At 48.3% G+C, this 234,908-nt stretch overlaps 3 protein-coding genes and 2 long non-coding RNA genes across 5 annotated transcripts; 3 read left to right on the forward strand and 2 right to left on the reverse strand.

Annotated features, from left to right (window-relative positions):
* The first annotated feature begins 994 nt into the window (after positions 1-994).
* Positions 995-221,598, forward strand: LOC310674053. The gene is made up of 2 exons (XR_014509361.1): positions 995-1,233; positions 220,923-221,598. It is a non-coding gene; the product is annotated as an uncharacterized lncRNA (long non-coding RNA).
* KCNK3 (potassium two pore domain channel subfamily K member 3) lies at positions 21,585-133,951 on the forward strand. Its single transcript, XM_083432788.1, has 4 exons — positions 21,585-22,083; positions 124,013-129,601; positions 129,972-132,491; positions 132,757-133,951. The coding sequence occupies exons 1-2, from the start codon at positions 21,801-21,803 to the stop codon at positions 124,918-124,920; spliced, it is 1,191 nt and encodes a 396-aa protein (XP_083288914.1). The 5' UTR covers positions 21,585-21,800; the 3' UTR covers positions 124,921-129,601; positions 129,972-132,491; positions 132,757-133,951.
* LOC310674054 lies at positions 151,174-160,105 on the reverse strand. Its single transcript, XR_014509362.1, has 3 exons — positions 159,932-160,105; positions 156,912-157,148; positions 151,174-151,363 (listed from the first exon to the last, which is right to left on the reverse strand). It is a non-coding gene; the product is annotated as an uncharacterized lncRNA (long non-coding RNA).
* On the forward strand, positions 160,218-200,260 carry CIB4 (calcium and integrin binding family member 4). Its single transcript, XM_083432812.1, has 7 exons — positions 160,218-160,305; positions 166,229-166,263; positions 167,656-167,752; positions 196,614-196,755; positions 197,890-197,999; positions 199,282-199,370; positions 200,061-200,260. The coding sequence occupies exons 1-7, from the start codon at positions 160,252-160,254 to the stop codon at positions 200,080-200,082; spliced, it is 549 nt and encodes a 182-aa protein (XP_083288938.1). The 5' UTR covers positions 160,218-160,251; the 3' UTR covers positions 200,083-200,260.
* On the reverse strand, positions 203,152-234,038 carry CIMIP2C (ciliary microtubule inner protein 2C). Its single transcript, XM_083432805.1, has 4 exons — positions 233,867-234,038; positions 232,215-232,488; positions 225,680-225,792; positions 203,152-203,502 (listed from the first exon to the last, which is right to left on the reverse strand). Exons 1-4 carry the CDS (start codon positions 233,938-233,940, stop codon positions 203,358-203,360), a joined length of 606 nt encoding a protein of 201 aa, XP_083288931.1. The 5' UTR covers positions 233,941-234,038; the 3' UTR covers positions 203,152-203,357.
* Positions 234,039-234,908: the final 870 nt, after the last annotated feature.

Raw genomic sequence — 234,908 nt, forward strand, 5'->3', positions numbered from 1 at the left:
ATATATATATATATATTACCATCTTGATATTTTATTAAGGATTTTCTTGTTTTACAGAAGTAAGTGTAATGCCTCGTATTTTTTTTCCTCTCCATGTAACATTTTTACAAATCCATTTCATTTGTTGAGGCATTAGGGAGAGAAGAAAAAGAAAGAAAAAAGAAAAGGGGGGTGGAGAGAGGGAAGATGGATGGGGGTGGGGTCGGGTGGCGGTGTTTCTATTATGTTTAATGTATGTAGAGTTTGGTGTCAGCGTTGCTTGTGTTGTTCACTTGTGTTCCTTTGGTGGTGAGAGAGGTTGGGGTAGAGAAAGGTGACCGAGATGATCAGGGGTCTAGAAGCCAAGCCTGATGAGGAATGGTTGAAGGAGCTGGGGATGTTGGGCCTGGAAAAGAGGAGACTGAGAGGAGATATGAGAGCCATCTCCAAGCATCCGAAGGGCTGCCCCAAAGGGCATAGCTAATGGTCAGGGATGGTGGGAGTTGGAATCCAATGGCTTGACAATGATGGAAGAAGGAGCATGCTTGTTTTCTCCTGCTCCAGAAGGTAGGTCTCAAACTAGTAACAACAACAACAACAACAACAACAACAACGACAACTTATTTATACCCAGCCACTCTGGGTGGCTCCCAACAGAATACAGTGGTACCTCTAGATAAGAATGGGATTTGGTCCAGAGCCCCGTTTGCATCTAGAAGCAAACGTAACTAGCGACTGCACGTCTGCGCACGTGTGCATTGCTTTTCGCCGCTTCTGAGCATGCGCTTGACGTCATTTGGAGCGCCTGCGCATGCGCAAGCGGAGAAACCCGGAAGTAACGCGATCCGTTACTTCCGGGTTGCTGCGGAGTGCAACTCGAATGTGCTCAACCCGAAGCGCATTCAACCCGAGGTATGACTGTATTAAAAACACAATAAATAAAAAAATCAAACATTGAAAACTTCCCTGCTTTCAGATGGCTGCTTTCAGATGTCTTCTAAAAGTCAGATACAGTGGTACCTCGGGTTAAGAACTTAATTCGTTCTGGAGGTCTGTTCTTAACCTGAAACTGTTCTTAACCTGAAGCACCATTTTAGCTATGGGGCCTCCCACTGCTGCCGCACCGCCAGAGCACTATTTCTGTTCCCATCCTGAAGCAAAGTTCTTAACCTGAAGCACTATTTCTGGGTTAGCGGAGTCTGTAACCTGAAGCGTCTGTAACCTGAAGCGTATGTAACCCGAGGTACCACTGTCGTTGTTTATTTCTTTGACATTTGATGGGAGGGCGTTCCACAGGGCAGGTGCCACCAGCGAGAAGGCCTTCTGCCTGGTTCCCTGTAACTTCGCTTGTCTGGGCTGGAGAATGGGGGTGGAGCCAATGTAGGTCTTTCAAGATGCAGAAATATGCAGCTGTCTCATACGGGGATCAAACCCGCAACCTTGATGTTATCAGCACCATGCTCTAACCAACTGGATGATGATGCTATATATTTTTTTTATACCTCACTTTTTCCCCTGACAGGGACACAAGGCATCTTACAGATCAGATCAGAACAGCTAAAAACACTGAAAGGTAACAACCATTTAAAAACTACTAAACATTAATAGAATTAAAACTATCTATCTATCTAAGATCTATTAAGAACATACCAGTAATTACAAGAAAACCAGAATAGCATCAGCCCTTTCATTAAGAACCCAGCCAGGTGGGTGGAGTATAAATAATAATAATAATAATAATAATAATAATAATAATAATAATTGCAGTGGGTTGGACTAGATGATCCTCAGGGTCCCTTCCAATTCTATAATTCTATGATTCTCTTCCCCACTATCATTGCATCAATGGCTTGTTGCAGAATAAACCACTGAAAAGCAAAACAAAACAAGACACAGGCTCATGCAATAACCATTTCCTGCTTTGTAACCGCAAAACGTGCAGTCTGATCCATTACCTCCCTTTTCATAATGAATATTGAGCTTTGCACATGATAACAGGTTCTAAAATCCCTAGGAGCAGCTGATTTTGCGGGGACGGTGTCAGAGCAAGCGTTCCGTACTGCAACGTCAAAGGACACTCACGGCTGTATCTGCACGCTTGCAAACAGGTAGACCTGCCTCTGCAAACTGTCCTAGATAGGGAAAAAAGCCTGCAAATGAGACGAAAGAGAAGAATGTTCCTGCGCAGGCAAACATCTCATAACGCTGGGCTGCTTTAGACAGGTAATTACAAGGCAGATCATCAGGCACCGTGCAGATTGACTAAAGCTTGCTTGAGCATATGGTTGGACCTGTGGGAAACAAGGAGGAGAGCGCAGACGAGGCAGCCAGCCAGCTGAATGAGTTTCGCCTGCGCAGAGCACAGAATTCAGCAGCGGCTCCCTGTAACACAGCAAAGCGCGACACACGTACAAGCACAGCCGCTCAGTCCCAGTTGCGGGAACAAGCATCAAATGCTTCTCACAAGCGCAAGAGGGGAGCTTATCGTGTTGCGCCCTTAGGAAAACAATCGGAGCCAAGGATCTGCGCAAAGTTTGCTTGTGTTCCGGAAATGGCATGATGTGAAACAGGATTGAAATCATCATCATAATTTTATTTCTGTGCCACCTTTCCTTAGTTAAAACAATGCTCAAGGTGGCTTACAACATGACAAGATTTACATAAAATAAAAAAATTCCTTCCAGTAGCACCTTAGAAACCAACTACTGTATTTTTGCTCTATAAGACTCACTTTTTCCTTCCTAAAAAGTAAGGGGAAATGTATGTGCATCTTATGGAGTGAATGCAGGCTGCGCAGCTGTCCCAGAAGCCAGAACAGCAAGAGGGATTGCTGCTTTCACTGCACAGCGATCCCTCTTGCTGTTCTGGCTTCTGAGATTCAGAATATTTTTTTTCCTGTTTTCCTCCTCCAAAAACTAGGTGCGTCTTGTGGTCTGGTGCGTCTTATAGAGCGAAAAATACGGTAATTTTGTTATTGGTATCTGAAGAAGTGTACATGCACACGAAAGCTCATACTAATAACAAACTTAGCTGGTCTCTAAGGTGCTGCTGTTGTTGCTGTTTAGTTGTTTAGTCGTGTCTGACTCTTCGTGACCCCCTGGACCTGAGCACGCCAGGCACTCCTGTCTTCCACTGTCCCGCACTTTGGTCAAACTCATGCTGGTAGCTTCGAGAACACTGTCCCACCATCTCATCCTCTGTCGTCCCCTTCTCCTTGTGCCCTCCATCTTTCCCAACATCGGGGTCTTTTCCAGGGAGTCTTCTCTTCTCATGAGGTGGCCAAAGTCTTGGAGCCCCAGCTTCAGGATCTGTCCTTCCAGTGAGCACTCAGGGCTGGTTTCCTTCAGAATGGAGAGGTTTGATCTTCTTGCAGTCCATGGGACTCTCAAGAGTCTCCTCCAGCACCAGAATTCAAAAGCATCCATTCTTCGGCGATCAGCCTTCTTTATGGTCCAGCTCTCACTTCCATACATCACTACTGGGAAAACCATGGCTTTAACTATACGGACCTTTGTTGGCAAGGTGATTTTCTAAGGTGCTACTGGAAGGAATTTTTAAATTTTGTTTTGACTATGGCAGACCAACATGGCTATCTACCTGTAACAAGATTTAAATAATCACCAACATAACAAAAGTCAGAAACAATAAATAAAACAAGTCAAAAAGTACACGAGCAAATGGAAAAGAATTTCAGTCCTGCTGGGAAATGCTGTTTAAGATAACACATTGTTTCTGCTACTTGTCGACTTGCAGTTTTAGGGGAGAATAATCTCCTGATGATAACCAGGAGATTATTCTTCCCATAAACTGCAAGTCGACAAGTAGCAGAAACCATGCATGATCAGCAGGAGAGCACTCCCTTTGAACAGCCTTGTCTTGACACTGGTTGTTGTTGTTGTTGTTTAGTCATTCAGTCGTGTCCCACTCTTTGTGACCCCCTGGACCAGAGCACGCCAGGCACTCCTGTCTTTCACTGCCACCCGCAGTTTGGTCAGATTCATGTTTGTAGCTTCAAGAACACTGTCTAACTATCTCGTCCTCTGTCGTCCCCTTCTCCTTGTGCCCTCCATCTTTTCCAGCATCAGGGTCTTTTCCAGGGAGTCTTCTCTTCTCATGAGGTGGCCAAAGTATTGGAGCCTCAGCTTCACGATCTGTCCTTCCAGTGAGCACTCAGGGCTGTTTTCCTTCAGAATGGAGAGGTTTGATCTTCTTGCAGTCCATGGGACTCTCAAGAGTCTCCTCCAGCACCAGAATTCAAAAGCGTCAATTCTTCGGCGATCAGCCTTCTTTATGGTCCAACTCTCACTTCCATACATCACTACTGGGAAAACCATAGCTTTTACAATACGGACCTTTGTTGACACTGGTAGGTCAAAATAATGGCTGGGTGTCAGACAAACTCCATCCGTTCCAACGCTATCATTCTATTGTTCAGGGTGGGGGAGACACCCCCAAGGAACATGTGACTAGAGCCCTGCCCCTTCTCCATAATCATGTCACCGAGGAAGGAAAAAACATAGAACTGTAGAGCTGGATTGGACCCCAAGTGCAAGGGACCCTTTGCAATGAAGGAACCACACCTGAACTGCGTATTGATTTATTTAATACATTTTATATACCACTTGATTGTTAAAAACACACCCACCCTTGAAGCCACTTGCAAAAAGAATAAAACAAGAATCTTATTTCGTAAAAGCATTCAAAACATTCAGAGGAAAAACGAAGCCAGCAATGAACTTGAAAAACACACCAGCATTCTAGAAAAGACCCTGATGTTGGGAAAGATGGAGGGCGCAAGGAGAAGGGGACGACAGAGGACGAGATGGTGGGACAGTGTTCTCTAAGCTACCAGCATGAGTTTGACCAAACTGCGGGAGGCGGTGGAAGACAGGAGTGCCTGGCGTGCTCTGGTCCAGGGGGTCACGAAGAGGCGGACACGACTAAACGACTCAACAACAACAACATTAACCCCGTGGTGTGATCCTGAGCAGTTCTAATTAGAGTAGAGCTAAGATTTCTCTTTAAAACATTTTATTTTCTTATCCAAAGCTTGGTATTGACATCCAACCGAAAGCTGGAGAAAGGTGCAAATTGCATGAAAATGCTTCCCACTCCCCTTTTCTTTTCTGTTGCATGTCCCATAGACCTGCCGGTGGCAGCAACTCCTGGCTACCGCTGGGCCCCTTTTTGTTTTTTACCCATCACACTTCAGAGGAAAGGAAGGAAGCATTGGCCTCACTGCCTTCACTGCGCTCTTTTCAGCACCTGCTTAAAAAGTGTGCTTCCTCCTCGAGAGGTCTGGAGGGTGGCCACACGAGAGCAGGGCCTTCTCTGCAGTGGCTCCCCGTCTGTGGAATGCTCTCCCCAGGGAATTCCGCCTGGTGCCTTCATTATACACCTTTAGGTGCCAGGCAAAAACGTTCCTTTTTAACCAGGCCTTTGGCTGATCTGATTGGCATCCTATGACCTTTTAAAATGAGGCTCTTTTCTTGGAGCGTGTTATTGGGTTGTTGTTTTTATTCTGATTATATATGTTGTGTTTTTTTTCTTCTGTGAACTGCCCTGTGATCTCTGGGAATAGAGCAGTATAGAAATTTAAATAAATAAATAAATAAATAAATAAAATAAAATAAAAGCAGTCTTGTCTCAACAAGCTTACCCAGTTGCTTAGAAAGTTGAGGTGATTTTAATCTGTTTTAGTATTTTGACTTTGGCTAGAAATATGATTATGATGGTTGTCTATCGGCTACTTTTAAAATGAGGCTGCATTTTAACCTGTATTTTAAACTGTATTTTAAATTGGTGTTTTTCTTCTTCACCCTATTATGTTTTTACTGTGATTTTATTGGTGTTAGCCGCCCTAAGCCCAGCTCTGTCCGGGGAGGGTGGGGTATAGAATAACATTTATTATTATTATTATTATTATTATTATTATTATTATTATTATTATTAATTTCCCCCCTGATTCCACTGTTTTTTCTTTTGTAAACTGCTTTGAGTTTTTGTTATTGTTGTTGTTGTTTTTACAACAAGCAGTATAAAATTTTCATGAAATAAGTAATAAGAACAATGAGAACCTTCTGGGTCAGGGCAAAGGCCCCTCTAGTCCGGCATCCTCTGCTCACAGTGACCCCAGTGGAAAACCCACAAGTAGGATTCGAACACAGGAGCAATTCCCCCCTGCTGTGCTTTCCACCAATGAGCATTCAGAAGCACCACTGCCTGTGGAGGCGGAACAAAGCCTAGGACCCACGTACCTACGGGACCGCCTCTCCTGGTATACCCCGCGGAGGACCTTAAAATCCACAAATGACAACATTTTGGAGGTCACAAGGTGGTTAGATTGGTCTCAACTAGGGCCAGGGCCTTTTCAGCCCTGGCCCCGACTTGGTGGAACGCTCTGTCCCAAGAGACTAGGGCCCTGCAGGACTTGACATCTTTCCGCAGAGCCTGCAAGACGGAGCTGTTCCTCCTGGCCTTTGGTTTGGACTCAGTCTGACCCTTATGTTCCCCTCCCCTTATGGTCTTGATCTGTTGGCTACTTTTAAAATGAGGCTGCATTTTAAATTGCATTCTAACCCGTATTTTAAATGTTTTCCCCCCCCTTTCCTATTATATCTTATTGTAATTTTACTGGTGTTAGCCGCCCTGAGCCTGGTTCTGGCTGGGAAGGGCAGGGTGTAAATAAATAAATAAAATTATTATTATTATCACTATCACTATTACTATTCTCATTTGGAGCTAAGAGTCATGGATGGCTCTCTGCTCTTCCATGAATTTCTCCATCCCCTTGATCGCTGGGGCGGCAGCAAGGCCTCGTAGCCGCTGCTCCCCTCGGAGGGGCAGGGCTCGGATTTGGCTCCCCTGCTCTTCCCAGCCCCGCCACCTGTCAGGCGTCTAAATATAGGCACCCGGCTGGCAAATTATTGTGTTTTATTGGCAGGCTAGGGCCTGCCCTGCTCAGATTTCCTCTGGAAAACAGGGACGCAAACAGCCTGCGAATTGTCTGTCCCGTGCCAGCGTCCTGGCCACAAGAGAAGCAGCTGGCTGCCGGAGGGAGGGGGGGGGCAGAGAGAAAGCAAAAAATAGCTGCCCCCACCATGCAGGGGGCTTTCAGCATCCTGGCCAGCTCCCAAAATTTCCATGGAACAAGCCCAGGCTGGTTCCAGGCATGGAAGGGAGACGGCAGCACCTGTCGTGGGAAGAGAGCTTTTGTCCCCGAGGCGGTTGCCAAGTATTGTGCATAAGGGTTTTCTTTTCCGTGGGGGTCTGGCGGCGGCTGTGAGCTCCTGGAAGCAGGTTTGCCATCGTCAAGGCCAGCCTGGGGGTGTGTTTTTGGGGGTTGGGAACTGCCGGGGTGCACAAAGGTCCAACCAGCACCTTCCTAGCACTCTCTCTCTCTCTCTCTCTCTCTCTCTCAAGGTAAAGGTAAAGGGACCCCTGACCATTAGGTCCAGTCGTGGCCGACTCTGGGGTTGCGGCGCTCATCTCGCTTTCTTGGCTGAGGGGAGCCGGCGTACAGCTTCCGGGTCATGTGGCCAGCAGGACTAAGCCGCTTCTGGCGAACCAGAGCAGCGCACGGAAACTCCGTTTACCTTCCTGCCAGAGCGGTACCTATTTATCTACTTGTACTGGTGTGCTTTCGAACTGCTAGGTAGGCAGGAGCAGGGACCGAGCAACGGGAGCTCACCCCGTCGCATTCGAACCGCCGACCTTCTGATCGGCAAGCCCTGGGCTCTGTGGTTTAACCCACAGCACAACCCGCGTCCCTCTCCCTCTCTCTCTCTCTCTCTCTCTCTCTCTATATATATATATATATCCACACACACACACATCTAGATAGACAAGATCCATTTATAGCAGACCCTCCAAGTGCCCCTATTTTCCTTGGAAATCCCTGATTTAGAGAAGCCGTCCCGGTTTCTGATTTGATCCCGGAATGTCCCACTTTTCCTTTGTTGTCTCTGGGTTATTTGTGGGGCATAGGAATTCATTCATTTTTATTAGTTTGTTCAAAATATAGTCCGGCCCCCCCCACAAGGTCTGAGGGACAGTGGATAGGCCCACTGCTGAAAAAGGTTTCTGACCCCTGTTCTATAACACTGTCCTGCCATCTCGTCCTCCGTCGTCCCCTTCTCCTTGTGCCCTCCATCTTTCCCAACATCAGGGTCTTTTCCAGGGAGTCTTCTCTTCTCATGAGGTGGCCAAAGTCTTGGAGCCTCAGCTTCAGGATCTGTCCTTCCAGGGAGCACTCAGGGCTGATTTCCTTAAGAATGGATGCGTTTGATCTTCTTGCAGTCCATGGGACTCTCCAGAGCCTCTTCCAGCACCAGAATTCAAAAGCATCCATTCTTTGGCGATCAGCCTTCTTTATGGTCCAGCTCTCACTTCCATACATCACTACTGGGAAAACCAGAGCTTTAACTATATGGACCTTTGTTGGCAAGGTGATGTCTCTGCTTTTTAAAATGCTGTCTTCCTTGCCGTGGTGAAGGGGCTTGAATAACTCAGAAAAGCTATGAACTATGCCGTGCAGGGCCACCCAAGATGGACGGGTCATAGTGGAGAGTTTTGACCAAACGTGATCCACCTGGAGGAGGAACCGGCAAGCCACTCCAGTATCCCTGCCAAGAAAACTCCATGGACAAAGACAACTGGGATAATGGAATGTGGCTAATAATACTGTTAATAGTGGTTTTATTTATATGCTGGCCATTTGACTGGGTTTCCCCAGCCACTCTGGACAGTTCCCAACAAAATATTAAAAACACAATAAAACTTCGAACGTTTTAAAAAAACTTCTCTCTGCAGGGCTGCCATCTTCTAAAAGTAAAATAGTTGTTTGTTTCCTTGACATCTGACGGGAGGCTGTTTGCCGGGACGCAGAATTTGGGCGCCTGTGGAACCGCAAGACGAAGCCACCCAGATCACTGTACCCTCTGCTCTTTTGGACAAGGTGCATGGAAGCAGACTCTGCTTGCAGCTGCGTGACATTTGGCGATGGGCGAGCACACGTTGCTCTTTGCTGCGAAATAGTTGACAAGGTTCGGCCTGAGAAAGGGCTGCATTTTAGCAGCTGCAGTCCTGCAAATGGCACAGGCAGCATCAGTCAGGAGAATGCAGCTGTTCTCTGCACCTGTGAGTCGCTTCTGGTCAGGTTTCAAGGCTGCAGGGAGAACCACTGAGCCTCTTGGACTTGCCGATCAGAAGGTCAGCTGTTTGAATCCCAGCAACGGGCTGAGCTCCCATTGCTCTGTCCCAGCTCCTGCCACTCTAGCAGTTCGAAAGCAGGCCAGTGCAAGTAGATAAATAGGTACCACTCCAGCGGGAAGGTAAATGGCATTTCCATGCGCTCTGGTTTCCATCACGGTGTCCCGTTGTGCCAGAAACGGTTTAGTCCTGCTGGCCACATGACCTGGAAAGCTGTCTGTCTTTTTCTTTGGTGATCATGAAGATTCATGAACACGATCTTAACGGTGAGTCCCTAAGTGACTGTGGAGGCCAATTCTGAACCCACACGTCCTTCCACAGTGGGGACATTGGTTTCCAGGCAGGAGTCGACCACAGTGTGGATTTGACAAGCGTGCCTTCCTCTTAGCACGTTTCTCCCTTGTGTCCTGAGTTTGAGCATCTTCAAAGCCCATGACACCTTTGGTAAAGGCTATTCTCCAACTGCAGCGCTCACAGGCGAGTGTTTCCCAATTGTTAGTGTTTATACCAGTTTATTTTTTTAGATTTGCCTTGAGACAGTCTTTAAACCTCTTTTGTTGACCACCAGCGTTACGCTTTCCATTTTATAGTTCTGAATAGAGTAGTTGCTTTGGAAGACGATCATCAGGCACCCGTCTGCGGACAAATGCCGGCTCCCTCAGCCTGAAAGAGAGGTGAGTGTCGCAACCCCATTGTCATAGAATTATAGAATCATAGAATCATAGAGTTGGAAGAGACCACAAGGGCCATCGAGTCCAACCCCCTGCCAAGCAGGAAACACCATCAGAGCACTCCTGACATATGGTTGTCAAGCCTCTGCTTAAAGACCTCCAAAGAAGGAGACTCCACCACACTCCTTGGCAGCAAATTCCACTGTCAAACAGCTCTTACTGTCAGGAAGTTCTTCCGAATGTTTAGGTGGAATCTTCTTTCTTGTAGTTTGGATCCATTGCTCCGTGTCCGCTTCTCTGGAGCAGCAGAAAACAACCTTTGACGGTAAAGGTAAAGAGACCCCTGACCATTAGGTCCAGTCGTGACTGACTCTGGGGTTGCGGCGCTCATCTCGCTTTACTGGCCGAGGGAGCCGGCGTACACCTTCCGGGTCATGTGGCCAGCATGACTAAGCCGCTTCTGGTGAACCAGAGCAGCGCACGGAAACGCCGTTAACCTTCTGCTTCCATGGTTGGAGAAACCATTGCTTCTGAACCCCAGCTACTCGAAACTACGTATAGGAGGGGACTTTGCTCTTGTGCTTGAATCCTGTCCAGTTGGGGGACAGTCCATTGTCTTCTCACAGCGGCCAGCCACATGTCTCAGTGCAAAGGCTGCAAGCAGGGCCTGGGTACAAGAGCAGCCCTTTTCCCTGACTTGCAACTCAAACGGCCTGCATGGGCTGAGCTCTCCCCGACTTCCAGTTGTCTTCTGAGCCGGTTGCAGTTTCCCAAGGCATGCTTATGTGAGTTCATGAAGCACATGACAGTGGTCCGATCTCGATGTGACTAAGGCATGAATCACTTGGTCATTCCTCTCCAGGAAGGGTCATAGCAGGTGAGTCAGCCTAAGACATCCTTGCTACAGACGCTACCTCTGCATCCAGGTGTAGTTCTGGAGGACCCTGGAGGAAATACAGCATTATTAAAAGCCTTATGATTTCCCTCCTAGAGAAGTTATCATTTTGCCAGCAGAGAGGCCTTTGGAAACTAGGTTCAGACAAGGCAAACTGTATCTTAATTGCTGGTTCTAAATGTGTTCTGCTGTATTTTAATGGTTGTTTTAAACTGCAGTGGTACCTCAGTTCTCAAACTTCATCTGTTCCAGAAGTCCGTTCCAAAACCAAAGCGTTCCAAAACCAATGCACACTATCCCATAGAAAGTAATGCAAAACTGATTAATCAGTTCCATTTAAAAACAACCCCTAAAACAGCAATTTAACATGAATTTTACTATCTAAAAGGAGCATTGATCCATAAAATGAAAGCAATAAACAATGCACTGCAGTCACACAATCTATCAATCAATCAGTAGCTGAACTGGGTTCCACACAGTCACAAAAACAAAATGAAAAAGAGCTGTGAAACAAAAATGCAAAATAAATAGCAAAAACAGACAGCATAACACTCAAAATGGAAGTGTGGCACTCAAATTGGAAGCGTAACACTCCAAACGGAGCATGTTCGCCTTCCAAAAAAAGTTCGCAAACCGGAACACTTACTTCTGGGTTTGCAGTGTTTGGGTTCCAAGTTGTTTGAGTACCAAGGCATTTGAGAACCAAGGTACCGCTGTAGTTTGTCTTTAATTGCTCCCATTACACCAGTGTGGTGTAGTGGTTATAACGTTGGACTAGGAACTGGGAGAGACCTGGTTCAAATCCCTGCTCAGACATGAAGCTCATTGGGTGTGACTTTGGGCCAGCCACTGCCCCCCCCGCCTGAGCTACCCCACCCCTCCCTATCAGCACTGTGGGGTATTTAAAACACCACCTGCCGGCCCCAGAGCTTCCATTCCAGCTGTGTATATTTTTGGATACAGCATTTTTGGAGAGAGCGTGTATAGGTGAGGAGTCGCCTGTATTTGAAAATGGCCATCACGCCACCTTTCCGTCTCTCCTCTTCTGCAGGCTAAACATATCCAGCTCCTTCAACCGTTCCTCATCTGGCTTGGTTTCCAGACCCTTGATCACCTTGGTCACCCTCCTCTGCACCCCTCCAAGCTTGTCCATATCCTTCTCAAACTGTGGTGCCCACAACTGCAGGTGGCGATCTGGCAGACTGGTAGGTGCTGCAGTGCTAGGATGGAAGATTGCCCTAGGGGTTTTTTTAAGTTTTATTTTAAGTGACTCTCAATCTGAAAATAAACCTCGGAAAAAATGGCGGTCCAAAGTTCTGAAAATAAGATTAGGTTAACTATGCAAGCAAGGGATGCGGGTGGCACTGTGGGTTAAACCACAGAGCCCAGGGCTTGCCGATCGGAAGGTTGGCGGTTCGAATCCCCGCAACGGGGTGAGCTCCCGTTGCTTGGTCCCAGCTCCTGCCAACCTAGCAGTTCGAAAGCACACCAGTGCAAGTAGATAAATAGGTACCGCTCCGGCGGGAAGGTAAACGGCGTTTCCTTGCTCTGCTCTGGTTCACCAGAAGCGGCTTAGTCATGTTGGCCACATGACCCGGAAGCTGTACGCCGGCTCCCTTGGCTTATTGAGCGAGATGAGCGCCGCAACCCCAGAGTCGTCCGCGACTGGACCTAACAGTCAGGGGTCCCTTTACCTTTATTAACTATGCAAGGGCTTGGCCTTCTGGCTATTTCTCTTGCACAAGCTCCATTGACATGACTGGGAGCAGCTGTGTGATGGCATAGCTATTAAGGACCACTGCCGGGAAATGAGAGGCCTTCGTCTGTTTTGGACGGAGATAACGATTCATGAACGGCAGTCGATCACAGAGCAAGGCTCCTGCTCACTTGTCCGTTGTCCCAATGTCTCAACTCCCCTGGAGAAGAGCCACAGCGAGCTACAGTGTGATAAATGACTTTTGAGCATTTAAACAAACAGGCGCCAGATGTTCCCTTAATCAAATCTCCATTTTGCTGCTTTTAACTATGTTACAAATCAAGGTCCGGTTTCGGAGGCAGCAACAGATGCCTTGCGTGGCTCAGAGAGCGTGCAAAATCTCCTAGCCTCCCCAGAGTCCCATCTACCGGGAAATCCTCCTGGGCATGGTCTTCTTCCCTCTTCATCTTTTCTGAGAAGCTCGCACAGGAGAACATGCTGGGAGATGCTGTTGTTTTACGGAGGCCAATGGAGAGCTGCCCTCCCTTTGCTGGTTGACTCGGCTTCCCAGTGGGACCAGTCCAGGAAGTTTGGCTCACACTCTGCCCATGACATCAGCACACGATTGCCCACACAAGCACTGGTTCCTGATTGGCTGGGAGCACACTGACAACTAGATGGTGCCTCAGCAGCAGCAGCAGTCTGGCGAAGTAATGGCTGAAAACAGGCACACAGAAGAGTAATATTTCCCTTCACAGGTTTTTCAGGAAGTATTTCGGTGCCTCTGCAAACAAGACTCCCTGCCCCTGGAAAGCCAAAGTGGGGAGGGAGCAGAGCTCAGTGGAAGAGCAAGCAGAAGGTCCCAAGTCCAGCTCTCAGCATCTCCAGCCACGAGACAATGAGAAAATCCCAGGGGAATTAATCTGCACACAATGCAACCAATATCTGGAGTGCCTGGAGGCAGTTGGAGGATGGATGGTGGCTAACAGATTGAGGTTGAATCCTGACAAGACAGAAGTACTGTTTTTGGGGGACAGGAGGTGGGCGGGTGTGGAGGACTCCCTGGTCCTGAATGGGGCAACTTGCCCCTGAAGGACCAGGTGCGCAGCCTGGGAGTCATTCTGGAGTCACAGCTGTCCATGGAAGCGCAGGTCAGTTCTGTGTCCAGGGCAGCTGTTTATCAGCTCCATCTGGTACGCAGGCTGAGACCCTACCTGCCAGTGGACTGTCTTGCCAGAGTGGTGCATGCTCTGGTTATCTCCCGCTTGGACTACCGCAATGCGCTCTACGTGGGGCTACCTTTGAAGGTGACCAGGAAACTACAACTAATCCAGAATGCAGCAGCTAGACTGGTGACTGGGAGCAGCCGCCGAGACCACATAACACTGGTATACCTGAAGGAGCGTCTCCACCCCCATCATTCTGCTCGGACACTGAGGTCCAGCACCGAGGGCCTTCTGGCGGTTCCCTCCCTGCGAGAAGCCAAGTTGCAGGGAACCAGGCAGAGGGCCTTCTCGGTGGTGGTGCCCTCCCTGTGGAACGCCCTCCCACCAGATGTCAAAGAGAAGAACAACTACCAGACTTTTAGAAGACATCTAAAGGCAGCCCTGTTTAGGGAAGCTTTTAATGTTTGATGCATTACTGTGTTGGAAGCCGCCCAGAGTGGCTGGGGAAACCCAGCCAGATGTGTGGGTTATACATAATATATTATTATTATTATTATTATTATTATTATTATTATTATTATTACCAAAATACAGATCAAGCGAAAGTAGGACTGGTGTGTGAGATGGTTCTCTGAGCACCTGGCCATGGAACTTTCCATGCTGATGGGTTTTGGGAACCAAGAGAACCGTCTCGGTTTTGGTAACTCTGCAGACATCTGATCTGCCTCCAGACAGCACAGACTTGGCTGCTAGGAGATTTTTAATTAGCGAATAAAACCCCAGCTCCTTTTGACTTTGTTGGGCAGCACAGCTGTGCCTGACTTTATGGTGTTTGCAAAAGGGGGGGGGGGAGGAGAAGCATCATCAGCTGTTTGAGAGGCAATTGGCTGGCCTTGTGATTTAACACTAAAGGTTAGGGTTTACCAGGGAATCCACTCCTAAAGTCAATATTAAGGAGGAAATGGATCAGAATATCTAAAGGGCTGCCACATGGAGGATGGAGCAAGCTTGTTTTCTGCCGCTCCAGAATGGAGGACCCAAACCAAGAATTCACATTGCAAGAAAGGAGAATCTGACTTAAAACTTAGGGTGTGATGGTCTTTCAGTCCTTGTGGTGGTGGGGAGCGCCTGACCAGTGCTGAAGCAACACTCACGACTAGCTCAACACTCAAGATTACCAGCAGCAGCATCCCATGCTCTGTCCATGGTCCTGAATCTCCCCTTTATTTTCCTGCCTCTTGCTCTTTGGATCACTTGCTCGCTGGACTCTGGAAGGCTGCCTTACCTCTCTCCTCAGGTCAATGGCTATACTCCATGGGTATAGTCGGTGGTAAGCTAATCTCTATCCTCCACTCAGACAAGCAAGGGACGTGGTTAGAACTCACGGACACATTCCAGCCAGGTAACTTGGGTTGTGAAGCAGGGCCGGCGAGGGGGTGTGGCCTGGAGATAGAGGGCGTGGCCTGGGGAGAGTTTGGATGGCCATAGAGAGAGCACTGGAGGTCTGCATATGGCCCCTGGGTGTCAAGGAGCCAGCCAGCCAGCCAGTAAATCACACACTTCAACACTGGAGTTAACTCTTTATTAGCAGAACATGATCTTCACAGACTGGACAGAGTTTCAGGCCTCATGAGCACAGCAGCTTGTTGCCTTGCAGGTCCACGAAGCCAGTGGCTGAGATTAAAACTCCCTTCGTCCCCACAGCCGTCTAGGTCTCCTCCTTCCCAGGGCTTCTTCCAAGCAATCAGAGACTGAGCCTGTGTGCAGCCTGCCTTTGCTCCTCCCTTTTCATGCCTCTTCTGGTTCTGGGTGTCACAGGAAGAGGGGAGCCTGGTGCAGCAGCCTTCCCCAGCCTGGCTCACCTCTGCCTCTTAGCCTCCCTCTTCCTCTGCTTCAGCTTCCGGTTCTTGACTTCTCTCTGCCACAAACTCTCCCAGCTCACTAAGCCCTGTTACCCCTTCAGCCTCCGACAGCTTTTCTTCCCAGTCTGCTGCCTCTGATCGCTCATCACCATCCCACCTCCCAGGCTCTGAGCCTTCTTCCCTTGATAGTTCCTCAGCTGGTTCCTTCCACCATTCCTCTGTCCAACCAGTCTATGACACTGGACCCAAGGTTCCCCTCCCCTGCTTCACCTGCCCCCCCCCCCCCCGCTGGGGGTGGTGTGGATGTTGGAGAACATCCTTCACCAAAGGTGTCATGGGCTTTGAAGACACTCGAGCCAGCGTGGTGTAGTGGTTAAGAGCAATAGACTCGTAATCTGGTGAACCAGGTTCGCCTCTCCGCTCCTCCGCTTGCAGCTGCTGGGTGACCTTGGGCCAGTCACACTTCTCTGAAGTCTCTCAGCCCCACTCACCTCACAGAGTGTTGTGGGGCAGGAAGGGAAAGGAGATTGTTAGCCACTTTGAGACTCCTTTGGGTAGTGATAAAGTGGGATATCATATCCAAACTCTTCTTCTTCTTCAAACTCAGGACGCAAGGGAGAAATGTGCTAAGAGGAAGGCACGCTTGGCAAACCCTCACCGTGATCAACTCCCGCCCAGAAGCCTATGTCCCCACTGTGGAATGACGTGTGGATCCAGAATTGGCCTCCACAATCACTTACGGATTCATTGTTAAAACCGTGTTTATGGAAGACAATCTTACTCGGCTACGAGGGATCGCCAAAGAAGAAGCAGAACCAGAGCACATTCTCTTGCACATTGCAGGAAGTTAGGTGATGGATTTGTTAGAATCATTTGAGTTAAGCAATCCAGTCTGGCTTGTCCAGATTGGGTTGTTCCTGGTAACCCCCCTTTAAAAGGTAAAGGGGCCCCTGACCATTAGGTCCAGTCGTGGCCGACTCTGGGGTTGCGGCGCTCATCTCGCTTTACTGGCTGAGGGAGCCGGCGTACAGCTTCCGGGTCATGTGGCCAGCATGGCTAAGCCACTTCTGGCAAACCAGAGCAGCGCACGGAAACGCTGCTTACCTTCCTGCCGGAGCGGTACCTATTTATCTACTTGCACTTGACGTGCTTTCGAACTCCTAGGTTGGCATGAGCTGGGACTGAGCAACAGGAGCTCACCCCGTCACGGGGATTCGAACCACCGAGCCCAAGAGGCTCAGTGGTTTAACCCACAGCGCCACCTGTGTCCCTAAACCCCCTTTAATTCCCTCTTAAAAACAATACTGACGCAGCACTCTTTTTAAAAAAGTAATGATTTGGTTTACTTACATTCAGTTCACAGTATGGTCCTTGAGGCCTACAGGCTTGAGCTTGTAGTTACAGTTTCAGAGAAAAGTGTGGCTTCATCTTATGTGAGGGATGAGCCCATGTGCTGCTGGCTGAGACCCAGCAGACAGCAAAAGGCCTCAAGAAGAGATGGGATCAAGAGACACAAGAGAAAGATGGCTTCATGACTAGCCCCTTTATAGGGTCTGCCAGGGTCACACCCTGGTCACACACAGGGAGAGGAAGCTCCAGACCAGGTGTGACAGGAAGTCCTCCCTGTGTGTCCACTCTGGGCAAACAGGACATGTTGCATTTGACTGTTTCAGTGATGTTACATCCCACAGAACTCACCTGAGCATTTTTTTAAGGTTCCCAGAGGACAATGTGGTTTGGTTTGCCACCCTCTGTTGGGTAATAGACCCCTGCCTTGGAAAACAAACAAGGAGAAGACCTGGATTCCTGTCCTTGTCTCATGCAGAATTCAAGGAACCTGAGGAGCAGAGCACTCAAATGATATTAGGCAACAGAGCCTTGCAAACCTGCCGTATTCCTCCAGTGGCACCTGTGATCAAATTGTGTTGTCTCTCTGTGCATGGAAGCATCCCACAGGAGCCAAGCGCAGCCAATTATTTATAAGTACACCAAACCTTTCTTATTCCTCAGAGGACTCTCCTGGAGCCTGACAGGCATCAGTGTGGCGTAATATTGTCTTCCTCGCTTTTGTCCTTGTGTTGCGGGTGGGAGGAGGCTGGAGGCATCTTTTCAGAGAAGGGGTCTCGCTGCGGGTGGGCTGGAGGCAACTCAGCTCTGGAGGCAGAGGGGAAGGGGAACATTGAGGTGGGTCTTTGCCAACTTGGGTGCGCACCAGATGTTTTGGACTATAATTCCCACAAGCACCACCGTGTGGCCATAATGATTGGGACTGATGGGAGTTGTAGTTTAAAACACTAGCTATATTATTGTTAAAGGAAGTGGGTTATAACAGTGCTGTACTGTTTTTATTATCTGTACAGATTTTGGTGTTTTTTTATTGTTTATATGGTTTTAGTTTAATTACTTTTAAAATGATTATCTTTCATATGTTCTTAGTGTCTTGTATTTTGTCAGTATTGTTTTAATTTGTGCGAGACGCCTTGAATCTTGGCCCGGTGGGAAAAGGCAGGTTATAAGTAAATATAAAATGAGGTTTTACTCAGAGTAGACCCATGGAAATCAACAGACATGGCTAAGTTAGGTCCATTAATTTCAACAGGTCTACTCTGTGTGAAACTGTCCTAAAGAATAGAAAAGAAGCAAGGGAACCCTGATAGAGTTGGCACAGGGAGGATAAATATTTGGAATGAACAGAGGAGTTTGAAAAGTCTGCTGAATACTTCCATCATCACTATGGGATATCATACCCCCATTTTAGGTAAAGGTAAAGGGACCCCTGACGGTTAAGTCCAGTTGCAGATGACTCTGGGGTTGCGGCACTCATCTTGCTTTACTGGCCGAGGGAGCCGGCATACAGCTTCCGGGTCATGTGGCCAGCAGGACTAAGCCGCTTCTGGCGAACCAGAGCAGCGCATGGAAACACCGTTTACCTTCCCGCCGGAGTGGTACCTATTTATCTACTTGCACTTTGACGTGCTTTCGAACTGCTAGGTGGGCAGGATCAGGGACAAACCACCGACCTTCCGATCGGCAAGCCCTAGGCTCTGCGGTTTAACTCATAGTGCCCTTAGCCCCCTTTTAGTGGAATGCTAATTTCAGTCTTTATAGAGAGGTTGTGCAAATGAGGGCAGGAAAACTGTAAAGAGTCCTGTGGCACCTCCAAGACTAACAGATTTAGCGTGGCTTCTGAAATCCTCTTTTCGCCAAACAAAGGAAGTCCTTTTCCCAGCTGGCCAATAGACACTCGCATACAAGCACAGAAGAAAACTTCTTTTGTAAGCTGTGGTCCTAAAAGGCCACGAGATATAAAGGGAGCACTTTGCTCGTGACATTTCTAAGCACTTCCCAAATGTGTACAAGAAAAGAGCGGAGTGACCTATTCACAGCGCTAATCGTTTCCGTCTGGGCCCTTTAATCTAATACCTGTAACAGGAAAGATTCTAGATGCCTTCGTGGGCATCCACTGAAGTGGAATGGTGGAAGATTCAGGACAGGGGAAAGGAAGACTTTTTCCATGCAGCGCAGAGTTAGTCTATGGAACTCACTCCCACAAGAGCCAGGGACGGCCACCAACCTGGATGGCTTTAAAAGAGGGCTGGGCAAATTCAAGAGGGCTCTCTTGTGCTTGGATCCTGCTTGCCGGTTTCCCATTGGGGCATCTGGTTGGCTCCTGTGAGAACAAGACAGTGGGTGAGATGGGCCATTGGGGGTGGAACTGAAAACATTTTTTGTTCCATCCAGCTTTCCAAACTGGATGAACAGGTCTTTGCCATAAGTGTCCACTTGGAACCATTTTAAAATTCACCTTCTGTTGTTGTTATTATCGTTTTGCAATTGTGTTTCAGCTATGTGTTTTACAAGATAAACCAGATCGCCTTGTGAAAGGGGATTAGTAAATAAGAACATGAGAAGAGCTCTGCTGGATCAGGCCAATGGGCTCATCTAGTCCAGTGTCCTGTTCTTGCATTGGCCAGCCAGATACTTGTGGGGAACAAGAGCCCTCTTCCCTCCTTTGGTTTCCACCCACTGGTACAGTTACGTACTTAATTCGTTCCGGAGGTCCGTTCTTAACCAGAAACTGTTCTTAACCTGAGGTACCACTTTAGCTAATGGGGCCTCCTGCTGCTGCTGTGCCACAGCAATTTCTGTTCTCATCCTGAAGCAAAGTTCTTAACCCAAGGTATTATTTCTGGGTTAGCAGAGTCTATAACCTGAAGCATCTGTAACACAAGGTACCACTGGTATTCAGGGAAGTTTTTAATATTTAATGTGGTGCTGTTTTTAACACTTGATCGGGAGCCACACAGAGTGGCTGGGAAAACTCAGCCAGATGGGCGGGGTTTAAATAAATTATTATTATTATTATTATTATTATTATTATTATTATTATTATTATTATTTTCAGAAGTATTGTTCCCTCTGACTGTGGAGGCAGAACACAGCCATGATGCCTAGTAGTCACTGACAGCCCTCTTCATTTGTCCAATCCTCTTCCAAAGCCGTCTAGATTGGCGGCCATCACTACCTGCTGTGGGAAGAAGTTCTGTAGCTTAACTTTAACACTTTAGCTGTGGTTCCTGAATTGCAAGGGTCTGGGCTCGATGGCCCTTTGGGGGGGGTCCCTACCAGCCCCTACAATTCTGTGATTCCATGACCTCAGAAGGTGGTGGACTCATCTTCCTTGGCTGGCCATCTGTCAGGAATTTTTTATCTAAGATATGGTTACCAGATTTTTTTCAATGAATCCGGGGACACTTTTTTTTTTTTAAAAAAAAAATCTGAGTAGCAACAGGAAGTCAGTAGTGGGGATGATGAGGCAAAAGACCCTGGGCCCAAGCACACATGCATGTTGTATAAAAGTGCAAAGTCCTTCTATCGCACCCTGTGAAACATAGAATCATCGAGTTGGAAGAGACCACAAGGGTCATCGAGTCCAACCCCCTGCCAAGCAGGAAACACCATCAGAGCACTCCTGACATGTGGTTGTCAAGCCTCTGCTTAAAGACCTCCAAAGAAGGAGACTCCACCACACTCCTTGGCAGCAAATTCCACTGTCGAACAGCTCTTACTGTCAGGAAGTTCTTCCTAATGTTTAGTAAGAACATAAATGCGCAGAGTTTTTAAAAAACTGGGCAACGGCTGCCCACCCGCGACTCCTGAGCAGTCAAAACAAAGGGGGCAGGAGATCGCACAAGACACATCATATGCGCACAAGACACATCATATGGGGACTTCCGGCGAGGAAAAATGGCAGGCACATGGCAGCGACCAACTCCTGAAGCCAGCCAGAGCCAACTGCGCTACCAGGCTGGCTCTGGGCTGGTGAGGCTGCCGCTGCTACATTTCCCGGGGACAGATTTGCAAATCTGGGGTCTGTTCCTGGGGACATCTGGTAACACTAATCTAAGATCCCTGCATTGCAGGGGGCTGGACTCTTGGGGCCCCTTCCACCCCCGCAATGCTCTGATTCATTGGGATTTTAAAACAGAGCTTGGGTGACCATCTATGATGGATCCTTTCACCGTTATTCCTGCATTGCAGGGGGTTGGACTAGATGACCCTTGGGATTCCCGCCGCCTGTACAATTGCATGATTCTACAACACAGAGGCTTTTAAAACGGAGTTTGTGCGGCCGCCTCTCGAGGATCCTTTCGCTGTACTAGTAGGCTCTTGGGGTGCCTTCCAACGCAACTACCCCATAATTCTATAATCCCCCGGAGGTTTGCAAACACAGGTCGGACGGCTGTCTCTCAAGGACCCGGAGGTCCCTGCCCCGCGGAGGCTTGGACAGGACCACTCTTCCAACTCTCCTGAGCTAGCAAAGCAAGGAAACAGGACCCCTGGGATCCAAGCTCGTGCGGGCCCGGGGGTCTTCTCCCTGGGGGGGGGTCCTCTCTCCTTACCCCTCCCCTCCCCACCGCACCCCGTCCCCCCTCCCCTCGAAGGCCGCCCGCCCAGGCGGCGTGGCCCGGGCTCTCCTGGAGGTGGTGCTGAAGGGACAGCTCCGCGGCTCCCTCCCTCCGCCCTCCGGCGCGCGCTCCCCCCCCCCCCCGGGGAGCCTGGGCGGCGGGTGCTGCCCGCCCGCCCGCCTTCCCGGAGCAGCCGTCGCCTTGGCCAGCCCAGCTGCCGCGGGAGCCTCAGCAGCGGCGGCGGCGGCAGGAGGCAGCAGGCAGGCGCCGGAGCAGCAGCCATGAGCCAGGCAACGGCCGCTTCTTGCGTCTCCTCTCCGCCGTCGTCTCCATCGTCTCCATCCGCTGTAGCAGCAGAAGCGCCCTCCGCTCGCGGCTCCCCGGCGTCCGGCAGCCCCAGCCCGGCGGGACCATGAAGCGGCAGAACGTGCGGACGCTGGCGCTGATCATCTGCACCTTCACCTACCTGCTGGTGGGCGCCGCCGTCTTCGACGCGCTGGAGTCCGAGGCGGAGACGGCCGACCGGACGGCGCTGGAGGAGAAGCAGCTGGAGCTGAAGAGCAAGTACAACCTGTCCGAGGCCAACTACTGCGAGCTGGAGGGGGTGGTCCTCAAGCTCAAGCCCCACAAGGCCGGCGTCCAGTGGAAGTTCGCCGGATCCTTCTACTTCGCCATCACCGTCATCACCACCATCGGTAAGGCGGCCTCGCCGCGCGCCCATCGCCGCCGCCGTCTGCGCCCCGGGGCGCCGCCTGAGGCTGCACGAAGCCCCGGAGGAGGTGGGCGGGGGGGTGGGGAAGGAGAAGGACTGTCCCCAGAAAGTGTGCGTGCCCCTCCCCCCCCCCGCCGCCGCCACATTCCACCTGTATAGTTTGTCCTCAGTTTCCCCTTTGGGGCCAGACCTGCTTCCCCAAACGCGCCTGCTGCGTTTCCGACTTTGGAGAGGGAGACGCCGGTTTGGAGAGGAGTTGGGCAACTTAAGAACGGGCATCGGAAACCTTTCGCTGAGCTCTGAGTGCTTTTCTTTCTTGCGGGGGGCGGGGGGGGAGTTTCTCCCTTATTACTTTACTCTCTAATAGACACACAAAGCCCCTCTTCCAGCTCTAAAATCGCTCGCTCTCTCCATCATCATCCAAGCTCAGAACACGGCTCACGCCCCGATCCCGGTCCATCCGTTTTTTTCCTCCTTCGCCTTCTTCTGTTGTCCCCCCCCCCGCCCCGAAAGTAGTCTTCGGGTGGGGTGTGCGCAGGAGATGGCACGTTCTCAGCGGCGCCCGGAAGAAAAACCTCCCTTAAAAAACAGCAACAGCCTCCCAGACCTAAAGCAAACCTGTTTCTGGAAAAGTGGGGGACTAGTTGTTTTTATAATGAACCCCCCCCCCACCTCAGTAGGCTTCTATGGAAAAAGTGGCGAGGGGCGCGGAGAGGTCTGGAGGCAGGGAGCGTGAAATGCATGCTAAAGCGCGAGGAACAATGAAGACAAAGGGTCTTCCCTGGAAAGCAGACCCCTCCTCCTTTGTCTCTCCCCCCTCCCCATTTAAGACCACCAAACCAGATTACTGGTTGGGTTTGGAGGCGCGACTGTGATCTCCGGAATTTCTCGTGGAGGGTCGTTGGTGTGTCTGGGTAGAAGCTGTGGCCGAGTGATCTTTTGCTGAGTTGCGGGGGGTGGGGAGGGCGGCGGCTGTCGATAATGGGGTGGGGGGCTTTTTAGGGTGCTAAGCGAGCGGAACAGGGGCAGGCTCCAAGTCCCCAGTGAACTCAGAGGCAGCGCTAGGACGAATGTCTCGCATTATTGACCCCACTGTCTTCCGAAGCATGCTTACCAAAGTGTAAATGTTGTTGGGCACAGTGGAAGTTACTTCCGAGTAAACATGCGGTAGGGTGCGTTAGTGGGCTGCGGATAGGAGTATATAAATGTACTAGGAAGAGTTATCAGGCTTACTTCTGAGTAAAAATGCATAGGCTGGGCCATAAAAATGTCTTTTGCACGGAATGAGGAAGGCAGTAGCTCCCTAGGCAGAAGCGGGAGAGATTCCTGGCTGACACCCTGGGCAGCTGCTGCCAGCCAGTGTCGACAATATTGTGTTGGATGAACCAGTGGTCTCTCTGACTGTCATAAGGCAGCGGCCGAGGTTCTTACCAGATGCATTCACTGTGCAATCCCACGCGTGGTCCCGCAGAAGCGAGCCCAGCTGCATTCCGCGGGGTCTACTCTCGAGTAGGCGCGCCGGATCGCGGCCTGCAAGAGTTAGGAAGCACTTTTCGGACCCCTCCCCCTTGCCATCTGTGCGTGACCGCTTCCTAATCCCTGTAGGGAGAGGGAGACGACGCTGCGTGTGATGCAGGCGATTTATTAATCTGTCGTGAAAGGCGTGAGCTGACTTTATCTACCTGCCCTCAAGTGGGGTGTTTTTGGGGGTGGGTGCGTGGGCTTAGCAAGAGGAAGCTTGCCCCTCACATACCCTACTATGCAGGAAGCGACTGAGGTTCAGGAAGCTTGTTTTTCTTCCTGCTTCTCTCGAGTAAAACAAAAAAGGATCTCTTTTGCTCCTCCGCTGTTCCCAGAAGGAGGAGGCGAGCTCGTGGATTCAGGGCTCGTGGGTTGTTTATGGGGAACACCCAGCCTGTCATTTTGCCAGTTTGCAAACATGTGAATCAAAACACAGAGGAAGCCAAGGCGTGGGGGGGGGGAGGTCTCGCCGTGTCTGCAATGCGCAGGATTCCTGCGAGTGGGCAGCGTTGCAAATAGCAGGGGGGTTTCCTTGCCCAGAGAAGTCCTATAGCTGGGATCCACTTTGCCACCCTCCTTTCCACTAAGCTTCGGAAGATCCTCTGCGCGAGGCAAGAGCCTCAGATCTTTAAGAGCATCTTTCAGTTCAGTCTGCAGTTGTGGCCACACTAAAGAAGGATTAAACGCCACAGAGCCCAGTGAGACTCACTTCGCCATAATCGTGGGATCCTGACCTGCCAAGCTTTCAATAATAATCCAAATGCGTAGCAATGTTTTTCCCCTTACCCGTTTTGCGCGCTTGGCGTTCCAGGGCTTGTTCCCATTTTACAGATGGAGAGTTGAGGCGGGCAGAAGGGAACCCGTGTCAGAAGGTGGAGAAATTACCGTAAATCCCAGGCCTTTTTGGCCCCAGAGCTCTAGCATCCTTGAAGTTTACTTGTTGTTTCCTCGTAAAGTGCCCCCACCCTCATGGGCTAAGTCATGTGATCTGAGGTGGATTGGCAAGAAACCCCTGGATTATCCCAAAGTTCATTAGCACAATATTAGATATTCTATGTAAAATGAGAAAAGGACCCTTCTGGAAGCAGAAATGTATTAATTTCCAAACTGCACCTCAATATTTTCTCTTGCCTCCGTACAATAAAGTGAGAAAGGTCAGCTGTACTGCAAAGTCTAAATCTGTAGCTGTGCATGATGTAGTTCATCTTCAGTTTTGTGCACTTTTACTTAGGAGTAAGTCACATTGAACTTTGGAGTGAGCATAGAATCATGTTGCCTGTTGAATAAACCGGTCAGACATTCGCTTTGACCCTTCCGACATTTCTCTTCTTAATGGGGACAGAAGGCTTTCCTTTGACGCTTGTTAAAAGGAGAAATTATGTGCCTCTGTTTACGACGTATTAAGCCAGCTACAAATAGAGCGTTTTTAAGGACAAACGAATGCAATTGGGCGCAGTTTGACGCGCAGAGGAAGAGATCAGTTTAAGCTCCTAACTCTTGCTTGCAATCAGATTAATTCCTGATTTATGCCGCTGCTCTGGAATTCTGGCCAAAGACCCCCCGAGGCCAGACAGCCTTGAAGCCTGTTGCAACGCTTCCAAATTGTTTCTCAAATCCCGAGCTCTTAAAAGCTCTTCCCTGCAGAGTCTCCTTGAAATATGGCGCTCTTCCTGGTTTCGATTTTTTTTGGTGCTTTCCCTCTGTGCTGGATTATTTCACTTTTTTAGAAAATCTTTCTACGGCTTTTCCTTCTCCTTCCTGTTCAGAACACCCTTTTGAGAGAGGACACTGACTGCTGCTGCTGGTTGGCAATACTTACGCCCCAAAAGAGTATTAATAAAACAAAGAAATAAATGCAATTGAATCAATAGCAGCAGCAAAACCGAAATCGGTTACTCAGAGCAGGTGTCTGAGAAAAGGACAGCTATTTATCTTCTCCGAAATATTTATTCTTTATTAAATTTCTATACCACCCTTCAGCCAAAGATCACAGGGTAGTTTATAACATAACAATGGAAAAATATATAGCATAATAACAAACAAAAGCAATAAACCCCAGTTCCAAAGGCCTGGGAGAAGAGGGATGTTTTTGCCTGGCACCTAAAGATATATAAGGCAAGGACCAGTTGAGCGTCCCTTGGGACAGCACTACACAAACATGTTAGCCAAATATCTGAAGATGAAGCAAGCTTGTTTTCTGCTGCTCCAGAGGGTTAGGACTCTAACCAATGACTTCAAACTGCAAGAAAGGAGATTCCAACTAAGTCAGGAAGAACTTTCTGATGGTCAGAGCTGTTCGGCAGGGGAACAGACTTTTCAGACGGTGGTGGACTCTACTTCCTTGGAGGTTTTTAAGCAGAGGTTGGATGGCCCTCTATCATGGATCCTTTAGCTGAGATTCCTGCATCTCAGGGGGTTGGACTAGATGCCCTTCTGAGGTCCCTTCCAACTCCACAATCCTATAATTCTACAAGAACAGAAAGAGTCCCTAAACCAGGGGTCAGCAAACTTTTTCAGCAGGGGGCCAGTCCACTGTCCCTCAGACCTTGTGGGGGCCGGACTATATTTTTTTGGGGGGAATGAACAATTTCCTATGCCCCACAAATAACCCAGAGATGCATTTTAAATAAAAGGGTACATTCTACTGATGTAAAAACACACTGATTCCCGGACCATCCATGGGCCGGATTGAGAAGGCGATTGAGCCAGATCCGGCCCCTGGGCCTTAGTTTGCCTGTTGTTGTTGCTGTTGTTTAGTCCTTTAGTCATGTCCGACTCTGCGTGACCCCCTGGACCAGAGCACGCTAGGCCCTCCTGTCTTCCACTGCCTCCCGCAGTTTGGTCAGACTCATGTTTGTGGCTTCGAGAACACTGTCCAACTATCTCACCCTCTGTCGTCCCCTTTTCCTTGTGCCCTCCATCTTTCCCAGCATCAGGGTCTTTTCCAGGGAGTCTTCTCTTCACATGAGGTGGCCAAAGTCTTGGAGCCTCAGCTTCAGGATCTGTCCTTCCAGTGAGCACTCAGGGCTGATTTCCTTCAGAATGGAGAGGTTGGATCTTCTTGCAGTCCAGGGGACTCTCAAGAGTCTCCTCCAGCACCAGAATTCAAAAGCATCAATTCTTTGGCGATCAGCCTTCTTTATGGTCCAGCTCTCACTTCCATACATCACTACTGGGAAAACCATGGCTTTAACTATAGGGACCTTTGTTGGCAAGGTGATGTCTCTGCTTTTTAGGATGCTGTCTAGGTTTGTCATTGCTTTTCTCCCAAGGAGCAGGCGTCTTTTAATTTTGTGGCTGCTGTCACCATTAGTTTGCCTACCCATGCCTTAAACCCTCTGACAGTGGCCTTCTCACATCCCGGGGCACTTGGGCGGGGGGGACTGGCCCTGATGCTTGCTGCAGAATATAAACAGCAGCTGGACTCCTTTAGGGAAAAGGCCCCTCTGACTTTTGTAGGTTCCTGACTCTGGCAAGAAAGAACCAGGGCACTTGTTGCAAAAGAGGCTGCGCAGGACCCCTTGAGTTGGCTGGGGAAGTTTTTAATGTTTGATGTTTAATGTTTTATCGTGTTTTAAATATACTGTTGGGAGCCTTCCAGAGTGGCTGGGGAAACCCAGCCAGATGGGCCGGGTATAAAATTTATTATTATTATTATTATTATTATTATTATTATTATTATTATTATTATTATTAATTGGCTGCACTAGTCGCCAAGTGCAGCTCCTTGGAAAGCAGAAGCCAATTCCAGAGGTTACAAGGGATTGGATTGGTTGGAAAACTCGGCACAAGACTCAATTTCTATTGCAGTTTTTTGCACACAATGGCTGTGGGAAAATTGTAACCTTTGCTAAGATCCCAGTGGCTTTAGTGATGGTGATTGTGCCAGTACCAGTGGAAGGTGGTCAACTCTCTTTGTTGGAGGTTTTCAAACCAAGGTCGGCTGGCCATCTGTTAGAGATGCTTTAGCTGCGATTCCTGAACTGCAGGGGACGGGACTAGATGACCTTTGGGGTGACCCTTCTGTGACCAAGAGGTCAAGTTTCCCCCCACTGCAAGGTTGTGCTGGAATTATTGCATATATTGCCTTTGAGTGACTGTCTTGTTCAACCTTGATTATTATCATTTAGTCTTGATAGTTGCATTTCTTTATTTATAAGAATAGTTGTATACTGTTGTATCATTAAAAATATAAACCGAAGCAGTTTACAGAAATGAAAACATAAAAATTGTGCAATGGCATCCATATAAAAGTTAAAAACAGACCTCAAGCAACAGTTGTGGACAAATGTGTTCTTAATTGCAGGCAGAGGCCTGGCAGAATACAAAAGTTTTCAGCAGGCTTTTAAAAGTCGACGCAGAAGGCGCCTGGTGAATTTCCAGTGGCAGAGAGTTCCAGAGGACAGGGCCAATGACACCAAAGGCTTAGCTTCTTGTTGTCAAATGAGCCCCAGCAACTTGGGGGATGACCAATGATGCTCTTGCAGATGACCTCAATGACCGAGTGGGGATAGGAGAATTCAGGTGTGATCCCTGAAGTAACCTGGACCTAAGTTGTCCCAGGGCTTTGTGAATTAATGCAAGAAACTTGATCCATAATGTATTTATGTTTGCACGTTACGCAAAGTTCTCCAAGCAGATGGCATCACTTTTCAATACATAAATATAAATATACCATATGATTAGATGAATTAATTCAAAGACCTGTACACATGAACCAGCCCATAATGGTCACAGGAAGCACATTGGCAGCAAATTTAAGTACCGTATTTTTTGCTATATAAGACTCACTTTTCCCCTCCTAAAAAGTAAGGGGAAATGTGTGTGCGTCTTATGGAGCGAATGCAGGCTGTGCAGCTATCCCAGAAGCTAGAACAGCAAGACGGATTGCTGCTTTCACTGCGCAGCTATCCCTCTTGCTCAGTGGCGTAGCATGGGGGGTGCAGGGGGGGCTGGCCGCACCGGGCGCAACATCTGGGGGGCGCGCTCGCGCTCGCACTCACAGCTCTCTGCCCCTACCTGGCTCACTCACTCTCTCTCACTGCAGTGCTAGCTGTGCGAATCCGATCCGAGCCACCGGGTCGCCGCCCACTGTGGAGGGGAGGGTGCCAGGCGTGCAGTGCGGTGCGGAGAGAGAGCGAGGGACTATCTGGGGGAGGGACAGTGCAGGGGGGGGGGCGCAAATTACTTGCCTTGCCCCGGGTTAGGGGGCACAAATTACTTGCCTTGCCCCGGGTGCTGACAACCCACGCTACGCCACTGCTCTTGCTGTTCTGGCTTCTGAGATTCAGGATATTTTTTTCTTGTTTTCCTCCTCCAAAAGATAGGTGCGTCTTGTGGTCTGGTGCATCTTATAGAGCAAAAAATACGGTAGTCTGTTGCTGTGACAGGATTTGAATCCAGGATTTGAATCAGCTTCTAATCCTACTGTCTGTCTACTGTCTGGATACTTTCTGTCTTCTTCCGTGGCTCCCTTCCTTCCTTCCTTCCTTTCTTTTTTTGGATGTGTGTGTGTGTGTTATCAATGGTCAAATCTCATAGAAACTCATGAGAAAATAATAGTAGAAAAAGGAATGAAGTTTTATTAAGTGCCGGTTTGATGTAATGGTTAGAGAGCGTGTTGGAGTAAGACGTGGGAGAGACCAGGGTTCAAATTCCCACTCAGCTCTGAAACTCGCCGGCTGACCTTGAACCATCCACTGTCTCTCTGCCTTGCCTACCTCACATGGCTGTTGTGGGGGGTGAAAGGGGTGTGTGTGAAAAACTGTGCTCAGGGTGGAAGGGAGGGTGGAGATATAACAAACAGATAAAGTCTGAAGCCAGCTCCCACTTCCAAACCAATTGCTCTAAGAACACAAGAGGATGCCTCTCATATCAGCGGAACGATGTGATATTTGAGAGATACAGCTCACAAACTCTTCTGCAAAATTTGGCTCCATTCTTCCATCTTGTTGCCTTTTAGACCTTTTTCGTTTTTAGATTGTTTATGGGAGTTACTTGATATCATCCTGAGTTTAATTCAAGTGTGTTATATTTATCCAGACTGTAAATTCCCTCACATTTATTTTATAGACTGTTGGGATATAAATCTAAATCGTCATCTGCAATATCCCAGTGCAGAGAAGGACAACCAGAATGATAAAAGGGGCTGGAGTGAAATCTCCTAAGAAAAAAGTGTACCGTGTTTGGGGCTTTTCAATTTTAGTTTAGACTAGCTACTGGAGAAGAGAGCATTCTTGTGCTTAAATTCTACTTGTGGGTTTCCCATAATGGGCATTTGGTTTTCCACTGTGAGAACAGGAGGCCAGACTAGGTGGCCACTGGCCTGATCTAGCACGTTCTTCTTATGGAGCCTCCAGGTCCAGAGGCACTCTATTTAATATTTAATGTATTTTTGCTCTTTTGTTGGAAGCCGGCCAGAGCAGCTGAGGAAAACCAGCCAGATGGGCGGGGTATAAATCCTTTAGCCTGGACACTGAGGTGCAGCTCTGAGGGTCTTCTGGTGGTTCCCTCCCTGTGAGAAGTGAGGTTACAGGGAGCCAAGCAGAGGGCCTTCTCGGTGGTGGTGCCCGCCCTGTGGAACGCCCTCCCAACAGATGTCAAGGAAATAAAGAACTACCTGACTTTTAGAAGACACCTGAAGGCAGCCCTGTTTAGGGAAGTTTTTAATGTTTGATGTTTTGTTGTTTAGTCGCTTAGTTGTTTCCAACTCTTCGTGACCCCCTGGACCAGAACACGCCAGGCACTCCTGTCTTCCACTGCCTTCCGCAGTTTGGTCAAACTCATGTTGGTAGCTTCGAGAACACTGTCCCACCATCTCATCCTCTGTCGTCCGCTTCTCCTTGCACCCTCCATCTTTCCCAACATCAGGGTCTTTTCCAGGGAGTCTTCTCTTCTCATGAGGTGGCCAAAGTCTTGGAGCCTCGGCTTCAGGATCTGTCCTTCCAGTGAGCACTTGGGGCTGATTTCCTTCAGAATGGATGCGTTTGATCTTCTTGCAGTCCATAGGACTCTCAAGAGTCTCCTCCAGGACCATAATTCAAAGGCATCAATTCTTCGGCAATCAGCCTTCTTGATGGTCCAGCTCTCACTTCCATTTGATGTTTGATGTTTTATCGTGTTTTTAATATTCTGTTGGGAGCCACCCAGAGTGGCTGAGGAAACCCAGCCCGATGGGCGAGGTAGTAATCATCATCATCATCATCACCCACCCATCTCTTAGGACAGGCGGCATGATGAAGGTGACCCCATGGGGAGTTTCCCATCAGCCACCTTGTTTCGCTGGGACTACCCCATAACAAGCCTTCTACAGTGGATGCTCGGGTTGCGAATGTGATCCGTGTGGGATGCACGTTTGCAACCTGCAGCATTCACAACCCACGTCTGTGCACACACGGGTTGCGATTCGGCATGCATGTGCAAAGTGCAATTTAGTGCTTCTGAGCATGTGCGATTCGGAAACCCGGAAGTAACCCATTCCGGTACTTCCGGGTTTCGGCGGTCCGTAACCCGAAAAACACAACCTGAAGCGGCTGTAACGGGGTCCTTGCTGCGAGATCACACTCACCCGGTGCTATACCAGCTGCACTGGCTCCTGGTGGAGTACAGGATCAGGTTTAAGGTGCTGGTTTTAACCTTTAAAGTCCTTCATGGCCTAGGACCCTCGTACCTACGGGACCGCCTCTCCAGGTATGTCCCACGGATGACATTACGGTCTTCAAACAAAAACATCTTGGAGATCCCGGGCCATAGGGAGGTTAGGCTCAACCAGAGCCAGGGCTTTTTCGGCTGTGGCCCTGATCTGGTGGAATGCTCTGTCACAAGAGACTAGGGCCCTGCGGGACTTGACATCTTTCCACAGGGCCTGCAAGACAGAGCTGTTCCACCAGGCCTTTGGCCAGGGCACAGCCTGACTCCCTCCTTTGGCAATCTTCACATAACTCTAGCCCAATGGATGCCATCAATTTGATTTGAATTAATTTTATAATGAAATGATTTTAGAATGTTGTATTATTTTATTGTTGTTAGCTGCCCTGAGCCCGGCTTTGGCTGGGGAGGGCGGGATATAAATAAATTATTATTATTATTATTATTATTATTATTATTATTATTAACCTGAGGTATGACTGTACTTGCCAGCAATTGGAAAGGTAGGAATGGGTTGCGTGAATTCCCGTGTGGATGTGACGGGAAAGGTTGCAGCTCATTCAAAGCGCAGGTCTGGTCCGGGGCACATCTAGGTAGGGTTGGGGAGTAAACAGGATGGGGAAAACCCGCGGAGAGCCTCTGCCAGCCAGTGCGTGCAATACTGAACTCGACGGGAAAGGTAAAAGGTAAAGGTACCCCTGCCCGTACGGGCCAGTCTTGACAGACTCTAGGGTTGTGCGCCCATCTCACTCAAAGAGGCCAAGGGCCAGCGCTGTCCGAAGACACTTCCGGGTCATGTGGCCAGCGTGACAAAGCCGCATCTGGCGAGCCAGAGCCGCACACGGAAACGCCGTTTACCTTCCCGCTAGTAAGCAGTCCCCATTTATCTACTTGCACCCAGGGGTGCTTTCGAACTGCTAGGTTGGCAGGCGCTGGGACCGAACAGCGGGAGCGCACCCCGCCGCGGGGATTCGAACCGCCAACCTTTCGATCAGCAAGCCCTAGGCACTGAGGCTTTAACCCACAGTGCCACCCGCATCCCTCTAAACTCGACGGGAAGCGGGGTGCAAAAGTATCTTTCTTTGCTTGGGGCTGCTTTGAGTCCCTCTGGCCCTTGCTCCCCAAGCTTTGCATGCAAATTGTTCAAGTTGGTTAATCCAGGGAAGCTGAGGGAGGCTGGATTTGGAACCAAATGTGAAGAGAGAGAGAGATTAGGTGGAATTAGGATGGGGATGGAAGGGAGGCGGGGATGGAAAGGTCAAGCAACAAGGCAGCCGCAGAGGGAGGGGAGGCTGGAGAGTGAAGTCCAGAGCTTAGTTTTTACAACGGAGAGCCTGAGGTGGTGCCATCCAGGGACTGATTCATGGTCCACAAGGACAAAAGGGCCGCGAGGCCTGGGAGAATCTGTCAGTTTCGGTTGATCTCAGTTTCTCATTTTTTTCGCTCTAAAGTTCAGTTCTCCATACGAGTTTGCAAATTCTTCTTCTTCTTTTTAGAAGTCCGCGTGAAAATTCTTCAGCACCTTACTGAGAATTTCTCCTAATATGCACATCCCCCCCCCATTTTTTTCTATTAAGTTTTCCACAATTATAACAAACACACAAAAGAAAACACATTACATTACTAAAACAAGGGAGGGAAATTTAAACACATATTTCTTGAAAAACCCAATTTATCTTTCTTTTTGGATTTAGTATATTATTAAAAGAAAAGAAGATAGTTAATTGACGGAATTAATTTTAGCAGAAGAATGATATTGGAGAGTTGTTATAAGGTGATACAATGAAATTCAGATAGGAGGGATCTGAGGAAGTCAGTTAAAAATGAAATATGCACATTTTAAAGGCAGTCTAGCCTGAGAATACACTTTTTTTTTTTTTTTTTTTTTTTTTTTTTTTAGCAAAGCCCTTTCCGCTAGCATAATGAATTTTAGCTGGGGAACTGCACGGCCAAATTCGGAGAAGTGCAATTTCCCAAAGTTAATCTCAGTTTCTCATTTTCCCCGTCTTAAATTCAGTTCATGTTACTTTATGAATTCCTCTTTTTTAAAAAAGCCCTTGCAAAAATGCATTTTAGTCTGAATTTCTTCTGCACCTTTTCGAAGGGAATTTTGACTGATATACACAAAGGCATTTCTGCTAATAGAATACATTTCTGAATATACGCCTGTATGGACACTTTCTGCTCATCAATGCAATTCTGTAGGCATTGCTCAGCTGCAGAATCACACCACAAAATTCAGAGAAATGCAAATTTCAGAGGACAGGACTGCTTTGGTTCTTGTTTTGTGACTATGAACTGAATAGAATACATTCTCTAACTGGGAATGTAAGTGTCGGTTGTGAAGGACAGGCTTACATGGGAGTGACAAACAAGCCCCACTCCCATGATTATAGTGAGGTAATATTCTGCATGGGGAAAGGGTGGCACAGAGAAGGTTTTCTCCCTTTCTCAAAATACTAGAGGGGGGGGTGTCACTCAATGAAGCTGTGAATAGAAGGAGATTCAAGATGATGAAAGGAAGTCCTTCGTCGCATGGCACATAGTTAGACTGTGGAACTGACTGCCACAAGACCAACTTGGATGGCTTGAAATATGGTTGAGACGGATTCATGGGGGGAAAGGCTACCAATGTCTGCTGGCCATGATAGCCACATCATCGGAGGAGGTTTGAGTCTGAACAGCAGTTGGGGCTTTGTTGCTTCTCAGAGTTATCTAGTGGTGAGAGCAGGGCTAACCTAAGAACATAAGTTCTAGTTACAGGTAGGTAGCCGTGTTGGTCTGCTGTAGTCGAAACAAAATAAAAAAATTCCTTCCAGTAGCACCTTAGAGAACAAATAAGCTCTGCCGGCAGCTCAGAATCATCTCGCTTTACTGGCCGAGGGAGCCGGCGTACAGCTTCCGGGTCATGTGGCCAGCATGACTAAGCCGCTTCTGGCGAACCAGACCAGCGCACGGAAACCCCGTCTACCTTCCCACCAGAGCAGTACCTATTTATCTACTTGCACTTTGACATGCTTTCGAACTGCTAGGTTGGCAGGAGCAGGGACCGAGCGACGGGAGCTCACCCAGTCACGGGGATTTGAACCGCCGACCTTCTGATCGGCAAGTCCTAGGCTCTGTGGTTTAACCCACAGCGCCACCCGCGTCCCTGCAAATGGCTTTAGAGACCTATTAGGTCCATAAATGACCATATAGCATATATTCAGCACAAAAAACAGTGACAATTTGTTTTGGCAAAGGACAGGTGGACATATAAAGGGCCCCATTGCCTTCAGTGGCTTAGGGCCTCATCCAACCTCAATCTGGCCCTGTGGGAAACCCGCAAGCAGCATTCGTGCGCAAGAGCGCTCTCTCCTGTTTTCAAGCAACTGGTGTGCAGATGCCTTAACTGCCTCCCTCTGCAGAGTGTGATTCTCGGACTGCAGAGTGGTTGGAGAATTAGGGGAACGGCCTCCTCGCCCTCTGGTTTATTTGCTCTGTGATGCTCCCAGGCCACGGCAGCTCTGAAAGCACCCAGGCCGCTGCGGCGCATGAAACGGCGCCTTCCTCCCAACCGCACAGAATGTACGCTATCTCCGGAATCCCTGCTCCGGCCTTGACTCGGCGGCTCGGCTCTGCCGGCGGCTCAGAATCACCCTTGGCTCCGCTCATGAGGCTGTGCTTATCTCCCCAACCATTTCCTGATCTAATTCTCCAACCCTCGAGGAAATCTCCATTTGAAGATGAACTTCGAACAATGCCTCTGTGCCGGCTCCTTTGAGGAACCCGGCCGGCCACCCGGCATTGCAATGCAGCCTGCCAACGAAGCACATTGATCACAGGTGTGCTTCCCCCACTGAATCCGGATTGAATGACAGTAGTTTCTGTTCAGGGTGTGCTGTCAGAGATCTGGCATTCTAGGCATGTTTCTAGACCTCATGGTCTTGCGATCACTTTCTGGAGAGTTTTGAAGTTTTCGTATCGTAGTCAGTATGATGATGATTATTTATACACTGTCCATCTAGCTGGGTTTCCCCAGCCACTCTGGGCAGCTCCCAACAGAATATTAAAAACATGATAAAACCAGGCAGAGGGCCTTCTTGGTGGTGGCGCCAGCCCTGTGGACTGCCATCCCATCAGATGTCAAGGAAGTAAACAGCTATCGGACTTTAAGGAGACACCTGAGGACAGCCCTGTTTAAGGAAGTTTTTAATGTCTGATGTTTTATTGTATTTTTAATATTTTGTTGGAAACGGCCCAGAGTGGCTGGGGAAACCCAGCCAGATGGGCGGGGTATAAATAGTAAATTGTTGTTGTTGTTGTTGTTGTTTTTAACATTACAAACTCCCCTAAACAGGCCTGCCTTCAGATGTCTTCTAAAAGTCTGGTAGTTGTTTATTTCCTTGACATCTGCTGGGAGGGCGTTCCACAGGGCGGGCGCCACCACCGAGAAGGCCCTCTGCCTGGTTCCCTGTAGCTTTGCTTCTCGCAATGAGGGAACCACCAGAAGGCCCTCGGAGCTGGACCCTGATGTCTGGGGTGGAGACGCTCCTTCGGGTATACTGGACCGAGGCCGTTTAGGGCTTTCAAGGTCATCACTAACACTTTGAATTGTGCTCGGAAACGTACTGGGAGCCAGTGTAGGTCTTTCAAGACCGGTGTTATGTGGTCTCAGCGGCCGGTCCCAGTCACCAGTCTAGCTGCCACATTCTGGATTAGTTATAGTTTCCAGGTCACCTTCAAAGGTAGCCCCACGTAGAGCGCATTGCATGATCCCTTTTCTCTCCTTTGGGGTTGGTAATCATATTCTGGAGCCTCTAGACAATATGATGCTTGAGGGTCCAGTGACTCTGAATATGGAAGCTTCCTATTTATTTTATTTTTATTTATTAAATTTATATACTGCAAAAGTTTTTTTTTTTAATTTCCCAAAACTTCACACATACATTTCAATACTTTTTTTTGCTTACCACCTCCTTTCCTTTGGTGTTTCTGTTTCTTTCCCTCTGCTGCACTCTGTCTTCTATGTCTTAAACCTTAACAAAACCAGTATAATCGTTAATCCCTTCTGTTGCTTGTAGTTCAAATCCTGGTAGTGTGTTCATCATATAGCATTTCTTTAAATATTCCATTTTTCAACAAAACCTTTGTCATTAGGTTCTCTTATTTTAGCTGCCAATTTTGCAAAATCCTTTACTTTAATTATCCATTCTTTTTTAGTGGGTATTTCTGCTTCTTTCCATAAACAATTAAAACAAAAACAACAAAACAACACAACAAAACAAAACAACAAGAACCCTTTCCCTCTATGTGGGGTTCCTGGGTGTGGGTCTCCGCTGCTCAGCAGAGGATCTCAAAGCTATCAAGGGCATGTGTAGAAGACGTTATGTGAAATAAGGATGGTCACTCCTGTATTTCAGAGGGTTGGGATAGATGACTCATGGGGTCCCTTCCAGCTCTTTATGATTCTATGCAATGCAATGTGCTTCACCACTGCAATTTATAAAGGTCCTGAAATTCGCATCCTTTGAAGAATTTCAACGCTTGGACCAACAGCATTTTTAGAGAAATGTTTTTCCTCCTTTTAGCAGAGAGGACAAACACTCTGCGTGGAGCAACGAGGCAGCCGTGTCATTGCACGGGGCAGGCAGCTGGCATTTTCTCCTGTGCCAGCCTGAGAACCTCTCCCTCTTTGCCAGCCTCCAACCTGCTTTCAGCCCAAGCTGGCAGGGGCTTCTCCGCAGTCTGCAGCTGCCTTGCCAGTTACGATCTCCGTTGCCAACGTTGCATTTCTGCCTTTCTGTGCCAGCATCTGTTCTGGGAGCCAGCGTGGTGTAGTGGTTAAGAGTGGTAGACTCGTAATCTGGGGAACCAGGTTCGCTTCCCCGCTCCTCCACATGCAGCTGCCGGGTGACCTTGGGCCAGTCACACTTCTTTGAAGTCTCTCAACCCCACTCACCTCACAGAGTGTTTGTTGTGGGGGAGGAAGGGAAAGGAGAATGTGAGCCGCTTTGAGATTCCTTAAAGGGAGTGAAAGGCGGGATATCAAATCCAAACTCCTCCTCCTCCTCCTCCTCCTCCTCCTCCTCCTCCTCCTCTTCTTCTTCTTCTTCTTCTTCTTCTTCTTCTTCTTCTTCTTCTCTGCTGTTGCCTGAGAGGGGAAACGATGTCCCACTGAGAACCCCTTCCTTTGAAACCTTCACTTAACATAAGGACATAAGAACAGCCCTGAGGCTGGATCAGGCCCCTGGTCCATCTTAGTCCAGCATCCTGTTCTCACAGTGGCCAACTAGATGCCCCAATGTCAAACCCACAAACAGGATTCGAACTCAAGGCACTCTCGCTTTCTGGAGTTTCAGAAGCGGAAGTGGAGCTGGAGCAGAGAGACGTCCTGGCTAGTAGCCATCAAGAGCCCTCTCCTCCTCTATGGATTTGTCTAATCCTCTTTTAAAGCCATCCAGGTTAGTGGCCAGCCCTGCCTCTTGTGGCAGTGAGTTCCACAAGCGAAAAAGAACATTCTTTTATCGGTCCTGTACCTTCTAACACTCAGCTCGTATGGAGCATTGATGGTGAGCTTTGGGGTGGGATGGAGAGGTGCAAGGAGAAAGTTGGAGGCAGCGACGCTTCTGGATCCCAGTTCCTGGAAACCACAGGAGGCAAGAGGGGCCTTGTGTTCTAATCCTGCTTGCAGGGTTCCCATACTGGGCATCTGGTTGAGCACTGTGACAATAGGATGCTGGACTAGAGGGGCCGCTGGCCTGGTCCAGAAGGTGGTTCTTAGGTTCTCCTCGGTGTGAGAGGGGTTTTGTTTGTTTTTTGCTTGTCCATCGCTTTCCCCAGGAAAACCCATGCTTTAATAATAATAATAATAACATTTTATTTATATCCTGCCCTCCCCAGCCGAAGCCGGGCTCAGAGCGGCTGACAACAGTAAAAATAGCACAGTTTACATAAAATCACAGTCAATTAATTGAAATACATACTAAAATCAATTCAGAGTCAAATTAATGGCAACCATTGGGCTAGAGTTCTATGAGGATTACAGAAGGAGGGGGTCAGGCTGTGCCTTGGCCAAAGGCCTGGAAGAACAGCTCTGTCTAGCAGGCCCTGTGGAAACATGTCAAGTCCCGCAGGGCCCTGGTCTCTTGTGACAGAGCATTCCACCAGATCGGAGCCAACACCGAAAAAGCCCTGGCTCTGGTTGAGGCCAGCCTAACCTCCCTGTGGCCCAGGACCTCCAATATGTTTTTGTTTGAAGACTGTAAGGTCCTCCGTGGGACATACCAGGAGAGGTGGTCCCGTAGGTACGAGGGTCCTAGGCTGCATAGGGCTTTAAAGGTCAAAACCAGCACCTTAAACCTGATCCTGTACTCCACCGGGAGCCAGTGCAGCTGGTATAGGACCGAGTGAATGTGATCCCGCAGCAAAGACCCTGTAAGGAGTCTCGCCGCGGCATTCTGCACCCGCTGGAGTTTCTGGGTCAGTCTCAAGGGCAGCCCCACGTAGAGCGAGTTACAATAACTCAGTCTGGAGGTGACCGTCATGTGGATCACAGTGGCTAGGTCAGGGCGAGAGAGGAAAGGAGCCAACTGCTTAGCTTGGCGGAGATGAAAAAATGCCGCCTTTGTTATAGCTGCAACATGTGCCACCGTAGAAAGGAAGGTGTTGAAGATTACATCCAAACTCTTAACGCACGGTGCTGGCACTAATTGCGTCCCCGCAAGAGATGGGAGTTGCCTGGGAGTCTCAAGGGCAGAATGAGTTTTACCACTTGACCACTGACTTGTAGCAAATGTCAACCTTAGAAAAACCCAGTTGAAATGTGCTGCGATTCAGTGGTGGAAGTGTCCAGTAGGACAAGTGTGGGCGATCTCTCACCCTCCTCTTTTCCAAGCTAAACATTCTCAGCTCCTTCAACCGTTCCTCACAGGGCTTGGTTCCCAGGCGCTTGGCCATCCCAGTCACCCTCTTCTGCACATGTTCCATCTTTTCAATACCCTTCTTACATTTTGGGTGCTTAGAACAGGACACAGGACTTCACCCGGGGACTGACGAAGGCAGAGTAGAGTGGGACATTGCCAAGGCTTGCTGTCTCAGTAGCTGTTCTTCCCGGGCATTTACGCTGACTGCTTTTACCACTACTGTTTCAGAAGGTATTTTTAATTGGCCGGTCGTAAGTTTTTATGGGAGCTGCCTCGCTTAAATAAATACGCAGGAATGAGATCACCGCGGGGGCTCCCAGATCGCTCCCAGAACAGCAGGTATTAAGACTCAGGCGGAGTGACGGGTTGGCACAGACAGTTGGCAGGTGGACGGGCTGTTCCATCATCTGAGCCAGAGGACAGAAGCACTTCCTGATACCCTCTCCCTCCTGAAAGAGCTGGGGCACAATGCTACCCTTCCCCTGCCGCCTGGCAGACTGGCTGGAGTCCAGCTCAGGGGTTCGATGGGCATGGAATGTCCTCTTTGTGGGAATGTTCAGGGATGCAGGAGAGGATATATGGTTTGATTATAGCCTTTCCAACTTGTGTTAACAAGTTCACAATTTAGCAGAGTAACATCCCCCTTTTTAAACTTGCAGTGGATGCGTTTGCTCAGGCTCGCTAAAGCATCTATAATAACTGTTAAAGTAAAGGTAAAGGGACCCCTGACCATTAGGTCTAGTTGTGGCCGACTCTGAGGTTGTGCGCTCATCTCGCTTTACTGGCCGAGGGAACCGGTGTACAGCTTCCGGCCAGCATGACTAAGCCGCTTCTGGCAAACCAGAGCAGCGCACGGAGATGCCGTTTACCTTCCCGCCAGAGCAGTACCTATTTATCTACTTGCACTTTGACATGCTTTTGAACTGCTAGGTTGGCAGGAGCAGGGATCAAGCAATGGAAGCTCACCCCGTCGTGGGGATTTGAACTGCCAACCTTCTGATTGGCAAGTCCTAGGTTCTGTGGTTTAACCCACAGCACCACCCGGGTCCCACTGTTCTGGTATTTCCCCCTTATTCCCTCATAAAAGATAAGACACGACACAGTCTTCTATAAAAGTATAAAAAGAGTTTACTCACTCACATTCTGTTCACAATCGGATCCCAGAAGGCAGACTTAGCTTAGAAAAGTAACATACACCTGGAAACTATCTCATAAGGAGACAGTCCCTTTATCCTCTCTGGACTGGAAGCCAAGAGCGCATCTTTGGCTAAGCAGATGTTGCTTCTTCGATGCATGTAGTCAAAAAGAGAGAGATGGCTGCCCTGCCCTGTGCTTTTGTCGTTATCTGCACAGGTGAGGCCACGCCCACCTCTAGTCACATGCAGAGGAAGTCTGTCCCAGCCCAGAGGGAAACAGGAAGTTGACCTGCTGGCTGGACAAACATTCCTCCCCATGTGTAAACATGTTCACTCTAGGAATGTTGTACTTGACTGCTCTTGTGTTTCCCATCCCACACTCTTCTTCTCCTCTTCCTCCTCCTCGCCAGAAAGGAACAGCCAAGGCCTCCATGACCAATTGGGACAATGAGAAAAATAATCCGGCCTTGGCAGTTGGTGGGCTTCTTTTCCAACTGTTTCTGTGCAAGGACACATCCTGACAACAGCCCACCAGTCATCGTAATTCATAGCATGCCTGGTTGGTGGAGGCCCCGATTCACAGGCTGGCAAAGCAGAGAGTGATGCAATAAGTTAATAGGCACCCTCTTCTGCCCCCAAAATATCTTTCAACAGAGAAACAGGGAGAGTCTGCCATGCTACTGTAGAGGAGGAAAGCAAGTTCATTCCTTTTTTTGAACTCCTATTTCTGGCCATGTCGGTTTCCATCACGTGGACTTTCTAATTTAAGGGCATATACCTTCGTGAGCTTTGCAATGTCAGCATTGAGGAATCAGCACATGTACACTCAGCGTTACTTACCCATGCCGAAAATTTGGGTGGTTTTGAAGTGTGGGCTTGTGGGCTTTCGGTTTCCCTCCTCCGCTGCAGAAATCCTAAAAACAGGGCATGAGTAAAGCCTATGTCGTAGACCCCACAGGCTTAATTTCATTTCCGTGTAAGTTCTGAGCAGGGGATTTCCACGGAAAATCTCTCATCCTGTCTGCTTTTTGGCTCATTCAGTTTGCACAGCCCTTCTTTCAACTTTGTCATAGAATCGTAGACCGTTCCCTGTCAAACAGTTATCACCTGTCGGGGAACTGCCATCAGTGCCGGAGGGAGAGAGCAAAATCCAGAGGGATTCCGGAGAGGGCCCCGGGATTGGGAGAGGCAGCCCATCTTCTGGGGAAGAGAATCAGCGTAGCACCAGTGGAGAAGGGGGGCAGATGGGGGAAGCGGCGAGGCGATCCCATGACTCCTTGCCGGGGACCAGCGGGGCGACTAGGGGTCCTCCGCTGCCTACGCCCTCCTTGTGCAGAAGGCTTTCGTGCAGAGAGAGTAGAAGAAGACTAGGCGTCAAAGAGCTTCTTTGCTGGAAGAAGTTTAAGAAACGCCCACTGATGGATTCTGCCAGCGATTGAGAAAGCCACGGGTGAGTGGCTGTCCGGACAAAAAAGGTTCACTCAGGCAATCCAGGCAGGTGTTTGCACCGGCTTACGCACGAGCAACCCCTAGAACCATTACATCACCCTCAGAAAGTTCTTCCTGATGTTTAGTCGGAATCTCCTTCCTTGTAGCTTGAAGCCATGGGTTCGAGTCCTACCCTCCAAAGCAGGAGAAAAAGGGTGTTTCGTTTTTTTGCTGCTGCATGGAATTGCTCGTAGTTACCTTGCCCCATGGGTCCCAAAGTCGTGGGGTAACAGAGTTCCCCTCTTGCTTCCCGAATTTGCCTAAGCAATTTTGGAACTTTCCAGCAGTGATGCCGGTTTACATTTGATAGTTGTTTTACACAAAGTCATAATAATAAAATGTCAGAGTGACATAGCAGCAAGACAAAATATAAGCAGATAAAATCAATTCAACAATCAAGTTGCAAACAGTGTACAAAACAAAATTCCTAAAACGCTCCTTCAAAAACACAAGGACAAGTTCTGCCACCCGCCAGTAAAATTTGGAGCAACACAAGGCAGACTTAACCATGCAAAGCCTGGGCATAGAATCATAGAATTGTAGGGTTGGAAGGGAACTCCAAAGGTCAACTAGTCCAACCCCCTGACTCATGTTACGATTGTGGTCCACAGAGACCCCTTGATCCTTTTCACATGTACGATACGATACGATACGATAATCTTTATTGTCATTGTCCCATACAGAACAACGAAACTGAAAAATCTGCACATTCAAAACCCAACAAGCCTGCTATCCCAGCTATCCCAACCTGGTTAGCCCCCTAAAAACTCTGATACCCCATTTTTAAATATAATATGCTCCCATACAGACTCCTTACGATGTGTTTAAGACCAAAATCGCATTTGGGTAGAAACTGTTTCTCAGGCGGCTAGTCCTAGTCTTTATAACCCTGCACCTTCTTCCAGAAGGCAGAAGCTGAAAGAGATCATTTCCAGGGTGCGCACTATCCTGCGCTATCTCTGCAGCTTTCTTATGACACCTGGAAGTGTAGATTTGATCCAAGGTGGGAAGAGTGCACCCAATTATCCTCTCCACAGTCTTTACAACCCTGGACAGCATTGTTTTTTCCCTTGTAAGCCAGGTGCTCCCCATCTTATATTTGTACGGCTGGTTCTTTGTGTCTAAGTTTGGAAACTTAAATTTGTCCCCATTGAAATTCACTTTGGTAGTTTGGGCTCCAATCTGTTAAGGTCACCTTGAATCCCAATTCTGTCTTCTGCAATATTAGCTACCTGTCCCAGTTGGGTGTCATCTGCAAATTTGATGAGCCCTCCCCCAACGCCTCCATCAAAGTTATGTAAAAAGATACAGAGCATGGCTGAGCCCTTCTAGTCGAGATGCAACCCAGGATAGAGGCCTCGAACTGCTTATATGTGTATGCAATGCCAGGGTGAGACCCTGAGGAGAGCCAGCAGTCTGGTTCTTGAGCTGTTCTGCCGAGTCAGCCAAGCTACCCCTCCTCCGGCCCAAGGACAACGTGAAATATTTCTGCCCAGCTATCCTGTTCCCTGGGACAGAGCCGGAGAGGAGAGGAAGGGCTCCACAAATCAGCCAGGCAGGTTCTCCAGATGTTCACCAGAAATCTTCAGATAGAGAGGAGCCCCCAGGCCAAGATGTCCAGATGGACACATGCCCTTCTCCACGATGCAGAGGGAAGCATCGCTTTAATAACTTTCTAAAAACCTTCAAGGAATTCAGCTGTGCTCCCTTTGCTTCGTCTAAGTGAGCGGTCACCCTGGCTGACCTTGTTCTTTGTGGACTCTTGATGCTGTAGGAGCTTCTTGAAGCATCTTGGTCCCCCTGGGACCAAGACTCATCTGGTCCTGAAGTTTGCAAAGTCACAGAACAGGGCGCTTGGACCAAGGCCTATTTTCCTGTGTGTGTAGACACCTGGGTTTTTTTTAAGCAGTGCTCTTATTCTGGGGGTACTCAATGATATGCAGTACCGCTGCCTTTTTCCCCTAGAAGAGAAGCACTGGTTAAAAGTGTAACAACTTCATGGGGAATTGTTGTTGTTGTTGTTTAGCCGTTTAGTTGTGTCCGTCTCTTCGTGACCGAATGGACCAGAGCACGCCAGGCACTCCTGTATTCCACTGCCTCCTGCAGTTTGGTCAATGCAGAAGAAAAGTAAAGGTAAAAAGACCCCTGGCCATTAGGTCCAGTCGTGGCCGACTCTGGGGTTGCGGCGCTCATCTTGCTTTATTGGCCGAGGGAGCTGGCATACAGCTTCCGGGTCATGTTGCCAGCATGACTAAGCCACTTCTGGCGAACCAGAGCAGTGCACGGAAACGCCGTTTACCTTCCCGCCAGAGCGGGACCTATTTATCTAGTTGCACTTTGACATGCTTTTGAACTGCTAGGTGGATGACGTTTGGGAGTCCCTTCTTTGATTCTGTGGCAAGGCGATGAGTCAAATTCATGGAAGAGGAGAGTGCTAGCTGTCTCCACTAGCCATGATGGTTCTGCTTTCACATTTAGAGGCAGCCATGCTTCTGAATTCCACTTCCTGGAAGCCACAGGAGGGGAGAGTGGCCCAAATGGTTGGCAACCGCTACTCAGAGGGCAGCTGCCAGTTCAGAGAGAGTGAGAGTGCTATTGTCAGCTGTTGGTGAGCCTTGGTGCCTCTTTTGAGACTTGAGGTCCTTGTGGGGCAGGGAGCAGGCAGGAGAGAGGCGAGGGGGTGCCCTTCGCTCACAGCTGCAGAGAGCCTGGCCAAGTGGCACACAGCTTGGCTTAATTTTAGCCCCAGCCGCAGCTCAAACATGGAATCCATGTGGTGCTCTTAACCCAGCTGGTGCGCCAGGCAGGCAGCTGCTGTCGCCCTTCAGAGGCCGGATCCTGGGGCTTTAGCCGGCCCCCAAATCCTGCCCTCTTTTGCTGAGTTACAGGGGAGGATTAGAAGCTGTCATGATCCCCAGGGCTGTTAAGGGATTTGGAAGCTGGCAGCCGGCAAGGGTGGGGCGGATGGGACCTCTCGCGTAGTCTGAAAAGTAGCCACTGATTCCTTTCTGCAGCCACGGGTTTTGTGGCATGGATGGTGTGGATATGAACCGAATTGCAGAGTTGGGAGGGGCGCCGTGGGTCATCTAGTCCAGCCCCCGGCAAAGTGAAGGTCTTAGTGCTTCCATGTGGTTTCCCCCTCACCCTTTCATTTGATCAAAAGTCATTGGAGGTTTTTAAGCAAAGGTTGGGTGGCCAATCTGTCATGGATGCTTTCATTGAGGTTCCTGCATAGCAGGGGGTTGGACTAGATGACCCTTGGGGTCCCTTTCAAAATAACAACAACAACAACAACAACAACAACAACAACAACAACAACATATTATTTATACCCCGCCTATCTGGCTCGGATTTCCCAGACATTCTGGGCAGCTTCCAACAGAATATTAAAATACAATAACCTATTAAACATTAAAAGCTTCCCTGAACAGGGCTGCCTTCAGGTGTCTCCTAAAAGTCTGGTAGTTGTTTATCTCTTTGACATCTGGTGGGAAGGCGTTCCACAGGGAGGGCGCCACTACCGAGAAGGCCCTCTGCCTGGTTCCCTGTAACTTGGCTTCTTGCAATGAGGGAACCACCAGAAGGCCCTCAGAGCTGGACCTCAGTGTCCGGGCAGAACAATGAGGGTGGAGATGCTCCTTCAGGTATACTGGACCGAGGCCATTTAGGGCTTTCAAGGTCAGCACCAACACTTTGAATTGTACTCAGAAATGTACTGGGAGCCAATGTAAGTCTTTCTGACCGGTGTTATGTGGTCTTGACGGCCTGCTTCCAGTCATCAGTCCATCTGCCACATTCTGGATTAGTTGTAGTTTCCGGGTCACCTTCAAAGGTAGCCCCACGTAGAGCGCATTGCAGTAGTCCAAGCGGGAGATAACCAGAGCATGCACCACTGTGGAGAGACACTCTGCGGGCAGGTAGGGTCTCAGCCTGCGTACCAGATGGAGCTGGTAGACAGCCGCCCTGGACACAGAATTGACCTGCGCCTCCATGGACAGCTGTGAGTCCAGAATGACTCCCAGGCTGCGCACCTGGTCCTTCAGGAGCACAGTTACCCCATTCAGGACCAGGGAGTCCCCCACACCTGCACACCCCCTGTCCCCCCAAAACAGTACTTCTGTCTTGTCAGGATTCAACCTCAATCTGTTAGCTGCCAGTTCAACTCTACTATTCTGCGATTCTATACTTTGTAGCTGTGTTAGGAACTGCTCCAGGAATAAATCAACAATGATGAGGTGCATCTATTTGAACAAAAGTGGCTGTAAAGGAATTAAGGGCACTGACACCCAACTTTTCCTCCAGCAGGGAACTCGAAGTGGCACAATGTTTTTGAAACCCAGATGTTGAAAGAGTCTCCTTGGTTGTGGCTCCCTGTGGAATTCTCTCCACATGGGGAATATTCATCTGGCACTCATTTTAACATCTTTTAATGCCTCCTTCTTCTGCCAAGTCTTTACCATCTGATGTGTTTTGAACTTCTGGCTCTTTTGATTGTTGTGTTGATGACGCCTCTGTTGCAAGGACTGTTGGAGGTTTATTGTGACATTGTGGGTTTGGAGAGGTGAGTCTGGATGATGCCCTGAGTAACCATTCCAATTCTCAGGGGTCCTGTACCCAGGGAAGTTTAGCATCTAATAAATATTGCCGAACGAGTCAGACAGGTTTCTTTGTAAGACAACGACCTTAGCTGGTTGCTGGGGTGTCCTCATCAACATCTGCAAAGAATGAGCCAGCTTGCAAGAGCTGCAACTAAGTCCTGGGGCTCTCCAGGGTAATGGATGGGCCTTTCCTCCACCCCCTCACCTAGCTGCTGTTGGGATACTGCCAGGGAGACAAAGCCCATCGTGACTCCACGTCGTCTCCGGACGTTCATTGATCTCCCGTAGAGACGCAGTATCAGCAATTAGCGACGCGAGCTCCAGAAATAGCTTGCCACATTCCAGAGCCGTGCACGCTCTATCAGCAGATAATGCACAGCGAAAGATGCACTCAGGAGAGCATTATTTGCAAGTTTATTTCTGCGTTGATCAGAACAAAGAAAAACATGACTGCCTGCTTCAGTGTTCCGGCACAGAGAGAGAGAGAAACGAAAGCAAAGACACAACAGAAACATCCTGTGAAACAGGAAATACGCAGGCTGTGACACAAACATCCTGCTCCCTTTTAAGGTGGAACGGAAATATCCTAACAGCTGCCAGGTAGGAGGACATTTGCCAGAGTGGATGTGAGATGAACTGGAAGCTGGAGACACAGAGACCTGCTTGCTCTGTGCTGGATTTGAAGTCGTGACTAATGGAGAAGCAAGATCTGTTGGGCTGTCAATGCTGTGAGCCTCTTCATCCTAGGCTCAGCTTGTATATATGGGTAGTTAAAACCATTTCTCTCTGCTGACCTTAATTCCAAGGAAACTGAACCCAACTGAACCCTGGTACCCCAGGGATCTCTCACCCCCTGGAGATTGGGGTGACATGTAACATACAGTCATACCTCGGGTTACAGACGCTTCGCGTTGCGCCATTTCGGGTTGCACACTGTACTGAACCCGGAGGTACTGGAACGGGTCAGGACAACACGGGGTTGGGGGGCCAACTCCCAACCCTTTGCAGGTTCTCAATTAGTGCCAGTGCCTTCCATTCTGAGTTTGGGTGTAATCCTTGACACCTCCCTTTCCATGGAGGCGCAGGTTGCAGCAACAGCCAAGGCAACATTTTTCCACCTTCGCCGCATCAAGCAGTTGGTCCCTTACCTTTCCCGCCCCGACCTGGCCACAGTGATCCATGTGACGGTCACCTCCAGGCTTGACTACTGTAACTCGCTCTATGTGGGGCTGCCTTTGAAACTGTCCCAGAAACTCCAGCGGGTGCAGAATGCTGCGCTACTCATGGGGTCCCTGCAACGGGAGCATATTCACCCAGTGCTTTACCAGTTGCACTGGCTCCTGGTGGAGTACAGGGTCAGATTTAAGGTGCTGGTTTTGACCTTTAAATCCCTTTGTGGCTTAGGGCTCTCGTATTTACAAGACCGCCTCTCCTGGTTTGCCCTGCAGAGGACCTTAAGGTCCATGAATAAGAGTAGCTTGAAGGTCCCAGGCCCTAAGGAAGCCAGACTATCCTCCATCAGGGCCAGGGCCTTCTCAGTGATGGCTCCGACCTGGTGGAATGCTCTGTCCCAGGAGACCAGGGCCCTGCAGGGCTTGATCTCCTTCCACAGGAGCTGTAAGACAGAGCTACTCCGCCTGGCCTTCAATTTGAATTAGCCTGATCCTCTATCCCCTTTTCCCTTTTCTCTTCTATGAAGAAACCCTTTCTGGGACCCCACATTTAAACTCTTCCCTGGTCTCCTTGCTGGCCCTAGTAGGACCAACATGACCAGTTAGCCCTGGGGATCATTTGATGTCTATTGACTGGGTTCCCCCCCAAAAAATGACCCCTGAATTTTTGAACTTTATTGGTATTGATGCTGCATTTTATGCTGTTTTTAAGTCGCATTTTAATCCATGTTTTATATTTGCTGTTTTTGCCCTGAGCCTGGTTTTTAAACCAGGAAGTGCGGGGTATAAATAAAAATTATTATTATTATTATCCTGACAAGAGGCCAATGAGAGAATTGCCGCTCTAAATTCTGCCTTTTTCTGAGTTGCATGGGGAAGCCCCTCTCTCCTGATGAGAGAGAGAGAGAAATCTCTTATTTACGATGAGAATTTTAGTTTCAGCGGAGCCTTTGCTAGACATCTCTCCCCCTTCCCCTTTTCCTCCGGCCTTCCTGGGCCCACGGCGGCAGTACGTTTGGGGTGCGTGGGGATGATACCTGCCCGCCCTCGCCCCTCTCTTGCCGCAGCAGGTGTGGCACGTTTCCCTGCCTGCTGCCCGGGGCTAAGAAGATTTTCTCGCCGGAGTGCGGCCGCTAATGCCACTGACGTCAATGGGGACCTCGGCTTGAACTGAACCCAGCAGAGAGGCTGAGTGGATGGCCGTCTAGGGCTCTGGATGCGGCCAGATGGGCCGTACGTGGGAAGCCTTTTTTCGCCAGCGGCATTGGCTGGGTGCGGCCGATTCCTAAGGAGAGGAGAAGGCTGGGTCCTGGCGGGAGGGGAATCTAGCAGCCCACCCTCGTGATATTGGCGGTGGTAGCACAGTTCTGAATCCCAGTTGCTGTGAATAATAATTGACACATAAGCTACGGGACAAGGATAACTGTGACTTTAAAGATGAATGGGAACCCTTTCAAGAAAGTGAACTGGACTCCTTGGCAGGTTTTGAATCAACACTCACAAACTTTTTATCGACAATAATCAGTTAAACAATTTAAGGATTTATACAACTTTGTAACATGCAGACAGCAACATTCACAAAGAAACCAAAGACTGGAACTGAGGGAAAATGGGGGGGGGGGGGAATTAAGGATGACATCTTTTGGATGAAGAGAAGAAGAAGAAGAGTTTGGATTTGATATCCCGCCTTTCACTCCCTTTAAGGAGTCTCAAAGCGGCTAACATTCTCCTTTCCCTTCCTCCCCCACAACAAACACTCTGTGAGGTGAGTGGGGCTGAGAGAGTGTGACTGGCCCAAGGTCACCCAGCAGCTGCATGTGGAGGAGCGGAGACGCGAACCCGGTTCCCCAGATTACGTGACTACCGCTCTTAACCACTACACCACACTGGCTCTCACAGGATAATATGTTTTGTTTAAATCTTTAATAAAAATTATACAGAAAAATATATATTTATTTATACCCTGCCCTCCCCAGCCAAGACTGGGCCCAGGGCGGCTAACACCTGATATAAAAACAAATTAATTGAAATACAACTTAAAAACAAGATTAAAATACAACATGAAAACATTAAAATACAGCCTCATTTCAATGGAAACGCAAATCAAAAACTTTTTTTGGGGGGTGATGAAATTGTCAAGTCTTCACCAAGGCTAACTTTCCAGACTTGTCCTACGTGGGCCAGAAAAAGCCAGGGAAGTCCCCAAATAGGAGATCCATCACAGAAGGAGAAAGGAAAAAGGAAAGAGGGGAAGGGGATCAAGTTGATTCCAAGCCGAATAGCCGGGTGTGTGTGGGGGCAAGGGTTGCTGTTGCTTGCAGATTTCCCAGAAGATGCATCTGGCTGGCCGGCCGCTGTGTGGACAGAAGAGTTACTACCCATGATGGCTAAACTCTGCCATTCTTCTTCCCCTCTTCATTTAATCCCCACCACCACAACCCTGGGAGGTAGGCTCAGCCGACTGGCCCAGGGTCACCCCTAGAGCTTCATGGCTGGGTTTGCAGATTCGAACCCTGGTCTCCAAGGTCTTAGTTCGACACTGCAGCTGCTGCACAATCCCATACCCTCCGACATTTCTCCGATGGAAATAGGGACATCCCAGTCCACAATGATATTTTTTATTATTTATACCCCACACACATCTTACTGGGTAGCCCCAGCCACTCTGGGCGGCTTCCAACATATTAATAATAATAATAAAACATTAAACATTTTTTTTAAAAGCCCTTCCAGTGTGGAGAGCCAGTGTGGTGTAGTGGTTAAGAGCGGTAGTTTCGTAATCTGGGGAACCGGGTTCGATTCCCCGCTCCTCCACCTGCAGCTGCTGGGTGACCTTGGGCCAGTCACACTTCTCTGAAGTCTCTCAGCCTCACTCACCTCACAGAGTGTTTGTTGTGGGGGAGGAAGGGAAAGGAGAATGTTAGCCACTTTGAGACTCCTTAAAGGGAGTGAAAGGCGGGATATCAAATCCAAACTCTTCTTCTTCTTCTTCCCTATACAGAATTGCCTTCAGATGGCTCAGGAGTTGGATAACTCCAACAGATCTCAAATGAAAATAGGGATGTCCTAAGGAAAAGGTTATGGGACGCAGGTGGCGCTGTGGGTTAAACCACAGAGCCTAGGACTTGCCGATCAGAAGATCTGCGTTCCAAATCCCCGTGACGGGGTGAGCTCCCGTTGCTCGGTCCCCGCTCCTTCCAACCTAGCAGTTCGAAAGCACATCAAAGTGCAAGTAGATAAATAGGGACCGCTTACCAGCGGGAAGGTAAAGGGCGTTTCCGTGCGCTGCTCTGGTCCTGCAGAAGCGGCTTAGTCATGCTGGCCACATGACCCGGAAGCTGTACGCCGGCTCCCTTGGCCAGTAAAGCGAGATGAGCACCGCAACCCCAGAGTCGGCCACAACTGGACCTAATGGTCAGGGGTCCCTTTACCTTTAAGGAAAAGGTCCGTATAGTTAAAGCTCTGGTTTTCCCAGTAGTGATGTATGGAAGTGAGAGCTGGACCAGAAAGAAGTCTGATTGGCGAAGAATTGATGCTTTTGAATTCTGGTGCTGGAGGAGACTCTTGAGAGTCCCATGGACTGCAAGAAGATCAAAACTCTCCATTCTGAAGGAAATCAGCCCTGAGTGCTCACTGGAAGGACAGATCCTGAAGCTGAGGCTCCAAGACTTTGGCCACCTCATGAGAAGAGAAGACTCACTGGAAAAGACCCTGATGCTGGGAAAGATGGAGGGCAGAAGGAGAAGGGGACGACAGAGGACGAGATGGTTGGACGGTGTTCTCGAAGCTACCAGCATGAGTTTGACCAAACTGCGGGAGTCAATGGAAGACAGGAGGGCCTGGCGTGCTCTGGTCCAGGGGGTCACAAAGAGGCGGACACGACTAAACGACTAAACAACAACAAGGAAAAGCGAGATGTTCCAGGATCAAATCAGAAACGGGGACGGCTTCTCTAAATCAGGGTCGTCCCTGGAAAACAGGGACACTAGGAAGATCTTAATAAACTTGCAGTGACTGATAATTGATCCATCAGGTCAGGTAGTTGGGGAAGCCTGAGTCCCACCAGATGAGTTCATAGCTCAGGTGAGATACTGCTAATTCATTTAGAGCAGCGGTGGCCAACTCCCAAGACACTGCGATCTACTCACAGAGTTAAAAACTGGCAGTGATCTATCCCCTTTTTTTGGGTTCAGGTCAAAGATGTTGAGCTTTTTTTAGGGAGGAGGAAAGCAGGGCTAAAATCATGAGCTTTTTTTAGGGGAGCCAAAGTTGTTGACCTTCTTTGAGGGGAGCCAGTGATCTGCCAGAGATGTCCAGTGATCTACCAGTAGATCATGATCGACCTGTTGGACGTGCCTGAAGAGTATTTTGCACCCTGACCTAAATATACTCAGCACAGTTACTAGAAAAACAGGTTTAAAATACTACCACTGCTATAATGAAACAACATAAGATTCCAAATTAAGAAGCAGTAGAGGTAACAAAATTCTTTTAAAAGAACCAAAAACAGTGTAAATTCATGCATCCCACAGAAAGGGAGCCACCACTGAGACGACCCTGGTACCACCACCAGCGTGACTTGCTGATTTTGACCGCTGTCTTTTGAATGCCTCCCTTATGGGTTAGGACTTTCAGGGCTCATGTGTGGGAAAGCTATTTCCAGGGACTGTAGCTGCGATGGGGTTGGACTAGATGACCTTTGGGGAACCCCTTCAGTTCTGCACTTCTATTCATTTTGATGATTTATTGCCATTTGCACCCTGCCTGCCATCCTCCAAGGAGCACAGCTTTCCTCCTCGCAATTTCATGCTCACGACGACCCCGTGAGGCAGGCCACTGGCCCAAGATCGTGCCTGGCGAGCTTCACCAAGTGGGGATTCGAACTCTGGTCTCCCAGGTCCTAGTCCGGCACTCTGAGCAGCCCACACCACACTGGCTCTTGAAAGATCCAAGACCTGCTCTCTTCCTAGATTTGCTGAGCCGACCAACTCACATATGCAATGGGCTCTCCTGCATGCTAAAAAGGGCCTTGGAAGGATTCCCAGCAGCTGCCAGGAATGTGGATCTATGCTTGCAGAAGAAAAGTTCTCTTAACCAGTATGTGAGTGTGTGTGTATATATGCATATATGATTTATACACACAGAGAAAGAAAATTCTGGGTCTGCAATGCACAAAAGGAAATGGACCATGTTCCTCCGATATTATTTTAATGGCTATGTTTAGGAATACATTAATTAACGATGAGCAAAATCGGCTCGAGGCTCGATGGGAGAAGCGCAGCGGGGAGGGTTTGAAAGGATCCAAGAACAATGTTCGCGTGTGTCACGTCCCCCCTCTCTCCCCCCCTCCCCTGCCCAAACGGAAAAATTATCTGCCGGGTGACCTTCTCCCCAACTGCCAAGCGGAACAGCTGCAGTCAGATTCCTGCCTGCTCTCTCCCCCCCCCTTGCACTGCCCCACCCTCATAACTCCCCGGCTATCTTCCGCTTGTGTTAGGGGGAAAAGGGTTTCCACCTTTCTGTCTGGCAGGGCTGCTGCGCCTTTGCAGAAATCAAACAGGTGAAGCCCTCTTTATCTCTACAGCAGGGAGGTAGAGAGAGAGAGAGAGCTGAACCTGTTGAATTTCTGCCTGCTGCACAACTTTGAAGGGCATAGAGCTGGGCCAATGATTCTCAACCCCAAGAGGAGCTGGTAGGAGAACTGAGCTGGGAAAGCAAATACTTTGCCCAACTCCCAGCCCCATAGAATTGTAGGAAGAGACCTTGAGGATTTAGTTGAGGCACGTTCAATAGGTAGATTGTGAATTGTGGTAATAATAATAATAATAATAAAAATAAATTTTTTTATTAATACCCTTCCCTCCCCAGCCAGAGCCGGGCTCAGGGTGGCTAACACCAATAAAATCACAGTAAAAACATAATGGGGGGGGGGGGGACCAATTTAAAATACAGGTTAAAATGCACTTTAAAATGCAGCCTCATTTTAAAAGTAGCCCACAGATCAAAACCATAAGGGGAGGGAAACATAAGGGTCAGACTGAGTCCAAACCAAAGGCCAGGCAGAACAGCTTTGTCTTGCAGGCCCTGTGGAAAGATGTCAAGTCCTGCAGGGTCCTGGTCTCTTGTGACAGAGCGTTCCACCAAGTTGGGGCCACTGCTGAAAAGGCCCTGGCCCTAGTTGAGACCAGTCTAACCACCTTGCAACTTGGGACCTCCAAAGTGTTGTCATTTGTGGACCTTAAGGTCCTCTGCAGGGCATACCAGGAAAGGCAGTAGGTATGTGGGTCCTAGGGCTCTAAAGGTCAAAACCAGCACCTTAAACCTGACTCTGTACTCCACCGGAAGCCAGTGCAGTTGGTAAAGCACTGGATGAATGCAATCCCACAGCAAGAACCCTGTAAGGTGCCTTGCCACGGCATTCTGCACCCACTGCAGTTTCTGGGTCAGCTTCAAGGGCAGCCCCACGTAGAGCGAGTTGCAATAATCAAGCCTGGAGGTGACCGTTGCATGGATCACTGTGGCCAGATCAGGGCGAGAAAGGTAAGGTAGATCACTGGTTCTCCCCAAGAAGCTCAATAACTTTGACTCCCATAAAAAGCAGGCCTTCCTTGTTCCTAAAAAAAGATCACTGCCAGTTTTTAACTCTGTGAGTAGATCACAGTCTCTTGGGAGTTGGCCACTCCTAGTCCAACCCCCTGCAAGGCAGCTGTCCTATACGGGGATCGAACCTGCAACATTGGTGTTATCAACACCAGGCTCTAAGCAACTGAGCTGATGCTTTGAGACTTCTTTAGCTGCAATTCCTGCATCGCAAGGGGGGCTGGACTAGCTGACCTTTGGGTTCCCTTCCAAGTCTCCAGATCTATGAGTCTGTTATTCCTTTTTGGAGATGCTAAAAAACAGGCAGTATTGAGCTGGGTGGACCAATGGCCCGGTTGGTGTGAGACGTAAGTGGATGACTTGACAACCATATGACTTGACAACCATATGTCAGGAGTGCTCTGATGGTGTTTCCTGCTTGGCAGGGGGTTGGACTCGATGGCCCTTGTGGTCTCTTCCAACTCTATGATTCTATGACTCTTAAGACGGCAAGCTTCACCCAGAGAACAGATCAGGCTGTTGCTGGCCTGCCCATACCCATGACACGTTTTGGAGCACAGCCTTGATTGTTGTTGTTGATGTTGTTGTTTAGTCATTTAGTCGTGTCCGCCTCTTCATGACCCCATGGACCAGAGCACGCCAGTCACTCCTGTCTTCCACTGCCTCCCGCAGTTTGGTCAAACTCATGCTGGTAGCTTCGAGAACACTGTCCCACCATCTCGTCCTCTGTCGTCCCCTTCTCCTTGTGCCCTCCATCTTTCCCAACATCAGGGTCTTTTCCAGGGAGTCCTCACTTCTCATGAGGTGGCCAAAGGATTGGAGCCTCAGCTTCAGGATCTGTCCTTCCAGTGAGCACTCAGGGCTGTTTTCCTTCAGAATGGAGAGGTTTGATCTTCTTGCTGTCCATGGGACTCTCAAGAGTCTCCTCCAGCACCAGAATTCAAAAGCATCAATTCTTTGGCGATCAGCCTTCTTTATGGTCCAGCTCTCACTTCCATACATCACTACTCGGAAAACCATGGCTTTAACACAGCCTTTTTAAACGCAACTATTTCAGGGTGAGATGTCGGCATGAAATCGTGTGAGATCACAGCGACAAAAAACGGCCCCTGTTCTGGGACACTTGCAGGCTCTGAGATTGGCTATTGATTATGACCTTTAAAGAATCATAGAATCATAGAGTTGGAAGAGACCACAAGGGCCATCGAGTCCAACCCCCTGCCAAGCAGGAAACACCATCAGAGCACTCCTGACATATGGTTGTCAAGCCTCTGCTTAAAGACCTCCAAAGAAGGAGACTCCACCACACTCCTTGGCAGCAAATTCCACTGTCGAACAGTTCTCACTGTCAGGAAGTTCTTCCTAATGTTTAGGTGGAATCTTCTTTCTTGTAGTTTGTATCCATTGCTCCGTGTCCGCTTCTCTGGAGCAGCAGAAAACAACCTTTCTCCCTCCTCTATGTGACATCCTTGCAGCCAAGCTTTCTGAAAGACCATACTCCCTCATAGGAACCTGTCCTGGTTTTGAGATTTTCGGAGAGGCCATTGGGTCCCTCTGATGTTCTTGTGACTCATGATAGGAACCCTTCTAGTATTTGGACTCTCCTTCCTTGGAAGTTATCAAACACAGATTTTTCAAGCACACCAAACTGCCGCAGATGCTTTACCTGAGATTCCTGCATTGCAGTGGGCTGGACTAGATGGCCTTTGGGGGTCCCTCCCAATTCCAGAATTCTATCCCCAAAACAGGGTAGCAAAGCCAGAGGGCACCTGGCAGCATCTTGTACGGGAGATATTGGCGTCTCCCCCCCCCCCCAACCTTGCCCCCTGGAGCCACCCGTGCCACCTCGCCCCTCCCGGCAGAGTCCTATAGGCAAAGCGAATATTTTTAGCACCTGGTGCTGCTGCCTCGGCTGTCGGATTGATGGGTTCAATTAAATATTTATCAAATGACTTTCGCGCTGGAGTGACTGCCGGCGTCTGGATACGGCGAGGCGCTGACTCGGCCAATGAATCATTCATGGTGTGGGTCCCGACGGGGAGAGAGGAGCTGGCAAATCGAGTGAGGGGGAGCAGGCCCGGTGGCAAAGGAGCTGGCCTGCCCCCCCCTCCCCAGCTCACAAAGGGTTGCCAGAAGACGGCTGCTGCTGCTCTCCCCCCCAAGTGTTTCCCTCCTCATGCAGATTGCAGGAAGGGATCCTGAACTAGTGCATCATGGGAAGGTGAGCAGCCAGGATGATGAGGGTCTGGAAAGCAAGCCTTGTGAGGAACGGTCGAAGGAGTTGGGGATGGGGAACCAGGGAAAGAGTCGAGACCGGGAGGTGACAAGACACCCATCTTCACATATCTGAAGGGTTGTCCCATGGAACCAGTGAAGGCGGCGAAGGTCCTGTGTGAGTGCCTGGAGGAGGTTGGAGGATGGATGGCGGCTAACAGATTGAGGTTGAATCCTGACAAGACAGAAGTACTGTCTTTGGGGGGACAGGAGGCGGGCAGGTGTGGGGGATTCCCTGGTCCTGAATGGGGTAACTGTGCCCCTGAAGGACCAGGTGCGCAGCCTGGGAGACATTCTGGACTCACAGCTGTCCATGGAGGTGCAGGTCACCTCTGTGTTCAGGGCAGCTGTCTACCAGCTCCATCTGGTACACAGGCTGAGACCCTCCCTGCCCACAGACTGTCTTGTCAGAGTGGTGCATGCTCTGGTTATCTCCCGCTTGGACTACTTGGGGCTACCTTTGAAGGTGACCCAGAAACTACAACTAATCCAGAATGCGACAGCTAGACTGGTGACTGGGAGCGGCCGCCGAGACCATATAACACCGGTCTTGAAAGACCTACACTGGCTCCCAGTACGTTTCCGAGCACAATTCAAAGTGTTGGTGCTGACCTTTAAAGCCCTAAACAGCCTTGGTCCTGTATACCTGAAGGGGCGTCTCCACCCCCATCGTTCAGCCCGAACACGGAGGTCCAGCGTTGAGGGTCTTCTGGCGGTTCCCTTATTGCGAGAAGTGAGGTTACAGGGAACCAGACACGAGGGCCTTTTCGGTAGTGGCACCCAACCTGTGGAACGCCCTCCCTTCAGATGTGAAGGAAATAAGCAGCTATCCTATCTTTAAAAGACATCTGAAGGCAGCCCTGTTCAGGGAAGTTTTTAACATTTAATGCTGTACTGTTTTTAACATTTGATTGGGAGCCGCACAGAGTGGCTGGGGAAACTCAGCCAGATGGGCGGGGTATAAATAAATAAATAAATAAATAAATAAATAAATAATAATAGTAATAATAATAATAATAATAATAATAATAATAATAATAGATGGAATAAGCATGTTTTCTGCTGCCTCAAACGGGGGGACCATCTGAACCCATCCAAATGACAAGAAAGGAGGTTCTGACTTAACCTTAGGAAGATCCTTCTAATGGTAAGAGTCATTTGACAGTGGAATGGACAACTGTAGAATGTGGTGGACTCTCCTTCCTTGGGGATTGGATGGCCACCTGTCCGGGTTCCCTTTAGGTCCAATTCCTAGATGACCCTGGTGTGGGATGTGATGCATAAGTAGCAGTCAAGTACAACATTCCTTGTTTTCCTAGAGTGGACATGCAAGGGGATGTTTGGTCCAGCCAGTCAGAACTTCCTGTTTCCTCCTGGCTGGGACATACCGGTACTTCCTTTGCATGTGACTAGAGGTGGGCGTGACCTTATCTGTCCAGGTAACAAAAAGGACAAGGCACGCAGCCCCCTGTCTTTTTTTGACTTCCTCTGTCGTTGGAAGGGATGTGGCTGGTGCTGTGGGTTAAACCACAGAGCCTAGGGCTTGCCGATCAGAAGGTCGGCGGTTCAAATCCCCGCGACGGAGTGAGCTCTCATTGCTCGGTCCCTGCTCCTGCCAACCTAGCAGTTTGAAAGCACGTCAAAGTGCAAGTAGATAAGTAGATACCTGTCCGGCGGGAAGGTAAATGGCGTTTCCGTGCGCTGCTCTGGTTCGCCAGAAGCGGCTTAGTCATGCTGGCCACTTGACCCGGAAGCTGTACGCCAGCTCCCTCGGCCAATAAAGCGAGATGAGCGCCGCAACCCCAGAGTCGGCCATGACTGGACCTAACGGTCAGGGGTCCCTTTACCTTTACCTTACTGTCATTGGAGCACAGTGATGGCCACCAATCTAGATGACTTTGAATGAGGATTGGACAAATTCATGGAAGAGGAGAGGGCTATGGATGGCTACTGGCCAGGATTGCTCTGCCTCGCCTGCCAGAGGCGGAAAAATCTCTGAGCCCCCGTTGCTGGAAACCCCAGGAGGAGAGAAGGGTTCATGTGCTCAGATCTTGCTTTCGGGTTTCCCCAACTGGTTGGCCCCTGTGAGACCAGGAGGCTGGACTAGATGGGCCATGGGCTTGATCCAGCAGCCTCTTCTTATGTTCCTACATTGAAAGGGACAAATGGTTTGAGTCTGGATAACGCCCCTGTGCTACATGACCTGTTTTCACACCTGAGCAAGATTTGAACCCGGCAGTTTCCCAGCTCATAGCTCACGCTGTCAACCGCTATGCCACGCCGTCTCTCAAACAGTGTCCAGAAATAATAGTTGGTATGGAAACTACTTGGGTTTATGAGGAATAGGACATCCTGCCTCTAATTCTAAAAGGGTTCCTTTGAAGACTATAGTTCTATGGTTATTTAATCCAGTAAAAAGGCTTTAATCAAATCAAAGCCATTCATTAGTGGTGCCCTGTTCCGTGGCTTTGGTTTTCCTTGGCCAAGTCTGATCTTTTTTAATGACAATATCCATTTCTGTTTTTTAAAGAAGTCATCAGAAGCGGAATACATATATCCTTAAATGTGTGACCTTTTGCTAAATTCTGTGGATCCTTCCCCACCCCCTCTCATTTTGTTTGCCCAGAAAATTGAAGGCTGGAGCAGTTGCTAAGGTCCTTTGAAACACCCTGTCATATTTTTATTTGATTAATTATCTGCACACGAGAGAGAAAATATTTGCCAATTGACCTCCCTGGAGGGATATGATGATTAATGTTTGCTAAACACACTGAAAGGAAAATGTGCTTAGAAACCAATGGGCTTACTAACTCCTTGTGGCAAGGGAGGTGTTTCGGAGGTGGGTGGGTGGGTGACGAGGGCTGGGCCTCTGAACCGAGGAGAGATAATAGAAGCAGAATTGTAGAGTTGGAAGGGAACTACAAAGGTCATCTAGTCCAACCCCCTGCGATGCAGGAATCACAACTAAAGAATCCCTGGCAGGCTGGCATCCAAGCTCTGCTTAAAAACCTCCAAGGAGACTGTTCCACTGCTGAACAGCTCTTGCTGTCAGAAAGTCCTTCCGGATGTTTTGTCAGAATCTCATTTCATAGAATCATAGAATCATAGAATCATAGAATCAAAGAATCATAGAGTTGGAAGAGACCACAGGGGCCATCGAGTCCAACCCCCTGCCAAGCAGGAAACACCATCAGAGCACTCCTGACACATGGTTGTCAAGCCTCTGCTTAAAGACCTCCAAAGAAGTAGACTCCACCACACTCCTTGGCAGCAAAATCCACTGTCAAACAGCTCTTACTGTCAGGAAGTTCTTCCTAATGTTTAGGTGGAATCTTCTTTCTTGTCGTTTGGATCCATTGCTCCGTGTCCGCTTCTCTGGAGCAGCAGAAAACAACCTTTCTCCCTCCTCTATGTGACATCCTTTTATATATTTGAACATGGCTATCAGATCACCCCTCAACCTCCTGATTTGAATCAGTTGGTTTGTGTCCTCTACTCTGGAGCAGCAGAAAACCAGCCTGCTGTGCCCTCCATGTGACAGCTCTTCAAATACAATCATACCTCGGGTTACAGACGCTTCGGGTTGCGCGATTTTGGGTTGCACACTGCGCCAAACCCGGAAGCACCGGAACGGGTTATTTCCTGGTTTTGGCGCTTGCGCATATGAACTAAATCGTGCTTTGCGCATGCGCAGACTTGCGGGTTGCGAACACTGCGGGTTACAACTGTGCCTCCCGCATGGATCACGTTCGCAACCCGAGTGTCCACTGTATTTGAAGACAGATATCAGTCTCCTCTTTCTCAGGTGAAGCACACCCAGTTCCCTCAACCATTCCTCATATGGCTTGATTTCCACACTTTACCTGAAAGGGGGCCAAGGCTCCACACCTTTGCAGGACAGATAATAATAATAATAATAATAATAATAATAATAATAATAATAATTTATACCCCGCCCATCTGGCTGGGCTTCGCAAGCCACTCTGGGCGGTTTCCAAGAAAATATTAAAATACAGTAATGCATCAAACATTAAAAGCTTCCCTAAAGAGGGCTGCCTTCAGATGTCTTCTAAAAGTCTGGTAGTTGTTGTTCTCTTTGACAAGTGTTGGGAGGGTGCCACCACCAAAAAGGCCCTCTGCCTGGTTCCCTGTAACCTGGCTTCTCGCAGCGAGGGAACTGCTGGAAGGCCCTCAGCACTGGTGGAATGATGGAGGTGGAGACGCTCCTTCGGGTATACTGGACCGAGGCCGTTTAGGGCTTTCAAGGTCAGCACCAACACTTTGAATTGAGCTCGGAAATGTACTGGGAGCCAGTGTAGGTCTTTCAAGACCAGTGTTAATGTGGTCTTGGCGGCCGCTCCCAGTCACCAGTCTAGCTGCCGCATTCTGGATTAATTGCAGTTTCCGGGTCACCTTCAAAGGTAGCCCCACGTAGAGCGCATTGCAGTAGTCCAAGCGGGAGATAACCAGAGCATGCACCACTCTGGCGAGACAGTCCAGATGCCCTGTGCTGCCCAGTGGCTTCTTGGGAGAGAACTTTTTTTGGGGGGGGGGGGGCAATGAGAGAAAAAAGATGCAGAGATGTCCTAGCATTCATCCGCCCCAGCTACAGCTCCGCATGTCTCAACTAGTAACGGGGGAGTGGATTTGATGCCGTTCTCAACGAAAGACGAACCTGCCCATTCCACACTTTCCGAAACGCTGCTCAAACCGAAACACAGAAACATCCTTCAAAACCTGTACTTCTACAAATTTTGGAGTGCCCACATTGGGGGATCTTTGGAGGAGGCCGGCGGTGGACTTGGGGCTTAAAATTCTCAGTGGTGCCCCGTGCAACACCAAAATTTTGTGCCTTGGAAGTCCCTTTTCTTAGGGAAGCCAGGCTGGCTCCCTGCTTTGCTGTCCTTCCACCAGCATAGAATCATAGAATCAGCACAGGATCATAGAACTGTAGAACTAGAAGGGACCACAGGGGGTCATCTATCACAACCCCCTGCAATGGAAGAATGTTTTGCCCAGTGTGGAACTCGAACCCACATCCCTGGGATTAAGTGTCTCATGTTGTGCCGACTGAGCCGGAGAAGAGCTTTCTATTCCAAGAGGCCTTTGGGAACTTTCTGCTTTTAATGAGCAGGCTTGTGCCATGCTGTTTACATTGTAATTATTGACGTATTTTTAACAGATTATATATATATATAGTTTTAATTCCATCAATGCTTAATTGTATTTTAATGATTGATTTAGGCTTTTCTTGTTTTTATCTGTAAGCCATCTTGAGTCCCATCAAGGGAAACAGAGGGGAGCAGATTTGGTAGTAGCAGTAGTGGTAATAATAAAGTATTAGAAGAAGTCCACACTAATATGCTGATGCATTTTTACAAAGACTTTTTCGAAAGTGCAAGCAGGCCTTTATTGCAGTGCCTGAAGAACTCACTCATTCTTTTACAAGTTTCCAGGGTTAAAGCCAAACCTATGAATTGTGCAACCACATGGTAGCCGTTCATGATTTACGCCAAAAGACAAAATCATGCCTAGCAAACGATGACTTTATCTGGATTTGACAGCATTCTGGGACTTACTATTGATTGCTCCATTGTGCTCCTGTGGAATCATGATCTGGTTGGCGCTGTGGTCTAAACCACAGAGTCTCTTGGCCTTGCCGATTGGAAGGTCGGCAGTTCGAATCTCTGCGACGGGGTGAGCTCCTGTTGCTCTGTCCCAGCTCCTGCCAACCTAGCTGTTCGAAAGCATGCCAGCGCAAGTAGATAAATAGGTACCACTGCGGTGGGAAGGTAAACAGCGTTTCTGTGCACTCTGGTTTCTGTCACGGTGTCCCATTGTGCCAGAAGTGGTTTACTCCTGCTGGCCACATGACCTGGAAAGCTGTCTGTGGACAAATTCCAGCTCCCTCGCAACCCCATAGTCGCCTTTGATTGGACTTAACCATCCAGGGGTCCTTTACCTTTACTGAAATATAGAGTTGAGTGTGGATTTCATGCTCTTTATTCAGCTCATAGTAGCGAGGAATGAAAGTTCCCCCACAATATCTGCTTTATATAAATTATTTACACAATGGGCCGCACGTGATTGGCTAATTCTGGGATTCTCCTGTAGGCCAATCAGGCTGCGGATTCACTTCCACCTGGAGCTGGATTGGGTGGCTCCTGCAGACCAATCATACTGCTGCATTCTGAATCCTATTGTTCTAGGACCAATCAGACTGCTGCATTTTGGATCCTATTCAGCTCAGTACATAACATTTACCTTATTCATAGCATAGTTTTTATCTCGCTGCAACAACCATTTCTCTGCTAATTGCACATTTCTTCAAAACCCAATAAAAACCATTTAGTTTAACTCAACAGAAGGGATTATCCAGGGACACCAGCTTTTCACGGTCTGATAGTCATTTTGCATCCTCTTGCCTCACAGAACCCCCAGGCAATCCTGCCAGCGGGTGCCACCACCCACTTTGCAAATGAGTACTTTAACACTTCCTTGCAAGGAAGGTGCTCCACCCTTGGCCTGTTCTGAGCTCCCTTTCTTCCCCAGAATCAGCGTGTCGTATCAAATATGGTGAAGTGTTCTGCGGCACCTGACAACCTAACCATTTTGTTACGGCACGAACTTCTGGGATCTTCAGCTCGCTGCTGGTGCCTGGGTGACTGTTTTTATCCAAATAATAATCATATTAATAATAATGTCCAGTACAAGAACAGCTTCTTCTCCAGAGCGATCTCGGCCCTGAATGGGAAGCCCGGACTTTGAAAGTCATCAAATCTCCTTTGCTGTATTTTACTATATTTTTTTAATTGGTGTTTTATGTATTTTACTATATTTCTTTTAATTAGTGTTTTTATGGAGCAGCCAAGTAATTTCGTTGTCCCCGAAGGGGGCAATGACAATAAAGATATTATTATTATTATTATTATTATTATTAGCACCTTAGAGGCCAACTAAGTTTGTTCTGGGTATAAGCTTTCGTGGGCATGCACACTTCTTCAGAGACCTCCTTCTTCGGATTTTGTGCATGCACACAAAAAGCTTATACCCAGAGTAAACTTAGTTGGTCTCTAAGGTGCTGCTGGATAATTTTTTTTATTTATTTTGACTGCAGCAGACCAACATGGCTACCTACCTGAATCTGTTTTTATCCAGTACGTGCTACATAAAATAATAATAGTAGTAGTAGGAGTAATAATAACAATAATAATAATAATAATAATAATAATAATAATAATTTATACCCCACCCTCCCTGGCCAGAGCCGGGCTCAGGGTGGCTAACACAAGTAAAATTACAATAAAAACATAATAGGAAAAAGCACAATTTAAAATACAGGTTGAAATGCAATTTAAAATCTAGTTGAGGCACGTTCAATAGGTAGATCGTGAATTGTGGTAATAATAATAATAATAATAATAATAATAATAATAATAAATTTTATTAATACTCCGCCCTCCCCAGCCAGAGCCAGGCTCAGGATGGCTAACACCAATAAAATCACAGTAAAAACATAATGGGGGGGGGGAACCAAATTAAAATACAGGTTAAAATGCACTTTAAAATGCAGCCTCATTTTAAAAGTAGCCCACAGATCAAAACCATAAGGGGAGGGAAACAGAAGGGTCAGACTGAGTCCAAACCAAAGGCCAGGCGGAACAGCTCTGTCTTGCAGGCCCTGCGGAAAGATGTCAAGTCCCGCAGGGCCCTAGTCTCTTGGGACAGAGCGTTCCACCAAGTTGGGGCCAGCACCGAAAAGGCCCTGGCTCTAGTTGAGACCAAGCTAACCACCTTGCAACCTCCAAAGTGTTGTCATTTGTGGACCTTAAGGTCCTCCGCGGGGCATACCAGCAGAGGCGGTCCCGTAGGTATGTGGGTCCTGGGACAGCTTTCTGCAGGTTCCTGAGCAAAGATCAGAGCAGCTGAATTGGCTTGTCTCAGCTGCAATGGTGTGCAGAGTGGCACAGCGCAACAGAAAAAGGATGGTGGTTAACTGGGAAGCTGGCTGGCAATCTTTGGCACGCCTGTTTCTTAGAGAGAGTTCAGCTGTTGCATGGAATTTCAGTCTCACTTAACTGCTAGAGAAAGTGGGGGGGGGAGAGAGATTATTTCTTCCAGCTCGCTCGTTGCACTTGGCAGCCCAACGGGATTCTACGATTAATCGGAGGCCTTTGAGCTGGGAGTGGCTGGCTTTTGATTAAGACCCCTCTGTGAAAAGCTTTGCCTGAGTGCAAGAACACTTCATGCTGTTCCACAGCATGCTGTGGTCACCGCACCCTCGATTTGCAAGTGCGAATTTCACTCCACGGTGTGTGGGATCTATTATACGAGGATTAAGGATTTCTCCGCGGTCAAATTATTGCATGTCTGTTTCATAACATTCATACGCTGCTTGGTTGCAGCCCCTTCCTGAAAGGAGTTTAGAATCATAGAATCGAAGACTTGGAGGGTCACGCAGTCCCACCCCCTGCAATGAAGAAGAAGAAAAGTTTGGATTTGATATCCCGCCTTTCACTCCCCTTCGGGAGTCTCAAAGCAGCTAACATTCTCCTTTCCCTTCCTCCCCCACAACAAACACTCTGTGAGTTGAGTGAGACTGAGAGACTTCAGAGAAGTGTGATTGGCCCAAGGTCACCCAGCAGCTGCATGTGGAGGAGTGGAGACGAGAACCCGGTTCCCCAGATTACAAGACTACCGCTCTTAACCACTACACCACACTGGCTCTCATGTGTTCTTGAAATTAAACCGCAACCAATCCCACAACTTTGTGAATGAGCAGGGACTTGGCGACTCTTCTGGCACAACTTTTGTTTTTTTTCCTTCCAAAAATTTTATTGGTTTTCATAATATTATAACCAAACACACAAGACAAACAAACAAAACAAACATAAATCATAGCCTTATTAAAAATTACAGTTATTAACTTTGTTAAGCGACTTCCTCGCTTCCCCTTGGTTGAATTTCATTGCATGTCCTTTTAATGGTTTTCCAAATCCCAATTTTTATGAAATTTGACTTAAACATTAACATCCTTAAATCTTCACCTTATAGAATTAAACATATTAATTCATCACTTAACATAAATAAAATCCTAAGCCCATTAAGTATCTGCAAGCTATTTCCAGTTAGTTTAACTTAACAAATTTAACTAAATAATCATTAAATTTATTCCACTCTTCCTGATACTCCTCCTCCTTCTGGTCACGGACTCTTCCGGTCAGGTCAGCTAGCTCTGAAAAATCCATCATCTTCATCTGCCATTCTTCTATTGTTGGTAATTCTTGGGTGTCAGAGCTGGCTCCGGGTCCCAGCTCACCAAGGACCAACGCTAGCCGATAGTACAGTATCAAAGTCTTTATTGAAGAATAGTCTCCATTTACAAGTCTCAGCGTCCCAGCCCTACGTCTGGACTTTAGACCGGCGAAGCTCTGTCTGGGTCTCCGCCCCCTGTGCACCAGCTCAAGACTCTAATCTTACTCCACCTCTTCCTTCTCTCTCTCTTCCTCTGGGTCTTACTACCCCCCGGGGTCTCATTCCTCCTGGACTCTTCTGACGCAGAGCTTGACCCCTCTGACTCCTCCCCCTCTCTTCGGCGGGCTTTAGGACCTGGCTCCTTACCCGGGCTGCCCACCTTGCCGCCCTCCTGCACATTTGAACTTGGCGCGCGCGCGCGTTTAACTTTCCGGATGACCGTTTCCTCGCTCCCTGACGAGGGCGTGGTCACTCCTGCCTCACGTTCTCCCTCTGCCTGCGCGCTCCCTGATCCCGATGCCTTGGACTCCTCCCCCCTACTGCACTCTGGGGGGGACGCTGGTCCGGATCTCCAGCTGCTACTCTCTGAGTCCCCTCCGGCCCCTTCTTCCCGAGGTGTCCCCCTGGGCACTCCCCTTGCCCTGACCATGGGGGCCCCTTTCTGTGAATCCTCCGAGTCACTGGAGAGACTCAGAGACCTCGGACTACTGTCGTCGCTGACATTTCCTTCAGACTCCTCCCCCTCGCTCTCCGTTTCCTCCCTCTCCTGTGACTCTGCTCCTGAACCCCTGACATTGGGGTTTCCACTTTTTAGCTAACAAAATACGAGCAGCAGTTGTGGCATACAAAAATAATTTAACATCTTTCTTGGGCAATTCCAAACCTGTTATTCCAAGAAGAAAGGCCTCTGGTTTCTTTATAAATGTATATTTCAACATTTTTTTTCAATTCATTATAAATCTTTTCCCAGAAGTCTTTCACCTTGGGACAGGTCCACCACATATGATAAAAGGTTCCTTCCTTTTCTTTACATTTCTTCTGGCACAACTTTTGAAGGACGCAAAGGCAAGCCACTTATTTCCTTCTGATCACAAGCGCTTAAGGTCTTTGTGGTCCTGGAATCAGGCACCACCCACTGAAAGTTGGCTGCAGGATGGCGAAGGTGGCATGTGCCAATCTCAGTAGAGACATTGCACTCTGTTGCTAACTCCCTTCCCTTCCGTTTCTGCGCCTCTTCTCTTGTTCCTTGCCTTTCCTTTCAATCTTGTTTCTTGAACAAGGTCCGTGGCAATTAGAGTCAATTATCTCTTAGCGATGAGCTGCTTTTCAGATCACAGGAAAATGCCAGGCAAGGCAGTTTGTTTGCAAGCCAATTAAAAGCGCCGCCTGGTTCATGTTCTCATTTTAATCAGCTTACAGCGGAGTATACCTAGGCACTTCAGGTCCTTGTTTTAATTAGCTTACGGTGGAGCCAAACCGTTTTGCAAATGATACAAGCAAGCCCATCCTGCCCAACTTAAATCAGAGCTCCTTACAAGGTTCCCACTCCTTTCCAGCCAGATTAACATGATTTGCTACACCCAAAGTCCTTGTTCACTCAGATCCAGCTCTTGCAAGATGCTCAATGATAAGCGTAGCTAAATCTAAACCTGCTTGGTAGAAAATCAGCAGCCAGTGCCGATCTCTGAGCTAGTATACGTTAGTAAGAGGGCTGTTTTGTTGTCTGTAGGGATGAGTGAACCTCTCAGTTTCTCATTTTGTGAATCTTAACTTCCGTTCCCAACATTTCTGAATCAGCTGTGGATCTTTTTTTTAAAGTCCTCACGAACATTCACCAGCCTTTTGGTGCGAATTTCTCCGACTGCACACATTTCCAAGTGAAATTTTGTCCAAAATGAACTTTCTGCAACACAGATTTCTCCAACGTGATGCACTTTTTTGCACGTTAGTTTCACTAATGTATGCATTTCTGTGTACGAGTTATTAAAGCATTTTGACGCGCACTGCTTGGCTGGAGAACGGCATTGCAAATTTCTGAAGGGTGGCACTGCGTTCCGTTCCGCGTGTCGTTTTAGAACAATGCTAACTTGGGAGGCTGGCCTTTAAATGTGAACAGAAATGAAACCCTCCCCTGTCCTAGGGCGCAGGGTGGGGGCTTTTCCTTTCCGCCCGCCCCACACGTGGAAAGGCCCCACGTGGAAGCCTGTACTGGCCTGGCCTTGAGATGTCAACTCAACAGGTGCTGCACATGGTGTGTTTACTGCTCTTTTGTCCTGCTCTGTGAGATGGCGTCAGGACGACGGGGATATCAATGTGTCATCCGGGTCCCTGGAAACTGAACCCGAGAGAGAGAGAGAGAGAGAGAGAGAGAGAGAGAGAGATGCAGAGATAAGCCAAGTCTGTTTCATTCTTGGATTTACGAGCACCATCATCTCAAGGTCAGAGAGCAATGCTCATGAAACCCCAGGTGACAAAACCAATAGAAAGAAGACCCACCTGGCCTTTGATTTAATTAACACAGGCATGCCTTGCTTCTCCCAGGTAGGTTTTATGACCGACGTGCCGATTCCTGTCCCGCTCGCTTCGCCTCCTCTTGGAAGACGGGTTTCCCTGGACAAAATTGGCAGGTTTTGAACAATACACAAGCGATCCTCGTATGTTGGAGTGCAATAAAGAACAGCAAATCACCTTTTCAGGCAGATCAGGTGGCAGGTACACAAGTTCCGAGGGCCGTGTCCCTGCAGCTCCTCCGAGTTCTTGGAGAAAAGTTAAAGCGTTTGAGGGAGGGCTGTGCTTGCAGACAGGGATGCTTCTGAATCCCAGTTGCTGGAAATCTCAGGAGTAGGCATGTGGGCTCGGATCCCGCTGGCGGGTTTCCCATAATGGACATCGGGTTAAAGGTAAAAGGTAAAGGACCCCTGAGGGATGCGGGTGGCGCTGTGGGTTAAACCACTGAGCCTCATGGGCTTGCCGATCAGAAGGTTGGGGGTTCGAATCCCAGTAACGGGGATTAAGTTCAGTCACAGACGACTTGGGGATTTTGCCAGGAACAAATCCAATCTGACCAAAGCCAGACTGGATTGCTTAACTCAAGAGATTCAAACGAATCTACCAACTAGCTTATAAGGGATGCGGGTGGCGCTGTGGGTTAAACTACTGAGCCTAGGGCTTGCCGATCAGAAGGTCAGCGGTTCAAATCCCCACGACAGGGTGAGCTCCTGTTGCTCGGTCCCTGCTCCTGCCAACCTAGCAGTTCAAAAGCGCATCAAAGTGCAAGTAGATAAATAGGTACCGCTCTGGCGGGAAGGTAAACGGCGTTTCCGTGCGCTGCTCTGGTTCGCCAGAAGCGGCTTAGTCCTGCCTGGAAGCTGGACACCGGCTCCCTCGGCCAGTAAAGTCCCTTTTAAAGGACCCCTGGACAGTTAAGTCCAGTCAAAGGTGACTATGGGGTTGTGGCGCTCATCTCGCTTTCAGGCCAAGGGAGATGGCGTTTGTCCACAGACAGCTTTCCAGGTCATGTGGCCAGCAGCACTAAACCGCTTCTGGTGCAACAGGACACCGTGATGGACACCAGAGAGCATGGAAACGCCGTTTACCTTCCCGCCGGAGCGGTACCTATTTATCTACTTGCACTGGTGCGCTTTCGAACTGCTAGGTTGGCAGGAGCAGGGACAGAGCAATGGGAGCTCACCCCGTCACCGGGATACAAAACGGCAACCTTCCGATCGGCATGCCCCAGAGGCTCAGTGGTTTAACCCACAGCACCACCCACGTCTTTTACCTTTGCATTGGGTTAACCTCTATGAGGATAGGATGCTCGACTATATGGTCTGCTGCCCTGGTCCTGCAGGCTCGTCTAATGTTCTTAATGAAGTGTCTTCATGTATGTATGTGTCGGGGTGAGCATGATCCAAACAGGCACCAGGGGTAAAGGGCAGAGATTCTGATGCAGCAGGAGAGCCTTGGCTGGCAGTGGGTGGTAGAGCGAGAGAGCAAAGACCCCAAGCAGTTCGACAGTGGAATTTGCTGCCAAGGAGTGTGGTGGAATCTCCTTCTTTGGAGGTCTTTAAGCAGAGGCTTGACAACCATATGTCAGGAGTGCTCTGATGGTGTTTCCTGCTTGGCAGGGGGTTGGACTCGATGGCCCTTGTGGTCTCTTCCAACTCTATGATTCTATGATTCTATGATTCTATGATTCAGTTTTGCGATGGGGGTATAAGGACAGCAATTGTGCCTCGCCTGACACATCATCTGGCCTTTCGGACTTTTAGCAAAGCTGGTCCAACATCCAAGTAGGTTATTAATATTGAGATCTGGCCTTGGCTTTGCTAAATCACACACACACAGACATGCCTGCAATTCTGGGCATGGAGCAGGATTTTCGCAGGCTGCACAGCAGGACGTCAAAGTAGGATGATACTCTCGAGAGGAGAGGATTAGAAGACTTCCCCTGACCTTGGCAAAAGGGGCCTCTGGAGCGACACAATGAAATTTGGTAAGGGCAACTGGGAAAGTATTGTGTGTGGGGAGACTCAAGCGATGCTAGGGAGGAGGGGAGGCTCAGAGGCAGAGGCAGCAAGGCGGTGCAGTGGTTAGAGCCTGATCCACCGTATTTTTCGCTCTGTAAGACGCACCAGACCACAAGACGCACCTAGTTTTTGGAGGAGGAAAACAAGAAAACAAATATTCTGAATCCCAGAAGCCAGAACAGCAAGAGGGATCGCTGCGCAGTGAAAGCAGCAATCCCTCTTGCTGTTCTGGCTTCTGGGATAGCTGCACAGCCTGCATTCGCTCCATAAGATGCACACACATTTCCCCTTACTTTTTAGGAGGGAAAAAGTGAGTCTTATAGAGCAAAAAATACGGTACTTATTTATTGCACAAAATTCACATACCGCTCAGTCGTAGGAAACCTCACAGAGTTTTTCCCTCTGCGCACTATCCAACATTATGTATGTTTTCAGGTGCTCTTTTTTGGTTAGAGAACCGCCTTGCAAAATCTGGAAAAGCGCAAATTTTGAAGGATAGCATATATTTGTTTTCTTGAGGATGCTCCGGTCAGGCGGGTTCCAGTTAAGATGCAAGTGGAATTCCCTCCAACCCAAGTTGCTTTTTAAAATAGAATTTCAAAATATTAACGGACACCAAAAGGAAAAAGCAAGAGTCTCGGGTGTAGGAAAACTAAAGTAAATTGAAACCATTAGGATCTATGAGCTCATTAAAAAAACACCATTTTTTTCAAAAAAAAATATTTTCAGTATTAGGAACTGATGGTGAACCAGGCAAATTAGAATACACTTACCATTAATGTTGCAGCATTTTGCTTATTGCATTTTGCTTGCTTGCTTTCTGTGCCACAGGGTCTGAGTGGTGGGCGCTCATCACAATAATGCTTTAAACTCTCTGTACAAGCAAATCCATGCCATAAATTAGGGGTACTGTCAGGAGCTGGAATCAAGCATAGGTCAGCAATCCAAGGTGTCAGTGAAATTAACTCTTTATTCAAGAAACCAAAACAGGCCTAGCGATCCCACCAGCTCTTCCCAGTAGGTCTTGCTCCAACAAGCCAGTTGCGAGGACTGAAGCTCCTCCAATCTCTAAGGCTCCAGGGTCCTTCCCAAGCAGCTGCAAGCCCACATCTGCTCTGCCTTCTTCCTTTCTCTGTGAGCTCCTGGAGACCCCTAAAGGTAAAAGGTAAAGGACCCCTGGATGGTTAAGTCCAGCCAAAGGCGACTATGGGAGTGGGTGGCACTGTGGTCTAAACCACGAACACCATGGGCTTGCCGATCGGAAGGCCAGCGGTTTTATGTCCTTATACCCCCATCGCAAACCTGCTTGGGGTCTTTGTTCTCTAGTTCCATCACCCTCTGCCAGCCAAGGGTCTCCTGCTGAATCAGAATCTCTGCCCTTTCCCCCTGAGAGCCAGTGTGGTGTAGCGGTTAAGAGCGGTAGACTCGTAATCTGGGGAACCGGGTTCGCGTCTCCGCTCCTCCACATGCAGCTGCTGGGTGACCTTGGGCTAGTCACACTTCTCTGAAGTCTCTCAGCCCCACTCACCTCACAGAGTGTTTGTTGTGGGGGAGGAAGGGAAAGGAGAATGTTAGCCGCTTTGAGACTCCTTAAAGGGAATGAAAGGCGGGATATCAAATCCAAACTCTTCTTCTTCTGGTGCCTGTTTGGATCATGCTCACCCCGACACATACATACATGAAGCCACTTTATTAAGAACATTAGACGAGCCTGCAGGACCAGGGCAGCAGACCATATAGCCTAGCATCCTATCCTCACAGTGGTTAACCCAATGCAAAGGTAAAAGACGCGGGTGGCGCTGTGGTCTAAACCACCGAGACTCTTGGGCTTGCGGATTGGAAGGTTGCCTGTTCGAATCCAGGTGATGGGGTGAGCTCCCATTGCTCAGCCCCTGCTCCTGCCAACCTAGTAGTTCAAAAGCACACCAGTGCAAGTAGATAAATAGGTACCATTGTGGCGGAAAGGTAAACGATGTTTCCGTGCGCTCTGGTTTCCGTCACGGTGTCCCATTATGCCAGAAGCATAATGTTGCCAGTTGCGTGAGACACTTTTAATTTGTGTGATAATCTTTTCAGCAAGGCTGTTTGCCAAATTGTGGTCTACCATTGGTCTATATCAAGAAAATCCAAGGTTTCCCGAGTGCAAAGATGCTCTGTCAGCATCGAAAGACAGCGGCGCCTAGTGGCACCGCCTCCTCTGCACGACTGGGAAGGGTGCAGAATGGAAGCTGCTGCTCACCCAGGTTGCAAAGGAGCAGTTTATTTTAAGAGCATTGCTGTGACTCCTTTCTTTTTTTAATCCCTCGTAGCATCTATAGCGGTGTTGCTGACATAGGATGGAACTTTGCTCTAAAACAAGCCTCTGCTGATTTTTTATTCTTATTTATAAATAACCCCCCCTTTTTTAAAGCTTAAAAAAACCCCAAGTATAGCGTGATAACAACAGCTGCGATATAGAATCATAGGATCATGGAATCGAAGAGTTGGAGGTACCCAAAGGACATCTAGTCCAACCCCCTTCAATGCAGGAATATCCTAATGGAACCAAAGGAGGAAGGGAATAAAATGGCCCAGTTTAAATGGGTCAAATAGCAATGGAGAACAGCATGAAAAAGAAAATGTTTTAGTTAAAATAACACAATGCAATGCACAAGTTTCGTTGAGGATGTGCTCAGAACCTGATTCTGAATAAGTTGCAAAAGGAGTTGACTTTTAATATTGTGGGGGGAGAATCAGGCCAGGGGATGCCTTGAATCCAGTGCCATTTTTTTTCTCTCCAGAAAAAGAGGCTACTCTGCATATTCTCAGCTTTTGCAGTTCTGAAAGCTGGCAGGCACCTGAGAAATTGAAATTGAAAATTGAAATACTTCCTTGTCACTTGTACAACTTGTATACAGTGAGATTACACAAGCCCACCCCCTACTCAGTTCTCTTACTCTTAATTCCCCTTGTTTACTGACACACACCCACCAAACCCGAAAGTCAGGAAATCCCTCTTGCAAGAACAATTCTCTCCTTCTGTGGCTTCCAGCAACGAACTGGGATTGAGAAGCCGCCAGCTGTGAAGGCAGAGTTGACCAGTACTAGCCTCCGATAGCTCTCTCCTCCTCCACGAATTTCTCTAGTCCTCTAAAAGCCACCCATGTTGGTGGCCTTCACTGTGCCCTGTGGGAAGGAGTTCCATAGTTTAACTGTGTGATGATGATGATGATGATGATACTACTACTACTACTATTACTATTAATAATAATTTATTATTTATACCCTGCCAATCTGGCTGGGCTTCTCCAGCCACTCTGGGCAGCTTCCAACAAAACACTAAAATACAATAACCTATTAAACATTAAAAGCTTCCCTAAACAGGGCTGCCTTCAGATGTCTTCTAAAAGTTTGCTAGTTATTTTTCTCTTTGACATCTGGTGGGAGGGCGTTCCACAGGGTGGGTGCCACCACCGAGAAGGCCCTCTGCCTGGTTCCCTGTAACCTGGCTTCTTGCAGGGAGGGAACCGCCAGAAGGCCCTTGGCGCTGGACATCAGGGTCCGGGCACTCAGGGCTGATTTCCTTCAGAATGGAGAGGTTTGATCTTCTTGCAGTCCATGGGACTCTCAAGAGTCTCCTCCAGCATCATAATTCAAAAGCATCCATTCTTCGGCGATCAGCCTTCTTTATGGTGCAGCTCTCACTTCCATACATCACTACTGGGAAAACCAGAGCTTGAACTGTACACACCTTTGTTGGCAAGGTGATGGATAGGTTATTGTATTTTAGTGTTTTGTTGGAAGCCGCCCAGAGTGGCAGATGAAACCCAGCCAGATGTGCAGGGTATAAATAAATTATTATTATTATTATTATTATTAGGTGCCAAAATGTCCTGGGCTGGCTAGCCTTCTGCTTCAATCGGCAAAACCTGCCCTGTTCCACACAACACTCGTTCTGCATTTGCAAGAACTCAGTCTTTTCATGTGGCAGCACCTGCCCTTTGGAACTCCCTGCCTCTTGAGCTCAAGTAGGCACCTTCATTGCATTCTTTTCTCATTATTATTATTATTATTATTAGCAGTATTACTATCTAGTTGAGCATCCTGTTCTTGCAGTGGCCACCCAGAAACCCGCAAGCATGATCTTTCTTTCTCCTCCTGCAGTTTACAGCAGGAGGTTCTGAAGCTACTTCTGGCCACGGAAGAAGAGCGTAGCTCCATCTTCGTCTTTTCCTGCCCATTCTTCTGAAACCCTCCTTCCCTCCGGCTGCCTCTGGGGAGGGAGGTTGTGGTCACTGGAGGGGGGGGGGAGGCCTGGGTGTGGGGAAGGGGAGGGAAGAAGACGGATCTCTCTCTCTCTCTCTCTCTCTCTCTCTCTCTCTCTCTCTCGCTCTCTCTCTCTCTCTCATTCTGCCTTGATCCTCTGCTGGAAGGACTTGGCTGCGCCTGGCCAGGCGCCAAGGAGAAAGCAGAAGAAAAAAGCAGAGAAATTGCCTGATTCTGTCGGCACAAACACTCCTTTTGGCTGGCTGCAGCATTTTCCATGACACCATCAGCTCCGATGGAGGGCTGAGGTCCCTCCCAGCTGAGCAGCAGCACCAGAGATCTTGGGGGGGAGGCAGGCAAGGATGACAAATTTGACCTGACAGGTCTGCATGCTGGCTGGACCTTCCTGGGATACAGCCGGCCGTTTCTTCTTTTCTTGTAACGCCGGATCTCGCGGACATGCAGAGAAGAAGCTGAATGTGGTCAGGACAGATGAGACTTCTTTTATATATATATAAAGGTAAAGGGACCCCTGACCATTAGGTCCAGCTCCTGCCAACCTAGCAGTTTGAAAGCAAGCCAGTGCAAGTAGATAAATAGGTACCACTGTGGCGGGAAGGTAAATGGCGTTTCCGTGCTCTCTGGTATCCATCACGGTGTCCCTTTGTGCCAGAAGCGGTTTAGTCCTGCTGACCACATGACCTGGAAAGCTGTCTGCGGATAAACACCAGCTCCCTTGGCCTGAAAGCGAGTGCCGCAACCCCATAGTCACCTCTGACTGGACTTAACTGTCCAGGGGTCCTTTAAAAGGGACCCCTGACCATTAGGTCCAGTTGTGGCCGACTCTGGGGTTGCAGAGCTCATCTTGCTTTACTGGCCAAAGGAGCCGGTGTACAGCTTCCGGGTCATGTGGCTAGCATGATTAAGCCGCTCTGGTTTAACCCACAGCGCCACCCGCGTCCCAATAATAATAATAATTATAGTGGGTAGCTTGAGGATGATGTAGTGGCTGTGGGGAAAGGCAAATTCTGTGGGATGTAACATAAGCAGTCATGTACATTTCCTGTTTGCCCAGAGTAGATACGCAGGGGAATGTTGCTCCAGCCAGGAGGACTTCCTGTCACACCTGGTCTGGAGCTTCCTCACCCTACGTGTGACCAGGTAGATGAGCATGAGCCTGGTGGACCCCATAAAAGGGCTGGTCACACAGCCATCTTTCTTCTTCTATCTTGATGGTTTTGCTGTCTGCTGGCCCTAAGCCAGCAGCACATGGGCTCAATCCCCACATGGAATAAACTCACACTCTCTTCTGTAACTACAAGCTAAAGCCTGCCTTCAGGGATCATACTGTGAAATGAATGTGAGTAAACTTCTTGTTACTTTTAAGAGAAGACTAAAAGGGGAATTTGCTAGGAACAAATCCAATCTGAACAAAGCCAGACTGGATTGCTTAACTCAAGAGATTCAAACGAATCTACCAACTAGCTTATAAGGGACGCAGGTGGCGCTGTGGGTTAAACCACAGAGCCTAGGGCTTGCCAATCAGAAGGTCAGCGGTTCGAATCCCCACGACAGGGTGAGCTCCCGTTGCTCGGTCCCTGCTCCTGCCAACCTAGCAGTTTGAAAGCACGTCAGAGTGCAAGCAGATAAATAGGTACCGCTCTGGTGGGAAGGTAAACGGCATTTCCGTGCACTGCTCTGGTTCTCCAGAAGCGGCTTAGTCATGCTGGCCACATGACCCGGAAGCTGTACGCTGGCTCCCTTGGCCAATAAAGCAAGATGAGCATCGCAACCCCAGAGTCGGCCACGACTGGACCTAATGGTCAGGGGTCCCTTTGCCTTTACCAGCTAGCTTCCTGCAATATACAGGGGAATGTGCTCTGCTACCAGCTCACTAGCATGAGTGAGGAAGGATAATATTCAATCAATATATCCTCTCCTGCTATCCGCAACATTCCCACAAATCCCATGCTAGGGATCATCAGGAAAAGAAAGGAAACTAAAACTGTCAGTATCACAATGACATTATACAAATCTATGGTAGGACCGCATTTCGAATACTGTGTGCTGTTCTGGTCGCCTCATCTGGGAAAGGATATTGCCAAGTTGGGAAAGATTCAGAAAAGGTCAATCAGACTTACCCAGAGGTTGGAGTAGCTCCTTTAAGAAGGAAGGTTGCAGCGTTTCGGACCTTTCCATTTAGAGAAAAGGTGAGCAAGCCTTCTAAAGTTATGCGCGGCATGGAAGGAGAGGGTAGAACGAAAAGTTTTTCTTCTCCTCTCCTAAGGCTAGATCTCATAACATCTGATAAAGAATGTTGGAAGATTCAGGACAGATTTTAAAAAGCCCTTCTTCATGCAGTTAAACTATGGAACTCCCTGCCACAGGAGGCAGGGATGGCTTTTAAACAGGATTAGGCAAATTCATGGAGGAGAGGCTATTGATCACTACTAGCCCCTATAGATCAGCTCTGCCTCCACAGTTGAAGGCAGAAATGCTTCTGAATCCCAGTTGCTCAGTTGGTTAGAGTGCTGTGCAGGGCCAGATTTAGGTTGGATGAGGCCCTAAGCGCCTGAAGGTAATGGGGTGCTTTATATGTCTGGCTGTCAACAAAAAATTGTCACTGTTTTTCTGCGTTGAATGTTAAACTGCTGTTTCAGGGGTTGTTTTTAAAAGTCTGGAACAGATTAATCCGTTTTGCATTACTTTCTATGGGAAAGAGCTCCTTGGTTCTGGAACGCTTTGGTTTTGGAACGGACTTCCAGAACAGATTAAGTTTGAGAACCAAGGCACCACTGTATATAGAAATGAGCAAACCAGTGATATTTTAGGGAGCAGGCGGGGCCCATGACTTACATCACAGGAACCTACACAACACAAAACACTCTTGCTGTCTGTAGGTTTTATTTTATTTGTTTTCATCTTATATTTTGGAAATGTACATCCAGGGTTTCTTCTTTAAATTTTTTGGGGGCCCGCAGAGAGTGGGGCCCTAAGCTATAGCTTGTTTAGCTTATTTGTAAATCCGGCACTGGTGCCGTGCTGATAACACCAAGGTTGCAGGTTTGATCTCTGTATGGGACAGCTGCATATTCCTTCATTGCAGGGGGTTGGACTAAATAATAATGAATTATTATTATTATTATTATTATTATTATTATTATTATTAATTTACTTATACCCCTGCCCATCTATCCGGGCCTCCCCAGCCACTCTGGCCGACTTCCAACAGAACATTACAAACTTTAAAAACTGCCCTGGTCCATAGTTCTGCTTGACGGGGGTTACTATAGATCAGTGTTTGTTCCAATTCAGCGGTAAACAATAGGGGAAAGCAGCAGCGCAAAAGGAAATCATAAAGGTAGAATTGTAGAGTTGGAAGGGACAGCCAAGGGTCATCTAGTCCAACCCCCAGCGATGCAGGAATCGCAGCATATTCTGTGCCTTCCGCACCCAGCTCTGCATTGCTTCCCTTCCAACCCTACGATTCTACGACATTTGCACCGATTCGGTGGTAAAATCAGGTTTCCACAGGGGGAAGGGGTGAGAGGCAAGCAGGAGGCTAGATGAGCCCTGAGTGTTTGGATGAGGGTCATTTATGAATTACTTGGGGCACCTCGGCAGCTGGGACCGGTTGCCAGAAAGGAGGGTCTGTGGACCCAAAACTGAATTGGAAATGGGAAAGGCTGGGGACTTTTGCCACACAGGGGAGGGAGCAGCAGGCAGCCTGGTAATCCAGGCAGTGGAACACCTGATTCCTAACTAATCCCTCATTTCCCTGAGAGGTGGGGGCAGGAAGCCAAGGCCTCTGACAGGAGAGATTTAGGACGCTCGGCCCTAGAGACCCAGCTGTTCTCTGCCTGGGCATTTGGAAAGTCAGATGCAAAGGGACGACATTGTGTGTTTGTTTGTGTGTGCTTTGCTCCTGGGCGTAGAGCTGCAACCTGGCCGTATCTCTGCAACATTTCCGAGCACAATTCAAAGTGTTGGTGCTGACCTTTAAAGCCCTAAATGGCCTCGGTCCAGTATACCTGAGGGAGCGTCTCCACCCCCATCGTTCAGCCCAGACACTGAGGTCCAGCTCCGAGGGCCTTCTGGCAGTTCCTTCACTACGAGATGATGGAAGTCAAAAAAAATGAATAAGATGTAAAAGTATGTTTAATTACTGTTGAAAATGATATGTTAAAAAACATATATACAGTGGTACCTCAGGTTAAGTACTTAATTCGTTCTGGAGGTCTGTACTTAACCTGAAACTGTTCTTAACCTGAAGCACCACTTTAGCTAATGGGGCCTCCTGCTGCTGCCACGCCGCCGGAGCACGATTTCTGTCCTCATCCTGAAGCAAAGTTCTTAACCTGAAGCACTATTTCTGGGTTAGCAAAGGCTGTAACCTGAAGCGTATGTAACCCGAGGTACCACTGTGTGTGTGTGTGTGTGTGTGTGTATCTATATATCTATATATATATCTATATCTCTCTATATATATATCTATATAAAATGGGACGAGGGTGGCGCTGTGGGTTAAACCACAGAGCCTAGGACTTGCCGATCAGAAGGCCGGCGGTTCGACTCCCCATGACGGGGTGAGCTCCCGTTGCTCTGTGCCTGCTCCTGCCAACCTAGCAGTTCAAAAGCACGTCAAAGTGCAAGTAGATAAATAGGTACCGCTCCGGCGGGAAGGAAAATGGCGTTTCCGTGCGCTGCTCTGGTTCGCCAGAAGTGGCTTTGTCATGCTGGCCACATGACCCGGAAGCTGCATGCCAGCTCCCTCGGCCAGTAAAGCGAGATGAGTGCCACAACCTCAGAGTCGGCCACGACTGGACCTAATGGTCAGGGGTCCCTTTAACAGCCACTACATCATCCTCAAGTTACTACTACTACTACTACTAATTTATTATTTCTACCCCGCCCATCTGGCTGGGTTTCCCCAGACACTGTGGGCGGCTTCCAACAAAGACCAAAAATACACTAACATGTCATGCATTAAAAACTTCCCTAAACAGGGCTGCCTTCAGATGTCTTCTGAATGTCAGGTAGTTGTTTATATCTTTGACATCTGGTGGGAGGGCGTTCCACAGGGCGGGTGCCACCACCGAGAAGGCCCTCTGCCTGGTTCCCTGTAACTTGGCTTCTCGCAATGAGGGAGCCACCAGAAGGCCCTCGGTGCTGGACCTCAGCGTCCGGGCAGAACAATGGGGGTGGAGACGCTCCTTCAGGTATACTATGGTTTGTCCACCTGCTTTCTCCATGCCATGTACAATTTTATCGTGTTCTATTGTTGGACTACAGAGGGTTGGCCTAGATGACGTCTGGCCTCCCTTCCAGCACTACAGTTCTATGATTCCTGGCAGGCCACCTCGTGGGTGCCCTTTGGCTGTGCCGGCCAGAGTCGCTGCCCTGTTCACACAAGACCAATCCAGCTGTTTCAGCAGCTGGCTTGATATCTGCAGCCAGAAGCCCACCCACGGTGCGATGCTTAAGACCCAGCCAAGGCCGAGCCGTATCTGGCCATGCAAGGAAGAGGAGCTGGGGTGGGGGTCTCCTCTTCCGCCTCCGCTGACTCCTCTTCCGTTGCCGGATCCTTCTCGGCCGAGACGTTAGCACGTGAGCCCCTTTCCTTATTAATAGCATATGCTCTATTTTCTCCCCCTGAGTTGTGAGGTTTCGGTGCCACTTTGAGGGTAAACAGTTCTTTGGAGAAAACGCTAATGAAGGGTGACAGCTGGGGACGAGAACCGGGAGAAAATAAAATAATAGGAATGTCAGCAATGTAAGGTCAGCTGGCCTAGCAAGCACCAGGCAGATGGCTGCAATCCACTGGGCAGCAGAACTCATCCCTCTTGGTTTGATAAAGCACAGCAAGAAAACGAGCGTCAAAAAAAGAGATTTTTGCGAAGCTATTGCATCATGCCAAAGCAGGGGCACAATATTTTTGGGGGAGGGTGGGGTAGATCTTGGATGTCTGAGATCACAGCACATGATTATGACTCCCGGCATTTCAGAGAATGGGAAGAGCGGAGTTCTAGTAAATGAGGCAATGCGCGGGCCAAACGTGTCAAAGGCACAATGGCTTTGCCCTCGCTCTGGCTCAGTTGCCAGGAAGGGAAGGATGCCTGCCAACAGCCTTGGCCTTTTGTGTCCTCGTCCCCCGTCACTTTCTCCTCCCCATGCATAATTTCAGAAACCTCTAATACTCCTCCTAACTTTTCTTTTCTGAACGGAAAAGTCCCAAAGTTTTAGCCTGTCCTTGGAGCAGCAGTGCTCCACCTTCCTGATCATCTCTCTTCCTCCTTTGCAGCTTAATAATAATAATAATAATTTATTATTTATACCTCGCCCATCTGGCTGAGCCACTCTGGGCGGCTCCCAATCGAGTGTTAAAAACAATACAGCATTAAATATTAAAAACTTCCCTAAACAGGGCTGCCTTCAGATGTCTTTTAAAGAGAAGATAGCTGCTTATTTCCTTCACATCTGAAGTGAGGGCGTTCCACAGGGCAGGTGCCACCACCGAGAAGGCCCTCTGCCTGGTTCCCTGTAACCTCACAATGAGGGAACTGCCAGAAGGCCCTCGGAGCTGGACCCCGGTGTCTGTGGTGGAGACGCTCCTTCGGGTATACTGGACCGAGGCCGTTTAGGGCTTTCAAGGTCAGCACCAACACTTTGAATTGTGCTCGGAAACGTACTGGGAGCCAATGTAGATCTCTCAGGACTGGTGTTATGTGGTCCCGGCAGCCACTCCCAGTCACCAGTCTTGCTGCCACATTCTGGATTAGTTGCAGTTTCCAGGTCACCTTCAAAGGTAGCCCCACGTAGAGCGCATTGCAGTAGTCCAAACAGGAGATAACCAGAGCATGCACCACTCTGGCGAGACAGTCCGTGGACAGATTAGGTCTCAGCCTGCGCACCAGGTGGAGCTGGTAGACAGCCGCCCTGGATACAGAATTAACCTGCACTTCCATGGACATTTGTTGTAGGCCAAAAACATCTGGAGGGCTGAGGCTGAGGAAGCCTGCTTTGTGCCGAACCTCTCTGAACCAAATCCCCAAACTCTTGTGCTGAGATTCCCATTAACATCTCCTAGGAGTTTATTCTCCGGGGGGAAAGAGCCTGCCAGCTTTCTGTCTCTCTAATTCAAACAACATCCTTTGTTTGGCTGGATGTTGTCGTCCAAAGCATGGTGAGATTCTGAGATGAAAGGAAGATGCTTTTTTTGAACCGAGTAGCGGTCATTCGTCTGCCAGGGAAAGATCAAGCTCTTGTTGATTTACTCTCCTGGGAAAAGATGCCCCAGCGAGGGACCTTTCTTCTGTCTTTTGACTTCATATCTATCCTGCACAGAAAAGGAGTCACTGTGACCCAAAGAAGGGGATGATTAGGAAGAGGCAATGTTTCGTCTTCATGTGCTGGGGAGGGTGGATGTGGTACCCAGGCTCTGTGAAGTTCCTCCGCCCATTGAGATCAATCACAGGGCAGACTTCACCTCCTTGTCTCTAGGAAAAAGCTTGCTGCAGGCCTGTGCTCAGCAGAGATGGGGAGGCACTTAATCCGTTGCCCCCAAAGAGCAAATGCAGCCGTCCCTCTCCCGAAACAAGGTGGGCACATAATTGCATAACTATGCGCCTATGCTCACTTATACAACTAGATGAAAACTGAGAAATTGTCGCTGCAATTTAAATAGAAATGCATATCGCCAAAGTGACTTGTACCACTCTCATTCTGCTGTCCAGCTGCTGACGATGGGTTTTAAGCCTGGTTCTCAAACATTTTCACTTGGGGCCACTTTTTCAGAATAAAAACTTGCTCACACCATGCTGAATTTTTTTATACAATGGAAAACAAAAAGAAGCAACTCTTAGCAGTGCTCGATTTATAACACAGAACACAAGTTCTTTATAATATGCTCATGGGACACCCGGAAAGTATTAAGCAATGCAGCTACATGAGAACGTGAATCCTCCCAAAATATAATTATAAACGAGCCTCTTAGATTTGTACCTGTATACAAATACCTGTCAGTGCTTATACTACACTTTTTAAGATTTGCCTTGAGAGAGCCTTTAAACAATTTTTAAGTTCAGAATAGAGTAGTTGCTTTGGAAGGCGATCATCAGGCATCCGCACAACATGACCATTCCAACGAAGCTGATGTTGAAGAATCATTGCTTTGACATGGGTGATCTTTGCTTCTTCCAGTACACTGGCATTAGTTCGCCTGTCTTCATGTGTAAATTTTTCCGAAGACACCGTTGATGGAATCTTTTGAGGAGTTGGAGATGGTGTTTATAAGTGGTCCATGTTTCACAAGCGTAGCTTACTGTATGTTTGTGAAAGATGGACCACTTATAAACGCCACCTCCAACTCATCAAAAAATTCCATCACTACACCCTTTGAGAACCATGGGCTTAGAGAAAAGGCCAGTGAAGGGCGAACTCTAGCAGTTTGGAAAATTATACATTGCGGAAGAACAGGGTCTGGAAACAATGCCTTATGAGGAACGGCTAAGGGAGCTGGGCATGTTTAGCCTGGAGAAGAGGAGGTTAAGGGGTGATATGATAGCCATGTTCAAATATATCAAAGGATGTCACCCAGAGGAGGGAGAAAGGTTGTTTTCTGCGGCTCCAGAGAAGCGGACACGGAGCAATGGATCCAAACTACAAGAAAGAAGATTCCACCTAAACATTAGGAAGAACTTCCTGACAGTAAGAGCCGTTCGACAGTGGAATTTGCTGCCAAGGAGTGTGGTGGAGTCTCCTTCTTTGGAGGTCTTTAAGCAGAGGCTTGACAACCATATGTCAGGAGTGCTCTGATGGTGTTTCCTGCTTGGCAGGGGGTTGGACTCGATGGCCCTCGTGGTCTATTCCAATTCTATGATTCTATGATTCTAGGGTGCTGTGCTAGATGCGCTGTGGGCCTGATCCTGATCTTAGCTTCTTAAGAATACGTAAAGAAGGAAGAGCTCTCAGGTGTCCTGAGGGACTGATTTAGGGCAGCTTCTCCCATCCTGCTGCCTTTGAGATGTCACTGGGCCAGCGCTCATCGCGGACAGGCAGGATGACCAAGGACCAGGTGTGATGGGAATTCTGGTCCTACAACATGTGGAGTTTTTTGAGGGGGACATCTATGAAGCCCCCTTCCCTTGCACCACCCTGGGGCTGCTTGTCCAAACACACCCCTTCGAGATGTTTCTAAATGTAGCAATGGCCGTAGGCTTGAAGGATTGTTTAGTCGTTTAGTCATGTCCGACTCTTCATGACCCCCTGGACCAGAGCACACCAGGCACTCCTGTCTTCCACTGCCTCTCGCAGTTTGGTCAAACTCATGCTGGTAGCTTCAAGAACACTGTCCCACCATCTCGTCCTCTGTCATCCCCTTCTCCTTGTGCCCTCCATCTTTCCCAACACCAGGGTCTTTTCCAGGGAGTCTTCTCTTCTCATGAGGTTGCCAAAGTCTTGGAGCCTCAGCTTCAGGATCTGCCCTTCCAGTGAGCACTCAGGGCTGATTTCCTTCAGAATCTTTGATCTTCTTGCAGTATATGGGATTCTCAAGAGTCTCCTCCAGCACCAGAATTCAAAAGCATCAATTCTTTGGCGATCAGCCTTCTTTATGGTCCAGCTCTCACTCCCATACATCACTACAGGGAAAACCAGAGCTTTAACTATACGGACCTTTCTTGGCAAGGTGATGTCTCTGCTTTTTAGGTTTGTCATTGCTTTTCTCCCAAGAAGCAGGTGTCTTTTAATTTCGTGACTGCATGATGGTAAAACAGGGAAAAGGAATGATCATATTCATGGATATCTAACAATTCTTCCTTCATGGACTCTGCATAGAGTCTGTAAATATCAGCCTGCATCTTTCTGCATGTAAACAAAGTGGATCTTGGCACCATGCCCTGCTCGCTGACTTCCCAGAAACACCTGCCCTCCCCGTCTCTTTATTTAGAGTGCATGTTTATCCCACCTTTGCAACAAGGAGCTCACGGGTGGCACAAACTGTTCCCTCCGTCCTTTTTAACCTCAGTGCAACACTAGAAGGTAGCTTAGGGTGGGACACAGTGACATTTCCAAGGTCGTTGCGTGTGCGTTGGGGTTCACTTGGGATGGGGGAAGGGCTCAGCAGCCTGGCAGAACACCTGCTTGCATGCAGAATAATAATAAATAACAATAAATTTTTATTTATACCCCGCCCTTCCCGGTTCAGAAAACCGGGCCCAGGGTGGCTAACAACAAATTTAAAACACTTAATTGATGCAACAAAAAACAGCATAAAATGCAGTATAAAATGTGAATAACAATAAATACAGAATTCAAAAATCAATTTGGGGGGAAATCCATCCAATAAACATTAGATGATCACCAGGGCTAGCTGGCTAAATTAGTCCTATTTGGGCCAGCGAGGAGACCAGGGGAGAATTAGCTGTGGGATCCCAGAGCGGGTAATCTTCATAAAAGGGGAAGGGGAGGGAAGGAAGGGGAATAAAAGATCAGACTAATTCAAATTGAAAGCCAGGCGGAATAGCTCTGTCTTACATGCCCGATGATAGGAGGTTAAATCCTGCAGGGCCCTGATCTCATGGGACAGAGCGTTCCACCAGGTCGGAGCCACCACTGAGAAGGCCCTGGTGGAGGATAATCTGACTTCCTTAGGGCCCGGGACCTCTAAACTATGATTATTCATGGGCCTTAAGGTCCTCTGTGGGGCAGACCAGGAGAGGCGGTCTCCTACATACGAGGGCCCTAAGGCACAAAGGGCTTTAAAGGTCAAAACCAGCGTCTTAAACCTGACCCGATACTCCACCAGAATGTCCCAGTTCCTATCACCGGATACTCCAAGTACGGCAGGGGCTGGCGCCCTGACTGGAAATCTGGAGAGCTGCTGCTACTCAGTGCAAGCCATATTGAGCTAGATGGACTGAGTGATGCTTTGACCTGGTATGAGAATCATATAACAATAGAATTATGTACTGTATTTTTTGCTCCATAAGATGCACCTAGTTTTTGGAGGAGGAAAACAAGAGAAAAAAATATTCAGAGGATGTCTGATTTTTGTGGTTCATGCTGTGGGCACAGACATGGTATGTGATTTGACGGTGAGTTTGGGGTAGCCTAATGCAAAAATCCTAAGGATCCATGTGGATCCGTGCTTTGTAACCACGTTTTTGAGCCTTTGTGGCCCCACGAAAAAGTGGATGCATGATTTTTTTGGTCAGGCTGTAGCCATGGACATGCTATGTGATCTGATGATGAATTTGGGGTGACCCTATGCAAAAATCCTGAGGATCCATGTGCTTTTACCTCCCCCCTCCCAGGCAGCCTCCTTTATTGCTAGAGTCCCTTATCTGCCCTCCCAATTGCTTGCTGATCAGCTGCTCAGCGGCTTCGTTTCAACACCCCCTTCCCTCTTTCTAAAAAAAAAAAGCACAATCTGCTTTTCGCCCCTGGGCAATTCGGCTCCAGGGACAATGCGTTCACTCCATAAGACACACAGACATTTCCCCTTACTTTTTAGGAGGGAAAAAGTGCTTCTTATGGAGCGAAAAATATGGTAGTTGGAAGGGACCCCCCCGGGTCATCTAGTCCAACCCCCTGCAATGTATCCATAACAGATGGCCCTCTGCTTAAAACCTTAAAGGAACGAGAGTCTACCACCTCCCAAGGGTGTCTGTTCCACTGTCAAACAGTTCTCACTGTCAGAAAGTTCTTCCAGATGTTTAGTCAGAATCTCCTTTGTTGCAACTTGAAGTCGTGGGTTCGAGTCGTACAAGCTTGCTCCCTCTTCCATGGGACAGCCCGTAAGGTGACGCTCATATCCAGTGCTTCTTTTTCTGGGGGGACGCAGGGGGTATGCATACCCCTAAACATTTTGCGAATCTTCTCTAGTACGGAGAACCGTCCATTCCGTTGCTGCTCCCGATGGCGGCTTCAATTCCTGTCACGGTGTTTCCTGAGTCTCAGACGGAAGCAGGCGTTTAATGTGTGAAGTAGGAATTGGAATCTAGCATGGTGATTGGTCAGTTTTGTTGTTACCACCTCCAGTGGCGGCTTCCTTTCCTTATCCAGTGATTTTCTTGAGTCAAAATGAGAGTATCCCTAAACATTTTTTTTAAAAGGAAAAAAGCACCGCTCACATCTCCTCTCAGTCTCCTCTTTTCCAGGCTAAACATACCCAGCTCCTTGGGTATGTTTGGTTTGGTTTCCAGACCCTTGATCATCTTGCTTGCACACAATCCAGCTTGTCAATATCCTTAAATTGTGGTGCCCAGAACTGGACACAAGACTCCCGGCTGGTAGAATAAAACCTTGCCATTCCTTCCCTTGATCTAGACGCTATCCTTCTGTTGACGCAGCCTAGAATTGTGTCAGGTTTGCCGCCGCATCGTACATTCCTCTGTTCCGGTGCGAACCTGCCTCTTCCCCCTCTGACACCAGCACTCTAACCACTGCACAGCACTGCATCTTCTCATGCAGGCAGGCTGGCAGAAAGCTCCTGGCATTGGCTTCTTCCACTAGATCATGGGTAGGCAAACCAAGGCCTGGGGGCCAGATCCGGCCCAATCGGCTTCTAAATGCGGCCCATGGACGGTCCAGGAATCAGCGTGTTTTTACATGAGTAGAATGTGTGCTTTTATTTAAAATGCATCTCTGGGTTATTTGTGGGGCATAGGAATTTGTTCATTCCCCCCCTCCAAATTATACTCCAGCCCCCCACAAGGTCTGAGGGACAGTGGACCAGCCCCCTGCTGAAAAAGTTTGCTCACCCCTTGAAATACACTTGGAGTCGAGAGTGGATTTCATGCTCTTTATTCAGCTCATAGTGTTGAGGAGGAATGGAAGTTCCTCCAGAATGTTGCTTTATATACATTATTTACACAATGGGCCCCACGTGATTGGCTAATTCCAGGATTCACCTGTAGGCCAATCAGGTTGCGGATTCACTTCCACCTGGAGCTGGATTGGGTGGCTATTGTGGACCAGTCAGACTGCTGCATTCTGAATCCTATTGTTCTAGGACCAATCAGACTGCTGCATTTTGGACCCTATTCAACTCAGTGCATAACACCCCTGTACTAGATGCTTGTGGGAAATGGGCACCTAGCACCAAGGAGACCGAAACCCAGCGCCTCCCACAGCCGCATCCTGATCCCTGGAATCCCACCACCAGATTTCTCGGCCTTGAGTGCGAAAGCTCTCTTGCGTCCCTCCCAAACGATGAGGGTTAAGCACTTGTTCTTTGAAAAAGCAGGGCAGCTGAGATTCGACCTCATTGTGCCCTCGAGGGCTTATTTCATAAATCTCCATCCCCTGGGGGATACTTTTGTCTTCGGTGGCAACAGCTGGGATGGTAGGGGCAGGCATAGTTGGCAGCAGCGGCCTCCCCTTGGCAAGGCGTCCTTCCTCTCCGATGGCGTCCGAGCCAATTGGGCTGTCATCTGCTAGCTCCCAAATGCTCCGCGAATGTCCGGCAGAAGGTCACTTGGCCACCGAAATCTTGTTGTTGCTCTGGCAGGGAACAAAAGCTTTCTTCTTCCAGAACATCCATCCCAGGAGATGGAGAGGATTCACACAACCTTGGTGTGTGTGTGTGTGTGTTTGTAGACTGCTTCCAGATGGGATGACTGCAATGCACTCTATATGGGGCCTGTTTGGGGTAGGTAAACTAGTCCCAAGTTGGTAATAATAATAATTTGTTGTTTAGTCGTTTAGTCGTGTCCGACTCTTCGTGACCCCCTGGACCAGAGCACGCCAGACACTCCTGTCTTCCACTGCCTCCCACAGTTTGGTCAGACTCATGTTTGTAGCTTCGAGAACACTGTCCCACTATCTCGTCCTCTGTCGTCCCCTTCTCCTTGTGCCCTCCATCTTTCCCAACATCAGGGTCTTTTCCAGGGAGTCTTCTCTTCTCAGGAGGTGGCCAGAGTCTTGGAGCCTCAGCTTCAGGATCTGTCCTTCCAGTGAACACTCAGAGCTGATTTCCTTCAGAATGGAGAGGTTGGATCTTCTTGCAGTCCATGGGACTCTCAAGAATCTCCTCCAGCTCCAGAATTCAAAAGCATCAGTTCTTTGGTGATCAGCCTTCTTGATGGTCCAGCTCTCACTTCCATACATCACTACTGGGAAAACCATAGCTTGAACTATATGGACCTTTGTTGGCAAGGTGATGTCTCTGCTTTTTAAGATGCTGTCTAGATTTGTCATTGCTTTTCTCCCAAGAAGCAGGCGTCTTTTAATTTCATGGCTGCTGTCACCATCTGCAGTGATCATGGAGCCCAAGAAAGTAAAATAATTTTTATTTATATCCGACCCTCCCCAGCTGAATCCGGGCTCAGAGCGGCTAACAACAGTAAAAATAGCACAGTTTACATAAAATCACAGCCAGTTAATTGAAATACATTCTAAAATAGGTTCAGAGTCAAATTAATGGCAACCATTGGGCTAGAGTTCTATGAGGATTACAGAGAGAGGGGGTCAGACTGTGCCTTGGCCAAAGGCCTGGTGGAACAGCTCCATCTTGCAGGCCCTGCGGAAAAATGTCAAGTTCCGCAGGGCCCTAGTCTCTTGTAACAGAGCATTCCACCAGATCGGGGCCACAGCCAAAAAAGCCCTGTATATCATGAGCTTCATGAGTTCTAGTGTTACGAGAGAGGAAGGGAAACTCTATCCACTCTCCCCATGCCAGGCATAATTTTATAAACTCTTATCGTGCCTCATTTTATCTCTAGTTCCAAAGGCTGCAAGCTCCCTTCACAGGTGTGTCTCTCCATCCCCTTAATCAATTTTTTTTTTTTGGGGGGGGGTGGCTTTCCCCAACTCTACGATATTCTTTTCCAGGTGAGGCGGACAGAACTGCACACATTATCCGAAATGCGGTTGCACCATAAATTGGGATAAGGGCATTGTGATATTCCTGATAATGATCTCGCTGTTCTTCGTGACCTTTTCCATGCAGATTTAAATCAGACAGACAGGCTTTCTGTGGCTTTTCTCGACCGCAGGCCCATCTCAAACCATTTGACTTCTGCTTTTTAGACCACTCGCGTCTAGACCATGTCTGCGTGACTTCTCTTGCACTAAATGTTTCCATATACAGTGGTACCTTGGGTTAAGTACTTAATTCGTTCCGGAGGTCCATTCTTAACCTGAAACTGTTCTTAACCTGAAGCACCACTTTAGCTAATGGGGCTTCCAGGTGCTGCCATGCTGCCACTGTGTGATTTCTGTTCTCATCCTGAAGCAAAGTGCTTAATCTGAAGGACTATTTCTGGGTTAGCGGAGTCTGTAACCTGAAGCGTCTGTAACCTGAGGTACCACTGTGTGTGTGTGTGTGTGTGTGTGTGTGTATGAGATTAAGTTTTTGAAAAAAATTATACATATAAAACAAAACCATTTCAAACATCAAAATACAGAATTCTTTCGAACCCTTAGACCTGCTTCCCTTCATGCATGGGTTCCATCTTTAAGATTAAATTTACTGCATCTGTGGTGCTGTGGGTTGAACCACAGAGCCTAGGATTTGCCAATCAGAAGGTCGGCAGTTCAAATCCCCGTGACGGGGTGAGCTCCCGTTGCTCGGTCCCTGCTCCTGCCCCTTCTAGCAGTTCAAAAGCACGTCAAAGTGCAAGTAGATAAATAGGTACTGCTCCGGTGGGAAGGTGAATGGCATTTCCATGCGCTGCTCTGGTTTGCCAGAAGTGGCTTAGTCATGCTGGCCACATGACCCAGAAGCTGTACGCCGGCTCCCTCAGCCAATAAAGTGAGATGAGCGCCACAACCCAGAGTTGGGGATTTAACAGTCTGATTGGTCCTAGAACATAGGACCCAGAATGCAGCAGTCTGATTGGTCCACAGGAGCCACCCAATCCAGCTCCAGTTGGAAGTGAATCCGCAGCCTGATTGGCCTACAGGAGAAACCTGGAATTAGCCAATCACGTGGGGCCCATTGTGTAAATAATGTATATAATGTAGACATTCTGGGGGAACTTCCATTCCTCCTCACCACTATGAGCTGAATAAAGAGCATGAAATCCACTCTCAACTCCGAGTATATTTCAAGGGTGAACCTGCCTAATTTGCACTTTCCTAAACAACCTGAAAACCGAAACTACGGCATTCTTTGAAATTTGCACTTCTCTGAATTTTGCAGTGTGGTTCTCCACCCAAGCGGTGTGCACAAAAAGGCACGGACTAAGGCAAAGTGTGGAAATAAATGCAAGTATTAGTGAAAATAACAGCTAAAGATGGATTGCATGAGGGGAAACTGCTTTGTGGAAACGTTAGGCAGGCAAACGATCCGCTTACTGGGAGAAGTTCGCACTAAACGGCTGGCAAATTTTCATTTTTTTTAAAAAATCAATTCGATGTCGAAATGTTTATTTATTTATTGCATTTATAGCCCCACCTTTTTCCTCTAAGGAGGTCGATCAAGGTGGTGCGCAAGATTATCTCCCTTCTCATTTAGTCCAAAGAACAGCCTTGTGAGAGAGGTGAAGCTGAGAGGTAATGACTGACCCCAAAGACACATCCCATGAGCCTCATGGCCCAGTGGGGATTTGAATTATTATTATTATTATTATTATTATTATTATTATTATTATTATTATTATTCCTGTTTAAGGTAAGGTAAAGGTACCCCTGCCCGTACAGGCCAGTCTTGACAGACTCTAGGGTTGTGCGATCATCTCACTCAAGAGGCCGGGGGCCAGCGCTGTCCGCAGACACTTCCGGGTCACGTGGCCAGCGTGACAAGCTGCATCTGGCGAGCCAGCGCACCACACGGAAATGCCGTTTACCTTCCCGGCAGTAAGCGGTCCCTATTTATCTACTTGTACCCAGGGGTGCTTTCAAACTGCTAGGTTGGCAGGCGCTGGGACCGAGCAACGGGAGCGCACCCCGCCGCGGGGATTCAAACCGCCGACCTTTCGATCAGCAAGCCCTAGGCTCTGCGGCTTTTACCCACAGCACCACCCGCATCCCATTACAGTGGTAAAGGTACCCCTGCCCGTACGGGCCAGTCTTGACAGACTCTAGGGTTGTGTGCTCATCTCACTCTGGATGCCGGGAGCCAGCGCTGTCCGAGGACACTTCCGGGTCACATGGCCAGTGTGACGAAGCTGCTCGGGCGAGCCAGCGCAACACACGGAAACACCGTTTACCTTCCTGCTGGTAAGCGGTCCCTATTTATCTACTTGCACCCAGGGGTGCTTTTGAACTGCTAGGTTGGCAGGCGCTGGGACCGAGTGACGGGAGCGCACCCCGCCGCGGGGATTCGAACTGCCAACCTTTCGATCGGCAAGCCCTAGGCGCTGAGGCTTTTACCCACAGCGCCACCCGTGCCCCATTATTCCTGTTTAGGGGAGTTCTTAATGCTTCATGCTGTATTGTGTTTTAATATTCGGTTGGAAGCTGTCCAGAGTGGCTGGGGAAACCCAGCCAGATGGGCTGGGTATAAATAATAAATTATTATTATTATTATTGAACCCTTGTCTCTCCCAGGTCATAGGCCAGCACTCTGACCATTGAACCACACTGCCTCCTATGCAGCGTATGAAACAGGCAGAGCTGAACTCAAAACAGGGGAAGTGAGATCAAGCGAAATGGGCGAGGTATAAATAATAAATTATTATTATTATTGAACCCTTGTCTCTCCCAGGTCATAGTCCAGCGCTCTAACCACTGCACCACACTGCCTCCTATGAACTTAAAACAGGGGATGTGAGATCAAGCGAAATGGATGGATTTGCTCGTCTCCACCCACCCCTATCACCTGTGTGTTGGAGATAGTTGGGGTGGGGTTGGGGAGCTCGCAGCCCCCCGGGGCGGAGATCTTTTGGGAAGGGAGCTGGTGGGGGTGGCAGATAAGGGGGAGGAATCACAGCAGCAACCTGCTCCTCTCCTCCAAGCCATCTCAAAAGTCTATTAAACTGAGAGGGATTAGGGAAGAAGAGAACGATAATCCTGGAGGAGACTCTGAGATCAGCTGTCACATCAATGTTCCCACAACATGTACTCAGTCGCTCGTTCCTCTTCCCAGGAGACTTTGCAGATAAGGGACAACTCCAGAAAACTGTTGTGTTCTTCCCATTAGGAGAAAAGACCCCAAAATGTCAAGCAGGGCCAGATTTAGGCTGGATGAGGCCCTAAACTCCTGAAGGTAATGGGGCCCTTTATATGTCCAGCTGTCCTTTGTTGTTGTTGTTTAGTTGTTTAATCGTGTCCTCTTCTTCGTGACCCCCTGAGCAGCTTCCAACATTCCAAAACAGAATAAAACATTAAACATTTTAATAAACACCTTCCCTATCCAGGGCTGCTTTCAGATGTCTTCTAAAGGTTGTATAGCTACTTATCTCCTTAGCTCGGGGTTCAGATTGTTGTTGTTGTTTAGTTATTGAGTCGTGACCGACTCTTCCCCTGGACCAGAGCACGCCAGGCACTCCTGTCTTCCACTGCCTCCCGCAGTTTGGTCAAACTCATGCTGGTAGCTTCGAAAACACTGTCCCACCATCTCGTCCTCTGTCGTCCCCTTCTCCTTGTGCCCTCCATCTTTCCCAACATCAGGGTCTTTTCCAGGGAGTCTTCTCTTCTCATGAGGTGGCTAAAGTATTGGAGCCTCAGCTTCAGGATCTGTCCTTCCAGTGAGCACTCAGGGCTGATTTCCTTAAGAATGTATAGGTTTGATCTTCTTGCAGTCCATGGGACTCTCAAGAGTCTCCTCCAGCACCAGAATTCAAAAGCATCAATTCTTCGGCGATCAGCCTTCTTTATGGTCCAGCTCTCACTTGTTGCTGTGTTGAATATACAGTGGTACCTCTGGTTGCGAACGGCATCCATTCTGGAGGCCCATTCGCAACATGAAAAGAGCACAACCCGCAGCGTCTGTGCATGCGCGGGTTGCAATTTGCTGCTTCTGCGCATGCGCGTGACGTGATTTTGTAGTTCTGTGCATGCACGAGTGGCGAAACCCGGAAGTAACCCTTTCCAGTACTTCCGGGTCACCGCGGGACGTAATCTGAAAGAACATAACATGAAGCGAACGTAACAGGAGGTTTGACTGTACACTATATGATAATTTATGGACCTCATAGGTATCTAAAGCCATTTGCACATATTGCCATGCAACCAGTCCATGCAGAATGTCGGCACCCTATATATAGAAAGGAGCAAAGCAGTGATATTTTAGGGAGCAGGCTAGCAGGCGGGGCCCATGACTTATATTTTAGAATACATAAGGACATGCGGATGGAAGAAGAGGCTGAAGGGTCAGGCCACTGGCCCTGTGGCAGTGAGTTCCATAGACTCCCTCAGAAGCTGTTGGACTTTCCTATGTTGGAGGTTTTTAAAGAAAGGTGGGATGGCTGCTTGTTGTGGATTTTTTATCTGCGATTCTTGCGCTGGAAGGGGTTGGGCTAGATGACCCCTGGGGTTCCTTCCAAATCTACAAGTCTATACAATCCTTCAAGACTCAGTTACAGTGTCTTAAGAGGTGTCCAAATGCCTAGCGAACCAACAACTTCCAAAATGTAGGGTGGTTTTCCACAGAGTAGACAAAGTTAGGTCTGTTACTTTGAGCGGGTCAACTCTGAATAAAGCATAGTTGAATACAGCCGTTTTCTTTTATTTAAATTTATTTATTTATTTATTATATATACATGTATAATATATTATATATATATTTAAATATAAATACATAAATACAATTTGGACTATAATTTGATCATTTTCATTTTATTTTTTTTATTTTTTAATTGAAGTATTATGATTGGATATTTAATTGGATTTTTTTAATTGGAAAATCAATAAAAATGATTTTTTAAAAATGAATATAGCAGTTTTCTGTAGCCTCATCTGTGGACGTCATAGCAGAAAGATGATGGGGCTGCCTAACATTGATCAGAAATCATCTTGCACTGTGTCGATTAGGTGCACAAACTTCAGATACGAGAAACATTCACTCTGGCCCTCTGCATGCTCCCTAATATGCTTGCTGCGGCTAATAATAATAATAATAATAATAATAATAATACATTTTTTTATACACCGCCCTCCCCAGCCAAGGCCGGGCTCAGGGCGGCTAACAAGCAATAACAAAAACAAGTTGAATGAATACAACTTAAAAACAAGATTAAGATACAACATTAAAACATTAAAATGCAGCCTGCTCACAGGAGGAGAAAGGAAAAAGGAAAAAGAAAGAGGGGGAGGGAATCAAATTGACTCCGAGCCAAAGGCCAGGCTAAGGCACTCCGTACATGCCCAGAGGCAGGCTTTTCTATTAATGCTTCTCCATTTCCAGGGCTGCATTTAAAGCTCTGGGGCCAAAGTCCTTTGCTCAAAACCCTTGGCCTGAGACAGCTTTGGGGTTTCGCCCAGGGGGGGACATTTGGGGCTGACGCTCGCTGGCTTTGGAATTTTTCTTTTTTCTTTTGTGGCGGGCTAAAGGGTGCTGAGTCAGACCGGGGAGATGAGCAATGCCCGCGACCCAGACTCCCTTTTGTGCTTTTTATAGCCTCCTCTGCATCCCTGCCTGGTGAGATGAGCTGTCTCTGTGCTTTGCGCTTAAGCGATTGCGATGGGTCTCTCCCTCCCTGAAGGCAGGGGCACTGTGAGGACAGGCAGCCTGCAGGAGAGGGGGGGTGTCCTGATAAACTGGGGAGGAGGAAACTCTGTGCCCCGTGCCCAGAACACCCCAGGCAGAAGCTGCCCCCTGCAGGCCTCATACTTGCATCCGCAAGGAGATGCAATCAGGCAGGAAGCATTTTGTCTCTCCGGCATCTTCTAAAAACATGTGCCGTCCTCTGCGCAGGTCAAGCGAGGACAGGAAGAGAGCATGGAATGCAGCCTTTGGGGGCTGGACTGACCCTTAGGGCAGCAGGGTCCCTGCAGAAGGAAGCCAGGCCATTTGCGCTTTGCACATGCCCAGGAACACTTCCTATTCTCTTTATTTCCCCCCTTTTTTTTACTTTGTAAAAGTGTTTTACTTTGTAAAAGTGCTAGTGATGTATGGAAGTGAGAGCCGGACCATAAAGAAGGCTGATCGCTGAAGAATGGATGCTTTTGAATTGTGGTGCTGGAGGAGACTCTTGAGAGTCCCAGGGTGTGCAAGAAGATCAAACCTCTCCATTCTTAAGGAAATCAGCCCTGAGTGCTCACTGGAAGGACAGATTCTGAAGCTGAGGCTCCAAGACTTTGGCCACCTCATGAGAAGAGAAGACTCCCTGGAAAAGACCCTGATGCTGGGAAAGATGGAGGGCACAAGGAGAAGGGGACGACAGAGGACGAGATGGTGGGACAGTGTTCTCAAAGCTACGAACATGAGTTTGACCAAACTGCGGGAGGCAGTGGAAGACAGGAGTGGCTGGCGTGCTCTGGTCCAGGGGGTCAGGAAGAGTTGGACACGAATAAACGACTTAACAACAAGAATTGCATTAGCTTTTTTTGCTGCTGCATCACCCTGTTGACTCGTGTTAAGCCTGTAGTTAAATTATTGGAGGTTAAATCTTCCTGGGCTGCTCATGATCCTCCCTGGACCATGCAAGGCAGGCAGGCAGAGGCGTCCAACATAGAAAAACACCTTATACCCAATCAGGGCCTTCGTCCATCTCGCTCAGTATTGTCCGCTCTGGCCGACAGCATCTCTCTGGGATTTCAGGCAGGGATCTCTCCCAGCCTTACCTGCAAAGGTCGGGATTTGAACCTAGGACCTTCTGAGCGCAAGGCAGCTGCTCTACCTGTTGAGCTACGACCTGTTCCCAATCAACGTCCAGCCCGTATCCTCTGCCATAATCCACCAGCGTGATATTTATGTTACTTCGTGGCCAAAAGCTTCCAGTAACAAATTGCAGGCATTAGGTTTCATTCTGCAAATTTTGTTCTTTCTCTTTTGCCAGGCAAAATCTATTCTTAATCTTCAGATTAAGGATATTGATGCCTAGAACCCGGCTCGTAAAACCTCCTCTCTGCTGCATCTTGGTCTTTGTCTATTGATTAGTCTAAGAGTCGTGCCAATTATTTAGACAGCTTGACTCTTTCCAAATATTGGCTGCCCTTTTGTAGGGTCAGATTTAATTGCTTTCCTGGAGGGGGTTTGGAGTATTCCCCAGAGTGGATGGCACTGTCTCTGCGATGGCAGAAACGACCAAAAATTTAGCATGTGCTTTCTTTAAATGAAATTTTCTATGGTGATGAGCAAAACTCCTGCAGTATCAAAATATCCAGCGACGGGTTGAGTGGTACTCAGCTTAGTTATTTAAAATAATGCATCATAGAATCATAGAGTTGGAAGGGGCCCTGTCAGAAGGGATCCTGAGGGTCATCTAGTCCAACCCCCTCCGACGCAGGAATCTCAGCTAAAGCATTCATGGCAGATGGCCAGCCAACCTCTGCTTAAAAACTTCCAAGGAGGTCGGTCCCAATGTCAAACAGCTCATACCGTGCCAGAAAATTATTCCGTATGGGTTTGAATCCCTGCGATGGGGTGAGCTCCCATTGCTTGGTCCCTGCTCCTGCCAACCTATCAGTTCAAAAGCATGCCAAAGTGCAAGTAGATAAATAGGTACCACTCCAGCAGGAAGGTAAACAGCGTTTCCGTGCGCTGCTCTGGTTTGCCAGAAGCGGCTTAGTAGTAGTAGTAGTAGTAGTAATAATAATAATAATAATAATAATAATAATAATAATAATTTATACCCCGCCCATCTGGCTGAGTTTCCCCAGCAACTCTGGGTGGCTTCCAATAGAGTGTTAAACACAATACAGCATTAAATATTAAAAACTTCCCTGAACAGGGCTGCCTTCAGATGTCTTTTAAGGATAAGATAGCTGCTTATTTCCTTCACATCTGAAGGGAGGGCATTCCACAGGGCAGGAGCCACCACCGGGAAGGCCCTCTGCCTGGTTCCCTGTAACCTCACTTCTCGCAATGAGGCCACATGACCCAGAAGCTGTACGCCGGCTCCCTCGGCCAATAAAGCGAGATGAGCGCCGCAATCCCAGAGTCGGCCACGACTGGACCTGATGGTCAGGGATCCCTTTACCTTTTAAGAGCTGTTAGCCAGTGCAACAGACTTCCTTGGAAACTGGCAGATTCTCCTTTGTTGGAGGTTTTTAAGCAGAGGTTGCGTGTCCACCTGTTAGGTGAGAGCATCTTTAAATCCCCGAAGGGCTGTCACATGGAAGGTGGATACAGAAATGCTTCATAAACCATATACAGTGGTGCCCCGCAAGACGAATGCCTCGCAAGACGGAAAACCTGCTAGACGAAAGGGTTTTCCATTTTGGAGGTGCTTCCCAGGACAAATTTACTATGGGCTTGCTTCGCAAGACGAAAATGTCTTGCGATTCCTGGGGGGTTTTTTCCGCTCCCCACCCCCTTTTTCTAAGGCACTAAGCTGCTAATAGCCTTTTAGCAGCTAATCCGCTAATCCCTTAAGTCTTTAATAGCCGCTAATAGCCACTAAACCACTAATAGCGCTAATCCGCTAATGGGCTTGCTTCGCAAGACGAAAAAACCGCTAGACGAAGAGACTCACGGAACGGATTCTTTTCGTCTTGAGAGGCACCACTGTATATGGTGAATGGAATTGTATAACAACAATATCTATGGAGCAGTGGTCACCATATAGATGGGTTTGTGAAGCATTTCTGTATCCTTCTGCTGTGCTGAAGAAGAATTCTACAAAACGGGGGGTATATCCGGAATCACTGTTCACTACGTCTGTTTCCGGACTACTTTGGCAGCGTTGGACGTCACAAAACAAAGCTTTATGGCTTGTCTTCACCAGATAAGAATCTGACCCATTGCTTCCTTCAGAGACTTGCATAGCCTACAAAGACTTTCAGAGACTTATAAGACTTATGTTTATTTGGTTCCATGTTTTGAAGAGTGCACATTTTGTGACTTTCAGAGATTTATAAGATTCCTGTTTATTGGGTTTGCAGAGAGTGCATATTTCATATTGTTCTATGTTCCGTATAGATTATATAAAGAGTTTATATTGACATTGCATTGTTGTACGGGGTCATCGTGTTGCCTTGGATATTACTGAGAATTGTTTGCAACACAGGGGGTTAATTGTTTGGTTACTACATGGAAGGTGGGGCAAGCTTCTTTTCTCCTGCTCCGGAGGGTAGGACTCGAACCCATGACTTCAAGTGACGAGAAAGGAGATTCCGACTAAACATAGGGGGAAACTTTCTGACAGCAAGAGCTGTTCAGCAGTGGAACAGACTCTTCCAGAAGGCGATGGACTCTCCTTCCTTGGAGGTTTTTAAGGAGTGTTTGGATGCCATGAGTACTTTAGCTGAATTTCCTGCACGACAGCTCTTACTGTCAGAAAGTTTTTCCGTATGATCAGAGGCAGTAATGCTAGCCAGCCTGCGTAGCTCCATTGGGTGGAGCATGGTGCTGTTACTACTAAGGTTGCAGGTTCAAATCTCCATATGGGGCAGCTGCCTAGTCCTGCATTCCTGGACTAGATTATCTTCTGGGTCCCTTCCAAGGTTATGATTCTAAGATTCTGGCTCCCAGTTCCTGGGAATCGCAGGCCGGCAGAGTGTTGCTTTTTGGATTCAGGCATCTGGTTGGCCCCCAGGAGAATGAGGGGCTGGTCTAGATGGGCAATGGCCTGATCCTGCTGTGAGGCTCACCTTATGTCCTTGTTGTTGTTTAGTCATTTAGTCGTGTCCGCCTCTTCATGACCCCCTGGAGCAGAGCATGCCAGGCACTCATTTCTTCCGCTGCCTCCCGCAGTTTGGTCAAACTCTTGTTGGTAGCTTCTATAACACTTTCCCACCATCTCGTCCTCTGTCGTCCCCTTCTCCTTGTGCCCTCCATCTTTCCCAACATCAGGGTCTTTTCCAGGGAGTCTCATGAGGTGGCCAAAGTACTGGAGCCTCAGCTTCAGGATCTGTCCTTCCAGTGAGCATTCAGGGCTGATTTCCTTCAGAATGGAGAGGTTTGATCTTCTTGCAGTCCATGGGACTCGCAAGAGTCTCCTCCAGCACCAGAATTTAAAAGCATCCATTCTTCAGTGATCAGCCTTCTTTATGGTCCAGCTCTCACTTCCATACATCACTACTGGGAAAACCATAGCTTTAACTATACGGACCTTTGTTGGCAAGGTGATGTCTCTGCTTTTTAAGATGCTGTCTAGGTTTGTCATTGCTTTTCTCCCAAGAAGCAGGCGTCTTTTAATTTCGTGGCTGCTGTCACCATCTGCAGTGATCATGGAGCCCAAGAAAGTGAAATCTCTCACTGCCTCCATTTCTTCCCCTTCTATTGCAGCGCCCTCCTCACATAGAGGACTCCACTTCCTCACCAGCCACCAAGCTGAGGCCTGCTGAGCTTTTAGGAAGGGGAACAGGAAAACTAGGGGGTACCCCCCATGTCATTTGGGGGTGCATGGCTGAGAATGGCTGGAAAGCTCTCTCTCAGAGAGCAGGGTTCATGCCTGAAGCAGGATTTCAATTAATCTCCATCTGGCCTGTCCCAAACCACATGTTAAATTATGTTAAAAGGGCTTATTCCTTATATTTCCTGGGGGATTATCTGCATCTGTGTCTAATGTAATCGGCTAGCACAGCAAAGAGCCTGTGGGGCATCTCCAGCCCCATGGCTATTTTGAAACCTAGAGACATAGCCTTACTGGGAGAAGAACCTCCTCACATGGAGGGCGCACAGGGTTATTTGGGGGGGGGGCACATTCAGGATCTCTGGTGCATCATGACCATATAGTTCGCCCTTGTAGATTGCAACAGCTACGACTATATAGCTCTGAAACTCCCTTTCTAAATTGTACCAATGGTATGTGATTCTCAGCACTGGGAATTGTATAGGTTAGAGGTCACCAATGTCCTTATCATAGCATCTTGGAGTTGTAGAATTGGAAGGGACCCCAAGCCAAGTCATCTAGTCCAAGGCAGGAATCCCACTTGAAGAATCCCAAACTGGTGACCATCCAACATCTGCTTAAAAGCCTCCACAAAGGAGAGTCCACCACTTTCCAAGGAAGTCTGTTCCACCGTCAAACAGCTCTTACCATCTTCCTAATGTTTGGTAGGAACCTCTTGCTTGCTTGCTCCATCTTCCTACTTGGCTACCATATCTCCTCTTAGTCTTGCATTTCCTGTATCCTTGTCTTGTTAACATGCTTTTTAAATTATGGCGCCCAGAATTGGACACGGTATTCCAGGTGTGGTCTGACCAAGGCAGAATAGAGTGGGACTATGACTTCCCTTGATCTGGACACTAGACTTCTGTGGACGCAGCCTAGAATAGCATCCATTTGCTTTCTTCTTCTTCTTCTTCTTCTTCTTCTTCTTCTTCTTCTTCTTCTTCTTCTTCTTCTTCTTCTTCTTCTTCTTCACACTTGTAGCTGAGTAAGATGGTCTTCCACGAACACGGTCTTAACAGTGAGTCCATAAGTGACTGTGGAGGCCAGTTGTGGATCCATATGTCCTTCCACAGTGGGGACATTGGTTTCAGGGTGGGAATTGATCACGGTGTGGATTTGCCAAGTGTGCCTTCCTCCTAGCACGTTTCTCCCTTTTGTCCTGAGTTTGAGCGTCTTCAAAGCCCATGACACCTTTGATAAATGCTGTTTTCCAATTGGAGTGCTTGTAGGCCAGTGTTTCCCAGTTGTTGATGTTTCTACTACATTTTTAAAAAAGATTTGCCTTAAGAGAGTCTTTGAACCTCTTTTGTTGACCACCAGCATTACGCTTATCATCTTTAAGTTCAGAATACAGTAGTTGTTTTGGAAGACGATCATCAGGCATCCGCACAACATGACCAGTCCAACAAAGTTGATTGACTCATGTTAAGCTTGTGGTCCACCACGACCTCTAGATCCTTTTCACATGTACCACTGGTAAGCCAGATGTTCCCCATCTTATGTTTGTGCAGCTCGTCAGACAGGAATCTCTCCCAACCTGCCCTGGAGATGCCACCAGAAATAAAACCTGAGACCTTTGCATGCAGGGCAGAAGGGTTACCCTTGAGCTAGAGAGTCCTTCCCCAAAGTGCATAGGTCAGCCATTCCCGCAAGGACGGAGTGTGCCCACGTGTGACAAAAATGGGGACAGTGTCCCTGGGGAGTGCAAACGCACTATGCATACAGTCATGCCTCATGTTATGTTTGCTTCAGGTTGAACATTTTCAGGTTGTGTCCCGCGGCGACCCAGAAGTACCAGAAAGGGTTACTTCCGGGTTTTGCCGCGCGTGCATGTGCAGATGTGCAAAATGACGTCATGCACAGGAGCAGCAAATTGTGACCCGCAGACGCGCAGACACGGGTTGTGTTCTTCTCATGTTGCGAACGGGCCTCCGGAATGGATCCCGTTCGCAACCAGAGGTACTACTGTACTCACTTCTCTCCCAACTGGAGGCCATGTTAACTCAGCTGGGGGAGAATTTGTATTTTGCTTGCCAGCGCATTGAAGGCACACCAGGAAACAAACAGAAAGCCAATGCAATTGATGCAGAACCCGTGTAATGTAGTAAGCAAAGCTCACTCCAGAAAGCAATCTCCAGAAAGCAATGAAGAGCGCATGGCGGTAATCTAAGTGAGAGGCTATTCAGGCATGTATCCCAGCAGTAAGATCAGCTGCAAATGAGAGCAATTATTGAAATCTCTTGATTTGTGGAGGGGGGGGAGGGGGGAAGACAGACGGTGGTGCCGATGATTAAATGGGCTGCCTTTTGCTCCGGCAAAACATCTGTAGGAATTTCAAGGCCCAGCAAAATAATCCCGGTCTGTTCAGCAGAACCGCCAGGCGTAGGGTTTGCAGAACTCTTGACTCGCCCACAATGGAGAGCCTACGGCAAATTGATCCTAGATCATCCCACTTGGTGTCAATGTCAATGATTGTATTATCAGGAACAAATAATTAGGGGATTGAGTTGCTGTGATTCAGGGAAAGGGAAAGTTAAGCAGCAGAAATGTTTTTCCCTGGGGCTCTTCGAAGGAAACGAATCTAGCCTGAGGCTGGCACAGGCTCCCTCTTGAGGTCCTCTTAGGTAGCTTCCTGGTGAACATCCATAGATTTGTAGAGCTGGAAGGAACCCAAGGGTCATGTAAACCAACCCTCTGCTCTGCAATGCATTCATCCTGGCTTGTTTGCAGGGGGGTTGTTGTTGTTGTTGTTTAGTCGTTCAGTCGTGTCCGACTCTTCGTGACCCCCTGGACCAGAGCACGCCAGGCACTCCTGTCTTCCACTGCCACCCGCAGTTTGGTCAGATTCATGTTTGTAGCTTCGAGAACACTGTCCCACCATCTCGTCCTCTGTCGTCCCCTTCTCCTTGTGCCCTCCATCTTTCCCAGCATCAGGGTCTTTTCCAGGGAGTCTTCTCTTCTCATGAGGTGGCCAAAGTCTTGGAGCCTCAGCTTCAGGATCTGTCCTTCCGGTGAGCACTCAGGGCTGATTTCCTTAAGAATGGATGCGTTTGATCTTCTTGCAGTCCATGGGACTCTCAAGAGTTTCCTCCAGCACCATAATTCAAAAGCGTCAATTCTTCGGCGATCAGCCTTCTTTATGGTCCAGCTCTCACTTCCATATATCACTACTGGGAAAACCATAGCTTTTACTATACGGACCTTTGTTGGCAAGGTGATGTCTCTACTTTTTAAAATGCTGTGACCAGGGCTTTTTTCCCAGCTGGAACTTGCAAGAAATCAGTTCTGGGACCTCTCAGATGGGCGCCGTTGCCATTCCAAGAGAATGAGGGAGGTGTTCATGGTGAGTTCAGCCACATCTTTTTCTAGAAAAATAGCTGCGTTAGACAACATTAAGGCACAAAATTATTCCACACTTTCCAGCGGAACATCCCCTCCCATCGCTTTATGGTGCAAAGTCTTTTTTTTTTTTGTCAAATCTTTTTTATTAAGTTTTACATAGCAGATTTATATTGAAACATTAAACATTTTTAAAAAATATGGATGTACCATGCCATATTAGAAGCAAAAAAACTTGTTCTGATGAATTGGAAGAGCTGCAAAAAGGTTCCATTGAGCACATGGATTGACAATATGGACAGACTAGCCACATATGAACGAATTGCGTGTCGATGCAAATTAAGAATGGATAAATATGAAGAAATCTGGAAGGAATATAAAAGGTGTAGTCATAGGTATATCAGTACTCAAATCTGAAATGTTAAATTGTGTTATTAGTGTTATTGCGGGTTTTGTTGTATGTGTTTCTTGTGGTGGTTGTTATTATTGAAAAAATGATTAAATAAATTAAAATAAAAAGAAGAGGAAGACTAACAACCAACCAACCAAACAAACAAACCAAAAAAACCACACCAAAACCCATTGACATTAAGGATTGTCTGAGTCCTTCAACTCCCTTCCGTCCTTCCATGGTTACCACTATCAATCTCTTTCCAACAGTTTCTCTTATTTTTCTTAAATAATCCATTTTTGCCATTATTTTTAGTACATTACAAGCGTTACTCACATCCTGCCCATGTTTTTAGTTGTTTAAAGTGTTCTCTTAAATACATTATAATTTCCCCCCAATTCCCTCTTAAAGTTCTTCTCTTCCTGGTTTCTGATTTTCCAGTCCATTTCGCCATCATCAACCATTCATCTCTGGTCTCTGGTCTTTTTTCCATCTCTGGGCCAGTAGTATCCGCACTGCTGTCGTTGCATACACAAATAATCGTTTCTGCTCCCTTTATGGTGGAACGTCTAATCTTTTGGAGAGACGAGTTTGTTGCACGAGACCTTCAAATCCATTTTGATTCTGCAACCTGGAATTTGCTTGAAATTCACTCGGAAGTCATGAAAGCCCAGAAGTACCCCCTAATCTTTTTTACCCTGCAAACCAGGAGGAACGCCTTTTTATATTTGTCATGCTACCCTGCTGAGCCACTGATGTGCCTGCTGCTGCCACCATCATCACCACATTTCTCTCTCTCTCTCTCTCTCTCTCTCTCTCTCTCTCTCTCTCTCTCGTCATATTATCCTCTTAAGGCTTTAGAACCATCTGTAATTATGCCTTGCAACTCCAGGGCAAGTTGAAAGCTGATTTCACTGCCCAGTTTTCATTTTCACCGCTGCAGAGATCAGTCAACGAGGGAATTTCCCATCATCCACTCGGGAAGCTGCAAGAGGGTCAGTAGACAGGCCACCACATTTGGGGGCTCAGGAAGCATCTTTGGAGTCCTCTAGTGGGAACCAGTTGCATTTTGGGGGGACCAGTGAAGATGGCTGCCGAGAGGAGGGTCATGGGTAATTCTTTGGTCACAGATGACGAGGACAATGCTGACAGTGGCGGCCTCTTAACTTTCACTTGTCTTAGGAAGACCTCTGTTTCGGAGCCTATTTTTGTCTTTGTAAAGAGGTCTGCTTGTCCAAATTAGAGGAGAAGGGAACAAACAATTTCACTTGGCTTAAATCTGGCAAAGGGTGCCCGAATGCCAATGTGTGGGAATGTTCAGGGATGCAGGAGAGGATATATTGTTTGATTATAGCCTTTCCAACTTGTGTTAACAAGTTCACAATTTAGCAGAGTAACATTCCCCTTTTTAAACTCGCAGCGGATGCGTTTGCTCAGGCTTGCTAAAGCCTCTATAATAACTGTTCTGGTATTTCCCCCTTATTCCCTCATAAAAGATAAGACACGACACGGTCTTCTATAAAAGTATAAAAAGAGTTTACTCACTCACATTCTGTTCACAATCAGATCCCAGAAGGCAGACTTAGCTTAGAAAAGTAACATACACCTGGAAACTATCTCATAAGGAGACAGTCCCTTTGTCCTCTCTTGGCTGGAGCCAAGAGAGCATCTGTGGCTAAGCAGATGTTGCTTCTTCGATGCATGTAGTCAAAGAGAGAGAGATGGCTGCCCTGCCCTGTGCTTTTGTTGTTACCTGCACAGGTGAGGCCACACCCACCTCTAGTCACATGCAGAGGAAGTCTGTCCCAGCCCAGAAGGAAACAGGAAGTTTACCTGCTGGCTGGACAAACATTCCTCCCCATGTGTAAACATGTTCACTCTAGCAATGTTGTACTTGACTGCTCTTGTGTTTCACATCCCACACAATGGTCCACAAAACTCCTTCCTAGCATGTGTTCATCAAGGTAACATTAGGTTACTCCTTCCTGACAGTGATGCCAGAGTAACCATCCTCAGAGTGTGGTGAGGGTGCAGGCTGTTCTTACTTTATCTGTAAGCCACCTTGGTGCCCTGTCAGCTGAAAAGGTGGGACATAGATTCATCATCATCATCATCATCATCATCATCTGTGGCTGGATGGTTACGTGGGAGCCGGTTGAAGTTAAATCCTTCGAAGACAGAGGTCCTCTGGCTGGGACGGGACGATATGGGATTGGGGGGGGGGGCAACTCCAATCTCTTGCAGGGGCGCAATTAGTGCCAGCACCATCCGTTAAGACTTTGGGTGTCATCTTTGACACCTCCCTCTCTATGGAGGCGCAGATTGCAGCTATAACCAAGGCGGCATTTTTTCATCTTCACCAAGCTAAGCAGTTGGCTCCTTACCTCTCTCGCCTTGACCTAGCTACTGCGACTGTCACCTCCAGACTGGATTATTGTAACTCGCTCTACGTGGGGCTGCCCTTGAGACTGACCCAGAAACTCCAGCGGGTGCAGAATGCCGTGGCAAGACTCCTTATGGGGTCCTCGCTGTGGGATCACATTCACCTGGTCCTATACCAGCTGCACAGGATCAGGTTTAAGGTGCTGGTTTTAACCTTTAAAGCCCTATGTGGCCTAGGACCCTCGTACCTACGGGACCTCCTCTCCTGGTATGTCCCACGGAGGACCTTACAGTCTTCAAATAAAAACATCTTGGAGATCCCGGGCCACAGGGAAGTTAGGCTGGCCTCAACTAGAGCCAGGGCTTTTTCGGCGTTGGCTCCGATCTGGTGGAACGCTCTGTCACAAGAGACCAGGGCCCTGCGGGACTTGACATCTTTCCACAAGGCCTGCAAGACAGAGCTGCTCCACCAAGCCTTTGGCCAGGGCACAGCCTGACTCCCTCCATTGGCAATCTGCACAGAACTCTAGCCCAATGGTTGCCATCGATTTGATTTGAATTAATTTTATAATGAAATGATTTTAGAATGTTGTACTATTTTATTGTTGTTAGCCGCCCTGAGCCCGGCTTCAGCTGGGGAGGGCAGGATATAAATAAAATTTATCATCATCATCATCATCATCACAATGAAATTCTCCCTCGTTCTCTTGGAATGGTAATGGTACCCATCTGAGAGGTGACAGAACTTAGTTCCGGCGAGGTCCAGCTGAAAAAAAGGGGGATTTGCCCAGCCCTCTTTTAAACCCATCCCGATTGGCGGCCATCACTCCCTCTTGTGGCAAGGAGTTCCACAGTTGAACCCCATGTGCTGCGCAGAAGAAGAACTCCCTTTTGCCTGCCTCGAATCTTCCAACGCTCATCTTCTCTGGATGCCCCAAAGTTCTAACGTGACGAGAGACGGAGAAACACTTTTCTTCCTCCACTTTCTGCACGCCATGCATAATTCAGGACTCCGTGCATAAATATGTCAAGAGTCTCTGCCAAGAAAACTTGAATTCTGCGCCGTTTATGCATTATTTATCAAAATGGCACCCGCCGGCTTGTTTCTCGCGCACGTGCCGAGGGAATAGAGGTGGGAAGTGTCCCACTTTTGCAAGAGATAGTCCTCTACTTGAAGAATTGCCCGGTACGAGTCTCGGGGAAAGGTACACAGGGGCCTTGGACTGGCCAGGGAACAGGGAACAGCAGGGTGGACCAGCACAGACCTGGCCAGAGTCCTGGCCACAGTCTCTTGTTCCCCATGATAGAAGCTCCAGAAATAGCTTCCCAAAGATCCAGAGCTCTTGCACACTCTATCAGCAGATATGCACAACGGAAGATGCACACAGGAGAGCATTATTTACAAGTTTATTCAGTGTTGATCAGAACAGAGAAAAGCCATGACTGCCTGCTTCAGATGTCTGGCAGTGAGTGAGAAACGAAAGCAGAAACACAACAGAAACATTCTGTGAGACAGGAAATACGCAGGCTGTGACACAAACATCCTGCTCCCTTTTAAGGTGGAACGGAACTATCCTAACAGGTGGATCATAGAATTGTAAAATCGGGAGAAATCCCCAAAGGCCATCTAGTTCAACCTCTTTGCATTGCAGGAATGACAGCTAAGGAATAATCCCTGTCAGATATAATAATAATAATAATAATAATAATAATAATAATAATAATAATAATAGAGTGGTACCTCTGGTTGCGAAGGGGATCCGTTCCAGAGGTCCGGACGGATCCTGAGGTTTTCACAACTGGAGAGACCGCTTCTGGGCATGTCTGCATGGCAAAAACCCAGAAATATACTTCCGGGTTTGCCGCTTACGTATCCTGAAATTTACGTAACTGGAGGGATATGTAAGCAGAGGTACGACTGTAATAATAATAATAATAATAATAATAATAATAATAATAATAATAATTATTTATTTATACCCCACTCATCTGGCTGGCTTCCAACAAAGATTACATTAAAATGTCACACATTAAAAACTTCCCTGAACAGGGCTACCTTCAGATGTCTTCTGAATGTCAGGTAGTTGTTTATCTCCTTGACATCTGATGGGAGGGCGTTCCACAGGGCGGGTGCCAGCACCGAGAAGGCCCTCTGCCTGGTTCCCTGTAGCTTTGCTTCTTGCAGCGAGGGAACCGCCAGAAGGCCCTTGGAGCTGGACCTCAGTGTCTGGGCAGAACGATGGGGGTGGAGATGCTCCTTCAGGTATACTTGACCGAGGCCATTTAGGTTGGCCAACCAACCTCTGTTTAGAAACCTCCATTGACAGCGAATCCACCACCTTCTGAGGGAGTCCGTTCCATGGACAGCTCTGATCATTAGAAAGTCCTTGCTAATGTTTAGCCAGAATCTTATTTCTTGCAACTAAAAGCCAGTGGTTCGAGTCCCACCCTCTGGAGTAGCAGAAAGCAAGCTTGCTCCTTCTTCCATGTGGACAGCCTTTCAGATGTTTGAAGATGGCTGGCATATTTCCTCTCAGTATTCTTCAGGCTTTCTGGGACGCTGTGGGTAAAAGCCTCAGCGCCTAGGGCTTGCTGATCAAAAGGTTGGCGGTTCGAATCCCTGCGGCGGGGTGCGCTCCCGTTGCTCGGTCCCAGCGCCTGCCAACCTAGCAGTTTGAAAGCATGTCAAAGTGCAAGTAGATAAATAGGGACCGCTTACTGGCGGGAAGGTAAACGGAGTTTCCGTGTGCTGCGCTGGCTCACCAGATGCAGCTTGTCACGCTGGCCACGTGACCCAGAAGTGTCTCCGGACAGCGCTGGCCCCCGGCCTCTTGAATGAGATGGGCGCACAACCCTAGAGTCTGTCAAGACTGGCCCGTACGGGCAGGGGTACCTTTACCTTTACCTTTTTTATTCTTCAGGCTAAACTATTGCAGATATTAGTATTGCACAGACTGGATGCATAAAAACCGAGTCCTTTTGGAATGAAGCGTTGTCCAGACCCATTAGAGATTTTCCAAAATTCTGCCTGCAGAACTTTCTTGGGCAACAGAACAAAAAGATACACACAAATTATCCATGCAATGTGTTTTTAATCTTTGTTGGAAGCCGCCCAGAGTGGCTGGGGAAACCCAGCCAGATGGGCGGGGGTACAAATAAATAAATAAATAAATAATAATAATAATAATAATAATAATAATAATAATAATATCTTTATTGTCATTGCCCCCTTTGGGGACAACGAAATTACTTGGCTGCTCCATAAAAACACTAATTAAAAAATATAGTAAAATACAGCAAAGGAGATTTGATGACTTTCAAAGTCCGGTCTTCCCATTCAGGGCCGAGATCGCTCTGGAGAAGAAGCTGTTCTTAAGACGGCTCGTTCTAGTCTTCATCGTCCTGTATCTCCATCCTGACGGCAAGAGCTTGAAGAGACAGTGACCAGGATGCGATGGATCTTTTACTATGCCCAGTGCCTTCCTATGGCACCTTGTGGCATAAATCTGCTCTAAGGTGGAGAGTGGGCAGCCAACAATGCTCTCTGCTGCCTTCACAACCCTGCGCAACCCCATCCTGTCCTGGGTAGTACAGCTTCTGTACCACACACATAAGCCATAAGTAAGCACGCTCTCAATGGCACAGTGATAGAAGGCAAGCAGCAGTTTCTGCGGAAGATGGTTTTTCCTTAGTATTCTCAAAAAATACAGTCTCTGCTGCGCCTTCTTCACAAGCCCCCTTGTGTTGACACTCCTTGTGTTAATAATAATAATAATAATAATAATAATAATAATAATTGAATTGGAAGGGACCCCATGGGTCATCTAGTCCAACCCCCTGCAATGCAGGGATCTCAGCTAAAGCAGCCATGACAGTCAATTACCAACCTCCAAAAAAGTCAGAGAGAGCTATTCTTGCTTTACATATAGCCCTGTGGAAAGCCTCCAAGTTATGGCCTTTTCACCGTACATTTCAGTGCAAATTAAACCAATTATTCTCCAGCTCCCTCAAGCGTCCTCATAAGGCTTGGCATCCTTGATCAGTCTTGGTCGCCCTCCTTGGCCCATTTTCTTCTATGAGTTGTAACTATTTAATTTACCTGCTGCTTAATGCCTTCTAAGCAGCGTACAAAGTGTAACCCCCCCCCATTATGCAAATCTTAAAATAGGCGCGCCCATCATATAAATCCATCCAACTTTGAAATTGAAACGTCAGAACAGAAAGCTCCACAATGAGAAGACACAACGTTGTGCTTCAAGAAATGAGAGCTGGCTTGAAAAGCACATGCTGGTAGGTAGAGAGACGTGGAGCTGAATCTTCGCTAAGGCTCCGCAAGGCTCTGTTATTAACCGCCGCGTCCACGCAAATTAAATTGAGAAACCTCTTGCGACGACTTCCCTGCCTGCAGAAGCCAGCGGCAGAGTTATTGGGGAGCTTCCTCAAACATCATGAAATTCAAATGATTTTTTTCTTTTTTAATAGAATGAAGTGTGTGCCCAATTGTGGGACCCTTCTCTTACCTGTCTTGAATGAAATTGCAGAAATATAAATAATAATAAAGATGAGGATGGTAATAATAATAATAATAATAATAATAATAATGAAATGATACATTCAAGATGGCACAAGCTTGCTTCCTCCTGCTCCAGAGGGTAGGACTCGAACCCATGGCTTCAAGGGAGAAGAAAGGAGATTCCGACTAAACAGTAGGAAGAACTTTCTCACAAAAGGAGCTGTTTGATTATGGAACAGACTCTCTCAAAAGGGGGGGGGGCTCTCCTTCCTTGGAGGTTTTTAAGCAGAGGTTGGATGGCCATTTGTCATGGATGCTTTAGCTGAGATTCCTGCATCGCAGAGGGTTGGACTAGATGATCCTTGGGGTTCCTTCCAACTCTATGATTCTGTGATTATTAGCTCCTACAAGTCTACATCCTGACCTGGCCACCAGGAGGTCCAGTTGAATGGAATGCAGCTTCCTTCTGAAAAGGGCAAGCTGGGCGAGGTGCAAATTTCCATGCTGTTTCTCTTTTGTCCTTCATACTCATGGAGGGCCTTACTGTCTTCCATAAATTTGTCTGATCTCCTTATTTGAATTCCATAAAGGTAAAGGTACCCCTGACTGTTGGTCCAGTCACGGACGACTCTGGGGTTGCGGCGCTCATCTTGCTTTATTGGCCGAGGGAGCCGGCGTACAGCTTCCGGGTCATGTGGCCAGCGTACAGCTTCCGGGTCATGTGGCCAGCAGGACTAAGCCGCTTCTGGAGAACCAGAGCAGCGCACAGAAACGCCGTTTACCTTCCCGCCGGAGCGGTACCTATTTATCTACTTGCACTTTGATATGCTTTTGAACTGCTAGGTTGGCAGGAGCAGGAACCGAGCAATGGGAGCTCACCCCATCACAGGGATTCGAACCTCTGACCTTCTGATCAGCAAGTCCTAGGCACTGTGGTTTAGACCACAGCGCCACCTGCATCCCTGTTTGAATTCCATAGCAACCTATATATGTACCTCTATGTGTGCAGGCAATAATGTAAATTGAGGAGTTGTTGTTGTTGTTTAGTCGCTTAATTGTCTCCGCCTCTTCGTGACCCCCTGGACCAGAGCACGCCAGGCCCTCCTGTCTTCCACTGCCTCCCGCAGTTTGGTCAAACTCATGCTGGTAGCTTCGAGAACACTGTCCCGCCATCTCGTCCTCTGTCGTCCCCTTCTCCTTGTGCCCTCCATCTTTCCCAACATCAGGGTCTTTTCCAGGGAGTCTTCTCTTCTCATGAGGTGGCCAAAGTCTTGGAGCCTCAGCTTCAAGATCTGTCCTTCCAGTGAGCACTCAGGGCTGATTTCCTTCAGAATGGATAGGTTTGATCTTCTTGCAGTCCATGGGACTCTCAAGAGTCTCCTCCAGCACCAGAATTCAAAAGCATCCATTCTTTGGCGATCAGCCTTCTTTATGGTCCATACTTCCATACATCATGACATCCTTTTTTTAAGGGGTTGTAAATAATATTTTAAATCTCTCCTTTATCTGCTCTCTTAAATGTGTGACCTGCCAGCTTGATTGGATAATGATACTTGTGAGTTTCCTTTCCTTTTCGAAAGTTTGTGGCTAATTCCCTTCTCGTGTTCCTGTGTAAATAATTCAATAGGTTTTTGTGTGCAAATAACAGGAAGGGCTGCTCAGATATACTTATTGGTTGGTCCAAGAAATGGGTGCAAGATGATTTGAGATGATCCTGAGAAATATGCCCCTCCTGTGGGTGGCTGTGCTTGACTTGGATCGGGATGAAGAGTTGGGCTAACATACATAATCTCTCCTGTACCCTCTTGATATGGTCTTGGGCGATAATTTTTTTTGCTGCCTCCGTTCTCCATCTGTTATAATACTTCTTAGCATTATAGTTAAAATGCTTCTTAAGATTGCTGAGAAGGTAGTTGATAAAACACACACCATATTTTTAATTTAAATTTACAGTGATGTGTCTGGATAGCTCAGTTGGCTAGAGCATGGTGCAGATCCTATCTCTTTATGGGACAACTGCCTATTCCTGCATTGCAGGGGGTTGGACTAGATGATCCTCGGGGTCCTAATTCTATGATTCTCTGTAAACTTGGGACCTGTTTACCTGTGATATCATTTAACCCTATGTGCACCAACACAACCTCTTCAATCAGGAACCTCTTCGATCAGTGCCATTCCACATTTGCAAGAACTCAGTTGTTCAGTGTGGCAGCACCTGCAACTCTGGGAGATTGCCCAGAGTTCTTGAGCTTTTTGTAGAGAGGAATGCCAAAAATCACTCACCCGCATGCCCTGCGCTGCTGCTCGCATGCGTCGCAATAGCTGCTTGTCCGCTTGTCATCTGTCCCATCGCAGGCACAAGCCGCCAATCGCCCGCCCAATTAACGCATCGATAGCCAATCAACACCACCCCTTGCCGCAGCCACCAATAACACGCCCAATAGCCGCTGACAATCTCCGAGTCGCTGCAACAGCCAATCAAATGTCACCCCTATGCACTATCCGTGTATAGGACGACCCCAAATTTTTTAGCTTATTTTTAAATTAAAAACCCTCATCTAATACATGGAAAAGTACAGTAATTGTTGGTCATTTTTCTTGATATCCGCCTGTCTCGGGAGACAAGGGTTCTATTTTCTGAGAATCCTCCGGAAAAACAATCTCTCAAAGGACCTGTTGATGGCATTTTACCATTGTACTGTTGAAAGTGTATTAACTTATGGTCTGTGCGTGTGGTTTGGGAGCTGCACGGCCAGGGGAAAAACAATGCTATCCAGGGTTGTAAAGACTGCGGAGAGAATAATTGGGTGCAGTCTTCCCACTTTGGATCAAATCTACGCTTCCAGGTGCCATAAGCAAGCTGCAGAGATAGCACAGGATAGTACGCACCCCGGAAATGATCTCTTTCAGCTTCTGCCTTCTGGAAGAAGGTATAGGGTTATAAAGGCCAGGACTCGCCGCCTGAAAAACAGTTTCTACGCTAATGCAATTCTGGTTCTAAACGCAGCATAAGCGGTCTCTGTAGTATAGTGTATTTTAAAATGGGGTTTTAGAGTTTTTTAGGGGTTTTTGAATGTTTTATGTAGTTTTATGTAGTTTTTATGTAGTTTTTGTGGTAGTTTTATGTAGTTTTTATGTAGTTTTATGTAGTTTTTCAATTTCATTGTTCCGCAAGGGACAATGACAATAAAGATATCGTATCGTATCGAGTGTGCTTTTGTGGGCAGAGTCAAACCGCTGGGAGGTTGCAGCACCAGCTGCGGATGCAGAGCCCGTTGCAGGAGAGACATGTTTTGTTGCAGCCGAGGCAGAGCAAGGCGTCCAGTTGTGCTGCTGAAGATGCACAATTCTTCTCTCTGTGCTCCTGCAATTTTTTTCTTAGTGATCATTTTACGGCTTTATCTTTTTTGTAAACTGCTTCAAGGTTTGTTTGTTTTTCTCCTCCTACAAGCAGTGGTCTATGAAATAAAACAAGCCCATAAATGGCGGCAGTATCCTCTGGCTGGTTTGGGAGTAAGAATGCCTCCTTCTATACAAACCACTCTCCTGTGCCAGAAGGTCTTCTGAGTTGATGCTCTTTGATTCCTGGACAGAGAATCGCCAGCTGTGAAGAATTGTGGCTGTGTGTTTTCTTCCGATGTGCAACTGGGCTGCACCCAAGAGATTGCCACAGTTCAAAATGTACTGTGTTGATCTCAAAGTTTTCTGATCCCCTCCCGCAGCTCATTATCCGAGTCCACAACTTGACTTAAGTTCAAGCCCGGCTCGTCATGGGTTAACTGCCAGCGAGCTCTTCCCACTAGCCCTCTCTTCCCCATTACAAAGGACCAGGGCTGGATTGAGGTTGAATGAGGTCCTAAGCTCCTGGAGAGAATGGGGCCCTTTCTATGTCCAGCTGTCCTTTGCCAACAACAAATTGTCGCTGTTTTTTGTGCTGAATAGATGCTATATGGTCATTTATGGACCATATAGGTATCTCAAGCCATTTGCACATGTTGCCATGCAACCAGTCCATGCAGAATGTAGGCACCCTATATATAGAAAGGAGCAAACCAGTGATATTTTAGGGAGCAGGCGGGGCCCATGACTTACATCTTAGGAGCCTACACAACACAAAACAGGTTTTATTTTATTTGTTTTTTATCTTATATTTTGGAAATATACATCCAATTTTTCCCCTTTGAATTTTTTTGGGGCCCCCACATAAATCCAGGACTGCAAAGGGCCAGCAATGGGGAGCAACCTAGCTGTCTGGTTTGTCTCGAAGGCCTGGTTTCTCCTGCCCAGTAACAACCAAGGCTGCTGAGATTTACGGATATTGTCATTTCCTGTATCCGATTTAACAAGGGATGGAAGGACCTGTCAATTCATGATCTCTCACTTTCTCATTTCCCCCCAGTCTTAAACACAGTCCTCTGCATCTGGTGGCAATTTGTGATTACCAATGAAAATTTGTCAGGATTTCAGTGCAAATCTGTCCTGATAAACACATATTTATATGCAGCCTTATCATTTTTTGCAAGCCATTTCCCCTATTTTTTTGGTACGTTATTTGCACTAATACCTTCATTTTTATGCACATGCTCCTGTAATATTTGCATTTATTGCTTGGTTGGAGGACTGCATTGCAAAATTCGGCTAAGTGCGAATTTTGAAGGACGTCTGAGTCTCAATCTGCATATCGCCTTGGAAAGTGTGGATTGGGTAGAGCTGGTTTTGAACATGTTCTGCATTGGATTTCTCCCCCAATCCTAGATTCGACTGGCTGAAATTTCTGTCTCATTTGGCTGTTGTACTTCTGTGCCAACACAGAGTGTGTGCAGCGACTGGGGCAAAGAAATAATAATAATAATAATAATAATAATAATAATAATAATAATAATAATTTATTATTTATACCCCACCCATCTGGCTGGGTTTCCCCAGCCACTCTGGGCGGCTTCCAAAAGAATATTAAAATACTGTGATACATCAAACATTAAAAGCTTCCCTAAACAGGGAATATCTTTGCTTAGTTTTATTTCAAATACTTAACAGTCAAACGCTGTAAGCCATCACTCATCATGTTATGTACTGAGTTGAATAGGATCCAAACTGCAGCAGTCTGATTGGTCCTAGAACAATGCAGCAGTATGATTGGTTGGCAGGAACCACCCAATCATACTCCAGATATAAGTGAATCCACAACCTGATTGGCTTACAGTAGAATTCCAGAATTAGCCAATCATGTGCAGCCCATTGTGTAAATAATGTATATAAAGCAGATACTTTGAGGGGACATGTGTTTGCAGGGCAGCGGCTGAAGAAGGAGCCAAAAGGGGTTTCTTGTGTGTGTGATTCTTGTGGCTGATTAGCTGATTTCCCTGGTCAAAGGTCAGAGGGGGCAGGGTTTCTGTTGAGGCAGGTGATTAGCTGTGGGAGGAGCTTATCAGTGTTTGCAGGGCAGCGGCTGAAGAAGGAGCCAAAAGGGGTTTCTTGTGTGTGTGATTCTTGTGGCTGATTAGCTGATTTCCCTGGTCAAAGGTCAGAGGGGGCAGGGTTTCTGTTGAGGCAGGTGATTAGCTGTGGGAGGAGCTTATCAGTGTTTGCAGGGCAGCGGCTGAAGAAGGAGCCAAAAGGGGCAGTTTGAACCATCTTTTAGATTTAGGGGAGCTAGTCTCAAGCCCAACGACACATTCTCAAGATGGAGGGGGAGGGAACAGCTGCAGTCGCCTGCGGTTCCTGCGCAATGTTTGCCATCTTGCCAAAGGTTGCAGGCAGCTTTACGTGCAGCAATTGCATGTTGATTGCCCTCCTAAAAGACAAAGTCCAGCAACTGGAGGAACGTGTAGCTACGCTCCAAAGAATTAGAGAGCTGGAGCTCTTCTTGGAAGCAACAGAGCACACCGTCTCCACCAAGGAGGAGACAGGGGACTCCCCTGAGAAGGAGGCTAGTTCACCAACACAGGAGCCCGATATGTGGAGAAACGTGACTCAAAGAAGTAGGAGGCCCAGGGTTCGCTCTGATTGTCTAGAAATACACAATCGCTTTGAGGTCCTCTCCCCTAGCATGGAAGACGAAGAGCAGACTCCATTTGAGGATCTCTCCCTCATTACAGTCGATCACGTATATGAAGATGAGCAGCAAAGTCAGTCCTCAGGGAATGTGCAGGCGACCTTGGAATGGACCGCTCACGGAAGAACCCTGACCAAACCTAAGAGAAGGCGTGTAGTGGTGATAGGGGATTCCCTACTGAGGGGAACAGAAGCAGTGATCTGTGGGCCTGACAAGATGTCTCGGGAAGTGTGCTGTCTCCCCGGGGCTAAGATCCAAGATGTAACTGAACGACTGCAAGGAATCATAAAACCCACTGACAAATACCCCTTCCTCTTGGTTCATGTGGGAACCAATGACACTGCAAGCAATAGCCTCCAGAAGATCAAAAGAGACTACGAGGCTCTGGGCAGGAAATTGAAGCAATTAAATGCACAAATCGTCATCTCATCTGTCCTCCCAGTTGAAGGACGTGGCCCAGGGAGAGAGAGGAAAATAGTGGAAGTAAACAGCTGGCTTCGCAAATGGTGTAAACAGGAACGGTTTGGATTCTTAGATCACGGACTGCAGTTTCTTGAGGATGGACTTCTGGCAAGCGATGGGCTGCACCTCACAACGGTTGGGAGGAATGTTTTTGCCAAAAAACTAAGAAACCTCATCAGGAGGGCTTTAAACTGACTAATGTGGGGGAGGGAGACAGTGCTCCTGAAGGTAGGAGTCTATTAATTGATGAAGATGATCATCCAAATGTCATAGACCAAATGGAGCAAACAGCAAGCAGACCTAGTGGTGGGAGGAAAAAATCCTTAAATAAGAGACACGGGGGAATGACTAATGGACTTCAATGTCTGTACACTAATGCACAAAGCATGGGAAATAAACAAGATGAGCTTGAGCTCTTGGTACAGCAAACTAAATATGACATAATAGGCATCACTGAAACCTGGTGGGATAAGTCCCACGATTGGAATGTAAAAATGGAGGGATACAATCTATTTCAGAGAAACAGACCAGACAAGAAAGGAGGAGGAGTGGCGTTATATGTCAGGGATGTGTATACCTGTGAAGAGATCCAAGATTTAGAACCTCAAAGCCAAAGTGAGAGCATTTGGGTCAAAATTAAGGGAGAGAAGAATAATAGTGACCTCATTGTGGGAGTTTACTATAGATCCCCAAGCCAAACGGAGGACATAGATGATGCCTTCCTGGAACAGATGGCCAAGCATGCAAAAGGAAGGGAGATAGTAGTAATGGGGGACTTCAATTACCCAGATATTTGTTGGAGGTCAAACTCAGCCAAGAGCATAAGGTCAAACAGATTCCTCACTGGCCTTGCAGACAACTTCATTGTCCAGAAAGTGGGAGAAGCAACAAGAGGAACAGCCATTTTAGATCTGGTCCTAACCAATGTCGATGACCTGGTTAATGGGGTAGAAGTGGAAGGATCATTAGGCGCAAGTGATCATGCTCTTCTGAAGTTTACTATACAACGGAAAGGAGCAGCCAAGCATACTAGGACTCAATTTCTTGACTTTAAGAAAGCCGACTTCATAAAACTTAGGGAAGTGCTGGGTGAGATCCCATGGACAGTAATACTAAAAGGAAAGGGAGTTCATGATGGCTGGGAGTTTGTTAAGAGGGAGATAGTAAAAGCACAACTTCAGGCAATACCAATGAGACAGAAACATGGAAGGTGCCTAAAGAAGCCAGGGTGGCTATCTAAAGAACTTTTAACTGAGTTAAGATTAAAAAAGGATGTGTACAAAAAATGGAAAAGGGGGGAAACCACCAAAGAGGAATTCAAACAAATAGCCAGCACGTGTAGACACAAAGTCAGAAAAGCTAAAGCACAGAATGAACTCAGGCTTGCTAGAGAGGTTAAAAGCAACAAAAAAGGCTTCTATGGGTATGTTCGTAGCAAAAGGAAGAACAAAGAAACAGTGGGGTCACTCAGAGGAGAAGATGGTGAAATGCAAACAGGGGACACAGAAAGGGCTGAACTCCTCAATGCCTTCTTTGCCTCAGTCTTCTCCGATAAAGAAAACAATGCCCGACCTGAAGAATTTGGAGGAAATGATTCAGCAGAGGAAACACAGCCCAGAATAACTAAGGAGATAGTACAAGAATACTTGGCTAGTTTAGATGTATTCAAGTCTCCAGGGCCAGATGAACTGCATCCCAGAGTATTAAAAGAACTGGCAGATGTGATCTCAGAACCACTGGCAGTCATCTTTGAGAATTCCTGGAGAACAGGCGAAGTCCCGGCAGACTGGAGGAGGGCAAATGTTGTCCCTATTTTCAAAAAGGGGAAAAGAGAGGACCCAAATAATTACCGCCCAGTCAGTCTAACATCAATACCAGGGAAGATTCTGGAGCAGATCATTAAGCAAACAATCTGTGAGCACCTAGAAAGGAATGCTGTGATCACCAATAGTCAGCATGGATTTCTGAAAAATAAGTCATGTCAGACTAACCTGATCTCATTTTTTGACAGAATTACAAGCCTGGTAGATGAAGGGAACGCAGTGGATGTAGTCTACCTTGATTTCAGCAAGGCATTTGACAAGGTGCCCCATGATATTCTTGTAAAGAAGCTGGTAAAATGCGGTCTTGACTATGCTACCACTCAGTGGATTTGTAACTGGCTGACTGACCGGACCCAAAGGGTGCTCATCAATGGTTCCTCTTCATCCTGGAGAAGAGTGACTAGTGGGGTGCCACAGGGTTCTGTCTTGGGCCCGGTCTTATTCAACATCTTTATCAACGACTTGGATGATGGACTCAAGGGCATCCTGATCAAATTTGCAGATGACACCAAACTGGGAGGGGTGGCTAACACCCCAGAAGACAGGATCACACTTCAAAACGACCTTGACAGATTAGAGAACTGGGCCAAAACAAACAAGATGAATTTTAACAGGGAGAAATGTAAAGTATTGCACTTGGGCAAAAAAAATGAGAGGCACAAATACAAGATGGGTGACACCTGGCTTGAGAGCAGTACATGTGAAAAGGATCTAGGAGTCTTGGTTGACCACAAACTTAACATGAGCCAACAGTGTGACGCGGCAGCTAAAAAAGCCAATGCAATTCTGGGCTGCATCAATAGGAGTATAGCATCTAGATCAAGGGAAGTTATAGTGCCACTGTATTCTGCTCTGGTCAGACCTCACCTGGAGTACTGTGTCCAGTTCTGGGCACCACAGTTCAAGAAGGACACTGACAAACTGGAACGTGTCCAGAGGAGGGCAACCAAAATGGTCAAAGGCCTGGAAACGATGCCTTATGAGGAACGGCTAAGGGAGCTGGGCATGTTTAGCCTGGAGAAGAGGAGGTTAAGGGGTGATATGATAGCCATGTTCAAATATATAAAAGGATGTCACATAGAGGAGGGAGAAAGGTTGTTTTCTGCTGCTCCAGAGAAGCGGACACGGAGCAATGGATCCAAACTACAAGAAAGAAGATTCCACCTAAACATTAGGAAGAACTTCCTGACAGTAAGAGCTGTTCGACAGTGGAATTTGCTGCCAAGGAGTGTGGTGGAGTCTCCTTCTTTGGAGGTCTTTAAGCAGAGGCTTGACAACCATATGTCAGGAGTGCTCTGATGGTGTTTCCTGCTTGGCAGGGGGTTGGACTCGATGACCCTTGTGGTCTCTTCCAACTCTATGATTCTATGATTCTATGATTCTATGACATTCACTCATTCCTCCTCACCACTATGAGCTGAATAAAGAGCATGAAATCACTTTGCGACTCTGAGTATATTTCACATCACCACCATACAAAACATTTGATTAACTTAAATACAGTTTTCAAATAACCAGTTACCCGATCACATCCCTTCATTCGGTGCAGAAAGTAAATTCCCCCTTTAATTAGTCACATTGTCAAGAGGCCACAGGTGTGCTGCCAAGCCTCTGAGTAGCACCATTGACCATCTCAAGATAAAGAAAAACCCAACACAATCAGGCTTCCAATTTGAAATGGGGGGGGGGGGGCAGAAGCTGTGCCCCCACCCCCAATGGCAGTAGCCTGTCATGCAACCCCCCTGGAAAACCTGACCTTTAACGCCTTTGTCTGAAACTGGAGCAAGAGTTTTTGCTTTCGAGTTCCGTACATCCCAGCTGGCAAATCAACCACGCTTTGTGAGGGAGAAGCAGAAGGTGAAATATCAAGAGGTTTGCCTCCTTCCCTGCAGTGGGTGCTGAAATCAGCAGAGGGGGCTCTCTTTGTTGTTTCTACATCCTCAGAGGCTCAGGGGTGGTTCTGGTCCAGCAGGATATGGTCTTCTCAGTGGTGGCCCCTAGCTATGGCACCTTCGTTGTGTGGCTTCCAAAGGTTGCAGAAGAAACACCTCTTTACTCTTGACACTGGAGTGGTATGTTCTTAGGACCCACCTTGTTTTTAGGGTCGAAAGTTGTTTCAGCCGTTGAAAGGCGGTTGGAGGATGGATGGCGGCTAACAGATTGAATCTGACAAGGCAGAAGTACTATTTTGGGGGGGGGGGGGGACAGGGGTGGGTGGGTGTGGAGGACTCCCTGGTCCTGAATGGGGAAACTGTGCCCCTGAAGGACCAGGTGCGCAGCCTGGGAGTCATTTTGGACTCACAGCTGTCCATGGAGGCGCAGCTCTATTCTGTATCCAGGGCAGCTGTCTACCAGCTCCATCTGGTACACAGGATGAGACCTGCCCTGCCCGCAGACTGTCTCACCAGAGTGGTGCATGCTCTGGTTATCTCCTGCTTGGACTACTGCATGCGCTCTATGTGGGGCTACCTTTGAAGGTCACCTGGAAACTGCAACTAATCCAGAATGCAGCAGCCAGACTGGTGACTGGGAGTGGCTGCCGAGACCACATGACACCGGTCTTGAAAGACCTACACTGGCTCCCAGTACGTTTCTGAGCACAACTGAAAGTGTTGGTGCTGACCTTGAAAACCCTAAGCGGCCTCAGCCCAGTAGACCTGAAGGAGCGTCTCCATCCCAATCATTCAGCTAGGATACTGAGGACCAGCACCAAGGGTAAGGTTACCAGATTTTTTCCAATGAATCTGGGGACACTTTTCAACTTCCTACTAAATAGATGGATTTTGTCAGGGGACTGATTAGTAAATAGGGGGAAACGGGGTTGTCTGGTAACCTTAACCAAGGCCCTTCTGGCGGTTCCCTCCCTGTGAGAAGTGAGCTTACAGGGAACCAGGCAGAGGGCCTTCTCGGTGGTGGCGCCTGCCCTGTGGAACGCCCTCCCACCAGATGTCAAAGAGATAAACAACTATCTGACTTTTAAAAGACATCCGTTTAGGGAAGTTTTTAATGTTTAATGTTTTATTGTGCTTTTAATTCTGTTGGGAGTCACCCAGATGGGCGGGATACATTGTTGCTGTTGTTGTTGTTTATTTTTAATGTTGTTTTGTAATGTCAAAGAGATAAACAACTACCTGGCGTTTAGAAGACATCTGAAGGCAGCCCTGCTCAGGGAAGTTTTTAATGTGTGACATTTTGATGTATTTTTAATCTTTGTTGGAAGCAGCCCAGAGTGGCTGGGGAAACCCAGCCAGATGGGCGGGGTACAAATTATTATTATTATTATTATTATTATTATTATTATTATTATTATTTGTCCTAGTGTCGGGCACTGGCTGTATGAAGAGGAGTGGTGGAAGAGCCAACCCAGGGAAAGCACAGAGGGAGGGAATTTGGATTCTGGATTCTAGATTCTAGCGGTGGGAATAGCGGTTTAGGTCCACACCCCAGAGGAGGGGAAGAGCTGAGAAGTGCTAGAAGCTGGGATCTTGGAGGAGGAAAAAGAGGAGGAAACAGGCAGGTGGCCCAGCGCAAGGCAGAGACAGGAACCTGACCTGGCAGCTCCACCACAGAGCCACCCTGACAGCTTCTCTTCTGACAGCCGGCAAGCCCCCTCCACTCCCAGAACAAGCATAGCTGTCAAGCGTCCCTTATTTGGCGGGACAGCCCCTTATCCCAGCGCCATGTCTCGCTGCTGTCCCTTATTGATGATGTCCCTTAAATAAGCTACTGAAGGTAATGGGGCCCTTTCTATGTCCAGCTGTGCTTTGTCAACAACAAATTGTTGCTGTTTTTTTGTGTTGAATATATGCTATATGGTAATTTATGGACCTAATAGGTATCTAAAGCCATTTGCATGCAACAAAATATGTATTCTATCAAAGTAGTTGTTGATCCCTTATTTTGGCTGCTGATCCCTTATTTTCGAGGCTGCTGGCCCCTTATTTTCAAATCTGTAAGTTGGCAGCTATGAGAACAAGGCGTTTGATGCATCTTGCAGAGCAGAGAGCCAGGCAGACGCAGAGAGGGTCCCTTGGGAGTTGCATAGACAGAGTGAAGGGCCGGACACAGAGGGATAAGGAGTGGGGGGGGGTGGCGTTACAAGCCAGTCCAGGCAACCGCTTCATCTAGACGGGATCAACCCTTAGAAGTCTCTGTTCTGCTTCCTCAATGGAAAAAAGCAACAACTAATTAATTGTGTGTTAGCTGGTGTTTCCCTGTCTTTCTCTGATCTGCGAATGATCTGCTCTCCTTGTCAGCTCCCTGACAGTTGGACTTTAAGGTGAAGAGCACAGTGGATGCTCGGGTTGCGAACGCGATCGATGCACGTTCGCAACCCGCAGCGTTCGCAACCCGCACGGGTTGCAACTTGGCACTCCTGCACATGCGCAAAGCGTGATTTAGTGCTTCTGTGCATGCGCGACTGCTGAAACATGGAAGTAACCCGTTCTGGTACTTCTGTGTTTCAGCAGTCCGCGACCCAAAAAAACACAACCAGAAGCGGACGCAACATGAGGTATGACTGTACTTTACAATAAATAACGAAATATACCAGTCTGTGGGGGAAGCACACCTCGGGCACTTTGCATAGCCACACCACACTCCGTGACTTTGTTCCCCTCCGATTCCCCCCTCCACCCTTCCATGTTTCCGTTGGCCCATCCCTTTCTCCTCCCCACACAGCCCTCCATGCCCCATACGGTGAGCCCTACGACAATGCCAACCCCCACGTCCCTGACCCTCACTTTCCCCCCTTTGCCCCCTCGCTTTGCTTGAGGTGGGCGCTGCTCCTGCCTGCAGACTTGGTGGTGTGGCTCTGCTGCGTGCCCAGGCTGGAGGGATGGGGTGGCAGCATGGGCGGCAACAGCATCATCATGGCGATGGAGCCTTGTGGCTTCTCCGGGCTCTTGTACCAGAAGCAGGAGCACATGGACCGGAAGAGGAGGACCGTGGCCCAGACACACCACCACCGAGTTTGCAGGCCAGAGCGGCGCCCGTCCCGACTCCCCTCCCTTCTCTCCGGCTGCCATTTTGGACGAGGAGGAGGAGGCAACTCCCAGCACGCCTGCCTGCCGAGCCCAGACGAGGAGGCGGGAGGCCCTTCTCTCCACCTTCCTCCCCGCCAGCGACCGGTCCCCGTAACCCGCGAGGCGCTACTGACCGGGCTTGCCTCTGCTTTGTGTCTTTGTTCCGCAGGGTACGGCCACGCGGCCCCGAGCACCGATGGCGGCAAGGTCTTCTGCATGTTCTACGCCCTGCTGGGGATTCCGCTCACCCTGGTCATGTTCCAGAGCCTCGGGGAGAGGATTAACACTCTGGTGAGATACCTCCTGCACCGTATCAAGAAGTGCCTTGGGATGAGGCGGCCGGAGGTCTCGATGGCCAACATGGTGACCATCGGCTTCTTCTCCTGCATCAGCACCCTCTGCATCGGGGCCGCCGCCTTCTCCTACTACGAAAACTGGACCTTCTTCCAAGCCTACTACTACTGCTTCATCACGCTCACCACCATCGGCTTCGGAGACTATGTGGCCCTGCAGAAAGAGCAGGCCCTGCAAACTCAGCCCCAGTACGTGGCCTTCAGCTTCATCTACATCCTCACCGGCCTGACCGTGATCGGCGCCTTCCTCAACCTGGTGGTGCTGCGCTTCATGACCATGAACGCCGAGGACGAGAAGAGGGACGCCGAGCACCGGGCGCTGCTCAGCCGCAACGGGCAAGCCAGCAGCGTCCACACCACGGACACCACGGCGTCCTCCACGGCCGCCGCGCTGGGGGGCGTGGGGGTGGGCAGCGGGGCCGGGGGGCGGGGGGGCCTCCGGAACGTCTATGCCGAGGTCCTACACTTCCAGTCCATGTGCTCCTGCCTCTGGTACAAGAGCCGGGAGAAGCTGCAGTACTCCATTCCCATGATCATCCCCAGGGACCTCTCCACCTCGGACACCTGCATGGAACAGAGCCACTCGTCTCCGGGGCGGTACCCCGAGACGCCGCCCAACCGGTGCTTCTGCAACGCCCAGCGCTCGGCCATCAGTTCGGTCTCCACGGGCCTGCACAGCCTCTCCGCCTTCCAGGGACTCATGAAGCGGCGCAGCTCGGTCTGAAGGCTGGCGAGACCCTCTCCGGGACTGTCCTACATGGCAGAGGAAGGGGAGGCGGAGGAGACCGGTGGGGATGGGGTGGGGAGATAGGCAGGCAGAGACCCCAGGAAGGGAAGGAACGGTGCCCACCATAACTGAAAATTCATACAGGTGACAATCTAAAGGGAAGGGAAGAGTCGGCAGCTGGGCCGGGCGTCGTGCGTGTGAGCCTAGGAAGACAGAGCAAGAGATGGGTTGGCTCCCTGGGTCACAGGGAAACCAAGTCATGGGGAGCTCGGAGGGGGCTCAGCTGCAGAAAGGGGGGAGGTGAGATATGGAGGTCAAGCTGCTCCAGAGGGGTCAGCTGCTTCGGGCCCATTCTTCCCTGGAAGGGAGTCCCGCCGGCCGCACTTCTGAATGCTCCCAGTTGCAGCAGCTCCACAAAAATGTGAAACTTGAAAATCGGGGTGTCCCCCCCTACGGGAGTGGGGTATGGGATGAAGTGGGGCGGCGGCTCTCCTGGCTGAGTGTGATTTATACCTCTGTGTAGACTGATGGAAGGACATAGCATCTCTCCCCACCCCTGGCCAATAAATGGGGGGAAATTAAGTTCTGGGTCACCCCACGCCATTCATTTCATTCCCTTCATTTTAGGGGTGAGTTATCTCCTTTCTCCCCTGTGCGGAGGGGTTTGTGCATTGGATACGGGGCAGGGAACTCTGACCCTAAGTGTGCAAATGTCTTCAGTTACGAATGGTGCGTGTTGGCGCTTGGGTGGCCATAGGCGGCCACTGATGTGCTGCATCCCATTCATTCAGGGCGATCTCCACTTCAGGGGATGAGGCCGTGCAAAGCAGCTCCTGGGTCGCGCACCTCTGGGCTTGTGTGTTTTCCGCAACGCGGATGAACTTGCCCTTCCTTGCAGAGAAGACCTTTTATGCAAGAGTACATGAAGCCCGTGAAACACCCAAGTCCTGCTCCACGGGGCTCAGAGCTGTGCCCCATATCTCCCCAGTCTTGACCTACCCCCTCCCTCTTTTTGCCCTCAGCCCCCACAGCTTCCTCTCAAATCCGTCTCTGTTTTGGAGGGCGGTTGCATTGCTCTTTAGGCACAGCGCAGGATCATGCCAGCAACGTCCTGACTTGTGGGGGCAAGCTCCTACCCATCACCCCTGCACCCAAGAAATTCCCACTTTTCTAGGAATGGCTGTTTTCCTGCAAAAATGCAGTAGCCATACAAAAGAGGGGTATTTAGCAGGCAAAAATGAGCCAGTGAGAAGCCCATTGACCCCAACAGCCAGTTGTTTCTGTTGGAAAACCAGCCAAATTTCCACCATTGATGTTGGCCAATGGCCTTGGAAAGAACCTGCGAAGGCACTGGGGGCATGCTAGAATGGTCTGGGGTCAGCCAGACCAGTGGCCCCCTCCCTCTGCCAACTCTCCCCAAGAGCTGAAACACATGATCAGTGAAGCATCCGATCTGCCCGTTTTGGTTTCTCATCTTTTCCAGTTCAGTTCTCCATGATTCCACACCAGTTTGTGATTTATTTTCCTCTAAAAAAAGATTAAAAGTTCATTGGCATTGGATTCAAATTACGACTCGATGATACTATTTACCTGCCTTATTGGAGCAGAATTTAAAAAGTGGCATAGAAATGGGGCTTCCTGGAGTGGCCTCTGGTTCTTAGAATCATAGAACTGTAGAGTCGATTCCAGCCTCTGGTGTGAGCCAACAGACTTGTGCTGCCACTGTGTGGGACCCCAGAAGTGTGGCTTTTGGCCCCATGCTCTGGGGCGACCAAAGCACTGGTGCTAAAATAGGACATCTATTTTAGAGGTTGGGATCAGAAGCCGGGGTGACGTCTGTAGATTCAGGATGTCCCACTTAAAACAGGACAGTTGTGCAGGATGTGTCCCCCATCTTATATCACAGTCGTACCTTGGTTGTCAAACGCCTTGGTACTCGTCCGTTTTGGCTCCCGAACGCCGCAAACCCAGAAATGAGGGTTCCGGTTTGTGAACCTTTTTCGGAAGCCGAACCTTCAACGCTGTTTCCAGTTGAGTGCAGGAAGTTCCTGCAGCCAATCAGAAGCTGCGCCTCGGTTGTTGAACGTTTTCGGAAGTGGAATGGACTTCTGGAACGGATTCCGTTTGAGAACCAAGGTACCACTGTCGTTGTTTCAGATGGCGGAAGTTGTGGCAGTGGGCGAGGGGTTGCAAAGGAGGAGGAGGGGTCGTGGCACTTCTCTTCCATCTCCAACTTCCTAGGTCGGTCCGGGAGAGGACGCCATCTTGCCACTCCCTTTGGGCAGTGCAATGTTTGGGGCTGGCCCTAGAGGCCGCTGTTCTTTCTGAGTGATGGTGGTGGTGGAAAACCCCTGTCCGCATTCTCTCCCTTCCTGGGGCAAGTTCCACTGACCTCGCCCTCCGTCCGTGGCCTCCTCTGGAGCTAAAGCATTAACTTTCTCCCAAGCATCCGTTGCTTCTCCTTCTGCACATTTGCTGAACATTGGTGTGCAGAGCACTCTGTGTGTGGTGCAGCGGAGGGAACTGGGAGGAAAGTAGAGAGAGAGAGAGAGAGAGAGAGAGAGAGAGAGGGAGAGAGAATCACAGTCCAGCTCTGCTTCCCAAGTAAAACAGGCTCACGCACCAGCGAGCAAATTAGGCTAAGACGGTCTTAGGCGAAAGCTTTTTATATTTCTGCCCATGTGACCCCAGCCGCGCCGGCAGAGGCAACCCGCGAAGCGTCACGTAGGCAAAGGAGGAAGTCGAGGCCGGCTGGGTTGCAGACAAACCCTCTGGGATGCCGCCCGGTGCCCTGTGGCTGGTTCCAGAGTGGCAAAGCATGGAGGGGGAAGATGGATGGGTCGATGGAGGAGGAACGATCCCTGGGCTCTTTTCGGAAGGAGGGTGCGGAAAGAAATGCATCTTTCTGCATGCGTGTGTGCATGTGTGCAATTCACGGCCCCGCTCAATAAAAACCTCTCTTCTGATCCGTCCATTTTGGCAAAGCTGTACAGGCCTCTTAGGAGGCAGAATTAGGCCAGGAAGCATTAAGCGAGCATATTGCTCTCGCCGCTGTCAATCATGCCCATCCCACGTCGTTAAGCAATAGTGGCTTAACGGGGAGGGGGAGGGGAGGCACGGAGCAAATGAGATCTTCCCTCACGCATTTCATTACCTGGGAGTAAGAAGGGAGGCGAGAAAGCAATATCTGCCGGCTGGCTTAAATGAGCCACAGTTTCTCAAGCAGAGGATCAATTGTCCCTGGAAACCCTGATCCAAGAGGAGCAAAATCTGGGTTGTAGGATCCCAGGAAGTCAGGAATCTGGTACTGAGAAAAGCCAGGGTTCAGCCCAGCACAGGAACCCTCATGCTGCCTAGCAGTGGCTGTCCAGGGTTCCAGGGACGAGTTCCGGGCAGGCGCTCTGCACATGCTCAGATGCACTTCCTTCGCAATTCAGTTTCAGCACTGGGAACACAGTGAAGCCCCAGCTCAGGACCTCAGAGATGGCATTTGCTGAAACTGAAACATGGTAGGGACGTCTTGCGCTCCTCCTGTGTCCCTGGCCTTTGAACCCTCCTCTCCTGAGAATGCCAGTCTAGAGTTCCGATCATCCCCGGCCAGCCGCTGGGGATTATGGGAGCTGTAGTCATGTAGCATTTTCGCCTATCTGTGTTCTTCCCAGCATTCCTCATTAATTCCTTGCCTTTTTAAGGCAACATTTCACAACGGAGAACTGCATTCACCCGGCAACACATACCTGGGCGACTGTGAATCTACGTCTTGTGTGAACAACTCCCATGGAGGTCGCATCCAGCTCCACAATTCAACGATTCTGTGGTTCTAATCCAGGCTTCCCCAACCTCGGCCCTCCAGATGTTGTGAGACTACAATTCCCATCATCCCTGACCACTGGTCCTGCTAGCTAGGGATCATGGGAGTTGTAGTCCCAAACCATCTGGAGGGCCGAGGTTGAGGAAGCCTGTTCTAATCCCTCAGGAATACCCCTCTTCATGAGACCTTGAAAATATGGGTGCCCCCAGGACGACAAAGAGGGCAGTTCCCCCCCCTCCATATGAACTATAATCCCCAGATCCCCATTTTTCATTCAAAAAATCAAGAATAAGTTTCTAGCCTTTGTAGAACCTGAGATAGGAGGCATAATGTACAGGTGCTTTTCTAAATTTTTTTTTTGGGGGGTGTTAACTTGCTCTCTCTCTTTCTGTGTTTTCCTTTGCCCCCATCCCCTTGGAAAATCCCTGATCGATGCCTGAGAATATCTGTTTGTCCACAGGAGGCAAGACAAGTTTATTATTCTGTCCATCAAAGCTCCCCTGATGTGCTTTCATCCATTTTATTTCATTTTTATATTTGTACGCCGCTTTGAACTCACCCGAGTCACAAAGCGCCTTACGTACAATAAATAATACCATCATGGAACGCCGCAATTACAACATAAATCATGTAAAATAATCAACAAATCATCGGTAAAACAACCTCCTTCGATAAAGCACTGTTAACGAAACAGCTTAACAAATAGGCTAAACAGCACAACCACGAGAAAAGTCATATTATAAAATTGTCCTGAATACCATCAGTTTGCTGCGATCCCTGCATCTCAGGGGGTTGGGCTGGATGACCTTTGAGGGTCCCTTGCAACCAATTTTATGGTTATACCCATAACCCTGCAATATAAAAAGGGTAAAGGTACCCCTGCCCGTACGGGCCAGTCTTGACAGACTCTAGGGTTGTGCGCCCATCTCACTCAAAGAGGCCGGGGGCCAGCGCTGTCCGAAGACACTTCCGGGTCACGTGGCCAGCGTGACAACGCTGCTCTGGCGAGCCAGAGCCGCACACGGAAACACCGTTTACCTTCCCGCTAGTAAGCGGTCCCTATTTATCTACTTGCACCTGAGAGTGCTTTCGAACTGCTAGGTTGGCAGGCGCTGGGACCTAACAACGGGAGCGCACCCCGCCGCGGGGATTCGAACCGCCGACCTTTCGATCGGCAAGCCCTAGGTGCTGAGGCTTTAACCCACAGCGCCACCCACGACCCAACCCTGCAATATAGTGAACCTCAAATGTGTGTTGATCACTATAGTTCGCTTTGTGGGAATGTTCAGGGAGGCAGGAGAGGATATCTTGTTTATTAATATCCTTCCTAACTTGTGCTAGCAAGTTCTATAACTTAGAAGAGTTTCACTTTCCCCTTTTAAACACACAACAGGTAGCTGGTTGCAGGCTCGTGTGAGCCTCTCACTATTAGGTTCCCGGTAAGTTCCCTTATATCCCTCTTAAAAGAATAAACACGCCACAATCTTGTGTAAAGTAGTTTATTCACATTCTGTTCACAGTTGGATCCCTGAAGGCAGACTTAGTTACAAATATGTACATGTGGATGTACCCCATATGGGGATAATCCTAGTGTCCTCTGTTGGCAGGAAGCCAACAGAGCATTTCTAGCTAAAAAGCTGATCCAACGATGGATGGCGTCAAAGAGAGAGTGTGCTGTGTGACCCGTCCTTTTGTTACCTGGACAGGTAAGGTCACACCCACATTCAGTCACATGCAAAGGAAGGATGCTCCAGCCAGGAGGAAACAGGAAGTATTCACCTGGCTGGACCAAACATCCCCCTGCATGTCCACTCTAGGAAAACGAGGAATGTTGTACTTGACTGCTCCTTATGTATCACATCCCACACTCTTAACAGTAGAGCCCCACACTAGAGACAATGAGTCACATACATCTGAGCTGCGCCGGGAGAAATGAGTCTCAATTTACAAGCCGCAATCCCTGCGTTGCACGGGGTTCGACTAGGTGAGCCTTGGGGGTCCCTTGCAACTCTGCAACTCTATGCTTCTAAGTCCTATTGAGCTCAACAGGACTTAACATTGAGTTACGTGCAACATGAATGACCCAAGCCAGGGTCATTTTGCGGTAGTTTGAGGTTCTCCATGTTCAGACAGCAGGACACAAACACACACACACACACACACACACAATAATGTGGGTGCAGGGAACCCCAGATTATTTCCATCCAGGCTCCTTATTCTTGATCCACTGCTTGTTTCCGGGGAAATCCTAAATTCCACCCGCCTCTGCACATCCAAGGAAATGGGCGCAGTTTCCGCACTTGGCGCGAGATGAAACCAAGGCAGATCAAGAGCCCCTAGTCACCCCCAGTTTTAAACTCAGAGCCTCCTAATTATTCTGAGATGGAAGCAACTTGCAGGGTTGTTATCTCAGAATAATAAGACCTCCCCCTCATCAACGCATCTGGGTTCACGGTCTGGTTCCTTGAGCTATCAGAAGCGATTCTGCTGCAACGAATTAGCCGGGCAGGCTGCTGTCTATGAAAAAAAATGTGTTTTTAGAGTTATTTCCCATTCCTGCTTCGAAATCAGGGACTTTTGCTGAATTCCTCGACTGCAGGGGGAATTCCGCAGGGCTTCACTGGTGACGGGGGAATAAAGATAGAAACCAGAAAAATGATAATATTCAGCTGCAACACCCAGAAGCAATGAATGAGAGTGGCATTTGAAAGCTGTCTCAGGGGGCTTGGCCACATGTACCTTTCAACCAGCTCTTTCTTGACACTGCTCTGTGCTTTAAAGCTCCATCTTTCCCCCCACGAAAAGAAACACTCTTGAGTGCATTATCAGAGCAAACGTCAATTCAGGTTTCCTGCCCATTGCTGTTTGCTCCGATTCAGCTTTAGAGATCGAGTTTTCAGGGGGGGGGGTGCTCGGTCATTGAGGTTTTAAGTGTGGGAATGTTCAGGGATGCAGGAGAGGATATATTGTCTGATTACAGCCTTTCCAACTTGTGGTAAAAAGTTCACAATTTAGCAGAGTAACATCCCCCTTTTTAAACTCTCAGCGGATGCGTTTGCTCAGGCTCACTAAAGCCTCTATAATAACTGTTCTGGTAATTCCCCCTTTAGTCCCTCACAAAAGATAAGACACAACACAGTCTTCTATAAAAGTATAAAAAGGGTTTACTCACTCACATTCTGTTCACAGTCGGATCCCAGAAGGCAGACTTAGCTTAGAAAAGTAGCATACACCTGGAAACTATCTCATAAGGAGACAGTCCCTTTGGCTAAGCAGATGTTGCTTCTTCGATGCATGTAGTCAAAGAGAGAGAGATGGCTGCCCTGCCTGTGCTTTTGTCGTTACCTGCACAGGTGAGGCCACACCCACCTCTAGTCCCATGTAGAGGAAGTCTGCCCCAGCCCAGAAGGAAACAGGAAGTTCACCTGCTGGCTGGACAACCATTCCTCCCCATGTGTAAACATGTTCACTCTAGGAATGTTGTACTTGACTGCTCTTGTGTTTCACATCCCACATAAAGGGTGAGCCATGCCTGGAAAGAGTGGAGGAAATGTACGTGTGCAGAAGGAAGTGTGCTTTAGCTGAGATTCCTGCATGGCAAAGGGGTCAGGCTAGATGATCCCTGGTATCCCCCACCCAAACTCAACAGTTCTATGATTCTTACAGCTTAAGAGCTGCAATGATTCTCCCACAACCAGATGGGAGAAATCATTGGGACTGGGCGAATGGTTTATAGTGCGACTGGGGTGGGAAGAGGGTAGAAGCAGAAGAAGAGTTTGGATTTGATATCCCGCTTTATCACTCCCCTTCAGGAGTCTCAAAGCGGCTCACATTCTCCTTTCCCTTCCTCCCCCACGACAAACACTCTGTGAGGTGAGTGGGGCTGAGAGACTTCAGAGAAGTGTGACTGGCCTAAGATCACCCAGCAGCTGCAGGTGGAGGAGCGGGGAAGCGAACCCGGTTCCCCAGATTACGTGACTACCACTCTTAACCACTACACCACACTGGCTCTCAGAAGACAGTAGACAGAATCATTGAATTGTAATGTTGGGAGGGACCCCCCAAGATCATCCAGTCTAACCACCTGCAATCCTGGCTGAGATGCAACTGGGAGGGCCAAGGCCACTAAGCAAGCCAAAGGGAGGTGCCAGATGTTTCTTCACACTGCCCCATTGCTCTGATGGGCAAACCGATCCTAAAACACTGATCAAAGGGAAATGCTTTGTTGCAAAAATAAATCCAGGAATTCAAAACAGGTGGCAAAATGCAAAAAGCTGGCCTTCTATCCTGTTGCAATATTCCGCTGCGAAAGAATGAAGTCTGCCAAATGCAAAAAGGCGAAGCCTCCGGATGTGTCCCTGGTCGGAACTCGAACCCGTAGCCTCCTGCGCTGGCACTGGTACGCTGCTCCTGCCCGTTGCTACGCCTCTTCTTTGCCAAAGAGCCGCTCCGCTTTCCTTTTCCGGCTAACGCTGCACACCAAAGGCGGTGGGTCAAGTCTGGGGGGTGAAAAGAAATCCCAGCCTAACTAACCTAAGTGTGAGATGCATTGCAAATCGAGGTTGGACTGGATGACCTCCAGGGGTCCCTTCCAACTTTACAGTCCTATTATTCTATGCTGCAGTTGCATGACCGATGCAGCAAGACGCTGGCAATCAGGCTGGGGAGATGCTCAAGACTAGGACCGAACCCTGCGGCAATATTCCCTTCCTCTTCCTATTCATTTTATGGGCCAGCCCACTTGGACTATTAGGGTATTTTGGGGGTTGGGGGCAGAATTCAAAGGTCACGGGCGAAATGGATCGAGCCGGTGTTTCGGCTTGCAAAGTTGCAAAGGTGACCCTGCATTTTGCTATTTTTTCACAGGCGAAGATTAACCCCCCCCCCCCGCATTTCTAATACTTGACAACATTGTATATAATGTTAGATATGGGATTTTAAAGAAGAGCTATTTATTATAAATGACGCTATGTACACACCATATCGATGTAGACGTGATCTCTTTGCAAAGGTATTGCAGGGGGGAACTTGCTTCCGAGCAATTGGGGAGAATTTTATTCTTAGCTAGGGTTTTTTTCACCCATAGAAAAATAAAGAGTTGGGGGGTGGGGGTGGAATAAAATGCTCCCGGACAAATCTTCTCTCTTTCTCATGCCAAAGCATATTTGTACTGCTCTTTTAATTTCATTTTAGAAACAAAATAAAGTCTGAATTCAAGATCGGCTGTCTCCCTCTGTTCTTTGAACCAGTCTCTCTTTCTAGACATCTGAGATGTGCTGCTTTTGTGGGTTATTATTGCTGAAGCTCAGGTGTGCTGGGAAACAGAGCCACTTCTCTGAGTAGGATAGCAGAGTCTTGTACGTTGAAACTGGTTGAATTGAATTTTATTATTACAGTCACAGACCAGTTCCGGCTCACTTATAGTATCAGGAAAATCATAAAACACCACAGGAATACATTGAATTGCAATTGGGTATAACAGAGACAATACAGATATAGAGGCAGTTAAAATCTTGATCACTAAAATAAAACCTAAAATTGTCATTTAAAACCCTAATCATTTTGGTAGTACAGCTTGTTCCCTAGGTTTTATGGCGGTCACACAGAATTTGGCCACCCTTAGCGTGATCTCTAGATCCTTGTCCTCTACCAGGAGTTTTAGATATTGAAGTTCGGACCCATTTGGAGATTTTTGTGTAACAGGAGTGATAAATACCGAGCGTAGATCCCCGTAGAAACAGCAGCGTAACAAGGCATGAGAGACAGTTTCTACCTCCATCAATCTGCAGGGGCAGACTCGTTCCACGTACGGTTTACCCTCGAATCTGCCCTGCAATAAGGCAGATGGCAGCACGTTGGTTGAAATTTGTTCTTCAAATGCTCCCTTTGCAAACCCTGATGGCAAGCATTTTCCAAATGGCTGGATATTTGGCCAATATTTGATATTCAACGTCAACGTTTGACATGCAATGCTTCTTCCCGGTAGCAACCAACACTGCACAGGATCTTGCCAGCAGACATGCAGCAGCAGATGGGTTTCTCTATTGCAAAGCTTTAGCATATAAGCAAATGTGAAAAGACAATATCTTGTATCAGAGAGAGGGGGAGGAAATTGTGCCATATACGTAATGCAATTTTTTTTAATAATCCCAGATGTCTACTAACAGTTTTCTTGATATAATTGCTTTGCAATTTTTTGCTTTTCAAGTGTTGCTGATTTTATCCATGTTTTGTTCATAATTCCTTTTCTGTGTACCCCACGTAGAGATTTTTATGATGGAAATGGTCCATACATTTTTCTAAGTGAATGTATGAATAAATTACACACTTCAAAGATGTGAAGTAACAGCCAGCGTTTCACAGTATCCAATCGCTGCTTTGCAAATCTTGCAATGTCTCCTAATCAGTTTCCTACTATTAATTATATTCAGTTATTCAGTTGAATTTAGTCCATTCCCAAATATTATTGTGAATTGCCCCAACATTTAAGGTCAGCTAATGCAGCAGATTCAAATCGTTGTGGAGTCCGGATTTATTTCCCCAAACTAGCAGGGCCTTTTCTTCAACAGCCCCAGATGACAACTGGATGACCTTCCATCCAACGTTTTATTGTCTTCCTATGTGCCTTTGCTCTGCATCGTTCCATCGTGTCCCTGGTACTTGAAAGGTAATATTTCTTTTGTGCTTTATTGTGTTTATTACTTGTCTATTTTCAGTTGTCATTTTAGTTCTGTATTTTAATCTAAATTTGATTTGAAATTTCTATTTATTCACCGCATTTTTCGCTCTATAAGACGCACCAGACCACAAGACACACCTAGTTTTTGGAGGAGGAAAACAAGAAAAAAATATTCTGAATCTCAGAAGCCAGAACAGCAAGAGGGATCGCTGCGCAGTGAAAGCAGCAATCCCTCTTGCAGTTCTGGCTTCTGGGATAGCTGCACAGCCTGCATTCGCTCCATAAGACGCACACACATTTCCCCTTGCTTTTTAGGAGGGAAAAAGTGAGTCTTATAGAGCAAAAAATACGGTACTTCTTTATTTGAAAACCAGGCTCACCATTCTGCAAATCAGTCATTAAATCAAATTATGTGAACAGGGGAAGGGGAACCTCTCCAGTTCCTAGGTCACATTTTGCTTTCAAAATCCCAACATCAAAATTTGAACCCAATGGTCAAATTAAGTCATTTGAATGCTTTATATATTTTTAAAGGAATCCCAGCTCTTATGGAAATGCTTTGCCCACATTCCACATGAGAATGAGATGGGGTATCTCTGTCCTGATGTCCATCCTCAGATCTTTCTCTTCCATTGGGGTCAGGGATTACATCACTTTCGCCCTCTCTCTATCTGCAGAACTAGGCCATTTTTCCATGCTCCGGACGTGCATGGAGATCTGGAGAAGAGGAGTCAGAGAAGTGGTATGAGAGCCATCTTAGAATATCTAAATGGCTGTTCCATGGATGATGGAGAAAGCTTGTTTTCCGCTGCTGCAGAGGACCCGAACCAACGGAGTCAAACTATAAGAAGGGTGATTCTGATTAAACACTAGGAATAACTTTTTGATGGTAAGAGTGAAAGGGATACCCTTTGGAGATGGTGGGCTCTCCTTTATTGGGAGGTTTTAAAACCGAGACTGGGTGGTCAAATAGAGGTTGGATGGCCATCTGTCACGGATGCTTTACCTGAGATTCCTTCATTGGAGGGGGTTGGAATAGATGATCCAGAGTCTCCACCCCCATAGTTCTGCCTGGACACTGAGGTCCACCTCCGAGGGCTTTCTGGTGGTTCCCTCCCTGTGAGAAGCCAAGTTACAGGGAACCAGGCAGAGGGCCTTCTGGGTGGTGGCGCCCGCCCTGTGGAACGCCCTCCCATCAGATGTCAAAGAGATAAACAACTACAGTGGTACCTCGGGTTACAGACGCTTCAGGGTACAGACTCTGCTAACCCAGAAATAGTACCTTGGGTTAAGAACTTTGCTTCAGATGAGAACAGAAATCGTGCTCCGGCGGCACGGCAGCAGCAGGAGGCCCCATTAGCTAAAGTGGTGCTTCAGGTTAAGAACAGTTTCAGGTTAAGAACGGACCTCCGGAACGAATTAAGTACATAACCAGAGGTACCACTGTATCTGACGTTTAGAAGACATCTGAAGGCAGCCCTGTTTAGGGAAGTTTTTTGTGTTTGATGTTTTTGTCAGAGCTGGCTCCTGGTCCCAGCTCACAAAGGACCAACGCTAGCTGGTAGTAAAGTATCAAAGTCTTTATTGAAGAATAGTTTCCATTTCCAAGCCTCAGCGCCCCAGCTCTACGTCTAGAGTCTAGACCGGCGAAGCTCCGTCTGAATCTCCGCCCCTGTACACCAGTTTAAGACTCTAATCTTACTCCACCTCTTCCTTCTCTCCTTTCTCCTCTGGGTCCTGCTGCCCCCCGGGGTCTCCTCCCTCCTGGACTCCTCTGACGCAGACGTTGACCCTCCTGACTCCTCCCGCTCTCTTCGGCGGGCTTTAGGACTTGGCTCCCTACCCGGGCTGCCAACTGTGCCGCCTTCCTGTACATTTGAACTTGGCGCGCGCGCGCGTTTAACCTTCCTCTTAACCGTTTCCTCGCTCCCTGACGGAGGCGTGGTCAACCCTGCCTCATGTTCTCCCGCTGGTAGCGCGCCGCCTGATCCCGATGCCTGGGACTCCTCCCCCCTACTTCCCTCTGGTGTGGACGCTGGTCCAGATTTCCAGCTGCTGCTCTCTGAGTCCCCTCTGGCCCCTTCTCCCTGAAGTGCCCCCCTGGGTACTCCCCTTGCCCTGACCATGGGAGCCCCTTTTTGTGAATCCTCTGATTCACTGTACAGACTCAGAGACCTCGGATCGCTGTCATCGCTGACATTTCCTTCGGACTCCTCCCCTTCGCTCTCCATTTCCTCCCTCTCCTGTGCCTCTGCTCCTGAACCCCTGACATCCATCCCCCCCTCGAAGCCCCCCCTTCCCCCCTCCCCTTCCTCAGGTGTGGGTGCTGGGTGCTCCGTCGTTGTGGGGGTGAATGGCGGATACAGTTCGTCCCCCGTGGCGTGCATCCAGCCGGATAAGTCCGGCTCGTCCTCCGTGCTCTCGCCGACCTCGATTTCCTCTGCTTCCATCTCTGTGCCGCCGTGCTCGAACCCAACGTCCTCCCCCAGCACGTCCATGTCCATCTCTCCCTCTGTCACCTCTGGGTCCGTTGCCTGCCAAGGACCCCCCAGCCACCTCCTGCTCCACCGCTCCTCTGGTCGATCGTCCCACCAAAACGAGCGGTCTGAGGCAAACCCCGAGGGCGATCCCTCCGGGGAACGTGTTTCTATTGCCGGTTCTTCGTCCGAGGTGAACCCCTGGAATGTGCTGGTTGAAAGCGTGGGTGTGAAAAGCCAGTCGTCGAAATACTCGGCTGGCATGGGCCTGTGTGGGAACAAGGCATGAAACTCCTCCTTGAGAAGAGGCTCGTCCAGGGCATAGTCCGGCACCCAACGGTTGGCGCTGGCCAGGGTACCTTCACTGGCGAGAAAATATTCTACTCCCTCTTCCCCCCATCTCGAGTCTAAAATCTCTGTGACCTGGTTGATGGGCTCCCCTCTTGGCGACTCCCTCCTTGGGGGCGTCTCCCTATACGGGTCTGGTGCCGTGCCCTGTGCCTGAAATCGGTGAGGTGCTTTGTAGGGCGTGAGCACTGACCTATGGAACACTGGGTGCATTCTGGATCCCTCCGGAAGTGTCAACCGGAAGGCCACTGGATTGATTTGTGCCTCAACTTGGTAAGGTCCTAGCTGCTTATGTCCGAGTTTCTTCTTCGCTAATGATCTGGTCGGCACTGCTTGGGCCGCTAACCACACCCAGTCTCCCACCTGTATGTCCTCCCCGACCCTTCTGTGCTTGTCAGCCTGCAGTTTGTATGCGTGCTTTGCAAGTTCTAACTGCCTCCTAAGTTGTTCGTGAACTTCCTGCAATTCTGACGCTAAGACTTCCGCTGCCTGTGGCTCCCCCTCCCCCAGTCTCTCTAATCCCGGGAAGGTTCTGGGATGCCTCCCGTTGTTGGCGAAGAACGGTGTCACCCCCGTGGACACGTGCTTCGTGTTGTTGTAGGCGAACTCAGCGAGCGGCAGGTAGTCCACCCATGTTGCCGGCTGCTGATTTGCATAGCATCTCAGGTACTGCTGCATGATGGCGTTGACGCGCTCCGCTTGTCCGTTGGTCTGCGGGTGTCTCGCCGACGCCAGGTTGATCTTGACGTTCAGGAAACCCATCAGCTTCTGCCAGAAGTTCGAGATGAACTGTCGCCCCCTGTCGGACAAGATCGACCGTGGCAGACCGTGCACCCTGAAGACGTGGTCTATGAACAGTTTGGCGGTCTGTTCCGCCGTGGCCACCTTCGCGCACGGAATGAAGTGGGCCATTTTGGTGAACATGTCCACCACCACTAGCACTGCCGTTTTACCCCTCGAGCTGGGTAAATCCGTGACAAAGTCCAGGGCCACCCTCTCCCATGGTTCGCTCGGTGTCTGCAGCGGTTCGAGCATTCCCGCCGGAGGTTTGTGCACTGACTTGGCCCTTTGGCAGGTGTCGCACCTCGAGACGTACTCCGCAACTTCCCCCCGCATCTTGGGCCACCAAAAATCTCTGGCAACTAATTCTGCCGTCTTCTCTTTGCCAAAGTGCCCGGCGGTGGGTGCGTCGTGCAACTGCTGCAGTACTTTCGCGCGGAGGTCGTCTCCCGGTACATAGAGTGCCCCTCTGCGGATGAGCAATCCATCACGTATTTGGAACTCGTCGTCCTTCACCGTGCCCTTGTGCACCTCCTCCATTTTGGCTTGTGCGAAGGGGTCCTCCTGCAGCGCTCGACGGACCGCATCCAGGTCCACGGTTGCTGAAGCGCACGCCCACGCTTTCGGTGCGAAAATGTGCTTGGCCGCTGCTGGTGCCGCCTCTTCGAGGTATTGCGGCTTTCTGGACAGTGCATCTGCCATGATGTTGTTGTCGCCTGGGATGTACTCTATCCTGAAGTCGAAATCCGCAAAGAACTCCGCCCATCTGATGTGCCGCTGGTTCAGGAACCTTGCCGTATGCCAGTACTCCAGGTTCTTATGATCCGTGCGAACCTGCACTGTGTGTTTGGCTCCGATGAGGAAGTGCCGCCACGCCTTGAATGCTGCATGAATGGCCAGCAACTCCCTGTCCCAGATGGTGTAGTTCTGCTCTGACTTGCTGAGCTTCCTAGAGTAGAAGGCACACGGTCTCCAGTCCCCATGCGCGTCCTGCTGCAACAGTACTGCGCCCACGGCTCTGTCTGAGGCGTCCGTTTCAACTCTCATTGGTCTGCTGGGATTCACATGCAGTAGCTGCTCTTCGGACGAGAAGAGACGCTTAAGGTTCTGGAAGGACTGCTCCGCTTGCTCCGTCCAGATGAACTTCTTCTTCTTGGAGCTGAGCGTGTCGGTAATGGCCGCTGTCTGCATCATGAACCCCTTGATGAACTTGCGGTAAAAGTTGGCGAAACCCACAAACCGCTGGACCTCCTTCCGATTGCGCGGGCTCTTCCAGTCCAACACTGCGCGAACCTTGGCGCTGTCCATGGCGAGCCCCTTGTCCGACAACTTGTAGCCCAGGAAATCCACCTCCTTCCTGTCGAACTGGCACTTCTCCAGCTTGGCGTACAGCCGATGCTCCTGCAGTCTCTGCAGAACCTCCTTGACGTCTCCCTCGTGGGTCTCCTCTGATTCTGAGAATATCAGGATGTCGTCCAAGAAGCAGACGCATGTCTTGTAGAGGAGACCCGCCAGGACGTGATGCATGAAGGCTTGAAAACAGTGAGAGCCATTTTGTAAACCAAAGGGCATAACTCTGTATTCATAGGTGCCCAGGGGCGTGAACATGGCAGTCTTCCACTCGTCTCCCTCCCGTATGCGAATCAGGTTGTACGCCCCTCGCAGATCCAACTTTGTGAAAACGCGTCCTTTCCTCACCGTTGCGAGCAGGTCATCTATTCTGGGCATAGGAAAGGCCGTGGGCTTGGTCTTGGAATTTAAGAGCCTGAAATCAACTACAAGCCTCTTTTGGGGCGTGCCCTTTTTCTTCACAAAGAATACAGGACTGCCCCCCACTGCCTTCGACTCCCGGATGAAACCGCGCTTCAAGTTGAGGTCTATGAACTCCCTGAGCTCCTGCAGCTCGTCTTCAGACATTGAATACAGTTTCCCGGTTGGCAGCGTCGCCCCTGGCAGAAGGTCAATCTTGCAGTCGTAGGGCCTGTGGGGAGGCAGCTTGTCTGCTTCTTTCTTGCAGAAAACCTCCAAAAACGCTGCGTACTTGCGTGGCACTGCTTGCAGCGTGCCTAATTGTAGCTGCGGGTCTTCCCCTCCCTCTTCCGGGCTAGGTAGGATGCAATGTTCCGCGCAATAGGAGGAGCCGAAGGTCAGTTGGCGCTGGTACCACGCCAATGCTGGGCTGTGCCTGTGCAGCCAACTCATGCCCAAGACTACCGGCGTGTCCGACAGGTGGGTGACATTGAAGCTGATGACTTCTCGGTGATTTCCAATCCGCATCACCATTGGCTGCGTTTGTTGCACCACCTGCCCCCCCAACAATTCTCTGCCATCCACCGTGACAACCTTCAGGGGCAGCGTGGCTGGTAGTAGTGGTATATTGTGCTGCTGAATGAAATCCAGTCCTATAAAGTCGGCGTTGCTGCCGGAGTCAATGGTGATCGGCACTTCCAGAGTGCGTCCATTGGGCAGTTGGAGAGACGCTGTAAGCTGCACCACTGGTTTGGGTGGGAGGGGGTCTGTGGGCTGCAAAATTGCTGGGGATTGCTTCATTGACTTGTCTGGCTGGACCCCAGTGCCTCTTCCTCCAGCCAGACTCCGTCGTTTCCCTGTTGCGGTGTTCCCTGTTGAGTTGCGTCTGTGACTGTTGCCGAGGCTGCAGTGTGCTTGTGGAGCCTCTGGGGACACTCTTTCGCCATGTGTTGAGCACTCTCGCAGATGTAGCACTTCCTGTTCCCTCTAGGAGGCTTCGTTTTGACTGCTCCCGGTGTTAGGGCTCTGGTAGCTGACTGAGCCCTGGCACCTCCGATCTCCATCGGTTCTTCTCCCCCTCCCTGCGAGGGCGTGGAGTGCGCACGCGCTGCTTCTCTGGGAGAGAAGGGAGGTGCTCTGGCTGGTGCCCTTCCCCAACGTCCTTCTTCTCTGTTCCAAGGACGTTCCTCCAGGCGCACCCCAATTTCCAGCGCCCTCTGGACCACTTGCTGAGTGTTCTTTGGCCTCTCTCCCCTTGCAATCTCAGCTTTTACATCTGCATTCAAGCCTTCCCAAAAGAGGTCTCTCACTGGAGCAGAATCTTTCTCCCATCCCAGTGCATGAACTAAGCCAAAAAAGCGTGCATGGTACTGCCTCACACTGGCTCTGCCTTGTTTAAGCCCGTGTATGTCTCTTCTGGCAATGTCGATGTCTATCTTTGATAAAAAACACGAATCCATTGCTTTAATGAAAGCCTTCGCATCTTGGAGCGCCGGATCATTATCTCTCCATAAATTCCTCAGCCACGTTTTGGCCTCCCCATGCAAATGGGACAAGATAAACCCCACTTTCTCTCTCTCATCTCTAAAGTCTTTTTCTAGCAGATCCAGCGCAAACAGCAGGTCGGTTCTGAAGTTGGGGTACTGCTGTAAACTCCCGTCGAAATGAGATACCAGACTGCCTCCCCTTCTCCCCAGGCCAATGCCCTCTGACTTGGGTCCCATTTGCCCCAGTGTAGTGAGCGCTTCCAACCTGGTTCGGAGATCTCTGCAGGCGGCATCCATTTCCTCTTCCCTTTTCTTGGAGGCCCGTACCTCCGCGTTGAGTTGAGTTACTGCATTTCGCAGTTCTGTCAGTTGCTGTTCTGGAGTCATCTTGCCTGATTTGTGTGAGCTCTCGAAGCACCCCTCCTCTGCCCTCGCTGCGTCGACTCACGTGGCGAGGTTCTTGGTGCCAAAACTTGGAGACGGAGCTTACTGTCAGAGCTGGCTCCTGGTCCCAGCTCACAAAGGACCAACGCTAGCCGGTAGTAAAGTATCAAAGTCTTTATTGAAGAATAGTTTCCATTTCCAAGCCTCAGCGCCCCAGCTCTACGTCTAGAGTCTAGACCGGCGAAGCTCCGTCTGAATCTCCGCCCCCTGTACACCAGTTTAAGACTCTAATCTTACTCCACCTCTTCCTTCTCTCCTTTCTCCTCTGGGTCCTGCTGCCCCCCGGGGTCTCCTCCCTCCTGGACTCCTCTGACGCAGACGTTGACCCTCCTGACTCCTCCCGCTCTCTTCGGCGGGCTTTAGGACTTGGCTCCCTACCCGGGCTGCCAACTGTGCCGCCTTCCTGTACATTTGAACTTGGCGCGCGCGCGCGTTTAACCTTCCTCTTAACCGTTTCCTCGCTCCCTGACGGAGGCGTGGTCAACCCTGCCTCATGTTCTCCCGCTGGTAGCGCGCCGCCTGATCCCGATGCCTGGGACTCCTCCCCCCTACTTCCCTCTGGTGTGGACGCTGGTCCAGATTTCCAGCTGCTGCTCTCTGAGTCCCCTCTGGCCCCTTCTCCCTGAAGTGCCCCCCTGGGCACTCCCCTTGCCCTGACCATGGGAGCCCCTTTCTGTGAATCCTCCGATTCACTGGAAAGACTCCGAGACCTCGGATCGCTGTCATCGCTGACATTTCCTTCGGACTCCTCCCCTTCGCTCTCCATTTCCTCCCTCTCCTGTGCCTCTGCTCCTGAACCCCTGACAGTTTTATTGTGTTTTTAATATTCTGTTGGGAGCCGACCAGAGTGGCTGGGGAAACCCAGCCAGATGGACAGGGTATAAATTATTATTACTATTATTATAATTTATTGTTGTTGTTGTTGTTGAATTGTAGAGTTGAAAGGGACTCCAAGGGTCCTCTAGTCCAACCCGCCATCCAACCTCTTCTTAAAAACCTCCAAACCTCATTGCAGTGGGTTGTAGGTTCCTTCCAACTCTGCAATTTGATGATTCTCTGATTCTCTCCCAGACCTACCTGGAGATACTGGGAGTTGAACCTGCGACCTTCTGCATGGTTGTTGTTGTTGTCGTCATCATCATCATCATCATCCAGTCCATTACTGAGGCAAGTCACATCCCTGCCTCACCTCCAGATGTAAAGGAGAAGTAGACAATACTACTCCAAAACTCTGGACGAACCCACTCAGCAGTTTCATGTAGCAGCAGAGGGGATAAAATTGAGCCCTGATGAACCTCATATTGAAGGCTCCATGGGGCCCAAATATCACCCTCTGGAAGCTTCCATCCAAGTAGGACTGGGACCACCACAAAATGATGTCATCCATCCTCAGCTTGGACACAATGGTCCAAGGATTGTGGACCATCCACAATGGGATACAAAAGGATACAATGGTCAGTGGTATCAAAAGCCACTGAGAGGCCAAGGAGAATTAACAAGGACACGTTTCTCCACCCTCTCTCTCATCAACAGGAGCAGTTGGGCCTAAACCCCGATTGAATTGGTCTGGAAAATCAGTTTCAGATTCATGGGACCTGGATGTGATGGACTAGGAGCAAGACTTTGGGGTTGTAACAGAAGACTCGATGAAGATGTTGGCCCAGGGTGCAGCTCCTGTGAAACAGGCACCTTCCAATCTCAGCATCACAAGTACCTGTACAGTTGTACCTCAGGTTAAGAACAGTTTCAGGTTAAGAACAGACCTCTGGAATGAATTAAGTTCTTAACCAGAGGTACCACTGTAAAGGAATTGAAAATTAAACTGCCAGTATATTCTGATGCTGTTGTGCAAATCTATGGTGTGACCACATTTGGAACACTGTGTACAGTTCTGGTTGCCTCGCCTCAAAAAGGATGCTGTAGAGTTGGGAAACATTCAGAAAAAGGGCAACTCAAAGGATTAAGAAGAAAAGGTGACTCAGAGGCAACATGATAGAAGTTTTTAAAATTATGCATGGCATGAAGAAAGCAGAGAGAGTAATGCTTTTCTTCCTCTTTCATGGACATCAACTGAGGCTCAATATTGAAAGATTCAGGGTGGGGTGGGGAATCTAGATTACTATAAAACAGGGACGTACAACTCCCAAGAGACTGCGATCTACTCCCAGAAAAAAACCTGGCAGTGATCTATCCATTTTTTTTGGGGGGGGGGGAGTTCAAAGTTGTTGACCTTTTTTGGGGGGGGGCTTCCACACTTAAGGAGCTTTTTTAAAAAAACTAAGAGTGCAGAATTGCAATAAATCGCTCACCTGCAACTCAGCCGCTAACAGCCAAACGCAGCTCTACAGCAGACAAGAAAGGCACACCCAAAAAATGCAACACAGGGAAAGAGTGAGGGGGGGGGAGCGGGCGGACACAGGATTATAAACAAGGCAAATGATAAGGATCCCTCGATCGACCACGGTCAACTGGGGATTGACCTGTTGATGACGGTCGACAGCTTGAACAGCCCTGCTATAAAAGATGCAGCAGGAAATGTTTAATAATGAGACCCATGGAGGAATAGGATGGTCACCAATTTGGATAGCTTTAAAAGAGAATCCAATTTATGAAGGATAGGACTGCTGATGGCTCCTAGTCAGGATGGCTCTGCCCTGCCTATACACTTGGAGCAATGCTTCTGAATCCCAGTTGCTGGAAGCTACAGAGCAGGAGAGGGCTATTATTCTTGGATCCAGCTTGTGGGTTCTTCCCATGTATCTGGTTGACCACAGTGAGAACAAGCTGCTGCAGCTAGATGGGCCATTGGCCTGCTCCTTCTGGCTCTCCTTATCTCTAGTGTCCTCTGCTGCCATCTTGCTTCTTAGCACCTCCCTAGGGAAACTTGTTCGACACACTTCTTCTTCTTTGGTGATCCCTTGCAGCCGAGTAAGATTGTCTTCTATAAACACGCTTTATGTACATTTCCGAGCACAATTCAAAGTGTTGGTGTTGACCTTGAAAGCCCTAAACAGCCTCGGTCCAGTATACCTGAAGGAGCGTCTCCACCCCATCGTTCTACCCGGACGCTGAGGTCCAGCTCTGAGGGCCTTCTGGCGGTTCCCTCGCTGTGAGAAGCCAAGTTACAGGGAACCAGGCAGAGGGCCTTCTCAGTAGTGGCACCCTCCCTGTGGAACGCCCTCCCACCAGATGTCAAAGAGAACAACAACTTTCAGACTTTTAGAAGACATCTGAAGGCAGCCCTGTTTAGGGAAGCTTTTAATGTTTGATGCATTACGGTATTTTAATATTTTGTTGGAAGCTGCCCAGAGTGGCTGGGGAAGCCCAGCCAGATGGGCAGGGTATAAATAATAAAATAATAATAATAATAATAATAATAATAATTATTATTATTATTATTATTATTATTATTATTATTATTATTATTTTAACAATGAGTCTGTAAGTGACTGTGGGGGCCAATTCTGGATCCACACGTCCTTCCACAGTGGAGACATTGGTTTCCGGGCAGGATTTGATCATGGTGTAGATTTGCCAAACGTGCCTTCCTCTTAGCACGTTTCTCCTTTGCCTCCTGAGTTTGAGTGTCTTCAAAGCCCACGACCCCTTTGCGTGCTAAGAGGAAGGCATGCTTGGCAAAACCACACTGTGATCAACTTCCTGCCCGGAAACCTATGTCCCCACTGTGGAAGGACATGTGGATCCAGAATTGGCCTCCACAGTCACTTACGGACTCACTGTTAAAACCGTGTTTATGGAAGACAATCTTGCTTGGCTACGAGTGATCACAGAAAAAGAGGAAGAAGAAGAAGAAGAAGAAGAAGAAGAAGCGGCAGAAGAAGAGGAGGAGGAGGAAGAAGAGGAGGAGGAGGCAGAGGAGGAGGAGGAGGAGGAGGAAGAGGAAGAAGACTGCCTGCTTTGGGAACCATTCATTCAGAGCATCAACGGCATCTGATGCTAGCCTTCCCAGAGGCCTGAGACTGGGCGTGTGTTACCACCAATGGGTACGGTGCTTGTTTTGGAACGTGTTCCACAGCTGGGGTGGTGGGGTCATAACTTCTCCTAGTCCCTTGACAGAGAAACTGGGAACAGCTGCTTGCCAGGAATGTGCCTGGAACAGAGGGCGTCCTGAGGGGCTGAGAGGTGGGCTGCGGAGGCGGCAGGGGGGCAGCGGGGTCCTGAGAATGGAACAAGGAGCCTGCCGGCCTTCCGAGTTGCCACAAAGCCAGAAAGTAACCTCTGGGCCCCGCTTCTGCCACGGCTCCGAGGCGTCCCCGATGAGTTTGGAAACTGTTTGTTTTTCCTTTTGTCCAACATGAAGATCTGCTAATGAGAAGGGTCTGTTCTTTGCTTCTTCCCGGTGGATTTTTCCCACGGAACGAAGCATGCCGTTTCAGGCTGTTCTGTTGCTCTGCAGCAAGCCAGAAAGAGCCACCCAAGTTTGGAGGGCTGCAGTGGGACTCTGGAAGAGCCAGGAATTGACCACCAAAAGGCCAATATGATGCTTGAAGGGGTGTGTCTGGGAGAGAGAAGGAGGCTCTTTTTACAGCCCTGGCCTTTCCCAGGGACTCAAGACAGGTTGGAAGCCCCCTGAAGATACACCATGTGCAAAGCACACCAAGAAAATGCCATTTCTGCCATTCAGTTCCATAGTTTAAATATGGGCTTTGTGAAGATGAACTTTCTATTCTCTGTCCTGAAGCTTCTCTTGGTTTTGTACAGCTCTGGCATGGAATAAATGTCTGCTGATTCCCCCAGTATCCTAAATTAAATAACTGAACACCCCGTGTTCTACACATGATCAGGGGTGCTCTGTATTTCACTCTTGCCTCCCTTGTTCCTGTTGAAGTAAGAGCAGCGATATCGCAGCTAAGAAGCTCAAATCATATCTATATATCTGACTGACACTCTTCTTTGGACATTAAACCAATGTCCAGACTTTAACCTTCAAAAACTTGCAGAAACTTAGTTACAGATGAATTGAAACATAATATTTAGAGTCTGAAATATACTCGGAGTCGAGTGTGGATTTCATGCTCTTTCTTCAGCTCATAGTGTTGAGGAGGAATGGAAGTTCCCCCAGAATGTCTGCTTTATATACATTATTTACACAATGGGCCCCACATGATTGGCTAATTCTGGGATTCTCCTGTAGGCCAATCAGGTTGCGGATTCTCTTCCACCTGGAGCTGAATTGGGTGGCTCCTGCGGACCAATCAGACTGCTGCATTCTGGGTCCTATTGTTCTGGGACCAATCAGACTGCCGCATTCTGAATCCTATTGTTTTAGGACCAATCAGACTGCTGCTCTTTGGATCCTATTGTTCTAGGACCAATCAGACTGCTGCATTTTGGATCCTATTCAACTCAGTACATAACACAGTCATGTGGTTGTCCAAGCATGGGCCTACAGTCCCTTCTTCCAGCTTCCAAACAACTCTATTTTCCTCCCTTTCCAGAGTTTAGCAGTCTCCCCGTATCTCAATTACGTAGGCTATGCCTTGCAGCTCCTAGGAGAGATTTCCACTTTCACCTTCTCCTGCGGCTTCACTCTCTTTCTTTCAAGCCGACTGCAACACTCCATTCAACTTAGCAGTGTTCACAGTGGATTCTAGAACACAGTCATCTTGCTTCACATAAAACAGAGTCTCTCCTTTACTAGATAGCTCCTGTGTGACCAACGTTTGCCAGTCACATGAGAACTACTAGAGAACTGCTTAGAAGTCAATCAAATGTAAACACATGGTAATGCAAGCATTTACAATTACAATTACTATACTTAACAGTTCCATGAGGGAATTCTGGCATTGGGAGCAGATACCAGACCTTTATCTAGCTTTTCAATGCTGGTTCTGTGGGAATGTTCAGGGATGCAGGAGAGGATATATTGTTTGATTATAACCTTTCCAACTTGTGTTATCAAGTTCTACAATTTAGCAGAGTAAGATCCCCCTATCTAAACTTGCATAGCGGATGCGTTTGCTCAGGCTCGCTAAAGCCTCTAAAATACGTTTCGTTGGCAATTCCCCATTTAGTCCCTCAGAAAAAGATAGACACGACACAGTCTTCTATAAAAGTATAAAAAGAGTTTACTCACTCACATTTTGTTCACAATCAGATCCCAGAAGGCAGACTTAAGTTAGAAAAATAATACAGTGGTACCTCGGGTTACGAACTTAAATTGTTCTGGAGGTCCGTTCTTAACCTGAAACTGTTCTTAATCTGAAGCACTACTTTAGCTAATGGTGCCTTCCGCTGCTGCCACACTGCTGCCACATGATTTCTGTTCTCTTCCTGAAGCAAAGTTCTTAACCCAAGGTACTATTTCTGGGTTAGTGGAGTCTGTAACCTGAAGCACCTGTAATCCGCGGTACCACTGTATACACTTGGAAACTATCCCGTAAGGAGATAGTCCCTTTGTCCTCTCTTGGCTATAGAGCATGTTAGGCTAAGCAGATGTTGCTTCAACGAATATAGTCAGAGAGAGAGAGATGGCTGACCAGTCCTGCTCTTTCATTACCTGGGCAGGTGAGGTCACACCCACCTCTAGTCACATGCCTAGGAGAAACAGGAAGTTCCGACTGGCTAGTCCAGACACCCCCTTTTATGTTCAGTCTAGGGATGTTGTACTTGACTGCTCTTGTGTTTCACATCCCACAGGTTCACACTCATGCTTCTTTCCCGGGCGCCTGCAATTTGCAAAGAGTGATGGCTGCACCAGCAGCATCAGAATCAGAGATGCACTTTGCTCAGGGGTCAGATTCCTCACAGCTGTGACCCAGATCCTTCCTGGGGGGCAGCAGCCTCTCCCCTTCCCCCCACATTCTCAAACTGCCCAGGGAAATGTGGGCACATTTCCCCCCTGAAACCTTTTCCTTGAGCCCAATTAGCAGTCGGTCTACGTGGCAGCCTCTTCTATTTTAACGCTCTGTTCAACTCGCCATGCTTCGGGTCACTAACTGTTTTCAGCAAACTTCTGAGCTGGCTTCCAGGCCTGGATGTCTCTCTCAGTTCAAGGAGATTTGTGTTTCTGGGGCTCGGGGAGAAGCTGTTGCCGGTTGTGCCACGTCACAGTGCCATCTGCGTCAGAGAGGCTCTCGCTGAATCAGGAGAAACAGAGATCTTGGGAGGTCAGCGGAGGGCTGGCTTGGGAGCGGATGACAAGCACAGCACTTTAGAAGAGCTCTCACCATCAGAAAACTGTTCCTGATGTTTAGTCGGAATCTCTTGTCACATGAATCCATTGGTTCTCCTCTGGAACAGGAGAAAACAAGCTTGCTCCATCTTCCACGGGACAGCCCTTGTGATATTTGAAGATGGCTATCATCTCCTTATTTGGACGAGGGTGGCGCTGTGGGTTAAACCACTGAGCCTATGACTTGCCAATCGGAAGGTGGGCAGTTTGAATCCCCGCGACGGGGTGAGCTCCCGTTGCTCGGTCCCTGCTCCTGCCAACCTAGCAGTTCGAAAGGAAGTGCAAGTAGATAAATAGGTACCACTCCAGCGGGAAGGTAAACAGCGTTTCTGTGCACTGCTCTGGTTTGCCAGAAGCGGCTTAGTCATGCTGGCCACATGACCCAGAAGCTGTACACCGGCTCCCTCGGCCAGTAAAGCGAGATGAGTGCCACAACCCCAGAGTCGGCCACGACTGGACCTAATGGTCAGGGGTCTCTTTACCTATACCTTTACAGTACCTGTACCATACAGCAATGGACCTGGTCACCAGGAGGAAGGAAGATCTTCCCCACATCTCCTGGTTGCTCAAGAGCAGGGGTCAGCAACCTTTTTCAGCCGTGGGCCGGTCCACCATCCCTCAGACCATGTGGTGGGCCGGACTATATTTTGAAGAAAAAAATGAACAAATTCCTATGCCCCACAAATCACCCAGAGATGCATTTTAAATAGAAGGACACATTCTACACATGTAAAATCACACTGATTCCCGGACCGTCCGCTGGCTGGATCGAGAAGGCGATTGGGCCAAATCTGGCCATTGGGCCTTAGGTTGCCTACCCATGTTGGGTCCCCAGATGTTGTTGGACTACAACTCCCATAATCCCTGAGCTCTGGCCTTGCTAGGGGTGATGGGAGTTGTAGCCCAACAACATCTGGGAACCCACAGGTTTAGAAGGGCTGCTCTAGAGAATCATATTGCTAGGAGGAAACCAGCAAGAATCTGCAGCAGATGTGCCAACCTTCGCTTCTTCAGGAGCTGCTTTTGCTGGACAGTTCCCTATTGTCTGTGAGGGGGAAAACATTTTTTTGGCAAATGGAGCAGTGCTAAGCCCCGTGGGTCTAGATGGATGGGTTGAGAATGGGGGTATCTGCCAATTTCAGTTACTCTCCATCTCTCATTTTCCCCGTTGTATAATTCAGTTCACCCCATTTCCACATACTTTTGCAACCACCCTCCTGAAAATGTTCGTGAAAATTCACAAACATTTCCACGCACATTTCTCCTGGTACAGTCATACCTTGGGTTGCGAACATGATCTGTGCGGGAGGCTCGTTTGCAACTGGCAGCATTCGCAGCCTGAAGGGCCGCGTCTGTGCACGCGCATGATGCAATTTGGTGCTTCTGCGCATGCATGTGATGTCATTTTGTGCCTCTGCGCATGCGCGAGCACTGAAACCTGGAAGTAACCCGTCCCAGTACTTCTGCAGTCTGCAACCCGAAAACACACAACCCACAACATTTGTAAGCCGAGGTATGACTTGTATATGCACTCCCCCCCCAATTTTTTTAATTGATTTTCAACATTTATCACAAAATGACATAACAAAACACACAACAAAGAAAAACACACTACACTACAATAAAATTAAGCACAAAGAAAAAATATTTCTTCAAATACCTAATTCTCATTGCATTGATAACTGACTTCCTCAAATCCCCTCTGGCTGAATTTCATTCTATCACCTATATAACAGTTCTCCAAATTCATATTTCTAATTGTGTTGATTCCTTTCATGAACTAACCTCTTCTCCTTTATTAGTATTCTAATCCTTAATATTTACCACGACGTATTTTTATTCTATCCCTAAGCCTATTTATTACTTCCAAGAATTTTCTATTTATCTTATATCACAATATTTAGCTAAACATTATTTAAATTTCTGCCAATTCTCTTGTATCTCCTCTTCTTCCTGGTCGTGGATTCTTCCGGTCAGGTCGGCCAGCTCCAAAAAGTCCAACATCTTCATCTGCCATTCTTCTATTGTTGGTATTTCTTGCAATTTCCAATTTTTATCTAATAAAAGTCTTGCCGCTGTAGTGGCATACAAAAACAGTCTGACATCTTTTTTGGGCAATTCCAGTCCTAGTATTCCAAGTAGAAAGGATTCTGGTTTCTTAATCTTAATAAATGTATGTTTCAACATTTTTTCCAATTCATTATAAGTCTTTCCCCAGAAGTCTTTCACCTTGGGACACGTCCACCACATATGAAAAAAGGTACCTTCTATTTCTTTACATTTCCAACAACTGTATATGCACTTTTGCAAGAAAGGGACCACGTGTGAATTTTGCAAATACAATCACAGAATCATCGAATTGTAGAGTTGGAAAGGACCCAGCACTGCAAGGGGTTGGACTAGATGACCCTCAGGATCCCTTCCCATTCTAGAGATTCTAAGATCTAAGAACAGAGGTCTGATTGATCACTCTGGGTCTTGAACAGAGACTGGGCTGGTCGCAGATCCAGACGGAATAAAAGAATCTTAGAATTGTACAGTTGGAAGGGACTCCCAGAGGTAATCTAGTTCAACCCCCTGTAATGCAGGGATCTTAGCTAAAGCACCCAAAAGAGATGGCCATCCAAATTTTTTTAAAGAGGGAGAAACCACAACCTGCCAAGGGGGTTTGTTCCACTGTGGAACTGCGCCTCATCATTAGAAAGTTCTTTCTGTTGTTTAGTTGGAATCTCCTTCCTTGTAACTTGAAGCCATGGGTTCGAGTCCTACCCTCCAGAGCAGCAGAAAACCAGATCACTCCATCTTCCATGTAACAGCCCTTGAGAAATGGCCTAGATGGCGTCAGTCCAGTAGACTTGAAGGAGCGTCTCCACCCCCATCGTTCTGCCCAGACACTGAGGTCCAGAGCCGACGGCCTTCTGGCGGTTCCCTCGCTGTGAGAAACCAAGTTACAGGGAACGAGGCAGAGGGCCTTCTCGGTGGTGGCACCCGCCCTGTATAATGCCCTCCCATCAGATGTGAAAGAGATAAACAACTACCTGACATTTAGAAGACATCTGAAGGCAGCCTTGTTCGGGGAAGTTTTTAATGTGTGACATTTTAATGTATTTTTAATCTTTGTTGGAAGCTGCCCAGAGTGGCTGGGGAAGCCCAGCCAAATGGGCGGGGTATAAATAATAAATTATTATTATTGAGATATTGGAAGATGACCATCTCCTCACCTCCCATTCTCCTCTTCTGCAATGCATTTTTGTACACTGCGGTCACTGATAAAGCATTCTGATGTACACTTTGGGGTCAAAAAAACTCATTTTAAAATTCGCCCAAGTGTGGATTTGGAAGGAAGCTGCGCTTGTGTTCAGGAAGTGCAAAGTGAACTAATTTCTCCCCTCTCCCTAGGAAGAAGAAGAGAGGGCCTTTTATGGATCCCATGGCAAGTGAAGAAACAGGAAGCAGAGAGGAGGAATAAACAGGCAGTTCCCCCAATGGATGGGTTTCGAAAGTGAGATCACTGTTGGAGCCTATGCTTTTTGACAATATGTTCACAAATGCTCCAGTGCTCCATTCTCAATGTGTCTAGGGTGCAGTTCCTGTTTATTAACCATTGGCCTTTACAAAACCCTGCGAGACTACTATTACGCTTTTTGCTTGACGGGTCCAGACAGATGACTACTAATATTCCTTTGCTTCCCCTTTCATTTACATTTCAGAAGGTCCTTGAGATCATCTCGGGCTAGCAAGAAGAAGCTTTGGAGACAAATTGCTCCATTATCAGGGGCCTCAAGCACCTGAGGTGTAAATGACCTCCAGACATTGGCTTTGATCACATAATTAAACCAAATATTTTGATTTTGAATAAATGCCCAATTAATTGCCACTGCTTTGACTTTTGTTGCGTTATTGTCTGGCCTAAAGGTTAGAGTGCTGGACTATGACTTGAAGAAGAAGAAGAGTTTGGATTTGATATCCCGCCTTTCACTCCTTTTAAGGAGTCTCAAAGCGTCTAACATTCTCCTTTCCCTTCCTCCCCCACAACAAACACTCTGTGAGGTGAGTGGGGCTGAGAGACTTCAGAGAAGTGTGACTGGCCCAAGGTCACCCAGCAGCTGCATGTGGAGGAGCAGAGACGCGAACCCAGTTCCCCAGATTACGAGTCCACTGCTCTTAACCACTACACCACACTGGCTCTGACTTGGAAGATCAAGGTTCGAATCCCCACTTGGCCATGTGACCTTGGGCCAGTTGCCATCTCTCAGCCTAACCTACCTCACAAGGTTGTTGTGGGGATGGGATGGGGAGGAGGAGAGCCATGGAGGCCACCTGGAGCTCCTTGGAAGATAAAGGTGGTCTCTAAATGTAATAAATACATAAATAATTCCTGCAGGAGGTTGGAGTAGATGACCCTGGGGCTCCGTTCCATCTCTAAAATTCTATGATTCTTAGTGGGTTGGGTAAACTGTAATTCCAAATATGCTTTTTATAGCATAGGGTAGGGGGCACTGTGAAAGTGGCCCAAAAAAGTTTGGAAACTGTTGTAAACAAAATCTGCCCTTTTCCCCTATGGGGTATCCAAGAGCCCATATAGAGTCCTTACGTAGGTTCCCTATTGGTAGGAGAAAATAACAGAGGCCAACCAGAGAATACTGAGAAGCAAAGCAGCTAAGAAGCCTGATCTTTATTGATCTGTTGCAACAGGGTGCTCCCCTCACCTGCAGGAGAAGAGGAGGAACCCAGAACAATGGTGGGCAAGGCCTTATATGGACTTTTGAAATTGCCACCCTGTAGATCAAGACCACCCCCAGATATATCATACCTACATCACAGAAAAGGTGGTCTAAAACAGAAATTTGAATGTTGTTTTTCTCCTGTCGTTATTTATCTCTTGTCTGGCAGGTTACTTGATTGGATACCCTGCTTACTAGATTGGATTGCCTGGGGAGCCTGGCCAGTCTTTTGTAGTGACAAATACTTAGTTTCTGAGCCACGTCACAGGCTCACCCTATTCAAACACAGATATACCCTTAAGACAGGATTTGTGAAGGAAAAGACAATGGGGAGGCTTTTCCATTTTCCTTTGACCTTGTAGAGAAATTGTTGCTGCTGGTGGGAGTTCGAGTCCAGCAAAATCTGGACGGCCACAGGTTCTCCATCCCTGAGCTAGACCATCACTTGCTTTGACTGCCCCAATGTGATGGCCTGGGATTCGGACTCGGAGGCTGAACCTGAGGAATCCCAGCCTGCACAGGATTCCCTGCCTCCAGAACCAGCTGAGCCGGGGCTGGGGCATGAGCCTCAAGGGTCCTCACCTGTGCTGGGTCCTCAGGTGCAGGCACCAGCTGAGTCTGCTCTGGCTCCTGAGGGGATGGAGGACCCATTGCCTGCAGGTGCTCCACTCTCAGCCCCATCAGAGGAAGCTGAGGTTGCCTCTGAGTCCAGTAACCCTCCAGCCTCTCCTGAGCTGCAGAGGCTCAGGGCAGAGAGGCGGAGGGAACTAAGTTCCCGCAGGAGGAGTGCTCGCCTCCAGGCTAGGAGAGGCGAGTCACCAGAGGATTGGGGCCTCGGGGCAGATAAAAGCTGGCCAGCCCCAGTTCCAAGTTGCGGGAGCAATTTTGTAGGTTGCCAGTTCCTGCCTGAACCCTGTCCTGCTTTCCTGCCTGAGCTCCTGACCTGCCCTGGCTCCCTGCTTGCAATCCCAGGCCATCACACCTGGAAACCAATGTCCCCACTGTGGAAGGACATGTGGATCCAGAATTGGCCTCCACGGTCACTTATGGACTCACTGTTAAGACTGTGTTCATGGAAAACCATCTTCCTCGGCTATGAGTGATCGCCAAAGAAGACCCATGCCATGTCCTGCAAAGAACTTGGCTGTTTACAGAGGCACTCAGCTCCCCCAGACAGTTGAGGCAGTTGGGGATGTTTAGCCTGGAGAAAAGAAAAATGGTGGCAGATGAAGCTGATGGACTACATGGAAATGGCGGAAATGACTGGCAGAATCCGAGACCAGGGAGAAGAGTCGATGGAAGAAGATTGGAAAAAATTTAAAGTATATTTACAGAAATATTGCAAAATTAATGAATGTTAGAAAAATATTGGAATGAAGTTATATGGTTTTAGCAGAAGCGTTATTAAGAATTATATAAAAATTAATTGTTAATGGGCTAAAATGGAAAATTTAAAGTTAAACTGTGTTAAGATAAATTATAGAACAAAAATTGAGAAAGAGGGAAAGGATTTGCTGAACCAGCTAATTTGAACGGGAATACAAAAAAGGGAGGCGTGAGGAAGTCGAGGAAACAAGCATATGAAAGATAAAGAAATGAAATTTGGATGTGTTTTTAAATGTCTTAGTTTTTTCTTTTTTCTTGTTGTTTTGCTGTATTGTTTTTTCTTTCTATTTTTTGATGTATTGTTAGTTAATTTTTTATTGTTTTTTCTTTTCTTTTTATCTTTTTTCTGTTTGTAACTATTAAATATTTAATAAATATTATTTTTTTAAAAAAGAGAAGAGAAAAATGGGAGGAGTTATGGTAGCCACCTTTGAATATCTCAAAGGCCGTCCCATGGAAGAAGGTGCAAGCTTGTTTTCTCCTGTTCTGGTGGGTAGGACCTGAACCCATGGCTTCAAGTTACAAGACAGGAGATTCCATATAAACATCAGGAAGAACTTTCTGACAGGGGAGTGGACACCCTCAGAAGGTGTTGGACTCTCGTTCCTTGGAGGTTTTTAAGCAGAGTTTGGGTGGCCATCTCTCTTGGATGCTTCAGCTGAGATCCCTGAGATTGCAGGGGGTTGGACTAGATGACCGACCCCTTCCCACCCTCCAGTTCTGTGCCTCCGTGGTCCTCCTGGATTTCAGACTGGGTGTGTGGCGCCTTCACCCTGCAGGCTTCGCTTGCAAAGCAATCAGAACTAAGCAGTTTAAATGGCGCTCTGTTTGGGGTAATAGCATTAGAGTGTCTGGAGAGGAATTAGGGAAATAGCAAGTAGCTTTATTAAGAAGCTTAATTCAATTACCGAGGCAGCCAAGTTGCAAGCGCAGCCTCCGGTGGTGGCACCTCTGCAGCATCCTGAGCGAGGGTGGCAAGATCCGGGGGGGGGGGGGCTCTCTCACCTGACAGGAGCAGCATCCGTTGCATGCATGCAAAATGAGGGGAAGGAATCCATTGGTTTTGGTGAGCAGCACATAGAGGTGTAAATGCAGAGGTGGCACAAGATATTCTTGCGCCTGAGGTGGAGAATCCCAAGGCTGCCCTGCCGACAGGGATTAAACAACAGAGAATCATGAATTCTTGCTTCATTCTTAATGGTACAGTGGTACCTCAGGATGCGAACAGGATCCGTTCCAGAGCCCCATTCGCATCCTGAAGCGAACACAACCCGTGACTGCGCATCTGCGCATGCGCAGGTTGCTATTTGCTGCTTCCGCACATGCTTGTGACCTCATTTTGAGCGTCTGCGCATGCGCGAGAGGCGAAACCCGGAAGTAATGTGTTCCGTTATTTCCCGGTCGCCGCCGAGCGCAACATGAAAGCACTCAATCTGAAGCAACTTCAACCCGAGGGATGACTGTACCTCCAAATTTTCAGCCTGAGGCGGGGGTCATCTCACTTTGCATAATGAGTTTGACCAAACTGGGGGAGGCCGTGGAAGACAGGAGTGCCTGGCGTGCTCTGGTCCAGGGGGTCACGAAGAGGCGGACACGACTCAACTAAACAACAACAACAAGCTCGCTTTAATCCATCTTTCTTTCTTTCTATCTTTCTTTCTTTCTTTCTTTCTTTCTTTCTTTCTTTCTTTCTTTCTTTCTTTCTTTCTTTCCCATCCATTTGTCTCCTCTTTCTTCCATCATGGAACCCAAGGCCGTGTCCACATGACTTCCAGAAAACCACTCATTCAAGCAGTGACCAGAGCCAGACCTCCTCATCTTCAGGAAGGGGGGCAGCAGTTACGGTTCTATTCCTGCGCTGCAGGGGGGTTGGACTGGATGACCCTCGGGGTCCCTTGCCATACTATAACTCTGTGCTTCTAAGAACACTCCCTGAGCAAATCGGGGCCTTTCAAGATGCGGCAATCTGCCTCCAAGGTCAACTAGTTCTTCATTCGTTTAACAAACCATCCTGCGGGCAAGCAAAAGTCCGAACGGGAGCGCCCGCCTTGAGTCTTCCAGCTGGCATGGCTGCCACGACCACGTGGTCCTCTCTGAGGACGACGACAAAGGCCCACACTTCCAGGAGAGTTTATTTTTAGACACTCTAATGTGGTTAAACTTTGAATTATCTATGAAGACCATATGTCTACTCAGCTGGAAAGCGACAGGCCTCAAAAGACCACTCTGACCAGGCCTGGTTTTTAAAAAGGGACTGAAGATCTTTCTTTTCCCCTACAAACACAGAGAAGATCAGTCTACATCCCAATCCCCAAGAAGGGCAGTGTCAAAGAATGCTCTAACTACTGCACAATTGCACTCATTTCGCACGCTGGGTAGCCCTGGGTAGGCACAGGAATCCCTGGATTCTCTCACCTGGATTCTCTCACCACTTGGAAATTGGGGAGGTGTGTAACATTACGTTTGTTTGTGTATGTTTTACTGATGGAAAAACGTGGAACTGTGGTCCTAGATTTTCTCTGCACAGCAAGCTGCGTTCTGTCAATCCAAATTCTCTCTCCATCCCCAGCCCCCCAGCCCCCAGGAACCGACTTCCATCCACGGCTTCTGCTACCAAACAACGGATGAAACTTCACTTAAAAGCAAGGACGTGCACCCAGCAGGGGGCATTGCCGTTAGTTTCATCGTTAAGCCCTTTTCGAGCCGGTTTTTCATGCCTTTGGATCAAACTCACGCTTGTGAAATTGGCTGACGCCAGGCTTCCAAGAGTAGCGAATATTCCGCAAGGCATTGAATTTAAAGTGTGGTGCGGCTCTGGGGAACAGGCTCCTCTAGTCTGCCCCTTCGTCTCCTCGGCATAAGAGGCAGATGCTGCGTACAAAACCTCGTGGCGCATTTTCGGTGTCAAGCTAAGATTTTGTAGGCGCTGGAAGGACAAGGAGCAAAGGACCGCGGTTCCTTCTGTGTCTTGATTTTGGGATCCCCGTGGGCACAACGGGCACCAACCCAGATGGGTTTGAAAGAGGATTAGAGAAATGCATAGAGGAGGGGGCCATGATGGCTAAGCAATACCCTCCACAGTTTCATAGAATTGTAGAGTTGGGAGGGCCATCTAGTCCGACCCAATGCAATGCAGGAATCTTTTGTCCAATGCGGGGCTTGAACTCACAACCCTGAGATTAAGAGTCACATGTATTGGCATAACCTATTGGTGTTTCGCAACTTTCTGACTAGTTGCAGGACCTTAGCCAGACCTAGCAGAGTAAACGCAGAGATCACAAAAGCAATTGGCAACTTGGCTGCAGACAGAAGGACGAAGCAGGAACCAGGAACTTGTAGTTTGTTTAGTCGTTGTGTCCGCCTCTTTGTGACCCCCTGGACCAGAGCACGCCAGGCACTCCTGACTTCCACTGCCTCCCGCAGTTTGGTCCAACTCATGCTGGTAGCTTCAAGAACACTGTCCCACCATCTCGCCCTCTGTCGTCCCCCTCTCCTTGTGCCCTCCATCTTTCCCAACATCAGGGAATGATCCTGTACTCCACCGGGAGCCAGTGCAGTTGGTAAAGCACTGGATGAATGTGATCCCACGGCGAGGACCCAGTAAGGAGTCTCGCCATGGCATTCTGCAACTGCTGGAGTTTCTGGGTCAGTCTCAAGGGCAGCCCCATGTAGAGTGAGTTACAATAATCAAGTCTGGTAGATAATAATAATCAAGTAAATACTACTACTACTACTACTGGTACTGCTACTACTACTAATAATAATAATTGCTTTTTTTCTAGGAAAATAGGTGCCAGTACTCACCATGAAGTTGTTATAGTACGTGCCACACTTATTAACAACAAAACAAAAGAGGTGCCAATACCGCGTACCTTTGAGTACCCCCTGAAAAAAACCCCACTGATAATAATAATATTAATAATCCTACCTTTTCCCTTCATCAAAGACACAAAGTGGCTTACACCTAAAACAGAAACAGCTAAGAACATAGCTGTTAATCATTTTTTAAAAATTAAACACACACACATTTTATGAAAGTATGCAGATCATTACAATGAAAGCCGAGGAGAGATCCACAAGCCTCCAGCTCTGAAGGCAAAAGGGTGTCCTTACGCCCATCTTATGGGAAGAGTCGATTGGCACTTATGACAGAAGCAGGCCTGGATCCATGGTGCGCATTCTGTCACCAATGGTTACTGGGTCCCTCACTCCATTCTTCTCCCTGGGGTTGACATTCCGGGCAAGAGAATGGGTCACTGTTTAAGTCACTCCATGAAGAAAAAGGACCTGGAAGAATATCAGGTGAGCAGAGGGACAAACAATCCCCAAACCCTCCTGTTGGTGGCTTAGGGCCCTCGTATCTAAGGGACTGCCTCTCCTGGTCTGCCCCACAGAGGACCTTAAGGTCCATGAATAACACTGGGCAACAATTTTTTACTTTTTGAATGTTGTCTAGATTTCTACAACTGATTTAGGGTATTTTTGCACTGCTGAATCGGGAAATGGCATCCGTTTCTCTCCATCAGGTCAGGTTTACTGTAAACTGAATGTTGGGCATTGATAAAGGTAAGATCTTCTTGCAGTCCATGGGACTCTCAAGAGTCTCCTCCAGCACCATAATTCAAAAGCATCAATTCTTCGGCAATCAGTCTTCTTTGTGGTCCAGCTCTCACTTCCATACATCACTACTGGGAAAACCATAGCTTTAACCATACGGACCGCCTCTCCTGGTCTGCCCTGCAGAGAACCTTAAGGTCCATGAATAATCATAGTTTAGAGGTCCTGGGCTCTAAGGAAGTCAGACTATCCTCCACCAGGGCCAGGGCCTTCTCAGTGATGGCTCCGACCTGGTGGAACACTCTGTCCTATGAGACCAGGGCCCTGCAGGATTTAACCTCCTTCCACAAGGCCTGTAAGACAAAGCTATTCTGCCTGGCTTTTAATTTGAATTCAGCTTGATCTTTTATTTCCCTTCTCTTCCCTCCCCCTCCCCTTTTATGAAGAGGGGAGACCCCACTCTTTATGAAGAGCTCTGAGACCCCACAGCTAATTCTCCCCTGGTCTCCTCGCTAGCCCAAGTAGGACTAATTCAGCCAGCTAGCCCTGGGGATTATCTAATGCGTATTTCCCTATAACTTGATTTTTGAATTTTATTGTTATTCATGTTTTTATTCTGTATTTTATGCTGCTTTTATAATTAAGTGTTTTAAATTTGTTGTTAGCCACCCTGAGCCCGGTTTTTGAACCGGGAAGGGTGGGGTATAAAAATAAATTATAAATATTATAAAAGTAACACAGCATTCTAAAATTAATTCATTCTAAAATCAATTCAAAATCAAATTCATGGCAACCATTGGGCTGGAGTTCTGTGAGGATCACCGAAGGAGGGGGTCACTGTGACTTGGCCAAAGGCCTGGTGGAATAGCTCTGTCTTGCAGGCCCTGTGGAAAGATGTCAAGTCCCGCAGGGCCCTAGTCTCTTGGGACAGAGCGTTCCACCAGATCGGGGCCACAGCCGAAAAAGCCCTGGCTCTGGTTGAGGCCAGCCTAACCTCTCTGTGGCCCGGGACCTCCAAGGTGTTTTTGTTTGAATACCATAAGGTCCTCCATGGGGCATACCAGGAGAGGCAGTCCCGTAGGTACGAGGGTCCTAGGCCAGTTTTAACAATGAGAGTTGTGTATAGCTATAAACCAAATGAAAAACAACCAAGCCAGCGGACTTGATGGGATACCTGCCGTAGTCTGGATCCAGAGCTGTGGATCCAGAGCTTAGGCATCCTGGCTAGTAGTCGTCTCCACCCCCATCGTTCTGCGTTGTTATATTTGATCTGCTATCATATTTGTATACCTGGCTCCCTTCCTCTCCAGTTTATCCTCACAACGATCCTGTGAGGACGAAAGAGGCAGCGACTGGCCCTATGAGCTTCCTGTTTGAATGGGGACTTGCACCCTGGTCTCCCAGGTCTCTAACTGCTATGCCACCCTGCTTATGCCGGCCACGACCCTGGCCAAAAGCAAAGGATCGCACCCTATGTCTGGCTGATGGGAAACCCCACTGACCTGGGATGAAGATGGCGGAAACAGGCAGGATAGGTCCTGTCTGTGAGTGTGGGTCACATCCAGGCCTTTGAGCAACCTTCCCCAAGATGGTGCCCTCCAGGCGTTTCGGACCACCACTCCCATCAGTGGTGTGGCATAGTGGTTAGAGAATGTGATCGGATGGGAGTGAGTGGTGGTCATAGTTGTCAATTTACAGATTTGAAAATAAGGGACCAGCAGCCTCGAAAACAAGGGATCAGCAACCAAAATAAGGGATTTTCAGAGCACAGGTATGTTCAACTTCTGAGCCCCTCCGAGCCAAAAGCAGAAAGCCAGCCAGCAGCCAAACGAAGCCTCAAGCGGTGGTTCCCACAGCACAGCAACCCGGCAAAGGGGGTGCAGCAAGGAAAAACACTGTCACCTCTCCGCTGGGAAGCGCTGAGCAAAGGCGAGTCCCCAAGCAAGGCGGCCGATTTGATCGGCACAAGGCATGCAAGCTCCACCCCCCAGTCGTTCTTAGACTCCTTATTGGGTGAGCAACGCAGCCAAGCAACACAGTTGGAGCCCCCCTCCTCCCTGGCCGGCAGGGAGGAAGGGAGAGGAGCTGCTTCCTTTGAAACCCGGGAAATTTAAGGGACGTCATCAATAAGGGACAGCAGCGGGACACAACGGGACTGTCCCGTCAAATACGGGACGGTTGACAGCTATGGTGGTGGTCCATAAATGTCTGATTTATGGGGACAGCTGACTGCCGTCCCCATGGCAACAGCAACATGGAAGGACACTGACAAACTGGAACGTGTACAGAGGAGGGCAACCAAAATGGTCAAAGGCCTGGAAACGATGCCTTATGAATAACGGCTAAGGGAGCTGGGCATGTTTAGCCTGGAGAAGAGGAGGTTAAGGGGTGATATGATAGCCATGTTCAAATATATAAAAGGATGTCATATAGAGGAGGGAGAAAGGTTGTTTTCTGCTGCTCCAGAGAAGCGGACACGGAGCAATGGATCCAAACTACAAGAAAGAAGATTCCACCTAAACATGAGGAAGAACTTCCTGACAGTAAGAGCTGTTCGACAGTGGAATTTGCTGCCAAGGAGTGTGGTGGAGTCTCCTTCTTTGGAGGTCTTTAAGCAGAGGCTTGACAACCATATGTCAGGAGTGCTCTGATGGTGTTTCCTGCTTGGCAGGGGGTTGGACTCGATGGCCCTTGTGGTCTCTTCCAACTCTAGGATTCTGTGATTCTATGATTCTATGATGTTTTCTTGCTTTCCTTGACACCTTGCGGAAGATGTGCGCGCTACCTCGCGCCACCTGACTTTTCGCTCACTCTTAAATAGAGACCCTTCAAGTCCCTCCAAACAATATCTACAGGTCTCAAAAGTATTGTGGGTGCTTTAGTTGAGATTCCTGCATTTGCAGCAGGTTGGACTAGATGATCCCGTGGGTTCCTCCACAGTTTAATGATTCTATTTTAACTCCCCTGAAAAATGTACGGGAGCATTGATCTCACAAAAGCCCCTAAATTAGTTTCTCATTTGTCTTGGGGGTGGGGAATGAGGTAGTTTCCACCAATTAATCACCTTAGCTGATTAGTCAGCTGCCTTAATTGGTTAATTCATTGCCTGCGTGTAATTAAGCTTGCAGGCTGTGAAAACTTCAGTGTAGGCTCCCTTCTGAGATATTCAAGGAAGTGTGAATTGATGTACTGGCCAATAAACCAAAGCTATCACTCAGAGTTGGAAAGAAAGCACTGTCTAGTATTTCCTTTTTCATTCTTTAACACCGAAAAAAAACCAACAGGACATAGCAGCTTTAAAAATATTAAGAGCAAAGGTAAGCCATCTTGGTCCAAATTTAAAACAATTCCAAAGTCCACAGCAGGGTAATGCGGTTATTGTCATTTTGGTTGTTCCTAATGCAAGCCATGACTCAATTCTGGAGTTTTAAACATTGCATTTTATCTCAGCTTTGCAACCATTGGGATTTTTTTTACACTAGATATTCATGATTCTCGAATGAAGAAAGATTGCAGCATTTGAGACTTTAGAGAAAAAGCGAGTAAGAAGGCGACATGATAGAAGTTCATAAAATTAGGCATGGCATTGAGGGAGTGGATAGATAAAAAATTCTCCCAGAACACTTGAAACTTATAGACACTCAATGAAGCTGAATGTTGAAAGATTCAGGACAGATACAGTTGTACCTTGGCTCCTGAACGCTGCAAACCCGGAAGTTTCTGTTCCAGTTTGTGAACGTTCTTTGGAACCTGAACGTCCAACGGGGCTTCTGATTGGCTGCAGGAGCTTCCTACAGCCATTCAGAAGCCACGCTTTGCTTTCCAAATGTTTTGGAAGTCGAACGGGCTTCCAGAATGGATTCCGTTTGACTTCCAAGGTATGACTATAAAAGGAAGAACTTATTCACAGCATGCAGAATTAAATGATGGAACTCACTGCCACTGGAGTCAGGGATGACCACCAACCTAGATGGTAATAATACTAATAATACTAATACTAATACTAATACTAATGATACTAAGAATATTTATACCACTCCCACCTGGCTGGGTTTCCCCAGCCACCCTGGGGAGCTCCCAACAGAATATTAAAAACACAATAAACCAACAAACATTAAAAACTTCCCTATACCTTCAGAAGTCTTCTAAAAGTTTATTTCCTTGACATCTGATGGGAGGGCGTTCCACAGAGTGGGCGCCACCACCGAGAAGGCCCTCTGTCTGGTTCCCTGTAGTTATGCTACTCATAGTGAGGGAACCACCAGAAAGCCTTCGGAGCTGGACCTTAGTGTCCAGGCAGAACGATGGGGGTGGAGATGACTACTAGTCAGGATGCCTAAGCTCTGGATCCACAGCTGAAGGCAGCAATGCTTTGAAATCCCACCCACTCTGAAGACTTTGGCAGGTATCCCATCAAGTCCGCTGGCTTGGTTGTTTTTCATTTGGTTTATAGCTATACACAACTCTCATTGTTAAAACTGGCCTAGGACCCTCGTACCTCTCCTGGTATGCCCCATGGAGGACCTTATGGTATTCAAACAAAAACACCTTGGAGGTCCCGGGCCACAGAGAGGTTAGGCTGGCCTCAACCAGAGCCAGGGCTTTTTCGGCTGTGGCCCCAATCTGGTGGAACGCTCTGTCCCAAGAGACTAGGGCCCTGCAGTACTTGACATCTTTCCACAGGGCCTGCAAGACAGAGCTGTTCCACCAGGCCTTTGGCCAGGGCACAGCCTGACTCCCTTCTTTGGTGATCCTCACAGAACTCTAGCCCAATGGTTGCCATGAATTTGATTTTGAATTGATTTTAGAATGAATTAATTTTAGAATTCTGTGTTACTTTTATTGTTGTTAGCCGCTCTGAGCCCGGCTTTGGCTGGGGAGGGCGGGATATAAATAAAATTTTATTATTATTTTATTATTATTATAATTATTATTATTATTATTATTATGGAAGACTGTTAAGTTGTGGGTGAACATTTCAGACGACACATCGATTCTTCAAACAGCTCTTGTTTATTCACAGGCCAGAACAGAACTGAACTAAAGGATTCAGTCAGCCTGCTTATATAGAGTACAACATCACTGTAACAACTTTCTAAAACTATCCAATCACTGAACTTTACTTTCGATCCTTCATTTGCATAACTATCTACAGTATCCCCCTGCTGGCCCAGGGTGAGAACTTCAGTACATAACAAAGACAATCTTACTGGGCTATGAGTGATTGCTGAAAAGGAGGAGGAGGAAGAAGAGGAAGAAGAGGAAGAAGAGGAGGAAGAAGAAGAATAAGAGGAAGAAGAAAGAAGAAGAAGAAGAAGAAGAAGAAGAAGAAGAAGAAGAAGAAGAAGAAGAAGAAGAAGAGGAGGAGGAGGAGGAGGAGGAGGAAGAGGAGGAGGAGGAGGAGGAGGAGGAGGAGGAGGAGGAGGAAGCTGCTTCTAAATACCTGTAGCTAGAAATCACTGAAGGGGAGGGTGCTCTTATGGTCGAATCCTGCTTTTGGGTTTCCTATTGAGGGATGTTCTCTTGTTACCTTCTTATGTTCTTGCTGGGTGCTCATGTAAAGACATAAACAGTATTTTCTGCTCCTTCAGTATCTCTGCACCTACTGTACAATTCCTAATAAAAAGTCCAATATATGGTTCATGGTGTTGCATTCTCTCTCCTGCAGGTGCTGACATTTCTTACCAAGGGGGAGATCCTACGGTAAGCGCATCTCTATTTTGGCTCCTAGCTGCTCTCCGGTCCTGCTATTTATGTACAGGCATCTTGAAGTCACTCCATACATTTAAACAGTGATGACTTTCCCCAAAGAATCCCGAGAATTGTAGTTTGTTAAGGGTACTGAGAGTTGTTAAAAAGGTAAAGGACCCCTGACCATTAGGTCCAGTTGTAGCCGACTCTGGGGTTGTGGCACTCATCTCGCTTTATTGGCTGAGGGAGCCGGCGTACAGCATCCGGGTCATGTGGCCAGCAGGACTAAGCCGCTTCTGGCAAACCAGAGCAGCGCACGGAAACACCGTTTACCTTCCCGCTGGAGCGGTACCTATTTATCTACTTGCACTTTGACGTGCTTTCGAACTGCTAGGTTGGCAGGAGCAGGGACCGAGCAATGGGAGCTCACCCCGTCGCGGGGATTTGAACCGCCGACCTTCTAATCGGCAAGTACTAGGCTCTGTGGTTTAACCCACAGCACCACCTGCGACCCTTATCCCTCTTGCAGAGCTTTTTTAAAAATACTAATTTTTATTTGGTTTTACAAATTAATGTTTACATTCCAAATCACAAATAAAAACAGACACACAAGATTCTCTTGAATCTTTTGACTTCCCTCCACCACTCCATGGGTTCAGTACTTGTCCTTTTTTATATGCCACTCCAATTATTTGATTGTCCATTATATCCAAAGTCCTTGTTACATTACAAGGGTTATTGAATCCTCCTAAAAAGTGGGCTTCCCAGAGGCATCCGGTTGGGCCACTGTGAGAACAGGATGCTATATTAGATGGGCGACTGGCCGGATCCTACAGGCTCTTCTTAAGCTATTATGGTACAGTGTTACCTTGGTTCCCAAACTTAATCCGTTCCGGAAGTCCGTTAAAAACCAAAGCGTTCCAAAACCAAGGCGTGCTTTCCCATAGAAAGTAAGGCACAATGGATTAATCCTTTCCATTTAAAAACAACCCCTCAAACAGCAATGCAACATGAATTTTACAATCTAACGAGACCATTGATCCATAAAATGAAAGCAATAAACAGTGTACTGCCGTCACACCGTCAATCAATCAATCAGTAGCAGAACTGGGTTCCACACAGTCACAAAAACAAAACAAAAAGAGCTGCAAAAACAAAAACGCAAAATAAATATCAAATAACAATCAAAGCAGAAGTGTAGCACTCAAATTGGAAGTGCAACACTAAAAATGGAGCACATTCAGCTTCTGAACAAAGCTCACAAACCGGAACACTTACTTCTGGGTTTGCAGTGTTTTGGTTCCAAGTTGTTTGAGAACCAAGGTACCACTGAAAATTTCTTAAAGAGCCTTGATGGTGCAAGCCCAGCCCAGCCAACAGCCTGCCCTTTTCCTTCGCTTTCAGAATCTATGATGCTTTCTGCAGTGACTGCCCTCAAGGAAAGGATTATAGACAGGCGAAACTCACCTCAGATCAGGTCTCCACCTGGCCCCAGCTGAAGGTAAGCCTGCCAGCGAGATGAGAGTGTGACCTGCCCAGTGTGGAGTAGCGGTTAAGAGTGATAGACTTGTAATCTGGTGAACCGGGTTCAATTCCCTGCTCCTCCACATGCAGCTGCTGGGTCACCTTGGGCCAGTCACACTTCTCTGAAGTCTCTCAGCCCCACTCACTTCACAGAGTGTTTGTTGTGGGGGAGGAAGGGAAAGGAGATTGTTAGCCGCTTGGAGACTCCTTCGGGTAGTGATAAAGCGGGATATCAAATCAAATGTCAAGGAAATAAACAATTACCTGACATTTGAAGACATCTGAAGGCAGCCCTGTTCAGGGAAGTTTTTAATGTGTGACATTTCAATGTATTTTTAATCTTTGTTGGAAGCCACCCAGAGTGGCTGGGGAAACCCAGCCAGATGGGCGGGGTACAAATAATAAATTATTATAATATTATTATTATTATTGAATCCCAGACATTATGCAATTTGCATTGGTTACAAAGCCTTCTTTTCACTTGCTGCCTCCCAACCCAAGCGCTCATGTGCAAACCCCAACTTCCTTCAAAAACCCAACACTTTTAATTAACTTGAAGCTCCCAGCCATCCTGGGGTGACTGCACAAATAAGAAGGAGCCTGTGCCTTCTTCTTAACGAACTCTCACTTCATTACTTTCTCCTCGGTGCACAGAGAAGCCCCGGAAGGCAATTTGGGATGGGGCAGATCTGCTATGCAAACCTTTCCATTCATTTGCCCATCCTCTGAATTGGGACCTGGCATTTGCCTGCCCTGCTACAAACTGACCTCCTCGTGGATTCTCTGTATGTTGCAGTGCACTCCTTGAATGTTTAAGCATATGAAAATAAGCTCTGAAAGGTGTACTTTTCAGAGGAAAATATACCTAGAAACGTGTCAGAAAAATAAAATTTTTTAAAAAGCTCTCAGAATGCAGATTTAAATGCAGATTTTTCAAAACTGATCATTGCAGGTAATAATAGTAATAATAATAATAATAATAATAATAATAATAATAATAATATTTATACCCCGTCCATCTGGCTGGGTTTCCCCACCACTCTGGGAGGCTCCCAACAGAATATTAAAAGCACAATAAAATATCAAACATAAAAAACTTCCCCAAACAGGGCTGCATTCAGATATCTTCTAAAAGTCAGGTAGTTGTTTACAGTGGTACCTCGAGTTACATACGCTTCAGGTTACATATGCTTCAGGTTGCAGACTCCGCTAACCCAGAAATAGTACCTCGGGGTGAGAACTTTGCTTCCACTGTATTTCCTTGACATCTGGTGGGAGGGCGTTCCAGAGGGCGGGCGCCACTACCGAGAAGGCCCTCTGCCTGGTTCCCTGTAACTTGGCTTCTCGCAGGGAGGGAACCACCAAAAGGCCCTCGGAGCTGGACCTCAGTGTCTGGGTAGAACGATGGGGGTGGAGATGCTCCTTCAGGTATACTGGACCGAGGCCATTTAGAGCTTTAAAGGTCAGCACCAACACTTTGAATTGTGCTCAGAAATGTCCTGGGAGCCAGTGTAGGTCTTTCAGGACCGGTGTTATATGGTCTTGGCGGCTGCTCCCAGTCACCTGTCTAGCTGCCGCATTCTGGATTAGTTGTAGTTTCCGGGTCACCTTCCAAGGTAGCCCCACATAGAGCGCATTGCAGTAGTCCTAGCAGGCGATAACCAGAGCATGCACCACTCTGGCGAGACAGTCGGTGACAGTGATGGGAAGAAGATACCAAGTGGCAGCAGCTCTGCCACTCAAACACCACGACTGGTTTACCTCAGTGGCGTTTGATTGGCAGAGCTGCTGCCACTTGGCCTCTTCCTTCTGCCGCCATTGTCTTGGCTTTGCAGCTTCACAGTGTGGGCCGGATTTAGGACCCAGGTGGGCCTGATTCGGCCCGGGGACCGTAGTTTGCTGACCCCTGGAATAGAATCATAAAACTGTAGAGTTGGAAGGGACCCGAAAGGTCTTTATTATTATATTTATTGAATTCATTTACCGCCCTATACCCAGAGGTACAATAAAAATCACAATATATAACATCAAAAATGAAAATAATCCAAGGGTATAAGATGTTGATTGGTCAAACAAAGGCCCGGTTAAAAAGGAACGTTTTTGCCTGGCGCCTAAAGGTGTATAATGAAGGTGCCAGGCGAACTTCCCTGGGGAGAATATTCTGGGGAGCCACTGCAGAGAAGGCCCTGCTCTCGTGTTGCCACCCTCCAGACCTCTCGAGGAGGAGGCACACGAAGGAGGGCCTCAGAAGATAATAATAATAATAATAATAATAATAATAATAATAATAATAATAATAATAAATTTTATTTATATCCCGCCCTCCCCAGCCGAAGCCGGGCTCAGGGCGGCTAACAACACTAAAATAGTGCAACATTATAAAAACATTATAAAAAATTAATTAAAATCAAATTCAAAATTGATGGGAACCATAAACTAAAGTTTTGTAAAGATTGCCAAAGGAGGGAGTCAGGCTGTGCCCTGGCCAAAGGCCTGGTGGAACAGCTCTGTCTTGCAGGCCCTGCGGAAAGATGTCAGGTCCTGCAGGGCCCTTGTCTCTTGTGACAGAGCGTTCCACCAGGTTGGAGCCACAGCCGAAAAAGCCCTGGCTCTGGTTGAGGCCAGCCTAACCTCTCTGTGGCCTGGGACCTTCAAGATGTTTTTATTTGAAGACCGTAAGTTCCTCTGTGGGGCATACCAGGAGAGGCGGTCCCGTAGGTACGAGGGTCCTAGGCCGTATAGGGCTTTGAAGGTTAAAACCAGCACCTTAAACCTGATCCTGTACTCCACCGGGAGCCAGTGCAGTTGGTATAGCACCGGGTGAATGTGATCCCATGGCGAGGACCCCATAAGGAGACTCGCCGTGGCATTCTGCACCCGCTGGAGTTTCTGGGTCAGTCTCAAGGGCAGCCCCACATAGAGTGAGTTACAATAATCCAGTCTGGAGGTGACCGTCGCGTGGATCACAGTGGCTAGGTCAGGGCGAGAGAGGTAAGGAGCCAACTGCTTAGCTTGGCGGAGATGGAAAAATGCCGCCTTTGTTATAGCTGCAATCTGCGCCTCCATGGAGAGGGAGGTGTCGAAGATTACACCCAAACTCTTAACTCTTAAGATGATCTCAGGGTCTGGGTAGATTCATATGGAAAGAGGTGGTCCTTGAGGTATTGGGGTTCTGAGCCATTTAAGGCTTTATAGGTCAAAACCATCACTTTGATTGGACCTGGAAACTAATCGGTAGCCAGTGCAGTTGGACCAGGATCTGTGTCATATGCTCAAACTGTCTTGCTCCGCTGAGCAATCTAGCTGCTGAATTTTGCACCAGCTGAAGTTTCTAGTCCACCCCTTGCAATGCAGTAGGTGGTTGTTCTCTCCCAGTCCCATGGGGTTCTAGCCCAAAAAGGACATCCTAGGCAAGGGATTTGGTTCAACATGACAAGCCAGGCAAGGAAAGCAAAGTCTCCAGAAACTTTTCTGCAGCATCAGGAAATGCAGGTGAAACTCTGCTAGGATGCAACACTCTCCCCCCCCCCCAAAAAATAATAATGTTGTTGTTGTTTAGTTGTTTAGTCGTGTCTGACTCTTCGTGGCCCCCTGGACCAGAGCATGCCAGGCACACCTGTCTTCCACTGCCTCCCGCAGTTTGGTAGCTTCGAGAACACTGTCCCACCATCTCGTCCTCTGTCATCCCCTTCTCCTTGTGCCCTCCGTCTTTCCCAACATCAGGGTCTTTTCCAGGGAGTCTTCTCTTCTCATGAGGTGGCCATCAGCCTTCTTTATGGTCCAGCTCTCACTTCCATACATCACTACTGGAAAAACCATGGCTTTAACTATACGGACCTTTGTTGGCAAAATACAGTGGTGCCTCGCAAGATGAAATTAATTCATTCCGCGAGTTTTTTTTCGTTCTACGAGTTTTTTCGTCTTGCGAAGCACCACTGCATTTAAACACTGACAACGGCGGGGAGGGGCTGGGAGAAGCAGGACAGCTGCCGCAGCCGGTACCTCAGACTCACCCACGCGTTGTGGCCACCGTGCGACGCGGCTGCTGGAGGGCGGCGGGGCTCAGGAGCGCGACTCGGCGGAACCGCCACCAGGGAGAGAGAGGTGCTGGCGGCAACGGCTCTCTGAGGGGAGCGCGCGAGGGGGGTGGGCAGCGGCACAAGGCACTAACCGTCAGCCGGAAGGTGGGAGGGAGCAGGAGGAGCGGGGAACCGAGCGTGCGTGCGTGCAGTGACCGTCGCCATGACAGGAGAGGCAGGGCCATTTCGTCTAGCAAAGCAAGCCCTTAGGAAAATCCGTCTTGCGAAGCACCTCAGAAAATGAAAAACTCTTTCGTCTTGCGAGTTTTTCGTCTTCCGAGGCATTCGTCTTGCGGGGTACCACTGTAATATCTTTGCATTTAAGGCAAGACTCCCCCTTGCAAGACAATAGCTGAGACGGGCACAAAGGCAGCCAGTGCTAATTGTGCCTCCTGGTCCACAACTCAGGCCTGTTTCACCAGAGCCCATGCAAGTCATGTTTAAAGATTCAGGCACTGCGGGGTTTAATTAAAACCCGGGAAATAAATATATTTAGCCACACTGTCAATTTGGATTACAGCGAGCATGTTTACATTTTTTTGCACATTTAATTAACGCTATTTGCATAGGAGGACGCAGGAGGAGGCGACTGGCATTTGTTGAAGTGGACTCCTCGCAATTGGGAAATGCGATCCCGCTCCTCTGGAAATATCACAGGGCTGTGGTGATATTTAGGATAGCTGGTGCAAAGGGACAATTTAAAGCTGCCCCCCCATGCACACACAAACACACACACACACACACAGCACTCCAGAAACACCATTGCTATGTCTTGATGGCACTTAAGAACCAAGAATGTTAGAACAAAAGAGGATTAGACAGATTCACAGAGGCAGCGATGCTTCTGAACCACAATTGCTGGAAAGGTGAGAGTTGCTCTTGTGTTTGAGTCCTGCTTGCCAGTTTCCCATTGAGGCATCTGGCTGACCACTGTGAGAACAGGACGCTGGACTAGCTGGGCCACAGAATTTTAGAATAGGAAGAGACCCCAAGGGTCATCTAGTCCCACCCTCTGCACTGCAGGAATCTCAGCTAAAGCAGCCATGAGAGATGGCCCTCCAAGCTCTGCTGAAATCGGGGGTAGGCAACCTAAGGCCCGGGGGCCGGATCCAGCCCAATCACCTTCTTAATCCGGCCCTTGGACGGTCCAGGAATCAGCGTATTTTTACATGAGTAGAATGTGTCCTTTTATTTAAAATGCATCTCTGGGTTATTTGTGGGGCCTGCCTGCTGTTTTTACATGAGTAGAATGGTGCTGGAGGAGACTCTTGAGAGTCCCATGGACTGCAAGAAGATAAAACTTCTCTATTCTGAACGAAATCAGCCCTGAGTGCTCACTGGAAGGACAGATCCTGAAGCTGGGACTCCAATACTTTGGCCACCTCATGAGAAGAGAAGACTCCCTGGAAAAGACCCTGATGTTGGGAAAGATGGAGGGCACAAGGAGAAGGGGATGACAGAGGACGAGATGGTGGGACAGTGTTCTCGAAGCTACCAGGATGAGTTTGACCAAACTGCGGGAGGCAGCGGAAGACAGGAGTGCCTGGCGTTCTCTGGTCCAGGGGGTCACGAAGAGTCGGACATGACTAAACAACTAAACAACAAAGAATGTGTCCTTTTATTTAAAATGCATCTCTGGGTTATTTGTGGGGCATAGGAATTTGTTCATTTTTTTCCTTCAAAATATAGTCTGGCCCACCACATGGTCTGAGGGACAGTGGACCGGGCCCCTGCTGAAAAAGTTTGCTGACCCCTGCTTTAGGCCAGGGGTAGGCAAACTAAGGCCAGGGGGCCAGATCCGGCCCTATCGCCTTCTCAATCCGACCCGTGGACGGTCCGGGAATCAGTGTGTTTTTACATGAGTAGAATGTGTCCTTTTATTTAAAATGCATCTCTGGGTTATTTGTGGGGCATAGGAATTCGCTCATTTTTTTCATCAAAATATAGTCCGGCCCCCCACAAGGTCTGAGGGACAGTGGACCGGCTCCCTGCTGAAAAAGTTTGCTGACCCCTGGCTTAAATACTTCCAAGGAAGGAGAGTCCACCAAAAAAAGTCCAGAGGGAGTTCTTTCCACTGTTGAACAGCTCTTGCCATCAGAAAGTTCTTCCTGGTGTTATTCGGGATCACTTTTATTGTAACTTAGGGACGCGGGTGGCGCTGTGGGTTAAACCACAGAGCCTAGGACTTGCCGATCAGAAGGTTGGCGGTTCGAATCCCCACGACGGGGTGAGTTCCCGTTGCTCGGTCCCAGCTCCTGCCAACCTAGCAGTTCGAAAGCACGTCAAAGTGCAAGTAGATAAATAGGTACCGCTCTGGCGGGAAGGTAAATGGTGTTTCCGTGCACTGCTCTGGTTCGCCAGAAGTGGCTTAGTCATGCTGGCCACATGACCTGGAAGCTGCACGCCGGCTCCCTCGGCCAATAAAGCGAGATGAGCGCCGCAACTCCAGAGTCGGCCACAACTGGACCTAATGGTCAGGGGTCCCTTTACCTTTACCTTTATTGTAACTTGAAGCCATTGTTTTGGATCCTACTCTTCAGAGCAGGAGAAAACAAGCTTGTCCCCTCTTCCATGGGGCAGATATTTGAAGATGGCTCTCATTATCTTCTCTCAGTCTCCTCTTTCCCAGGCTAAACATCCCCAGCTCCTTCAACTGTTCCTCATCAGGCTTGGTTTCTAGACCCGGGTCACCCTAGCTGCCCTCTTCTGCACACCTTGCCAATACCCTTCTTAAATTGTGGTGGACACAGGACTCCAGGTGGGGTCTGACCAAGGCAGAATAGAGCGGTAGTTTTATGTCACTTTGTGTGACTGCCGTACTGTTGATGCAGCCTAGAGATATTTGATGCTGCCTCTGATAGCACAGAAGTGTGGGTCCATCTGAGGTCGTCATGGGGGTGTGAGACATTCGCTAAGCATCTGTAGCACCCGAAAACATTGCTGGCAGAAATAGCACCTTAATTTGGAGGCAGGGCAGAGGGGAGAGAGAGGGCTGCAATTGTTCTGCTTTTGCAGAGAGAGAAGAATGTCACCTTGTATTTGCAAAGCAACCGAGTTTGCTTTTGTTGCACAGTTCAGAAGCCTTTAAGCTCGCTGCTTTCCAACCCAATGCTCGCTGCTGAATTTCTAAATAAGGATCACTGGGATGTTTTTGGCCACCGCTAAGAGACGTGGCTGTCAGGGAGAGAAATGATGGCATGCAGGGATGCTGAACATGGCTGGGATGATTAATTCTCTCTCCTCGAGGGCTGCCTTGCAAAGAGCTCCGTGAGAGACCCGGCAAGCGATGTTCGACATGGTGCCATTTGGCAACCGACAGCCTTGTCAGGATCCCTGCGCTGCACTATCAGGAGAGTGCCGCTGCGTTTGCTCAGATGCGCAGATAATCCCAGGGAGCTCTTGAGGAGCTGGCAAATTTAACTGTGCCTCTTACCACTGCCTTTGCCTTGCGGCTTCTGGAGGTTTCTGGCAGCACAGAGGGAGAGAGAAGTACATGAGAGCCTGATGGATGAGGTCCATGGCAGATCTCTAGCCCAGCATCCTGTTACATAAGAACTTGAGAAGAGCTTGCAGGATCAGGCCCATGGACACCCTCAGTGACTGTTTTCGAGCTCCATAGTTGGAGCCAGTGTGGTGTAGTGGTTAAGAGCGGTAGTCTCGTAATCTGGTGAACAGGGTTCGCTTCCCGGCTCCTCCACATGCAGCTGCTGGGTGACCTTGGGCCAGTCACACTTCTCTGAAGTCTCTCAGCCCCACTCACCTCACAGAGTGTTTGTTGTGGGGGAGGAAGGGAAAGGAGAATGTTGTCTGCATTGAGACTCCTTAGGGTAGTGATAATATGGGATATCAAATCCAGACTCCTCCTCCTCCTCCTCCTCTTCTTCTTCTTCTTCAATTCTATGATTCTACAATATGACATCTCTGCAATGACCTCACATGGATCCACATTCCTGTGCAGTGGGAAAAGGCATTGGATCACTGACAGCTGAATAAACTAAATTGTATACTATTTACTTGTTGTTGTTTAGTCATTTAGTCGTGTCCGACTCTTTGTGACCCCCTGGACCAGAGCACGCCAGGCACTCCTGTCTTCCACTGCCTCCCGCAGTTTGGTCAAACTCATGCTGGTAGCTTCGAGAACACTGTCCCACCATCTCGTCCTCTGTCATCCCCTTCTCCTTGTGCCCTCCATCTTTCCCAACATCAGGGTCTTTTTCCAGGGAGCCTTCTCTTCTCATGAGGTGGCCAAAGCCTTGGAGCCTCAGCTTCAGGATCTGTCCTTCCAGTGAGCACTCAGGGCTGATTTCCTTCAGAATGGAGAGGTTTGATCTTCTTGCAGTCCATGGGACTCTCAAGAGTCTCCTCTGGCACCAAACATATGCCTGTGCAAATCTGTGAAAACTGTGCAAACATATATCCCAGATGGGCGGGATATAAATAATAAATCATCATCATCATCATCATTATTATTCCAACTAAACATCAGGAAGAACATTCTGAGGGCAAGGGCTGTTTGACAGCAGAACAGACGTCCTCAGACTGTCCGTCACAGGTAAAGGTAAAGGGACCCCTGACCATTTGGTCCAGTTGTGGCCAACTCTGGGGTTGCAGTGCTGATCTCGCTTTCTTAGCCGAGGGAGCCGGTGTACAGCTTCCAGGTCATGTGGCCAGCATGACTAAGCCGCTTCTGGTGAACCAGAGCAGCGCACGGAAACGCCGTTTACCTTCCCGCCGAAGCGGTACCTATTTATCTACTTGCACTTTGACATGCTTTCGAACTGCTAGGTTGGCAGGAGCTGGGACCGAGCAATGGGAGCTCACCCCGTCACGGGGATTCGAACCGCCGACCTTCTGATCGGCAAGTCCTAGGCTCCATCATAGGAGGTTGTTAAACAGAGGTTGACCGACTATCCATGGGAGATTCTTTAGCTGAGATTCCTGCAGTGCAGGAGGTTAGACTAGATGAACATTTTGGGTCCCTTCCAACTCAACTCTGCCATTCTATGATTCTATTTATTAAAAAAAACCCAAGAAGCCCACAGCCAGTCATCTATTTGTGTTTGTTGACATGGCTCGCGAGTGTCAAAAGGCGACACTGAAAATAGCCGGCTTCTGCGACGCAGCCTAATTAGGGAGGGAGGTTCGGTACAAAAGCAAGGAACACGCTTTGCAATGTTTTCGGAGAGGGAAACAGCCGCATCTTAATGAGCCTGCTTTTTTCGCTGCTGAATCCTGGCACGGTAATGGGCCAAACAGCGACTGCTCTGAAAATTAGAGGGTGCGTTTTCCACAGGGCAGGTATAAATTTAAATCCTCAATCTGCGCATGGAGTGTCAGCCGGCTGAAGCCTTTGGAGGAGGAAGAAAGAGCAGGAGTCATCTAAATAACTGCCTGGCTTTTATTAATGTTGTTGTTGTTGTTTAGTTGTTTAGTCGTGTCCGCCTCTTCGTGACCCCCTGGACCAGAGCACACCAGGCCCTCCTGTCTTCCACTGCCTCCCGCAGTTTGGTCAAACTCATGCTGGTAGCTTCGAGAACACTGTCCCACCATCTCGTCCTCCGTTATCCCCTTCTCCTTGCGCCCTCCATCTTTCCCAACATCAGGGTCTTTTCTGGTTCCAGCCAGATGGGCGGGGTATAAATTATTATTATTATTATTATTATTATTATTATTATTATTATTATTATTATTATTTTCTGAGCATCTCATCACCCACATCCCTTTAGACTGCTATGGTCTAACAATTTTGCATTTATTGAATTATCGTTATCTCCCCTGAACTCTCTCTCCCCCAAGTGTGGTTTTCCAAAACGTCGCTTAAAACCTGTTCCTTTTAAAAAGATAAAGTAGGAACAGGCCATTCCTCACCTCTGAATTATTTTATTCAGCAGCTCCCTGGAGGGCCCCTCTTGTCTGTCCCCTCATCCCCACCCCGCAGGACTGAAAATCACAAACTCTCCCTACCTATTTCAAGGTCCCTTCTGTAGCCATTCCAGCCCACCTCCCTGCCTCTGTACTTAAATGAAGAATTTCCCCCGCAGGCAAAAAGCCATTTCCTCGGAATACCAAATGCAGAACTTTGCATTGATCAAATGGGCTTCTGCGACAGCTTTTTGGGATGCAGCCCGTGCTCTGGCAAATAGCTTCTTCTCTTTTTCTCATCAGGAGTTGCATCTGAGCCATCGCCAGTCTCTCTAGTAGGGCGAGGATTTCCATCTCAATTGCAAGTCACTTAGCAACACTGGGCTGGAGATTTAAAAAACTGTTGAAAGTCAGCCGGGTTTTCTTCTTCTTTTTCTTTTCTTTCAAAAAAAGCTCCTTACAGACTCCGGGTTTGGGATGTTGCAGAGATCTGTTAGAAAAAGCAAAACGGTTGTGGAAATGCCCACAATTCTCATGTTTGTTAGAGGGCAGAAATGGATATCAGGCAACCAAATGAAAGCATCACTATCATTCCTTAAGTGCGCAAAAGTTAGGCAAGTTACTGTATTTTTTTCTCTATAAGACTCACTTTTTCTCTCCTAAAAGGTAAGGGGAAATGTGTGCGCGTCTTATGGAGCGAATGCAGGCTGCACAGCTATCCCAGAAGCCAGAACAGCAAGAGGGATTGCTGTTTTCACTGCGTAGCGATCCCTCTTGCTGTTCTGGCTTCTGAGATTCAGAATATATTTTTTCTTGTTTTCCTCCTCCAAAAACTAGGTGCGTCTTGTCGTCTGGTGCGTCTTATAGAGCGAAAAATACGGTATTTATTTTTTCTGTAACATGTTATTTATTCATTTGCTGCATTTACTTTTTCTAATATAAATTTTTATTAATTTTTAGCATATCATTTTCAACAGTAATTAAACATACTTTTACATCTGATACATTTTTTGTGACTTCCATCAATCCTGTCTGAAAAATTTTCCAATCTAATCTCTTAGTATACATTTCTTACTTTCCCTATTACATTTAAATCTCATAACTAGTATCTCTATTCTTTGTCTGCATTATAACGTTTCGTATATTTCTCCTTACAAAACCTCTTGTAGCCCTACTAGCGTAATTTGTTGATTACAATTGCTCTTCAGATAGTTCACATACTTCTTCCAATCTTCTGTAAATCTCTGGTCCCGCAGGTTTCGAATCCTTCCTGTCATTTTATCCAATTCTGCATAGTCCATTAATTTTATCTGCCATTCTTCTTTCGTCGGAATTTCCATTTGCTGACTTTACATCCCACCTGCTTGTTCATAATAATAATAATGTCATTATTTATACCCCAGCCACTCTGGGCGGCTTCCAACACAGTACAAGTTGGCATGCATAAGTTATCCCCACCTTGTTTAAATTCCACAACAACCCTGTGAGGTAGGTTGGAATAAGAGGCAGGGACTGGCTCAAGGTCTTCAGGGCTGAGTGGGAACGGGGACCCTGGTCTCTCCCGGGTCTGAGTCCGACACTAGCCAATGTTGTTGTTGTCGTTTAGTCGTTCAGTCGTGTCCGACTCTTCGTGACCCCCTGGACCAGAGCACGCCAGGCACTTCTGTCTTCCACTGCCTCCCGCAGTTTGGTCAAACTCATGCTGGAAGCTTCGAGAACACTGTCCCACCATCTCATCCTCCGTCGTCCCCTTCTCCTTGTGCCCTCCATCTTTCCCAACATCAGGGTCTTTTCCAGGGAGTCTTCTCTTCTCATGAGGTGGCCAAAGTCTTGGAGCCTCAGCTTCACGATCTGTCCTTCCAGTGAGCACTCAGGGCTGATTTCCTTCAGAATGGAGAGGTTGGATCTTCTTGCAGTCTATGTGACTCTCAAGAGTCTCCTCCAGCACCATAATTCAAAAGCATCAATTCTTCGGCGATCAGCCTTCTTTATGGTCCAGCTCTCACTTCCATACACCACTACTGGGAAAACCAGAGCTTGAACTATATGGACCTTTGTTGGCAAGGTGATGTCTCTACTTTTTACACTACACTACTTTTTACACTCTACACTAGCCAATAGGCAGTGGCGTAGCGTGGGTTGTCAGCACCCGGGGCAAGGCAAGTAATTTGCGCCCCCTAACCTGTGGATTTGCGCCCCCTAACCCTAACCCCCAGATGTTGCGCCCAGTGCGGCCGGCCCCCCCTGCACCCCCCACGCTACGCCACTGGATGCTCCCACTGGTGCAACCACCCTACCTCAACCTCGCTACTATCACCCTGTCCCAACGCTGTCCAAATATGGAGCAGTGACAGAGGTGGATTAAGGGACGCGCAACTGGTTATCACACTAGTGAGAGGGCACTGCAGGGGGGCTGCAACAATGACTTATAATGAAAGTCGAGAGATGTGGATGGGGGTGCCAATTTTTGTTGTGTTGCGCAGGGCGCCGTTGAAATTTGAAAGTCTGCCTCTAGCAGACTGCGTTGTAAGGAGGTTGGCTGTGTCTCACCACACATGCCTTAAGAATAATGAGTCTTTTTCAGTGTGGACTAAGTAATTATAAACCAGGTCTTACCTTTCGGCAGGACCACTGTACCCAACCTTCTCGGTGCTGCAGGTGAGGGTTTCTGGGGCAGAGGAGGTGCCTTGCCAGGCAACCCTAAGCCCCAGCACCTCTCCTTTCCTCGACCCTTTGCCGCCTGCCGTCTAGAAAAGGACTCCATCCCTCTCGCTTGCTCCCGCCCGCCCCCTTCCCACAGACAGCCGCGTTTCCTTCCCGGCTCCCCGTGGGAACAAACGGCCCCTTCTCCGCCCTCCCGGCGAGGCCAGCGCTTCCTTCTCTTAGCCCCCGCCCCGTCTGCGGGAGGCCTTCCACCCTCCTGGCCACCCTCCCCGCCCCGCGCCCCTTCATAGGCACGGCTCGTTCGGCCGCGCCGCCCCACACGCGTCCCGCCCTGCCCGCCCCGTCAAGGCGCACGCTCTCGCCCGCCGCCGGCTCCATGGACGGCGGCGGCGCTTACCGCTGCCGCGCCAACCGGCACCTGGAGGGCGGCCAGTCGGCGCTGCCGGGCTCGCTGCTCTTCGCGGCCGGCCTGCTGGGCAACGTGTTGGCACTGGGAATCCTGTGGCAGCACCAACTCCGCGCGCGGCTGCAGCGCGCCCGCGGCTGGGGGCGCCCAAGGGCGTCCGCCTTCTACCTCCTTTCCTCTGGACTTGCGCCCCCCCAAATGTTGCGCCCGGTGCGGCTCGCACCCCTGGCACCCCCCACGCTACGCCACTGCCAATAGGTCACACTATCTTGATTGTAAAACTCTGCTTCATGGTAAAGACAAAAAAAACCTTAAAGCAGTTTCCAAAAAAAAAAAAAAAAAAAAGAAGGGGAAAAAAAGGAAGGGGAAGCAATTTTAAAAACATTTAAAATGTTCAAAAACAGTTAAAATCACTGATAAACTAAAAACAGATGAGAACACAAACCAGTACAGTGGTACCTCTGGTTGCGAACGGGCTCCGTTCCGGAGGCTCATTTGCAACATGAAAAGAACGCAATTCGTTGCAATTTGCCGCTTCAGCACATGACGTCATGTTGCGCTTCTGCGCATGTGTGAGCGGCGAAACCCGGAAGTAATTACAATTCTCATCATCCCTGACCACTGGTCCTGCTAGCTAGGGATCATGGGAGTTGTAGTCCCAAAACATCTGGAGGGCCGAGTTTGGCCATGCCTGACCTGGAGGACCCCATCCTTTAGTTGAATCATAGAATCATAGAGTTGGAAGAGACCACAAGGGCCATCGAGTCCAACCCCCTGCCAAGCAGGAAACACCATCAGAGCACTCCTGACATATGGCTGTCAAGCCTCTGCTTAAAGACCTCCAAAGAAGGAGACTCCACCACACTCCTTGGCAGCAAATTCCACTGTCGAACAGCTCTTACTGTCAGGAAGTTCTTCCTAATGTTTAGGTGGAATCTTCTTTCTTGTAGTTTGGATCCATTGCTCCGTGTCCACTTCTCTGGAGCAGCAGAAAACAACCTTTCTCCCTCCTCTAGGTGACATCCTTTTATATATTTGAACATGGCTATCATATCCCCCCTTAACCTCCTCTTCTCCAGGCTAAACATGCCCAGCTCCCTTAGCCGTTCCTCATAAGGCATCGTTTCCAGGCCTTTGACCATTTTGGTTGCCCTCCTCTGGACACGTTCCAGTTTGTCAGTGTCCTTCTTGAACTGTGGTGCCCAGAACTGGACACAGTACTCCAGGTGAGGTCTGACCAGAGCAGAATACAGTGGCACTATTACTTCCCTTGATCTAGATGCGATACTCCTATTGATGCAGCCCTTGCAACAAAGAGATGTAGCTCTTGCAACCTGGTTCCTTCCTTTGGGATGCCGATGAGGACATTTGAGTGGCCAGCTAAGGTCACTGTCTCATGAAGAAACTCGCTTGATCAGTTCAGCAGCCTCCTCTCTAAGGTTCTGACCCTCATTGGGTGGAAGACCCACAGAATTAGAAGGGATCTCAAGGCATCATTCAGACTGACCCCTCCACCAGCCCACAAAATTAGCAATGTATATGATCCCTCGTGTGTCTTCCAGGAGGTTCTTCTGCACTTCAGCCCTTCAGCAGAAGCGGGGAGGGAAATGTGCGTGGTTGCGGCACAACCAGGGAAGGTCTCCTCCATTCCATGCCTCTCCCCTTGGGTGCTTTCTGCAGATCTGTCTGTGCCGAAGCTATTTAAGCTGTCAGGGAACATCCAGTTACTCCCCTGGGTGGTGGTGGGGAAATGTGCTTTTGAGAGAACTGCATGAGGCTATTTTTCAGCATTTTGGGGTTGAGCCACTTAAAAAAAGAAACCGTAAAGGTTATTTTGCTTTGAACTTCTTCCCATTTTGCTTGATTTCCTGCTGAGGTGGGAAAATGTGTTAGCTATGAAGTGAGATGCTCCACTTTCCTGCCCAATGGGGAGAAAATTCCCTCCCTCCCCAGAGTTGTCTAAACTAGCTTTTAAAAGGACGGGGCTCTGTGGTCTGGCATGTAACAGGCATAATAATATCCTCCTGCTTTTCATAGTGCTGGGGGGTAGAGTAGGAAACCTGTATCAAAAGAGAGAAGGGTTTTTTTCATCTAAAGAGAAGAACGAAAGAAGGAGACTGCTGGATTGGGACAATGGTCCATCTTCTCCAGAGTCCTGTTCTCACTGTGGCCAAACCAGATGCTCATTATGGGAAACCAGTGTTGTAAACAAAACCTGCCCTTTTCCCTTATGGGGTATCCAAGAGCCCATATAGAGTCCTTACGTAGGTTCCCTATTGGTAGGAGAAAATGACAGAGGCCAACCAGAGAACATTGAGAAGCAAAGCATCTTGTCAGCCTGAACTTTATTGATCTGTTGCAACAGGGTGCTCCCCTCACATGCAGGAAAGGAGGAGGAGTCAGAACCCAGGTGTGTCCGTCCTTATATAGACATTTTAAATTCCCTGCCCTGGAGCTCAAGACCACCCCCAGAAACATCATACATACATCACAGAAGGGGTGTAACCTAAGACCACCCCCTAGATACATCATACCTACATCACAGAAAAGGCGGTCTACAGCAGAAATCTGAGTGACTTGTTTATCTCACAGGTTACCTGTTTAATGGTCACTTGATTGGATTGCCTGGGGAGCCTGGCTAGTCTTTTGTAATGATAAATACTTAGTTCCTCGGCCGGGTCACAGGCTCACACCCTATTCATATCTTAAATGTGCCCTTAAGACAGGATTTGTAAAGGAAAAGACAATGGGGAGGCTTTTCCATTTTGACCTTGCAGAGAAAACATTTGCTCAGTTTAGGAATCTGAAATATACTCAGAGTCGCAAAGTGATTTCATGCTCTTTATTCAGCTCATAGTGGTGAGGAGGAATGAGTGAATGTCCCCTCAAAGTATCTGCTTTATATACATTATTTACACAATGAGCTGCACATGATTGGCTAATTCTGGAATTCTACTGTAAGCCAATCAGGTTGTGGATTCACTTATATCTGGAGCATGATTGGGTGGTTCCTGCCAACCAATCATACTGCTGCATTGTTCTAGGACCAATCAGACTGCTGCAATTTGGATCCTATTGTTCTAGGTCCAATCAGACTGCTGCAGTTTGGATCCTATTCAACTCAGTACATAACAGAATCAAAATGGCTTCAGGTCAGTCTTCCTGTGCTGATCTATGTACGTGCTTGGTTGGTACACTTATGAACATTACCATATATCTAAGACCTCAAGCAGGATCTGAGCACAAGACTATCTCTCCCCACCTCCTTCTTTCCAGGAACTGGAAGGATCGCTGTCTCTGACCAAGGAGGCAGAGCAGAGCCATCTTGGCCAGGAGCCATCCATGGCCCTCTCCTCCTCCTCCTCCTCCTCCTCCATGAATTTGTCTAAGATAGGTAGCTAGACATCAACAAGGAACAGGCAGCAACCTTATCATAGGATTGTAGAGCTGGAAGAAACCCTGATGGTCCTCTAGTCCAACCCCCTGCGATGCAGGAATCTCAGCTAAAGCATCCATGGCCGATGGCCACCCAACCTCTACTTATAAATGAAATATACTCGGAGTCGAATGTGAATTTAACGCTCTCTATTCGACTCATAGTAGCAATGAATGAAACTTCCCCCAAAACGTCTAGCTAGATATACATTATTTATACAATGGGCCCCGCATGATTGGCTAATTCCAGACTGTTCCTGTAGGCCAATCAGGTTGCGGATTCACCTCCTCCAGAAACCTGATTGGCTGCTCCGGCAGGCCAATCAGGTCGCTGATTCACTTCCAGCTGGGGCTGGATTGGGTGGCTCCTGAGGACCAATCAGACTGCTGCATTCTGGATCCTATTGTTCTAGGATTCAGCTCAGTATATCATCATCATCATCATCATCATCATAAATTATTTATATCCCACCCTCCCCAGCCGAAGCCGGGCTCAGAGTGGCCAACAACAATAAAAGCAACACAGTTCACATAAAATGACAATCAATCAATCAATTGAAATGCATTCTAAAATCAATTCATTCTAAATCAATTCAAAATCAAATCAATGGCAACCAAGGAAGGAGAGTTCACAGCCTTCCAAGGGAGATCATTTCTCTATTGCTTCCCAGAGTGGGCACTATCTAGTCCTTGGCAGGCAGAAACACGGAGTTTGTGACAGGGAAGCTGAGTTCTTTGTCTCCTTTTTTCTGCTCTCAGTACAGTGGTACCTCAGGTTAAGTACTTAATTCATTCCGGAGGTCCATATTTAACCTGAAACTGTTCTTAACCTGATCACCACTTTAGCTAATGGAGCCTCCTGCTACCGCCATGCCACCGGTGCACGATTTCTGTTCTCATCCTGAAGCAAAGCTCTTAACCTGAAGCACTATTTCTGGGTTAGCGGAGTCTGTAACCTGAAGCATATGTAACCCGAGGTACCACTGTATCCTTGTGTTTGGGCTCCATTTCCTCCAGCGCTCGCCACTTTAGCAGCTATTAGAGGGACTGATTAGAAGCAGTGGGAGGATGGATGGAGGCTAACAGATTGAGGTTGAATCCTGACAAGACATAAGTACTGTTTTGTGGGGACAGGAAGCGGGCTGATGTGGGGGACTCCCTGGTCCTGAATGGGGTAACTGTGCCCCTGAAGGACCAGGTGCGCAGCCTGGGAGTCATTCTGGACTCACAGCTGTCCATGGAGGCACAGGTCAATTCTGTGTCCAGGGCAGCTGTTTATCAGCTCCATCTGGTGCACAGGATGAGACCCTCCCTGCCTGTAGATTGTCTTGCCAGAGTGGTGCATGCTCTGGTTATCTCCTGCTTGGACTACTGCAATGCGCTCTACGTGGGGCTACCTTTGAAGGTGACTTGGAAACTGCAATTAATCCAGAATGCGGCAGCTAGACTGGTGAGTGGGAGCGGCCACCGGGACCACATAACACCAGTCTTGAAAGACCTACATTGGCTCCCAATACGTTTCCGAACACAATTCAAAGTGTTGGTGCTGACCTTTAAAGCCCTAAATGGCCTCAGCCCAGTATACCTGAAGGAACATCTCCACGCTGGATGCCAGGGTCCAGATCCGACGGCCTTCTGGCAGTTCCCTCACTGTGAGAAGTGAGGTTTCAGGGAACCAGGCCTTCTTGGTGGTGGCACCCGCCCTGTGGAACACCCTCCCACCAGATGTCAAGGAAATAAGCAACTATCTGACTTTTAGAATACATCTGAAGGCAGCCCTGTTTAGGGAAGTTTTTTAATGTCTGATGTCTTATAGTATTTTTAAAATTTTGTTGGAAGCCATCCAGTGTGGCTGGGGAAACCCAGCCAGATGGGTGGGGTATAAATAAATGATGATGATGATGATGATGTTTGTTTAACACATCTTTCCATCCTTGCACTGTGGTACCTCTGGTTGGGAACGGGATCCGTTCCAGAGCCCCCATTCGCATCATGAAATGAGCGCAACCCACAGCGGCGCATCTGCGCATGCGCGGGTTGTGATTCGCTGCTTCTGCGCATGTGCATGATGTCATTTTGTGCATCTTCGCATGCGCGAGTGGCGAAACCTGGAAGTAACCCTTTCCGGTACTTCCGGGTCGCCACGGGACGCAACCTGAAAAGACGTAACCTGAACCTAACGTAACAAGAGGTATGACTGTACTGAGTCAGATCACCATTACATTCAGTTTAGTTTTGTCTACACTGACTGGCAGTAGAATATCAGGATTTCAAGCAGGGAATGTCGGCTTGTTGGTGACCTCGGATGTAACTTTTGCTGCCCTCTGCCCAGGGGGCCAATGTCCAGTCTCAGCTCCAGAGACAAAACTATTTCCATTTACAGCAACGGAGACGAAATGTCCTCTTGATGTTTGCTTTCTGTACTCTTTTCAAAATAACAAATTGCTGGTGGGAGGGGTGAAAACGCCCTCAGTAAGCAGAAAATTGTCATAACAACCTTGAGGACTGATCTTGGGGCATAAAGGAGTTTTCTTTTTCAGTTGCAAAGTGGTAACTTGGTTCTCAAACTGAGTCCATTCCGGAAGTCCGTTCCAAAACCAAAGCGTTCCAAAACCAAGGCATGCTTTCCCACGGAAAGTAATGCAAAATGGATTAATCCGTTCCAGACTTTTAAAAGCAACCCCTAAAACAATGATTTAACATGAATTTTACTATCTAATGGGAGCATTGATTCATAAAATGAAAGCAATACACAATGTATTGCAGTCACACAATCAATCAATCAGTAGCTGAACTGGGTTCCACACAGTCACAAAAACAAAACGAAAAGAGCCACGAAAACAAAAACGCAAAAATAAATAGCAAAACCAGACTCACCTCAGTGTAACACTCAAAACAACATGTTCGGCTTCTGAAAAATGTTCACAAACCAGAACACTTACTTTCAACCCCAACCCCTGTAGTTATAATTCGTGGATTGCCATCTGATTTTATTCTGATTTTAATTTGATTTTAAGCTGTATTTCATTCGATTGTTTGATTTTATGTTTTAATGTATTATATACTTTGATGTTCGCTGTCCTAAGCTCATTCCTGGCCCGAGAGGGCGGGATATAAATATTATTATTATTATTATTATTATTATTATTATTATTATTATTGGTTTGCAGTGTCTGGGTTCCAAGTTGTTTGAGCACCAAGGCGTTTGAGAACCGAGGTACCACTGTCTTGGAGTTGGTTTTCTCTGGGCGATGTGAGATGGGCTGGAAGAAGGCTCTTTGCTGATGGAGGGCTGCCATCTTCAGGAAGCATGTTGTCATCTCAGTTGGCTTTCAGGGGCTTCGACCAGCATCCTGGGACCACAACTCCCACCCCCCCAGGCAACACAGGGTCACTCCAAATTTCTGGAGGGGGCCCAGACTGGCAAAGGCAGGGCAAGAGCCATGCCAGTTCTTGTGGTGCGCTTGAGAGAAAGAGGCATTTCAAAGAGGCGACATAACAGAAGTTTGCAAAATTTCCGTGGCTTGGAGAAAGTGGATAGAGAAGGGCTTTTTCTCCCTCTCTCATAGCACTGGAACTGTTGGAATGATTTAGGGCAGAAGGAAGGAAGTCCTTTTTCTCCGCAGTGCAGAGTTAAATGGTGGAACTTGCTCCCTCACGAAGCAGCGATGGGAAGCAAAGTAGACAGCAAAGTAAGGTAAAGGTAAAGGGACCCCTGGCTGTTAGGTCCAATAATGGCCAACTCTGGGGTTGTGGCGCTCATCTCGCTTTATTGGCTGAGGGAGCCGGTGTACAGCTTCCGAGTCATGTGGCCAGCATGACTAAGCCGCTTCTGGCGAACCAGAGCAGCGCACAGAAATTCCATTTACCTTCCCGCCTGAGCGGTACCTATTTGCACTTTGTGCTATTGAACTGCTAGGTTGGCAGGAGCAGGGACCGAGCAATGGGAGCTCACCCCGTCGCGGGGATTCGAACCGCCGACCTTCTGATCGGCAAGTCCTAGGCTTTGTGGTTTAACCCACAGCGCCACCCGCGTCCTTATGTATGTGTAGATAAAACCAAATATCCTAAAGACACCATAGTCTGTGCTGATCAAGGAAACAAAACCTGGGTCTTGAGACAGAAGACTCAAAGGCAGGGGTCAGCAAACGTTTTCAGCAGCTCCACTGTCCCTCAGACCTTGTGGGGGGCCGGACTATATTTTTTTTTGGGGGGGGGGGGAGAATGAATGAATTCCTATGCCCCACAAATAACCCAGAGATGCATTTTAAATAAAAATGCACATTCTACTCATGTAAGGTAAAGGTAAAGGGACCCCTGACCATTAGGTCCAGTTGTGGCCGACTCTGGGGTTGTGGCACTCATCTCGCTTTATTGGCTGAGGGAGCCGGCATGCAGCTTCCAGGTCATGTGGCCAGCATGACTAAGCCGCTTCTGGCGAACCAGAGCAGCGCACGGAAACGCCATTTACCTTCCCGCCGGAGCGGTACCTATTGATCTACTTGCACTTTGATGTGCTTTCAAACTGCCCAACTTGGATGGCTTTAAAAGAGGATGAGATGAATTCTTGGAGGTCCCAATTAACATTTATAAAAAAGCCTGAAGCTTTTCTGTTAGGGATTGTAGGAAAAGACCTGCCAAGGAAAGTAAAAAAACATTTTTTTGTATGCGACAACGGCAGCAAGTGTCTTAATAGCACAAGGATGGAAGAGTGAGGAAATACCGACTAAAGAACTGTGGCAAGAAAAACTGATGGACTACGCGGAATTGGTGAAATTGATACATAAACTACATGGCAAGGATAACTGTGACTTTAAAGAAGAATGGGAACCTTTTACGAAGTACTTAAAGAAACAACAAAACGAACTGGACTCCTTGGCAGGTTCCTAATAATTCCTAATAATTTTTTTTAAAAAAAAGAAGGAGCAACAAAGGCAATAAAGAAAAGAAAAGATGAATTCTTGGAGGAGGATGATAGGACTCTCGATGGCTCCTAGCTGGGAGGGCTCTGTTCTGCCTCTGCGGTCGAGAGGCAGCAGTGCGTCTGAATCCCAGTTGTGGAAACCAGGAGGGGAGAATCATAGAATCATAGAGTTGGAAGAGACCACAAGGGCCATCGAGTCCAACCCCCTGCCAAGCAGGAAACACCATCAGAGCACTCCTGACATATGGTTGTCAAGCCTCTGCTTAAAGACCTCCAAAGAAGGAGACTCCACCACACCCCTTGGCAGCAAATTCCACTGTCGAACAGCTCTTACTGTCAGGAAGTTCTTCCTAATGTTTAGGTGGAATCTTCTTTCTTGTAGTTTGGATCCATTGCTCCGTGTCCGCTTCTCTGGAGCAGCAGAAAACAACCTTTCTCCCTCCTCTAGGTGACATCCTTTTATATATTTGAACATGGCTATCATATCCCCCCTTAACCTCCTCTTCTCCAGGCTAAACATGCCCAGCTCCCTTAGCCGTTCCTCATAAGGCATCGTTTCCAGGCCTTTGACCATTTGGGTTGCCCTCCTCTGGACACGTCCCAGTTTGTCAGTGTCCTTCTTGAACTGTGGTGCCCAGAACTGGACACAGTAATCCAGGTGAGGTCTGAGCAGAGCAGAATACAGTGGCACTATGACTTCCCTTGATCTAGATGCTATACTCCGATTGATGCAGCCCAGAGAGTTGCTCTGGTGCTTGATTTCCTGCTTCTCAGTTTCCCCACAGGAAGACGGCTGTCACCTGTGAGAGCAGGATGCTGGCTTCATCCTGCAGCCTCTTCTTCTGCGCTTATGCTCAGCACCTGATGATGCACCTTGGCTAAATTGGTGGGTTGGGCTGAGTGGCTCTCCATTCTCTTCTGAGCCTCTGACGCTTTGCTTCCTCCCAAAAATAAATGCCTCTCTTTTTTTTAGGGCACAGCCATCCTTTCCAGCGAAAGTAATGCACGCACAACACACTGTCCAGGACTCTGGTGAAAGCACTTATTTTCCTTTCAGGAGGAACAATGGAGATATTTTCTCTCTCTCTCTCCCTTCTCTCTTTTGCTGCTCCTGACTGTTCTGGGCTACGAGATGGGATCTATTTTAGAGAGGCTTGATTTCCAGACCCTTGATCCTCTCGGTCGCCCTCTTCTGCACACCATCCAGCTTATCAACATCCTTCGTAAATTGTAGTGCCCAGAACTGGACACAGTATTTCAGATGTGGACTCACCAAGGCAGAATACAGAAGGACTATGACTTCCTTTGGGACGTTGGTGGTGCTGTGGTCTAAACCACAGAGCCTAGGGCTTGCCGATCAGAAGGATGGTGGTTCGAATCCCCACGACGGGGTGAGCTCCCATTGCTCGGTCCCTGCTCCTGCCAACATAGCAGTTCAAAAGCACGTCAAAGTGCAAGTAGATAAATAGGTACCGCTGCGGCGGGAAGGTAAACGGCATTTCCCTGCGCTGCTCTGGTTCGCCAGAAGCGGCTTAGTCATGCTGGCCACATGTCCCGGAGGCTGCACGCCGGCTCCCTCAGCCAATAAAGCGAGATGAGCGCCACAACCCCAGAGTCGGCCATGAGTGGACCTAACGGCCAGGGGTCCCTTTACCTTTATGACTTCCTTAAATCTGGACCCTGGACTTCTGTTGCTGCAGCCTAGAATAGCATTTGCTTCTTCTTCTTTTGCTAATGCATCACACTGTGGGCTCATGTTAAGCTTGTGGTCTGCTAAGACCAGGGGCATCTCAAGGGGGTATGGTCTGCCCCAGGTGTCATGCCTGGGGGGGGTGACAAAATCCCCCCCAGGTGGATCGGTGTGGTGCAGCTCAAAATTTGGCCGTGTGTGTGTGTGTGACAAAATTTTTGTTGCACTGGGTACCACCTGACTTTGCTACGCCTCTGGCTAAGACCCCTGGATCCTGTTCACATGTGCTGCTGTCAAGCCAGATACATGTGAAGAGGATATTGGGGTTGTTGCAGGAATTTATGTATAGGTTGGGGGGGGTTTCCCCCCAGCAGATATCATGCACATGCAGCCCACTACCAAAATCAGCATAATCAATTTTGTGACTTTTGTGATTTCCCCCCACGAAACACTTCATCAAAGTTTCTTCCTATCTATTCAAAGGGCCTTTGCTGCACATGTACTGGGATGCAATCTCAAAAATGATAGAATGATCTCGATACGAATCCAAGGCAGACCTTTTAACATCACAGTAATCCAAGTTTATGCACCAACTACTGGTGCTGAAGAAACTGAAATTGACCAATTCTATGAAGACTTACAACACCTTATAGAAGTGACACCAAAGAAGGATGTTCTTCTCATTATAGGGGATTGGAATGCTAAAGTAGGGAATCAAGAGATAAAAGGAACAACTGGCAAATTTGGTCTTGGAATTCAAAACGAAGCAGGGCAAAGGCTAATAGAGTTCTGTCAAGAGAACAAGCTGGTCATCACAAACACTCTTTTCCAACAACACAAGAGACGACTCTACACATGGACATCACCAGATGGGCAGCATCGAAATCAGATTGATTATATTCTCTGCAGCCAAAGATGGAGAAGCTCTATACAGTCAGCAAAAACAAGACCTGGAGCTGACTGTGGCTCAGATCATCAGCTTCTTATAGCAAAATTCAAGCTTAAACTGAAGAAAGTAGGAAAAACCACTGGGCCGGTAAGATACAATCTAAACCAAATCCCTTATGAATACACAGTGGAAGTGAGGAACAGGTTTAAGGATTTAGATTTGCTGGACAGAGTGCCTGAAGAACTATGGATGGAGGCTCGAAACATTATACAGGAGGCAGCAACAAAAACCATCCCAATGAAAAGGAAATGCAAGAAAGCAAAGTGGCTGTCCAATGAGGCCTTACAAATAGCGGAGGAGAGAAGGCAAGCAAAATGCGAGGGAGATAGAGAAAGATACAGGAAATTGAATGCAGAATTCCAAAAAATAGCAAGGAGAGACAAGAAGGCCTTCTTAAATGAGCAATGCAAAGAAATAGAGGAAAACAACAGAATGGGAAGAACCAGAGATCTGTTCAAGAAAATTGGAGATATGAAAGGAACATTTCGTTCAAAGATTACCACAATAAAGGACAAAAGTGGTAAGGACCTAACAGAAGCAGAAGACATCAAGAAGAGGTGGCAAGAATACACAGAGGAACTATACCAGAAAGATATGGATGTCTCGTACACCCCAGGTAGTGTGGTTGCTGACCTTGAGCCAGACATCCTGGAGAGTGAAGTCAAATGGGCCTTAGAAAGCATTGCAAATAACAAGGCCAGTGGAAGTGATGGTATTCCAGCTGAACTATTTAAAATTTTAAAAGATGATGCTGTTAAGGTGCTACACTCAATATGCCAGCAAGTTTGGAAAACTCAACAGTGGCCAGAAGATTGGAGAAGGTCAGTCTACATCCCAATCCCAAAGAAGGGCAGCGCTAAAGAATGCTCCAACTACCGCACAATTGCACTCATTTCACACGCCAGCAAGGTTATGCTTAAAATTCTTCAAGGAAGGCTCAAGCAGTATGTGGACCGAGAACTCCCAGAAGTGCAAGCTGGATTTAGAAGAGGCAGGGGAACCAGAGACCAAATTGCAAACATGCGCTGGATTATGGAGAAAGCTAGAGAGTTCCAGAAAGACATCTACTTCTGCTTCATTGACTATGCAAAAGCCTTTGACTGTGTCGATCACAGCAAACTATGGCAAGTTCTTAAAGAAATGGGAGTGCCTGATCACCTCATCTGTCTCCTGAGAAATCTCTATGTGGGACAAGAAGCTACAGTTAGAACTGGATATGGAACAACTGATTGGTTCAAAATTGGGAAAGGAGTACGACAAGGCTGTATTTTGTCTCCCTGCTTATTTAACTTATATGCAGAACTCATCATGCGAAAGGCTGGGCTGGATGAATCCCTAGCCGGAATTAAGATTGCTGGAAGAAATATCAACAACCTCAGATATGCAGATGACACAACCTTGATGGCAGAAAGTGAGGAGGAATTAAAAAACCTTTTATTGAGGGTGAAAGAGGAGAGCACAAAATATGGTCTGAAGCTCAACATCAAAAAAACGAAGATCATGGCCACTGGTCCCATCACCTCCTGGCAAATAGAAGGGGAGGAAATGGAGGCAGTGAGAGATTTTACTTTCTTGGGCTCCATGATCACTGCAGATGGTGACAGCAGCCACGAAATTAAGAGACGCCTGCTTCTTGGGAGGAAAGCAATGGCAAACCTAGATAGCATTTTAAAAAGTAGAGACATCACCTTGCCAACAAAGGTCCGTATAGTAAAAGCTATGGTTTTCCCAGTAGTGATGTATGGAAGTGAGAGCTGGACCATAAAGAAGGCGGATCGCCGAAGAATTGACGCTTTTGAATTATGGTGCTGGAGGAGACTCTTGAGAGTCCCATGGACTGCAAGAAGATCAAACGCATCCATTCTTAAGGAAATCAGCCCTGAGTGCTCACTGGAAGGACAGATCGTGAAGCTGAGGCTCCAATACTTTGGCCACCTCATGAGAAGAGAAGACTCACTGGAAAAGACCCTGATGTTGGGAAAGATGGAGGGCACAAGGAGAAGAGGACGACAGAGGACGAGATGGTTAGACAGTGTTCTCGAAGCTACAAACATGAATCTGACCAAACTGCGGGTGGCAGTGGAAGACAGAAGTGCCTGGCGTGCTCTGGTCCATGGGGTCACGAAGAGTCGGACACGACTGAACGACTAAACAACAACAACAACAACAACTGGCTCACAGGGAAAACTTCAGAAATTCCTATAGACATGTGAGCTCAGCTACTCAGCAGCCCCTCTGCTTGAGTGCCAGACAGGTAGCCATTCCAGAAATAACAAACCCAGATGAAGACAAAAGGATGTGATGAACTTGGCTGGGAAACAGGGAAATGTAAATATCTCTTTTGTTACACTTGATGGGTTTTTGGTGGAGGGCAAGGGGAACCATGGGGCAGGGTCCAGGATGCTCAGATTCCGGCCACCAGACCTCCCCTTTCATGATGTAACCCTGATGTAGTTGGGATGTAACATGGGGATTAGCAGCTAATAAAAGTTTGGGTTCTCTTTTGTTCGGGGCTTCCATCTTGCTTCGTCCTCCATTGAGTTGAAATCCTGTTGCGACAGTTTCAATAAAGACCAGCCTACTGACTGCTGTTTTGCTCCAATTTTCCTGGCTGGTGTCCTTGCTTTTTTGTCCAAGGGAGCCCTCGGATTTCTCCGTTAACAGGGTCTATGAGGTCCACAGGTTCCATTATGAAATCTGGGAGTTTCAGTCCCAAATGCCAGTGTGAAAGGACACACCTCTGGGAGCTGGGGGGAGCACCCACAGACACGCTCTTACCCTATAGGAAGCATCTGGGGCAGCTGAAGGAGGGGGCAGCAGTGCTGGAAGTTGGTGGGTTGCATTGGTGGAAGTTGGTGGGTTGCAGACCCCCTCACTCTGCTCCCAGCACCAGGCAAGGGTTATCGTCGGACTCTTCTGCGGCTTAAAGGAATTATCCAAGAGCCGTTTATTCGCCTTTCCGATCTTAAATGCATCAATCGAGCGCTGGTTTCAAAAGGGCATTTCATAGACTGCGAGCGATAAGTCTGCATTTGGAGATTATCATATTACCCAGAGTGGAAATTTAATCTCCTTTGGACAAAAGGAGGCAAGGAGAAGAAGCTCCCTACTGCCTCCCGGTGGTAGAAGAGGGGTACTGCTTGGGATGGGGGAGGGGAAGCCAGAGGCCTTCATTCAGTTAATCAATTAACTAATTAATGACGACGCTGCTTCAGATTTCAACAGGGATCTGCTAGCAGCTTGCAAATCCCAACAAAACAAAACCCTGCATGAGAAATACAAGTTCCACATTCAAAATAAAAAAAAATACAACCATTATTGATTGATAATCTGGTTGCTTTAGCTCACTTGATAGAGCATGAGACTCTCTTTTAGAACACATATGTATTTATTATCTAAGCCCCGATATCATCAATTCTTTCAATAACCCGTTGCTTATATTTCAAATCCTGCCTGTGACTTCATTTATAGTTTGATAGGTAGTGGGATGTGGGTGGTGCTGTGGTCTAAACAACTGAGCCTCTTGGGCTCATTGATCTGAAGGTTGGGGGTTCGAATCCCTGTGATGGTGGTGAGCTCCCGTTGCCCTGTCCCAGCTCCTGCCAACCTAGCAGTTCAAAAGCACACCAGTGCAAGTAGATAAATAGGTACTGCTGTGGTGGGAAGGTAAACAGCATCTCCTTGCGCTCTGGTTTCCGTCACGGTGTCCCGTTGCGCCAGAAGCAGTTTAGTCATGCTAGCCACACGACCCAGAAAGCTGTCAGTGGACAAACGCCGGCTCCCTTGGCCTGAAAGTGAGATGAGCGCCGCAACCCCCCCCCCCATAGTTGCCTTTCACTGGACTTAATCATCCAGGGGTCCTTTACCTTTACCTTAATAGGGACATGGGTGGTGCTGTGGTCTAAAACACTAAACCTCTTGTGCTTGCTGATTGGAAGGTCAGTGATTCAAATCCCCACGACAGTGGTGAGCTCCCGTTGCTCGGTCCCTGCTCCTGCCAACCTAGCAGTTCGAAAGCACACCAGCGCAAGTAGATAAATTGGTACCGCTGTGGCGGGAAGGTAAATGGCATTTCCATGTGTTCTGGCTTCTGTCACGGTGTCCCGTTGCACCAGAAGCGGTTTAGTCATGCTGGCCACACAACCCAGAAAGCTGTCTGTGGACAAACGCCGGCTCCCTCGGCCTGAAAGTGAGATGAGCACTGTAACCCCAGAGTCAACTGCGACTAGACTTAACCGTCCAGGGGTCCTTTACCTTTTAATTTTGTGGTCTAAACCACTGAGCCTCTTGGGCTTGCCGATCAGAAGGTCGGCGGTTCGAATCCCCATGACGGAGTGAGCTCCCATTGCTCTGTCCCAGCTCCTGCTGACCTAGCAGTTCGAAAGCACACCAGTGCAAGTAGATAAATAGGTACTGCTATGGTGGGAAGGTAAATGGCATCTCCTTGCGCTCTGGTTTCCGTCACGGTGTCCCGTTGCACCAGAAGCAGTTTAGTCATGCTGGCCACACAACCCTGAAAGCTGTCTGTGGACAAATGCCGGCTCTCTCAGCCTGAAAGCGAGATGAGCGCCGCAACCCCATAGTCGCCTTTGACTGGACTTAACCGTCCAGGGGTCCTTAACCTTTTACCTAGTCCATCAGTGGTCACCATTCTTCCTTAAACAATTCGTCGCAATGTCCTCTTCATTTGACAGTCAGTTTTGCCTTTTCTGCATAGCCGAGGTCTGAACGTCTCGAGAAGGACCACTGCCCCCTTCCCCAGCTGCTCCCTTGCCCCTGGGATGTGGGTTTCTCTTCAGGTATCAATCCCTCTTCATCCATCCACACAGGTGAATCCCTTCCGGGACCGGATCTGCAAGGTCTTCTCCACCGACGGCTACTTCACCTTTGAGGACATCCTTGGGATGGCATCTGTCTTCAGCGACCGAGCGTGCCAGAGCATTAAGATGGAGTATGCTTTTCTGATCTACGGTAGGGTGTTTCCCTCTGAATTCTCCTTGTGGCAACCAGGGTCCGAGGACTGTGGTCATCGCTTTGTGGGTGGGGTCAGGGCCGGATTTAGGATTTGATGAGGCCCTAAGCTACTGAAGGCAATGGGGCCTTTTATGTGTCCAGCTGTCCTTGGTAGCCACCAACCTGGCCATCACTCTATGGGTCTCCTCCATGGAGGAGGGTGGCTACTAGCCAGGATGGCTATTAGGGCTGGGTGAAATATCGATAGATCGTCCAAAACTGAAGTCCATGTCGTGCAATCAGTTTCATGATCTTTGACTTGGCAATATATAAAAAATCATGGTTTATGTTAGGGCTGGGCGATATATTGCCCCAAACTGGGTTGAAGTTCATATTGTGATATTCGTTTCATAATTGTCGACCTGGAGAATCAAGATCTGTGCATGTGCAAAAATTACAATGCGGGGGAAACTGTGAAGCCAGCCCATGCCTCTACCTGCCTCCTATGTTAGACATCGCGATGTATCAGTACATTGTAATGTTTAGCTGGTGACTGTGGAGGTAACGCTCCGCTTTGCGAAGGCAAACCTCACACCAGATATGCAACAGTAGGTCAAGAAGCATTATGCCTCCTTTCCCTGACCATCTTGGCTAGAAAACGTGCTGACATGTGTATTTGCTAATGCTGGAAATGTGCTTAGATGGAAATACGTTAAGTTCAGGGTGGTTTCACTACTGTTTCCAATTGTTGACTTCTGCTAATAAAAGGAGCCTTGGCAGAGCTAGTTGGCAGCTTGCTTGGAGCGTGCTTGCTAGCGTGCTTCTGCACAGCTCACCTGCATTCAATTCAACCTCCCGTCGTCTCCACATCACAATGTTGAAAGCCAGGTATTGCCCTGCCCTAATGGGCACCTGTTTTGCCAGAGGTAGCAATGCTTCTGAATCTCAGTTGCTTGAAACCCTAGGAGGGGAGATGGTTGGCATTGGGTGCAAATCTTGCTTGTGGGTTTCCCATAACGGGCATCTGGTCGGCCACTGTGAGAACAGGATGCTGGACGAGGTGGGCCATTGGCCTGATCCAGCAGCCTCTTCCGATGTTCCTACGTTGTGACCCATTCCATCTGTACATTTTGCGATGCTTCCCTTGACCAGATTTCAATGACGACGGCTTTGTTGACGAGGAAGACCTCCAGAACGTCATCCGCAGATCAATCAACAGGAACAACCTCAGCGAGGAAGAGATTGCCTCTCTGGCCAACCACGTGCGTCTCGCCCCACTTCCCAGCATGCCCTTCCTTTTACGAGATCTCCAGAGACCTTGAGACAAGACGCTGGCCATGCTGGGATGCCCCGCAATGGCCAAGGGGGGATGGAGGACACAAATTCCTAGCACAGTACTAGAGTAGAGCAAGCTTGTTTCAACCTTCCTCAAACTGGTACCCTCCAGATGTTTGGCACCACAACTCCCATCAGCCTGAGTCAGCTGGGCTCCCTGTCTTCTCCCCCACCAGCGCCAGCCACCATTGCACCCAACACCATGGCCCCAGGGGCTGTTGGGAATTGTAGTCCATTTTGGACCAAGAAGATGCAGGTGGTCCTTGAGTTGCTGATTAAGAAGGTGGAGGCGCAGAACAAGATGAAGGAGGCCAACTGGGAGAACTTTAGGCGTGGTCCTCGGCGCATGATTTCCATGTGCTTTGAGAGCAGTGTTGGGAGGAATGTTCCAACCTCAGGACTGTGAGGCTATATACCGTATTTTTTGCTCTATAGGACGCACCTTTTGCCCTCCAAAAACGAAGGGGAAATGTGTGTGCGTCCTATGGAGCGAATGCAGGCTCCTTGGCTTCAGCGATAGCAACGCGAAGCCTCCGAAGCGCAGAGGGAGAGCTCCCCCCGCGCTCTTTGCCTTCGCGTTGCTTTCGCTGAAGCTGCCTGAAGCCCCCGGAGCGCAGGGAACTCCCGCTGCACTCCGGGGGCTTCAGGCAGCTATCCTCAAGCCTTCGGAGTGCAGCAGGAGTTCCCGCTGCGCTCCGAAGGCTTGCGGATAGCTGCCTGAAGAGCGAGAGGGGTCGATGCACACCGATCCCTCTTGCTCTCCAGGCTTCACTTTGCTGGAGAGGCGCTGCACAGTTTTCCCTCTCTGCGCAGCGCCCCTTCAGCGAAGCGGGAGGAGAAATGGAAGGGGCTCCGTTTCTCCTGCCGTTTCTCTGAAGGGGCGCTGAGCAGAGAGGGGGAGATTTTTTCCCGCCTGTTCTCCCCCTCCTATGGCCCGGTGCGACCTATAGAGCAAAAAATATGGTATATTCTCCTATGAACTCACCCAGGCTCTGAGATCTTACATTTTTTAAAAAAATTGGAGGGCACCAAGTTGGGGACAGCTGACTTGCTCCATCCTTTGGCTAGCAAACAGGAGATGCTGATCTCATGTTCAGAGCCAGATGGTTTGGGGTGTAGGTCTCTCACACAGGGCATTCCTGTTGGTTGGGACACCTGTGTGAGGAAGGGGTGAGTGGTCTTCAAGGCAGACATTTCTGTTCCAAGCAGGTCCTGGAGGAGGCCGACTTGGATCACGACAAGATGCTCTCCCTGGTGGAGTTTGAACACGCCATGACCAAGTCTCCAGACTTCCTACAGTAAGAGCCCTCTCAAAAACTCACCTGAGCTATCCAACCCTCGTCGCCACGGGCCCAGCTCCGAAATCCCCCTCCCATAATATAATAATAATAATAATAATAATAATAATAATAATTTATTATTTGTACCCCGCCCATCTGGCTGGGTTTCCCCAGCCACTCTGGGCGGCTTCCAACAAAGATGAAAAATACACTAAAATGTCACATATTAAAAACTTCCCTGAACAGGGCTGCCTTCAGATGTCTTCTGAATGTCAGGTAGTTGTTTATTGCTTTGACATCTGATGGGAGGGCATTTCACAGGGCGGGCGCCACCACCAAGAAGGCCCTCTGCCTGGTTCCCTGTAACTTGGCCTCTCACAGTGAGGGAACCGCCAGAAGGCCCTCGGAGCTGGACCTCAGTGTCCGGGCAGAACGATGGGGGTGGAGACGCTCCTTCAGGTATACAGGACCGAGGCCGTTTAGGGCTTTAAAGGTCAGCACCAACACTTTGAATTGTGCTCGGAAACGTACTTAGTCCCCACCGCAAACTTTTAAAAACTGAGTAGGGCAAGCTTTCCATGACAGTCACCCTTTCAGCTTGATGGTGGCGGTGACAATTTCCAGGGGACAGAGCTATTACTCTCATCCCCACTATTCCTTGCCTATTATAAGGATATAATAGATTTATTGCACACCCTTCCCTCGCAGCTCTTTTAGGCTCTACTTCTGAGAAAAGGGCAAGATGGCGGCACACAATATCCAGACGTCACACAAGCCAAGACGCATAAAAGCAACTCTTCCAGAGGGACGCTTCCATCACAGATATTTTTGTAGGGAAGGAACCCAGGCAGCAGACACGTCTGTATATTTTGCAGGATAATAAAATTTGACTGTTGAGGAATGGCAAAGAGCATGGAGTTTCTGTGGGAATGTTCAGGGATCCAGGAGAGGATATATTGTTTGATTATAGCCTTTCCAACTTGTGTTAGCAAGTTCACAATTTAGCAGAATTTTTAAACTCACAGCGGATGCGTTTTATCAGGCTCACTAAAGCCTCTATAATAACTGTTTTGGTATTTTCCCCTTATTCCCTCATAAAAGATAAGACACAACACAGTTTTCTATAAAAGTATAAAAAGAGTTTACTCACATATCATTCTGTTCACAATAGGATCCCAGAAGTCAGACTTAGCTTAGAAAAGTAACATACACTTGGAAACTATCTCATAAGGAGACAGTCCCTTTGTCCTCTCTTGGCTGGAGAAAAAGAGAGCATCTTTGGCTAAGCAGATGCTTCTTCTTCAAAGAAGCCCTGCTCTGTGCTTTTGTCGTTACCTGCACAGGTGAGGCCACGGCCACCTCTAGTCCCATGCAGAGGAAGTCTGTGCCAGCCCAGAAGGAAACAGGAAGTTTACCTGCTGGCTGGACAAACATTCCTTCCCATGTGTAAACATGTTCACTCTGGGAATGTTGTACTTGACTGCACTTGTGTTTCACATCCCACAGTTTCTCATATCTCCATCTTTTCCTCCCCATGGAAGTCGGTTGCGTTTTCAGTTCAGAGTGGGCCACTGGGGAAGAGGGTGCCAAATACACGGGCTCCTGCTTACAAAAGAAAGGGAGGGGGGAATGATAGGGTTGCCACCTTAGTTCTGGCAAAATGCAACACAGGGCAGGGTGGTGATTGTTCTTGTGAAATCCCAGAGGTTGGGAATTCCTCCACACCCATTTGCACCCTGAATTCTCTGCACACCCTTAATTCTCAGCACTGCAGATCAAGCCTTCCTGGTTATGCTCCACGACCCCTATTCCAGTTTTGTTTTCCTTTTAAATGATTTTTATTACTTTTTTTTAAAAAAGATACAAAATTCTGCAAAATACAGTGTTCCCAAAAGGGATCTGATGGCAATATACCGAGTCCATGTACAATTACAGATCACGGTCGAAGAAACGCAGACATATAACGAAACCCGCTCCCGCTGAATTGGAGAAAACAGCCTTTTGCAGAAAACTCAAAGTGCAAGGCCAAAAGGAAGTGTGGATGAACCCTCTCTTGCGGTAACTTTTCCAGCAGATGGAATGCCTACCATTAAGTTATTATCAACTGGTGATCTCATTAACCCAGCAGTTCAGCCATTCGCACAAGTTTATCTCCACGAGTATTCAGAGTGCGCAGGGTGCCAGGCAAGCAACTCAGCTAAATCTTTGCAAGCTCAGTGCCTCTGCCTGCCAGGAACTTGTCTGGACTTGATAGTGCCCACTCTGGAAAGTGGAAATGAGGTGGTGTTTTGATGATTGGTGCATGGAGGTTTTTCAACAGAGGTTGGGTGGCCATCTGTTGGGGATTCTTTAGCTGCATCGCAGGGGGTTGGACTACAATACGGTAATCTTTATTGTCATTGACCCATACAGAACAACAAAATTGAAAAAGTCTACATCAGACATTCAAAAACCAACAAGCCTGCTATCCCAGCCTGGTTAGCCCCCTAAAAACTCTGACACCCCATAAATAAATACAATATACTCCCACAGAGACTACCTTACACTGCGCTTAAAACCAAAATCGCATTTGGGTAAAAACTGTTTCTCAGGCGGCTAGTCCTTGTTTTTATAACCCTGTACCTTCTTCCAGAAGGCAGGATCTGAAAAAGATCATTTCCGGGGTGTGCACTATCCTGCGCTATCTCTGCCGCTTTCTTATGGCACCTGGAAGCATAGATTTGATCCAAGGTGGGAAGAGTGCACCCAATTATTCTCTCCACAGTCTTTACAACCCTGGACAGCATTGTTTTTCCCCTGACCGTGCAGCTCCCAAACCACACACACAGACCATAAGTTAATACGCTCTCAACAGTACAATGGTAAAATGCCATCAACAGGTCCTTTGAGAGATTGTTTTTCCGGAGGACTCTCAGACTAGAGGACCTATGGGGGTCCCTTCCAACTCCACCATTCTAAGATCAGACTAGCCCTGCAGCTGGATCAGACCAAAGGCCCATCTGGTCCAGGATCCTCTTCCCCACGGTGGCCGAGCAAACGCCTCCGGTTGCCACAAACAAGACATGCTCACAGGAGCGCACTCCCGCTTTTGTTTCCCAGAAACTGATCTTCATTTAGCCCTTGTGACCAGAGGCCACCAAAAGCCTCTAGCCAATTCCTCCAGGAATCAGTCTAATTCCCCTTTAATGGTATCCGAGTCTGTGGTCCATGGTCGCATCCCACACCCTCCAACGTTTTGCTCTGATGAAAATAGGGACGTCCTAAGCAAAAGCGATGTGGGTGGCGCTGTGGGTTAAACCACAAGCCTAGGACTTGCCGATCAGAAGGTCAGCGGTTCGTTGCTCGGTCCCTGCTCCTGCCCACCTAGCAGTTCGAAAGCATGTCAAAGTGCAAGTAGATAAATAGGTACCGCTCTGGCGGGAAGGTAAACGGCGTTTCCATGCACTGCTCTGGTTCGCCAGAAGTGGCTTAGTCCTGCTGGCCACATGACCCGGAAGCTGTACGCCGGCTCCCTCGGCCAATAAAGTGAGATGAGCGCCGCAACCCCAGAGTCGTCCGCGACTGGATCTAATGGTCAGGGGTCCCTTTACCTTTAAGCGAAAGCGAGGCTTTCTGGGATCAAATCAGAAACCTGGACGGCTTCTGTAATTCCAGGGCTGTCCCTGGAAAACAGGGGCACCTGGAAGGTCTGGCACCTTCTGTGAGTCAATCCCGCCGTTCAACTATTTGCCGTGTCTGGGATTGTGTGCAATGCAAACAACACAGCTGACCATACAAAAATTGAGGCTCGCATAGTGTGTCTGAGGGATGGCGGGTGGGGGAATTTAATCACTGGGCTATGCCCCAGAAGTTCATTTTTTATGGGATGCAACTTTCCCCAGGTATTCCTGGGGCAACATGATATGGCAGGACTGGAAGAGAAAACCCAGCTCTTGTGATCTCCCGTTGCCCGGCTCTGACGTCCGTCCCGACAAAGGCTGACAACGGCGACTTGGCGGTCTCTGCTCAGGCCCTGTATTCGAAATAGCTGTCTCGGACTTCTCTCTCTTGCAAGGTCACCCTCTTCCCCGAGGGGAAAGTCTGGTACGTCCGCAGGTTCTCCGGAGACACGCGATGGAGGTGCCACAATGTTTTGGCGCTCAGCGGTGGGCTGGAGGTCAAGGGGAGAACAAGCACACAATGGGAGAAATCGGTTACATGGCTGATGGCTAAGACTTGAATGCAGAAGGGATAATAATAATAATAATAATAATAATAATAATAATAATAATATTTTATTTATATCCTGCCCTCCCCAGCCAAAGCCGGGCTCAGAGCGGCTAACAACAATAAAAGCAACACAGCATTCTAAAATCATTTCATTTTAAAATCAGTTCAAAATCAAATTAATGGCAACCATTGGGCTAACGTTCGATGAGGATTACAGAAGGAGGGGGTCAGGCTGTGCCTTGGCCAAAGGCCTGGATGAACAGCTCTGTCTTGCAGGCCCTGTGGAAACATGTCAAGTCCCACAGGGCCCTAGTCTCTTGGGACAGAGCGTTCCACCAAGTCGGGGCCACAGCTGAAAAAGCCCTGGCTCCTTTTGAGGCCAGCCTAACCGTCCTGTGGCCTGGGACCTCCAAGATGTTTTTATTTGAAGACTGTAAGGTCCTCTGTGGGGCATACCAGGAGAGGCGGTCCCGTAGGTACGAGGGTCCTAGGCCGTATAGGGCTTTAAAGGTTAAAAACAGCACCTTAAACCTGATCCTGTACTCCACCGGGAGCCAGTGCAGCTGGTATAGCACCGGGTGAATGTGATCTTGCAGTGAGGACCCCGTAAGGAGTCTCGCCGCGGCATTCTGCACCCGCTGGAGTTTCTGGGTCAGTCTCAAGGGCAGCCCCACGTAGAGCGAGTTGCAATAGTCAAGTCTGATGATGGTGTTATAGGAATTCTAAGGTCTTATGTATATAAAATGAATGTTCATAGATGTGCAAGGCAAACACATACATAAGCATATAAACCACATGTCTGAAACAGTACAGGAGAACAATCCTGAAGCCGTTTTGACGCTCCCAAATTGACCTCAAATATTTCTCTGCAAGGAGGAAGGAAATGGGGAAAGCTTTCCCATTGTCTTTGGACTGTAGGGGCTTAAAGATAAAGGTAAAGGTACCCCTGCCCGTACGGGCCAGTCTTGCCAGACTCTAGGGTTGTGCGCTCATCTCACTCTAAAGGCCAAGAGCCAGCGCTGTCCGCAGACACTTCTGGGTCACGTGGCCAGCGTGACAAGCTGCATCTGGCGAGCCAGCGCAGCACACGGAACGCCGTTTACCTTCCCGCTAGTAAGCGGTCCCTATTTATCTACTTGCACTTTGACGTGCTTTCGAACTGCTAGGTTGGCAGACGCTGGGACCGAACGACGGGAGCGCACCCCGCCACGGGGATTCGAACCGCCAACCTTTCGATCGGCAAGTCCTAGGTGCTGAGGCTTTAACCCACAGCGCCACCCGCGTCCCTTCCACTGTCCGGGCGCTTGGCCCGGCCCGAGGCCCCGCCGGCGGGGAGCCTCTCAACCGCGGGGCACGGGCGGCTAAGGCGGAGCCCCCACTTCCCCGGCCTCATCCCCTGCGCAACGAGGCCGCTCGAGTCTTTGAACCGCCGCCCCGGAGGGCGCCAGGTAGGGGCTTATGCCTCCCTGTAAATACAGTCTGGCAAGTATCTGTTCAGCTGAGCACACTATCAATATGCTACTACTACTACTACTACTACTACTACTAATAAATACCCCATCCATCTGGCTGGTTCTCCCCAGCCACTCTTAAAAACACATTAAAACATCAGACATTAAAAACTTCCCTAAACAGGGCTGCCTTCAGATGTCTTCTGAACGTCAGATAGAGATTCCGGAAGCATTTAGCATCTCAAAGGAATGGCCAGACTACCCAGAAAAGGCAACCAAGTACAGTGGTACGTCGGGTTAAGAACTTAATTTGTTCTGGAGGTCCGCTCTTAACCTGAAACGGTTCTTAACCTGAGGTACCACTTTAGCGAATGGGGCCTCCCGCTGCCGCCACACCACCGGAGCACTATTTCTGTTCTCATCCTGAGGTAAAATTCTTAACCCGAGGTACTATTTCTGGGTTAGCGGAGTCTGTAACCTGAAGCATATGTAACCTGAAGCGTATGTAACCTGAGGTACCACTGTAAGGCAATATCAGGTATCCTGGCAGACAGAAGAGAAGCAACACACTCAAATTTCTGCTGTAGACCGCCTCCTTCTGTGATGTATGTATGATGTTTTTGGGGGCAGTCTTGAACTACAGGGGAGGCAATTTCAACAGTCTATATAAGGGCTTGCGCACCATTGTTCTGGGTTCCTCATCCCTCCTGCGTGTGGTGAGTGAGGACCCTGTTGCAACAGTTTAATAAAGATCAGGCTTACTAGCCGCTTTGCTTCTCAATATACTCTGGTTGGCATGGCCGTCTTAAGCATATCCGGCACCATGGTGCAAAGTTCTCTCTGCCTCTCCCCCCCCCCCCGTTTCCCAGAGTTTTTTTAGGGAGGACAGTGCTGCCGGCGGGGCTGGAGGAGGCGTGCAGTGGCTGGAGGGCGGCTCCTCCAGCGGGGAAGAGGTGGAGGCTGGACGTGGCACCTCCCGGCTCAGCTGGCCGCTTTGTGTCGTGTTGGCAACGGTAGACGGAGGCTCTGGGTGCGACGCTGCTTTGGTGCAGCATGGCGGAGGTGGGCGAGGGCAGTGAGGTGATGCTGGGAGGCGCTGCGTCCAGCCTCAGCCTCTTTCCTGGTGCCCTCCAGGACTTGGCGCACTGCACCACTAGCCTCTATGGATAAGACGCCTCTGCTCGTTGGCCTCTGTTTTTTTCTCCTTCCGATAGGGAACCTAAAAAAGGACTCTATGTGGGCTCTTGGGTACCCCATAAGGGGAAAAGGAGCAGTTTTTTCTTATAACAATGGGAATCCCAGAGAGGAACTTCCTCTGCGCCCCTGGAGGTTATGGTGGAATAGATGGGTGACACCTGGCTTGAGAGCAGTACATGTGAAAAGGATCTAGGAGTCTTGGTTGACCACAAACATGACATGAGCCAACAGTGTGACGCGGCAGCTAAAAAAGCCAATGCAATGCTGGGCTGCATCAATAGGAGTATAGCATCTAGATCAAGGGAAGTTATAGTGCCACTGTATTCTGCTCTGGTCAGACCTCACCTGGAGTACTGTGTCCAGTTCTGGGCACCACAGTTCAAGAAGGACACTGACAAACTGGAACGTGTCCAGAGGAGGGCAACCAAAATGGTCAAAGGACTGGAAACGATGCCTTATGAGGAACGGCTAAGGGAGCTGGGCATGTTTAGCCTGGAGAAGAGGAGGTTAAGGGGTGATATGATAGCCATGTTCAAATATATAAAAGGATGTCACATAGAGGAGGGAGAAAGGTTGTTTTCTGCTGCTCCAGAGAAGCGGACACGGAGCAATGGATCCAAACTACAAGAAAGAAGATTCCACCTAAACATTAGGAAGAACTTCCTGACAGTAAGAGCTGTTCGACAGTGGAATTTGCTGCCAAGGAGTGTGGTGGAGTCTCCTTCTTTGGAGGTCTTTAAGCAGAGGCTTGACAACCATATGCCAGGAGTGCTCTGATGGTGTTTCCTGCTTGGCAGGGGGTTGGACTTGATGGCCCTTGTGGTCTCTTCCAACTCTATGGTTCTATGATTCTATGATTCTATGAATATTCATTCCAGCCTTGGATTTTTAGTTTTTGCATACCTATATCAATCATGTTAAGAAAGACCAACACACACACACACAAACACGATTGGGTTGGGGTGGGGGAAACGGTCAACATCCCCATAAGAAAACTCTGATTTTTCCAACGAAGTAAATAAATCAACCTTTCTATTGACAGCATGCCCTTTTTAATATGGTAGTAGTAGTTTAGGATGCCTCTTTGCTAGAGATTAGCAGAGTCTGCAAAAATAAAACGTTTTCATAGTGTTTCGATTCATACCTTGGAAAAGGTTTATTGAGGAAGGATTGCCTAAAGCTGCCCTGAGTTCCCTTGGGGGTATAAATGCAAAGAAATACTAATAAAGAACAGTTTCCATGGGGAGAAAACAAAACGTGCCACGGAAGTTCTCGTTATCAAATTGAAAAGCAGGACGTAAATACCTGAAATAAATCTTGTATGCTCTGAAAAAAAGAAAAGAAAGGAAAAAAGAAAGACCCCAGTTGGAGCTCCCTAAACTTCAGGGCACTAAAAACTAGGGCTGGGGACCACACAATGGGCTCAAGCTGCAGATGGGTAAGTCTGTCAACTTCCGTTTCGGTTTCTCATTCCGTCTTAAATTCTCGTCTTCACACTGCCACCACAGTTTGCAATTATCTTTAAAAGTATTCACAAGCATCTGCCATCATTTAAGCCTGCATTTCTCCTTACATGCAAGTCTTTCGGAGTAATTTTGCACAATATGCAAGTGATCTCTCCAAATAAAATGCATTATTGTATGTTATTTTTGTGAATATATACACATCTTTATGGGGGGCGGGGAACGTTCCCTGAATATGCTTCTGTGCTTGCTCTAGTTATCTCCTGCTTAGACTACTGCAATGCACTCTACATGGGTCTACCTTTGAAGGTGACCCGGAAACTACAACTAATCCTGAATGCGGCAGCTAGACTGGGGACTGGGAGCGGCCGCCGGTACCACATAACACCGGTCTTGAAAGACCTACATTGGTTCCCAGTACGTTTCCAAGCACAATTCAAAGTGTTGGTGCTGACCTTGAAAGCCCTAAACAGCCTCAGCCCAGTATACCTGAAGGAGCATCTCCACCCCCATTGTTCTGCCCAGACACTGAGGGCCTTCTGGTGGTTCCCTCCCTGCGAGAAGCCAAGTTACAGGGAACCAGGCAGAGGGCCTTCTCAGTGGTGGCGCCCACCCTGTGGAACGCCCTCCCACCAGATGTCAAAGAGAAGAACAACTACCAGACTTTTAGAAGGCATCTGAAGGCAGCCCTGTTTAGGGAAGCTTTTAATGTTTAATAGACTATTGGATTTTAATATTCTGTTGGAAGCCGCCCAGAGTGGCTGGGGAAACCCAGCCAGATGGGCGGAGTATAAATAAATAAATAAATTATTGTTGTTGTTGTTGTTGTTGTTGTTTAGTCGTTCAGTCGTGTCTGACTCTTCGTGACCCCATGGACCAGAGCATGCCAGGCACTCCTGTCTTTATTATTATTATTAGTAGTAGTAGTAGTAGTAGTAGTAGTATTAGTATTATTATTATAAAATTATCTTGGCTGGAGAATGGAAATGTCAGAGGATGGCTGTATCTTGGGGACATGTCTTGTTTTGGAAAGCATGGAACAGGTAGGATCACGTTAAAATGTGAACTGGGCCGAATTTCTCCCTCTTTCCTGTTTGCCAAACAAGAAGCAAAATACAAACGCAATCCAATAAACAAAACAGACAAGCCGAATTTCCTAAGATCAGCTCACATTTCACCAGCCAGAGAAAAACAAACACCTTCTACCTTTCCCTTTGCTTCGCTCATCTGCTATTGATCCGCATGTCTTGCCTCTTCCCAGCTCTGACCACGTCTTCCAGATGGAATTAAATGGACCCAGGCAGGCCCCTTTAATTCCAATCTCTTGTCTTATAGATCCAAACCTACAGCCACAACTGTTTGGGGCTGCCTTTCTGATCTGTCTTGCTTTCCTGAAAATTGCTTTTCAGAACCTGAATTTGTGCATGAATGCTTCTGGCTCAGAGGAGACTTTTTTTTCGTTTTTAGAGAAAAAGAGTGGAGAAAAAGGGTCAGCATTTGCCTCTGCGGGTGGGAGAAAGGACAGTGCAAGGACACAAGATATAGCCTGCAGACAGACCCTCTGTGGAACCTGGCCAGTGGAGAGGTTGCAGAGCATAGCTGGGACATTTTGTTAATAATAATAAGAATAAGAATAATTTTATTATTTATACGCCGTCCATCTGTCTCGAGAGACAACAGAGTGCGATCCAAGGAGTTAAACTGCTAGATAATCACAGCGCCTGCTGTGGCTGCAGAGAACGTTAACTCGCAGCTGCTGTCTCCCGTGTTGTTTTTGCTGCAGTTGCAGCACCAAAGTGACTTCCCCGGGTGCAAGCCTGGGCAGCATGCATGGAGGTCTTGGGCTGCCCAGATGGCAAGACGCCCCTCCCCTCAGCCTGGCTGATGTGCTCCAAAGGAAAGCAGAGCAAGATGTCTGGCCCCGGCTGGGCTGCAGGAATTGCCGAAAGGAGGCGTACAAGGCACCATCCAACCGCCTTAGGGACTCCACTCCAGATTTCTGTAGGGCAGGGGCGTCCAACTCCCGAGACACTGCGATCTACTCATGGGAAAAGAATCTGGCAGTGATCAGGTCAAAGTTGTTGAGCTTTTTTTTGTGTAAAATGTCGAGCTTTCTTTAAGGGAAAAAGGAATAAGTCAATAAGGGAACAGCCTCACAGCGGGGAGACGAAAGATGAAGAGGTAAAATCAGTTCTGATTAAATGGGCACAAGATGTAGGTCATAACATTATGATGGAAGAAAGATTGGAAAAAGTTATGGAAAACATTTAAAATTTACAGATTGTTCCCTATTGAAGGAGAATTACATGAAGATGATGTACAGATGGTACACAACACCAGTGAAGTCAGGGAAAATGTACAAAACTAGTTCATATGTTGGAAGTGTAAGGAAAAGGAGGGGACATTTCATATGTGGTGGGATTGTAATGTAATTTAAAAATTTTGGAAAAGGATATACAACGAATTGAAAAAATGTTCCATTTAACATTTGTTTAAAAACCTGAAGCATTTTTGTTAGGGACTGTAGGGAAAGACCTTCCCAGAAAGGTGAAAAACATCTTCATGTATGCGACAACGGTCGTGAGAGTTCTAATAGCACAGGGATGGATGACTGAAGAAACCCCAACTTAAGAATCATGGCAAGAAAAATTGATGTACTATGCAGAACTGGCAAAATTGACATATAGGTTACGGGACAAGGATAACTGTGACTTTAAAGATGAATGGGAACCTTTCACAAAGTATCTGAAGACGCAACAAAGCGAACTGGACTCCTTGGCAGGTTTTGAATAAACATCCACAATTTTTTTACTGATAATAATCAGCTAAACAGTTTGAGGATCTATACAACTCTGTAATATGCGGAAAATAGCATTATTGGAGAAACCAAAGACTGGAACTGAGGGAAGTCAGGGGGGGGGTGAGGTGGGGGAGGAAAAATGGGGGGGGGGAAATAAGGATATGTTTTTTGGATAATATGTTTTATTATAACTTTGAATAAAAAAAATCAACCCCCCCCCCAAAAAAAAAGATAAAATGTTGAGCTTTCTTTAGGGAGAAAAGGAATGAGTCGCTCTCACCAAAAGAACGATCAGGGAACAAACAGCCTCACAGTGAAAACTACGTATTCCGTTCTAATGATCATGCACTGTTGCAGGAATTTATGTCTAGGTTGGGGGGGGGGGGTTGCCCCTCCAGCAGATATCAAGCACATGCAGCCCACTACCAAAATCAGCACAATCCTTTTTGTGACTTTTGTGACTTGTCCCCACAAAACACTTCATCACAGTTTCTTCCTACCAATCCAAGGGGCCTCTGTTGCGCAATACCAAATGTAAGAATTCACTGTTAAATGTCTCTATGTACTGGCTCACTGGGAAAACTTCAGAAATTCATCTAGACCTGTGAGCTCAGCTACTCAGCAGCCCCTCTGCCTGAGTGACAATTCCTGCCATCCTGATACCTGAGTGCCAGACAGGTAGCCATTCCAGAAATAACAAACCCAGATGAAGACAAAAGGGTGTGATGAACTTGGCTGGGAAACAGGGAAATGTAAATATCTCTTTTGTTCCACTTGATGGGTGTTTGGTGGAGGGCAAGGGGAACCATGGGGCAGGGTCCAGGATGCTCAGATGACTGCCACCAGACTTCCCCTTTCATGATGCAACCATGATGTAGTTTGGGGGGGGTGTAACATGGGGATGAGCAGCTAATAAAAGTTTGGGTTCCCTTTTGTTCTGGGCTTCCATCTTGTTCCACCTGGTGGCAGGTGGGAGTCCTGTCGCCACAGTCTTCAATCAAGACCAAGCCTCCTGGCTGCTCTTTTGCTCTGGTATTCCTGGCTGGTGTCCTTGTTTTTTGTCCAAGGGAGCCCTCAGATTTCTGCGTTAACAGTGCGAATGGAGGACGGGCTGAGGGAGCAGGGCAGGATCCTCTCCCGCCCCCCCGCAAAGGTAAAAGGTAAAAGAGCCCGCAATCGACTCAAACCTCCCGATCGCGGTCAACCGGTTGGACATCCCTTGCTGTAGGGTTTCCACCTGAGCCTTCCTTCCTCCCAAAGATATCCCACAAGGCAGCAGAGGTTTAGGATAAGAGTTTCCCTTCTCCTGCATGGGCTGCTTTTCCCAGGTGAATGAGCCCCATCTGATGGGCAGCGATTGCAGGCGGGAGTATCTGCCAGCCGTTTGACTTCAGGGTTCCCTCCATGGTTTTGCAAGACAGACAGATGGCAACAGCAGCTGCCAGTCAGTGTAGACAATATTGAGTTTGACGGACCAACAGCCGGACCCGGTATAAAGCAACTTCTTATGATCCTAAGGCAATGTGACCGAGGAAGGGAGCCTGGACGGATGGGCCCTGTTTAAAGGGTTAAGTAATTAATTAAAACTATCTACAGCTCACCCTTCAACAATAACGGACAGAAGGGTGGGGCACAGAATCCAAAACTACCACCCTAATTATAAAATAATATTGCTACCTACTCTCATCCCATGCGCCATTCTCTGTGATATGTGCAGGATCTGTGCGTCACCAGTCGGTGGCTGAAGCAAAGCCACGCTGGAGCATCAATGCTGCCCCTCCCACAGGGGCTGGTCACTAGGCACACATAACTGCGCACTAATAAATGCCTTCTGCCCATCTGGTGTCCACCAGCCCCTATTTTTTCCAGAAAAGCTCGAGGACACAGTGTGGTGGAACTGCCATGCTGAGCCACCAGAGGGCAGTCACGAAGCACAAGACGGTTCAGAGTGCAAATCGGCAGGTCGCATCCAGAAGTCATTCTCACAGCAGTGGCCACAGGGAAAAGCGTTGTGGTCAAAGCCAGCACTGGAAGACTCACACAAATAAACTCAAAAGGCGCTCTCCTCCCTGTTTAGTTACTTAATCGTCTCCGCCTCTTCGTGACCCCCTGGCCAGAGCACGCCAGGCCCTCCCATCTTCCACTGCCTCCCACAGTTTGGTAAAACTCATGATGGCAGCTTCAAGAACACTGTCCAACTATCTCGTCCTCTGTCGTCCCCTTCTCCTTGTGCCCTCCATCTTTCCCAGCATCAGGGTCTTTTCCAGGGAGTCTTCTCTTCTCATGAGGTGGCCAAAGTCTTGGAGCCTCAGCTTCAGGATCCGTCCTTCCAGTGAGCACTCAGGGCTGATTTCCTTCAGAGAGGTTGGATCTTCTTCAAAAGCATCCATTCTTCGGCGATCAGCCTTCTTTATGGTCCAGCTCTCACTTCCATACATCACTACAGGGAAAACCAGAGCTTGAACTATACGGACCTTTGTTGGCAAGGTGTTGTTTCTGATTTTTAAGATGCTGTCTAGGTTTGTCATTGCTTTTCTCCCAAGAAGCAGGCGTCTTTTAATTTCGTGGCTGCTGTCACCATCTGCAGTGATCATGGAGCCCAAGAAAGTAAAATCTCTCACTGCCTCAATTTCTTCCCCTTCTATTTGCCCTCTTCCCTAGAGCAGAACAAACAGAAGCTACCAGGATGAGTTTGACCAAATTGCGGGAGGCAGTGGAAGACAGGAGTGCCTGGTGTGCTCTGGTCCAGGGGGTCATGTAGAGTCAGACATGACTAAACAACAACAACAACAAACCATGATTGCTCTGCTCTGTCTGCAAAGTCAGAGGCAGCAGTGCTTCTGAAACCCCCTTACTGGAAACCACAGGAGGGGAGAGGTCTGCTCTTCTGTTCACAATCTGTTTGTGGGTTTCCCAGAGGCATCTGACTGGCAGGAGTGAGACAGGATGCTGGGCTGGGTGGGCCCCCATTGGCCTCACCCAACTACAGGGTTGATGTTCCCTTCCCTCTTTTGCTCGCCTGCCATTCGAGAGGAACACATCTCCTCGCCCCAAGACAGCAGGCAAAACAACAGCTACGTCTATCGGCCGCGGAAGCCCAAGAAACGCTGCCCTCTCCAGATTACGGAGACCCAAAAACACGCAGCTCGTTTCCTGCCAGCACAAATCCACAAGGGTAACCTATGTTCTCTGGCAGAGCAGCGTGCCCTAGAAAATGTTTCGGAGAGCCGATCATTCATGAGTAATGCCAGCCTGCCCCAGAGAGGTCGCTTTGCAACGGCAGGCTGACTGGCAATACTGAATGCGCCACTTAGCTCTCCCAGACAGGCACATAAAATAGGCAATTTTTGTAGGGATGTTAAAAGCAGGAATGGTTGTGTCACTGGCACATCGTGCTCTCATCCTGCCAGTCTGCTATTTTGGCACAGCTGTTCGGTTCAGGATTGCCAGTGCTTTTGTCCGGGAGGGTTTTGTTATACCTTCAACAGTTGTGTGGCAGAAACGTGGCAACAGAGCAGCGAGGCAAGCGAACCCTGCTCAGTTTCCCCCAGCAGCTGCCACAGGAGCGGTGCCAGAAAATAAAGTTGCTATTCTTATTTAATGATTTATCAAATCTGCATGCCGCCAAAGACCCGTAGATCTCAGGGCCGTTCACGACATAAAATTATGATATAGAAAACACAAAAATACATGATAAGAAATAAGAACAGGAAGAAACCAACACATATAAAAGGGCACCAGATGTCAACCAGCCAAAGGCCTGATTGGAGAGGAGCATTTTTGCCACCCTCTGGACCTATCGTGGAAGAGGCACACGAAGAAGGGCCTCAGAAGATGATCTCAGGGTCCAGGTGGACAATCCTCGGTCAGATTAACAACCCAGAGAGGTTTTTCCTCCCTCTCTCCTAGCATGGGAACTCGTGAAGCTGAATGTTGGGAAACTGAGAATGGGTAAATTGAAGGACTTCTTCACGCAACACATAGCCTATGGAACTCCCTGCTTCAAGAGGGAGTGATGGCCACCAACCTGCATGGCTTTCAAAGAGGACAAATTCATGGAGGAGAAAGCTTTCAATGGCTCCTGGCCACAATGGCTCTGCTTTGCCTCCAAAGTCAGAGGCAGCCACTTGCTGGGAAATGCTCGAATCCTTCTTTTGGGTTTCCTGCTTTGGGGCATCTGCCTGGCCACTGTGAGAACAGTAGGCTGGACTAGGTGGGCTCCCTCTGGCCTGATCCAGCAGGACTTTTCTGATATTCTTAACCTTTGTCATTGCACTGCAATAACCCTCTCCTTGCACCTGAGGCAATAGGCTTTGTTTCTGTTAGGATATAGTTCCGTTCCACCTTAAAAGGAACAGGCATGACTGTTGTGTGTCACATGCCTGTTTACCTCCAGCACAGGCTTGCTGGGAACTTCCGTTTGTATATTGCTTTTGCTGTATTGCTGTTTTGCTGGACACGAAGGGAAGAAGACATGCTTTTCCTTTGTTCCTGAACTATGATGAATAAACGCCTGTAAATAATGCTAACATCATGTCTCTGTCTGCCACTTCCGTTGTGAGAAGATTTATTCACTCTGCTATTTATTCACTCTGCTGATTGTTGTTTAGTTGTGTCTGCCTCTTTGTGGCCCCCTGGACCAGAGCACGCCAGGCCCTCCTGTCTTCTACTGCCTCCCACAGTTTGGTCAAACTCATGCTGGAAGCTTCGAGAACACTGTCCCACCATCTCATCCTCTCTCGTCCCCTTCTCCCTGTGCCCTCCATCTTTCCCAGTACCAGGGTCTTTTCCAGGGAGTCTTCTCTTCTCATGAGGTGGCCAAAGTATTGGAGCCTCAGCTTCACGATCTGTCCTTCCAGTGAGCACTCAGGGCTGATTTCCTTCAGAATGGATAGGTTTGATCTTCTTGCAGTCCATGGGACTCTCAAGAGTCTCCCCCAGCACCAGAATTCAAAAGCATCAGTTAGTTCTTCGGCGATCAGCCTTTTTTATGGACCACTTTCGTTGTGAGAAGTTACTCCCTCTGCTGATTAGAGCGTGCCAATTCTCTAAACGTCTCTGAGGCTTAGAATCATAGAATCATAGAATCATAGAGTTGGAAGAGACCACAAGGGCCATCGAGTCCAACCCCCTGCCAAGCAGGAAACACCGTCAGAGCACCCCTGACATATGGTTGTCAAGCCTCTGCTTAAAGACCTCCAAAGAAGGAGACTCCACCACACTCCTTGGCAGCAAATTCCACTGTCAAACAGCTCTTACTGTCAGGAAGTTCTTCCTAATGTTCAGCTTGTGTTGCTGAGTGATGCTGTACTGGGAACCGAAGTTCGCCCGACCGCCGGCTGGTGGCTGGAGCCAGCTGGGGGACTGCCCAATGCCCCCGTCTCCCGGACACATGCCAACATCCCTGCCAACCCGCAAGCCCTGGGCTACGAAGCTTTCCCCTTTTGCCTATCCAAAGCCGAGAGAGACCCCTGCCCGCCATCTGCTGGGCCAAAGGCTTTGGTGTCGGAGCACAAAGTACAGAAAGCCATGCGCCGGTCAGTGAAGGGCGCAGGTGTTTGCCAAGGGCGGGTCCTGGAACACTCAGAGCTGACCTGCTGCACAGCAAGGCACCGACAGCGATGAGAAGCACCCACTCCATCTTCCATAAGTGCACCTGACTCAGAGGCCTCGGCTGCTTGCCTTTATTTGCTGAAGAGGGGGCCTTCAACTCAGCAGGCCTCCCCGACACTTGACGCCAAGTGCACTTGGCACAGTCACTTGTATTCTGACAAGTGGCACCTGGAGAGCTCAGCTGGATAGAGTGTGGTGCCGATAATGGCAAGGTTGCAGGTTCGATCATAGAATCATAGAATCATAGAGTTGGAAGAGACCACAAGGGCCATCGAGTCCAACCCCCTGCCAAGCAGGAAACACCATCAGAGCACTCCTGACATATGGTTGTCAAGCCTCTGCTTAAAGACCTCCAAAGAAGGAGGCTCCACCACACTCCTTGGCAGCAAATTCCACTGTCGAACAGCTCTTACTGTCAGGAAGTTCTTCCTAATGTTTAGGTGGAATCTTCTTTCTTGTAGTTTGGATCCATTGCTCCGTGTCCGCTTCTCTGGAGCAGCAGAAAACAACCTTCCTCCCTCCTCTATGCGACATCCTTTTATATATTTGAACATGGCTATCATATCACCCCTTAACCTCCTCTTCTCCAGGCTAAACATACCCAGCTCCCTTAGCCGTTCCTCATAAGGCATCGTTTCCAGGCCTTTGACCATTTTGGTTGCCCTCCCTGTGTGAGACAGCTGCATAGTCCTGCATTGCAAGGGTTGGACTAGATCAGGCACGTCCAACTCTCTAGCGACTGCGATCTGCTCCCAGTATAATAAAACTGGCGGTGATCTATCCATTGTCACTGCCCATTGCTGTTGAGCTTTTTTGGGAGGGGAGAGTGAGCTGTTGTTGAGCTTTTTTGGGGGGAGGGCACCATTGCTATTCAGCTTTTTTGGGGGGGGTGCTTGTTGTTACCATAGCTGTTCAGCTTTATGGAATAAAATTGATAACCAGACAGCCCGCTGAACCTCCCTCCTTCCCACCCTCCGATGCTGATGCAGGGAAAACAACCTTGCAAAGCTGCGCCGGCAACGGGACATAGCGCCAGGGGCGCGTAGCAATCGCTTTCTTTTTCCCTTTCTCCTTCTGTGATGGAACTCCTACTTGGGGACTTCCCTGGCTTTTTTCTGGCCCATGTAGGACCAGTCTGGATAGTTAGCCTTGGTGAAGACTTGACGTTTTCATCCCCCAAAAAGATTATGAGTTTCTGCTGAAATGTGGCTGCATTTTAATGTTCTATTTTAATCTTGTTTTTTAAGTTGTATTTCAATCAATTGTTTTATATCTGGTGTTAGCCGCCCTGGGCCCAGTCTTGGCTGGGGAGGGCAGGGTATAAATGATTTTTATTGTTATTATTATTATTAACTGAGATTCAGAAGCATTGCTGTCTGCAACTGTGGAGGCAGAGCAGAGCCATCAAAGGTAGTAGCCATTGGTAGCCCTCTCCTCCTCCATGGATTTGCCTAATGCTCCTCTAAAGCCATCTAAGTTGGTGGCTGAAATACACGCGGAGTCGAGAGTGGATTTCCTGCTCTTTATTCAGCTCATTGTTGTTGTTGTTGAGTCGTTTAGTCGTGTCTGACTCTTCGTGACCCCCTGGACCAGAGCACGCCAGGCACTCGTGTCTTCCACTGCCTCCCACAGTTTGGTCAGACTCATGTTTGTAGCTTCGAGAACACTGTCCAACCATCTCATCCTCTGTCGTCCCCTTCTTCTTGTGCCCTCCATCTTTCCCAACATCAGGGTCTTTTCCAGGGAGTCTTCTCTTCTCATGAGGTGACCAAAGTATTGGAGCCTCAGCTTCAGGATCTGTCCTTCCAGTGAGCACTCAGGGCTGATTTCCTTCAGAATGGAGAGGTTGGATCTTCTTGCAGTCCATGGGACTCTCAAGAGTCTCCTCCAGCACCATAATTCAAAAGCATCAATTCTTCGGTGATCAGCCTTCTTGATGGTCCAGCTCTCACTTCCATACATCACTAATGGGCAAACCAGAGCTTGAACTATACAGGCCTTCATTGGCAAGGTGATGTCTCTGCTTTTTAAGACGCTGTCTAGGTTTGCCATTGCTTTCCTCCCAAGAAGCAGGCGTCTTTTAATTTCGTGGCTGCTGTCACCATCTCCAGTGATCATGGAGCCCAAGAAAGTAAAATCTCTCACTGCCTCCATTTCTTGCCCTTCTATTTGCCAGGAGGTGATGGGCCCAGTGGCCATGATCTTCGTTTTTTTTGATGTTGAGCTTCAGACCATATTTTGCGCTCTCCTCTTTCACCCTCATTAAAAGGTTCTTTAATTCCTCCTTACTTTCTGCCATCAAGGTTGTGTCATCTGCATATCTGAGGTTGTTGATATTTCTTCCGGCAATCTTAATTATTCAGCTCATAGTAGTGAGGAATGGAAGTTCCCCCAGAATGTTTGTCAAGAATGTATACCTTGCTGTTGAAATGGAATACTCAGGATGAAACAGTAAAATCTGCTATGATTAAATGGGCACAAGATGTCGGACATAACATAATGATGGCTGACTGGGAACAGTTATGGACCACTGGTATGAAATTTACGGCATGTAATGCCTTAAGAGAGAATATTATGAAAATGATATACAGGTGGTACATGACACCAGTCAAGCTAGCAAAAATCTATCATTTGCCCGATAATAAATGTTGGAAATGTAAAGAAACTGAAGGTACATTCTTTCACCTTTGGTGGACGTGCCCAAGGATTAAGACCTTCTGGGAAATGATCTATAATGAAATGAAAAAGGTGTTTAAATACACCTTCCCGAAGAAACCAGAGGCCTTTCTCTTGGGCATGGTCGGCCAACGGGTGCTAAAGAAGGATAGAACTTTCTTTATGTATGCCACAACAGCAGCAAGAATACTTATTGCGCAGTATTGGAAGACACAAGAACTACCCACTCTGGAAGAATGGCAGATGAAGGTGATGGACTACATGGAACTGGCAAAAATGACTGGCAGAATCAGAGACCAGGGAGAAGAGACGGTGGAAGAAGATTGGAAGAAATTTAAAGACTATTTACAGAGATATTATAAGATTAATGAATGTTAGAATGACATCGGATTGAGGTTAAAAGGTTATTAGCAACAAAGTGGTGAAGGAGTATGGAAAATTTGAAGGTTAAAAGGTGGAAAATTAAAAGGTTTAACATATTAAGATATTAAGAAAAAATTAGGACACATTAAGATATTAAGATAAAGATTAAGTTAAGATAGAGGGAAGGGATTTGCTGATTAAATATTTGTACTGGAATACAGTGAGGGGAGGTGTGGGGAAGTCTGGGAAACAAGTAAATGCAAGGAATATTATGAAAATGGAATTGTTTTTATTTTTGTTTTTTCTGTGTTGTTGTTTTTGTTGTTTTTTTTTTGTATTTTTCTTTTGTTTTTCCTTTTATGTAGAAACCCTAATAAAAAATATTATATATTTTTTTAAAAAAAGGAAGTTCCCCCAGAATGTCTGCTTTATATACATTATTTACACAATGGGCCCCACGTGATTGGCTAATTCCAGGATTCTCCTGTAGGCCAATCAGGTTGCGGATTCACTTCCACCTGGAGCTGGATTGGGTGGCTCCTGCAGACCAATTATACTGCTGCATTCTGAATCCTATTCTTCTAGGAGCAATCAGACTGCTGCATTTTGGATCCTATTGTTCTAGGACCAATCAGACTGCTGCATTCTGAATCCTATTGTTCTAGGACCAATCAGACTGCTGCATTTTGGATCCTATTCAACTCAGTACATAACAGTGGCCATCACTGTCTCCTGTGGCAGAGAGTTCCACTGTTCCACTACACGCTGAGTGAAGAAGTGCACAGCATCTTGGAGGACAAAGGCCAACTTTGCAGAGCATTTAGCACATGGAGAACGCCGTAGGCTCAGGGCAAGTGCCAAGGCCAGAGGTCTTCACTGCTTGTTTTGCTGTTTGTGCAGGATCGCCCCCCCCCCCCCGGTCTTTTCAGGCCACCCTCCTTAAATAAGGACACACAGAAATATGGAAGGTGTTGCTGGCAAAGGCTGGTGAGCTTTATTCAAAGCAGTGCAAGGAGATAAACCAGGGGCAGGAGGGGGAATGGATTTTTAAACAGGCTTTTGTAATTCCTTTAGACTTACATGAATCAGCTTCAGGTTATGAATGAAAATGACATGCATGAGAGTTCAGGAAACAGACTATCGTCTCAGAGAGGAATGAACAACAAATACAAATGAGGAGAGTGTCCTGAGAGCAAGAAGCCTCATCAAAGAGACGTGGACATTTCTTCATATCGACCAGGGAATCTTTGCTTGCTAGCTCAAAAGACCTGCACACCACCTACGGCTGTTCTCCTACAACTGTTCGCCCGCCCACTCCCAGTGGGTACAACAAAACCACACCGTAATTTTAATCAGATTACATTCACAACGAATTACAAAGATACAATTGCAATAAAAACCGTAAATGCTGCCTTTGAATGATGCATTCGAGCACAACACACAGCTGAGAGCCGAACTACATTTTCTAGGGGTGGCCTAGAAGCAAAACGAAGTTGATTGTGTGGAGGAGAGAAGACCCTGTTCCCTGCTGCAAACAGAAGCAAGATGAGAAAGTGCGGGACTCCCAGATCCACAGTGTTATGGGCAGGGGGTTAGGCTGAAAGCCTAGGCTCCCTTCTGATTCCTAGTCAAGCTAGCTTCCCGGTGAGATGATGGGCCATTAAGAGGAACAAAGGAAGGGGCTCTATGAGAGATGGCAAATGGGTGAAGCCACTGGAAAGACCAAGCCAGAGTTGAGAGCAGAGGGTCTGAAGTGATGTGAGCGAGAAGCAAAGCACCAGGCTGCAAACCAAGAGAGACTGGCTGGGTCTTCCCAACCACTCTGGGCAGCTTCCAACAAAGATTAAAAATACATTAAAATGTCACACATTAAAAACTTCCCTAAACAGGGCTGCCTTCAGATGTCTTCTAAATGTCAAGTAGTTGTTTATCTCTTTGACATCTGGTGGGAGGGCGTTCCACAGGGCAGGTGCCACCACCGAGAAGACCCTCTGCCTGGTTCCCTGTAGCTTTGCTTCTCGCAGGGAGGGAACCGCCAGAAGGCCTTCGGAGCTGGACCTCAGTTTCCGGGCAGAACAATGGGGGTGGAGACGCTCCTTCAGGTATACAGGACCGAGGCCATTTAGGGCTTTAAAGGTCAGCACCAACATTTTGAATTGTGCTCAGAAACATACTGGGAGCCAATGTAGGTCTTTCAAGACTGTTGTTATATGGTCTCGGGGGACGTTCCCAGTCACCAGTCTAGCTGCCACATTCTGGATTAATTGCAGTTTCCGGGTCACCTTCAAAGGTAGCCCCACGTAAAGCGCATTGCAGTAGTCCAAGCGGGAAATAATTATATATCCTACAGTCTCTGCTGTGCCTCATTCCAAAGGAAACACGGACCCTGGGCAAGCGCCAGAACCACAGATGCATCACCCTCTGAACTCAAGGGATTAAATGTGGGGGGCATTTGAATGGTGTGTGTGTGTGTGTGAATAAAATTAAGTAACAGAAAGTTTTTCAGGAAAGGCAGCATTGTGTGTTGAGAGAGCTGAGCTAGAACCTATGAACCGGCCTGTTTTAATCTAAAAAGCCACCTACTTAAATCAAGTAAGGTGGGTTAAAGGTAAAGGGGACCCCTAACCATTAGGTCCAGTCGCGGATGACTCTGGGGTTGCGGCGCTCATCTCGCTTTATTGGCCGTGGGAGCCAGCGTTCAGCTTCCGGATCTTGTGGCCAGCAGGACTAAGCCGCTTCTGGCAAACCAGAGCAGTGCACGGAAATGCCGTTTACCTTCCCGCCAGAGCGGTACCTATTTATCTACTTGCAATTTGACGTGCTTTCAAACTGCTAGGTTGGCAGGAGCAGGGACCGAGCAACGGGAGCTCACCCCGTCGCAGGGATTCGAACTGCCGACCTTCTGATCGGCAAGTCCTAGGCTTGTGGTTTAACCCGCAGCGCCACCCGCATCGCTTTTGCTTAGGACGTCCCTATTTTCATCAGAGAAAAACGTTGGAGGGTGTGGGATGCGACCATGGACCACAGACTCGGATACCATTGAAGGGGAATTAGACTGATTCCTGGAGGAATTGGCTAGAGGCTTTTGGTGGCCTCTGGTCACAAGGGCTAAATGAAGATCAGTTTCTGGGAAACAAAAGCGGGAGTGTGCTCCTGTGAGCATGTCTTGTTTGTGGCAACCGGAGGCGTTTGCTCGGCCACCGTGGGGAAGAGAATGCTGGACCAGATGGGCCTTTGGTCTGATCCAGCTGCAGGGCTAGTCTGATCTTAGAATGGTAGAGTTGGAAGGGACCCCCAAAGGTCCTCTAGTCTGAGAGTCCTCTGGAAAAACAATCTCTCAAAGGACCTGTTGATGGCATTTTACCATTGCACTGTGGAGAGTGTATTAACTTATGGTCTGTGTGTGTGGTTTGGGAGCTGCACAGCCAGAGAAAAAACAATGCTGTTCAGGGTTGTAAAGACTGCGGAAAGAATAACTGGGTGCACTCTTCCCGCCCACCTTCTGATCGGCAAGTCCTAGGCTCTGTGGTTTAGACCACAGCGCCGTCCATTAACACCTTTTAAGCACAAGGTGAGAGGCGGGATTTCTCTGTTTCAGTTCATTGCTTTGGCGAAAGGGGAATCCCATTCTGCTTCAATGATTGTGTGCACAGAACCAAGAGGATGGAGTTATTCTAGGTCTGTGAGCCCGGATCATGACGCCTGAATAAGTGGCGCGAGATGCAGAGGGAAAGGATCTCAGCTCAGGGACAGGACACCTGCTGTACATGCAGAAGGCCCCAAAGGGCTTAGGAGAGATTTTGCCCTGACTGAGACCCTGGAGGTCTGCTGCCTGTCAGAGGAGCTAAGATGTAGCTGAGCTGATGGCCCAGCTGAGAGTAACGTGGCTTCATATGGATCCTTTGGTTGCGATTCCTGCATTGCAGGGGGTTGGACTATATGGCCCCTGAAGGTCCCTTCCAACTCTACAATTCTATGATTCTGTCATGGACTGGTTGGATGCAGAGGAATGGTTGGAGGAATCAGCTGGGAAATGATGGGTGGTTAGAGGGAGAAGGAGAAGCCTGGAAGAGGAGGTGTTGGAAGCTGGAGAGGCAACAGAGCTTAGTGAGCTGGGAGAGTCTGTGGCAGACAGAAGTCCGGAATCAGAGGCAGAAGATGAAGCAGAAGAGGGAGGCCGAGAAGCAGAGATGAGTCAGGCTGGTGAAGAGTCGCGGGGCTCTCCCCCTCCTGCTGCGACAGGCTCTCCTTCCTGCTTCTCTCCCAGAACCAGAAGCGGTATGAAGAGGGCGGAGAAGTCAGCTTCACGCAAGCACAGCCTCCGATTGCTTGGGGGGAAACCCTGGAGAGGACAGGGACTTTCAGTCTTGGCAACTGATCCATGGGGCAAGACCTACCAGGGAGGAGCTGCTATGCTCATTAGGCCTGTCACTCAGCCAAGTCAGATCATGTTCTTGCTAATAAAGAGCTAACTCCCACTTGAACAGATTTCCTGCCAGCTCTCTCCAGACAGATCCTGTGTTCCAGGCTGCACTCCTATGACCCCCTGCCCCTATGCGAATCTTTATGCACTATTTTTTTTTTATCAGCCTTCTCTTCTCCTAATTAATCTGCCTCTCTCTCATACACACACTCACACAGGTGCACACATTGCCCCTCCATGGTTTCCAAGGCTAAACATCTCTGGGAAGCCCCGGGTTGCGTCATCCACCACTGACGGAAAGCCGCCTTTTCTCCGTTGGAGACATCCAGACCAGGGTTAAGCAGCAACCTCGAGGGAGGACAGGAGATGTGGGGAGAAGGGGAGGGTCTTCCTGGAGATCAGAGGGAAGAATTCAGGGTGGGCCGTGGGATGTTTTGCTTTTTGAAAAGAGGTAAGAGGGATCAAGACCTATGGCGAAACGAAGAACAAAATTACATTCCAAACATGGACAACAGCAAAAAATGAAACGGAACAAAACACCCCGCTTCCAAAGTGAAAATAGGGACCCCCATGGCTTCCTCCCCACACTTGAAAGCCTCTTGAGGCGTTGGCTCCTCCCATGAGAGGTGGCAGGATTCGAACCAGACGTTTCCAGGTGTATTAAGCAGTGCCGGGGGGTAAGAAGTGCCTGCTTCCAGCTGATCTCAGCCGGAAGGATCCTTTTGTGAAAGAGGTTCAGTAAGACTACAGGGTTCTGGGCCAGCCCTGACGGGCTTTCGTTGATCTCTTGGTTTGCATTTCTTAGTGCAGAAAGTATGGATCTGATGTGTAGAGATCTTTCTTAATCTAATTGATTCAAGAGGGTTCTGGAAGCTTCTCTGTGTGAAAGAAACAAGCAGAAGGTTTCCTGACGTTTGGGTTATTCCTTCCGAGAAGATGAGTACAGCTGCCTTAAACTGGTCCTGCTATCTCTTCTGTCAAGGACATGCTGGCTATAATACAGTCATACCTCATGTTATGTTCGCTTCAGGTTACGTTCTTTCAGATTACATCCCGTAAGTACCGGAAAGGGTTACTTCCGGGTTTCGCCGCTCACGCATGTGCAGAAGCGCAAAATGACGTCACGTGCATGCGCAGAAGCGGCGAGTCGCAACCCGCGCATGCAGAGATACGCCGCTGCGGGTTGCGCTCTTTTCATGTTGCGAACAGGCCTCTGGAACGAATCCCATTCGCAACCACAGGTACCACTGTAGCGAGGCCAGAAAGAGCCTGGGTTTCACTTTCTCGATCTCTCTTCCTTCTGGTGTGGTGTTCTGTACACAGTATGCTTAGTGTTAAGGTTTAGACTTATTATAAGTTATTGTAAATTTAAGTCTGCTGCAACCGGATTTCTTATGGACAGTGCCAATCCTGAACGTATTGGATTTGTGACCATTATTTTCATTTGCTTTTAGCAGCAGTAAAGCTCTGCTGGATGAAATACAATGGCCTCTGGTCTATTTTTGGGAAATCCTGCAAAGTGCTTAAGTTTTTGCTCTGCTAACTATGCTACTGAGTAGAAATTCCATGACGCTGTTTACATCCTCTGAGAATCCTCCGTTTCAGTGGAAGTTAGGTTGTATGTGAACCTAAAAGGTAAAGGTGAAGGTACCCCTGCCCGTACGGGCCAGTCTTGACAGACTCTAGGGTTGTGCGCCCATCTCACTTAAGAGGCCGGGGGCCAGCGCTGTCCGGAGACACTTCCAGGTCACGTGGCCAGCGTGACAAAGCCGCATCTGGCGAGCCAGCGCAGCACACGGAAACGCCGTTTACTTTCCCGCTGGTAAGCGGTCCCTATTTATCTACTTGCACCCGGGGGTGCTTTCGAACTGCTAGGTTGGCAGGCGCTGGGACCGAGCAACGGGAGCGCACCCCGCCGCGGGGATTCGAACCGCTGACCTTTCGATCGGCAAGGCCTAGGTGCTGAGGCTTTTACCCACAGCGCCACCCGCGTCCCCCATGTGAACCTAGAACACCCTTTTTTCCCCCAAAAGGAAATCACCTGAGCTACGCAAAAGGGTTCCCTTATATGAGCGTATGGTGGTAAACAGAGGCTTCCCCAAGCCACCCTGATTCTTGCCCACTAGACTCACAGGTCGAGAGGGTGAGGGTACTTGTCCTTTTCCTTCACGGGGATCACGAAATACGGAACGCGGTGCACTGTCCCGGTCTTGTCCATGTAATGCTCGCGATGCATCTGAGCAAGCTGCAGGTGAAACACCAACAGGTTATGATGATGATAATAATAATAATTTATTATTTATACCCCGCCCATCTGGCTGAGTTTACCCAATCAAGTGTTAAAAACAATACAGCGTTAAATATTAAAAACTTCCCTAAACAGGGCTGCCTTCAGGTGTCTTTTAAAGATAGGATAGCTGCTTATTTCCTTCACATCTAAAGGGAGGGTGTTCCACAGGGAGGGCGCCACCACCAAGAAGACCCTCTGCCTGGTTCCCTGTAACCTCACTTCTTGCAATGAGGGAACCGCCAGAAGGCCCTCGGCGCTGGACCTCAGTGTCTGGGCTGAACGATGGAGGTGAGGACGCTCCTTCAGGTAAACAGGACTGAGGCCATTTAGGGCTTTAAAGGTCAACACCAACACTTTGAATTGTGCTCGGAAACATACTGGGAGCCAATACAGATCTCTCAGAACCGGTGTTATGTGGTCCCGGCAGCCACTCCCAGTCACCAGTCTAGCTGCCACATTCTGGATTAATTGCAGTTTCCGGGTCACCTTCAAAGGTAGCCCCACGTAGAGCACATTGCAGTAGTCCAACCGAGAGATAATCGGAGCACGCACCACTCTGGCAAGACAGTCCACAGGCAGGGAGGGTCTGGCTACCGTGGTGGCTGGGGCTGATGGGAGATGTAGTCCTAAACATCTGAACAGCACAGGCATTGGGGAAGGCTGGGTTGGTGCGTGGCACTTAAAACCAGGGAAACTCGGGTTCAAATCCCTGCAACGGGAAGCAAAACTCCCTACTGAGTGGCCTTGGGAAATCACTGCTTCCCAGCCGATTCTGCCTTGCGGGATTATAGAGAGAATTTAAGACAGGTGGAGGCCATTATTATTAATTATTAATTATTATTATTATTATTATTATTATTATTATTATTCCACTACCCTTCATCCATAGATCTCAGGGTGGTTCACAACATTAAAGTGCAATATAACAAATACAAAACGCATAATAAAAAAGAGGAGGAAAAATAAACCAGTGAATGTTGCTTTCTGTTCTTTGGAGGAAAGATGGGATAAAAATCTAGCAGAGACTGCATGGTCCCATTTCCTTGCCCAAGCATTTGCTAATAAGAATAAGAATAAGAATTTATTATTTATACCCCACCCATCTGGTTGGGTTTCCCCAGCCACTCTGGGCAGCTTCCAACACATTAAAATACAGTAACGCATCAAACATTAAAAGCTTCCCTAAAGAGGGCTGCCGTCAGATGCCTTCGAAAAGTCTGGTAGTTGTTGTTCTCTTTGACATCTGGTGGGAGGGCGTTCCACACTGTGGGTGCCACCACCGAGAAGGCCCTCTGCCTGGTTCCCTGTAACTTGGCTTCTCGCAGCAAGGAAACCGCCAGAAGGGTCTCGGCACTGGACCTCAGTGTCCGGTCTGAACGATGGGGGTGGAGATGCTCCTTCAGGGATACTGGACCGAGTGCTTGACACACTCTCTTGGTTGGGCCATCTGAAGCAATCCCGCACAGCCTGTCATCAGTCCTGTGCCTTCCTTCCTTTAAGAAGAGCTTGCAGGATCAGGTCCCAGGGGGACGATCTAGTCCAGCACCCTGTTCTCGCAGTGGCCAGCCAGATTCCTGCGAAAACCCACATACAGGATCCAAACAGGAGAGTCCTTTCTCCTCCTGCAATTTACAGCAACTGCTACTCAGAAGCATGACTGCCTCCGACTGTGGAGGCAGCGCACAGTCATCATGGCTAACATCCATTGATAGCCTGTATGAATTTGTCTAATCCTCTTTTCTATCCTTCTTTGCTTATTCCAGGCAGCCAGATCCAAGACCGGTGGGCTGTGATGGGTGATCCTGGGCGATGCGCCTGTGGTGTGGTCAGTCAGGACATGGGTGGCACAGGGTAGTCTGTCAGTGAGCAGACAGGTGGTCCTCTTTTTAGGCTAGGTGGGCATCAACTAGACAGCAAGGCTTGCTTCCTTTCTGCTCCCCCATCTTTTCCCGCAGGCAGAGCCAGTTTTGCATAATCCGCCGCGTCACGGACAAATGAGATAGTCCGTTAAAACACAAGAGCATGCAGATGCACTAAAAATCAAAGGAACAACCAGATGTTTTCTGATTTGCTCGAAGAAAGGGGGGAAAGGCTGCTGGAAACACCCTCTGCGGTCTTTTGAAGCTTCCCCTGCAATTGAGAATTTGGCTTCAGCAGACAGAAATGAGCCCTGCTCAGCTATTGTCTCATATTTGCACATAACTACAACCTGAGGAGACTCTTGAGAGTCCCATAGACTGCAAGAAGATCAAACCTCTCCATTCTGAAGGAAATCAGCCCTGAGTGCTCCCTGGAAGGACAGATCCTGAAGCTGAGGCTCCAATACAGTGGTACCTAAGGCTACATACGATTCAGGTTACAGACTCCGCGAACCCAGAAATAGTGCTTCAGGTTAAGAACTTTGCTTCAGGATGAGAACAGAAATCGTGCAGCAGCGGCGCAGCAGCAGCAGGAGGCCCCATTAGGTAAAGTGGTGCTTCAGGTTCGGAACAGTTTCAGGTTAAGAACGGACCTCCGGAACGAATTAAGTACTTAACCTGAGGTACCACTGTACTCTGGCCACCTCATGAGAAGAGAAGACTCCCTGGAAAAGACCCTGATGCTGGGAAAGATGGAGGGCACAAAGAGAAGGGGACGACGGAGGACGAGATGGCGGGACAGTGTTCTCGAAGCTACCAGCATGAGTTTGACCAAACTGCGGGAGGCAGTGGAAGACAGGAGTGCCTGGCGTGCTCTGGTCCAGGGGGTCACGAAGAGGTGGACACGACTAAACGACTAAACAACAACAACAACCTGAGCCTACGATGGAGGGGCTCACAGCATTAACACTGCAAAAGGGTCTTGTTTCTCTCATAGCTGAGGCCTTGGATTCAAACGTTACTCTGACACTATAATAAAATAATAATAATAATAATAATAATAATAATAATAATAATAATAATAATAATTTATACCCCGCCCATCTGGCTGGGCTTCCCCAGTCACTCTGGGCAGCTTCCAACAAAATATTAAAATACGGTAATGCATGAAACATTAAAAGCTTCCCTAAACAGGGCTGCCTTCAGATGTCTTTTATAAGTCTGGCAGTTGTTCTTCTCTTGACATCTGGTGGGGGCGCGTTCCACAGGGAGGGAGCCACCACCGAGAAGGCCCTCTGCCTGGTTCCCTGTAACTTGGCTTCTTACAGCAAGGGAACTGCCAGAAGGCCCTCGGCGCTGGATATCAGTTTCCGGGCAGAACGATGGGGGTGGAGACGCTCCTTCAGATATACTGGACACTCTTTCCAACTTGCTGTTTCCCCCTCACCAGTGCAACTCTGAACCCTGGCTTTGTCCTTCTAACTAACTGCAAGTGGCCACCCATTTGCTGTCTCGCACACAGCGCCTTTCCTTTGTTCCCCTTAATGGCCCATCACCCAGGCAATCACCTCATCAGGAAGCTGGCCTGGCTCAGCATACAGCCTGCTTCCCCCCTTCAAACACCTAGCAGTACACCGGGAGGGCCCTGTATATCAGAAAGGCAAAACGGACATGGGAATTTTCAATGTCCACCACCTGTAATTCTGCAAAAAAAGGGTTGGGGGGGGTTAAGGGAAAAGAGAAAGGGGCCAGTGTGGTGTAGTGGTTAAGAGCGGTAGTCACGTAATCTGGGTAACCGGGTTCGCGTCTCCGCTCCTCCACATGCAGCTGCTGGGTGACCTTGGGCCAGTCACAGTCTCTCAGCCCCACTCACCTGACAGAGTGTTTGTTGTGGGGGAGGAAGGGAAAGGAGAATGTTAGCCGCTTTGAGACTCCTTAAAGGGAGTGAAAGGCGGGATATCAAATCCAAACTCTTCTTCTTCTTCTTCACCCTTGAAAAGCAGGTCTCGGCTACAAAGGATAGATATGCAAAAGCGCTTCAAGGGGAAGCAGCAGCTCAGGGAGGGGTGATTGCAGGGCCGGATTGAGGCTGGATGAGGCCCTAAGCTCCTGAAGGTAATGGGGCCCTTTTTTATGTCCAGCTGTCCTTTGTCAATAACAAATTGCCACTGTTTTTTGTGTTGAAGTAGCTTTGGGATAAGAATTTTCGGGTTGCGCGCTGCAGCGACCCGGAAGTAACGGAGTGCATTACTTCCGGGTTTCGCCGCTCGCGCATGCGCAGACTGTCAAAATGACGTCACACGCATGTGCGGAAGCGGCGAAAAGCAACCCATGCATGCGCAGACGCGGGTTGTGTTCACTTCTGGATGCGAACGGGTCTCCGGAACCAGAGGTATCACTGTATGCTATATGGTAATTTATGGACCTAATAGTTATCTAAAGCCACTTGCACATAACAAAATATGTATTTTATCAAAGTAATTGTTGAATTTATCTTATATTTTGGAAATGCACATCTAGGTGTTTTTTCCCTTTAATTTTTTTTTTTTTGGGGGGGTGCCCAAGAAGATTAGAGAACTGGGCCAAGATTAGAGAACTGGGCCAAAACAAACAAGATGAATTTTAACAGGGAGAAATGTAAAGTATTGCACTTGGGCAAAAAAAATGAGAGGCACAAATACAAGATGGGTGACACCTGGCTTGAGAGCAGTACATGTGAAAAGGATCTAGGAGTCTTGGTTGACCACAAACTTGACATGAGCCAACAGTGTGACGCGGCAGCTAAAAAAGCCAATGCAATTCTGGGCTGCATCAATAGGAGTATAGCATCTAGATCAAGGGAAGTAATAGTGCCACTGTATTCTGCTCTGGTCAGACCTCACCTGGAGTACTGTGTCCAGTTCTGGGCACCACAGTTCAAGAAGGACACTGACAAACTGGAACGTGTCCAGAGGAGGGCAACCAAAATGGTCAAAGGCCTGGAAACGATGCCTTATGAAGAACTTGGAATTATAGAGTAGCAAGGAGACCCAGGGGTTATCTAGTCCAAGTCTTGGCTACGCAGGAACTTGGACTGTGGAATTGTGTGGAAATAAGGTTCTGGCCCAGCCTGGCTGGATCCACTTTGCCACCCACCTATCCAGACCAGCTCCAACAAATAAAAGGAAGATCTGAGTAAGTAGTGTCTGTTCTCAGCTCATTAATTCTGGCTACCCACTCTTGATTATTTATAGCTTGCGTAACTGCCGTGGACTTGCTTAACGCTGAGGAAAGGAGAAAGAGACTCTGCTCCGGGTTCGAGAGACAGAGATAATGAAGCTGAGTTTGGCACGGCAGAGAGGGAGGGGGTGTGTCTGGCTCCGGGATTCCAGAAGGCAGCACGATCCACCAGCAGACTTTCCACAAATCCACCAGGACCACCCACACGCCCTCGCCCTCGCTGCACAGCCAAGACGCAGCCCTTCTGTTGCTGTTGATTCCTTTGCAAACATGAAGCGACAAGGAGCGACAAGCAAGAGAGAGGGCTCAGCGGGACTTCTTTCTGGGTTGCGTTTCTCTAGCCACAGGTGTGCGCTTTAAAACACTTTTTTTAAAAAATGCCCCCGTGTTTTCGCTATGAAAACCCACTCTTTGCCGCTGAATTGGAGCAAACAGCAACCTGCAGAAAATTCCGAACTGCTGCTGGTTTCAGTGCAGCGTTAAAGAACGGGTTTTTGTTGGGAGGGTGCCGGGGCAAAAACACACACAAACAAGCGCTTGGAGACAGATCTTTAAAGCGCAGACATGTGCCTAGAAAGCGCAGGGCAAAAGGTACATGTGGATGAGCCCACAGTCAGGGGGTGCCAATGGCGAAGAGGATGGTGGCCTGGGTGGGTCCTGGGCCTGATCTAGCGGGGCTCTTCTTCCATTCTTAAGCGGTCGAGTGGATCAGCTGGTCACGCCATTTGCAAAGTGAGTTTGCAGGGGACCCTGGGGAAGCTTATCAGGGGTATAATAATAATAATAATAATAATAATAATAATAATAATAATAAATAATTTATTTATACCCTGCCCTTCCTGGTTCAGAAAACCGGGCTCAGGGCAGCTAACAACAAATTTAAAACACTTAATTGATGCAACAAAAAACAGCTTAAAATGCAGTATAAAACGTGAATTAACAATAAATCCATGGAGATATGTGATCGGCACAGCCAATCTTCCACAAATGAGGACTTGCCTGCCAAAGGTGTGGGGTGTATTCTAGGGCACAGTCTTAGTTCACTGCGGGTGAAACGGGAGGGCACAAGGCCTGGGCAATCTGCCCCCCATAACCAAGAACCAGAATCCTCTGTGACAAGCAGAGCATGAGACTCTGAATCTCGGGGCTGTGGGTTCGAGTCCCACGCTGGGCAAAAGATTCCTGCACGGCAGAGGGTTGGACTAGATGGTGGTCCCTCCGAACCCTACAATACTATGGTTTCCGGTGTGGGTTCAATGGCCACATGGGGTGACGGGGAATTCAGACCTCCTGCCTTACCTTGTAGAACTCCTTCAGTTCCGCTGTGCGGTTGATATCCAAATTGAAGCGAGTGTAGTTGGGGGTGTGCAGCCAGCGGTCCCACCCCCTGGCCCTCGCCCCAATCACCAGGCCGGGGTCAGGAGAGAAGAGGGTGGGGAACTGGCCCCCTTTGCTGTAGGGCCCGCCGCAGGTTTCCATGGCGGCACTTCGGAAATCTTGGAAGTACTTCATGGTGGCGTTGCCATAGGTATCCCCAAAGGAAAAGGCCACGTTGGGGATATGGCCGCGATACCTGGAGGGGGGGAAAGGTGGAAGGTGAGCGAAACTGGGGAAGAAGAGCCCAAACAATTGCCATCATCTCTCTTTTTTGAGAAATCACTTCTCCAGCTGTCCTAATAAGCGCAGCGCTTTGCAATCACCGCCACAACAATCACAAGTAATGATGCAGAATCGAAAGAAAGCGCCGCTTCCAGTGCGGCAATCGGATCAATGCCATAACAGGCAATTTTTAAGCCTGGGGAAAATATCTTTCTCCCTAAGGAAGGGGCAACGAGGGGCAAACTAAGAACGGCTGGGCACCCAGAAGGGACTGTTGCCCATATTCCAAATTGCTGAACTCCTCAAAAGATCATAGCACTGTAGAGTTGGAAGGTACCCTGAGGATCATCTAGTCTAACCCCCTGCAATGCAGGAATATGCAGCTGGTCCATACAGGGATCGAACCTGCAACCTTGGCGTTATCAGCACCATGGTCTAACCAAGATACAGTGGTGCCTCGCAAGACAAAAAGAATCCGTTCCGTGAGTCTCTTCGTCTTGCGGTTTTTTCGTCTTGTGAAGCAAGCCCATTAGCGGATTAGCGGATTAGCGGTATTAGCGGTTTAGCAGCTATTAGCGGCTATTAAAGGCTTAAGGGATTAGCGGATTAGCTGCTAAAAGGCTATTAGCAGTTTAGTGCCTTAGAAAAAGGGGGTGGGGAGCGAAAAAAACCCGCAGGAACTCGCAAGACATTTTCGTCTTGCGAAGCAAGCCCATAGGAAATTTGTTTTGTGAAGCACCTCTAAAACGGAAAACCCTTTCGTCTAGCGGGTTTTCCGTCTTGCGAGGCATTCGTCTTGCGGGGCACCACTGTATTGGTTTTTTAAAAAAAGATGTATGTTATCGATTCTGCATGTGCTGGAGGGGGAAACGAGGGGCAGGTGGGGCTCGTGAACCTGGGAAGGGGGCCCGTATAAGAGAAGGAAACTCTGGCCCTAAACCGTATATTCGGGAGAAGAAAAGGCTAAGGAGGGAACCCTGCACAAATCTGGAGTGGCGTCTTGTAAGCTTCCTTCCAGCAACTCCCGCAGCCAGCCCAGCCTCCTGCTTGCAATGGGGACTAAACAAGGATGTGCTTAAGCACAGCGAAGGTGCCTGCCTGAAATCAAGTGGCAGGGAGTTCCAGAGTTCCTGTGCTGCTACACTAAGGAACCTCAGAGCTGGGCGGGACCCCCGAGGTCATCCAGCCCAACCCTGACTGCAATGTGGGCGCCAAAACCTTTTTCCTTTTCTTTCCCCGAAGAAGCAAGCCATAAAAAGCCCTTTTTCTTTCTCTCTATCCTCCCCCCCCCATTCTCTCCGCCCCCCACCCCTTCCCCAAATGGCGCCTCCCCCCCCCCCCCAGCGACCCACCCGGGCATGAGCCCCGGCGGCACGTAGGCCGCGTTGTACTGGGTCAGGAGGGTCCCGGCGCTGCGCGAAGCCATGGCGGCGCTGCTCCTTCGTCGGCCGGGTAAGGGAGCCGGGGAGGCAGGCGAGGCACCCAGGCAAGGCCGAGGCTTCAGGGAGGGCCGTAGGCCGCGGCGGTCACAAACCCGTCGCCATGGCAACGGGGAGGGAGGGGCGGGAGGCCGGGGAGCCGCGCAGGCGCAGAAGGGAGAGTCACAGCTGCTGCTCCCAGGACAAAGCTCTCATTATTATTATTATTATTATTATTATTATTTAGTTGTCTATTGTTTGTAAGCCAGTTTGGCATCCATTTGAATGAAAAGCAGCACAGCGATACAACAAATCAAATCAATATTATTATTATTATTATTATTATTATTATTATTATTATTATTGCTGCATTTGTGTTATTCTATTATGGTTTATCACGTTGCTATTTATTGTTTGCAGGCCAATTGGGATTCATTTGAATGAAAAGCAACACAGAAATACAATAAATCAAATCAAATCAAAATTATTATTATTATTATTATTATTATTATTATTGCTGTATTTGTGATATTCTATTATGGTTTATCACATTGTTATTTATTGTTTCTAAGCCAATTTGGGATTCATTTGACAAAAAGCAGCACAGAAATACAATAAATCAAATCAAAATTATTATTATTATTATTATTACTATTACTATTGCTGTATGTGTGATATACTATTATAGTTTATCACGCTGTTATTTATTGTTTGTAAGGGAATTTGGGATTCATTTGAATGAAAAGCAACACAGAAATACAATAAATCAAATCAAATCAAAATTATTATTATTATTATTATTATTATTATTATTATTATTATTATTGCTGTATTTGTGATATTCTATTATGGTTTATCACATTGCTATTTATTGTTTCTAAGCCAATTTGGGATTCATTTGATGAAAAGCAGCACAGAAATACAATAAATCAAATCAAGATGATGATGATGATTATTATTGCTGTATTTGTGATAT

This window comes from Podarcis tiliguerta (assembly GCF_965153285.1).
Source record: "Podarcis tiliguerta genome assembly, chromosome: 3".
NCBI lineage: Eukaryota > Metazoa > Chordata > Lepidosauria > Squamata > Lacertidae > Podarcis > Podarcis tiliguerta.

Bases quoted from the DNA above. Each gene is read 5' to 3' on its own strand.
- KCNK3 (XM_083432788.1), top strand. From the start codon at position 21,801: ATGAAGCGGCAGAACGTGCGGACGCTGGCGCTGATCATCTGCACCTTC. The intron at 22,084-124,012 runs GTAAGGCGGCCT...TTTGTTCCGCAG, and splicing joins CACCGTCATCACCACCATCG to GGTACGGCCACGCGGCCCCG.
- CIB4 (XM_083432812.1), top strand. From the start codon at position 160,252: ATGGGTCACTGTTTAAGTCACTCCATGAAGAAAAAGGACCTGGAAGAA. The intron at 160,306-166,228 runs GTGAGCAGAGGG...TCTCTCCTGCAG, and splicing joins AGGACCTGGAAGAATATCAG to GTGCTGACATTTCTTACCAA. The intron at 166,264-167,655 runs GTAAGCGCATCT...CTTCGCTTTCAG, and splicing joins ACCAAGGGGGAGATCCTACG to AATCTATGATGCTTTCTGCA.
- CIMIP2C (XM_083432805.1), bottom strand. From the start codon at position 233,940: ATGGCTTCGCGCAGCGCCGGGACCCTCCTGACCCAGTACAACGCGGCC. The intron at 225,793-232,214 runs GTAAGGCAGGAG...TTTCACCTGCAG, and splicing joins AACTGAAGGAGTTCTACAAG to CTTGCTCAGATGCATCGCGA. The intron at 203,503-225,679 runs GTGAGTCTAGTG...CTTGACCTCCAG, and splicing joins TACCCTCACCCTCTCGACCT to CCCACCGCTGAGCGCCAAAA.